We start from the raw sequence: 259265 nt of genomic DNA, 5'->3' as shown, positions 1-259265 counted from the left end.
TCACAGGGAGCGGAAGGAACATTTGTTGAGGCTTTCGGCGTCAGGTGTTTTACATATGGTATACTTTATTGAGCAAATTATTTGTTAAACACCACTGTGTGTCGGGTACTGTTTCACATATTGGGACTAGAGTAGTGAAGAGAATATGTGTATGTCCCTGAACCTCATGGAGCTTACCTTGGAGGTAGGTATGGATGGAGGAGACAAGTACCAGTGTTCGGAGGTCAGGGAAATGAATATGACAGCGTAGGAGACAAAAAGCATAGCCACAAAAGGACCTGAAGCGTTCTGGAATCTAAGAAAGAAAATGCAGAGTTATGGAAAAAGCCTCCTGGATGGTCCCTGAAGATGAGCACTGAGCATAGGTCATTAGATTTTGTCATATGAAGGTCCCTGTTGTCATTGACAAGAGGAGTTTTAGGGGAAAGGTGGAGGCCAGGCTAACTGGAGTGGATTTGAGAGATAATAAGAGGAAATAAATGGGAATAGTCAATACAAACAGTTCTTCTGAGTTTTGTTCTTAAGGAAAGCAAAGAAATGGAGTCATAGTAGAGGCAGGAAGGGTCAAGAGATTTTTGTTTTGTTTTATTTACACAGGAGAAATATTTACACATTTATATGTTGGTAGGGGCAATCCTGAAGAGAGGGAAAACTGAAGTCATCAGCTGAGATGAGGGTGGAGGGGAAAGTCTTTTGACTGTGTCCCCCGGAATCTGCCTTCCAGTGTGCACAGACCCATATACATTCTCCACCACTTTCTGTATCTTCTTGGCCTGAAACCTAGTGTTCGTTCCTTTGAGGGTAATACATTTTTTTTTAAACACTTGCTCACTCTCTAGAACCATGAATCCTTGGGTAAGGGAGAGTGAAGAAAGCATTTTCTATGAATTCTGCTGAGACTTCGAGACCTACACTGTCCAGTGCAGCAACCACTAGCCACAGGTGGGAATTAGACATTTCAAATGTAGTCTGAACTGACATGTGTTGTAAGTGTAAAATGCACACCACATCTGAAGACTTGATCTGCTAAAAAGAATGTCAAAAGGCTAAATATTTTTGACATATTGGGCTAATGAAATTTATTATTAAAATTAATTTCATTAATCTTTCTGTTTATTTTGTTTTCTGTTTATTTTTTGAGTGTGGCTACTAGAAATTTTAAAATTACATATGTGGCTCATGTTCTATTTGAACGGGGTAGCATTGCTCTAGGCCTTTTTAATGTCTTATAAACCTCTTCCCTCTTTCAGCTCTTCTCATCTTCTTAATGTCTTTTCTTTACATTTACATAAAATCCTAACAACTTAACAAGGCCAAAGAAGTCTACATGACCTGGCTCTGTCTGTCTTTCCAACACCATCCTTAATCACCTTCTTTTTTGATCAGTGAGGTCTAACCACACCATCCTCTTAAATCAGTTGATCCCTTCCCCTTCTCAGGACTGCTTCTTCTATTTCCTCTGCTTGGAGCACTTGTCTTCTGACTTTAAAAATGTTTGGCTCCACCTTTTCCTGCTGGTTTTAATCTAAAAGTCTCGTTCTTAGAAAAAAGCATTTATTTCTTATCTAAAATAGTGCCCACTATACACCCCACCTCTCTTCCTATCATCCTGCTGATTTCTTAAAAAGCATTTCTTAAAATTCTCCTTCCCTTTTTAAAAACTTATGTATCATTTATCATCTTTATTTTTTTAAGATTTTATTTATTTGTTTGTCAGAGAGAGAGGACACAAGCAGGGAGAGTGCCAGGCAGAGGGAGAAGCAGGCTCCCAGTGCCAGGCAGAGGGAGAAGCAGGCTCCCTGCTGGACAAGAGGCCCTATGATCCCAGGGTCCTCATGACCGGAGCTGAAGTCAGACACTTAACCAGCTGAGCCACCCAGGTATCCCTCATTTAACTTCTTTAGTTCCATTACTGTAGGGGTCTTGTTTGTCTTGTTTATATCCAAGGGCAGATACCCAAACCTATGCTAAATGCACATAAGCAATAAAAATGCGTTGTATGTATGATAACATAGGAATAGTTAATTTTTTAGTCAAAATAGTACAAATGTGGCTTGGTAGTATTAGAAACTATGTGTAAGTGTTAACTGTAGGGATTAATGTTAATTTAATGAACAGTTATTATGGTTAAAACAACTGTGGGATATTTTTGTTTGTTTGTTTACCACTGTCTGTCTTGTCTTTAGTTTCCAAAATTTGGTTCACTCCTAGTTCTCTTTGGGCTCTAGTGTACTTCCTTCCATGGCCTTATATTTTGGTCTTAGATGATATTCTTCCCTAGGGTCCTTCTACTTTTATCTTCTACAGAAATCACAATTAGAAAGATATTGAACTGAACTTAACAATTTGGTTTACAAACTTGAATGGGTTTTGTTTGTTTAATCCTGTGACTTGGTTTTTTAACTCTGAGGGTGTTTTTGAGGAGCTTTACAGGGGTCTTGGGATCTCTAAGATATCATCTGACCACTACTTTGTAAAGTTTCATGCCCGGTTTCTTGTGGACATTTGGATGGCTGGACCTGGGTTTCTCAATGGGACGTGCCATTTGCATATATAAAGTGTCCTACAATCCTATAACCAACTTCCAAAGCTGAACTTCACCTTAGAAATCTCACTGAGTTCCTAGTCTCATATTTCCAACTTCCTACACAACGTTTCTCCATATATTCAAAGCAACTAGGATCTGATCTAAATTCACCCTTTTCCTCTATTTCTATTAGTAGCATCTCTATCCAGCTAAGGGTCCAAACCAGAGCTCTGGAGTCACTTGCCAATTTAAACAATCTCCAAATCCTTTTGATTTTATCTTTCACATACAGTTTAAATTTTTCCTCCCTGTCTTTGTCTTCCACAGTTCTAGTTGAAGAATGCATCTTTTCTCCGCTAGAAAATTGTTGTAACCTAACCTAGGTAACCCACTTTTAGTAATAACAGCTGCTTTAATACCATCCTCCACATTCCAGCTACGAGAAACTAACCAAAAGTCTAATCATGGTTTTATTTATTATGTTTCCGAGGTATTCCATCACCTACAGACCGAAATGCCAACGCCTCAGCGTGTTATTCAAGTGATGTCATCTGTCCCCTGTCTACCAGTATTGACCACCTTTTCTCCCCAGGTTCACCTTCATCCCATTACTTGCCATTCTGCAAATATATCATGCTTTCTTCCTCTTGGTCAGAGCAGGTCAAGTTGCCTTTGCAATATTAAGTCATTCTGGTTAAATCTCTATTTCTGAATGAATCTCATAAAGTTGGGTGAGTAGAGAGATACCATTATCATTAAACTTTAGAACATTTTTGTGTGTGTGGGTGGAACTCATCATTTTCCTTTTTTTCTTTCAATCTCAGAGTCTGAACCTTAATTTTTAATGGCCAGAAACAGTTTTTCTTAAAATTGTGTTGTTTAAATGTCAATCCAATGGTTTAAGTTCTTGAAACTTTGGTTAATTAATAAAACTGAGGCATTATTGTCAAATTATCTCTTCATTTTTTCTTTCTCTTTACTGTTTTTATCACAGAATTGTCCCTTTGGGAAGTTCTTCATATTTCAGCTACTATAATCTATATTGTTGAGTATTCCCTATTATCTGTTATTTGTTATGAGTAAAACCCAAAAGTTAGGCCTTAATTTGATAAGTGAATGTGTTTATTGATTTCTTATTCTGCCAGCCTAAAATCTGTACTGAAATGTCCCTTATAATTCTACTTCTTCACATAATTTGAACTCTTTGTTTTTATTCCCTCTTTTTTAAATCAGTTATTTGTATTTAATATGAAAGAATGTCAAAGTTGGAGTTGCTATTTGTCTATTCCCATGAGAACAAAAGGATTATCTTGGTATCTCTGATTTTACACAGACATATATGCAGTATCTGAAAATAGGCTCTGTTACCATCTGGTTCCTAATCTCCTCCTGCCTCCCAAAGTCCCAACCCTTGGCACTTCCCTTACCCCAAATCTTATTCACTTCCAATACTCCCATGGCCAGAACCTGTTCCCATAAGTACCCGACTCTATCTACATACTCTTTTGGAACAAGGGTATAGACAAGAGCCCCCACATAGGAACCTACTATTGCCTTTGAATTTATCCTTAAGTCTGGGCCTGTGATGTGAGTTTTAAAAACAGTTGGCATCGAAGTGAAACAGGTAGATGTTCCTTTGACAAGAGTTTTCTGAGTGATAAATGAAACAAGTTGAAGACAAATTTTGTCTTCCAGATTTGGAGTGGTAAATGTTGAGAGAGTAGAACCATATATAGCTTTACTAAATAGCTTCTGCACCAACTTTTCTTAGGATAATATCTAATGTTCCAACTCTTTAGTTCTAAAATATATGATTTTTAAAGACATTAGAATATCTTGAATTTTTATACACAACAAATTATAAAATATAGGGACCACAGATTTCTTTTTAAAAAAAATATTTTATTTATTTATTTGAGGAAGAGAGAGAGAGCAAGCTAGCAGGGGAAGGACTGGGCAAGAGGGAGAGAGAGGATCTCAAGCAGACTCCCTGCTGAGCACAGAGCCTGATGCAGGGTTTGATTTCACAGCCCTGAGACCATGACCTGAGCTGAAATCAGAAGTTGGATCTTAACAGACTGAGCCACATAGGTGACCAGGACCATAGATTTCAATGTGCTTTTAATCCTGTGCCTGGGGGTGGTATGCCAAATGTCCTTGGTCCCAGGGGAATATACATATATATCAAATAAAGCAGATCTGAGAGAGATAATCATATCTACCTACCTCTATTGTCTCAGGAGAGTGAAGATATAGAAAACAAACTTCTAATTTACTCAGTTTTGTATAAGAGGGGTGGGTTTTTCTTTTTTTTTTACATTCAATTATAAGCCAAACAAGCAAACAAATAAAACAATGAAGTACACATTTACCTCAGGATTTTTCAATTTTCTAGGAAAACTCTGTAGAGAGAACATCTTCAGTTTTACAATTATGTCAATATACTAGCCCTTCCTAATGGGTTTATGTCCTGATTTACCAGAAAGAAATGAAATACTGACTTTAGGAGTCACCAATGATTTTAAAATGTTGCTTTTTATGCCCAATAAAACTTTGTGTTCACTCCCAGATGCTGAATAGGAATAAAATACTCTTCCATAGCTTAAAAAGAAAAATGTATTATGTCTACAAATATATAAAAATACTGGGGCATCTGGATGGTTCAGGTGGTTAAGCATCTGACTCTTGGTTTTGGCTCAGGTCATGACCTCATGGGTCCTGAGACTGAGCCCCAAGTAAGGCTCCCAGCTCAGCAGGGAGCCTGCTTGGAGACTCTTTCCCTCTGCTCCTTCTGCCTCTCTCTCTTTCATTTGATCTTGGCCAAAAGGCCGAGAAGAGATCTCTCTCTCTCTTTCAATTAAATAAATAAATCTTTTTTTTATCATTTTTTAAAAATTTATTTTCAGCATAACAGTATTCATTGTTTTTGTACCACACCCAGTGCTCCATGCAATCCGTGCCCTCTCTAATACCTACCACCTGGTTCCCCCAACCTCCCATCCCCCCACCTCTTCAAACCCTTCAGATTGTTTTTCAGAGTCCATAGTCTCTCATTGTTCACCTCCCCTGCCAATTAATAAATCTTTTTAAATGTATGTAAATACTTTAAGTATGCAATAATGTAAAATTATAGAGAGTTTATAAAAGAGGAAAAAACCCATAATAGCATGATGATTTTATGAATTATTCATATCAGTATCTTTAGTCAGTTACAAATTTATTCTTTTTCTTTTTTTTTTTAAGATGTTATATATTTAGAGTTAGAGATAGAGGAAGAGTGCAAATAGGGGGAGGAGCAGAGGGAAGAGGGACAAGCAGACTCTGCTGAGCACAGATCCTGACTTGGAGCTTGATCCCACAACCCTGGGATCATGACCTGAGCCAAAATCAAGAGTCAGACACTTAACTGACCGAGCCACTCAGGCACCCCAGTTAAAATTTGTTATTAATAGGTATTATATATTATGTGAGATTTAAAACTTAAAAATATGCCACAGAGTGTTTGGTGTATTAGACCTGAAAATAATTTTCAGCAGAGTGAGCTGTTAGTCATTTCTCTGTGTAAGTAGATAAAAAAAATGTTATTTCAGAGTGTTATCTTTTGGGATTTTTCTCTGACCCCATATGTATTTCTACAGATATCAGGAAATTGGCATCTAATGAACACAGGGAAAAACACAGCAGAAATTTGGGGGGGGCATGGAGAGGACTTGACAAAAGATGCCTTTTGTAGGTACTTACTAAATTGGTAATTTATCTGTTGAGCAGATAAAGTGAGAGAATTTGTATAGTGGCCAAGGGGTATCTGAGAATGGAACTAAGATGGTGACACATTCTCTTTGAATCACAGTTATTAGAACCTCCCTGGTGGACTGACATGGTCCCAGATTAGATGTGCTCTCACAAATGGGCATGACAGGGGAACTCACCAGGAAGGAAGGTATCTGGATGTGTCTCTAGACTCATTGGAAAGGAGCAACGGAAAGGTTCTTGGAAGCCTCCTTATACTATGCAGGACTAGTTTTTCAGATTCACCAATTGATTCCATAGGTTGACATTTGCTGTTTTCAATCTGAGGGACTGAAATTTAAAAAATTAACATTAAAATGTATTAAAATTCCTGAGGCTAAATGTGAAATAAATTTAAATAACTAAATAATAAAATGCTTTGTTTTGTTAAGTTTGCACTTCTGAAGTTATCTAAGCTTAAAGCTTCCTCTTAGGACACTGTATAAATTGAAATACCTTCTCTTCTTAGTCTGTGGCTTGCCTTTCCATTTTTTAAATAGTGTACTTTGTTGAGCAGATGTTCCTAATTTAAATGTATATCATTTTATCAATTTTATCAATATTTTTCTCATTGTCAGTGCTTTCTGTATCTATTTAAATAATCTCCACTTGCCTCAAGATAATGAGGATATTCACTTATGTTAAAAATCTAAAAGCTAATTGTATTATGTTTTTTAAAATTGTAGTAAAATATATATAACATGAAATTTATCAGTGAAACTATTTGAAGGGTACAATTCAATGGCATTAAATACATTCACAATGCCACTACCCATAAGCCTAACCTTTCCATCATAAATACTGTATCCATTAAAATATAACTTCCCCTTTTCTCTCCTTCTAATACCTGGTAACTTTTATTCAGCTTTCTGTCTCTATGATTTTGACTATGCTAGGTACCTCATGTAATTGGAATCATACATTATTTATCCTTCTATATCTGACTTATTAACTGTATAATGTTTGCAAGGTTCATTCATGCTGTAGCATGGATCAGAATTTCATTCCTTTGTAAAACTAAATGCTATTTCACTGACTGTACAAATCACCTTTTGTTTAACCATTCATGTGTTGATGAATATTTAGGTTGTTCCCACCTTTTGCCTATTGTGAATAATGTTGCTGTGGATGTTGGTTTATAAGTATCTGCTCAAGCCCCTGTATTCAGTGCCTTGGGATACACACATAGAAGTGGAATTGCTGGAATGTATGATAAAGCTATGTTTATAATTCCACTGCTTTCCAGAGACTACACATTTTATATTCCCACCAGCAAAGCACAAGGGTTCCAAATTTCTACATACTCATCACATTTGTATTTTATTTATTTATTTAATAATAGCCATCCTAGTGAGTGTGAAGTGATTATCTCATTGCGGTTTGGCTTTGCATTTTCCTAATGATTAAGGATTAATTGTACCTCTTTGGAGAAATGTTTATTCAAATCCTTTGCCAATTTTTGAATGTTTTGTTGTTGAATTGGAGTTTTTATACATTCTGGATATTAATCATTTGTCATATATATGATTAGCAAATATTTTCTCCCATTTGTAGGTTGCTTTTTCACTTTTTTGATAGTGTTTTTGGATGCATAAAATCTCTTAATTTTGATGTTCAATTAATCTACTCTTTCTTCGTTGCCCATGCTTTTAGTGTCATTCCCATGAAATGTTGAAAAATCCAATGTCATGAAACTTTTCCCCAACGTTTTTTTCCTAAGAATTTTTTATTTTTAGCCCTTAGCTTAAGTCTTTGGTCTATCTTGAGTTGATTTTTGTGTATGTATATAAGGTAAGGGTCCAATTTCATTCTTTTGCATGTGAATATCCAGCTCTCCCAGTACCATTTGTTTGTTTGTTTGTTTGTTTGTTTTTGTTTTTGTTTTTTAAAGATTTTTTATTTATTTATTTGACAGAGAGAGATCACAAGTAGACGGAGAGGCAGGCAGAGAGAGAGAGAGAGGGAAGCAGGCTCCCTGCTGAGCAGAGAGCCTGATGCGGGACTCGATCCCAGGACCCTGAGGTCATGACCTGAGCCGAAGGCAGCGGCTTAACCCACTGAGCCACCCAGGCGCCCTGTTTGTTTGTTTTTGTATGATGAAAAAAAATTTAGATTTAGCCAGCTGGACTCAGTTTAGATGATCCCAATTTTGCTGGCAACATCAAAGCATCATAGTCAGGGGCCAGTTGAACATAGGCCTTCTTCTCCCCATCAGGCCTGATCAAGGTGTTGACCTTGGCCACATCAATGTTGTAGAGCTTCTTCATAGCCTGTTTGATCTGGTACTTGTTGGCCTTACATCCACAATGAATACAAGCGTGTTGTTGTCTTCTATTTTCTTCATGGCTGACTCAGTAGTCAGGGGGAACTCGATGATGGCATAGTGATTGAGCATGTTTCAAGTGCTCTTTCCAGGGTATTGGGGCTGCCTTGGGAGACGCAGAGTCTTGGGTCGTGGGATCGTAGGTGATGTGCGGATCTTTTTTTTGTGACTGTGGATGGCTTTCAGCACCACTTTCTTGGCCATCAAACCCTTTCCTTTGGCTTTGGCTTTGGGAGGGGTAGGGGCTTCCTTCTCAGCTTTTGGCACCATCTTTGTAAAAGGGATCCCAGCACCATTTTGTTGAAAAAATTGTCCTTTCCCCATTGGATGGTCTTCGCATCTTTTTCAAAAATAAATTGGCCAAATATGTGAAGATTTATTTCTGGTCATCCTATTCTATTCCATCAATCTGTCCATCTTTGTGCAAGTACCACACTGTTTTAATCCCTAAGCTGAAATGGCACAAAGAAGTAATTACTATTCACTTATGTGGAACAAATTTTGAATGTTCCCAGACCTCAAAAATAATGTGTTAGGCTTTTCTGATACCTTAGGATACATCTTGCTAATGGATGCACAAGATAAATTGAGATAAAACACAGATGCTCAAAGACACAATTCAAAGTTATAGCAGCTTGATGCTGAGATGCTGAGTGTAGTTCTCTAGGGACGGAGCTTGGCAGAGCTGTGTTTGCTACTCAGGATGCACAATGCCTCTATAATGGCTCACTGTAAAGCAAACACTAAACATTATTTTCACTTTTTGTCCTTGTTAAAGCAAAAATCTTCTTTGGATTTCTTTCAGTTAGGAAAAGCAGGCATTAATATAGATATTTTTTTCTTCTTTCTTTTTTTTTTAAATTTTATTTTTTATAAACATATATTTTTATCCCCAGGGGTACAGGTCTGCGAATCGCCAGGTTTACACACTTCACAGCACTCACCATAGCACATACCCTCCCCAATATCCATAACCCCACCCCCCCTCCCAACCCCCCTCCCCCCATCAACCCTCAGTTTGTTTTGTGAGATTAAGAGTCACTTATGGTTTGTCTCCCTCCCAATCCCATCTTGTTACATTTATTCTTCTCCTACCCCCTTAACCCCCCATGTTGCATCTCCTCTCCCTCATATCAGGGAGATCATATGATAGTTGTCTTTCTCCGATTGACTTATTTCGCTAAGCATGATACCCTCTAGTTCCATCCACATCGTCGCAAATGGCAAGATTTCATTTCTTTTGATGGCTGCATAGTATTCCATTGTGTATATATACCACATCTTCTTTATCCATTCGTCTATTGATGGACATCTAGGTTCTTTCCATAGTTTGGCTATTGGAGTAATTGGGCGCTGTTCTCTTCTTTCTTTTTGTAGGTCTTTTGTAAAAGTGAGGTGACACAACACGGACTTTTGAAAAGGGGGGGAATACATGTTTAATTTTGTAATATAATTTAAAATCAGGAAGTGTGATGACTCCACTTTGTTATTTTTTCCTCAAGATTGTTTTGGCTATTTGTGGTCTTTTGTGGTTCCCTACAAATTTTAGGATTTTTCTTTTTCTGTTTCTTAGAAAAATGCCATTGGAATTTTGGTGGCTTGTATTGAATCTGTAGATCCCTTTATGTGGTATGGGTATTTAAACATTATTAATTCTTCCTTCCAGGAACATGGGGTATCTTTTCATTTATTTATGCCTTCTTCAATTTATTTTATCCATGTGCTCAAGGATTCAATGAACAAATCTTTCACCACCTTGTTTAAATTTCTTCCTAAGTCTTTTATTGTTTTTGATGCTATTGTAAATGGGATTCTTTTATTTCTCTTTTGGTTAGTTCATTGTTACTGTGTAAAAATGCAATGATTTTTATGTTGCTTTTGTATCCTTCAACTTTACTGAATTCATTTATTAGAGATTTTGTGGAAACTTAAGGGTTTTCTAGTTATAATACCATGTTATATGCAAATAGAGATGATTTTACTTCTTTTCTGATTTGGATGACTTTTATTTCTTTTTCTTGCCTGATTGCTCAGGCTAGGACTTGCAGTACTATGTTGAATGGAGATGGCAAGAGAAAGCATCCTTGTAACATTTTTGATCTTAGAGGAAAAGATTTCAGCTTTTCAACATTGAGTGTGATGTTAACTGTGGGTTTGTCATACACAACCTTTATCATGTTTGGGTACATTCTTTCTATTCCTAATTTTTGAGAGTTTTTTTTTTTTTTTTTCATAAATGCTATCAAATTTGGTCAAATGCTTTTACCTCAACTACTAAAGTGATTATATGATTTTTGTCCTTCATTATGTTAATGTGTTATACCGCATTTATTTATTCAGGTATGGTGAACTATCCTTGTATCCTGGGGATTATCCCACTTGAGCATGATGTATGATCCTTTTAATGTATTCCTGAATTCAGTTTGCTAATATTTTGTTGAGGATTTTTGCATCTATGTTTAATAGGCATATTCCCTGTAATTCCTTTCTTTGTAATGCACTTGTCTGGCTTTGGTATCAGTGTAATGCCAGCCTTGTAAAATAAGATTCAAAGTGTTCCTTCTCTTCAATTTTTTTGAAGAGGTTGAGAAAAATTGGAGTTAATTATTTAAATATTTGGTAGAATTCAGTAAAGTCATCTTTTCCTGGGCTTTTGTTGTTTGGGAGTTTACTAATTAAATAGCCTTGCTTGTTATTGTTCTGTTCAAATTTTCTATTACTTCATGATTCAGTCTTAGTAAGTTGGAGTTTCTAAGAATTTATCCATTTCTTTGAAGTTATCTAATTTGTTGGCATGATTGTACATAGTAGTCTTTTATGATCATATTTGTTTGGTATCATTTGTAATGTCTCTTCTTTCTCTTATAATTTTATTATCTTTTTTCCTTAGTCTAGCTAAGGGTTTATCAATTTTATCTTTTCAAAAATCCAACTCTTGATTCTATTGATCTTCTCTATTGTCTTTCTAGTCTCCATTTCATTTATTTCCTTATTATATCTTTCCTTCTACTAACTTTGAGCTTAGCTTATTCTTCCTTTCTTAGTTTCTTGAAGTATAAAGTTAGGTTGTTTATTTGAAATTGTTCTTGTTTCTTCATGTAGGCATTGTTTCATAATTTATTTATAGGCTATAAATGTCCCTTTTAGAACTGCTTTAATTGCATCAAATAAGTTTTGATATGTTGTTTTTCCATTTCTGTTGTCTCAAGATATTTTTAATTAAAAAAATTTAATAATTAAAAAAAGGATTTTATTTATTTATTTGACACACAGAGAGAGATCACAAGTAGGCAGAGGCAGGCAGAGAGAGATGGGGAAGCAGACTCCATGCTGAGCAGAAAGCCCACGCGGGCCTCAATCCTAGGACCCTGAGATCATGACCTGAGCCGAAGGCAGAGGCTTAACCCACTGAGTCACCCAGGTGCCCCCCAAATTAAATAATTTTTAAGATTTATTATTTGACCCATTGATTGTTCAGAAGTGTGTAATTTAATATTCATATTTTGGTGAATTTTTCAGTTTTTCTCATATTGTTGATTTATAGTTTCATATCACTGTCACTGGAAAAGTTGGAAAAGACTTGATATATTTGACTTTGGTTAAATTTGTGAAGACTTCTTTTTGTAACCTAATATATGGTCTATTTTGGAAAATGTTCCATGTGCCCTAGAGAAAAATATATGTTCTGTCGCTGTTGAATGGAATGCTCTGCATATGCCTGTTAGATCCATTTGTTCCAAAGTACAGTTAAAGTCTATTATGTTCTTACTGACTTTCTGTCGGGATAATCTGTTATCACTATTAGTATTATTGCATTGTTGTATATTCTTGCCTTTAGATCTGTTAATAATTATTTAATATATTTAGGAGCTTCAAAGTCACCTTTCAAAGGAACACACATATGGGGATGTGAAGCATTTGTGACCATTTGTATAAGCTACCAGTTATCAATTCTCTGTACCCTCTCATTTCTCTTGGCCTACATGAAAGCTCAACTTTCTCCTAACCTCCTTGAGAGTATCCATAGTATAAATTAATTTATACTCTTGTCTCTACTTTTTCATATACTGTTACATCATTTTTACCTCCTAAAATTTAGCCCAAGATATAAATACCAACAATTTATTATTTGCCATTTTCATTACTTATTTGACCTATTTGAATCCCTACCTTGGAACTCACCTCTCCTTTAGCTTTCATGATACCACAATTCTCTAATTTTCTTTAATTTCTATGACCACTGCCTAGACTTTGTTATATCTTTTTTCTTGTCATCAATCTTAAAATTAGGTTTCTCCATGGTTCTTCCCTCAGTACTCTTTACTATTCACTCAGTAAATTCACTCTGGCTGGTTTTATCCATTCTCATATTAAAAGAAATAATTAGGTTGAATTAAATGTACCAAAAACTGTACATATCAATTATACAGGTAGATGAATTATCCAAGGTGAAAATCCATTAATGTAAATACTACCATCTCTTGAGAAACCCCCCTTCAGTTCTGTGATATCAAAACCCCTTTTTAAACTTTTTATTTTGTAGTAATTACAGATTCATGAAGCTTCACAGAATTATAGATTCACAAATACAGTACAGAGAGGTCCCATTAGCTTTCACTCAGTATGCCCAGCAGTTTTTGTCTTACATAGTTACAATGCAATATCCAAACTGAAAATGTGATATTGGTACTATGTGTGTATAGAGTTCTAGGTCGACTTTATTATATATGTAGAGTCATGTAATCTCTACCACAATCAAGATACAGACCTACTTCATTACCATGAAGATTCCTCCTGATGCCACCCCTTCATAGTCATAACCATCCCCCATCTCCTCACAGTCTCTAACCCCTGGCAGTCATTAATCAAAATATTGGCTCCCCCCCCCTCACTAGAATAATGCTCTTGATCGCTTCTCAGCCTTTTGGCTAAGATCAAGTGTAGAATAATGCTCTTGAGATCCATTCAAGATGTTACATTTGTTAACCCTTTATTAAGAGTTTTTGCATTTGTATTCAAGGGGGATATGGGCTGTAGGTTTTTTTTGTTTGTTTGTTTGTATTTTTGTACTGCCTTTGTAATGTTTAGCCATCAGTAATACTGGCTTCCTAGAATAAGATGTAAAGTGTTTCCTCCACTTCTGTTTTCAGGAAGAGATTGTGTAGAATTGGTGTTAATTTTCCTTAAAATATGCGGTAGAATTCTCCAGTGAAACAATGTAGACTTGGCAATTTTTTTTTGTGGCTACTTTTAAATTATCAATTCCATTTTTAAAGTAGTTATAGGGCTAGTCAAATGATCTATTAGATATACATTAGTGAGTAGTGATTACTTGTACTCTTCAAGGGACTGGTCCATTTCATGTAAGTTGTTGAATTTATGCACATAGTTGTTTGTAGGATTCCTTTATTGTCCTTTTGATGTCTGCAGGATTGATAGTTAAATCTTGTTTCATATATTGTTAGTAATGTGTTTCTTCTCTTTGACAGTCTTGCTAAAGTTTCGTCAATTTTGTCAATCTTTTCAACAACTAGCTTTTTGTTTCACTTTATTTTTCTGTTTTCAGTTTGATTTCTTATTTTTTTCTTTTTCTTTCTTATTTTTTATTTCTTTCTGCTTGCTTTGGGTACTTTTTCAAGTTTTCTAAGGTTAGGACTTAGTACTGCATAGATATAATAAAATAAAAATAATTTAACACTTATTAATAAATTTAGATTTAATAACTTAATAAAATTAAAAATAGTAAAAGTAAATATGCTGGGGGGGTGGTTTATGTTTTATTTAACATGTACTCTGATGTTTTTGTCTGCTTGTTCCATCAGTTATTAAGAAAAGTTGCTAACATATTCCCAGTATAACAGGTGGTCTATTCAATATTTTAGTACTTTTCCACCTTTGCTTTATATATCTTAATGATATTTCACTATTTACATACAAATCTAGAATTATAGCTTCCTGGTGGATTGACACTTTTGATGAAATTTCCTCACCTCAAGACTTTCTTGCTTTAATATTTACCCTAATACTAGTTTGTCTACTCTGCTCTATTTTTTTTTCTTTCTTGCTTTCTTTTGGATTTCTCATATTAAATCAGTTTTCTAGGGCACCTGGGTGGCTCAGTGATTAAGCCGCTGCCTTCAGCTCGGGTCATGATCTCAGGGTCCTGGGATCGAGTCCCACATCGGGCTCTCTGCTCTGCGGGGAGCCTGCTTCCTCCTCTCTCTCTCTCTCTGCCTGCCTCTCCACCCACTTGTGATCTCTCTCTGTCAAATAAATAAAATCTTTAAAAAAAAATCAGTTTTCTAAATTATTAGGTTGTTATACACGCTTTTATTATTCTTTTAGTGATTAGAGATTATAGCATGCACTGTACCTCAACTTATTAAGGGCTGTTATAAATCAGTTCTTTTTTTAATTTATTTTTATTTTTTTAAAATTTATTTATTTATTTATTTGACAGAGAAAGAACACAGATAGGCAGAGAGTCAGGCAGAAAGAGAGAGAGAAGCAGGCTCCCCGCTGATCAAAGAGCCCGATGTGGGTCTCGATCCCAGGACCCCGAGATCATGACCTGAGCCGAAGGCAGCGGCTTAACCCACTGAGCCACCCAGGTGCCCCTAAAAATCAATTCTTTAAGGTAAGGACCCTACAACACTTTAGCTCCATTTATCACCTGTCTTGTGCTGTTTCAGTTCTTTTCTAAATGTTTTAGTATGCCTAGAAGTTATTATTTATATGGGCACATTCATTTATCTTTACTCAGATATTTATCCTGTTCCATTTTTTTTCCTTCTTCAGGTTTCCATGTGGGATCCTTTCCCTTTTGTCTTCAGAATACTTCCTGAACTTTTCAGTTCAGTGTTAATGACTTTTGGCATTTATTGTTTTTGTTAACAAATCAGCTGCCATTCTCTTTTATCACTGTTCCTTGAAAGTAAAATGTCTTTTCTCCTCACCAACATTTTTTTTTGGATTGTCTTATGCATTATTTTTTTTTTAATTTTTAAAATTTATTTTCAGCATAACAGTATTCATTGGTTTTGCACCACACCCAGTGCTCCATGCAATCCGTGCCCTCTCTAATAACCACCACCTGGTTCCCCCAACCTCCCACCCCTCACCCCTTCAAAACCCTCAGATTGTTTTTCAGAGTCCATAGTCTCTCATGGTTCACGTCCCCTTCCAATTTCCCTCAACTCCCGTCTCCTCTCTAACTCCCCTTGTCCTCCATGCTATTTGTTATGCTCCACAAATAAGTGAAACCATATGATAACTGACTCTCTCTGCTTGACTTATTTCACTCAGCATAATCTCTTCTAGTCCCATCCATGTTGCTAGAAAAGTTGGGTATTCAACCTTTCCGATGGAGGCATAATACTCCATAGTGTATATGGACCACATCTCCCTTATCCATTTGTCCATTGAAGGGCATCTTGGTTCTTTCCACAGTTTGGCGACCGTGGCCATTGCTGCTATAAACATTGGGGTACAGATGGCCCTTCTTTTCACTACATCTGTGTCTTTGGGGTAAATACCTAGTAGTGCAATTGCAGGGTCATAGGGAAGCTCTATTTTTAATTTCTTAAGGACTCTCCACACTGTTCTCCAAAGTGGCTGCACCAACTTGCATTCCCACCAACAGTGTAAGAGGGTTCCCCTTTCTCCACATCCCCTCCAACACATGTTGTTTCCTGTCTTGCTAATCTTGGCCATTCTAACTGGTGTAAGGTGATATCTCAATGTGGTTTTAATTTGAATCTCCCTGATGGCTAGTGATGATGAACATTTTTTCATGTGTCTGATAGCCATTTGTATGTCTTCATTGGAGAAGTGTCTGTTCGTATCTTCTGCCCATTTTTTGATATGATTGTCTGTTTTGCGTGTGTTGAGTTTGAGGAGTTCTTTGTAGATCCTGGATATCAACCTTTTGTGTGTACTGTCATTTGCAAATATCTTCTCCCATTCCGTGGGTTGCCTCTTTGTTTTCTTGACTGTTTCCTTTGCTGTGCAGAAGCTTTTGATCTTGATGAAGTCCCAAAAATTCACTTTTGCTTTTGTTTCCTTTGCCTTTGGAGACATATCTTGAAAGAAGTTGCTGTGGCTGATATCGAAGAGATTACTGCCTATGTTCTCCTCCAGGATTCTGATGGATTCCAGTCTCACGTTGAGGTCTTTTGTCCATTTTGAGTTTATTTTTGTGTACAGTGTAAGAGAATGGTCGAGTTTCATTCTTCTACATATAGCTGTCCAATTTTCCCAGCACCATTTATTGAAGAAACTGTCTTTTTTCCACGGTATACTTTTTCCTGTTTTGTCGAAGATTATTTGCCCATAGAGTTGAGGGTCTATATCTGGGCTCTCTACTCTGTTCCACTGGTCTATGTGTCTGTTTTTATGCCAGTACCATGCTGTCTTGGTGATTACAGCTTTGTAGTAAAGCTTGAAATCAGGTAACGTGATGCCCCCAGTTTTATTTTTGTTTTTCAACAATTCCTTAGCGATTCGGGGTCTTTTCTGATTCCATACAAATTTTAGGATTATTTGCTCCAGCTCTTTGAAAAATACTGGTGGAATTTAATTGGAATGGCATTAAAAGTATAGATTGGGTAGTATAGACATTTAATATTTTAACAATGTTTATTCTTCTGATCCAAGAGCATGGAATGGTCTTGCATCTTTTTGTGTCTTCTTCAATTTCTTTCATGAGTGTTCTGAAGTTCCTCGAGTACAGATCCTTTACCTCTTTGGTTAAGACTGTTCTCTCTGGCTAGTTTCATGCAGTTTCACTATGATGTGTGATGTATTTGCTTAGTTTAGGATTATAACCTTTCTTGAATCTATTATTTATTTATTTATTTATTTATTTATTTATTTATTTTAAAGAAGCTTATTTATTGTTTCACTGAATAAAACTATGAGCAATTTCCCCAAAGTTTGTGACATTTGTCGTATCTGTCAGCTTTTTTTTTTTTTTTTAATTTTATTTTTTAAAAACATATATTTTTATCCCCATGGGTACAGGTCTGTGAATCGCCAGGTTTATTATTTATTTTTTTAATCAACTTGGTTAAATTTCCAGGACATAATCTCTTCGAGTATTACTTGTTTTTAACCTCTACTCTCACGAAATTTCAAATATGTGGTATTAGAACTTTTCAAGGCCATCTGTATCTTATTCTTTTCCTTCCACATTACATTTTCTGAATGCTCAAGGCTGATTTTTCCTTCCATTTTATCTTTTAGCTCACTGATTTCATCATCAGTTATATCTAGTAGCTGTTACATTCATATATTTGGATCTTATTTTATGTGATTTCTCATTTCCATTTGATTCATCTTTGTGATTTCCATTTCTCTGCTAAAATCTTGTCATTTAAGGTTTTATAATTCTGTTACTTGGATCTATTGTGGGCCTGTGGTTTTTCTTGGATTTCTGTTAATTTTTTTCATAAACTCTTGATTTGATGAAATCTGACATTGTGTATGAAAAACTGTCTTGATGCTCAGGACAACGCTATCTTCCTCTTGAAAATTTTACTTTGGCAGAATATCACATATGGAGAAGCTCACTTTATTACAATCTGTAACCTAGCTGATTTGGGTCCAAGCATCAGTCTATGAGAGGGAAGGCCCACTATTTCTCACCTTTACCGTTAGGATATAGCCCTTGGAGAGAACACAACAGAAAATTTTAGGTGTTTATGAGCTTCTCACACTTCAGTGAGCCTGAGCTCCAATTGTCTTTACAACCCAAAAAAACACTGGAAGCTCTTCTCACCTTTTAACATTTTTGTTACATTTAGTCACCAGACCATATTCATCATTAGTTTTTGATGTAATGTTCCATGATTCACTGTGCATAATACCCAGTGCTCCTGTTTGTGATTCAGGAAATGCATCTTGGAGAAAAGCTATGTTGAAAGCCTGGACTGTATCTTGTCTTCAACTCTGGAACCTTGACTCCTTAAATCCTAGCTCCCTTAAATCCTAGATCTCAGATACCCTCCAACAGATGGTGTTTTAAAATTCTGGCTTGCTTTTATTGTGTTCTTTCCAAGAACCTAGTTCTTAATTGTTGAAAATGGAAGCTCATTTCTACATCTTTACCACCAAAATCAATCAACATATAGCTAATTTTTATTCAACCCCAGGTATTTTATTCAACCCCAGGTAAGTATTTCAACTGCCTAATAGATAGCTCTACTTTAATGTCTCCTAATTATCTCAATTTATCCAAAACAGAACTTATCACAGTTCATTCAATCCTCCCATGTCTTATACATTTTCTATCACTGTAGGTATCACTCAATCCAGGAACTGGGGAGTTAAGATTATTTTTTTCCTTTTATAGTTATGTCTGCTCAGTCATCACAGCTAAAACTTACCCTCTTTTTCATTGTCTGACTCATTGCAACAGTGATCCATTACTCTCTCCTTCACTCTAGTTATTCTTATCAAATTTATCCTTTCTAATGCATTTCCACCTAATTAATAATTTTTCCTCAAAGTAAATCCAAGCCTATCATTCCCTACTTAAAAACTCCTTAAGGGCTTCCCATTCCCTGCAGGATATGGTTCAGTACAATACAGTCATCAGTCCATCAATATTTGATGATTTGACTTAGCATCTGGCTTCTTACCTCTCCAATTTTCACTTGACCTATTCCTTCCTGTCATTGTGTTTTAATGCATATATTTATTTTAGCTACTGGAATATACTATGACCTTTTCCCACATTTTGGGTTTTGCATGAGCTAATTTTATTTGTTTTCCCACCTTCCAGTCTGCTTTGTAAACTAGAATTAATCCCCTGCTGAGAGGCTGTATCCATCATAAAGCGTTATTCCCTCTCCCTCTTATTTTCTAACAAAAGGATTGTTATCTCTTCTGTGCCACTTCAATTTTCTTCATACTTATGTTAATATATGTATCACACTGCGTAGTCTTGATTTGTTACCTGTTTCTTCCCCTAAAACAAAAACTCTTTGTGGTGAGGATGCTCATTAATCTTTGATACTCCTGACTTTAATATAGTCATTGGCACAACGGAAGACACTCAATATGTGTTGAACTGATAGATGTAAGTTAACCACTGAAATTCTTAGACCCATGAAATTTTTTGCAGTATTAGATAACAACTGATGAAACCAATTGAGAGACAAGGCAGAAAATTAAAAAAACCACAACAAAAAAAAGCAGCACATTTAAAAGATCTGGATGAACTCAGTGGTATGATTAATACTGCTGAGCAAGACTTTCTGGCACTCTGTTTCCTATTAGACGAGAGGTGGAATCTGAATTCAGAACAGGTTTTTGGGAAATTCTCCTTATTATGGAAAAGCCACTCGTTTGCTTTGAAAGACAATTGAACAGATGGTCAAAGCAATGGTAAGAAGTAATAAGCAAGGGAAATGAAAGGGAAGGAAGACAGTAGAGACTTTCACGGCAGAAAGGAACTTTAATGAGGAGAGGAGTAGTCAAAGAAGAACAATGAAAGGATTATGAGTTGGATGACTTTTGATTTGTACTTTGTTCAGGTAGAAGCTAGTTCAGGTAGAAGAACTCATTCTGAAATGTACTCTTCACTTGTAGGGGCATAAATTATTTAAAGTTTTCCTGGGAATTACACAGTATTGTGCTCTAAGTCTTTACTGCCTGTACTCTAGAGACATTTTGCCTGTCCTCTAGAGACAATCACAAATCTTTTTTATGGTCTTTTGCAAAAGCTCTATTAGGGAGAGTTGACAGCTTTAGAGTTACAGAGTTGACAGGTACAGAGTACCTAGAAAATAAATTTCTCCTTGTAATAATATATTTAAGTAGGGAAAAGCTTTCTACTTGGAGCCTACAAAAATATGTGCAGAGAAATTTCTTGAATACCAAGAAGAAAAATCCAACTTGTTTGTATTTTCTTTTGCACAAAATCTGTGGGCTTTGTAGCAGCCTTGTTATGCAGAGATATCATTAGGGCCCACGTCAGGAATGAGCACCAGGAGAAATCTCACATTTCTAAGGTTTTTAAAAAGTGCTCTCAGCTTCCTCTGTAACAGCTGTGAGAGTATCTTCATCATGATGATGACTCTGAAAAAAAAAATTAACTTCTTATAAATCTTATCATTCTTCCTAAGATCATACATGTAACAAACACTTAATTTTTTTAAAATAAATAAATGGTACTGATGTTTATAGAATAAAATGTTAAAATGCCATGTGTCCCAACTGTACTTCAAACTACCCCCTTAATTCCTACTAGATATTTGAAACTTTTTTTTTTTAAAGTAGGCTCCACACCCAGTGTGGAGCCCAACATGGGGCTTGAACTCACAACCCTGAGATCAACCTGACTTGAAATCAACAGTTGGATGCTCAACCAACTGAGCCACACAGGGACCCCAGACACTTGTGACTTTTTGGTATACTTCCAAACTATAACAACAACAAAAAATTTTTCTTGAACATGATCAGATGCCAGCACCCCAAAAGTTACCCTGTCATGATATTTCCCTTATTACCCATTTCTTCCTTCCAAAAGTAACTTGTTTTTTTGTTTTTTTGTTTTTTTGACTTTTACTTTTAGGTAATTAATCTTTTCTTTTCTTTCCAGTTTTACTAGCTTGCATCCCTCTGTAAACATTGTAGTTGAGCATTAGTTTTGCCTGGTTTCAAACTTCATCTGAATGGAATCATAAAGTATGCATTCTTTGGGTCTGTCTATACTTAACATTATGTATGTGAGAATCATCCTTATTGTAAGTACAGGTATAGTTCATTTTAATTACTATGCAGAATTTAACAGAGTTATATACTTCAATATACTCACCATTCACCCATTTGCAGTGTTTCCTGGATTACAATTGGTATTTTCCTGGAAGTGTATCTTAATACATATGCATACACATTTCTTTTGGGTATATGCTAAAAACTAAAATTACTTATAAGGTATGCACATCTTAACTTTCCATAAAAATGCCCCAAAAGTTTTTGAAGTTGTAATAATTTAAATTCCAAGTAGGAGTGAGAGATTTCTTTTATCCATCAGCATTATCATCAGTTAGAATTGTATTTTGAAACTTAATCATTCTGTTAGGAAATGAATATCTCAGTGTGGTTTTATTTTAGTGTTATTGAAATGGCTGGATTTATGCCTAATACCTTGCTTTTAAATTCCTATAGGTCTTGTGTCTTTTATGTTCCTCCTTTGCCTATTATTACTTTCTAGATATTATCTTAATTTCTTTGTTATCTTATTATATTTTTGAGTGTTCTTAGTTTTTAGTTCTTAGTCTAGGAATTAGAATGTGCATCTTAATTTATCACAGACTGCTTCAGGTGCCTGCTACTTTAATTCCAGTAAAATATAGAAAATTCATTCTCATGTAGCTCAATCCTTCCACCTTCCTTTGTGCTATTACTGTCATATACAGTACACCTAGATGTTATGTACTCAACAATACAGTGCTGTAATTTTTAATTTCATACACTTATTTCAGGAAAAAGGGAACAATATATATCTATAGAACAGGGGTTGGCAAACTCTGGAATATGGACCCAATCGAGTCCACTAACTGTTTTGTAAAGTTCAATTGAAACAAAGCCATATCTATTCATTTATATATTGTCTATGGCTGCTTTCAAGCTATAAGGTAGAGCTGAGTAGTTGTGACAGATAGAATTAAGGTTGGTAATAACATGACTTTAAAATAAGGAGTTAATTTTGGATTATCTGGGTGGACCCAATGCAATTTATGCAATTGTCTTTTCAATCAGCTAAGAGAAGCACAAAAGGTATATTTATATATTTTTTATAGTCATCTGCAATAATTACCTTTAATGATGTTCTTTATTTCTTCATGTATTTTTGAGTTCTATCGGATACCACTTCTTTTCAGACTAAAGAACTTCCTTTAGTGTTTCTTGTAAGGCAGTTCTCCTAGCCATGCATTCTCTTTCTGCTCATCTCTGTATGTCTTTATTTGCTCTCCATGTTTGAATGGTTAAAAGATACAGAACTCATGCTTGACTGTTTTCCTCCAACACTTTGGCGTGCCATGTTATTGCCTTCAGGTCTCTGTTGTTGTTGATGAGAAGTCATCTGTTAATCTTACTGTGGTTCTGTTGTATAAGAAATCATTCTTCTCTTGCTGCTTTTAAGATTTTCCCTCTTTTTTAGTTCAGTTTGGTTCTCAGGTGTCTAGGAGTATCTTTGTGTTTATTCTAATTGGAGGTTATTGAGTTTCTTACTTATGCAGAATATTTTTTGTCAAATTTAGGAAAATTTTGGCCATTATTTCTTCAAGTATTTTTCCTGTTCCCTCATTTTCTGGGATTCTCATTATGCATATGTTGGTGTATTGGGTGGTATCCCAAAGATCTCTGAGGTGTTATTAATTCTTCTTCTTTTTATTTCCTGTTCTTCAGATTGGATGATCTGTATCATTCTATCATGTTTACTAATCTTGTCTTCTGTCAGCACAAATCTGCTACTCAGCCCCTCTGGTGGGTTTTTCATTTCAGAAACTGTATTTCTAAAGTGGATTTCCATTTGGTTCTTTTTAATAATTAGTATCTCTTTTATTTATATTAATACTTATTAAAAATTAATAGCTTTATTGAGGTATAACTGTTATACAAAGAACTGTATGTATTAAATGGGTGCAATTAAACAAATTTAAACATATATGAACACTATGATACCATCACCAGAATCAAGGTAATAGACATTCATACTCTTGTTTGAGGAATCATTATTTGTAATGTTAATTAACATGTTAATTTTTTAACACTTTTTTCTTTAGTTCTTTGAAGTCTTTGTGAAGCCCAACATTTGTCATTCTCTTCCCCCCCAAAACTGTAGCTACTGTTTTTTTAAGTGTATATGTCACCATTTCCTGTTCTTTGCATGTCATTATTTTTGTTGTTGTTGAAAAATGGATATTTTAGATAAGATATTGTAGAGACTCTGGATTCTGATTCTCTTATCTTTCCCCCAAAGTGGTTGTTATAACTGCCTTTTGTGACTTGCCTGTACTAATTTTGTGGAGCCTGTGTCCCTTGCAGTGTGTGGCCTTTGATATATTTACTTATGTTTTTCATTTTTTTAAATTCATGGTTTTTGTTTTTGTTTTAAAGATTTTATTTGTTTATTTATTTTACAGAGATCACAAGTAGACACAGAGGCAGGCAGAGAGAGAGGAGGAAGCAGGCTGAGCAGAGAGCCCGATGCGGGGCTTGATCCCAGGACCGTAGGACCATGACCAGAGCTGAAGACAGAGGCTTTAACCCACTGAGCCACCCAGGCGCCCTGATGTTTTTGTTTTTAAGATGCGTTTAATGGGGTTCTCCCCTGGTCAGCATAAGTAGGCACCAATGACTAGTCAGAGGTTGTGCTTGAATACTATGTAAAGGGCTTTACCGTGTCCCCCTAAAGTTCATATGTTAAAGTCCTAACTCCCAGTGCCTCAAAATTTGACTCTATTTGGAGATCGAGTCTTTATAAAACAGTAATGAAGTCATAATAAAATCATTAGGGTGAACTTTAATCCAATCCAAATATTTACTAGTCTTACATGTAAACAACATTGATTATAATTTATACACACATAAATACAGATATATATTTACTTGTTAATTGTCCTTCTCCTCCACTGAAAAGAAAACTTCCTGATGGCAGGGATGTTGTCTTGTTAATGATTGCATCCTTAGTGCCTATTACAATTCCTAGGAAATAGTAGGCCCTCCATAAATATTTGTGGAAGAATGAATGTGTAGATATCTAGTTTCTTTTTTCTTTTTCTTGAGAGAGAAAGAGCATAGCATGCAAGAGCAAGGTGGAGAGCAGCAGAGAAAGAGAGACAGAATCTTAAGCAGGCTCCACATGTAGTGCAGAGCCCTATGCAGGCTTCTATCTCATGACCCTGAGATCATGACCTGATTGGAAATCAAGAGTTGCCTTAACCAATTGAGCTACCCGGGCACCCTGATATCTAGTTTTATTTAAAGCTTGTATAAAATAATCATACTCATAAACTTTTATGGTACTGTGGATTATTATAGCATTTAGGGGTGTTATCAAACTTGTCATTACACTTCTAGGAATCAACTACCTACAGAAATACTAGTCTTACATGTAAAGATCATTGTTTATAATAAAAAAAAATGAAAAAAAGCCAAAGATGCAGCAAGAAAAAAAGCCAAAATAAATACTAAGGAAAAATATGATGCTACTAAAAGGCATTGTTTTGTTTTATAATGAAAAGATGTTTATGATAGTTGGGAAAAATCATGTGACAAACAACATGAATATGATTACACAATTAGTAAACAAGAAAACTGTGTATAGTGTGTCTGTGTGTGTGTTTGTGTCTTTTTGTTTAGATTTGGATGTGTGGGTATGATGAGGACTACAGTAAGAGGGACAATAATTTTTACTCTATAATTTTACTTTATAGTTTCATGTATAATTTTTGTAACTTTATAAACAATAAAAGTAAGAGAAATAAAGGAAATATTGTGACATATTCCATTTTCATGAGTTTTAACATATTGTATCATCTCCTTATAGAGTGTATGTGCTAGAAATCAGCAACTCTTGACTTGCCAGAGTAGATAAACACTTACCAAATCAAGACAGCCAAAGATTGAGTAAGTTAATGCAATAGAAAATTCCAAGGGGTAAGATATCAGTAAAATCCGTGAAACTTCCCTTCCAAGTTTCTGAAACCAGAAAATAGGGAGAAATCTTGCATTACTATCTTTAATAAGTGTAAATATGTTCACAGAACAGCTCCCACTATGAGTGTCAAGGAAAATAGGAAAAATAAGCTGCTTAGACCATTCGACTTCCCTAGTCATCTCTACTACTTTGCCTTCCACTCCACTTTTCCTACCCTTAATTCCCCCTGCTCATTATCTTCAACTTCCACTGGTGGTCTTCGTCACTCAGCATTCTTGTCTCACTTCTTAGAACTCCTCATTCTCATTATTCTCTTCATGACAGAGTCTCTATCTGTTGGGGTTAATGTAGAGCATGAAATCATCCCTAATACCTGGCTTACTAAAATGTAACACAGAGGCCACTGGGAGCAAGGGAAGGTTTTGGAGAGGGGTGTAGGACTTTGGAATGCCGAGGCCTGTGTGACCACTCTGCCACTGGAATGCTGTGGGAGTTGCCTTTCCGGAAGCTTAGCCCAAACAACCTTCCTGTGACCTAAAAGATGTATGCACTGTCCTCTAGGCTATGTTTAGTAGGACTCGGAGAACATACAGGTTAGCATATCCTATCTTTCCCATAAACAGATCCTCCTAGTTCCAGTAAAACCCCTTGTCACACATTATGTGCTTGAGAAACAGTGACAAAGATTTGTGATTATCCTGAAGGACCAATAAAACTGGGAGCAAAGAAGCACAAAGGGTCTTTGTCTCTGAGCGCTGACCCCCTTGCCTTGTCTCTTTCATGGCAAAGTCTGGAGTAATCTTTCAACTGTCTGCAGAGGGATTGTTGGCCATCCCCAACATCTATCCAAGCTCTTAGGTCAGTAATATTTGACTCTCTGTCTCCAGTGATAAGATGGCTACTAAGATATTTTATCAAGCAATTCTCACGTATTAAAACAACTGTTATTAATTACAGACTTACTTAAATTTGTATGTGTGGTGATAAAAATCTTACATAGAAATTGCTGTAGCATGATGTGGAAGGATGAGTAAATCCTCAAACAACAACATCTCACTTGAAAATAAAGAGTGACTATGATTTTGCTGGGATAATAAAGCAGATCCCTTCTACTGCAATCAGAAAGATATTTTCAACTACATATCAGGATGAATGATATTGGTTCCAATCCTGAAAATAAATGTATTTTTCGAGCTGGCTATAGAAAGACAAGAATGACATTCAGACCTGGAAATAATAACATTACAATCTCTCTCCTTCAATTCTTTCTCTTCCTCCTTCCGTCTTTGTTGGGTTTATTTAATATCTTTTATGTAAGAAACTATTAGGTGGTAGGGAGTATATGGTAAGAATGAGATGGCAAAAAATTCCTGCTTTTTCAAAGTTTATATTCAAGTAGAAAAGATAGAAAGATAATATAAAATAACATATAATAAGGTCAAATATGTCAGAATGGATAAAAACTTGCTCAGGAATTTTAGGGGCAGGAAGTTTGCCCTAAGCCATTCGTATCAAGGAAGTCTTCATAAAAGGCAAGACATTACAAATAAGAGTAAGACCAAGAAACAAAGGAGGGAAGCAACATTCTAGGCAGGTTTAAATTTTCATTTACTAGTTTTTTTGTGACTTGTTCTAGAAAAAACGTAATAGCATACATTAAAAGTGTGATAAAATAATTAATGGAGACATAAAGTAGAAAAATAATAAAGCTAAAATACGTATCACATGACCTATGGTTTGATAATGTAAGGGGAAAAATGCATGGAAGAATGAACATGTTTTAAGAAAATGATAAAGCGAGTTTAACTCAGGTAACTCAGTATAACTCAGGTATAGGAAGTGTATGATAGTAACAGGAAGATAAAGAAAATACTATAGAGGGTTTGAAATATCAAGTTACCTTATCAGAATTATGATTTAATTTTGTTGGCAGAAACACAATAATAGTAGCATTTTAGCTGGGAAGTACTGGTGACCTCTTTGTTGCCAAGACTGTAAAAAGTCATTTTGTCCACATTCCTTAACTTGTATATGTTAGTGTTATTCTTAAATTCTGCCCCTGTAAATAGCAAGATACCTGCCAGCGAAGTTCAAACAGGCAAACCACGGAGAGAATGACTGAGTTAAGCCTTTGAGTGCAGCAGAAGTCAGTAAGTGCCCCTGTTCTTGCTTAAGTCGATTTGGGTTGTATTTCCTATCACTTACAACTAAGAGAGCCCTAGTTACTAAAAATTAAAGTAAATAATAAACAGTAATTGGTATTTGGGAAGATAGTGGAGAGAGAAGGGTGAAGGATTACATCAAGGTTTTCAGCTTTAGAGGCTGAAATAAGGGAGTTTTGCAGCACAGTACTTTTGAGAGGCAAATATTTTCTGTTTTCTATCTGTTGAATTTGAGATGGTGACAACAGAAGCATATCAAAGTGGAAACAAGCTGGCGCTATACACAAACAATGAATCGTGGAACACAACATCAAAAACTAATGATGTACTGTATGGTGACTAAGATAACATAACAAAAAATTTAAAAAAAGAAAATGAAACAGCAATTAAAAAAATAAAAAATAAAAGAATAATAGGCCTGGAGTCTGGTAGACAAACAGTTTAATAGGTATGTGTTAGCACTTTATTGACACAGAAAGAGACTAAGGAACAAGGGCTCCTGGGTGGCTCAGATGGTTAAGCATCTGCCTTCCGCTTAGGTCATGATCCCAGGGTCCTGGGATCAAGCCCTGCATCAGACTCCCTGCTCCTTGGGGAGCCTGCTTCTCCCTCTGCCTCTGCCTCTGCCTCTCTGTGTGTGTGTCTCTCTCTCTGTCTCTCATGAATAAATAAATAGAACTAAAAAAAAAAGAAAACTAAGGAACAGGGAAGTTAAGAAACTTGTCCACAGGGTCACTGACAGTGAGTACTGAAGACAGTGTTTAGATAAAGTCAGGCTGGTTCTGGATTTAGATTATCAACTATTTTGTTATAAGAGAAGTATGTTTCAGAGACCTGCACTTTTTGGGATAGCTGAACCTACCTGGGAACACTGATAACTTGATGAGTTTATGGGTTTAGCCAAACAGCTTGTTTTTACTAGAAAAGCTGTCATGTGGCAAATCTTGTAAAAGGTTGGTGCCTTAGCAAATGCAGGAATAGTATTCTGTAATGCCTCTAAGAGAAGATTGTGGGTTAGAGATGTAGGTCTAATATATAAGTTCATTCATGTAATTGATCACTGCAAACAAAAATGAAACTTGTGCATTTGGGAGACTGTGAAATTGATCATTAATACTGAGTTCAGATAAATACAGTCTACAATGGTTTGTAATGGTGTTTACAAAAGGTGAGTCCTGGAAATTATGTCATTATTATCTTAAACTGATGATTATAAGCTTGTCAATAAGAGTGGTCAACTAAATAATTTGATATAATCCTTCACTTAATAATCTAATTATTCCTCCTTATCTCTGCCACCAGAATTAAAACTGAAGATTCCCAGAATGAATTTCTAGGGAAAATGGAGAATTTCTTACAATGTATAGGGAAAATCTGATGCATACTTATTTAAACCAATCATTACACACAGTCCATTTGGGGGTACTATTGTATCTTCTCTCATCCTTTCATTGTTCTCTAGGTTTTTGTTTTTCATGCTTGGATTCCCTCCACTGATGGTCCCTTTATAATACAGTGCAGGTATAGAGAGAGGAAAGTTGAGATAGGGGAAGCAGGAAGATTATGCCTCATCTACAATGAGTCTTCTCATTAGAATTATTTTTGAATTGGAACTTTCAAGTTGCTATTTTTTGTTTTGTTGTTCAATAATAAAGAGGAGCTCTACTCTAATATATTCTCATTTGAAAGTCTTTTGCTGCACTAATATTCTATAATTCTGAATTTAAAGCCAACACAATTGAAATACAGTTATTTCTCTGGTACAAAGTATGTGATTGGATATTTAATCAAATGGAAACAAGACAGATTCACACACATTTAGCATTTGACTACATAAAGCAAAATTCATGTGAGACACAAAAACAAGCTTTGTATGGGGATGCCTGGGTGGCTCAGCTGGTTGAACATCCGACTCTTGATTTTGGCTCTGGTCACGATCTTAGGGTCTCAGGATGGAGCCCCACATTGGGCTCCACACTTAGCAGGGAGTCTGCTTGAGGACCCTCTCTCTCCCTCTCCCCCCACTTGTGCGCTCTCTCTCTTTCTAAAATAAATAAATAAATAAATAAATAAATAAATAAATCTCAAAAAAAATTGGCTGTGTATGAAAAGCTCTGTGTTAAACCAGAAATTACCAGGTGTCTACAATTCTAAATGTATGCATCAGTCGCAGAATTATTTTATTGATTTTGGGAATGGTCTTAAGGTCTAGGATATGCTTTTATTTCATTAAGAGAATCATCAGTGACCCTATGCCTAATGCATATACACTTATCACTGAAGCCTTCACATTATCTACTTGCTTTATTTTAATTGGGCAGTCAGGAATTCAAACATTCTATTAATATTTACCAAAAAATCTTGTTAGAATTACTTTGGAATTGAAACTTTCAATCAAGAGCTTACTACTTAAAACAAAAAAATTTCTTAAAGACTAATAAAAGCCTTATTTTACTTCCAAAGGCTTTAAAACCTTGGAAGAGAATTGTTCGAAATTAAGATGTTCCTAAAGAATTGGGTCACTTACTGCTTGTCCATAATTCCTATAGGACACGGAATTAAAAGAAGACAACTCAATGGCTGTTAGAATTGATGCAATAACTGCAACAATTATGCAGAAGATGTTCATGATAAAAGCAAATGTAATCTGAAAAGAAGATACATGGTAAGCTTGTTATATTCTGAATAAACACTTAGGTTAAACAGTTTGTATTGCTGAAAAAAAAATCATTTCGTCAGAACTCTAATCTAGTTTCTGAAGCTTTAGAGGTCTGGAATGCTTGCCACTGGGATAAAATATTTTCCTCGTTTACATGAAACCCAACTAATCTGGAAGGAACAGTGAAATATCACATCAATAAGTATCAATCTTCCATTTGGGCTAAAAAGTGTTGTATTTTACAATCTTCTGAGTCATTTGGAAGAAAGATTGTTAAGATAGGATTTGAACAAAAAGAGATCCACCATAAAATAGAAAAAGAAACAAAAATAAAGATGGAAAATGACTACTTATACAAATAAGCCAAAGAAGATTCAGTGATTTTTAATCTAGGATTTTCATTCTCTAGGGGAATCCATCAATATCTTTGGATATGTTTTTATCTGTATAATTGTGAGATCAGACTCACTGATTTCTTAACTCTAAGAATCTAAGATATTTTTCTTTCTAGTATTTTACCTATACCATGGATGGATCTTCTGGACAGATCCTCTATTTTAATATAAGATACAGTACTGTTCTCAAACCCAATAGGAAAATGAAGTTTTATAATAATATTATATCTATATATAAAGGCTTTATTAGGTTCTATTAAATTCTGTCTACTAGTAAAGTTTATACAATATTAAAATAAGGTAGAATACCAAACCAAAAAACCCTATATTAAATTTAGAACATTTACATAATGATTCTAATATAGAAAGCTTGTCTACATTAGGTTATGTGTTCCTAGCTTTTCATTTAATTCTTTATTTTACAAGTAAGGCAAATTCCTTCATTGTTCAGATACTCACTAAAATCTACTTAGTTTTGTGACAAGTGATTTCTAGGATAACCGAAGCATCTCCACTTACCACGCCTTGAGTCTGATGCCTTACTGCTCTTATTATGGAGACTCCTGTAATGATAAACTGGATATAAAAACATATTTATAAATATTCACTGATAATGCTCATCAACTTAAGATGTATTTTTAACAACTCCCTCTTCCATGTCTGTTATTTTTAGAATACTAAGAGTAACAAGATATAAAGAAGTTTCAGTAGAAGGGGTCAGGACAAGTTTCCATCATATAGTCATGAACTGAAAGCTAATAGCCATGTCACTAATCACAGAAACATAAAGGACAGTGGGCAGAAATCAGGTTGTGGTATATACCAAAGATGACTCAAGGAGTCCCGAATCAGGAGCCAAGTTTGCTTATATCTTTGCCTGCTTTCTGAACTCATCTGATTATCATTTCAAATGCTGTCCTTCCTAATAATCCTTCCACTGTTGCAATTACTGTATGCATATCCAAATGTGAAAAGTGGTTCATGAGTCTATTCCAAATTGTGTTTGTACAAAATATATCTCTTGAGACTGTGGCCATTACTAGTAACAACTGTAACTCAGTTTTTGTATTTTTTTTAAGAGTTTCCATTATTTCATACCAGGTTACTTTATTTCCCATAAGTGTAAAGTTATACCATACTGTTTGGAGGTGAACTGCATAACTCCTTTGGAACATTCCTTTTGTCCTATCCGTTTTAGTGAATTTCACAAAGATCTAAATCAAAGAATAATCTGTGGAAAAACAGTATTCATGCTATACCATTTATAGGGAGACCAAATCTTAAAGCTTACTAACTCATCCAGGATAAATTAGTGTGTACTAATTTACACACACAGCACTTCATTCTGTAATAAAAGCTGAGATTTCTAAGGAGGTACACAGTGAGAGGAAGAGCTAATATGAGTTGAATTACAAACTAGAGTGCTCTGTAGCTAGATTAGCAAACCATGTGCCTCACAAAATGCCTTTCAAAGTTTATGAGAGTTTTCCATTGGATTTAATTTAACTGAAAATTTAGATAATTTATTCTAGGAGCTACACACGTTATTTTTATAACATGTACAATTAAACACTGAGGGACATGAATCATTTATCTGGATTTTGTCTGCAAATTCACTATTGTTTTCTAAAGCAATGCTTTGACCCTTGTGAGCCAATGTACAAAGAAAGAGGAACTCCTAGAGGCCACTGCTTTCTCTGGAGCCCTCTCAAGTGGTGGCTATTTTCTCTTACAACCCTTATACCACTGTTTCTAACTGTGTGGGTAAGTGGTCTCCTTGCTCCTTATTACTTCCAATGCTTGCCTCTCCCCCAGCTTTGAATCAAATGTCATCAGATTCTATCACCCACTATCTAGCCTGGTTGAAGTTGATTTGGTCACTCTAGTCTTGGTGATTTTAATTCCTGTTTTACTCTCTAACACTTCTTAGACCTTGGTGTGTGTGTGTGTGTGTGTGTGTGTGTGTGTGTGTGTGCGCGCGCGTGATCCTTCTAATACCTTGGTCTTACAGTTCTTTGAATTTCTCTTCTCTAATCCTCCAACCCCATCTTATCTCAGTCGCTCACTCCCATATTCATTCTCTTGTGTTTGTTTCTGACAATAAGTATGACATCTTCCAAATCTCAATTCCGAGTATCCCACTAGGACTACTAGTTTCTATCTTTCTACATCAGGTTCCGTAGTATCCCAACTTTAACAATCCTTTGAACCCATCTGCATCTATGATTAAGCCCCTCACTTCCGTTATATTCTCTCCTTCACCAGTTTAAATTCCATGGTTAACTATTACACTCACTTATATACACTTTCAACTCCTTTGCACCATTCTTGTTTGATCACAGATGCACGGTTAAACCCAAATTCTGATAAAATGCAGTTTTCCTTTTCACTGAATGCCTGAACCCATGCAGCCAAATGGGACCTGAGAAAGACACACAACCATTTGACCCACATCTCACTACACATACCCTGTTCCTAAAGCTTAAGTGAGCTCTTTATCTTAGTGGAAGTCAGACTACTTTTCTACAATGCATATGCTCTCTTTTTCTAGATGACTATTTTAAACCCTCCCTTCAAACAACCAGTTCATTATCCAATTCTCATTCTCAGCCCATGATCTGGCTTCCTAATCACGGAGATATTTGAAGCCATAGGAAGAGAAGTTCCACAAGCTCCCAATATCCCATCTACCTACCTATCAAAATTTGTCCTTTCTCTTTGCTCCTCTACCTTTCCATCCTGTTACCCACCTTGGCACTATTTGCCTTAAAGATGGATAATTCTTTCTTATGAGGGTTATCTTGTACTTTGTGGGATATTTATGCATGTCCTTGGCTTCTGCCTACTAGATGCCCACCCCTGCTGTGAAAACCAAAAATGTCTCCAGACATCACCAAATGTCCTCTAAGGGGTAAAATCACCTCTAGTTGAGATCCACTGCTAGACATGAACTGTCCATGAACCCAAGTATTTGTGTATTAAAAAACATCATCTCTTGCCTACCCCAGTGCAGGATTCTATTAATCTCTCCTTTTCTCCATTTATTTCATATTGATTTTCGCTTTTCTGGTTCAGTCCCCTCATAAAAGACTTACTTTTGATACTTCCAACTTACGGAAACAAATAAGAAACCTTGTCTTGACCAAACTTCCTCCCGCTACTACCTCATTTCTCAATGCCACATTACATCAGAGTCCTTCAAGGACTTTTATTTGCTGTCTCTATAGTTCTTCTCCTTCCATTATTTCTTAAACCAACTCCAGTCAGGTTTTGCCTCGCCATTCTACTGAAACTACTTGTCAAGTTTATGGCTGGGTTCCACATTGCTAACTCCAATGGTCGATTCTCCGCCTTATTTGGCAAAATAACAGAATTTAATATAGTTTATCTTTCCCTATTTGTTTGCTCAGCTTGAGGATGCCATACTCTTCAACTATTCCTACTACCTTATGGCTGTCTAGAAACCACAGAAGAATGCAGGTAATGACAAATTTAGAAAATGTGTGAATATAGACTCGTTGTGTGAAGAAGGTAAAGACCCTAAATATGAAAATTGACCATGCTAATGGATATTATGGTTAAGATTCTTTGTCTTTCACATATTAAAGTCAATCCAACCTATGGTTGTCATTGTGTATTCCTTCCTGTATCCACATCTCTTGTAATAGCCCTGGTAAGTTAAAGGTACTAAGGAAACATGTGTTGAAAAAGGAATTTGATTTTGACTAAATTACCAACATGAGATTTACTTACATAATTCTCCTGAAATCTCTGTTTAAAAACTGTTCCCTATCTTCCACTAGTGGCATGAATAGTATTTACTGAATGATTAAATCATAAATATATTCTACTCACAATAACTCCCCATAAAGAACATCCTGCTTTGTAAGTTATAGGTTCATACGTCCCAAAGACTCCTCTAATTTGTCCCATATACAAAATCAATAGGAAATACCACATGAAAACATGAAATATGCCAATCATAATCTGGACAGCCTGTGAGAAGAAAATGATATTAGTACCCAAACCATGTAATTTATAACATAGCTCCAATAAATGTTAACTGTAAGAAATATTCAATACTTTATCAAAGATAAAAGTTAAATAGGAATGCACTTACCATGTATTTTCTGGACTGGTTAGACCCAAAAGCAAGCCCTAACCAGGAAGTACTGAGGTTTACCAAATAGGAATCAGCCATTCTTGGGGCATCATACTGTTCAATGATAATTCTAGTCAATTCTCCCATAAAAAAGTTGACAATCTCTTACTACTGCTATCCTTTCTACCTATCAAGCAATGGCATGAGAAGAGAATACTGAAGGTATTTGGGGGAAAATATGGTTACTACTCTATTTGGATGCAGGAAGCCATTTATCCAATATGTTCTTGTATATTAGTAATTATAAGGTTGAACCACTTTTTGCATCTTTTAAAGGTTTACCTTTGCCTCCAAGGCATACTTGGTATGTATCTTTATCACAAGCATGCTGGGGTAAGGTACAATCCAACACAGAGATACAAAGAATATCCAGTGTAGACTTGCTTATACCAGGTCTTCCTATTGGATAGGGGAAAGGTTGGTGGAGGGGAGAATTATTACTCAACTTTAATTTTTAAGAAGATAACTATAATCCAAAAAAATATGTGCCAGTAAATTTATTTCTCAATTTATATGTGAACTGATATTTCATATACTGAATCACATTTTTAATTACGCTTTAAAAATTTCAGAGGATTGGGCACCTAGCTGGCTCAGTCAGTGAAACATGTGATGCCTGATCTCAGGGTCATGAGTTCAAGCCTCATCTTGGTTGTGGAGCCTACTTAATTAAAACAAATAAAAGTAAAAATTTTGGAGGTAATATTATTTTTACTTGAATATAAACTATAACAAGAAGCTATTTAATGCTTTAATAGTTCCAGCTCTTTATAAAGCAAATAGTCTAAAAACACATAAATGCAATCAGCTAATATTAAAGATACATTTTAGAGAATTCTCTTTATAGAAAGACCATTGTTACTTTTTCAGTAACAATCTTACCCATTTTTATACATTTAGATTTTAGATTTCCTCTGCACTGAATTTGAAAAAGTGGCATTATCTTCAGAGATTCTTTGGATTTCATTGTCAGAATATCTTTACTAGACAGATAAATCCTTGAGAGACTGAATTTAGTTATCTCACTGTTGTCACCAACCTCTACAAGCGGGAACCCAGTAAATATCTCTTGAATAAGCACATCAGAATGAAGGACATTAATTCCACTTGACTTTCCCAACTCTTAAGTGAAGTTGAAAAGTAGTGTCTCCCTTTATAACTGGGGCTGTCCTATATAATACTATGAAATGTCCTAGTAGCCATATTAGAAAGCAAGGCTGCTAGTGTGTGGAGAAGAACAGGATGGATTTTCTTATTTAAAAATTGTTCTTAACCTAGAGCCAACAAATGGCATTTCAGGAGGTCATAGGCCTCTTCCCCACACACAAAAATATGAGTGCAAAGGATTACAATATGTATATGAAGCTGGGGAGAAGATTCAGAGCTTCCTTCCTATGTCAGAAAGGGTCTGTGACTCCCAAGAGATTAAGAACCTCAGCTGAACAGTCAGGTGGGAGACAATCTACACAGCGGCCAAGTTCAAAGGAAAATTTAACATCCAGTAGAAAAGGTCTTTCTCTTTCAGATGGGAAAGAGCATGATCTTCATAATTCCTTGGTGTTACTAAGAGATAGCTAAGCTCTCTGTTTATAATTGAAGAGACAAATTAATAATCATTCTATCATATAGAAATCAATAGAGTAATAGAAAGAGATCAACAAGAGATCCCTCTTCCAGTTAAAAAAAACACTTCTTTTTCTTTTATTCCTTTTTGGGATTTCTCTAGCACCCTGTGTATGTTGGTTTAGTCAGTATGTTTATATTTAAGCACATATTTGTGTATGAAGAGACATGAGATCAGTCAAAATTTGTAGGAGACAATCAGTATTAAAAAAATTTTGGGGGGGTGAGGGGAAGTGGGAGATACAGGGAGATTTCAGTCATGGAATGAACAAGTTACAGAAATAAAAGGTACAGCAGAGGGAATAGAGTCAATGATCTTGTTACAGCATCGTATGGTGACAAATGGTAGCTACCTCTGCTGGTAGTGAGCAGAGCATAATGTATAGCGAGGTTGAATCACAATGTTGTATACCTGAAACTGATGTAACATTGTGTGTCAACTATATTCAAAACAATTTCTTTTTTTTTTTTTAAAGATTTTATTTATTTATTTGACAGAGAGAGATCACAAGTAGATGGAGAGGCAGGCAGAGAGAGAGAGAGGGAAGCAGGATCTCCGCTGAGCAGAGAACCCGATGTGGGACTCGATCCCAGGACCCTGAGATCATGACCTGAGCCGAAGGCAGCGGCTTAACCCACTGAGCCACCCAGGAACCCTCAAAAACAATTTCTTAAACCCATTTTTACCCTTTGACTTAACCAAATATGCCCGTTCCCAGATTCAAGAATAATCCTTAGTAAATTGAAGTAGTACATATTCCTGAATTTAGTCAAACTGAAGTCTTACTTACCCCTAGAGTAAGACTATCTGCTGCAGAGAGTTTTGAACATACACATCGAGCCATACTACCAGCATTTCCTTTAGATGATTATGCTTCTAATCTTTGGTGAAATTTTTATTAACAAACTTCTACAAAACAATACAAAACACATATACACACATTGCTCAGAAGAAAATACTTAAGTTTGATTCTTTTCCCACTGTTTTACAACCACCTCCCAAACTCTGAAGCAATTGTTTTCTTCTTTTTGTGCCTAACTTTGTAGAGGCATCAGCTGGCATCTACCTGTTCTGAATAATGGCCTCCATAAGTGAAAAGCCTCTCCTTACAACTAAAAAGTATAGGCATATTACAGTTATTTTTTCTGAGTAGTAAGCAGTGGCCCTGGATGATAAAATATAAAGAACACTTAGGAAACAATGTTAGAGAATTTTCAGTAAAGCTTTTAACAACTTATTTGCAATTCATAATGAGTTCAATGCAATTCATAATGCCATGTTTGTGTTTCAAAACCAAGTTCTTATACTTAAATTCATCATGGGCTTATGATTTTTTTTTCTCTGTCACATACTTGCTATCTAGTTCTTTATATGAAAGAACTTTTTCTACTGTCAGACAACTTACCAAAGTTGCTTCCACAATCCTCTAGATTCTCCTAGGAGTTCTTTTGTTGTTATTGTTTCTTTTTTTCCCCACTAAAGGCTTCTTCTAGGAGTTCTTTCATTATTGTTTTTTCCCCTCTTGTCCTCCCTTTTTCCTGCATTTCTCCCTGGTGTTCAGAAAACCTGGCTAATAACTGTATCCTTTGTGGATCTGACATTACATTGTTCTACATCTTCTAACATGTCATACTTAGGTGAATAACATGAATGCCACTTAGGTGATAATGTAATGGATGATCTTAAACCCTGAATCTTGGTCCTTTTGAGAGGCAGGTTTGAGTAAATGAACTCTCATTCCCTGTACCCTTAAAATCTCATGATTTGATTATTTTAATGAGTCTTTGGTTTCTAAAATTGATTTTCTGAATGTCTCTTAATTCTATAAAGTACAGAGACAGAAAAAAGCTAGGTAAGACTATAAGAGCTATTGACAGTATAGAAAACAATATGTTAAGTACAATAACTTAAGTATAAATAATAAGTTTCATATATTAAACGGCTCCTTTGAGAAATACCAAAGAAAGTGTAGGGGCCTAAAGGCAACCAAGATTAATCATTCTGTCGTGCTCAAATAAAAGGCACAGAATTACAGAATTTAAATATAAAGTAATGAGGAAGTCCTATCTAGATTGCTAGTGTCACTTTTGAGAAAAAAAGGAAAATAATAAAAAATAATTAGTCCTTTTCTTTATGTATAAAAATTCTCACAGCTGATAGTGGAAGCACCAGGAGCAGAATATTTAGCATCCTATAGTCTCTCTCCTTCAGGCCCCCACCAAAACCACCCCAGGTGAAGTATTCATTGACGTACCATGAAAAAACAGATCGTGTGTGTGTTTAAAAATCTTTAGCTTAAATGTTGGAAGAAAATAAGAAATTCTACAGTATTGTTTCTGGAATAAATGACGGTTAGAATTTTTTAGAAAAACATTCTATAGTCAGTTACTCTAGAACTCAGTGAAGTATCTCATTTTTGTAAAAAAAAAAAAGAGATAAATAAAAATAAAAATTAATAATTTGTTTCTATCCTCTGGTGCTTTCATCACTAATCAAAAAGCAGCTGCAGAACAAGCCCCTAGTCCTCATTCCCAACCCTATCCTCATTCCTTACACTTGCCTTAAGACAGAGAAATTCTGAAACAGTCACCGAGAACTCATGTCTAGAAGTCACTTCTCCATCTTTAGCAGGGATGCAACTCCTGTCTTCAGAATAAGGTTCAAACTCTTCAGCAGGGCCCATAAAGCCCTTCATGAGCTGTTCCCTGCCCACTTTCTCGGCCTCATCCCAGGCCCTTTCCGGGGTTTCTGCACTAATAGCTCCAACAGCTCCCTTCTTGGGGAAGCCTCGTCTCCCCCAGAGTCTATTAGTACTCCTCTCCTTGCTCCCCTACACTCCATCACAGTGTTGTCTATCTAACTCTGAATGATCAGGTCTGGGTCCCAAGGCAGTGTCACCTCCTGGGACCGAAGGAATTCATTTCCGTATGTCCAGGGCTAGTCCTGGGCTGCGACTGACGGACTCACACTTGGTGAAGTGGCCTGGACTGGGCGTACAGCGGGTGGTTGATGCCCAGCGTCTGCGCAAGGATGGACGGGGCAGGAAAGGGAAGGTAGGGGGCCCCGAATTCTGTCTCTGCAACCCTTTTCGGCTTTTAACACTTAAGAAATACCAAAAGCAAAGCGACATCATTACCCTTCATTGTTCAAGGTCCTAAGGATCGAGTTACGCCCTTTCAGGTCCAGGTCCAGGCTCAGGCTCACGCGGCAGAGTCCCCGCGCTGGATGGTCCTCTCGCCCAGGAGACTTCCTCCAGCACCCCGTCCAGGTCCTTCTGCCAGTGCCCGGATCAAGAGGCAGATCTCTGGGGTAGTGTCCTCAGGGCCAGGTCACCAGACACTGCCGGGCAAGCATCACTGAAGGTTCAAGGAGCCCAGGACCCAGCAGGCCCTCAGGCTCCTCAGGCCACGCGGGCCTCTAACGGCAGCAGCTGAGGGGCTGTCTTCGTGCGCCTGCGCACCCCACGCCTGCTACGTGGCGGGGCGGGGGGGCGTGTGCGCAGACTCACTAGGGCTTTTCGGACCACGTGGTCAGACTCGCGTGAGAACTACCGCTTGGTGTCTGGAGAAATGGCTTCTTCAAGTGTCCGTTTGTGATGTTGGCCCTTCTGGTGCTTTCGCAGGGTCACTGATGAAAAGTCGGTCCTTCACCTTCTCTGTCCTCAGAGGAAAATTGTAGTGCAGATGCCTTTTAGGAGGTGTAAATATTGAAAAAGTTAGCTGAGTCCATGACTATACTCTGCCCTTTTTGTTTTTTAAACGTAAGGAGCCAAAGAAGGAAATGAATGAAGAGACTAGTTGGCAAGACATCAGAATGACTTTTTCATCCACCTGCTGAGGTGAGTCAGCGTTTCAGGTTAGACCTGGTGTCAGTTTTCTATTTGATGTGCAGATTCCTAAAACAACGTGTGTGAAAAGATGTGTAAAGAAGTAGCGGTAGCAGCGGGCAGATACAGAAGGGTCCGATGTCGTCGATGAGGGGTTTGAGCAAACATTGATTCAAACTGAGAATGGTTGGGAGCAGCTCATGAGCAGGTTCTAGGGGAAAGGTTTCTTTCTAGAAGATGTGGAAGCAAAGCAAGCATTATAGTTTAGACAGCTGCCTTTCTTGAGTGCTGTGGTTGGTAGTTTTTCTTGGGCTGGGGTACATTGATTCTGGCTTTGGTTTCAGTTTGCTCATGTAGGCTCTCAAGGCCTTAGAGCCACTCTGGTCTAATGGCCTCCTTGTGTAGCTGCTTTCACACATTGGCTTATCTTATTTAAACTGCACCATTGTTATTACTTGAACTGGTGAAAATACGGACCCTTGGGGAGGTTAGGGATCTTGTTCATAGTCACACGGCTTATAAATGTGCAAGTTGTGGTTCTGATTCCAGCAGTCTAGCTCCAGAACCTGTACCCCTTTGCTTTCTTTGGCCTCCTTCAGGAAGAGCTGTGCTGTATGACCGTCGCAGAATTGTGTAAGGAATACTGCTGGTGAAATTACGAGGTCTGGGCATGGTTCTCAGCACTAGTTCTGGCTGTGTGCACTCCATCGTACTACTCTTGGACTTTTGTTTTCTCTTCTGACTTACAGCGTAAGTCCTTGATGCTCCTGAAAATACTTATGCAACAGGATGCATTGGAGTTGGGGGCTCTGATGCACACGCCTTCAAGAATTCCTCAAGTTGCTTCATCTTCTCAGCTAAGGCACAATGTTTCTGGTGCCAGGATGCCAGGCTCAGGAGCATGCTCTTCACCCAATTTTGCAGTCATTAAGCTTTTGATTGCCAGTACATCCATTTCAAAGACAGTCCTCTCAAATAAATGAATTGCCATCTGTATTACACAGCTACTAACAAAACAACAAGAGAAAAAATGGGCCACTCCACCTCCAAAGTTTCCCTTTTAGAAAGTTCTCTGTGGTTAACATAGATAACTAATCACTTGAATGACCCTGCTTTTCCCTTCCTGTGCCCTAATTCCTGCTCTTAGGTCTTAAATTCACCCATAAAGAGTGAACCCAAGAAACTGTAGGTACACTACCTTCAACCCTAATAAAGGCGGAACCCCAGGTTTGTACTTTCTCTCTGTTCCTCTCCCTTGCGACAGGACCTACTTGTGAGTAGTAAGTCTTGTCCTTCCAAGTTTCCTGATGGTTAACAGTAAGAACCACAAGGGTCAGTCCAGCCACATCACTTGTTCCATAGGAGGCACATCTGTGGGGGTCACTATGAGTTGTAGGGCTCAGGTGAGGGCCTTAAGGCACTCAGGTCAATAGCATCACTATCAGTAGGCTGAGACCAACAGAACTAGACATTGCAGCTAGCATTTTCTGACTATATGAAGCGATTTGGCCAAAAAGTCTGTACCAGATTATAAGTGTTGCTAAGTTCTTAGGTGAGTGGCAGGTATTGTGAAAACAAAGTCAAATTGTGAGTGAGGTTTAAACTGGATAGGGTCCATGAGTGGAGAAAGAGATTGGTGGAACCTACTGAGGACAGGTGAGCCAGCTGGTAGAACGGAGTAAAGGGATATGTCCATTTTTATTTTATTATTATTTATTATTATTTTTAAAGATTTTACTTATTTGAGAGAGAAATATTTATATTTCTTGAGTGAAGTCTTGTACTCAAACCCAGAATTTATTACTTATAAATAATAAGTACCTGCTGGTGGAGAGGGGCAAAGGACAAGGGAGAAGCAAACATCTCCTGAGCCAGGTACCCATAGTCACGGTCATCATGGGGCAAGGGATATTCAGTTTTCGAGTGAAGTCAGGGAACTGAGGAGTGGAGTAGAGGTGGGTTTGGGGAGAAGAGTGAACTTTGCAAAAATATAAATTGATTTGTCCAGAAGAAGGAAGTATGGAGAGAGGAAGGCTTTGTTTGTTTTATTTGGAAAATGAAGGGAGAATGGCAAAAATTAGCCAGTTTTAAGAAAATGCTGATGTCCACATCCTCTCCATCCTGTGGGAATTAAGACACACTGGCAATGTGGCCACATTTGTCTGGCTTGCCCTTGATCTGCTCAAGTACCCCTCGATTCCCTGCAAATCCCCACTTCCAGAGTACTTCTGGGAGTCCCTGGAATTTTCACATTGTTCTGTAGCACAGCAGCCACTTTCCGTCTGCATCTTTGTCTTCCCAGGCCATGCAGCTGCCTTTTTCAAGAAGGCTGCTTTGCCCTAGGTGCTGTCCCCCAATGCTTCGCAAGCTCCAAGGCCCTGGGGGTCCAGCAGCCTTGTATTTTCTTCACTCCTCCTCACAGAGCAGGAGCCTCATCGTAGTCCATGTGCAAATGAGAACGCCCCTTTCTCCATGGGGATCAAGCCTGGTTTGACCAGGCAGGGAACTAGACTCCATGTTCTGCTCTTTCAGTTTGAGCTTTGGATACTTAAACTCAAAGCTTCCTGCAGGATCTTTCCCCCTGATTCAGATCACTCCTACAAATAGAGGCTTGGATACCCTTGGCACCTCCCTCCCAGTCACCCAAATTTAGGATGAGTTTGGCCAGCATCTGCTCCATTGGGACAAGGGGACAGTTGTGACTGATTTTTAAAGGGATTTAACAAATGCAAAATATACTCTGGAAAAAAACTTTCAGAAAAGTGTAGGCAAGGCATGAATCAATGATATGTATGTATCTATGATGTGTTTGTAGATTCTGGAAAGATAACTCTGAACCCATGCACTTCATGAGATCTTGACCTAACTCTTAGAATTTAGAGTTGGTTGATGGTCTGGAGCCCTGGAAATCTAATAATAACCCGTGTTTTTCTGAAGAGGGAAGACACTAAATACAGGATGCGCTTGGGTTTTCCTTGTATGGTTTCAGTTATATTTCTTGAGTGAGGAGTTGGTACTCAAACCCAACATTTATTACTTTTATGTGAAAAAAGCTTGTGTATACTGGCATTAAGATAAAGCCTGCTCTATCCTGTTTTATATTACTCTAATTAAAAAGTATGTAAAACCTTAATTTTAGGTAATGGCTTAGCACAGTGTTTGGTCATGAAGTAGTAATATATTTTTTTGAGCAAATGAATGAATAAATGAGTAAGTTTTTAGATAATCCAGAATGAAAATCCGTAAAGCCTTCAATAATTTAGGATCAGTATTTTAAATAATTTAGTATTTAGTATTAGTAATGAGCACATGACTTCTGTGCTGGAGTATAGTATTTCTACTCTAGTCACTTTCTTAGGTCTTAGGTCACATGTGCATTTTTAGAAAGCTTAGAAGATTTAACTTAAAATTAAAGTCTAATTTTATTTTTCACAGGAAGTCTAACACTTAGATGACATAAGTATCCAAGGAATAGAATTTTTGTTTTTCTCAAGCACACAGAACAGTGCCCTGTAGAGTAGGCACTAACTTAATTTTGATTAGTCAATGAATGAATACTTTCCCCAGTTTCATAAAAACATGATTACATTGTTTGAAATGAATCCACTACTTAAGAATATTATGCTTACAGCATAGTTAAAATTGTAAAGGTAGGCAGTCTTGTTTTTTTACAGTGTAAGAAGCCTCAACTTAAAATACAATCTTGGGTGGTTGAAACCCAAATCTATTAGCATCTTTTAACTCTCTAGCCAAAAGAGGAGTTGGGGGCCAAATCAATTGACACTCTAGGTATTGAGTTAAGGGACTCTCAGGTGAGATTAAAAGTCACAGGGTAACTTTCAGATGGCAAGTGCTGAAAGTAATGGTATTATATTACTAAACCCCTTTTCACCCATCAGAGAGTTAAGTAGTTCCTTCCACATTTACCACAGGTTTACTGTAGAGAAACATGTTTGTTTGTTTTTTTGTTTTGGAGCTACAAATCTCTGCTTCTATCCCAGACAATAAGAAGAGTGGGAGTAATGGTTAGGAGCACTGCCTGAACTTGGGAGCCGGACTGCCTGGGTTCAAATTCATCCTTCAATCTTTGCTAACTGCTCATCCTAATGCAAGATTTAATCTCTTTGCTTTAGTTTTCTCATCTGGAAAGGATGCTGATTATAGTACTTGTTTCACAGAGATCTTGTGAGCACTAAGTGTATTAATTTATATAAGTGTTTAGGGATGTGCCTAGCACATAGAGTGGGCTAAATATTTGCTGTTACCATTAGTACTACTACTAAAGTAAAGTGAAAAATAGAATGTGCTCGATGGAAATTTATTTTAAAAATCAACTTTGCTAGAAACGCTTCTCTTCCATAAAGCAAGTTTTACTTTTTAAGTCATTTATGTGGATTTATAGTATGCCACTCCTACAGCCATTTTGGGAGCACTATTTAGTTCCTAGACCCTCAGACCATAGAGCATATGTCTTTACTTTCACTTAGCTGCCAAGCTTCGTGGTGGAGGACACAGCATTCCTGATCACCCAAACTGCTAAACAGTTGGGACCCAGGCAGAGGAGGAAATTTGGAACTATGTAACATTCACATAATACATCTGCTTTCCCAGATACAGGAATTCCATTCTTCTCATCTGCCTCTTCCTTGATTTTGATTTCTCTACCTATTCTTTCCCTATCTGTTTTGTCCCATTTGGCTTTTAAAAATAACTCTGAAGCTTCAAAAATGGGTGCTACTTTGCTGTTTCCAAACTGTTTTCACATACTGTTGTCTTTTTTGGTCTTTCCAACAGCTCTGTGGAGAAAGGCAGATAACAATATTTGACGAATCTATCTGTACTTTTTTCCCTTCTCTTCTTAATCCAGTTTAGACTCATAGTCCATCATGGCAGTAATACTTCTGACGATATCCCACGCTTTTTTGCCCCTTTGGTATTTTATCATCCCCTCTTGCAAAACCCTAATCCTGGACAAAACCAAATTGGCCCTATATCTGGATTCACATCTGAGCGACCAAGTCTTGCCAAAGCAATCAGTTTGTTTGTGCTATAAATGTGTGACCACTTCTTTAAATGTGCCCTTGGTACAGCCTGGCAGTCCTCATCTGTTTCTCTGATCAGTTTATTCTCTATTTCCATGGCTTATCCAAAACCACCCTTTTTGTTCAATATTCTCATTCTACACATGACCCCCACCTTGGGCATGACCTCATTTCTGCTTTGATGAGGATGACACGAGCCATCATAATGGAGCCTCCTACATACTCTGTACCATCTCTGCAAACCTATTGATATAGGCAAAATGATATCCTCCTTTCTTTCATGCAGATAAACCACCCTTCCTCATGACTTAGGCCATGCCTTCCATGTACACTTTTGATTTCTTGATACTTAGACTGCAATCATCCCTTTTCTCTCCTATATTCAGTAGCTTTCTAGTGTGTCTGGATTGTTCCCATTGGCTTTTAAACATGCCCATGTTTTTCCCATTTCAGAAACAAAACAGCCATAATCTGGATAAAACTCCCCCAGTGTACCATCCTTGGCCTATTCTTGTCCCCTTGCAAATGAGTTTAATGAACATGAAAAATACTCTGTAAATAGCAAAGCTTTGTAGCTATCCAGGAGGCAGGGTTTGATGAAATCAATGTACAAAATACTGTGAGCCATTTTCAGTCTTCTGGTCATCCATCTCCCCAGCGTGGTAGTGGTATATACATGTGGCAGGGAGTTATGTTACATGCAGTTATCATTAATGACAAACTAAGAAAAATCTTAAACACAGTCTTGAAAGATGAGCAATCATCGTGGACAGCAGAGACCAGCTTCTTAAGTTCCTGCAGAGCAGTTTAACTTCATGAGATTGCTTGCTGCTTCTTTTTGTTTTTAGCCAAATTCTTTTATATGATTTTTTAAATTTATTTTAGGGGGAGGGGATGTGTGTGTGCACAAGAGTGGGAAGGGTAGAAGGAGAGGGAGAGAGAATCTGAAGTTGACTCTGCACTGAATGTGAAGCCTGACATGAGGCTCCATCCCAGGATCACAACCCAAGTGGAAACCAAGAGTCAGATGCTCAACCGATTGCACTACCCAGGTGCCTCTCCTTGTTGTGTTAAGTGGCATGAGTGAGGTGGCCATCATTTCTGGGAGGAGCTGAGAAAACCCCTGGTTCCAAGGGACTGACTGTATACACGTTGGGAATAACCAGGACAGGCTGGAATGAACAAAACAAGCAGTATTATTACTATAATCCTATTCCGTCCCGTGCTCCACCCTGTCCCCACCCCATGACTCAAAGACAAAGTGCGCTCTTGTTAACCCGAAGTGGGACTTGGCTGACACTTGTCTGTATTTCCCCAGCACATACTCAGAGTATTTTACAGAGAAGAGGCCCGGCTCACCCTGTTGATTTTGGTGATTGCTCGTTTGGAAAAATAGGCTGTAGTAGAATTTGTGTAGAATTCCAGGAGAGAGAAGATAATCAGCATGGCTGTAATTCCTTTCCCAGAAAGCTGAAATCAGGGAAAAACATACCAAAATTTTGACTAATCAAGAAGTCTTCACACAAGCTTCACAAAGTTTTTGACTCATCAAATGTGCCATTCTCCTGCTCAACTTACTCCATGTTGTTTCTCTATTATCATCAAATGCTTATTTCAGGGAATGTGAATTAATTTTGAATTTTCTTTAAAATGTCAGAAGAATTTCTTTTTCTCTACCAGACTATTTAGAAACATTATAAAGGAAGTACCTTTTTTTCCTTTGTGATGGCTTTCTTGTTTTTATAAAAATGTTACCTACTTATTTAAAAAAATCAAGTTATATAGAAAACAGTCTTCCCTAGGGGGGCCTGGGTGGCTCAGCAGGTTAAAGCCTTTGACTTCGGCTCAGGTCATGATCCCAGGGTCCTGGGATGGAGCCTGGCATCAGGCTCTCGGCTCAGAGGGGAGCCTGCTTCCTCCTCTCTCTCTCTCTCTCTCTCTCTCTGCCTGCCTCTCTGCCTACTTGTGATCTCTGTCAAATAAATAAAATCTTAAAAAAAAAGTCATCCCTAATGTCACTGCCTAGAAATAAGCAAAATTGAAATTTGTTGTCTATTATTTCCAGTCTCTACGTAGAGGCTGAAAGGCAGATAGAGAAATGGATGCATGGAGTGACGGCAAGAGAGGAAGCAGAACGAGAGAGGGGATGAGAGAAAGCAAGAGATAGAAACATTGTTCTTGAAGAATGGAATGGTTTTGTACTTGCTATTTTGGAGCAAAAGTATTACTTGATCTTTGAAAGAATAGAAATAGGTAAATTAAGTCTGCCAGAGTTAAAAGTTTAGGAATCCATGAAGAAGCTGAAGTAATTTTAAACCAAGTTTCCATTTTTAGGCAGTATGAAGTGATTGCTATGAAAAATGAGGCAAGTGGCACTCTCATTTGACATCTCTCTTTTCTTCCCTCTCTTTACATCCCAGTTTTTGGTGTTTTTGTGGTTTTTCATGTTTTTTGGTGGAGGGTGCTGGGTGAACATTAAAAGCTTTATATTCACTTCTATAGCTGTCATTTCTCCAGTTGTTCAGTCTTACAGTCTTAGATGAATATTTAAATGGTCATGTGTTTGCTTATCTCTTTACATAGTTTCTCCCTGCCTTTCTGAATCTTGATTTAACTTACCTCTTATATGGTGTAATATTCTTTTTTTTTTTTTAAGCACCAGTGTGTTATCATTGTTTACTGAGAGTATCTTGTTTTTGCTTTTATGCTTGTACAAGAATTTTATTGGATGTGTTATTCTTGAGTCACAGTTTCTGTTCATCAAAACTTTATGACATTGCTTCATTATTTTCCCCCATTGAATGTTGCTGTGGTGGGGACTGAATCATACTGATTTTTTTTCCAGGTCATAGGTACTGGATTTTTCTCCTTAAAATCTTAAAGAACCCTTTGTTGTACTTTCTATCATAACAACGGTCTATATCTATACCTATGTCATTTATCTCCATTATTTTACATGTCTTTCTCCCAGTATAGGTTATTCTCTTTCAATGTACAAGTTCAGTTATTCTCTTACTTCAGGATCTTTTTAGTATTACTAGGATAATACTGAAAATTACTGGAATAATACTGAAAAAGTATACATTTTTTTCTGTACCATTTGTTGGATTCTCTAACTTAGGGAAACCACTTATTATGTTGGATGAAACTTGCCTGTCTTCCATGTTTATCATTTTCTCTCTAGTTATTTAATATATTTGTCATTTTCTTCTGTGAAGACTGTGACTACAGTTTTTCTCTCTACCATTTTTACCTGAGTCCATTCTATCTCTTGCTGTGTGTGGTTTCTTTACTAGATCTGTAACAGTGGTTTGAAGTACTCAGTTGATTTCTGTAATACTGCAGTGTTCTTTTATTTTCTTCTGTCATTTTGTTTTCTTATTAATGATTTTCAGTAGTACAAAATGCTCATGGGGAGTCTTCTATAGATAATTGGATAATATTTCTTCCATTTTTTAAAATCTGTACCACTGACATGCTATGGTATAACATGGTTTGTCCTGCTACTTGGAATTTCCTTTTGTTGTCTCTGTGTTAAATTGAGAAATATGTACCTAGAATTGAATTGAATACCAGTTCCTGAAACCCAAGTGCTATGTCTGGGACATATGGTAATCACAGACTAGTCACTGTTTCATAGGACAAGAATTTGAGCTAAAATTTGAGGGTGTGGCTTTCCAGATAGGTAAGGAATCTAACCATGATAATGAGGAAACTCAGTGTATTCCTGATTTATGTGACTCACATTCCCATCAAACCAGGGCACATCTTGTGAGGAAAAAGGAAAGCACATGTGTTTGCATCCATTTTATCATCTGACATGTCTTTTATTCCAATCAGCTGAAATGTATCTTTTTCTCAGAATAAGCAATAGGCATCTGAGTGTTTCTCCTGACCCATGGGAATCTTAAATCTTCTTTCCTTTTTCCTTCCCTTTATCCTTTCATTTCTTCCTTTAGTCACTCTAAGGTATTTGGATAGTTTTCCTACCATTTTTTTTTTCAATTTTCTCGTTCTTAAAGTGAACAACGATATACAGGCTTTACTTTTGTTTAGATATAGTATAGGCAAGTTTTCCTTGATTGTGTTTCTACTTAACTACATTGATTTTGTCTTTCTTGTTTCCAGTTTCAATTTCAGAGGCAGATACTGTTTTATGTTCATTTTACTGAATGCTAACCATGCAGCTGTAGCAGTGAAAGAGATGACTTAGCTGGCACTGAGCACAATTCTTGCTATTGGATGTAGACTTTGCTTTCTCTTTCTTTTGAGAAATGTCTATACTAAGACCTGCTACAAGACCAGAGGTATATTCTGTTCCTATAGATTTCTGCTAATTTCTCCACGTTATCAAGGGGGTACTGAAAGATGTTAATTCTGGTGCTTTACTTTTCTTGAGGTCCTGGGGTGCTACACAAGGGCTTTTGCCATTCAGGATTTGCTTTATACTTTCTTTCTTTTTTGTTTTTTTTTTTTAAAGATTTTATTTATTAGAGTGAGTGAGTGCATGAGCAAAGGGAGGGGAGAGGAAGAGGGACAAGCAGACTCCTGGTTGGGTGGTGAGCTGGATGCAGAACTCAGTCTTAGGATCCTGAGATCATGACCTGAGCCAAAGTCAGATGCTTAACTAAGCCACCCAGGTGGCCCTGCTTTATACTTTCTTAGAACTGGCTGCTTTCCACCTAAGTCTTCTTAGCTCAGCTTGGAGAGCCTTAGTGTGACTTGTCCGTATTTTTTGGTGTCCTGCTTTTCTTAGTTTTGTTTCTGGGGAATAGAAGACAGGATCAGGCGATGTACTTTCTTCTGCCACCTTGAGACACAGCAGACTCATTTGGTTTTTTACGTGGATGCTAATTTAAAAGGTAGTTTTTGAGTAATTTTTGTTTCTTGGTTTGGTATTATAGAGGATAAATTTTGTGTTCTTGCTTCTTTCCTTCTTACTTACCAAGAAGTTGCCTCATATTCTTGCCCTCTTATAAGTGCTTCTTTACACTTTCTCCACTCTTGGGGTAATTGTCAGAGTCTGTGCTTTGTCTAATGTGATTATGAATGGACAGTTCTGTCTCGAGAACATTGAGAGGCACGTGTTTCATTTTGAAGTTGCTTCATTCTTTGAGTTTCTCTAATAAAAGCGAAATGTCCTTGTTGTAGCCAGTTACCCTTCATCCCATACTTACTCTAAAATAAAACTATGTAATAACTTGACTATCTTATTTACATAGAGTTTAAAATTTTTGGAAAATTCTATCTGGGTATCTTTAAGTGTCCTTAGGTGTTGTCCCCCATTGGTCATGTGAGACCAATAAAGGATGTCCTTTCTGCCCTAGTTCATCTGTAGAGATAGCTCTCCCACTTTTTCTGCAGTTCTAGAGATCACATGATCAGGAATAGGGCTGGAATAGAAAAAGGGATTTTCCACTAGGGCTACTATACAGTCATGAGAGGTAAAAAAAAATGGACCCTCTGTGTGAGAGTGTAGGGGAGGCACATGGTAGATCATGGGATACTTACAACTGCCCAGTAGTCTTGGTTGGGTTGGCCATTGATGCTCACATCCACCAGCAGCAGAATCACTCCAATGAAGGCAAAGATAGTACTGACAATGTTCATTCCTAAGCTGCTTTTGATCTAATGGAGATGACAGGAAAAACAAATCATATAGGAGAAAAAAATTGAATAAGTAAGAAACAGTTAATGTAATGGTTCTTAATCTTTGAAATCTTAAAAAAATTTTTGAAGTTGAAATGACTTTTCTTCCTCTGCCTTTCTGAGTTTTCATGAAAACTACTCTGTATGCAGCCTAAATGTAGTGTACTTCTGAAATCTGTAGAAAAATGTAAATAATACAAAACAGAAGCTCATCTGCTGGGGTTGCCTAAAAGCCTCACACACAATAACAATTTTTCCCCTTTAAAGTAATAAAACAACAAATAAACCATTAATGAGCATTTTTCTGTGACAGGCGCTGTGTTTAAATCATTTAAATACAGTATCTCATGAAGGTCTTACAATGACCATATGATGTAATACTATGTAGCATCCAGTTTTATAGATGGAAAAGTATGTATGAAAAAACATCTTTGCTGATAAAATTAGAAATTGATGAAAACCCTGAAGTCTTTCTAGGGACTAGATTAAAAAATCCAGATTTAGAATGAGGAACTCATTAGGCTTTTGTGGGTAGAAGTGTAGGGTAGAGTACAAAACTTTCCTGTTTCTACAAGAAGATTCTGACACGTTCTGTGTTGGGACAACATCAAAGGATCCGTAAATCGTCCAGAGAAGGATGGTCTACTTTTTTTTTTTTATCACAACAGAAGTGGTTAATTGGGATTAGGCTGATTTAATTTAGTTTAGCCTGGTTTTTAGTCTAGTCTCTAGTTTAATGTTTAGTGTCTAGTTTAGTGTCTGTTCTAGCCTCTAGTCTAGTCTCTGGTATCTAGGAGAACATGAACAGTGTGATTCTGTGTTCCCATTTTTCCATTCTTTCCTCTTGTGCTGGAATAAATATAATCTTGAAACCACCTCTGCTCTAGTTGTCACTATATCTTCGCAAATCATTTTCTTTGTCCTGTTTCAGAAGTAGACCAGGAAATTGCAAAAGTTGGAGAGCTGTGACCAGGAGAATTGAGAGACCTGTCTCAGTGATTATTTTTATAAACTCTTTTTGTGTACCCAGTTGGTGCTTTTAATGATGATTTAACATACTGTAAAACAAAAGTCAAATCTGAGTAAAAATAGGAGATATGTGCAAATAAAAAATAAAAATACAAACCAAGGCAGAACTGAGAAATGGCAAATGAATAATAGAGTCTTTGATAGTGAAGTGGCAGGTGGGTATTTCCTGGCTCCTATATTCTGCTTTGGGCTTCCCCTAATTCAGTGTGACCCAACTGAGCCAGGTAGCCTTTAGGGTAAAGCTCAACAACCTTATCTATACCACTTCTCACTTTTGTGATTGAAGAATCAGAAGGGGCATTTCCGAGGGGCAAATTTTGTGGACCATGCTGAGGCACCCATACCATGGAGGCAATCAGTAGAAATAGTTTTGGGAAAAAGTGCTCCCCTTTGCATTTGCTGAATCCACTTTCTCAATTTTCCTCTCCAAATCAATTAAATGAATCTTCAGAAGAGTTTAATAAGTAGAAACATTCTGACTTACCAGACTAGGAGAAAGCTTCTTGGACGCCAGTATAGAGAGAGTACCCGTAGTAATGAACTGTAGAAACAGACACATTTATTTATGAAAGATGGGTTCTTCAGTCCTGGGAGCTTCTCTCTTTGTAGGAAAGACTGGTCTATTTATATTCATCTAGTTTACCTATCAAAAAATTCCTCTCATACTTCTCCAATTTTCTGGAGAAATCTTCAGAAATTGTGTCCATTTGACTTCTCCCTTTTTTCTCCCCTTAGTTTCTTGCATGTAAGGAGCTCATTCTTTTGTGAGCTTACCTTCTGCTGATGGTCTGTGAACTCGTAGCTCAGTCTCTTGTCATGATCATTTGCATAGTTTTAATCATGCTCCCCATCACCTCCTTTTGCCCCTCTCTACCCAATACATACATTTCCATCTTAAATGTAATCAGGAACTAAAACTCTGGCTTCTTGGTTATTGGATCAGAGTAAACTTGAGGGTATGAGTTTAAGCCACAGGTTAAAATGGAGAACAGAAGCTCTCCCTTATTTATACCCAAACAGAGCTGTTATTTCTCAATTTTTCAGCTGATCAGATGTGAAGCTGATCAGAAAATGAGTTGCGCATAGGCAAGGGGTAGCTGTCCTCAGTAAACTGAGATGGATAAGTGTTGTAGCAGCTTACTCACAGAGATGCCACCCCAGAATGGATATCCACTAATAACAGCAAGGGATGCAAATCCGAAAACCGATCCATAAGTGGTGTACATGAAACCCAAAATAGTTCCGAAACCAATGTGCATCAATCCAATCATGATCTGGATTGCCTGAAAAAAGAAAACAGACATTTTAAAGTTGTTTCTTCATTTACAGTCACTAATGAGACATTACTGACATTGCTGCTGCTGCTTATTTATTGTACCCTCTCTCAAGATCCACGAATGTCCTTTAGGCATACATACCTTTACAGTAGGAGGTGAGCCATGAAGATTTTGGCATACACTGGCACAGGGCCCTCCTCATGGGCCTTGTTTGAGGTGTTTGGGGTGGCTTGTAAGGGTGGCCAAGGAGAGCTCTTCAGAAGGTGCTACTGATTAAGCATGCATTGGTGTCCCTGAAGAGCCTCTAAAAGACTCTCTGAAAAAATGCTTTAACTGTGACTTTGATGGCTGTTTCAGACAGACCTGTTCTCTGCTTGGGAGATCCCAGTAATGGGGAAAATATCATGAAGGAAGTCTCAAGGGGTTAACTACATGTTTGAGAGCAGTCTCAACACTTCACATTTATTATTTCATGTAATCTTCCCAGAAGCTGGATAGAGACACAGAGATGCCTGTTTCCGTCTTCTCAGGCTGCTACAAGAAAGTACTGCGCTACCCTCTGGGTAGCTTATAAACAATAGAAATGTTTTGCTACAGTTCCGGAGGCTGGGAGGTTCTAAGTTCAAAGTACCAGCATGGTTGCCTTCTAGTGAGGGCCCTCCCCCTGGCTCCTAATGGTGCCTCCTCACTGTGTCCTCACATAGTGGAGAAGGGCTCACGATCTCTGAGGAGCCTCTTTCATACGCCCATTCCTGAGAGCTCCACCTTCTACTAGTAAGTACCTCCTCAAGGCCCATGTCCTAATACTATCATTGTTAGGGTTAGGATTTCAACATAGGAGTTTTGGGATGTCATTCAGAGCATAGCAGTGTCCATATGATTACTGAGGGGCAACAAATTGATTCCAGAGCCCATGACTTTTAACTATTAAATACGGCTTTCCCTCGGGCTCAGCTCCAGCTCTTCCATGAAGTTATCTTGATTATATTAGTCAATTTCAGCTATCTTTTCTCTTTCTAAACTTCTGTTTTATCTTATATAAATTAGACATATTATTACTTGGTTTTGTAAGAATTTATATTGTTCTTTTTTTTAATTACAGGCATGCAAATATTTTCTTATTGGCCAAGACATATTCTCAAAGATGAGATCTATTTTGTACCTCTTAGGGCACCTTATTTCATCCTGAATAAACATATTTGTGAAAAATAAGTGCTTCTAGTTTGGGCCAGAAGCTAACTGCAGGTTTACCTTTGGTTTCTTCCCAAGCTTACATCTTATCTGTCCAAGAAGACTGCAAATACAAACATTGCTGTGTTTATTTCTTTAATAACTTGCTACTGAATACAGTTATTAAGTTGAAACAGTTGGAAAAAATCACAGCTTCCTAAATAATGCTAAGAGATTAATATTTTCTTTGAGTAATGAATTTCTTTGAGAATAATAAAAACTATGAATCTTTTTGAAAAACTCTCATCACACATTCATACAGATACACAAAATCTTGTTACACATCCGTACATACACACACAACACTGTTGCACAGGACTTCAGAGGTGTCACAGGCTAAAGCCAGTCATGGATCTCAGTTGAAGAACTCCTGAATTAGGCATTATAATCAGTTGTTACAAGTTCTTCCTTAGAGCAGCAATTCAGTCATCTGGCCAAAGACTTCTTATTCTCATCCTTGCCTTCATCTTGATGGCAGTCAGATACCAGATTAGTATTGGCTTACTTTTCTCCTAGTATAATGCTGGCTCTACCATTTACTTACCAAACTTGCCTGCAGGCCAGACAGTAATTTGGACTTTTGGCCACTGAACCACTTTGAGTTCTGAATCAATTAAGGCAGATGCTCCCCATCCTACCACCTAAAGTCCCTGCATTGTTGTGGTGATTGGGAGCTACTAATAGCATAAGTGTACAATCTTTAGGGAGGAGTATTCTACCAGCTGGAACTTTTAAAAATAAAATGGTTTCTGTCACTTTAAAGTGCTGTTCTTGAGTACCTCTCCGTTGCCAGGCAGAATGCTCCAGTGTTAGAGTACAAGCCAGGACTTCTGTCTTCCAGACTCACAGGGTCTGGCCCCCACCCTTCCTCTGCTCTCCTTGAGGCTACAACCTCCCTCCATCATACTGTTCTACTTTACTGGCCTCCTCCCTGTTCACAAACACAGCACCCACATTTTCCTCTAACGATCCTCCCAACTTTGCCTGGAAGCTCTCGTCCTGGTATCTGCGTCGCTTGCTCTTCCCTTCGTCTTTGCTCAAATGTCATCTTCTAAGGACACTGCCTGGTACTAACCAGCCCTTTTACACTTTGTTCTGTCCACATCATTTATCACCTTCTAACACATCGTGTACTTTAGTTCTGTTTTATGTGTATAGTCTGAGCCTGTGATTCTGATCTAGATGAGGGCAGTTATCGTGCCTGTTTTGTTCTCTGTAGTATTCCTAACACCTGTGTGGGGTTGGCTTTGTGGGGTCCCAGTTTGTCCTTTTGCTCAGTGGGAGCAGGGGATTTCCTTTCTCTGCCAGGAGGAGAATCAAAGGGGCCACCTGCCTCCTGCCCACAGCCTAGATCTGTCTGCTAGAGAGTGCAATGCTCATTTTTACTTTTCTAAAGTGGTGAAACCTAAAATAGTAGTAATACTAAGTAAATACTAAGTACTTACTTACTGAGTAGTACTAAGATGACTGGATGAGCTTCTGGTACATAAGGGGCACTCAGTATAACCTACTGAATGCTCTAGCAGAGAAGTTAGAACTGCACACAGGAGAGAGAGTACTGTGGGGTGGAATTGTTAGTGGCATGAATGGCGTATTTGGAAAGCACAGCAAAAACTAACAGTTCTCTCTGTGCAGGTGGAATCTTCATCTACAAGTAGGGCATGTCTTGTAATTCTTACATAAACAAGATTATGAGTGTTTGAAGTGCTCTTTGTAGAAGTAGAATGGCAGTTAAGTCATAATGTCTGCACAGGCCCTGGGTGAAAGGCACAGCAGATGGAATGGCCGTGAATTCTTCCCCACCCAGTCCCCCCAGACTGCTCATTGATAGTTGCTTCTGTTTTTAAGGCAGCTACCAATGTTCATTTTAATGTGAATTTACCTGTATACACAAATACCAGGCTTGCAACTAATCTGAGACGGGATTGAGGGTGCCCAAAGTGTCCTTTGCAGAAGTGAGATCAAGCTAGAAGTAGTGGTGTTTCCATAATGTCAGTGTTACTGAATCATCCTGCTCGGAAGAGTACTTTGTCACCTGTTAGAGTCTTGCTAGAATCTAAAATAAATTGAACTCAGGGTAAAGTCTATATGCAGATGAATTATTTCTGCCTTAAAGGGACACAGTTTCCATTAACGTTCAGAACTTTTTAATGATTGGACGTAGGTCATGAGATCATAAACTTCTCTCCACCTATTACTTATAGGTACAATATAACCTTGCAAGTGCAAAATTAAAATTCTCATAGTAAGTAGACTTACCCCTAATACCTTTGCTTCTTCTCTAAAGTTTGTGATTGCTGTTCCCATAGCTGGGTTTACCACCTCTGTATTTCCTTGACCTTGATGACTGTTGGTGATGATTCCTGGAGACCCGAGGAAGGGAGGCTGGCCACTCTGAGCTTGGTTTCCCAGGTGTGTGAAACCCACAGGTTGTTGAAACCCAGGAACCATGATGCTGTTTGGCGGGTAAGGATTGAGTACGGTTTCATATATTCGGGGCTGGGTTGTTGCCTGGGATGACATCACTGTGTCCTAAGTACTACAAAAACATAACAAACTGATTAATTTACCCAAAAAAAAAGTTAAAGAAAATCTTGTCAAATGTCAAATACTATGTAAATACTATAGAGCAAGTGAGCAAATAATGGGCAATGATGACCAACGTAAACATGAACCTCTTTAGACTTTGGAATCTGTATACCCTGTAGTTCAAAGGAAGTGAAGGAGGGGAAGACAGGAGTGACTTTATTTTCCAGTCCCTATTTGATTTGGCAAAGTATTTATATATATTCTTCCCTGAGTTTATTGCATCTGAGGGACAACAGAGGGAGGGAAGTGATGGTGGTAGGCAGAATAATGCATCTTCCCTCCCCCGGAAATGTCCACATTCTAATTGAGGAAGCCATGAGTGTTTGGTTACGTGACAAAGGGGATTTAAAGTTACAAATGATATAAGGTTTGACAGTCAGCTAACCTTAAAACAGGGAGATTTCCTGGGTTATTTGGGTGGGCCTAGTATAATCACAAGGTCCTTTAAAGTGGAAGAGGGATGTAGAAGAGAATCAAAGAGATGTGGTGATGGAAGTGGGGTCAGAGAGATGCTGTGTTGCTAGCTTTGAAAATGGAGGAAGGGTTTGGGAGCCAAGTACTAGGGTGGCCTCTAGAAGCCAGAGAAAAAAACAAAAACAAACTTCTTCCTAGAGCCTCTGGAAAAGAATGCATCTCTACCAACAGTGTGATCTTAGCTTAGTGAAACTGGTGGCCTACAGAACTGTCCGACAATGAATTTGTGTTGTTTTCAGCTGCTAAATTTGTGGTAATTTTTTGCAGCAGTAAATGGAAAACTAATGGCACCAAATATACAAATGGATGGTAAGGAAGGGAGTCCACAGTAAAATTATTTGTAACTACTTTTCCAAGTAGGTATTTCACATATGGCCAATTAAATTGTCTTGTTCTTTAGGAAGAATTCACTTGAGATTCCCGATTCATTTTTGTCCTTCGGAAGCACAGAGTATCTCAGGTCCTTTTTGGCCAAGAGGAATTTTTTTTTGGAATTCAATTAGGACAACTAATATGGACATCAGTCACTATTAATCCTTGAAAAAAAATTATGACACTTAAAATTGTTTGTCTTCAGGAAGGAAAAGGAAAAAGGATGTTTCCTTTTCTGAAACATCCTCCCCGAACAATTTTCTTGTACACCATAAATATTAAGAAGGAGTTCTGAATGCCTTCATCACTGTATGAAGTATGAGTAGTCCACTGGCACGTTGCACCACTGGCATTTTAGCAGGGATACTTGTTCAGACTGTGTCCTAGAATCCTGAAATTTCAGAGCCATTCCAGTCATTCTGTCTTTTACCCTTGGTTTGTAGAAGAGAAACTAAAACAATACAAGTTAAATGCTATGATCAAGGTCACATAGAAAATGTGTGGCAGAGCCTGAACTAGAAAATTGAGCTCTTGGCTGTGAAGTAAACCACCCCCTCCCCCCGCCACCCATGCTGCTCACTCTGGACGCTTGCAGAGCTGGTGTTCCAAGCCAGCCTTGGTAAACTGACTCTGTCCTTACAACCACCCAGCAGCAAACCTGCTGTCTTCTCATGCTGTGGGGAAGACTAGAAACCAGTCTCACTTTCTGATGATCCGGTGATTAAGTTAGTAAGGCCTCTTCTTGTGAGCCTTGAGTGAGCTGTCTAGAGAGCTAACATTTTATTAAACCCTCACTGTGGGCAGAATAGGGGCTGTACAGTGTCATGGTTTAGAACATGAACTTGGGGTTAGAATCCTGGCTCTGATATCAGCTCTGTATGTTTGGCAAGTTCATTAAACTCTTTTCCTCGTCTGTAAAATGAGGATCCTAAGAGTACCTTCCTTATACATTTACTTTGCGTATTAAGGAGTTAGTCCATGTAAAGTCCTTAGAATTGTACCTGTTATAACTGTGTGGTTGGCTACATTATTGCTTAGTGGGTGAGGTATATTCTCTCTCTTAGTCTTTAAAACCTCCAGTGAGGCCGGTACTAATATCCTCCCCGTGTTAACAGTGAGAGAATTGCATCAGAACCTGTACCCACAACCCTTAACTCTAAGCTGCTGGGATGCTAGATACAACTGAAAAAGGTTGAGGACTCAATGGAAAGGTGGGAAACACATTTTGGAAACCTCTGATTACAAAGAGATTACTTTTTCAGAGTGGAAACAAATTTTAATTCACAAAAAGTTATTTTAAACAAACAGTTCCATAGCTGTGATTCTTGGAGTAACTCCCTATGACTCTCTAATAGCATTTGAGAATAGGAGGTTTCATTACCCGTGCATGTGGGATCTGCGGCCACTTAGTACTCAAACGCTACCAATCTGCCATCTCCCTAATCCCCAATCTGCTACTTTAATGGCCCCGGGGCCTTGATCAATTTTCTTATCTAAATCCATGTTAGTCCCTGTGTCTCAGCTATAAAAGGAGACTAAGGATGTCATAGTAACTGGTGTGGAGGTAGTTAAGAATGTGGAGTAGTAGGGTTACCCTGTGTTTGCCTTGTCTTTTGATCACAGCTAAACCAACATCCAGCTATTGTGAACAACTAGGAAGATGATCTGAGGATTAAGGAAATAATCTCTGCAGAGGGAGAGAACGCAGTAGATGTGAGGTTTAGAGCTGTGAATTGGAGAGGAAAACCTCGTGGCCGTGATGGGAAGGGAACCCTTTTTGTGGAGCACAGTCAGGGAGAGGGAGAACGTGAGAGATAGGGACAACAGGATAGGGACCTCAGGATAAGCTGCAGTGAGGAGATTGCCTGGGTTGCCCTGGGAAAGATAGCTCCCCCTCCTGTAGTACATTTGATGAACACTCATGAAAGAAATTGAAGAAGACACAAAAAGATGCAAGACCATTTCATGCTCTTGGATCAGAAGAATAAACATTGTTAAAATGTCTGTGCTGCCTAGAGCAATCTATACTTTTAATGCCATTCCGATCAAAATTCCACCGGTATTTTTCAAATAGCTGGAGCAAATAATCCTAAAATTTGTATGGAATCAGACCCCAAATTGCTAAGGAAATGTTGAAAAACAAAAATAAAGCTGGCGACATCACGTTACCTGATTTCAAGCTTTACTACAAAGCTGTGATCACCAAGACAGCATGGTACTGGCATAAAAACAGACACATAGACCAGTGGAACAGAATAGAGAGCCCAGATATGGACCCTCAACTCTATGGGCAAATAATCTTCGACAAAACAGGAAAAAATATACCGTGGAAAAAAGACAGTCTCTTCAATAAATGGTGCTGGGAAAATTGGACAGCTATATGTAGAAGAATGAAACTTGACCATTCTCTTACATCGTACACAAAGATAAACTTGAAATGGATAAAAGACCTCAACATGAGACAGGAATCCATCAGAATCCTAGAGGAGAATATAGGCAGTAACCTCTTTGATATCAGCCACAGCAACTTCTTTCAAGATATGTCTCCAAAGGCAAAGGAAACAAAAGCGAAAATGAACTTTTGGGACTTCATCAAGATCAAAAGCTTCTGCACAGCAAAGGAAACAGTCAAGAAAACAAAGAGGCAACCCACGGAATGGGAGAAGATATTTGCAAATGAGAGTACAGACAAAAGGTTGATATCCAGGATCTATAAAGAACTCCTCAAACTCAACACACACAAAACTGATAATTATATCAAAAAATGGGCAGAAGATACGAACAGACACTTCTCCAATGAAGACATACAAATGGCTATCAGATGCATGAAAAAACGTTCATCATCACTAGCCATCAAGAAGATTCAAATTAAAACCACATTGAGATACCACCTTACACCAGTTAGAATGGCTAAAATTAGCAAGACAGGAAACAACATGTATTGGAGGGGATGTGGAGAAAGGAGAACCCTCTTACACTGTTGGTGGGAATGCAAGTTGGTGCAGCCACTTTGGAGAACAGTGTGGAGAGTCCTCAAGAAATTAAAAATAGAGCTTCCCTATGACCTTGCCATTGCACTACTGGGTATTTACCCCAAAGATTCAGATGTAGTGAAAAGAAGGGCCATCTGTACCCCAATGTTTATAGCAGCAATGGTCACCAAACTGTGGAAAGAACCAAGATGCCCTTCAATGGACGAATGGATAAGGAAGATGTGGTCCATATACACTATGGAGTATTATGCCTGCATTAGAAAGGATGAATACCCAACTTTTGTAGCAACATGGACGGGACTGGAAGAGATTATGTTGAGTGAAATAAGTCAAGCAGGGAGAGTCAATTAATATGGTTTCACTTATTTGTGGAGCATAACAAATAACATGGAGGACATAGGGAGATGGAGAGGAGAAGGGAGTTGAGGGAAATTGGAAGGGGAGCTGAACCATGAGAGACTATGGACTCTGAAAAACAACCTGAGGGTTTTGAAGGGGCGGGGAGTAGGAGGTTGGGGGAGCCAGGTGGTGGGTATTAGAGAGGGCACGTATTGCATGGAGCACTGGATGTGGTGCAAAAACAATGAATTCTGTTACGCTAGAAAGAAAAAAAAAAAAAGAGCATATTTTGCATCTCCAAGACAAAAGTCCAGCCAGGAGCCATTGAGCAGTGCTCAACAACAGGGTCAGATGTGTGTGTGAAGGGCAGAAAACCTCTTAAATTTTCACCATGAGCCACAGTAGGCTTAAACCTCTTTGTGCACGCCGAGTAGCTGCTTTTCTGTGGCAGAGCTGAGCAGAGAGCAGAGACACAGGCAGATCACAGACAAAGCGTCTGCTGATTTCCAGTGTCTGCCACAGTAGATTCAAGCCTCTTTCTGATTGCTTTTCTGGGAAAGGATGGAATGGGGGACTGAGTTGCACATAGCTGATAACCTGGTTCCAGGTTTTCAGTGAGTGTTACAGTAAACTCTGGCCTCCATGCATGCACTGTGCAACTGCTTTTCAGGGACAGGACAGTGCTGGCCATGCTGCGAGGCTCTCCTCTGTGGTTGGGGAGTGGCCTGCACCTTGCCAGGCCCTTTAAAACTTGGGAATTTTGCATCCCAGCCACCAGCCAGAGATAAAATATAGGAGCTCTGTGGTGCCAGGTGTGCCGATGGCCCAGAAACAGACAAGTTAAGGGCAGGGAACTGATGAAAGCCCAGGCCACAGGAGATTGGTCGCTTTTATGAGAGGGCCTCCTGAAAAGCAGTGACCGGTAGTTCCGCTTTCTGGGACAAGAGGGCTGGGTGACACCATATTCTTCTTCCTCCACTATGCCCCACCCCCCAGCACAGTCTGACTTCATAGAGGAACACAAGATCTCCAGTGGGGGCTGGAGCCCCTACACTAAACCCCGCCTCTTGGCAGGGGCATCTTTAAAAGGGCAGTTTGTGAGCCAGCTGAGCAGGCTTCTCCCTCTGCATGTACCAAGTCTACTGATGAAAGAATGCTCCAAAATGTCAGCATCTGGTAAATATGATCAGGTTTGCTTCTTTTTTAAAATATATATATATATATTTTACATTTGTACATTTGTACTGGACCACTTTCTTACACCATACACAGAAATAAACTCAAAATGGGTGAAAGACTTAAATATGAGACAGGAATTGATCAGAATCCTAGAGGAGAACACAGGCTGCAACTTCTTTGACCTTGGCCACAGCAACTTCTTACTAAACAGTCTCCAAAGGCCAGGGAAACGAAAGCAAAAACAAAGTATTGGGACCTAATCAGGATAAAAAGCTTTTGCACAGCAAAGGAAACGATCAACAGAACTAGAAGTCAACCTCAGTGGGAGAAGATATTTGCAATTGACTTATCAGATAAAGGGTTAGTATCCAAAATCTGTAAAGAACTTACTCAATTCAACATCCAAAAAACAATCCAGTCAAGAAATGGGCAGAAGACATGAACAGACGGTTCTTTAAAAGACATACAAATGGGGACGCCTGGGTGGCTCAGTTGGTTGGACAACTGCCTTCGGCTCAGCTCATGATCCCGGAGTCCCGGGATCGAGTCCCGCATCGGGCTCCCAGCTCCATGGGGAGTCTGCTTCTCCCTCTGACCTTCTCCTTGCTCATGCTCTCTCTCACTGTCTCTCTCTCAAATAAATAAATAAAATCTTTTTTTAAAAAAAGACATACAAATGGCTAATAGACACATGAAAAAATGTTCAACATGACTTGGCATCAGGAAAATATAAATCGAAAGCACAATGAGATACCACCTCGCACTGTTCAGAATGGCTAAAATGAACAAGTCAGGAAGCAACAAATGTTGGTGAGGATAGGGAAGAAAGGGAACCCTCTTACACTGTTGGTGGGAATGCAAACTGGTGCAGCCACTCTGGAAATAGTATGGAAGTTCCTCAAAAAGTAAAAAAAAATAGGTCTACCCTTTGACCCAGCAATTGTACTACTAGGTATTTATCCAAGGGGTACAAACATAGTGATTTGAAGGGTCACATGTATACTGATGTTTATAGCGGCAATGTCCACAATAGCTAAAAAATGGAAAGAGCTGAGATGTCTGTCTATCGAGAGATGAATGTATAAAATTGTGATATATGTATATAATGGAATATTACTCAGCCATCAAAAGGGATGAAATCTTGTCCTTTTGCAATGATGTGGATGGAAATAGAGGGCATTATGCTAAGCAAAGTAAATCAGTCAGAGGAAAAAAATACAATATGATTTCATTCATATGTGGAATTTAAGGAACAAAACAGAGGAACATAGGGGAAGGGGGAAAAAAAAATAAGACCAAAACCGAGAGGGAGGCAAACGATGAGAGAGTCTTAACTATAAGAAACAGGTTTGCTGGAAGGGAGGTGTGTGGGGGATGGGTTAACAAGGTGATGGGCATTAAGGATGGCACTTGAAGTAAGGAGCACTGGGTGTTATATGCAGCTGAAAAATCACTAAATTCTACCCCTGAAACTAATAATAAGTGTATGTTAACTAAATTGAATTTTAAAAAAAAAGTAGAAGAAAACTCAAAGTGGCCAGTATGAAGATCAGATAATCCTAATTCCTATTAAGCTGTTGAAACTGCCCAGCCTATGGTAAGGCCTTCATAAAAGGTAGCTATCCTTCTGTTATCAGAACCCAAAGGTAGGTTTCAGAAGTAGATATCATCAGCGTATGAAAAGTGTATAATGGAGATTGGACTCAAAAGGTCAATGCCAACACCAAGGAGATAGGAAATGAGAGCTTAGGATACAGAAATTAACCAGACCAAGATTTTCCTTGAGTTTTTTTTTTTTAAGTATTAAAGCAATTAAACAGTTTCTGCATGTATGTGATCTCATTACCTCCTTCTTTTCCTGTTGTTTATTGTCAGTTTTGTTTGTTTCATTAAGAAATTTAATATGAAACCTGTGGCTTCTCATTTAATTATCAACATTTTAAAATTTAATATTTGCTATTTACTTTCTGGACTAAGCCCTGGCTATAAGTTCCATACAGAATCCAGATTATTAATAATTTATAACGATCATGCTAGTCTCAGTTACATTTTTACAGGGTCGGATTCTGGTTTTATAACAAGAATTAAAGAGCTGGGCCAGTCTTGATCCTTTGACTTTATACCAAAATGACTTAATGTGTAAACAGCTCTGCTGGGTACATAGTTTGGCACAGAGGGAGGGAAAAATGCTTGCGGGAATAACTAAGAAATTATTGTTGAAATGAGGGTAATCCTGAAAATGATGAAAGAAAAGGGAAACCAATGAATAGACTGTTTTCATTGATTGCACCTATCATGGAATTTTTTTCTTGACTGTTGGTAAAATACTATCAGTTGTCTTTTCATCTAAACATTAGAGCAACTGTAATTATTTTTAAACCCAAGAAACACATCAGAAAATAAGTCTGATGAGATCAGAAGGACAGGACTGATAAAGGACAGAAGAACAAGTAAAAATTGGAATAATTTACTTTATTCCAGTTTCTTTATTCCTTCCAAATGAATGTTGCTTTTAACAGTATAGGGTGAATATGACTGCAATTTTTGAGAAGAGGTTGTAGCATACAGGGTAGCATAATACCAAATCATTTCTACTATGTTACCCAAGTACATACATGAATAAAAATACCGACTTAGTGAAAATTAGTGCTATTCCCCACCTATTTTTGTTTTTTCCCCCCATAACAAAACACCTTAATTAGAATATGTTACCAAAGCAATGCTACAGTGTTTTTGGTCCTGTGGTAGCCACATTATCATCAGATTGCTCACACTGGGACATTCCTTCCCCTTCTTGATTAATATTTATAGAATGGCATACATTCGAACCTTCTATGTGTCTCCTCTCTTGGCATGAACTTTTGATTTTTTTAAAAAGATTTTATTTATTTATTTGATAGCGAGAGAGCAAAAGCAGAGGGGGCAGCAGAGGGAACGGGAGAAGCAGGTTCCCCACTGAGCAGGGAGCCTGATGTGGAGCTAGCTCTCAGGACTCTGGGATCCTGACTTGAGCTGAACGCAGATGCTTAACCGACTGAGCCACACAGGTGCTCCTGATTTTTTAATTTTTTTTTTTGAAGTATCTTTTACCTGTGTTAGAGCAACTGACATTCTTTTTAAAAAATTTCTGTCTAGTTTTCATTTTTCCCTTGTTTCTTTTCCTGTTTCATCCCTCTCCTGATTTCTTTTCCCTTCATTTATCTACTTGGCCTAATTTAAGAGTCAAGATTTGGCTTCATCCCTCCAACCTAGAGAATGAGATGCTGCAGAGAACCCACACAGACCAGCCCTGCTGTTTATACCCATTAGTCTGGGTGAAGAAGTAGACAAATAAGTCAATAGACTTACTCTGTTCCTTTGGCACCTGTCTGCTTTCTCTTTCTCCAAGTTCTGTGCCAGTTGGAAATGTTTATCTGGGTATTATAGGTAATTTTTACTTCCTTGTGTCAATCCAGCCTGTCTCCTATCTTTATTTAATTCCAAAGTCCTTCTACTGTTGATGCTCTTTTGCCTGAAGTGGATATATAGTCTCAGTTGTAAACTTTGTAATATGCTTGCTCTGCCTTTGGTTTCATCCCCTTTCTCCTGGGAAGCATTTTCTGACACACCCAAACACTTAAGTAGGTATTTTCTCCAACCCCTTTGTACTTTCTGATACTCGGTGTAACATCATACTGCATTTCAATGCCTTTTAAGTTAGAGGAATAAGATTGGAAAATGTAGATAATAAAAAAAAAAAAAGAGAAAGAAAAAAGCATCCATACTCCCACCACCCATACATAATGATATTTTCATTTAGATTTTGTTTTTACATCTTTTTTTGTAATCTTTTGTTTGTAAATATATATTTTACAGAGAGACATTTATGATTTTGTGAAATCACCAAAGTAGGATCATCTCATAGCTAAGTTTTATAACCTGCTTTTGTAGCTTAATGTTTTATAAACAGCTTTTCATGTCAATAAACACCCAAGTACAGGAATTCTTAATAGTTGCATGCTACTCCATTTTGGGGAAATGTCTTATTACATTTTAATAACTTATCTTCAGGCCTGTATCAGATTGACTGAATGCCTTAAGGGCAGAGATACTGGGGTGGGGATCGATGTCCCATCCTTAGCCCTAAGTATTATACAGTGTCTCAACCAGGATAAGATTCAATGAGTATATGTTGAACGAGTTAGAATGAATACAGATTCCTCTTCCATGTTTTCCCTCCTATATATATTATTAAAGATTTTCTTTCTCTTGTAATTTTACATTTTTATGTATTTTTCTAAAATGGAAAAACACCTACTGAAGATTTATTGATGCTATGAGCTAGAAAAGTGACAGTTTCAGAAAATAACATTGCTCAAAGGCTGAAGGTGAGTAAAGGGACAAGAAATCAACATTGATTTAGAAAGACTTCAGAGTCATAGTAATTGACTGGCAAGTGTCTCATGTATACCATGATTTGTGTTATGCAGACAGTGGAAGAAGAACGGAAAAATAAAAGGTGGAGTTTTTTTGTTTCTGTGTTTTTTTTTTTTTTTTAAGATTTTTGTTTGTTTGTTTGACAGAGAGAGAGAGAGACAGCAAGAGAGGGAACACAAGCAGAGGGAGTAGGAGAGGGAGATGCATGCTTCCCACCAAGCAGGAAGCTCGATGTGAGGTTTGATCCCAGGACCCTGGGATCATGACCTGAGCTGAAGTCTGACACTTAATGACTGAGATAAATGGTATATTTTTAAAACCTAGAATGCCCTCCCTTCTCTTTTGGTCTTTCAGACCCACTTCCATGCAGTAAATCTTACTTCATAAGACTTCTGCATTGTTTTCTTGTTGTGGAAAAATCTGAAGTGACCAAGTAAATGCAGGCAGTACACGGAAATCTGGGAGAACATAGCTTTATTTTTGCCGGTGGGTTCAGTGGGATCGTTTCCCAAAGGCTGAGCACCCAATAGGGTTAGGGGTGAGTTTTTATGGTTACGGGTGATGGGGGATGGTAACGGGACGTTTTCACTGTCCCTCAGGATAGACTGGCCCTCTTCATGTGGAAGTATGATCTATATGGAGTTGTCTCAGGAGAGTGCTAAATTATCCCAGGGGACTTGTTTTTTCTTTTATTAGCCAAACAGAATGGTCGTTTGGTTTTTCTTCCACTTCAGCAGGAGCAATGGAGAGCAGGGGACAGGAAGGGACTGGGACCCAGGGGTCTCTATCTGCCTCATGTCCCCCCTTCTTGATGATCTGCAGGGGTACCCTAGAGATCATTAATATCTAGATTTAAGGGACTGTATCCTCAGAGGGCGAGGATACGGGCTGTCATGTGTTGAGAGACAGTATTTCCGATGAAACGGACGAGGCTGTAGAGGAGGCAAGGACCAAGGGTAACTAGGAGGAGTAGGGCCTTCTAGGGGTAATAGCCAGGACGTCCATGACTGTGGATTGAAACCCCAAGACATGAGTTCTTCTCGACGACGCTGGTTGCATTCCTGGAGCTTGTGAACCTTGGAAGTGATGATCTTGGACTGGTTGACGTAGTAGCAGCAGCCCTCCTGTAGGAAGAGATAGGTTCCTCCCTTCTCAGCAGTGAGGAGATCTAGGGCTCGCCGATTCTGGAGGGCTATTGCCGCCGGACTGGAGAGTTTTGTCTGGAGGGATGTTAATGAACTCTGTGATGCGTTCCGTGTCATCATTGAGTTCCTGTGAAAGCTTGAAGTAAAAGTTAAGGGAAGTCCCGAGGCCTGATGCACCAGTGGGCATACTGGCAAAGACTTCGGCCCGCAGGAGGAATGGTAAAACTACTGCCTGTCAGCTTTGGTGGTGAAGAGAGACCCGGGGCTGAAACTGGAAATCTAAGTATAGTGAGGCAGAGGGGGACAGAAACACAAGTATGCAACCAGAAGGGGCGTTACTGCGTTACTTTCGTTGTGGCACCTAAAGAGAAGGTTGTTTTCACAGGAGAGGAAGATGCCTGGGAGGGTGCAGTAAGGTAGAGGAGCTGTGAAGTTCTAGCAGCCCAGGTTTGGGGCCTCGGTGCATCCAGGGAGGAAGAAAGCAGGTTAGATTGTTAGCTGGAAGCAGCAGGGCTGAGTTTTGTACAGGGCCAAAACTCATAGGGCTTGTATTATAGGGCAGCGGCAAGTTAGGAGGGATGGGGAAACTGAAGAAAGCCAATCAGGCCAAGGGGAGACAGACCCAGCAGGCGGAACCAGTAGGGGAATGTAGGGGTCGAGTTGAGCCATAAGTGGTAGGAGGTGTTTAAGAGCTGGCAAGTATAGTTTTGAATGGTTGGCCCAGGAGGAGTGGGGTTTATAGAAGAGAACCTGGGTCATGGAGGGTGTCTGTTCCAGCGGAGAGTGAGAGGTTGTTCCGGAGTCCTTCCTGGGAACATACAGATGCAGTCCCTGGCGTCATGGCCAGTCCCACTATGAACCTCCACAGTTCTGTGGGGGTAATTGTGAGTATTTGGTTGGCCTGGGACATGTAAACCAGGGAGAATCGAAGCTTGCCTGATGTCACCCATGGGGCTATGGTCTCACAACCCCATTGGTCACAACAGTTTTTCCTGCATTTTTCTAACCCCTGGTCTGGGTAAAGGTATATCTGGTGTCCCTGTTCTTTACATAGCCTCCCTTCAAGCACTTGTTCCTTGTATGGAGCCAGGAGTTGACATAGGGATATCTGAAAGGTGGTACACTCGCCAGTGGTTTGGTTATGAAGGTCTTTGTTCTGGCCTTCCAAAGTCTGGGTTAATTTCCAGTCGTATGTTTTTGGGTTAGTGGGGGGTCCCTGGCGGGAGGAGGCAGAGGAAACTTAGTAGCCATAATATGAGGCTCCAGCTGGGTTGAGAAAGGAAAGGATGTACTTTAGAGTTTAGGGGCCCTTCTTTAGAGTGATCTTCAGAGGGTTTGAGGTGACAGATGTGGGATCCAGGTAGCTTGGTCTGGATTTGCCATTTTCACTCATGAATGGTGGATCCATGGTGTGATATTGGTAACCTTGAGGACAGTGGGAGTTATGAGAATTACTGTATGTGGGCCAGTCCAGGTTTGGTGAAAGGGTTCATGTCTTTTACCCAGGCCTCATCTCCAGGGTGGAAGGATTGGACAGGGAGACCTAGGGATATAGGGGCCCTCTTTATTATGTGGGTGTGTAATTCTGCGATGATTTTTCCTATGGATAACAGTTGGTCCTGGAGGCACATGTCTCCTAAGATGTTAAGAGTGCCTGGAAAAGAAGACAACAGTGGGGTGGCCTGCCATAGAATATTTCAAATGGCCCTGAGGGGTATAGCAGGAGCAGAGTACTGCTAAGGAAGGTAGGTCTGTCCACCCTAAGGAGGTCTCAGCATGTAATTTGGATGGGTTTCCTTGAGGGTACGGTTCATACGCTCTGCTTTCCCTGAGCTCTGAGGCTGGTAGGCTGTGTGGAGTTTCCAGATGTTGAGGGCTGAAGTTAGCTCTCATAGAACTTCAAAGATAAAGGCTGGGCCATTGTCACTATGTAGGGTAAGCGGATCCTGCACCAAGGCACGATCTCACAGAGGAGCACGCTGGTGACTTCTCTGGCCTTCTCTGTACGGGTTGGATATGCCTCCACCTATCCTGAGAAGGTGCAGACCAGAACTGACAGATATTTTATACCTCAGTAAGGAGTCATCTTTCTGAAGTCTACTTCCAGGTCTTCGAAGGGAGCTGTCCTTGTGCGCTGTACTCCAGGGGACCGGAAAAGTCCGGTTTTTGGGTTGTGTCTAGTATAAGTGGCACACTGATCTGTGACCAACTTCCATAAGGTTGCAAGTCTCGTGATGTAGAAATGTTCTGCCAGCAGTTTTTCAAGCCATGTTTTTCCCAAATGTGAAGTTGAATGTTGTTCAGTGATGGCATAGGGGGTGAAGTTTGCTGGAATGAATAAGCGCCCATCTGGAGGATTCACCACCCTTGGGGATGGTGAATGGCTCCCTCGGTCTTGGCTCAGTCATCTTCAGCTGCTGTACAAGTAGGTTTTTGTAAGGAGTGGGAACAGATGGTATAATGGCAGGTTGTCCATCTTGGGCAGCTTCCCTGGCTGCCTGGTCAGCTAAGTGGTTCCCTATAGCTGGCATGGCATCTCCTTTTTGGTGTCCCCAACAGTGGATGATGACTAAGCTCTGGGGCACCCATACTGCTTCTGACAACTGAAGGATTTCATTTTTGTTCTTGATGGTTTTTCCATCGGATGCGAGGAGTCCTCTTTGTAGATTGCCCTTGTATATGTAGAGTGGTGAAGGCATATCTTGAGTCAGTATGTATGTTGACCTTTTTGTCCTTAGTAAGAGTGCTCGGATGAGGGCCCAGAGTTCAGCTCTCTGAGCTGACCATCCCGCAGGGAGTGCTTTAGCTTCTAGGACTTCTGTAGCCATGGTAATGGTATAACCCACTTTTCTTAGGCCATTGCTTAGGAAGCTGCTACCATCAGTGTACAGGGTAAGGTCAGCGTTTGTCAGAGGCGAGTCCTGCAGGTCTGGCTGGGTGGTGTAGACTTCAGTTATGATTTCCAGACAGTTATATTCTGGTTCCCCTTCTGCTGTTGGGAGGTATGTGGCTGGGTTGAGGGCCTGCACAGTCTGTAGGTTTATGTGAGGATTTTCTAGAAGTAGCCCTTGATATTGAGTGAGCCTGTCATTTGATATCCATTTCTGACTCTGACTGTTCAGAAGAGTGATCACTGAGTGGGGAAATTTTACTGTGAGCTGTTGTCCTAAAGTGAGCTTGTCAGCCTCCTTGATGAGAAGTGTGGCGACTGCCAAGGCCTGTAGGCAAGGGGGCCTTATGGAGGTGACAGGGTCTAATTGCTTTGAAAGCTATGCAGTGGGCTTTTCCCAAGGGCCTATTGGTTGGGTTAGAAGTCCTAAGGCAATTTTGTTCTTTTCATGAATGCGCAGGCAGGAGGGTTTCCCGGTATCAGGTAGGCCTAGGGCTGGGGCCCTTCCAAGTAAGTCCTTGAGTTCCTTGAAAGCCTTTTCTTGTCTGTCTTCCCATTGTAGAGGCTGATTATCCGGTCCCATTAATGAATCATACAGGGGCCTGGCTATGACTGAGAACCCTGGTATCCAGATTCTACAGAATCCTGCAGCCCCCAGGAACTCACACAAAGCTCGTTTGGTGGTGGGCCACGGAAGGTTAGTTATCACAGCCTTTTGTTCAGTGCTGAGGGCCCGTCTTCTTGAGTTATCATGCATCCTAAGTATTTGACCTCTTGTCTACATAATTGAGCTTTTTCCCAGGATGCTTGATATCCTCTTTTTGATAAGTGATGGAGGATGTCGAGTGTTGCTCGGCGGCAGGTTTCCTTAGTTGGGCTGGTGATGAGAAGGTCGTCAACATATTGGAGTACTGTGCAGCCAGTTCATTCCCTGGAGAAGTCAGCCAAGTCAGAGGCCAGGGCTTCACTAAATATCGTTGGTGAGTTTTTAAACCCCTGTGGATGTCTGGTCCAGGTGAGTTGCATCTGGCACCCCAAGCTGACATCAGTCCATTCAAAGGCAAAGAGAGGTTGACTTATGGGGGCTAGGCGAATACAGAAAAAAGCCTCAATCCTTTAGATTGAGGCAGGTAAACCAGGCAATGTCTGGCGGGATCTGGGTTAAGAGGGTATAGGGGTTTGGCACTACTGGGTATAGAGTCTGAGCAACCTGGTTTATGGCACACAAATCCTAGATGGATTGGTAGTCACCGTCGGGCTTTTTGATTGGGAGCAGGGGAGTGTTCCAGGGAGATTGGCATTTGACTAGAATGCCTGCTTCTTTTAGTCGCTCTAGGTGGGCCTATATGCCTATTTGGGCTTTCCGTGAGATCGGATACTGCCTTTGCCGTTGCAGCTATGTTCCAGCCTTTAGTTCTATAATGAGTGGAGCTCGCCAGATGGCAAGTCTTGGGAAGGTTATCATCTGCCCATACATTGGGGACTGCAGTCCAGTAGGCCTCGGGGTTTGTCTCCGGGTGTTCTTGTCCGAATAGTCTCCATTCTTTGTCCTGGGGTGCATTGAGGGACAAGATGAGTCGAGGTCTGGCGGGGTTTAGACTCCTGGTGGCCTGTCCAGAAGATTCAAAGGAGATTTGTGCTCCTAATTTTGAAAGCCAATCTCTTCCCAGTAAAGGGAGTGGGCAGTCTGGAACATATAGAAATTCATGGGACACAATGTGTCCACCTAGCTTATAAATTTGGGATTGGCAAAAGGGTTGGCTTGTGGCTCAATCCCCTGTGGCACCCATGATGGTTACAGTTCGTTCTGTAAGGGGTGCCACTGGTGTAGTTACTACCTAGTGTTCTGCCCTGGTGTTCACCATGAAAGTGATCTTCTGGCCCCCCACATTTACATCAACCATGGGCTCCTGGGGGCCTAATGTTAATGAGCCCGGTCCCCATCAGTCAGAGTCTTTGTTGGCTAGTCTCATAAAGTCTGGATCTCGGTCTTCCTGGGTTTCAGGTCGGGTGGAGGATTTGCATGGTTTTGGCCTTTAATTTGGGCATTCGTTCTTCCAGTGCCCCATTTCATTGCAGTGTGTGCATTGGTTCTTTTTGAGGGTTCTACCTTGTTGAGGCTGTCCTCTTAACTCTTCTGATGGTCCTTGCAGTTGAGAGTTTTGTTGAAGGGCTGCAGCCAGCCGGGCAACTTTCTGTTTCATCTTCTTTTCAGCCTCATGTTTTGCTACAGTCTCTCAATTTCAATAGACCTTATTGGCTATTTCTAGTAGCTGGGTGATGTTCATCCTGGCAAAACCCTCAAGTTTTTGGAGCTTGCAACGGATATCAGGGGCTGACTGTGCCACAAAGACAGGATTTACCTTCCTTTGGTTCTCGGGTGCTTCTGGATCAAATGGACTGTATATACGGAAAGCCTTGAAAAGCTGCTCATAATAATTACCAGGAGTTTCTTCCCTGTCCTGAGTCACATCAGCTGTCTTTGACATGTTAGTAGGTTTCTTGGCACCTTGTTGGAGACCTCGCAGGATGGCTTCTTGGTAGAGCTTGATAGCATTACGGCCTTCTTCCATGTTGAAGTCCCAGTCGGGCCAATTGTCTGGTGCAGACTCCTCAGCCCACCCCATGGTATTCATAATACCAGCTGGAGCCACCTCCTGGAGCCACTTACACGCCTCCTGAAGGATTCTTCTTCTCTCCTCAGTGTTGAACAGGGTGCAAAGGAGCTGTTGACAATCTTCTCACGTTGGTTGGTGGATTTGGAAGGTGGATTCCATGAGGTCAATCATTGCCTGTGGTTTCTCTGAATATGCGGGAGTATAGTGTTTCCATTTTAGGAGGTCGGTAGTGGTGAAAGGCTGATAATAGATGATGGGCCGACCAGGTTGGGGGGTGCCATCTGCACCAATTGTATCAGGACCTCAAGTCTCATGGAGGGCCTTTGGTAAGCTGGGATCTCCCGTGTTCGGAGATGGCGTGTGGTATTTCAGGATTCGGGTTCTGGGGAGTGTTAGGGTCTGTGATCAAAGGAACAAGACTGATGCAAAGCGAAAGTCAAGCAAAGCTTTATTTTGTGCCAAGCATCAAAAATCAAACTGACCAGTCGGGGCCGTCTCTTATGAAGAGGTGACGATGACAAGGACGCCGCTCCTGACAATGCTGCTCCCCAGACGATGACGCCCCCAGGACGAGGCTGCTCCCCGGACGAGGCTGCTTCCTGACAACTACGCTTCCTGACAGCGCTGCTCCTGACGACTACCCCAAGGACTATTAGCCCCCGCCTTGCCTCACAGACTAACCTTTTTAGAGGTGGTTGAGCCCGGCCCACACACAGGTGACCAATGAGATTGCAACACACAGGGAAAACTGCACAGTCATGCTCGGTCAGCAATATGGGTGGCCAATTGAATTCCAATTCACCATAGCAAATATATGTGTGCCCCACTGATTGGATGTCTCCATCTGGCCTGGCCCGCCCTTATATCTGGGGTTTGCAAGTAAGTTCCTCTGGCTAACCAGGCCCTCCTACAGGCCCTCACACAGAGTCCCCATCACGAGTAGTTGGGGGCAGTGCAGAGGCTGGTAGTGAGACCATTGACAGTTGGGGAACCGGAGGCAGCGGGGACACTGTGGCTGTTGGCGGAATCAGAGGTGTCAGAAAGGCTACAGCTGGCACTGGATCGGGGGAGGCAGGGATAGAGCTGGAGGTGGCTGGAGACACTGAGGGTGGCAGGGTGCCAGGTCCCACTTCAGGAGCAGCTGGGGCTGCTGGAGGAACATACGGTGGTGGGAGCTCTTCCTCTGGGTCCCCCTGATGTATGGCTTTATTCCGAGTACTTCAGTTTGGTTGAGCGACAAGGATCCTGCACTATCTCTTACTATAAATGCAACCATACCCAGGGGGGAGGGTTCTAGCTATTGTTGGGGCCAATTCCATGTTAAAACCTGTTAACCCCCTAGGGCCTGCCTGGGCCTACTTAGCCAGAGTGACTCCATGTTGTCTAGGTAGCCATTTTGATTTTAGTAAATGCCTCAGCAGTTAGTGATTTAGGTTCCAGGTAACTGTTGCTAAAACACACACCTAAAATAAGGCCAAACAGGTAAAAGACATCCAGTCAGCCAAAGCCACATACATAGAGGTCTGCAATTGTGCCCTATAAAAACTAGCCTGTAAGACCAAGGGGGGTTGATCTCTTCGGAGGCAGCCCTGGCCGGTCAGTCTGACTTCTAATGCTTGGCATAGAATAAAGCTTTACATAACTTTCACTTGTCTCAGTCTTGTTCCCCTATCCGGTCAGCCTAACTTCTAATGCTTGGCATAGAATAAGGCTTTGCATAACTTTCACTTTGTCTCAGTCTCGTTCCTTTGATAATGGACCCAACAACTATTTTTTTTTAATTTTTTAAATTTATTTTCAGTGTAACAGTATTCATTGTTTTTGCACCACACCCAGTGCTCCATGCAATCCGTGCCCTCTCCAATACCCACCACCTGGTTCCCTCAACCTCCCACCCCCTGCCCCTTCAAAACCCTCAGATTGTTTTTCAGAATCCATAGTCTCTCATGGTTCACCTAACCAGGAGTCAATATATGGAAACTGATCAGGGTGCCCTAGGTTTCCCGTGACCATGCGATAGACATGTCAGAAGGTGGGCAAATCTGTTTCCTTCTGAGGGCCATCCAACATCAAAACTAGGCCATTCTAGCTTGCAGAGGGTCCTGAATTTTCCTGGGGTCATATGAACCCCATAGTCACCACTAAAGCCCTTTTTAAAGTTTTTAAGTATGCAGTCTAAGATAGTGGGTTTACTGCATTTCCCTAACACCATAAACGATATCGCAGGCAAAGGGAGGGGATTCTTTCAGGTGCTGTCCTGCTCATGTCCCTCATGGGAAATTAGGAGTGTCTTAGCTAAGGTCTGTCCATATAAGCCCCGGGACCAGACTATGCCATAGAGTAGGTGACCATTATGCCATATAACACTCCACCAGACTCGGGGTGCAGCCCACTCAGACTCTGTAGCCGAAACGGTGGAGCCATACAGACAGATTCATGCAGTCAGGCACTCTTCAGATTCAGTCTGGTTGGACACCCCACTCTGGGTATCACTGACTAATGGGAGGTGATCAGGCTCCCCTTCTGTACTCAATGGACAGATCTGTCTTGGACCGTGGCCCTGGGGCTTACCTGGTCTGATGGGTGGATCCTGCCAGTTGTCCCCAGGTTCCTATTGTGGTTCCAGCAGGGCAGAGGTGAGCCGTAGCTGTCCAGGAGAACCCAGCTTTGGGTCCACCGAAATCAGCAGGGTATGCCTAAACCCTAGGGTAGTAAGTACTCCATTGCCCTCCGAGGCCCGTCTCCGGTCCCACACCAGTGGCACGATGGGTCAGCACAGTTGGGTTTCCTGGTCAGGGAACTAAATGTTGCAGAAAATCTGAAGCGACTGAAGAAACTCAAGCGGCACACGGAAATTTGGGAGAACTCAGCTATATTATTGCCGGTGGGCTCGGCAGGATGGTTCCCAAAGGCTGAGCACCCAACAGGGCTAGGGGTGAGTTTTTATGGTTACGGATGATGGGGGATGGTAATGGGATGTTTTCAAGGTCTCTCAGGGCTGATTGGCCCCCTTTATGTAGAAGTATAATCTATGCAGAGGCGTCTCAGGAGAGTGCTAAATCATCCCTGGGGCCTTGTTGTGTTTTTTTTTTTTTTCTTAACCAAACAGGATGGTCATTCCGTCTTTTCTTCCGCGTCAGCAGGAGCAACGGAGAGCAGGAGGCAGGAAGGGGCTGGGGCCGGGGGATGTCTATCCTCCTCGAGAACTCAACTGTATACCCAGTGACCTGTTACTATAATTTAAGTACAATGAAAACACTTCTCTAGTTAGCTTTTCTATAAGTAAGTTATTACTTTAGAAAAGTTCAAGTCTGGGGAAATTGTGAAGCTGGATTCCTAAGAAAGGAATCAACAGTCCAGTTTTAGACAAGATCCAGAGAGGCGTGGACTGAGGTTGATTTTGTGTGGGTCTGAGTCTCCCCTGGGTTCCACGGGTGGGGTGGAGTAACAAGACCACTGGCCAGCGACACAGCCCTTTACCTCAGCGCTTCACAAACTATCTCTGAAGAAAGACCATTAAAATTTTTTTCTTTCAATCCATTGAGAACTAACAATTTTGGAAAATATGAAAAAAAAATGATTTACTAGGAAAAAAACAGAAAAAGGAACAATTCAACTCAAGCCCAGTTCTTTTGTTAGAGTCAGTTGGCATAAAATTATAATAAATATAGTCTAAACATAGGAAAATAAAAAACAGTCACAAATTTGAAAGCTTTGATTGATAGACAATTAATATTACATTGTACATAACTTTTTGTCTTTTCAAAATTGTAGCCAAGGGTTGGATGCTCAACCCACTATGCCATCCAGATGCCCCTGGTGGGATATAGATAGGATCAGAAGGTGACTGGTCGTGGCTTTTTGCAGATATATTAATATCAAAATCATCCACCATTTCCTTGCTAGCTGTTGTTAAATTAGATTACCTGCCATCACTGTTTGTGATCTCTGTGTTTTTCTAACTTTCTGACATTTCCTTTTGCCCTTTCATCTTTTTATTGTAAAACATCTTGCAACCCTCTTGGCATAGAAATACTCAGATTATTCCCTTGCAGGGAGCTGTGTTTGAGTCTCAGGTCCTTAGGAGCCAACCAGGACGAGGGCAAGTCAGAGGCAGAGTGTGCTCTTGAATGGAGGTATGGGGCTTCCAGGGTTGCGGCTTTTTACAAGGCTTAGAAGCTGGGTTTGGGTGGTTTCTGAGCCCAAGTGTGGCCTCAAGGGACAAGTGCAGTATGAAGTAATTTGACATAATGGTGACAGATTTCACCACTAGATGTCCTTTGTGGTTATTACTTTTTTTTCATTTCACTTTTAATTCTTTCTGGAATATCAGGAAATTAGTTAGCTTGGAACCTTGGGAGGCAAGAAAACATGTCTTTGTCAGGAGGTTTTGGAGTATAGTTGAGGTTTGGTGGGGTGGAGTCCGGAGCCAAAGACCAAGAAAACTCTTGAGATGTCTTTGGTGCAAATGGTGGTTTATTAAAGTGCAAGGAAAAGACCAGTGGGCGGGAGTGGTGGTTAATTATACATTATGGGGTTGGGGGATGAATGAAAAAGGGAGGTTTCTAAAAGAACTTTCATATGCTAACAAAGACTCACAGGATACCAGAGGCCTTGTCATTGTCAAATTAAGGTTGTTTACCCCTCTGGCATTAACATTAAGATAGTTGGGAACTTCCTGGAGGAACTTTACACTCTGCCCCTTCAAGTATCTGTCAATGGGCTGCAGATTATAAGGACATTTAATTGTACCTACATTTCCTTCTGGAAGCTAGGTTATTGATAGAAATGCTTTGTTCTTGTAGATTGCTAAGGCATTTGTAAATTGAGGGAGACTCTTATCTTGCAGGATTGTGATCTCTATAAGTTTAACTATTTGTTTTTCCTTTCCTTAGCTTTAGGACAGCCAGGAGTACAAGGGGAATGCCACATATATCCCATCTGGGAGAGGGGGTCGTAGGGGTTCAGCTTCTGCTTTGTCCTCAGCTTGTTTTCTGTTTACTCATCACTTGTGCTTCTCCCCTGACATTGTGTGATCCTACAAAGTGATGAACACTTGGGAGTCTTACAGCAGTGCTTGCTCTGTATGTCTTCTTGGATCAAATTTCTTGATCCTAAAGAAAGTATTTGTCTACTAAAGGCCTTGACTTCTACTAGGAATGGATTAATTGCTTTTGTGATGCTAGTCAACTAGGAAAGTACTGAAGAACAGAGCATGTTTTAAAATTCACTAGGTGTTTACTGAGGGCCACTTCAGCACCAGATACTGCCTTATGTTCTGAGAGAACAGGACAGACAGTACTTTTACAACCTTAGGGGCTGCGTCTTTTAGGGGCTCCTCTTTCTCCTGTTCTGCATGAAATCTTCAACTGAGCTGGCAGGCCCAAGTTTCCTAGGAGAGGATCTTCTCATCCAAACCTTCTGGTTCATGGCATAAGTAAGGGCAAAGGCTACAGACATTATCAGATACTTATATCCTGTTCATGTAAGGGTGGATGATGTTTCTGAAATATTAGTACCTTCCATTTCACCAGTGGACACTGGTCTCTAACATGCCACTGACGTAGCTTGTGGATGTTGCTAAGAAAGAATTCCTGAGATCTCTTTGGTGCAAAAAGGTGATTTTATTGAAGCATAGGAATGAAAGCTGGGGCTCTGGCTTGTGAGGAATGGCTGATTAGATACTTGGGAGTTGGAGGAGGTAAGGAAAAAAGGAGGTGTCCAAAAGACTTTCCTATGCTAAAAAGCCCCTTTTACTTACTGGAGGCCTGACTATTATCAAGCTAAGGTTGTCTTTTCCTATAGCAAAGCATTAACATTAAGGTAATTGGAAGTTTCCTGGAGGAATGTCATACAGATCCCACCAGGGAGTTGTGCTAGGAGCTTGCAGCTTTGTCAGCTTGTGCTTTGTTCCCAGCTTGCCTTCTGCTCCCTCAACACCAGTGCTGTGATTTTCAAGAAAAAATTATGACATTTATTGCTGTAATTAGCAAAGTGTCTAATATCAATCACTACAACTAATTGCCTCTGAAGAATGGATTTCATAATTATAATGCCCGTTAGCTATCACCATTTCTAATTTAAATGGTAGCTACATTGGTTTCTAGCTTAATGCAGCTAAAAAGTAACCATTATTACATTGCACTGTAGTGTTTGAGTTATGGATAATGTAATCCTAGGCCTTACCCACAGACACTCAGGTTGAATGGATCTGAAATGGGGTTCAGAATTTTTATTTTATTATTTATTTCTTATTTTTTTTAAAAGATTTTATTTATTTATTTGACAGAAAGACAGCAAGAGAGGAAACACAAGCAGGGGGAGTGGGAGAGGGAGAGGGAGAAGCAGGCTTCCTGCTGAGCAAGGAGCCCAATGCAGGACTAGATCCCAGGACCCTGGGATCATGACATGGGCTGAAGGCAGACATTTAACGACTGAGCTATCCAGGCGCCCTGGGGTTCAGAATTTTTTAATAATCATTCCCAGTTGAAGGGAACCACCATATTTTGAGAATCACTGGATTATTATAGGAGAGGAAGCACAGAAAACTAGAAAAAGCTATAGTGTCAGGTAAGCAAAGTAAATAGTTTTCATTCAGTGAATACTATTTAGTAATAAAGAGTAATAAACTGTTGGTGCATACAACAACTGACGAATCTCTGGGGTATTATGTTGAGTGAAAAAAGCCAATCTCAGAAAGTTATATACTATATGATTCTGATGAGGGAACAGAAGGCTGGCTGAGGACAAAGCAAAAGCTAACACCCTCCAACCTTCCCCCACTCCCCTCCTGGGTGGGACATATGTGACATTCTTTAGGAATCTCCCAACTATCTTAATAGCTTGTTAAAAAGGACAAAACGACCTTGACAATGGCAAGGCCTCTGGTATCTGATATTTTGTAGGTCCTCTTTAGCATATGAAAGTTCTATTGAAACCTCCCTTTTCCTTCCCCCACCCCCATGGTATATAACTTGCCACCCCTCACAACGCTGGGACAGCAGCTCTTTCTGTCCACGGGTGCTGTCCCCATGCTTTACTAAACCACCATTTTGCACCAAAGATGTCTCAAGAATTCCTTCTTGGTCATAGGCTCTGGACCTCACCCCACCGAACCTCACTTAGATTCTAAAACTTCATCATTTGGCGCCCAATGTGGGGCTGAGTCTTTACATTTGGACTCTGAGCTTCAGTGCAAAATTGGTGAGTACTTTGTCTCATCTTCCTTTAGTCTCATTTCAGGGGCTTTTCAAGGAGTATGGTCTTATTGGAACACTTGCATGTTGATTGCTCTGGCTGTAATCCTCTAGCCCGTGGCTACTCTATGGGGAGGAGAACGTCTGCCTTTTGGTTGTTAGTACCCTGGCCAGAATGGCAATAAGACCCAGAAACTTGTTGCCCTCTCTCTGTTCCTGTTTTTATACAGAATTGTCTGTCTTGGGCATGAGACAGCCACCTAAGTCACCAGGACAGCTGCCAGTGTTAAGACTCCTGTGTGAGGTTTCCTCCTGATTGATCTAATGTGATCCCTTCCACATCCCTGGTCTAGCTGCTTCTGGCTGTAGGACCTCTGCAGGGAGCCGGCTGAAACCAGTACCCAATTGAATTAAAATCTAATTGGTGATCGTTTCCTAGGGAAGTTGGCTGTAAGGACCACATGTGTTGGAATGTTGCTTAGACCATGGTGGATTTCAGACTTTATTGTTTCTGGTCAGTGTCCTCTACTAACTACTTAGAGCTACGAAATTGGGTAATTCCCCCTTGCCAAGCTTGTCTAGTATTTTCCATGGGTGAAAATGGCAAAGCAGTATGTAACCTTCAGGACAGACGATGGCACGGCATGGTATTTTAGTCCATTCACCAGGCACCCATTTGCAGCCTAGGATGCGATGGGGTAGGGTAGGGGAGCCAGCACCCCTCCAGGGCCTTTTACAGCAGGTATGCCTTTACGGGGAGGCAGGATCATGATCAATAGTGATGTCTTGTTGAGGGATGCCTCTGGTCACTCTTGCACACAGGAACCTCTGACATATCCTGCATGGGACGCCACTCAGGAGTCGGTGGGGATTTGATAATGGACTTTATTTACCTTTCTGGGAGCATGGCCTCAGTAGTTCTCCTTCAGTTCCCAAGGACTCTACTTTGGAGTGCCTTTTAACCCACTGGAAATAATTCGGATTGCAAAACTTAGGAAAGGACTGAGCTCCTGGAACACTGCATGGCCTCAGTGGGATCTATCAGATCTCCTCTGCAGGAAACAGGGCAAATGAACCTAGGATACCTTCATTGCTCATACCTAGGCCTTCATTGCTCTACACCAGGACTCTGACCTAAGGGCCTCTTGCAGAATGTGTTTGCCTGAATGGGTCAGCTCATAAACTCCCTCCTGACATACTGGATGATAATGAGCTAAATAAGCCATCTCCTAGTAAACCCAGGTTGCTGGAGGTTATACAGGTCATCCCTAGCAAAGGGGACTCTGACTTTATCTCTGTTTCTCCTAATAGATGTGGGGGCTTCTCCCTCACTCACCTCTCATATTAATGGCTATAACTGGAGCCAACTGGGGTTCATCTAACTCGAGACAGAGACTTTAAGGAATATTCCCAAGCAGCTGTTGAAACTCCCTTTGTTTTGGGAAAATTCCCTGTCTTCTCTGGCAGAAGGAGGGAAAGCATGGCGTCTGCTCCTCTGTTGGAGCCAATGACCTCTAAAACTTCAAATCCTTTCTCTGCATTCTGGCAGCACTTTGTTTCTTCTGTCTCCCCCTTCTCCTATTTCTGCACCAACTTGGGTGAGGCCTGGATAACTGGCCTGCATACCATCCTTGGTGTTTTCTGCACCATGGCTCCTTCTCTCTTCACTGTCAAGGAGCAAAAAGAGCACCCCTGGACCTAACACCTCCCATTCCAAATTTCCACACCTGTGTCTCAGGTAAACATTGAAAGTGGGGTGGGCCCAGGTGGAATGTAAATCAGTATTTGAACTAAGATAAGTTTGTTGGTTTAATTAATACAGACATGTCTTTTAAGTTATCAGCAGTAGACATGAAACTTTTATTCTGTCAAGGTTTACTGATGGTCAAATATGCTCATATTATCTCTGTTGCAATTTGTTAGCAAAAAGATGACTAAACTGATAGTTAATTGTCTCAAAGTTTTCATGGGTAATTGTTAACTTTTACAGAGTCTTTGTTAACCTGAAAGTTTAAAATTTTGCTTGAATGACAAATGGAGTTAAATTTGTTGGACATCTAGGTCTTTTCAAATAGGATAAAATGCTAAGTCATTAATTACTAGATGTAAGTTTGTGCTTTTGACTTCTTACTGCAAAGAAACTAAGAATATTCAAATCTGTTGGTAAACATGTTTTGTGCTTAACTGATTCATAAATTTGCCATCTAATGGCATATAATGTCATTCTAAAATATAAAGAATTCTGGTGTAACAGTTCACAATTGGTTAATAACTGACTAGAGACAAAGGTGTTTTTCTAAGAGTACAAAATTCTGTTAACTGTAAGACTGATGGGAATAAGGGAAACAACTCTGTATGTGGAAAAGTAGGAGATATGTAAGAAAGATTCAAGGAATGGAAATGATTTTTGTTGAAGGTAAAAGGTAATTTGTCCTAAATGAGATGGCTGTTTGGAAGGAAATGGCTTGAGACAAAACCCGAATGCAAAGGAAAGTTAGAAGGAGGTTTGTGAAGGGAAATCTTTAGAAAGAGAGCTTTGGGTGTGGTCAGGACAGACTAGGATTAAAACAAATGGGTTTTAAAGTGCACGGATATAAGATTGAAATACTTTCTGTTCAAAAAGACAAAGTTTTCTTAAATTAATTGATCTGCTGTTAAGAAGAAAATGTAAACAGTTGTTTCCTCTTTGCCTGTCCAGAAAAACCATTTTCCACATTTTGCCTATATTAGGTCTTTAACATTCCTAATTATATTTAGGCATGTGCTTTAAAACTTTATAAAATTTTAGCAAATGTTGATAAGATTTAAACTGTAAATGAAATCTTTTTAACTCATTAGGCTTTTCCTTGGTATGCTAGTTACTCAGGAAGTACCGCTAAACAAATGATTAACCTTGGGTGACATTTGGGTAAATGCTATAACTATTCTAGAGCTTCTATACATTTCCTAAAGTTTTAATGTTTTGATAAGGTCATCACTTGATATTTTAATTATTGAAGTGTTATGTATCAATGGGTCACAGGATAACTGAGTTTCCTTGTCTACAGTATCACAGTGAACTCTAGAATCAGATCACTAACAATGTCCATTTCTGAGGTTTTTTTGGTTCTAATTCTCTTGTAAAATGAGTTTTCTTCAAGGAGATTCATAAAAAGGACTTTCAGGACAACACAGGTATTCAGTATCTTTAAGAACAGGACTGAAATGAGTAAGAATTTCCAGAACTATCTAAAGCTGCATTCAAACTAAACCAAAATTAGTAACATGGGACTAAATGAACTAAAAGATTATAGTGTTGTGTCTTTTATTTTAAACATTGCTGGTTCTCTAATGTTGGCTCTTCCACACTAAGGAGAATTTTACTTAAGTTATCTGTGATTTACAGAAATGTAAAAATATTCATTTGTAAACAAATCAGAGCATTCAACTCTTCTCTCTCTCTGAACCCTCTGAAACTCTAAAGGTCTCAGTAAGTATTCTTTCTTCCATGGCAATCAGTCATTTGCATAAGTTCAGTAAGAATCTGTTTTCCTTGTAACAGGACACCATTGGAAACACTGGTTATTTTATCAAGGCTTTGACTGGAATGTCATATTTGAGAAATACATGCATAGACTCAAATGTGACCAGACAGCTTTAAGGAACTGAGGTTGACTTTATGAAGCCTGGAGCCATAAAGCCCTTTGGAACTGTTGGCCTGATACCTTGCTTACAGAGTTCCTAAGCAGCCTCACCAAGTGAGTAAAAAATGTCACTTCCTGGCAAGTGCAGGAAACTCAGGATACTTTGGGGACTTCAGGAAGAGGAATTTGCCCAAATTGACCGGTATTGCAGACATGTCTGATGGCAAGTACTTGGCTTGGCTTCTAGCCTGGAAAGACTATTAAAAGTTCAACCTAGAGATTCCTTATAAAGTTCCAGCAAAGCAGATTCGAAAAGATCTATATGATCACTCACTGTTCTTGCTGATCTTATGTAAATAATTAGGCCAAATCTATTTAAACTGGACTTGTTTTTCAAATAAATTAGTACTAATTTGGCTATCTCTGGAAATGAAGATTATTTTAGAGAGAAAAACTATGTTTCAATAACACACCTTTGTGGATGTTAAGTTCTAGATTTGACTGTCTTTAAATGTTTGTTGTTTACCTAAGCTAGACAACTTGAGGCAAACTTAAATTACCACAGTAACTCATGTAGACAATCTTCTGCTGATTATTCTGTAGGGATAATAACAGAACCCCATTGGCACATAATATTTTAAACAGCTGAAAAATGGGATTAATTCCCCAACAGTTATATAACTTAACTATCACCTTGTGTGTGGCTGGAATAATGAAATTGCCTAAAAGCCAAAGCATACCCCACCCCACAGGGCTAACTATGAACTTGTGGAGCTAATGGATGACCCCACTTTCTTTATGATTGAATTGGATAATGCACTTGGGGATACCCTTATCTTCTGAGACAATTTTACTCCTACTTGCCAGTGATCCTTTGTAATTAGTATAAGGGATTCTTAATGGTTTCACCACTTAGTTATATTTATCCTAGAAGCTGAGTCTGTTGAGGTACAGTTGCAAACAAGTGCTTTAGCTAAGCATAGAACAGCCCTCCTTGTAAAAAGAGCCTCAGAGCTCACTATGGGATAGTCCCTGACTATAATGACTTCACACCAGGTCCAAAATGTCTTAGAAACCAAAGGCCACCAATGGATTATGGAGGCCGACTTATTAAATACCAGGCCACAATTACAGATATACCTGAAATAATACTGGAGGAAAGGAAAGTTGTGTAGAAGATAAAGACGTACTTACTTTATTTGGAATCCGAGTGCCTTGACAAGTTAGTGCTGCTGATGGAAGTTCTGTCAGAGGTGATTTCACTAGGTTCTTAAAGAATAAGGTATAATGTAATTATTCATAAAGGATTGACTAAGAACTAGGGATGCTGAGGGGAGTGGAAAAGCTGATATCCTAATGAGAGAGTCAGTGAATGAAAATGAATGAAATATGGGGTTCCTCTGCAATCCATTCAGTTCATAAGAGAAGAATTCACAGTGCTTGGTGGGGAAGGATTTCACCAAGTCTCCTTGACCCTGCCTTTGAACAGGACTGCCTCTGAGGTAAGCTCTCTGTGGGATCTCTAGGGCTGGGAAGCAGCCTTTGGTTTTAAAGCATCAGCCTGAGAATGTCACTTTGGCCTATACTGGGATCCATTAGTGACCTCTAAATTCTCTCTCATTGACTCTCCCCCAGAAGAATCAATTAAAAAGAGAAGTGGCCATGTTTGGTGTTCCCTTTCATATTCTCCCCTGAGTTTTTGAGTGGGAGAAATGCAGCCCACCATCTCCCCATGTTAGAAAACAGGGGTAGGGATGTAGGGGAACACAGGACTGGCCAGCTCCTCTTTCCCTCCCCAGATGGACATCCTGTTCACTTCCCCCACCTCCGTGGGTTGTTGCTTTCTGGCGTAGAAGATGAAGGAGGTGCAGTGTGGGCCTGATCTCTTGATTATGGGGGAAGGACCCAGGTTTTCTCCTCCATGATCCTTCTCTGATTTTATAGGATACCCGCCCCCCAAGCACACCTTAGCTTTTCCATTATTAATAAAATATTTTTTGTGGGTGTAGCCTCTCACAAAATGTTCATGTTTTTTAGACAATCAAAGCAAAAGAGCTTCTGTAGAAACTGATTTCTGCCAATTATTGGAACGTAGAATATTTTGGAGATAAGAGTCATCATTTAAGTGTAAAGAACATAGTCAAACAAAGAAGTCACCTCTTAGAAATTTTCTGTTGCAGACATCTACATCCATCTAAGAGTGAATATCCAAATCTAAATTTTCTTATTTTTAAAAATACCTCCAGAACTCCTGTCGAGAACCACTCATATATCTAATTTCACTGAATCTGTCACATCATTATTGGTAGGATGCACCATTTTTTAATAAATCACTAAGGAAATAAAGTGGTATCACTTAACCTGTAACACTGTGAGATTTCAAAGAAGTTACAATGTGAAAAAAAGGTGAATTATAGGATGGATAGAAGATGGTACATCCTTAGAAGGAAGACAGAGATTTTCCTTTTTAGCCTTAGGACAGACAGTAGGAGAAGTTTGTTGTCACACTGATTTGTGAATCTCAGAGGCCCTCTTACTAGCCCTGTGACTTTGAGAAGTGACATTTCTTTAAACTCCATTTCTTCATCTGTAAAATGGAATCACACCCATTGTAGTTGGGTGGCAGTGAGGAATACATAATTTACTGGTTGTAATGCTTCTGCCCTAATGTCTGTTACATGGTGTATATTTAACAAAAAGCAGTTTCTCTTCCCCTTATTTAAACCAATATATTTCTTGTATTAATTTAAATCCATTTCCTCCTTTTGGTCCTATCATGTGCAGGCATAATTTTAAACTGAGATGCCTTATAGAGAGCAGCCTTTGTTCCAGCAAAGCTTTGCTCTTTTTTTGCCATTGCTGTCCCTTTGCTCTTTGTCCTCATTCCTGACCTGCCGGTTGAAATGTAGACTTCAGTGATTCATTACCTGACTGATTCATTATGGACTTCGATGATTCGTTACCTGACTGAATCATTACCTGAACTGCTCTGCATCTAGACATAAGCAAGATGAGCTCATTTTCTTCTGGATGTCTCACCTAGTCCTTGGTTTTATCTCCTCTTAAGATACCTTTTGCTACCATCATAATCTCTTATTGACTGTAAAATCTCTTGCAGCACCTCATTCTCTGCTGAATATCCAAAAAGAGCAATTCTCATTTCTTCTATGTTGGATAGTAGCTTAGCTCAGCAAGGTTATCCCCCCCTCATTCAGCATCTCCCTCTTTCTTAGGTAATGCTATAGAATGCTGTTAAATATTGGCTTCCCATTTTCTCTTTTTTCTCTGATAACATTCTACTCCTGTTTTCTTTAACTCATTGTATCTTTCCTGTCACCAGCCCTATTCTCTTTTAAAATGATCTCTTCCTTATCTCTCTTATTTCATTTATTTACATATTATAGCATCCTTTAAGGATTTCCCCTCCAAAAAAGAAAAGAAAAAGAAAAACGAAGAAGAAAAAAGAAGGAAAGAAAAAGAGAAGTGGAGAGAGGGAGAAAAAGGAATATAACTTTATTCCACACTATTTGGGTCTTGTGGTTTGTTATGTCTTGCATTTCCACTATGTTTTAAATATTTGATGTTATTAATTTACTAAAAGCATAAACAAAGGTAAAACACATTTTACGCAAATAAAAAAGGGAAATTCAATTAATATATTAGAATGCTATTTCATTTCACTAACAATAAGAAATTATCAAGATGGCATACAGTTTTCTACTTAATGAATTAATAAGGAAGGTGTGAAAGAGTGTGGTAATTTATTAAAATTATTATTCCTCTATCTTTTAGGGGAACGGTACATCTTATCTACAAACCATAGAACAAATTGTCGCACATGAAAAATATTGAAATCCCTTTGATTCAATATTTCACTGACTTCTAATGCAAGTTTCTTTAATAAATGAGAAAACAGATACCTAGATATATAGACAGCTAGGTAGAGTGTAGAGCTACAGTCAGCTGTAATGCTCACCAGTGGGATAGTTGGATAAAATAATTTTGGCATTTCTTGTGATGGACTATTATATAGCCATTAAAATAAGAATATGGAAAGATAAAAATACGTACATGAAACCCATTATAGGGGTACCTGGGTGGCTCAATCTGTTAAACCTCTGCCTTCCGCTCAGGTTGTGATCCCAGGGTCCTGAGATCGAGTCCTGCCCTGGGCTCCTTGCTCAGTGGGGAGTCTGCTTCCCCTCTTCCTCTGCTACTCCCCCTGCTCATGCTCTCTCTCAAATAAATAAAATCTTTTTTTTTATAAAGAAATCCATTATAAATGTTATATAGAGATAAGCATATGTCTCTTGATTGATATGAATATAAGTAACCATATAAGGAACTGCTTTTCAACCATCATTATTTAATAGATGTTCTTTGAGGACCTTCTCTGTAGCACACACTCTACTGGAGGTTCAGTGATGAACACTGCAATCAAGTCCCAGCTCTCAGGCATTTGTGTTCTCAGAAGAAGAAATGAACAAATAAAGGGATATCAGATTGTGGCAAACCAGTGCCAGGCAGAGAATTACAATGAAGTGGAAGTATCTAGAGAGCAAGGTGAAAGTTGGAAGGTCAGAAGAGACCATTAGATTTTATGTTGTCTTTTTTCCCCATCATTTCTTAAAAATTCTTGAAATAATGTCTTTATGATGAAAAAGGGTATTTTAGAAATAGCTTAAAGTGATAAGAAGTTACCTAAATTCTTTTAATTACTTGGTTTCCACAGAAGGTATATGGACCAGTGGTCCTCAAACCAAAGCACCTTAAAATCACGTGAGAGTTTTTAAAATTTCAACTTTAGTTAAATAAAATGCATGTGTCTGCTTCATGTAATAAGTTTTAATAAAATTTTCTTGTGAAAATCTTGTGACTTGGATTGTTCCTGCCATAAACTTAGACTCACTGCAGCTGTTTCCTGCAAACGTAAAAGCATAACTTTAACAAGTTTCATTTCCCACGAAGGTGAAAGCACCGAGTGGTGGCTGGATGTCTCGGCTGTTCTTTTACTGCAGAAACCGTTGGAAATGGTGCCAGAGTTATTTACACGATGAGAGCTTCTAGGGCCCGCGACTTCTCTATTCCTTCATCTCACCTGGTTGGCCCAGAGAACTGTTGCTCTTGCCACCGATGCTGCAGCCCACGGATTTGTTTCGACCGCGCTGCATGTTGGTTGTTCCTATCAAAGCCAGAGCACACTGGTTTGAAGATCAGGGACACCGTGAAAACCACCCGTAAGTGTAAGTTGTCAGAACGTAAGCTGGAAGTGATACAGCGGAGCCCCAGCTGTCAAGTGAACTCAAGTGTCCACACTTGGCCACACCCTCTTCTCCACTCACTGGTGGCGGCAGGTTAATGCATCTGAATGACGTGAACCCCACAAGCGCAGGGATTTTTGTCTGTGTTATTCACTGCTTTTAGCCTCGTCACTTAGAACGGTACAAAGCACATAGTAGGCACTCAATAAATACTTGAATTTGTTAAATGAATGTAGCCTCATACTTGTCTGTGCCTGCAGGTTTTAAGCTGCCTCGCATTCTGGGTCATTGTCTTCCTGCTTCTCATACCACTGAATCATCTCTTTTCTTCCCTTAACGACTAAAGATCCCAACGCAGATGAATTTATGATTTAAATGTTTTCCTGCCACATTCACTTTTCAGTGAATTGCAGTGTGTCTTCTTTCCTGAATACCGCTCTATGATTGCTTCTCCTAATGCTGTCAGTGACCTCCTGATTCCTGAACCCGTTGGCCTCTACTCAGTCCTCATGTTTTCAGACTTCTCAGCAACACTGCTCTGCAGCTTCTTTGCCCTTTGAGACACAAGTCCCCCCTCAGCTTCCAAGACAGGACGCTCTCTTAAGTCCCTCTCCTACTTTTCTGGACATCCTCAATTTCATCTTTACTATTTTCACTTTCTCTGGCAGCAGCTACATGTAGGCATTCCTTAAACAAAGTGTCACCCTCCCCCTGGGAACTCCCATTCATTAACTCTATCAGTTTTGTTTTCTTTTTTAAGATTTTATTTATTTATTTGACAGAGAGAGAGAGAGAGATCACAAGTAGGCAGAGAGGCGGGGAGGAGGGGAAGACTCCCGGCGGAGCAGAGAACCTGATGCAGAGCTGGATCCCAGGATCCTGAGATCATGACCCAAGCTGAAGGCGGAGGTTTAACCCCCTGAACCACCCAGGCGCCCCTTAACTCTATCAGTTTTAAGTGAATCCTTCCTGCAGTTCCATTTTCAGGACTGTTCTTTCATCTGGTTTTCAAACTTGCAGTTGCAGGTGGGTGTCTGCGTATCAGAAGGAATCTTTAGTCCATAGTGTAAAATTCTAGAACCAGTGCAGTCTGCGCTCATGATCCAATATCTGGGTCTACAGTTTCTCAGCTTGTCCCCTCTCTCCATTAGTATCATCCCCATCTCATGTCCTCCCTACCCCTGTCATCCAAAGTCAAAGTTGAGAGAGATCTTTGATTTCTTCCCTTTTATAGCTAATAAAGTCCTTCACATCCATTAAGTTCTACCTTAATGAGATATCTCTAGAGAATATCTCTAAATACACTCACCCTTTTCTCTAGTTTTTTTACTCAGATCTACTTTCTTATTTATTCCTCTTGTCTCACTTATCTTCTGAACTACTAATTGTAACTTCTTGCCTCCTGCCTCAAAAACGGCCAGTGATTCCCTAATGCTTAAGAATCCAAGTCCAAAAAAAAAAAAAAGAAAAGAAAAAAAAGGAATCCAAGTCCAGATGCAGTGGACATTGAAGATTCCGCATACTGTTGTCCTAGCCTTTCTCTATTGCCTTGGGTCTAATGACTCAACTAATTTAACCAAAACCTGTTTAAGTGATTCTGATATTGCCCCTGAACACAAGTAGAACGTTTCTGTTTTCATCCTGTATAGGTATTGCCCCATCTACCTGGAATATTTTTTCCTTATTCTCTAACTACAGAATTTCTGCCTATTCTCAATTCACCTCAAACCCCTCCTATTCCATGAGATTTTCTTGTGATGCTCTAAGCCCTAGCTCACTAAGTTTCTTAACAGTGTTGGGCAACTATTTTGTGCTATGCACTAGCATTTTACATTGTTTAGTCCTTCCCAGACATCTTCTCTTCTAAAACTGTTTTTATCGGGGGGCACCTGGGTGGCTCAGTGGGTTAAAGCCTCTGCCTTCAGCTCAGGTCATGATCCAGGGTCCTGGGATCGAGCCCCACATCGAGCTCTCTGCTCAGCGGGGAGCCTGCTTCCTCTTCTCTCTGCCTGCTTCTCTGCCTACTTGTGATCTCTGTCTGTCAAATAAATAAAAATCTTTAAAAAATATTTTTATTGGAACATACTTACACACCATAAAACCCACCCATTTTAAGTGTTTTTAAATATATTCACAAGGTTTTGTAACCATCACACAATGCATTCCAGAATATTTTTATTACCTCCCAAGGAAACCTGAATTAGCAGTCACTATCCCTTTTCCCCTGTTCCCAGCCTCTGGGAACCACTGACCTTGGCTCTGTTTCTGTCAGTTTTCCTGTGACAGATATTTTGTATAACTAGAATCATAAAGTTGTGACTTTTTGTTTCTGGCTTCCTGTGCTTAAGGAGGTGTTTCCAAGGTTCATCCATGTTGTGAGATGTACCAGAATTTTTTTCCTTTAGATGGCTAAACACTGTTTTATTATATGGATACACCACATTTTCTTTATTCATCAGTTAATAGACATTTGGGCTGTTTCTGGTTTTTGTATACAAGGATATTTGTGTAGAAGTTTCTGTGTTATGTTTTCAGTTCTCTTGAGAATATACCTATCAGTGGACTACTGGGTTTTTTGGTAACTTTACATTTAGCTTTGTGAAGAACTGCCAAATACATTTTTCAAGGAGTTACACCATTTTATATTACCACTAGTGGTATTATATGAGGGTTCCAATTTCTTCAAATACTCAACCAACTCTTGTTACTTTCTTTTTGATTATAGCCATCCCCATGGGGGTGATGTAATTTCTCATTGTGGTTTCAGTTTGCATTTCCCTAGTGACTAATGATGCTGGGTGTCTTTTCAGGTGCTTATTGGTAAGTTGGAGAAATATGTATTCAAATCCTTTGTCACTTTTTAAATTGGATATTTGCCTTTTTAATTGTTGAGCTGTAAGCTTTCCCTTTATACATTTTGGATACTAGACTCTTGCCAGATTCATGATTTACAAATATTTTCTCCCCTTTGGCAGGTTGTATTTTCACTTTCTTTATAGTGTCTTTTGAAGCACAAAAGGCTTTCTTTCTTTTTTTTTTTTTTTTGAAACACAAAAATTTTTTATTTCTATTATGTCCAATTTATTTTTTGTTTGCTTGTGCTTCTGATGCCATTCCTAAAAAACCGTTGCTTAATCCAACATTGTGAAGTTTCCACTTATGTTTTCTTCTAAGAGTTTTCTAGTTTGAGCTCTTATGTTTAGGCCTCTGCTCCATTTTGGGCTAATTTTGTTTGTGGTATGAGGTAAGAGTCCAATTTCATTTTCATGTTATTAGCTATTCCACCACAATTTATTGAAAAGATTTTTTTTCCCATTGAATTTTCCTGAACCTCTACTGGTTTCCTTTTATTTTCCCCATAAAATAAATTTTTATTCTATGTTTATATTGAAGTAAAATTGACATACAATATCCTATTAGTTTCAGGTGTATGTATAATGATTCAATATTTTTATGAATTATGAAATGACCTCAAATTAGTGACTGTTAGTCACCATATAAAGTTATTACAATATTATTGACTGTATTCCATTTCTTATGCTATACATTACATCGCCATGACTTATTTATTTTATACCTGAAAGTTTTTGCCTCTAAACCCTCTTCACTGATTTTGCTTCTCCCCTGCCAATGCCTCCCCTCTCTGGTAACCAACAGTTTGTTTCCTGTATCTGTGAGTCTGTTTCTGTTTTGTTTATTTATTCATTTTGTCTTTTAGATTTCACATGTGAGTAAAACCATTTGGTATTTGTCTTTCTTTGTCTGACTTACTGCTTGTAGCATAATACTTTCTATGTGCATCCATATTGTCTCAAATGGCAAGTTTTCATTATTTTTTATGGCTGAGTAATATTACACACACACACACACACACACACACCCCACACTTCACATCTTTCTCCATTCACCTGTCAATGGATATTTAGGTTGCTTCCATACCTTGGCTATTACAAATAATTGTTCATTGAACATAGAGTTGTATATATCTCTTTGAATTGGTGTTTTTATTTTCTTTGGATACTCAGAAGTGGAATTGCTATTTTGTATTATAGTTCTATATTTTATTTTAACAGTGTGGGGCTTGAACTCTTGGCCTGGAGATCAAGACCTGAGCTGAGATCGAGAGGCAGTTGCTGAACTGAGCCATCTCGATGCCCCTGTAGTTCTGTTTTTAGTTTTTGAAGAACCCCTATACTGTTTTCCATAGTGGCTGTACCAATTTACATTCCCACCAACAGTGTCTGAGGATTCCCTTTTCTCCACCCTCACCAACACTTTTTTTTTTTTTCCTTTTTGGTAATAACCAATCCAGGTGCACCTGGGTGGCTCAGTCATTAAGCAACTGCCTTCGGCTCCCTTCATGACCCCAGGGTCCTGGGATGAAGCCCCACATCGGGCTCCCTGCTCAGTGGGAAGCCTGCTTCTCCCTCTCCCACTCCCCATGCTTGTGTTCCCTCTCTCACTGTATCTCTCTCTGTCAAATAAATAAATAAAATCTTTAAAAAAGTAAGAGATAATAGCCAATCTGACTGTGTGAAGTGATATCTCATGTGGTTTGCATTTGCAATTCCCTGATCATTAGTGATGCTGAGCATACTTTTGTGTGCCAGTTGTTCACCGGTATGTCTTCCTCAGAAAAGTGTCTGTTTAGGTCCTCTGCCCATTTTTTATTTGGGTTTTTTAAAATATGAAATTGTCTAAGTTCTTTATGTACTTTGGATATTAACCCCTTATTGGATATATGAGTTGCAGATATCTTCTCCCATTTAGTAGTCTGCCTTTCTGTTTCGTTGTTGGTTTTCTTTGCTGTGCAAAAGCTTTTTAGTTTCATGATTCCATTTGCGTATTTTAAGCTTTTATTGTGTTTGCCTGGGGACACTGGTACAAAAAAAAATATTGCTAAGGTTAATATCAAAGAGCTTACTGCCAGGGTGCCGGGGTGGCTCAGTGGGTTAAAGCCTCTGCCTTTGGCTCAGGTCATGATCCCAAGGTCCTGGGATTGAGCGCCACATCTGGCTCTCTGCCCAGCAGGGAGCCTGTTTCCCCTTCTTTCTCTCTGCCTGCTTCTCTGCCTACTTATGATCTCTGTCAAATAAATAAATAAAATATTTTTTTTAAAAAAAGCTTACTGCCTATGTTTTCTTCTGGTAGTTTTGTGGTTTCAGGTCTTACACTTAAGTCTTTAACCCATTTTGAATTTATTTTTGTATATGGTGTAAGATAGTGGCCCAGTTTTATTCTTTTGAGTATTATTAGCTGTCCAGTTTACCTAGTTCCATTTATTGAAGGAATTGTCTTTTCCCCATTGTACATTCTTGCCCCCTTTATCATAGATTAAGTGACTGTGTAAGTGTGAGTTTATTTCTGGGCTTTCTATTCTATTCCATTGATGTTATGTGTCTGTTTTAGTGCCAGGACTCTACTGTTTTGATTACTATAGCTTTGTATTAGACTTTGAAATTAAGGAGTGTGATAACCTCCAGTTTTGTTTTTTTTCCTCGACATTTCTTTGGCTGTTTTAGTCTTTTCTCTGGTTCCATACAAATTTTAGGATCTCTGTTCCAGTTCTGTGAAAAATGCTTTTGATACTTTGATGGGAATTGCATTGTATCTGTAGATTACTTTGGGTTATTTGGATATTTTAACAATATTACTTCTTCTAGTTCAAGAGCATAGTCTGTCTTTTCATTTATTTGTGTCACTTCAGTTTCTTTCATCAATGTCTTCCAGTTTTCAGAGTACACATCTTTTATTTCCTTGCTTAAATTTATTCCTAAGTACTTTATCCTTTTTTATGCAATTATAAATGGGATTGTTTTCTTAATTTCTCTTTCTGATAGCTCATTATTAGTGTATAAAAATGCAACTGATCTTTGTATGTTAAATTTGCATCCTGTGACTTTACTTATTTCATTTGTTAGCTCTAGAGTTTTTGGTGGAGTTTTTAGGGTTTTTTTTATATCTACTATCACGTCGTCTGTAAATAGTGACAGTTTTACTTCTTTCTTTACAGCTTGGGTGCCTTTATTTCCTTTTCTTGCCTAATTTCTGTGGTCTGGAGTTCCAATACCATGTTGAATAAAAGTAGTTTGGTGGGCATCCTTATTCCTGATCCTAGAAGAGAAGCTTTCATTTTTTCATTTTTGAGTATGATTTTAGCTGTGGGTTTGTCATATATGGCCTCTATTATGTTGAGGTACATGTCTTCTTACTAACTTTTTTGCTTATCTTTTTTTTTTTAAAGATTTTATTTATTTATTTGACAGAGAGAGAGAGAGAGAGATCACAGGTAGGCAGAGAGGCAGGCAGAGAGAGAGGAAGGGAAGCAGGCTCCCTGCTGAGCAGAGAGCCCGATGCGGGGCTCGATCCCAGGACCCTGAGATCATGACCTGAGCTGAAGGCAGAGGCTTTAACCCACTGAGCCACCCAGGCGCCCCTTGCTTATCTTTTAATATGTATAATTTTAAATCACCTCTAAAATTTTTGAGGGCTGGCGGCTTCTCTTTATGTATACACCTCTGTACTTAATAGTAGGCCTTACCCATTGTAGGTGCCTGGTGGATGTTTGCTAATGTCTCTTTCTCCAACCAGACAGTAAGCTCTAAGAGGAGAGATCTCTGCTTATTTTTGCTCACCAGTAGGCTGAGATCACCAGATATTTTTGGATGAATGAGTGAATGATTTCCCAATGATGAGTTTGTGTCTTACTCTAAGATTTTTGTTCTTTCTTGCAGCAGAATGCATACTAGTAAGAGTAATTTTCTCATAGTAAGTCACCAAGGGAAGAGGTGAGTAAAGGGTAAACACAACTCCAGAGGAAAAGTCTTAAGTTAGCTCTGATTTTGCCACCATATGTTCCTACCATATTCATTTTATATTGCCTGGTCCTCTTCAGTTCAGAACACACAACCAAGTTTTGAATGAAAGGAAACCCCTTTAAGAACTGCAGACTTGGGATGTTGGGCTGTCTTGGTCAGAAGAGCACACAACTCTTGATCTCAGGGTTGTGAGTTTGAGCTCCACATTGGGTGTAGAGATTACTTAAATTAAAAAAAAAAAGAATTTTAGGTTTAGAAAAATTTCTAATTTCAACCTTCCCCATTAATGTTTTAGATTTTGCATCAAGAATTTAAAGCATATCACATCTGTGCATGAACTCATGCTAAGTCTGTCTGATACTGCCATTTCTATGTATTGAATTGTTGATGTTCTCATGTCAAAGTGTAAAATTAATTTCCTGGCTTGATGTCATTATTTCCTATGGGCAGACTTTGACAATGCTTGAAGTGTAAAGCCATATTTTGAATAATGAGAAGAAGAAATCTGTATCTTGCTCTTGTCTTCTGCAGCTCCAAACATGATTTCAAAAAATTAAAAAATTTAAAAAGGCCCTTAGTACCCAATTATAGAGGAATATTCAGTTATTCTATATGGACTCAATGAAGTACTAAGTTTCAACTAAAAATAACTTATGAAAATTATATATCAATAAGGAAAAATATGTATGATATAATACTAAGTATAAAAAGCAGATTTTATAGTGATTGCAACTAGGTACAATTATGTATTACTGTGAGCTGGGGTGACCAACCTGGTTTGCCTCTGACTATCTGGGTTTTAGCACTGAGAGTTCTGCATCTCAGGAAGTCCTTCAATCCCAGATAGACTGGGATTGTCAGTCATCCCATTAGGAACAAATTGCCAAAAGGGATAACTGGGGAGAAATCCTAGCAATTACTTTCATTTTTCTTTAACAATAGATGTTAGTGTTGTCTCATAAGGAGTTACAGGAGGTCAGTAAAAATAATTATTTGAGATTATAAAAATGAATGAATAGCTAATATAACACAGTATGCTAATAATTATACTTGAATAAAAATATATATAAAACAAAATTCTTAAAGACATAATGGATTCGGAGAGGGATTCTCATATATATTTCAGAAGTGGGGAAAATAAGATAGAGGTGAGATCTTGTCTTCTTAGAAGGTTTTATCATTAATTGTTTTCCTCTGGGCTGCCACTGTTCTTGTCCCTTTCTTCTAGCTCAAGGCGAGAGTGCTTGCCTCATATGTTAGCCGCATTCTGGAGTGCTAAGTGGGAGAAATCTGTTACTCAGTTATCTTTTCATGAAAATTTTCCTCAGGAATGTGTGTGTGTAAAAATACCCTGGCATAAATAGTTGATGTCCTGACATCACATAGTTCAAACTCAGATTGAGTTTATGTGAATATGAATTTAAAGCTATAGGAGCTTTGCTCATGGGCTGACGTCACAAGAACGGAGAAGACTGGGTAAACACCATGTTGGAATCACCGGTTTCAGACAAGAACACTAATATAGTTTCATTTATTTAAAGCTAATTTTGAGGACTTTCCATAGACAGAGAAATGTCTCATCTCCTTTTTTTTTTTTCTAATCACAGTAAATACCTTCTATTGGTGGTCCCTAAAAAAAGTAAAAATATCACAAGGAGTGGAAATTACTTTGTCTTTGTATCTGCCAGAATCTGGCAGCGCTTAACATATAGAAAATGCTCAAATGTAAGTGATAGATTATGGTAACATTCTTTCTATGTAGGGCACTAGTATGTCTGAATATAAACAGGAATTGAGAAGTGGGATGGCTATTGCCTAAGATTTGGCATCATAACTGATTATATTATTTTCAAGCATGATCTTCTTTTTTGAGAATGTCCGTAGCACTTAGTGTCTGCATTATGTAAGATTACTTACTAACAGCTAAGTATATATAAATGATGTAAGTAGTTTCCCAAATATTGTGAATATCTAAGTCTTTTTATCCCCAAGGAGTAAGACTGGATTCCTGACTCTGTGTCTCTCTCAACACTTATTTCGTGCTGGTAGAGAGCAGGTGCTCATTAAAACCTGTTGACTTTGCTCAAGTAGTTTATGTAGGCAGTTTGCTTATTTCCAACATCGTAGGATTTGAGTGAGAAGATCTGAGTATGAAAGAAGGCTCTCAAAACTAGCTGTGATCACTGACAAATTACTTTTGCTTTTTTATAAATTAGCTTTTTTGAATTATTTGTAAAATATGGATAGGGCCTTTTTTCCCTTGATTATGGAATATCAAATGTAATTATTTGATAACCTACTTTGTGAACTAGAAATTACTTTAGAAATACTACTATTGATTATCATTTAAGATTTGGGTACTCGTTATGACATTTTCTTTGATTCTTTCTTCTCTCACCTATAGGCTGAAGGTAGTGCAACCAAGAGCCTAGAACAGGTAGGTAGACAGTGCAACCAGGAGCCTAGAACAGGAGTTAGGAAAAGTTAAGATAGATACAGACACGTCCATTTATAAGCTGTGCTGTTTGTACAAAGAAGGGGTTGGGTTTGGGCCACTTAGAGCTTCCCTGATGGGGTGTGGACGCTCTAAGAGCAGTGGACACAGTGTCAGCCCCATAGAAAGATAGAAAAGATCCTTAATGCCCCTCATTATTACTATTTTTTGCTTTCCTTAAGAGTAAAAGAGACTCCACAAAATAGGTAGATGTGGAAGGAATTAAAAATAGTTTCAGGATTGCCTGGAGCCCACATTTATCTTTCTCATTAGGGGCAGAGATGGAATTACCACACTGACCACTACTACAAAGCCTTATCCAAGGAAAAGGCTAGTGAGAAATCATGTGGTATATAACACTTAGCCTGCCTTGTTGTAATGTAAGTAAGCTGCCCCAAACAGGAAACATGCCGGCACAGTCGCCTGCAATGGCTGCATTTTCTGCATGAGAGAGAGAGAGAGAGTGCGAGTGTGAGTGAGCTGTGGTCATTCCATGCAAAGGCCAGAGAGACAGATGGAGGATACTTGCAGAAGGCCTCAGGAAATAGGGGTGGATATGTCTCTTGGAAGCTATGAACACTAGTTTCTAATGCTAAGAAAAGCAAACAGAAAGAAAAAAAAATCATTTAAGGAATGCTGTCATTTTCTATTGGTGAAGGTTCCTGGTCCTGGGGAAGTTCTTGAAAGTTTATTTCCATTTCCTCTTCTTCTTCTTGGACAGGAATAATTTCAATCTCTTCTTCATTCTTTGGTTGGGAAGATACTTCGGTCAGCTCCACCATGTCTTCTGTTGTTTCAATTGGCTGTTCTTTTTTTTCTTCAGCAGCTAACAGGACAACTACATCCTAGGACACAAAATTAAACAAATGTTTCTTGACCTTTACCATTGGCACATTTGTCAACAAACTCTAGGAACATTTATCAAATACTTCTTCTGCCTCATCAGGTGTTTTCTACTTTCCAGAAATCTGCCAAGACCATTTTTCATGAAGCTTCTAGTCTCAAAGTTATATTAGATTACATTCTCCATAAATCATTTTTTGTAGACATGATTTCCTAGAGGGTGTTAGTGGACGGGGTGGCTACTACTTACAGATTTAGGTTTGGAGCACAGGTTTTTCCATTCATTCTCAACAATGCCAGCTGTCACAAGTTTCTGGAAGAAGGTAAAGATCACCATCACGGCAAAAATGCCCTGAAGAATGACAGAAAAAACAAGAGCAGAAATATAATAATGAAATAAGGAATATGATTGGTGCTCAATTACTGTTTGCTAAAATTAAATGATTAAAAGGTCAGTTCTTTAGGTGAGTAATGAGCGACCTTGAGAACTACTAGTATCTTTATAACCCTAACCCATTAGCACAACAGCTGGCATGCCACAGATCGCTAATGCATGTTGCTGATAGAGGATAAAGCAGTGGTAATTAGTTGAAGAATCTGTTTTATGTAGGAAAAATTAATCACTGAATCCCAGATTAAGTTGTATCCAGCTTTAGGTGGTATCACGGTGAAGGAAACCTGTCTATACTTGGAAGATGCATTTTCCCCCTTTAAACTCTACACTAAAAACTCATGGAGGCAAAAGATGTTCAAAGTAACTTAGGTACTTCTTCAGTGTTCATCTTAATCATCTTAGTAATTATTAACCAGTAATAATAATAATAATAATAATAATGTTAGAGTAAACACATAGCACTTTCTGTGTACCAATTTTAAGGGTTTTGTGTATGTTAACTTATTACTCAAAACAACCCTACTGTTTTACTGTTAATTTCCCCATATTACAGCTGAAGAAACTGAGGCAGAATGTGGTTAAAATTCTTGCCCAAAAGCTGTATAGACAGTAAGTAGCAGATATCTTGATCCAGAGTTGACATTTGTAATAAAAAGGCTAAACTTCTTCCCTGAAAAGAAACCTGATTTCTGGGGCACCCGGGTGGCTCAGTTGGTTAAGAACTGCCTTCTGCTCTGGTCATGATCCCAGGGTCCTGGATTGAGCCCCATGTCAGGCTCCTTGCTTAGCAAGGAGCCTGCTTCTCCCTCTCCCTCTGCCTGCAACTCTGCCTGCTTGTACTCTCTCTCTTTCTCTCTCTGTCAAATAAATAAATAAAATTAAAACAAACAAAAAACCCACTTAGCACATTAAAAAAAAAAAAGAAAGAAACCTGATTTCATACTTACCAAGAAAACAGATCGTATGCTGTCACAATATTGTATAGAAAGAGAGTTTTTGTCAGCAGGATTAGCTGGTTCACAGTTGTGTATGTTAATATATGGCATGGAAATTTTAGCAAGATTCAAATTCTCCATTTTAAAAAAGTGGGAAATGGTAATATTAAATATGTCCATTATCAAAAAGATTATTCCAGAAATAGCAGCAAAGAGGCTCAATGAGTTCATTATCATTTTCCCTTTGGCCTGAAATAGAGACATGAAGATTTGTTAATGGGGTTTGATTTCATTTGGGCTGTCAAATCTAGGAAGGAATTCTAGATCCCATTCCTCTGACTCAGAAAGGAAGTACACTTAAATCATACTAAACCACACTTATCTCAGTGGTTTTAGTGTCCTTGTCACTGTAATGTGACAACCTTCCATCTCTAACTCGTGTTCCTTCCTTGCACTTCCCATCTCATTTTACCCCTTCACATCCAATCAGTTTATTGAGAGAAAATTCTAGGATTCATCTTAAATTCTTTTATTTTGTACCTTTGAACTTCCTTTCACTGCCACTGCCAACATCCTGGTAGGCATTCAGTAAATATCGGTTGAGTAAGTGAACATAAGTAGTATTCAGATTATATCTGTCTGCATAGGATGGTAGAGGGAAGGAGGTTCTTCCATCACATGAAGTGAGATTGTTCTGTGGATATAGGGAGGGAAGGAGCAGACAGAGCCCTCTGGGTCTGTACCAACAAGTGGAAACAAACAGTGGCAAGAACACTGCCACCAACTCCCTGCTGACACAGGTTTTGTAGGTCTCATTTCCAGGTTTATCATGAATAACATCACAGCGGCTTTCTTTTGCTTTTGGGGACTGAGAGAGAACGCGGTACTACTTTGATCCCAAAGGTCTTTAAGGTTTTTTTGTTTTCCATTGAGAAAGTAGGTATTTCTCTGATGTGGGGAAAGAAGGACATATGATTACTTGCCAAACTCTGCCTGGGGTTTTTGTCCGCTGCAGCCAGGAGTGATCCAGAAATGATATACTGTGAAAAAAGAGATGGTGGGTGGGGGAGGCATGGGCAACATGGGAGAAGAGGCAGAGAGGGAGAGAGGCAGAGAAGGAGGTCACTTTTCACATTGAGAACTGGTTGTAAAAAAGCTATCCGCATTTCCAACCACCTTCATTAAACTGTCCAGCCATTTTTATAGTGTTCATTCATTTTTCAGCAGTCACATTTCTCCTGTATTCATGCTCAACTATGTTCATTCTATGCCTTTTATTCAACTAACTGGGGGAGCTGTGATAGGAATAAAGTAAGACCAGAAGCAAAACTCATGCTTTCAGGTCAATGAATACTAACAACTGTGAATTTGGTAGTTTTATTTTTATTTTTAGCTTTTTTTTTTAAAAATTTGTGGAATTTCTCCTTGGAGTTTACAGTGATTAAGTGACTTTGATGCCAATGAGGAGTGAATCGGGATGGAAGGAAAGACTTGGCCTAAAGGCCGTAGGCACTCTGTGAAAATGTTGGCTGCTACCAGAAGTGATGGCAATTATTTCTCATCTTTCTCTCTACTGTGCAGGCCATAAAATGGAGGAAACTCTTATTTTAATCGATCTCTCTTTGTTCTGAAAATTTCAATCCTGGGCATATCTTTGTAGTAGCAACTATGGAAGTGTAATGATGGTATAAACATGACTGCCCCATACCACACCCAGACAAGGTTACAAGCTTGGAAAACATGTACATGAAATGGCCATAAGAATTGCTGCTCTGCTGTTAAGCCAGAGGAGAATCATCTGGGATGGGACTAATTTTACCATCTATGATGATAACTACACAGAATTGTAGGAGGAAGGACCAGGTGGGAGGAAATGGAATGCCCCCATGTTTTCCTGCTTTCTGAAACACCATACTGTACAGTCCAAATGTTTAGTGCCTTCTCCCCCATCTCCATATTGATTTTGGAGGGGTCCAACTTTGGACAATCTTCCTTCCCTGTGTAGATCCTGGTAGGGCATCTCTCTCTGAATTCCCATGAAGTGTGATCACTGACTTTCAATGGGATTCATGCTCAGTTTAGTCAACCTCTCTTCCCACTAAATTACTTTAGCCTCATAACCTATTTCCCAGCCATATACTTTCCTTAACCTTTTTGTCTGCACCACTTCCCAAATGGTTTTTAGTTTTTACTCACCATAATGCCTCCCCAGAAAGGGTACCACAAAGTTATACAGATAGGTGCATAGACATCTGTGTGAATCATCAAGAGACCTCCTAGGGCAAGGTGGAAGAGCCCATTCATAATCTGGACAGCCTGGAGAGAGAATGGGGGAACTGATAATGAACTGAAGTCATCACCAAGTCGGAAAACAAAGGTAAGGCAGGAAGCCCTGGCTCCTGACTTGGGGTTGCATAAAATGTCTAAAGGAAGTGGCGAAGGTGCCAAGACCCTTTGTAGTTCAGATCCATCTTACCCACCACCTGGGTCATTTCCAAGGAGAATATATCTGGGATGCTGGTGACAAACTTGGGTGGGAAACCCCTAAATATGCAAACCACAAAGTCAAAAGGAGATAGATCACTGTGGTAACTTCTCTGCACATCCCTGATTTGGCATATTGTGTCAGATATAAAGAACACCTTGGGTTGGATCAAATACTTTTTAGTTGGGTTGTATTCTCTACCTGGCCTACAGCATCTGTTTTTGTGGGCCAGAGAGTCTCTGGGATACAGAATGGAGTGCAGCTGACTTACCCCCAGTGTTTTAGATTCCCTCATGAAGAAGTTTTGTGTAGGGCCCACCACTGAAGTCATCCTTTTGGGAATTATTTTTTGAACAGGATGCATGGCAGTAGGGCCTTTCATAGGATCTGCTTGGAAAGTTCCACTCATTGAATTTCTGGATGTTGTCATTTCACCCTCAGAATTCCTAAAAATAAAACAAATAATAAAATGGGGGGAGAGAGAGAGAAAATAGGATTTTCAGCAGTCTTTGATCTTGTCTCATGCACCTGAATACTTTTCTCCATATTTTTTTCCATGAGTGTCATTGAGGGAAGACAGGGCGTCTTCCCAGTGGCTTTGGGTATGAGGGAAAGCCTACTACTATGTTTGAAGACAGGATCTGAGGGGCATCTCAGGCAAAGACCTGTGGGCCCAGGGATCCCTGCCAGGATTCTTGACAATGATGTTTGGGACACACTTTATCACTTTATCAGAGATCCACGCTCATCTGTCTGCATGTCCTGTGTGTCTCACATCCCTGGATGCTTTTCTTACACCCTCATATTGGAAAGTGTATTTCATCATTGACTTGTCCTTATCCTTTGGCTTATCTGCTTTTGTCCATTGGCATCATGAAGGAGTATAGTAAGGACTGTCCTTAGGGTCCATAGGAGCTGATTCTAGTCTTCCTCGGCCACCAACTCTGCAACCTCCAGTAAATCACTTTAAGGAGGCTCTCTAAGGTTGTATATTAAGACTCTAGCCTCCTGAGATGGGTTGCCGAGGTTGAAATTGTGATTATGCTATTTGCTGTGAAACTACAGGCAAGTTCTTTGAATTCTCTGGGCCTCAAGTTTTTCAACTATAAAATGGGCATAATAATTCTTGTCTTATAGAATAGGGTTTCTGTAGTACTTAAACGGACTGATGGTCTGTGCGTGAATAATGTCTTCTCATTCAGGTGTAGCTCAAATGTCAACTCCTCAGAAGAGCCTTGCTCGAATTCTCAGTCCACAGTTTTTTGCTTCTTGGCATTTACCACTCTGGGGAATCCCCTCAATTGTTTGCTTGCTTGTTTATTGGCAGTCTCTCCCCACTAGAATATAAATCCCATCAAAGCAGAGACCTTATCCCTCTTGTTATGTGGATTGAGTAGTTATGTGGAGGAAATAAATGTATGTAAAGTACCCAAGTCTGAATAATTGTTACCTGTTTAGTTGCTCTGCTAGTTCTTAGTATTACTGCCTTCAGGAGTACTAGTTTCTGTTTTTCCCATTGGAAAAATGAGACCCAATCCCTTGTCACAGACAGGTTGTGAGAAATAAGGAAGTTTGCATATGAAAGTGCCTCGTACAGGGGGAGAAAGGAAGTGCGGTCTGTTCTTAGAATTCATTGTTATTCATTTCTGAAGTTAGTGATTATTACCAAGACTCTTCTCAGTTCTCATGTTGTAAGACTGTTCAACTTTTTTCATCTTGTGCTTCCCTTTGGCATTTATTTGTTTATGTCAATTACTTACATGAATTCTATTGGGTCTTTCCTGGGCCCTGGGAATCTCTCTTTAGGGACATATCTTTGGTGTCATCTTTGTCAGCTCTAAGTCATGTAAGGGGCCTTGGAGACCAAGACTGTCCATCCTGCCTGCTTATCCTGTTGAAGTCACACCCAGCTGGCCGCCTGCAGGTGTGCTGTGGGACAGGGGCCTGGGAGTCGCCCAGGCCTCATGTTTGCACCCACTCTATAATGACAAAGATTTCATATCTGGAGTTCATTTAAGCCTCACAGTGGACAAGGGATGAATTGTTGCTTCTATTTTATAGAAAAGGTGACACCGACATGGAATAGTTAGGTCACTTGTTCCCAGTTACATGACTCCTAGAGACTGTGACTGAGGGCTTGGACCTATCTAACGAGGTATCTGCAGCTGCTTTGGACCCTGTGCAGAATAGAGGTTCAGCCCTTCACTCAGGAGCCTCTCCCCTCTTCCGATGCCTAGAAAGCAATTGAAAACGGAATATTATCAGGACCATGGGCTGAAGGGAAGAGAGGGGTCTTTGATTGCATGCTTTGCACTTGCTTTTGCTTCACCTCTCAATTATCAGGTGTCATGTGGTCTTGGAGGTTTTGGTGCTTTGCACCACAAACCACCCAACAAGATCACTGACGAAAAGGAATGTATTAATATAGCCCATGAAGGACTTTAAAGACTGACTCTTATCACCAGGCAGAGTTTTTGGAGCTGGTTAGAACCTCAGAAACCATTCTGTTCATTTGACAAATGAGGAAGCTGCCACCCAGGGATGGGCTGTGGTTTGTTGCCAACTTTGCACTCAGTGACAGCTGAACCAGGAGGCAGTCACCGTGGCTCTGAGGCTGTGCTCTTTCTGCTGCCTTGTGGCCAGACTACGTAGCTCAGCAGTTGATTGAGCATGCTCTGCATGCCTGGGATGTCTTGCATCTAGTGCCAGACCACCCAATGCCTGCCTTACTAAGTAGGCATTTGTCTTTTCTGCAGATGGGGAAGTGCAGGCCCAGAGAGGTTAATTTTCCCATGGGTAGGAAGGGAATAAGCTGGAATCCCCACTCTCCTTTCCAGAGGGCTCTTTTTAAGTGATGACAACTTCAAGAGCAAAGGTCATCAATTCTCTGCACAGAAGGATATAACTGGATTAGCGTTGTTTTAATTTCTCATTTTTCAACTGCCTGAGGCTATGTCTGTATTATTGGTGAGATAAACCTCCTATAAAAGCAGGTCCTACTGGGGTGTGTCTGCAGTGGCTAGTGGCAGTAATGACCATAGGGGAGAAATATTTTATTTCGCTGTTAAAATTGATGTCTCACTTCGGCAACTCTATTTCTACGAGGGCTTCTGCACATATTACTGTAAAATATTTTATAAACACAAACATTCATTTCTATATGCTACTTTATTTTTTATGGAAATCATCTCCTAAAATATACACATATTTTTGCACCAGGGCATTGTAGAATAGGTAATGAAATTTTTACTGTATAAGAATATATAAAGTTAGAGCATGTACTCCTGAGGATATCATAGATTCCTGCAACTTTGCCCTATCATTATTTTTTAACTGTTCACAATGACTTGAACAATGCTCAACACACAGTTGAGCTCAAAGCCTAGTTGGTACATTAGCAGGGGTTACTGGGCACATTGGTCAAAATGTGATCACAGTCGGGTTTTGTTTTCACTGAGCTATATTACCATCCGGGTTCAGCTGATCAGGCACTGCCCCATTTTATCACAGTGACTTCTGCAAATCTTTTTTTGGTTTTTAAAAGGCACCACTATTTCTGTGTGCATCCGCTGCTGAAAATCTCACAGTTTTTATGGGTTTTGGTTCAAATAATGACTTTTAGGTCCACTAATTACATCATTTAATGAGAAGTTCAAAGCTGCATAGATTTTGTCACCTCAACTTCCTCCTTTGTCACTCAAAATAGTTCTGCATTTTTATCCTTTCTGGCCTCATGCACGTATTATCTCTGAAGAAGCATGTTCTGACTTCCTTTCCCTCTGCCTGTGCTCCTCAGCCCAACTCCTTCCGCCAGGACGTCAGTCCTTCAGAGAAAGTGGTTCTTGTATCTTCAGTCTTTAACTGTGGTACTGTACCACAGAGAGTGCTCGTCCCGGCGCTGTTGCTCGCCGCTTTTGTCATCTCACTATTCAAAGGATGTTTGAGAACACGAGATGATTTGCAATTTATAATGTACTAAACAAACAATAATGATTATTATTGGAAACCTGTGGATGATTAAAATGTGCTGCAGTGTCCCCATTCCCAAAGCCCCTTCCTTCAATCTGGCGATGTCCCCAGCCACTGCCTAGTGCCCGCCTTACCGCCTGCTTCTTCCAAGCTCCTCATTCTACTCTGTTCCTCTACTTCCTCACCACCCACTTGCTCTCTGGGCTTCACTGCCGGCTGCTGCCAGGGCCACTCCACTGAGGTTGCTCTGTCCGAGGCCTGTGCTGCAGAGTCTGTGGTCCTTCCTCCAGCATGACCGCTCAGATGGCTTTACTTCTGTTCCCCTGTCCCCCAGCTTAAAAAGCAGGAGCCATGTTTCTCTCCAGCTCCTTCATCTCCGTGTTTAGTCAGTGGCCAAGTCCTGCCACTTCTTCCTCTGTAGAGTATCTTATCTTGCGTGCGGACCATTTTCTACGTCCAGCGTCACCCCATGAGTTTGAGTCTCATTTCCTTTCCTGGTTTAGCCCCCAAATCCTACTCTTCTGCCTTTGGTCTTTCTCTTGTCTGATTCATCTTCTGTAGGGATGCTAGATCCGGCCCTGAATCACCACTTGAAGGCCTGCTCATCCTGAGCTTGAACTCTCTGTCTGGGCTGTGACTGCCTCCTGGGGAAACCCGTATATGGTCCCCCATGGCCTTCATGGTGCAGCTCTACAACCCTTCTGGAGCTGCCCCCCATCGCTCCCTGCTAGAACTACTGATCTGGACACATCTCCTGCTTTCTTCTTGGAACCCTGTCCACATTGAAGTGATCCCCTCCAGCCCCTCCATAGCCAAACTCCCCATTGGACACATCACCTAAGACTGCCAGGCATGACTTCTGCAAAGCCCCCAGCTCTCTGCATTCCTTCCTTGTTAACCGTTTTCTTTGTCGTGAGCTAATACTGTAACTCCTCTAATGGGGTGTACATTTCTTAACATACATCCTGCTAGGATTAGATAGAGAACCTGTTTCCTGTGTGTACTGTGAGCTCAATAAATGTTAAACTGAGCTTCTTCCTCAGGGAAGATTTACACATAAATGCTCAGATGCTGGACCAAAAGGTGATCATTTCATCTTAGTTGATGATCTGCGAGATCAAGCCATTTTGTGGGAAACAGGAAAGGCAATCACATTATATACTGGTTTTAAGAAACAATAATGACGTGGTTAAAACTCATCTTGGTGGCCCTTCCTTAAGTCTTCCTCGTCTGCCATGCCCACTCTCACCATAGACTTCTGTGATAGATTTGAGGCAGGATTTTTGTGTTGAGTTTGATGGCCCTGCAGTGCCCTCCAGAAAATGTTACCCTGTGATGTTTAAGAACATCTCAGGGTATTCACATCTAGCAGGGTATCTTTGGAGACAAAGGCATTCAAAATAAGAGAAGTTGAAATATTTTCATGGTAGCCATGGCTGATTATGTTCTTTTTAGAACCAGGTGGTTCTAAGAGCTTTAGGATTTTAGCTCATGTAATCTTATATAAAGCAGTGGGTAGTACCATTGCTCCCATTTTATAGGTGAGCAAACCAAGGAAGGTAGAGGTTTGTAACTTGCTATAGGCTTGTAGGTGGTGGAGCTCCGGTTTGAGCCCAGGAGCTCAGTAACCACGCTCTTGTCTACATGCTGCAGTCTGCTGTTTTTGTAGATTGGTTCCTAGTTCATTGACCAGGCTCTCTCTTGAGAGAGGGAGTGGTTAAGGGAGTGGGTGGGCAGCAAGCCCTGATCCCCCTCCTCAGATTGTGACAATACCAGAAAAACTGACCAGGGAAACCCATGAGTGAAAGCCGAGCATCTCTAGTCTCCAAAACCATCAAACGCTTTACCCATCACTCCCTCCCTTTCAGTCACTTAAAGAAAACTGGTTCCTTACCTGAGTGTCCAAGGCCTTGGGGCGTGTGGCTGATTCAGATGCTTGCTGCTGAGTTCACTTCCACTGCTGGTGTCTCACGTACACAGGGGTGAGTGACATAAGGCAGGTCTGGGGCCTCTCATAGATACCAGGTGACAGGAAATCAGTGGCTTCTGCTACCTTGGCCTTTGCCCCAATCACTTTGGTTTAATGCACACTGACCAGAGCCAAAGGATATACAAAAAAGTTTCTGCCTTACCAGGAGGTTTCACTTCTTGAAAAGAACCCCCGGGGACTGCCTGGCGTACTTTACGCTACCTTAATTAGAAGAACTTTGCAGTCTCCACCCTGTAAGCAGGTGTGGATGGTGGGTCCCCAAGGGCAAGAAGGGCTCTAGAAATTCTCTAAAGATGGGCTGTTAAGACTTTTACCTTTTTACTTCACTTTTAGGAGTGAGTAGGTGGGAAGAAGGCATCCAAGCAGAGAGATTCAGGAATCATTAAGCCCAGTCGTTTGGGAGCGTTGTAGGTAATATTGTCCATGTTTACCCACACTTAAGGTTCTAGTGGGGCCATGTATGTCTTGTGTGGGATTTACTAGAAATGACCTAAAAGTATACCTTGGTGCTGTAGAATATATCCTCAGAAGCTGGAGGCAAGAATTCCATGTTTCGGGATGCAAACTGAAGTAGCCCTTTTACCTACAACACCTGCCCTTTTCTTCCATCTGTCTAGTTTCCTTGTGTCCCCTCCCTTTTCAGTCTGGCCTGGAGCTATGCCACTGCTAGATCAAGTGAGTAGAAGAAGCCAGTAGCCAGGAAAGCGTAAATATTTGGGAAAGGAATCAAAGAAAGTTTTGCCCAGAGATATTGTTTCCCCTGCCCCCACCATATACAACTACTGTGTTCATATGTTGGATTTTTCATTGCTTTTAATTTCCTTGTCCTTTATTTCATTAGAGACCCAAGGCTGTAATTAGGTAATTGTTTGCCTAATCCAAAAAGCTGAAATATGGCAGCTCTCCCATCTCCCTCCCTCCTTCTATCCCTCTCTCTTCCCACCTTTTCTCTCCCCCACCTCCTTACTCTGTTCCTCTCTGCAATGGTTTGGATTAGAGGGTTAGAGCCAATGATTTGCTGTCATCAAGGATCCATGATTAAAAGGCATGAGGTCACCTCTCGTCAATCTTAAAGAAGAGTGGAAACACGAGATCTGCCATCTGCTTAAGCTTCAGTTCATCTGCTAGAGTCCTTGAATGTTGGTGCCAGGGGTGATAATTGCAGGAGATCTGAGCTGTGGGTGATTGTGAGGCCTGAAATTGGAGTCCAGGATGATGGGTGGTCCCGGGAATGTAGTTGGCATGGAAATTTGGCACATGCCTGGCATCAGTGAGGCTTGGACTGGGCTCACACAACCTGAGTTTTCATATCCTTTTCTCTGTGTAGGCCCTGTTTTTCCAAGTCTGCCTCAGAGTATTTGCTACTCTGTTTTTTGTGTCAGTGAGATCAGTTAGATAGCTCTTGGGTGATTCCTCCTGAATAAACTTGAATTTGAATCTATAAAAACAAACAAACATTCACTCTGTCTTTGCTGGTTTGTATTGACTGATTGTGTTGAAACCCCCATTGCAGTCTGGATTTGTCAGTAGCACTCCCTGTGTTCCATATTTTTTTTTCTGTAACATTTGAGGATATTAGGTAAAACATTTGCATATTTAAAATTCCTCTCCCCTCTTGTCTTTACCCCGTGGCCCTCTTGTTTGCAGATGATGATCTCTTTGAGTGTACACAAAAGTTTATTAACTGAACTTTTAGTTCGTATTTACCTTCCTTTTATTCCCCTTACCTCCTAACACTCTTTTTTTTGTTGTTGTTGTTTTGTTTTTTTTGGTGTTTAGAACATTTTGCCTCTCCTATGGAAACTGCATTCTACGTCACAATTACTTGCGTCCTTGCGTTACTCAGCCATTGGTCTAGATGTCCCTTGAACGTGGGGCTGGTTTTTCTGGTTGCTGTGAGAGAGACTGATTCTGCTTCAGTTCTCTCTCCACCCAGATGATTCTCGCCAGGCTCTCCAGTATCAGGAGAGCTGTGTAGTTGACGAGGCCTTCCACATTCCGAGGAACTCCTTGAAATTTTTAACAGGCAAATAAAATGAGCCGAACACCTACTTCTGTGCCAAGCACTGTCCATTTAATACCTATAGTGTCGATTCCATTTTATAATCGTGGGCACTAATGATCAGGAAATGAGGGAAACTGGCCACAGAAGTGATAAAAAGTGATGTTTAGAAAGCAAGAAAACCTCGGTTCTACATTTATAAAAAAACCTACCATTCACTGTGTGATTCTTAAGTTCCAGGCACTGATTAAGTTAGTTCATGTTTCATTTAAGGCTCATGGCAAACCCATTAGGTAGGTATTATTGCATTTTAGTCTAGGAATTTAAAGCTCACAAAAGTTAAATAACTTGCAAAGCCACTAAGCTTTAAATCGCAAAACTAACGTTTAGACCTAGGTCTAACTTAAAAGCCCTTACTGTTAGGTGATGGGAATTCTCACCCTTAAATTTCCCTACACATCTCAGCCTCACTCAGGTGCCAGATATTTTTCATCAGAACATAATTCCACTGGAAAAAAATTTTTTTTTTAAACAGTTCCTTTTTTTTTTTTTAAGATTTTTATTTATTTATTTGACAGAGAGAGAGATCACAAGTAGAGAGGCAGGCAGAGAGAGAGAGAGGGAAGCAGGCTCCCTGCTGAGCAGAGAGCCCGATGTGGGACTCGATCCCAGGACCCTGAGACCATGACCTGAGCCGAAGGCAGCGGCTTAACCCACTGAGCCACCCAGGCGCCCGGAAAAATTTTTTTAAATAAATATTTCTCATTAGAATCTCACTCCCCTGCCTCCTACCCTCGCGTGTGTACCCATAGGCCTTTATCCTTCCAGCTTATGGCAGAAATGAAAACCTGATAGTTTATCTCTTTGCATATGCTAAGTGTTTTCTGTGTCAAAAGAAGCACAGGATAATGAGATTTGGAGTTAAGCATGTTGACTCAAATCCTGGTTCTAAATCCCTACTTCCTTTTGTGGTCTCAGAAAAATCAACCACTTTGAGCTTCAGTTTTCATGTCTCTGACACAGGCTGGATGTACCTACCTCAGAGGGCAGTCATGACAGCTGGGATGACAGAAGGAAGATCCCTAATATTTAGCAGGTGGTTCAGTCAGCAGAAGGAAACGTAAGGTAAGGCAGCCATCTCCCTGTGCGGCCTGGGAATCTCCCGGAGTCCGTGAGGCTCTCTTAGGGTGTCTGTGACCTCAAAACAGCTCTTATAATAATACCAAGACTTTAGTTCCCCTTTCCACAAGTTTACAGCAGTCATCTCCACAGGCTAAAGAATATGAGCTATCACATCAGACTGAATGCAAAAGCAGTTACTAGAATCTTGTTGCTTCTGTTACACTAGAGAGAAGCTCTGCATTGGAATCACCTAGAGATCTTTAAAAACTATTGATGCCAGGCTCTCACCACGTTCTTTTCTAAAATTTATTTTTATGTTTTTTATTATGTTCAATTAACCAGCATATAGTATATCATAAGTTTTTGTTGTAGTGTTTAACGGTTTTTTTTTGCATGTAACACCCAGTGCTCATCCCAGTACGTGTCCTCCTTAATACCCATCACCCAGTTACCCCATCCCTCCATTCCCTCCTTTCTGTAACTCTCACCACATTCTGATTTAATTGCTGTAGGGTGGTATCTGGTACATTTGGGGGTGGTGGGGGGTAGGTTATTAAATTTCCTCCAGTGATTTGAATGTGCAGTAAAGTTAAATTGGCCTTTGTTTTTCAATGTGTATAAAGTTTTTGTTATGCAAGATGACTAAGTTCTAGAGATCTACTGTACAACAGAGTACTTAGTTACTACTACAGAATTGTACACTTTAAAATATGTTAAGAAGATAGATCTCATTTAAGTGTTCTCATCAAAAAATAAAGAAGCAAAATCCCACAAAAGAGCCCAAGAAAATTTTGGAACTGATGGATATGCTCAGTTATGGTGTTGGCCATCAGGGGAGTACATATACATTAAGTGTGTGCATTTGTTTGTAAAGAAACTATAACTAAAAACAACTAAAAATAAAAAGAATGTTAAGTAAGCTACAAAAAGGATTTGTAGGGTGCCTGGGTGGCTCACTGGGTTAAGCCGCTGCCTTCGGCTCAGGTCATGATCTCGGGTTCCTGGGATCGAGTCCCGAATCGGGCTCTCTGCTCAGCAGGGAGCCTGCTTCCCTCTCTCTCTCTCTGCCTGCCTCTCTGCCTACTTGTGAACTCTGTCTGTCAAATAAATAAATAAAATCTATAAAAAAAAAAAAGAGATTTGTAAAACCATGTATCAGTGCCACTCTTCACACTCATATTTTTTTATTTTGGAAAATAACAGTTATGTTAATAAAAGGTTACTTGGACAAGGGGAGATGGAGAGGGGAGTTGAGGGAAATTGGAAGGGGAGGTGAACCATGAGAGACTATGGACTCTGAAAAACGATCTGGGAATTTTGAAGGGGTGGGGGGTGGGAGGTTGGGGCACCAGGTGTTGGGTATTGTGGAGGGCACAGATTGCATGGAGCACTGGGTGTGGTGCAAAAATAATGAATACTGTTATGCTGAAAAAATAAAAAAATTAAAAAAAAAAAAAAATAAAAGGTTACTTGTATTAATGCGTAATGAAACTTCAATAATTTTTTTGTGTGTAAAGGGGTTCTGAGACCAAGAGTCTAAGAGACATTGGTATGTTGTTGTAGGGATTAAGACCCTGGACTCTAGAGCCAGACTTGCCTGTTGATATCATGGCTCTGCCATTGTAGGCTTTGTCACCTGGGGCACTTTGCTTACCTTCTCTAGGCTTCAGCTTCCTTGTCCATGAACTGTGTATAATAATAAAATTTTATAATATAATAATAAATAGAATATAATATATATATAAATAATATAAATATAATATAATAATAAAATCTTAGACTTTTTGTGAGGTTCGGTGAGTAACACACAAAAAACACTTAACATGGTACCTGGAACGTTACAGTGGCTTTAACAAATATAGGCCCTCCTTGTTACTATTTTAGTTGTTATGAGTAACTCACGTGGATGATTTTGCAGTAACAGTGATAAATCTGTAGGCCAAGCCATTCTTCCAGCCATCCGATTTTTGCACACAACCGTGGTATAGGAGCCACTAGGTAGTGCCTTGAAGAAATCAGCAGGAGATGTCATAGACCTGGTCACTCCACACCGTGCTCTTTGGTTCATTACTCTGTATAGTGGCAACACTGCATTGCTGCCCTTCAGTTCAGAGCATGAATGACTAAGAGAGGAGGTGACACCAAGATGACGATGTGACTTGGGGAGAGGAAGAGATGGCATTGCAAAGAGGCAGGATGTATTTTATCAGCCAAAATGTTCCCAGACTCCCCCTCTCTTAAGTACCTCCCCTTGGCTTCCCACAGTTGCCAGCCTTAAGATTCTATGTTCCTTCTGACTTTTTCTCACAAACATAGTTCACCTCTTGATGATATTATAGCACATCTTTATTCCCACGGTGATATTCAGCACCATTAGTCACAACAATAAAAGGGTCTCCTCATAACTGAGAAAGACAGAGAGATGAATAATTCAGTAATGCTGAAGGCCATCAACATAATCAAAATTCCCTGTAACGGAAGAAGAAGGAAAAAGAAGAATCATGATATTAGCACAATAATGGTTTTTCTGAAGCCAATGAGGTAAAAATTCCCGGTTAAGAAAAGCTTTCTCCTGCATGTCTCAGGTATATCTGACTCTTGTAAAGGATCACGAGAGCATACAGCTGTTGCAGCACAGGAGAGCACAGCATAGCTCAGGACAGCACATTATTTTCTTAGAGAAAGTCAGGCAACGCAATCCACTTTCTATATCATATGCCGGAAATGCCCCATTTCATGAATATATACAATACAAAGAAATAATTTCAAAAAGTGGTCTGTTCAAACCATAAGAGACTCTTAATCTCACAAAACAAACTGAGGGTTGCCAGGGGAGGGGGGTAGGGAGAGGGGGGTGGGGTTATGGACATTGGGGAGGGTATGTGCTATGGTGAGTGCTGTGAAGTGTGTAAACCTGGCAATTCACAGACCTATACTCCTGGGGCTAATAATACATTATATGTTAATTAAAAAATTAAAAAATTTTTAAAAAGTGGTCTGTTGAAGGAGAAAGAAAGATTAAGAAATAGGAAAAAAAATAGAAGCAGAACTGAAAAGGAAAGGAAAAGAGGGGAAAAACCCTATAGGTACAGGCAAAAGAGGAACATGTAGAAAAAGACACAGAAAGAAGCATAGGCGAATAGTACCATCCTCTGTTCTTTTTATCACGGCTAGAGGCCGTTTTCAAATGCTTTCAGCTTGCCAAGAGGGAGCGTGAATAGGATACACACCTTGTTAGGAGCCCAAAGGCTAGACACGCAAGTGTTTTGCCAGTGAATGTCTGTAAAAGTTTGTGAAGGTCGATGTGGTTAATATTCTGTCCTGCAACTGTATCTACGTTTTGAGTATACGTTGAAATATTGTTTATTTTAGAGTCACATTGTTTTTAATGGCCGCATAATATCTCATGGTATAGTTGCCATAATTCATTTATTCTTTAGTGACAGGAAATTATTTCCTTTTCCTCCTCTTCTGTTGTGTTTGTTCATTAATGCTCTGAATGATGCTGCAATAAACATTCTTGTTCATATGCTTTTATATGTAGGTGTTTAATTGCTATGGAGATAGCTACTGGGATATCTTTCATATAAGTAAACACCTCCTTGCTTTCCAAAATGGTAGTAACATTTCAGATTTCTGCCACTGATACACGGAACATCATTGTCACCATTTCTCTACCTGTGATAATTTTTATAGCTTTAATTTTTACCAATCTAATGAATGTATCTTTGTCCACTATTAATTTAATTGGCATTTCCCTGATTGCTAGTGAATTTGAGCCTCACTCTGAGTCTATTTGGCCACCACATTTGCATTTTTGTGAATTCCTTCCTCATAATCTCGTCCATTTTTTAAATTGTGTTCTTGACTTTTTGTCAGTTATATTCCTTCTTTGTATGTAAAAGCATTGAAACTGCTATTATCTGCTTTACAAATATTTTCCACTTTTTAAAAAATATATATGTATTTTACCCTTTTTTGATTTCCAGATCAACATATATTATACATTCCCATCACCCTAGTAAGTTTGCTTGTGTCGCTTCCCAGTCAGTGCCCCTCCCCACCCAGAGGCAACCACTATTCTGATTTCTAACACCATTTAATAACTTTTCCTGTTCATTTTTGTATCTGAATTTGTTCATTCAGTTTAGTGGACTGAGGTTCATCCATGCTCTTGCACGTATCAGTAGTCTGTTTTCTTTCTTGTTGCTCAGTAATATTCCGTTGTTTGAATAATCAGTTCCTGTAGCCACTCTGTTGTTGATAGATATTTGAATTATTCCTAGTTTTTAACTGTTACAAATAGGTTTTCTGTGAACATTTTTGTATATATTGCTGAGACATAAAATGGGCCTGATTAGCTTTGATAAAAACTACCAAATAGTTTTCCAAGGTGGTTGAGCCATTATACATTCCCGTCAAAAAGGTATGAGAATTCCATTTGTTTCACATTCCTGCCAACATTGGGTTTTGACAGTCCTTTTCATTGAAGCCATTCAGGTGTGCATACAAACATTGTGATTTTGAATTTGCATTCCTCTGGTAACTAATAATGTTGAGCACATTTTTACATGCTTCCTGGCTGTTGGCATATCTTTTATTGTGAAGTGTTTGTTCAAGTCCTACTCATTTTTTTGGTCTTTTTATTATTGATACTCAGGAGTGCTTAATATATTCTGGTTATGGGTCTCCAGTCAGATATATGCATTGAGGAGATTATCTCCCATTCTGTGCCTTTCCTTTTCCTTTTCCTTTTTTTTAAAAAATTGAAATGTAATTGACATGTAACATTGTGTAAGTTTAAGGCATGCAGTCTGTTGATTGCAAGCATTTTATGTTGCAGTATGATTATCATTGTGACATTAGCTAACACCTCTCTCATGTCATGTGATTATCATTCCACTTTCTGTGATAGGAGAAATTTAAGATCTCATCTCTTTGTAACGTTGAAGTATAGTAATACAGTATCGTTAGTAACAAGCACAATGCTGTGCATTAGAGCTCCAGAACTTTTTCATCTTCCAATCGGAAGTTTGTATTCTTTGACAAACATCTGTCCCAATTCTCCACCCCACAGTCCCTGGTAACCACCATTCCACTCTGTTTGTATGAATGTGGCTTTTTAAGATTCCACATGTAAGTGATAATTGTACAGTATTTGATTTCCTCCATCTAGCCAGATGGAGATCTCATTTAGCATAACATCTTCAAAGTTCATTCACATTGTTGCAAATGGTAGGACCTCCTCCTTTCTTGTCACTGAATAACATTCCTTTGTAAATGTGCCACATATACATCCATTGATGCTTAGATTGTTCCCATGTTTTCGTTGTTATAAATAATGCTCCAATGAATATGAAGATGTTCCTATCTCTTTGAGTTAGTGTTTTCTCTTCTTTCTGATAAATACTCAGAAGTGGAATTGATGGATTTTATAGTAGTTTTATTTTTAATTTTTTGAGGAGAGGGTCCTCAAGATATGGAAGCATATTGTTTTCCATAGTGGCTGTACCAATTCTCATTCCCAACACTAGGGCACAAGGGTTCCCTTTCCTCCACAACCTCGCCAACAATAGTTATTTCTTGTCTTTTTGATAATGGCCTTCTAACAGATGTGATATTTCATTGTGGTTGTGATTTGCATTTTCCTGATGACTCATGATACTGAGCATCTTTTTGTGTACCTGTTAACTGTCTGTTACGTCTTCTTCAGAAAAATGTATATTCGGATCCTCTGCTCGTTTTTTGTTTTTGTTTTTTTTTTCTCTTGAGTTGTACAAACTCTTTATGTATTTTGCTTAGTAGATATATGATTTGTAAATATTTTTTTCCTATTCTGTAGGCTGCATTTTCATTTTATTGGTGATTTCCTTTGTTGTACAGAAGCTTTTTAGTTTGATGTAGCCCCACTTGTTTATTTTGCTTTTATTGCTTTTACTTTGGGTGTCAAATCCAAAAAAATCATTGCCAGGATGGATATCAGATAGCTTACTACCTGTGTTTTCTTCCAGGAGTTTTATGGTTTTAGGTCTTACATTCAAGTCTTTAATCTATTTTTAATTGATTTTTGTATATTGTGTAAGATAGTGGTCTAGTTTCATTTCTTTGTGTGTGGCTGTTTAATTTTCCTAATACCATTTATTGAAGGGAATGTCCTTTCCCTATCATATACTCTTGGCTCCTTTGTTGTAAGTTAATTGGCCATGTATGATTGGGCTTATTTCTGGACTCTCTATTCATTCCACTGATGTGTGTGTCTTATTTGTATACTAATACCATGCTGTTTTGGTAACTATAGCTTTGTAGCATAGTTTGAAATCAGGAAATGGGATGGTTTCAGCTTTGTTTTCTTTCTTTCTCAAGACTGCTGTTGCTATTTGGGGTCTTTTGTGGTTCCATAAAATTTTCGGAGAAAAATGCCATTGGCGTTTTGATGGGGATTGCATTAAATCCGTAGATTCCTTTGGGTAGTATGGACATTTTAACAATATTAATCATTCCAATCCATGAACAGGGGATATCTTCCCATTTGTTTGTGTCTTCAGTTTCTTTCATCAGTGTCTTAAAGTTTTTAATATACAGATCTTTCACCTCCTGTATTAAATTTACTCTTAAATACTTTATCTTTTTTGATGCAGTTGCAAATGTGATTGTTCTCTTAATTTTTTTCTCATGGCTCTTTATTTTATAGATGTGCAAGTGATTTTTGTATATTGATTTTTGTAACCTGCAATCTTATTGAATAAATTACTAGTTCTAATAGTTTTTTTGGTGGAGTCTTTAGGGTTTTCTAGGTATAATATGTCCTCTACAAACAGAGATATTTTTACCTTTTTCCTTTCTGATTTGGATGCTTTTTCTTTGTTCTCTTCTCTTCCCCTTCCTCTTCCTTCTTTTTTTCTTTCTTTCTTCCCTCAATTGGTCTGTACTCCGTGCTCTTGTACTATGTTGAATAGAAATTAAGAGACTAGGCATCCTTGTCTTGTTCCTGATTTTAGAGGAAAATCTTTTGGCTTCTGTTTAGTATCATGTTAGCTGTAGAGTTGTCATATATGTCCTTTATAATGAGGTATGCTTTTTATCTCAGTGTGTTGAGAATTTGAATTTTTTCAGGTTGAATTTTGTTAGATTTTTTTTCTGCATCTATTGAGAATGTTATTTGATTTTCATCCTTCATTGTGTTGATGTGGCATATCACATTTTTTGATTTGTGTATGTTGAACCATCCTTGCATCCCTCAAATAAATACCACTTGATAAGTGTATGAGACTTTTGGGGTACCTGGATAGCTCAGTTGTTAAGCATCTGCCTTCCGCTCAGGTCATGATCTCAGGGTCCTGTGATCAAGCCCCGCGTCGGGCTCCCTGCTCAGCAGGGACCCTGCTTCTCCCTCTCCCAATCCCCCTTCTTATGTTCCCTCTCTCACTGTCTCTTTCTGTCAAATAAATTCTTTAAAAAAATAGTGTATGAGACTTTTAATATACTATTGAATTCAGTTTGCTAACAAATGTGTAGAGGATTTTTGTGTATATATTCATCAGGGATATCGTCTTGCAATTCTCTTTTCTTGTAGTGTAGTTGTCTGGTTTTGGTGTGGGTAGTCCTGGGCTTATAAAATGAATTTGGATCCTTCTTTTCTATTTTTTTTTTTTTGAAGAGTTTAAGGATTGGCATTAATTCTTCTTTAAATTTCTAGTAGAATTCACCAGTGAAGCCCCCTGGTTCTGGACTTCTCTCTTTTGGGAGGTTTTGATTATTGATTCGGTATTCTGTGTTCAGGACTAGTAATTACTGTGTTCAGGACTAATTTGCCAATACCAATTGTTTTCAGTTTTTGTTAGACTGCTATCTTTACTTCAACTTTACTTTTAAAAAACATCTTCACTGGACATCGAATTCTGGATTGACAGTATTTTATTTCGTCAGTTTAAAATGTCATTCCACTGTTTTCTGGCCCCTATCAGTTCACCTTTGTCCCTTTGATTGTATTTACCCCCCACCCCCGCCCCCAGCTTCTCTTTACGTTTTGCTCTTTATATACTTTTCCCCCCAGAAATCTGAGTATTGTGTGCTATATGTAGTTTCCTTGTATTTTCCTGTTTGTGGTTCATGTCCTGTCTTTGATTCCTTTACAAAATCATTAGCCATTCTCTCTGTGAGCACTGGCCTGTGCTACATTTTCATTTTCTCTTCTGTAGTTCTTCAGTTGTATATAGGGCACATTTTTTCCATTCTTCTCCATATGTCCCTTATGTTTGTTCTTTCTAATGTTTTATGTCATTTTTTTCTCTTTAGGGATTAGTCTTTGTATTTCATGCTGATTCCCTCCCTGTGTGTTTCTGAAGTGTCTAATACACGGTTTGCCCCATCCGCTGAGGGCTTAGTTTCAGTTCTATAAATTCCAATGACTTCTTTCTAATGGGTGTCAGTCTCCCATAATATTCTTCGACTTGTTCTCTTCTCTGTTAGAAATAACAGCCATGTTTATTGTCAAGTTTATATCTGATGACCCTATCATCTGGGTCACCTCTGAGTGGTTTCTATCACTGATTTATTTTTTTAAATATTTATTTATTTATCTTAGACTGAGAGAGAGAGAGTGGGGGAAGGGAGAGAGAGAAAGAGAGAGAGAATTCTGAAGCAGACTCCCCGCTGAGCACAGAGCTTGCAGTGGGCCTCAATCCCAGGATCCTGAGATCATGACCTGAGTCGAAACCAAGAGTCAGACACTTAACCAACTGAGCCATCCAGATGCCCTGATTATTTTGTTTTTGTTTTTCAGTTGTTTTTTAGTCCTATTTTCTGGTATGACTAGTTTGTTATGTTTTGTTTTACACTTAATAATAAATGTAATATGCAAAAAAATGGTAGAAATCCTAAATTATGTTATCTTCCTCTGGGGATGAATTAATTTTCTTCCATCAGACAGATTAAGAGAACTTTACCATGATCAAAATAATTCAAGGATGAATTTCAGTTTCGTGAGGCTGGTCTGTTTCCTTTGTCCTTAGTTCTAGAGTGTAGTCTTTCTTCAGAAGTGAAATTTGTGGATGTTTACCAGCCTCCACTCCTCCTCTTGGTGGACTCTGGAAAATGTATGTGTGTCTGCAGTACTCTTCTTGGCTGCCAAAATCTCTTCTTGGCCTCTTAGCCTCTTAGCTTCCTATATACTTAGCGTCTGAGCTTTTTATCCTACACATCTTAGGTGTCATCAAATAACTTGTGGAGGAAAGCGATGGAGAATTTTGGGTTTAGTTCAACGTGTACTATTCTTATAGGATCCTTGCACTTTAAATCCTGGCTGCCCTGGTTTCTTTTGTTTGTATTCAAACAGTTGGAAATTTTTTGTTATTTTAATAAGCTTTTAATAACAGTGATTTTTACTAGAGAGCTGCTCTAAGTTACTCTGTCATAACCAGAAAAAAAGGATTCGTATATTTTACTATTCCTATAAATGCCCTTTGCTAGTATTTTCAGTAAACCAATCATTGGCTATTTTGAGTCTTTCTAATGTGTGCATGATTTATTTATTTATTTATTTATTTATTTCCTAATTTCTGCTCTCATCATTATATATTAGTTCCTTTGTTCTTCTTTCTTTGGGCTAATTTTCTCTCCTTTAGTCCCTGAGATTAATATTTGGGCCATTATTTTTCAAAGTTTCATATTTTATAGTTTCTACATTTCTGAACTATGAATTGCCTTAAAACTATTGCTTTACCTTCTGCCTCAAATTTTTGAGCTTTCACTTCGCATTGTGATTTCTTCCCTGATTCAATAATTACTTTGAAGCCTACTTCTTAATATCCAACCACACAGGCTGAAATTATTTTTATCATTGTTTATTGTTTTATTGCATAGGGTATACACTAGGACTTTAGCCTTTGGTATTAATCTGGAATTGTCTTGTTTACCAATATATAGTCATCTTCTGTTGGCACGTGTTACAAAATGTGTATTCTTTGTTGTTGGGTATAATAGACTAAATATATCTCTTAGTTCTAGTTTTTTACTTTTGATGATACCATTAAGTATTAAAACATATCAAAGTCTAAAATCCTTCAAACCACCCTCTTCTCAGGGAAAACTCAGGTCCTTAGCAAAGACAATAACAAAAACACCATTTGCTCCCTTCTCTACTTATATGTTAATGCTGACTGGTATTTTAAATACTTTATTTTTAATCTCAATATATAATATCGTTACTGCATTACACAAGCAGTATTCACTTGTATTTGTCCACACGTTTATCTCATTCTTTGTTCTTCATTCCTTCTTGCATCTCATTGTGCTGTCAATTTCTTTCTACCTGGAATTCATTCTTTATTCCATTAATTCTAGTCTGCAGGAGGCAAGCTCAGTATTTGTATCTCTAAAAATTCTTCATTTCACTTCATTCTTGTAAGATTTTTTTTCTTCTCTTTTTTCTGTTTCAAGTTTTTATTTAAATTCTAGTTAGTTAACATATAGTGTAATATTGGTTTCAGCAGTGGAATTCAGTGATTCATCATTTACACACAACATCCAGTGCTCATCACAAGTGCCCTCCTTAATCCCCATCCCCACTTAGCCCATCCCCCACCCACTTCCCTCCTGCAACCTTCAGTTTTTTCTCTATAGTTAGAAGTCTGTTTCCTGGTTTGACTCTCTCTTTATTTTCCCTCCTCCGTTCATCTGTTTTGTGTCTTAAGTTCCACATGTGAATGAAATCATATGGTATTTGTCTTTCTCTGACTTATTTTGCTTAGCGTAGTACACTCTAGCTTCACCCACATCATTGCAAATGACAAGATTTCATTCTTTTTGTGGCTGAGTAATATTCCATTGTGTGTTTGTGTGTACGTGTATATATATATATACACACATCACAATAATGGGTAGTGAATAATAGAGGTTATTGGTTGTCAGTTATTTTATTCAGAACACTGAAGATATTGCTCAGTCTTCTGGCTTTTATTGTTGCTTTTGAGAAGTTAGGTATCAGTCCAGTTGCTTCTACTTTTTCCTTTGGTGATTTTCATAGTTTTTTGTTTGTTTGTTTGTTTTTTCAGTTTTAGTTAAGATTACTGAGAATTGATGATGAAAAGAAACCATGATTTGAAAAATAACTGCACTTTGAGTCAGCAAATTGATAAAGTGTACCAAAGCATGATATGCAAAACCAAATATCTAAGTTCAAGGTTTTAACATAAAATGTCTCAGAGCTTTATGTTCAAAATAAGGCCACGGAGAGATGTTTTTATGCTAATTCCATGTGAATTCATGTTTTCAAAAAATTAGACCATTGACTCTGCAACTCATCTAGTTCACAAATCTAACCAATTCCCTTCCAGACTACTGTTACTCTCCCCCAAAGTTACCTTATGACTCCTCCAACTGAAGAAATCTTACAAATGCCCTTTTCCATTTCCCCCTATTGTGTCTTCCTCCCTATGCTCTCCCTTGATTGCAAATTTAATAAATTCAGCTTTTAACTGCAATGGTGGCCCACCAAAGGACCACCATTCCTGGTCTTTGACCTCCTGGTCTTTGAAGGTGCTAAACAGTCACAGAGGCCCCAGAGAGGTCTAGTCAGACTCCTCATGAATATTGTTCTGGTCCGTTGACTCATTTAGTGCATATTCCATTGACTGCCTGTGAGCAACCCTGTCCAGGGTTTGCACATCTATGTTGATGAGCAAGTCCAGCACTTTTTATTAGATAGGGTCATTTTATTTGTCCTAGGAATCAGGTTTCCCAGGATTTTTTCATTATCCCTTCATATCTATTCTTGTTTCCTTTCCCCTTGGTAGGGTAGGGGTGAAGAAAAAGATGGTCTGCCAAAGCTTTGCCACTAACCATCCTGTCTATCTGCATTTTCTCTATATTTTTGTGTATCTATAAAAATAAATCCTAGGAAAGGAGTTATGTCTTGTTAGCCAGCCACCAGGACTAATAAGTGTCTCTTTGACCAATATCCTTTCTAGGACCAATTATCTTGGATTAATTATTAAAATATTTTAAGAAACTTCTCCAGTCTTGTCTATATGTAGGAAATTGGCTGTAGGAGAGACTCCTCTTCACATATTCTGCCTGTCGGAGGCTGCTGATTTCTTGTGTCAGCAGGCAGGGGTGGGTTTTCCAAGGCCTTCACTGTCCCTATTACTTTCTTACTTCCTGGTAATCACTGACTAAATTCTCCAAAATTCTGTATTATATCTCAGCAAATGATTTGACTTTTGTTCTGATAACTCTGATTATATAATAAATTTGGCAGTTTTTTCCACTAACAGATGTGGACTACTTTTCCTTGCCAGCAGTCTACTTAATCATTCTTTGTGACCTTAGGTAGGTGATTGGTTATTTTGGAGATATCATCAGGGAAAGAATACACTTGAGCCTTGCTGGAGAAGATCTTACTAAAATCAGCACCACCATCACCACCATTACCTCACTTATTACAGACATTAAGCTGTTGTCCTCTAGAAACTTCACAAAAGTAAATGATCCAAAAGATAGGACTATCTAATATATATGTGGCCCAAACTTCTCAGAATTAGGAACTAGACCACTTCCACTCAAGGTGACTGGAACAAAACTACACTCCTTCAAAATGACCAATGCCATTGATGATGATGGGCTTATACTCCTAGCTATTTTATCTCCTCTATGCTAATTCAAGGTTCTGGATTATTGGTAGACAATTCTACTAACACATCACTACCAGGACAGCCTTCTTGAAAACCTGTATTGTCATTTTCCTTCATACACTCATGCTGACAATAAGAGACAAAAACTCCTGAAACTGATACAAGAAGAAATAGGAAAACTAAATAAACTAATAACAGGTAATTAAAAAAAAAAAAACAAAACTTCCCAGAAAGAAAAGCCTAGACCTAGGAGACTTTACCAGTGAAGACTTCTAGATGTTTATGGAAAATTCAACATAATTTTTCTCAAACTTCACCAAAAAGTATAAAAGGAAGCAATAATTTCCAGCTCCTACTATAATGCCAGTATTAACCAGACACACACAAAAAACAAAGATATCACAAGAAAAGATGAGTATAGACCAATATCCCTTATAAAGATGCAAAAATCTTTAACAAAGTACCAGAAAATTGAATCCAACAACATATTAAAAGAATTATACGGCATGACTGAGTGGGATTTATCCCAGGAATGTAAGGTTTAGTTAAGATAAAAAAGTCAGTCAGTGCAATTGCACCATAACAATAGAATAAGGAACAAAAATGACATGATCATCTCAGTTGATACAGAAAAAGAATTTCACTAAATTCAACACACTTGGAAAATATGTTCAACAAGCTAGGAAGAGAAAAAACTTCTTCAGCCTGATCAAATCCATCTAAAAAACCCTCAGCCGCCATCATAGTCTATGGTGAAAGACAAGATGTTTTCCTTCTAAGTACAGGAAAAAGATGAGGAAGGGATATCTGTTCTTGCAACTGGGATATTTTACTTCTATGAATACTCCCTTTTCCTTAGGTGATTAATAACGTTCCAGCTTTCCTGACAAATTTTGATGGGTCTTGATGACTAATTTTTCTCTCCATGTAGATTTACATCTTTTACATTCCCTTAAACTAATCATAGTGGTCTTATGGAAAGAACAGAAATAAATGCTTGTTTTCAGTATATGCCATGTTTTATCAGAAGCCCAGTCTAAATATTCAAGCCAAAACCAAAACCATAAAAACATTCCACTTACGACTCTAACGTATATCTGGGACTATGAATTGCTACCATACTGCAATACCTGCATTTTTCTTCCTGTATCACTCTACCTTTTATATTATACTCATTGTTGTACATGTTTTATCTTCTCTACTCATCTGTGAACTCCTGAAGTTGGGAGTTGTAATGTGTTTATTTTTCTATTCCACAATGCCTGATATAACCTATCAGATATTATGATTTCTATAAATGTTTGTAAATAAAAAGAAAACACGTGTGTCAGCAACAGTCTTTGGATTTTGCTGATTAGATGCTAATAAATCTTTATGATTATACCCATTACTCATCGCCATAAAATTGCAGCATACTCACAATGAATAGGGTAGCAACAGCCTGACACTGAGTAACTGTTTCAGCATAGCCACAAAAGAAGTGTTGATCTAGAATGAGACCAAATGTGAGGAGAATGACTCCAGCTAATGCTCCCAGGGCACTGAGAAAATTCATTAGTCGGCTCAGCTTCACCTGAAAGAGATGAAGACCATAACACTGAGTCTACAGACTAGAAGCAATGGTGGGGGAGGTTGGAGGGAGGATTTTAGGCACAGCATTGCAATGCCACAAAGCAGCTGTGTGATCATATATGAGACACTTCACCCCTTCTGGCTTCAGGCTGTCAGCCAGAGAATGAGGGAATCCAGTGAACCTTCAATAACCCTTCCATCCCCCACAATCTGTACCTAAGTTAACTCCCATTTAGTTGCGGGGAGGGGTGCACACTTAGGCATAGCCACGTTGCACTGCACTTCGATGCTCTGATAAAAGTCATGACCTATTTACATTTTTGTTTTATGACTTTGTTTAACTAAACATCGTATTTCTTTGCAATTTTTATTTCTTCCTTAAATTTCAAAACTGCAGGAGAACTCTTGTGTTGGAAATAATTTATTGGCTTGTTAATACCTCACATTTTTGATTCCTTGAGAAAAGTAAAAATATTCTACTTATAATTTACCTGTAAGTGTACCTTCTGCATTCATTAACACTGTATTATTTATTTTGAACTTCTGCTTATAAGGCTTATTTCATTAAATTATTTTTAATGAGGTTGTCTTCACAGTGTGCCCATCATGCAAGTCAAACTAGTGCTTTTCAAAGCGCTTGACAACACAGAAAGAATGAATGAATGAGTTACTGGAATACTGAGACCCATTTTACCATTTGGTTTAGGAACTTGGCTTTTATTCTGTGCCTCAGTGTTTTTATATATAAAATAAGAAACTGGATGACCTAGAAAGCTCTTCTGGAACTGGTGTTTTATGATCCTATGGACAAAAGACCAATGCTGTTGATTGGTATCAATACTTGACAGTTTGTGGAATTATAGTGAGTTAATGATTTTCCAAATTCATTTTCAATGCTAGAATTAATTACATCAAAGTTATAGATTTTTAGTGAAGGGGAAAATGTAACTCACCAGAGTTTTTGTGGTTTTTCTTTCCAATGCGACTAGGAAGGCTCCAGAATTAATGAACTATTAAAAAGAATAAACATTTTAGTAATGGGCTTGTTTAAGTGCTGTTGAAGTGTTAATCAGAGAATAAACTTCTATGTGTTTCATTAACATATCTTCCTTCCTAGTTCACATGATCCTCAGAGCAGTGAGCAGGGTGACATGCCTGGTAAAATTGTCCACAAATGAGTAGTGGACAAAACATTGAACTAGAAATTAGCTTTAGCCTTAAAGATCTCTTTGAACGTAAGATTTTTATTTTTTTTCTTTTACTTTTTCTTTTTTTTTTTTTTTTTTTAGCTTTATTGGGCTTGTTTTCTCATCTACCTTCCTTTTATAGATGTTGTGGACTGAGCTTTGATATCATTCCACACTGGTGTCAAATCAGTTCACAACCAATAAAATCAGATTCTGTCATTCTTATAAGAAACATCCTTCATACCCATTTGCAATCCAGTGTGTCCTGCCAGCTAATATGCTGGGCATTCTAGAAAAAAAAAATCCCAAGAATTTTCATGGAGGTGAGTCTCATGTAGTAGCATCATTATCTGGTAGAAATTCCAAATTGGACTACAGCACATGCATTTTTAAGTTTCCAGTCCCACTGCCTGGTATTTCTTCAACCTCACTCTTACAGTCTTCAGGATAGAAAGTGTTCTTCCATACCTTGAGACCTTTGTTCATGGTTCTCCCTTGGCATGCAGCAAGATATCCCTAGCCCTTATGCCCAGCCATTTCCCGCTCTCTACCATTCCCCACCACCCTTCCTCTGTGTGTGCCCTCCTCTTGATTAACCACCCATCCTTTAAAACTCAGCCAAGCTGGAGTGTCTCTGGGCATCTCCCCATCCTTTTTGTAGGTGCCTTTCCTACATTGGCAATTCCTGTGTCTGTCACCGCTCTGATCACACCCTGTGGTGATGATCTGACTCTCTACTTGAGAGACCTTGAGACTAAGAACTGCCTTTTCCCCGAACTCCCACACACAGTCCATTCTCTGGCACTAAACCAGGTGCTTAAATAATGTTTATTGAATGAAATTAAATAAATGCTTCTGTGTAGCTCAAAGGTATATCTGAGAAGCCCTCCCTGTTTCTTTACTTCTCCAAAGAGTAAACAGATCTTTCATCTCTCCTTACAAGAGCACTTTCTACACCTGTGTCATGTCATTTATCACATTACCTTGAAATGTCCTGTTTGCATGTTTTCTTGCTGAACCTAGAGCCCTCTGAAGGAAGGGCTCATATATTATTATTTTTGTTTATTTTTTCACCAGTTTTACTGAGATGTAATTGACATACAATACTGTATAAGCTTAGGGCAGATGCATAATAAAATGATCTGCATATATTGTGAAATGATTATAACATGTTTACTTCACATCAATTATTTCATATAGCTACAACCCACCCCTCCTAAAAGAAAGGGAAAGAAAGAAAAAGAGAAGAAAAAGAATACTTTTCTTTGTGATGAGACTCTTTTAAAATTGACTCTCTTAAAAAATGTTCATATATATCATACAGCAGTGTTATCTGAAGTCATCCTATTGTACATTGTATCCCTAGTACTTATTTATCTTATTACTAGAAGCTTGTTCCTTTTGATCACCACCCTCCATTCCCTCTCTCCTCACTCTCTGCCCATGGTAACCTTAAATCTGAGCTCTTTTTCTTTGAATTTTTTAGAATTCTAAATATCAGTGAGATCATGCAGTATTTGTCTTTCCCTGTCTGACTTATTTCACTTAGCATAATGCCCTTAAGGTCTAACCATGTTGTTGCAAGTGGCAGGATTTCTTTATTTCATTTTTTTATGGTTATGTATTATATATATATATATATATATATATATATATACACACACACACATGCATGCACATATATATATAGAGAGAGAAAGAGTGTTTAATAATAAATTCTATATATAGAATTTAACTCTATATATACACACATATGTATGTATGTATACATATATGTATACACATATGTATATGTGTATGTATACATATACATATGTATACACATATACATATGTATACACACACTTCTTTATCATCCATTCATCCTTTGATGGACACTTAGTTTGTTTACATGTCTTGACTTTTGTGACTAATGCTGCTATGGGCATGGACATGCAGATACATCTTTGACATAGGGTTTTCATTGCCTTTGGATATATTCCGAAAGGGGAATTGCTGGATCATATGGTCATTTTAATTTTTTGAGGAAACTTCATATTGTCTTTCATAGTGAGGGTCCACATATTATTAACCTTTGAATCCTCATTGCCTTCCTCTATGTATCTGACTTATAATAGATAGCAACTCATTTTTGAATGAATGAATGGACAAATGATATCAAGACCCAAGGGCATATCCCCAAAGGCACCTCAGAACCCAATGATGGAACATCAGTAACTCTGATGAATTAATGGGGAAGTAATTTCAACAAAGTTGATTTTTATTTTATCTTTTCAAAACATATCCTAAAACTGAATGCAGCTCATTTGGTATTAAGAATTCCCTAGTATCCCTGTTGTCATGGCTTCAAATTGAACTCAGTTGACTATACTCACCAAAACAGAGCTCCAGAATGGATATCCTGAAACAAATATAAAAGGGAACCTTGGGTACGGATGTTCAAGGGTGAAAAGGAAAACAACTCCAAAAGAAAAGTTCATCACTCCAAACAGGATCTGCATAGCCTATAAATAGAGGGATAAGTCATGGTAAGGAAAAAGCAAAGTGGTAGGTTTCCTTTTCAAAAATATACAGAATCTTCTTTGGGTTAAAAGGATTTGGTGATTACCTTCTTTTATAAATAGGGGAAGGATAGTAGAAGCCCCTTTCTGATGCTCCCAAGTGTTTTCTTGATTCCTTTATCTGATATTTGGTAACAGGTAAAATGATCTAAATTAGTGCTCTGGAAAATGTAGCCCATGGATTGGCAACATTAGGATCACCTGAGAATTAGAGATACAGACTCTCAGCCTCTGTAACCTATATCCTCTGCTTACTGAATAGAATCCCCAGGTTAGACCATGTCAAACTCTCCAAGCAGCAGGGAAATGCAAAACAAAATCACAAAACTATAGGACCTCACTTCTGTTAAAATGGCTATCATCAAAAAGACAAGATAGCAAATGCTGGTGAGAATGTGGTGCATTGTTGGTGGAGATGTTTCATTATGGAAAAGAGTATGGAGATTCCTCAAAAAATTAAAAATAAAACAAATAATGAAAAAAAAAGTAGAGCAGTGGTTTGACGATTGCTAGGGAAGACTGGTGAGAATGACATAGAGAATGGAAGGTATGCCATGTGTGAATGTTTGTTCTCTGCCCTCTTACTCTCCACCTGCCTTCTCTGAGTCCTCTCATTTACTCCCATAGCAATGATGACTTTTAAGTAGGTGAGTTTTGAAGGATATCCTTTTATTCAAGTCCAAGTCCCTTTGAGTAAGTTCAACTCAATAGTCACTATCCATTAATCTAAATATTAAAATTGTTTTCTAACTGGCTTTTCTGCACCAGCTTCCTTTCTCTCTATTCCAATGTTATGTCAGTGCTGAGGTAAGATTGCAAAACAGAACCAATCTGGTTATTCCTCTCAGTTTGTTTGAAACTGTGCTCCCGAATCTGGTGCTTATCAAATTCAGAGAAGCGTTTACAAAATACAGATTTCACACACACACACACACACACACACACCCCGCCAACTTCCTCAAAACTCCTATTCAGTAGCTCTGGAACAAGGCCTGGAGACTTGGTATACACATTTTATAAAGCTCCTTAGGTGCATTGTTGATTTCACAGATATGGAAGCTACTTGTCAATATTATAAAGTTTAAGTAAGGATGGATATAAGATTCTTGGCAGTGAGGTCTCCAGATTACCTTCTTGGTTGTTTCCTTTTCTACCCAAAATATTATTTTTCACATTTAAAACAAATGTTGGTAAAATATCCATAACAAAATTTACCGTACATATGTACCATTTTACTTAAATTAATAGGCTTTATTTTAATTTATTTTTTTTAAGATTTTATTTATTTATTTGACAGAGAGAGAGCCCAAGCAGGGGGGCTGCAGAGGGAGAAGCAGGCTCACTGATCTTTTTGTCTTCATATTTTGGCCTTTCCAGAATGTCGCATGGTTGAAATATAGTTGAAATCATATAGTTTGTTGTCTTTACAGCCTGGCTTCTTTCATTAGAAATGTGTATTTTAGTAAAGCTTGAAATCAGGTAACGTGATGCTGCCAGTTTTTTTTTGTTTGTTTGTTTGTTTCTCAACATTTCTTTAGCGATTCAGGGTCTCCTCTGATTCCATACAAATTTTAGGATTATTTGCTCCAGCTCTTTGAAAAATACTGGTGGAATTTTGATCGGAATGGCATTAAAAGTATAGATTGCTCTAGGCAGTATAGACATTTTAACAATGTTTATTCTTCCAATCCAAGAGCATGGAATGGTCTTCCATCTTTTTGTGTCTTCTTTGATTTCTTTCATGAGTGTTTTGTAGTTCCTCAAGTACAGATCCTTTACCTCTTTGGTTAGGTTTATTCCCAGGTTTTTTATGGTTCTTGGTGCTATAGTAAATGGAATCAATTCTCTAATTTCCCTTTCTGTATTTTCCTTGTTAGTGTATAAGAAAGCCACTGATTTCTGTATATTGACTTTGTATCCTGCCATGTTACTGAATTGCTGTTTCCAAGCTTTACTACAAAGCTATGCTCACCAAGACAGCATGGTACTGGCATAAAAACAGACACATAGACCAGTGGAACAGATTAGAGAGTCCAGATATGGACCCTCAACTCTATGGGCAAATAATCTTCGACAAAGCAGGAAAAAATATACAGTGGAAAAAAGTCTCTTCAATAAATGGTGCTGGGAAAATTGGACAGCTATATGTAGAAGAATGAAACTCAACCATTCTCTTACACCATACACAAAGATAAACTCGAAATGGATAAAAGACCTCAACGTGAGACAGGAATCCATCAGAATCCTGGAGGAGAACATAGGCAGTAACCTCTTTGATATCAGCCACAGCAACTTCTTTCAAGATATGTCTCCAAAGGCAAAGGAAACAAAAGCGAAAATGAATTTTTGGGACTTCATCAAGATCAAAAGCTTCTACACAGCAAAGGAAACAGTCAACAAAACAAAGAGACAACCCACGGAATGGGAGAAGATATTTGCAAATGACAGTACAGACAAAAGGTTGATATCCAGGATCTATAAAGAACTTCTCAAACTCAACACACACAAAACTGATAATCATATCAAAATATGGGCAGAAGATATGAACAGACACTTCTCCAATGAAGACATACAAATGGCTCTCAGACACAGGAAAAAATGTTCATCATCACCAGCCATTTGGGAGATTCAAATTAAAACCACATTGAGATACCACCTTACACAAGTTAGAATGGCCAAAATTAGCAAGACAGGAAACGTTTGTTGGAGAGGATGTGTAGAAAGGGGAACCCTCTTACACTGTTGGTGGGAATGCAAGTTGGTGCAGCCACTTTGGAGAACAGTGTGGAGATTCCTCAAGAAATTAAAAATAGAGCTTCCCTATGATCCTGCCATTGCACTACTGGTTATTTACCCCAAAGATACAGATGTAGTGAAAAGAAGGGCCATCTGTACCCCAATGTTTATAGCAACAATGGCCATGGTCGCCAAACTGTGGAAAGAACCAAGATGCCCTTCAACAGACGAATGGATAGGGAAGATGTGGTCCATATACACTATACAGTATTCTGCCTCCATCAGAAAGGATGAATATCCAACATGGATGGGACTGGAAGAGATTATGCTGAGTGAAATAAGTCAAGCAGAGAGAGCCAATTACCATATGGTTTCGCTTATTTGTGGAGCATAGCAAATAACATGGAGGACAAGGGGAGATGGAGAAGAGAAGGGAGTTGGGGGAAATTAGAAGGGGAGTGAACCATGATTGACGATGGACACTGAAAAACAACCTGAGGGTTTTGAAGGGGCGGGGGGTGGGAGGTTGGGGGAGACAGGTGGTAGGTATTGTGGAGGGCACGTATTGCATGGAGCACTGGGTGTGGTGCAAAAACAATGAATACTGTTACGCTGAAAAGAAATTAAAAAAAAAAAAAGAAATGTGTATTTTAGGTTCCTCCATGTCTCTTCATGGTTTGTTGGCTTATTTATTATGGGCACTGAATAACATTCCCTTGTACGGATGTACTGCAGTGTATTTATTCATCCTGATTTTTCTTGTTTCTTTTTTTGTTTATCTTTCAATCCTCTTAAAGCTTTCAAGTCTAATTTGCTCACTCCCAGCTCTCTTTTGTTATTTCCAAACTATGCTACCATGAGCTCTTTGCTCAAGATGCTTTCTCTGTCTAGAATACTCTGTTTTCCTCCTTCTTTTTCATTTCTACTTATTAAAATTACATCACTTCTTTAGTGTTCAGATTAAATGCCAAATTTGCAGTAACGTTGACCCATTGCTTTTAGATAGGAGTGACTGTTACCTTTCTGGGTTCCCCTGTCCCTCACCCCCAACCATTTATGGCTCTTATTAAATGCTACTGTGAAATGTGGTATTTAATATTGTTACTTTATTCTTTCTAAAGTATGCATTTATTCTCCTTAATGAGAGAAACTAGGTTGTATTTATTTCTATAACCCCTGTAGTGTCTAACATAATTTTTTGGACATGGTTCAATCCATTTTTGTTAAAGTAATTTGAACTCTTTAGCGGGAGTTTCAGTACCATTATATTTGAATAGTACTTTAGGCTGATGGCCCTTTTCTGCATGTCAATGGGCCATCTTTCTCTACTTTTTCCCCCCCTGGGGAAAAAAAATCAGTTTCTTTCTATTTTCCACTCTTGAAGGCTTGGGATTGAAACGACAAATATTTTGTAAGATATAGACACTATCACAGACTTAAACATCTGAATAGCATTTTCTGAAAGGAGGATTGGTAAATAAAAAATAATTAACAGTCATGAAATGGAAAAGCGTGTTGAGAGATGAGCATTTACATTTACAGTATTACGGGGATTTTCTCCAAAAGCCCCGCATATAAAAATATATCATATTGTGAAACTGAATTCTGAGTCTTGATTGGGAAAATGTAAAACTGTAGAACTCAATAACCCAGGATATAAAGTCTGATCTATTGACTTCTACTTGATTTTCTCTGAACTTAACTAGGAAAAAACTCCTAGGTCGTCAGTTTGGAGATTTTTAGTTTAATTGCAGCTTATTCATTTTATATATTCATCTCCGTAGAACCTTGTACATAATTGGATTAGAAATGTGAGATATACTTCCTGAATTGGATGGAAATAAAAGTTGGAATTAGCTCTTACCTTGAAACATTGTGCCACCAAACATTTCTTTCCCTCTTCTTCTTCCCCATCCCCAGTTCAACTTCTTTTGCAAGGTTATATCTATAACACCCTGTTGGGGGGGGCTGATTAAGCCCATGGTTCATAGACTAAGTGGCTTATAAAAAACAGGAATCTATTTCTCATGATTCTGGAGACTGAAAGTTTGAGATCAGGGTGCCAGCATGGTTGGGTTCTGGTGTAGACCTCTTCTGGGTTGTAGACTGCAAACATCTCTTTTGTAACTTCACATAGTGGAAGGAGAGCTAGCTACCTCTATGACCTCTTCTTATAATGGCACTAATCCCATTCATGAGGACTTTATCATCATGAACAAGTATCCCCCAAAAGCCCCACATCCAAACACCATTACTTTGGAATTATGGTTTCAACTATGAATTGTGAGGAACACAAATAGTCCATAACACACCCTCAGTAGAGTATACATTGGGGCAAATCTGACTTACCCCTAAGATTTTCATTTTTGTAGCAAGTGATTTTGGAAAAGGGCCGCTCGTATCATAGGTTGTGGCTGTAAGTTCTGTTGATCGCAAGTCAGGAACATTAATCTCTGGAGGAAATATCAGAAACACAGGATTGTGGGCAGAGTTTGAATCCATGATGGTGCAGTTGATATTTTGAAATGAAAAAATGTTCTTGATGGTACTTAAGTCTAGACCATGTTCTTCTTCTGTACCAAGGCTGCCTGGAGCACTGGCATTGTTGTGCTTTGTCTTGGAATTGTAGAACCATAGAGTCACAGAGTCATGGAATCTCACGATTGGTTGAGATCTCAAGGTTAATGAGTAAAATACCCAGGACTGGAGGCCAGAGGACCTGCCCAGTAGTCCTAATTCAGTCAGGAACTCGCTGGGACCTTGGACAAGTCACATCCTCTTTCTTGGTTTCAGATTCCATATATGCACATTGATCAGACTGGGCTAGATGATCTGTGAAGACATTTTAGTTCCCAAATAAGTATTGTGAATACTTATTCTAGTTCTCTGTCTTTAGGAGGTAAGGGACAAATCCTCTCAGGCCCTCAGAATTAAGAATTTACTTCTTGAGGTAGACATAGTGTCTCTTTAGCCTATAACTTTTGTTTTTGCCACATGATTTTATTAGCTTTGGCTGTGAACAAACCACCCCCAAATTTATTGGCTTCAAACAACCAGCCTTTGATTTTGCTCAGAATTCTGTGGGTCATGTGGGTGGTTCTACCGGTCTGGTGGAGCTCAGCTCTTGTGTGCCAGGTTCTCTCTGAATCTGTGGTCATTTGGTGGAGTGGCCAAAGCTAGGTGATTTAACATGGCCTCAGTCACATATCTGGCAGTTGGTAGGTTCTTGGTTCTTCTCTAACTCACACATGTTTTTTAAACTTCTGCTGAATCATGTATGCTAACCTAAGCAAATTGCAGAGACAACCCATATTTGAAGGTAAGGAAACAGACTCCATTCATTCACTGGAAGATTTGTACTGTCATATTGCAAGGACATGGATGAAGGGAGGAGAAGAATTTGTATTCATTTATACACACTACCTTGTCATTCTCTGGTGTTTCCTAATAGATCAGATCTTCCTAAATTAAAAATCGTGATGTGACAGCCTCTAGCCACTTGCCAGTTAGAAATATTAAAGGACCAATCCTCTTACAGTTTTTCCTCCAAATTTACCTTCTAGTATTCAGTTTTTCATGAACATGGAATTTTTTTTTTGTCATCTAGGTAAGTAGCTTGAATTTAATAACATTAATTAATAACATTACAAAATGTACAAGACGTAACATTACAAAAATATGTATCATCACTTAAGTAAGATTTTAAGTATTACTATTTTTTTAAATTTCTTTTCAGCATAACAGTATTCATTGTTTTTGCACCACACCCAGTGCTCCATGCAATACGTGCCCTCCTTAATACCCACCACCTGGCTCCCCCAACCTCCCACCCCCCCTGCCCCTTCAAAACCCTCAGGTTGTTTTTCAGAGTCCATAGTCTCTCATGGTTCACCTCCCTCTCCAATTTCCCCCAACTCCCTTCTCCTCTCCATCTCCCCATGTCCTCCATGTTATTTGTTATGCTACACAAATAAGTGAAACCATATAATAATTGGCTCTCTCTGCTTGACTTATTTCACTCAGCATAATCTCTTCCAGTCCCGTCCATGTTGCTACAAAAGTTGGGTATTCATGCTTTCTGATGGAGGCAGAATACTCCATAGTGTATATGGACCACATCTTCCTTATCCATTCACATGAACATGGAATCTTAATGGTGATCTTCCCTTGTGAAAATCCTTTGATATTGGGTTAGTGTTCTCTGAGTTAAGCAAACTCTATTCCAATATACTTTATGATACCATGTCATCCTTATTTACTCATGTTTTAACTTTCCTCTGAACCTTCTCCAGTGCCTCTTTCTCTTTCTCTTTTTCCCTAAGCATGATGACTAGAACAATGTTTTAATAGCCATCAGACAAATGGCAGAAAGATTACCTGAAGTTTTAATTATGCTTTAATTCATGTAAGCTAATTCTGGAGATGCAGTTCTGAAAGACTCAATTCTTGGAGCATAAGAGCTTAGAATTCCAAACCCTTTTATTTACTAGGTATGAAGTCTTGGCTAAGTGATACATTAATTTACATATTTGTATTACTTACTTATTTATTAAAATATTACATCTTTTATCTAAAACTGAGAATAGTAGTTACCTTATAGGGCTATTGTAAGTGAATAATAAGGTATTTGGTATGTAGTGGATACTAAATAAATAGTATTTACAAAAATAATAACAATCAACATTTTTTACTATTATTACTATTTTAGTCATAGTGGCTAAATGCTTCATTTTATGTTTGCATTATTTCTAAAGTTTATTTCGGTTGGTTCTTGGTCAGCTAAATGTTCGATGTATTTTCGTAAGCTTAGCTATAGGAACTTTGGAAATGTCACACTGAGTTGGTCCAGAAGTTACTTTACCTCATTTCTACATTTCAGAATGGCTGTGGAACTCCATAGCCCTCCTGCTAATAAGGCATCTAGGCCCACTGATACATGGGTAAGATAAATTTGTGCACTACCTTCTCCCCATGTCTTTAGGTTTTTTATTTTCCGATATGCCAAAATTGACTCTGGGGATTGTTCTAGCTCTAAAGTGGTTTATGGAATAATTGTATAATATCCCTGTATTCCTCAACGTTCCCAAATCAAGCTTTCATTCAAGCCTCTTATTGCTGGCTACTCCAGGGAAGTTACAATGATCCAAGTGTTTGATGTTTTCAGATTCATAGTTAATGGGATCTTCTTGTCACAGCTGCCCTCATTTCCTTGTTAGAAAGCTCCAAGAAAGGCCCTCTGTGCTCTTTATCTTTCTCTTCTCTTCCTGCAGCTGAAGCTCAGTTTTGTTTTTAAATTTCTTATCTTTTTCTCTGTTGCAAAATCTCTCCCATTTAAAAGATCCAGATTCATATTCTAGACAGTAGCTGTCAGTTAGTGTGACCAGATGTCACCTGTGTAGGGGCTTGCAGATCCTTTAGATTTCTCTTGCTCTTTAAGTTATAAATATATTATTCCATGAATGATGATAAAACCCAGTGTCCTTCCCAGATATATTTCAGAAGGGGTAATTAGATACAAGGGAAGGAGATTATTTTAATCATGGACTAAAGGGGAAATAAAATCATTGCCCAGAACATCACACAGGTAAAAACACTGACTATATCAGAACCTAAAAATAAATTAAAGCCCTTAATTAGAAAGATATGAAGGATACTAAAGTGTAGGGTTTCTTAAATCAATGACACGGTAAGTTCATCTAACAGGAAAGCTCACTGATGGCAAACACTGTAGGCTCCAATCTTCCAATTAAGCTTTCTCACATTTTCCTTCTGTCATGTGAACAACCACAAATTATTAGAAATGTGAGGGAACATGGAATATAGAAACAGAAATAAAAGGAAAAAATCAGGGACTATATAAAAGAAGAAAACTTAACCAAAAATCCACTAATACACTCAGAAATATAGGAAGAAATATTGCATCCATGAAATGAGAACACTATAAAATGGGACAGAGAATAAATACATCTCTTGAAAATGATAGCCAAAGAGAAAATGTCAGTAGAAGCGTTGGCATATTCAGTAGAGAAAATTAACAAGAATGTACAAAAAAGGAGCAAGTTGATAGAAAATGGAAGATAAAATATAATAGTAGTAGTAGTTGTAGTAGTAGTAGTAATAATAATAATAATAAAATGGTTAATTCAGGAGATTTAACAGCAGTTCCAGAGAAAAACAGAGGGGAGAAAATAATTTTAAAAATTTATACTTAAATACTTAGAAGAATTGATAAAAATAGACCCATATGAATAAATTTCAGAGCAGTTGGTATAAAAAAAATCCTTTAAGATTCAAAGAGGAAAAAAACTGAGTCACACACATAAAGGACTAGTAACCAGAATGGCTTTGGACTTTCCAACATCAATACTAGAACTGAGAAGAGTGTGAAGCCTTAAATACTCAGAAGAAAAAGTTGTTCTAATCTAGAATTTTAAAAAAAAAATTAAGGATTTTATTTATTTGTTTGACAGAGAGGGAACACAAGCAGGAGGAGGGGGCTTAGCAGGGAGCCAGACATGGGTCTCAATCCCAGACCTTGAGATCATGACCTGAGCCAAAAGCAGAGGCTCAACCCACTGAGCCACCCAGAAGCCCCCTAATCTAGAATTTTATAGCCAAGACCAACCATCAAACTTTTGAAGATACATAAACCAAAAAATTTTCAGGCATACACAATTTCCAAATTTTATCTTCCATGTGCTTTTTCTCAAAGGACTACTGGAAACATAAAAGGACGTTCAAACTCATTAGCCATTAAGGAAAATGTAAGTCAAAGCCACAGTAATATATCTCTACAAACATATTAGAGCGGTTGAAACAGAAAAGTGATAATACCAAATGCTAGTGTGGATGCGGAAAATTGGATCTCTCATACATTGCTAATGGTAATATAAAAATGGTCATGTACCTTCAGAAAATAGTCTGGCAGGCTCTTATAACTTAGCAGTTGTACTCTGAGACATTTATCCCAAGGAAATGAAATTTTACATTTACACAAAAACCTATACGTGAATGTTTCTAACAGCTTTATTCATAATCGAAAAATACACGAAACAGCCATCTAATGTCCTTCCATAGATGAATGCTTAAATGAAGCTTAGTGAAAAAAAAAATCTCAAGAGTTTAAGTATAGTTGATTTTACTTATGGAACATTCTTGAAATTACAAGACAATGGAAAAGGAGAAGAATAGTGGTTGCCGGGAGATAGAGATAGGGTTGGCGGTGAGGTATTAATCCAAGGAAGTATCAAGAAGGAGTTGTTTTGTGGATGTGAAACAGTTCTGTACCTTGATTATTGTGATAGTTCCAGAAATATATATCCAGGATAAAATTATATAGAACTAAACACAACTAAACACACAAACATATACACATGCAAATGTAGGACAAAAAATGATAGAAACTAAATAAGGTTTGTAGTTTAACTGTAAATGTACCAGTGTCAGTTTCCTGGTTTTGCTATTGTGTTACAACTATATAAGATGTAGCCACTGGGGGAAGTTAGGTGAAGAAAAATCAGACACCTATCTTTGCAGCTTCTAAGAATTTTAAGTCTATAAGTACCTCAAAATGTATGATTAAAAAAAAACTTTATAGAGCTTGAAAAGTAAAAACACTGAAGTATGAAAGTAAAGTGTATATGTGTATTTGTTTTTTATTGTTATGTTAGAAAATTAGAGAATGGTTCTTAGGAACATTAAAATCAATAAATGTGCTTCCATGTTTTGGCTATTATGAATAATGCTTCAATAAACATAGGGGTGCATCTATCTTTTTGAATTAATGTTTTTCTTTTCTTTGGGTAAATAACCAGTAGTTGAATTATTGGATTATATGGTAGTTCTGTTTTTGTTTTGAGGGACATCCATAGTGTTTTCCACAGGGACTGTACCAATTCCTGCCAGTAGTGCAAAGGGTTCCTTTTGCTCCACATCCTTGCCGACAGTTATTTCTCATCTTTTTTATTTTAGCCATACTGATAAGTGTAAGAGGATATCTCATTGTGGTTTTGATTTTCATCTTCCTGGTGATTAGTGATGTTGAGCTTCTTCTCATGTGTCTATTGGCCATCTGTATGTCTTCTTGGGGAAGTGTCTATTGAGGTCCTAGGCCCATTTTTTAAATCAGATTGTTTGGGGCTTTTTTGGTGTTGAGTTGTATAAATTCTTTATATATATCAGATATTAACACCTTATGGATATATCACTTGTAAATGTCTTCTCCCTTCCAACCAGTTCTTGGGACCTGTAGGTGTAAGGTAGCATCTGAAAAATCAATTCTTCCAGTTTTACCAGAACAAACCTAACCTAAAATAGGAGTAACTTAGTTTCAGAAAGAAAAATAGGTTGCCCTTAAGTAAATCATAAATGCTCTGGCTCCCTATAGCCCTTTTCACCTTGTTTTATAAACAGCTACTTTACACGTTTACATTCCTTTATCGGCTCCTAAACACATCTGATTTTGTCAGCTCTAGACCCAAACTTATTGATGGGACAGTACAAGGTATCTCAAAAAAAGGAGAGGGGTGGGGGCAATGCCTTTGAAAAGCAGAGAAAAGTGGAATTCTTGCAGATTGGAAAGTTGCCTGTGGGCCCAGGGGGCATTGAGGACTTCTGATTTGCTCCCTAGCATTCTCAGTAGAATGAAAAAAACCTCAGAGAGGATGGTTTTCAACTTTCTTACATTTTCACATTGTAAGTCCAGCCCTAGGCACTGTATTTTTGCAATTTGGGGAAAAAATCCTGTATTCCAAGTGTGTTATATAAGCATCAAATTCAGAGGACACTTTGGATCTAATAGGATGAGACAATGAGTTTCTCAGTGTAAGTGGTGTGGACTAGTCATTATTGATGGGAATCACCTCTACAATGACTTACATTGTTTTAAGACCACAAGACCCTGTGCTTGGGTATATGTGTGTGTGTGTGTGTGTTGGATGGGTGTGGAGAAAAATGGGCAGAACTGACTGCATGGGTTGGATTCTCAAAGAATATGATTTAGAGTTGTAAATATCTATTTACTGAACACCAGCGTTTGTGGACTAAAAGTTAAACATAAACAAACACCACATAAATATGTGCTAATCTAGCTGAAGCAAAAGGGGAAATTATTAGTATTATTCAGAGTGAGTTGAATACAAAGTGGCAACCATGTAGGAACAGGTAAGGTAAGGACCCTACCAAGGTTGAACTAACTCGGGATTGAGGCGGCTCATCCTTACTACAGAGGCAAAAGCGACAAGGAGCGGATTGTCAGTCTCTCCAGCTCCATGCCTCATTATTCTACCATACATAAGTTCACTCAACTCTAGTTGGAGAGCTTAGGTTTTTAAAAATGATTGAATGCCTGCTTAAAGCAAGCCTTTTTGTGGAATTCTGCTGAAGACACAGCTATGACACGGTCTGGGGTTATTCACAAGGATATGAGAGAATTATGAGAGTGTATATGATTTCAAAAAAGGAGAAAGATGGAGAGAAATCCCTGGAAACACTAATTTTAGATTTTTTGAAATGGCAAGAAAAATGCAGAATCTGACAAGTGATGAAGACCGCAGAGAGAAGGGGTGGTTAGCAACTCCAAATGTACTTAAGAAATTGAAGAAATGTTGATAGCCTTGGAGGATGCAGAGTATCTGATGGTTTTTGACCACAAAACAGGCAACCAAAGGTCAATTTCCTTTGTCCATTGAGGTTATGTGTTGACAAATTAGAAATGATTGCAGGCATACAGAAGTGAGCAGATCTTCAGTATGTGACAGTTTGTTACAACATCTGCATCTCTGCCATTCCCTGCCTCCTACTTTTCCTATCCCTAGGTATGGTTTTTTTTTTTTTTTTAAGATTTTATTGGCAGAGAGAGAGATCACAAGTAGGCAGAGAGAGTCAGAGAGAGGAAGTGAAGCAGGCTCCCTGCCTAGCAGAGAGCCCGATGTGGGGCTCGATCCCAGGACCCTGAGATCATGACCTGAGCTGAAGGCAGAGGCTTTAACCTACTGAGCCACCCATCTATCCTATCCCTAGGTATGTTTTATCCTCTCCCTGTACACTACAGTCTGTACCCATTGCTACATTACATCTCATTAACAATTGGACAAACTTAGAGCATATATCCTCAACACAGATTTGTGGAGTGAGGAGTTGGGTGGGTGATTGGAAACAGCAAAGCAAGGGAATGGTGTGATTGATTTTTATTTCTCACGGACTCTTGGCTCTTGAACCCTTTGAAAGCCTACCTGGACTTCTTCCTGGTGGACTTACTGAGCCCCTGTAATACACAAGGGAGGAGGCAAGGAATTGTAGCACCATAGAAAAGTAAGTTCATTAAATATTAAACTGTAAAACAGAAATAGACTCATAAATAGAGAACAAACTGGTGGTTTGGGGGAGGGTGGGTGAAATAGGTGAAGGGAATTAAGAGGTACAAGCTTCCAGTTTTAAAATAAATCATGAGGATGAAAACTACAGCATAGGGAATATAGTCAATAATATTGCAATCCCTTTGTACGGTGACAGATGGTAACTACAGGTACTGTGGTGAGCATTTTATAATGTATACAATTGTCAGATCGCTACGTTGTATACCTGCAATTAATTTTGTATGTGAACTATTCAATAAAAAATGTATTCTGTTGTAAAATGAATTGGTGATCATAAATTGAAACACTCACACTAATAAGAGAGTTTAAATGTGAATTACTCCTTCAAACACAGAAAGTTCTGATATAGCATTAATATTCATTGCCATTTTATTTTAATTAAGGACAAATCCTTTGCGTGTTCTGCATGCCCTTTTTTTTCTGCTGAGTGAATAAGGTAGCAACTATACTTGAGAACATAGGTTGGAGGAGACTATATTGTTTTTCCTTATTTTGGTTCCATAATTAGGAGCAGTGTGGCATTTGGGTAGATTTTGCCCGTTAGTCAGAGTCTTCAGATTGCTGTTGGTCTTTTGTGTAACATGAGGTAGAATTTAAAGGACTATCTTCTTGGTATGAAGTTGAGCAAATTGAAGTGTCTTTCTGAACATCTTGTTCTGAATTTATATCAGATGCAGAAGTGAACTGTGTGTCTTGTACTGAGCTTTGGCGGGAGGAACTACACTTAAAATCTGGCTTTTTGTCTTCCGACTGCAGGTTGTATAGGTTTTGATTCTCATGGTTCATGCTTGTTGGTTTGTTGTCTCTTGTTTGCATGGTATCTATCTGCATATCTTCTTTTTGGGTATCTGTGGATTTACGGTCTTGTTGGTTATCTTGATCCTGACTGTCTTGAAATGGAATGCTTTGTAATTGTTGTCGAGTTATGGCGTGCACAGCTTGGACTTCTTGTTGTAGAGCGGTCTGCTTTAGGGATTCTTCCTCTACTAGATCTTGGGTTTGCTGGATTTGAGATTCCCACTTTAGGGAATGTGGCATTTCTAATTGTACTTCCTGCACTTTCCAATCTTTGCTTCTCCAGCCTTGAACTCTTGAACTCCAATCTTGGGACTTTTGGTCTAAAAATTGCCAGCCTTGGTATTTCTGGATTTGGAATTGTCCATCTTGATGTAGCTGCTCTTTGACTTGCAGGTCTTCAGCTTGCTGCGTGTGTTTCACAAGGGATTGTCCCTTATAAACCTGTAGAGCTCTTTCTTGTCTATCTTTGTATTGTTTTTTCAGGGATTGCTTCTCTTTGTCCTGTTGATCTTCATCTTGTCCATATGGGGATAGTTGCTTTTGGGGTTGTTCCCATAGGACCAGCTGGCCCTCAGATTGCTGATCTGGGTATTGTTTGTCTTGCTTAACTTGGATTTGCTTATCTGTGGAGTGCCTCTTTGGGGATAGCCAGCCCTTGATGTGCTCATCTAGGGATTTCCTTTTTGGGGATTCTTGGCCTTGAATTTGTGGGTCTGGGGATTTCTGTTTTGCATATTGCAAGGCTTTGTCTTGCTGCTCTAAATTCTGTGACTTTGGAGGTTGTGAATTTTTGTTTTGCCAGTCTAAGGCTTGCCAATTTGAGGATTTCCTGCTGTGGAATTCCTCCTTGGATTTCCATTCTTGGGTCAATAACTTGACTTCTGATTGCATGTCTTGATATGCTACCTGCATAAATTGCTGATTTTGTTGTTGAAGGGACTGCTGATCTAAGCGTTGAATATTAGAGGACTGTACAGCATGGAATGTTGGAGCTTCAAATAGCACGACTTGTGCTGGCAGAGCTGGTACTTGGGAAATCAGATCTTGGTTAGTTATGCCTTGGGCTGGTGCATATGGGGATAGCATGTCTTGGGGTGCCATGTTTTTAGATGGTGTATCTTGGTATGGTGGATTCCGGTATGATATGTCTTGGTATACTACCTTCTGAGATGGGAGGTCTAGGGATTGTGCATCTTGGGATGGTATGTCTTGGTATGGCATGTCTTCTGATGTCAGGCCATGAGGCTGTGTGACATAGGGTTTTGGGGCTTGTACTGGCAGAGCTTGGGGTAGCAAATCTTTGGGTGGTAAAGCCTGGAGTTTTTTAGAGTAGGATGGAAAAACTTGGATTGGTGAAGCTGAGGACTGCAGCAATTGGGTTTGCTTTTTTGGGGGTTGTGGGACAGCAGATTTTAGGTATTCATCTTTCAGTTTTCCAGTGTATGGAATATTTTCTGTGGGCTTCTTCTCCTCTGTGAGAGGCAAAACTTTCAGTTTAGTTTGTTCTTCTTGAAGTTGTGAAGGTGGAGGGTTATTTTTATGTTGTTCGTCTAGCACAGATGCAGAAGATGTATAGTAAACATTGCTGCCTCTCCTTGAATGTCGAAAGACTAAAGGATTTCTTGAGATTCTTAACTTGAAGAAAGCATAGCCTCCAATGAAAACAGGTTGCTTGTTTGTTGTTGTTATATCAGTAGAAGACTGTTCTTGAAGCTCAAATTGTATTGTAGCATTTTCTTCAGGGGCAGATATTTCACTATCTTGAGTAATATCCGAAGGCAAGAAAAATACAATCTATAAAACCAAGGGGTAGGGAAAACATTAATGTAACAACCAACTTTTGATGTTCTTTTCTTCTTGTTCACAAATGATTTTTCATCTCTGCCTTAAGGTAGCACACAGAACATAACATCTACACAAGGAGTCAGAAAACGAATACCATTACCAGCACTGCCTTTGTCATCAACTCATTGGTTTTATTTTGAACAAGTCATCACCCACCACTATCTCAAATATTGAAAAGGGGGAATTTGATTAAGATTGCCTAAAATATTCTTCCCATACTTAATATTATAAAGCATCTCAAAAATTTAAAATTATCTACTTGGTATTGATATAATCAGTTAAAAAAAAAGATTTATTTATTTATTTCAGTGAGAGAAAGAGCAGTAGGGAGGGGCAGCGGATGAAGGAGAGAAAAACTCAAGCAGACTCTGCATTGAATGTGGAATCCAAAGCGGGGCTCAGTCTCAAGGTCTGACCTTGAAATCAGACCTGAACTGAAACCAAGAGTCCAATGCTTAACTGACTGTGCCACCCAGGTGTCTTCATACATTCAGTTTTATAATGATTTACTGCCCACCTACTAGATGAACAAGATACTGGAGATAAAAAAAATTGGATGTAGGTTTTGTCTATTAGGTGTTCACAATGGATAGGTATACCAAGATATAAATAGATAGCAATACAATTTAGCAAATGTTATTATAGAAATCGGTATTAAGTGCTTTATGGGATTGAAGAAGGTGACCTAAATTTGAGTGCCAGGAAATGCCTCATTAAGGAGCGGTATTTGATCCATGTCTTGATGGATGAGTAGGAAATTCCTTAGGCAAAAAGGTCAGATGAAGCAAGATAAAAATAGAAATCCAGGTAGAAAGAAACAGTGGGTAACAAAACACCAGGTTATGATGCAGCATTGTGTCATGGCAGATGGTAAGCAGTTAGATATTGTTAGATTGCATGCTAGGCGCTATAAATTGAATGTTTGTGTCCCTCCAGATTTGTATGTTGAAACCTAATCTCCAATGTGATGGTATTTAGAGGTAGGCTCTTTGGGAGGGAGATTAGATTATGGGGCTGGGGCCTTTGTAAATGGAATTAGTGCCCTTGTAAGAGGACCCCAAAGAGCTCCCTTGCCCCATACTATCTTCAAGGACACAGTGAGATTACCAGTTATGAACCAGGACTCTGACTATATCAGTTTTGATCTTGGACTTCGCAGGTTTCAGAACTATGAGTAATAAATATTTGTTGTTTAAGGCCTTCTATCTTTGGTATAGCAGCCCGAATGAACTAAGGCATAAATAGATACCAAGAAGTGGGAGTGCTTCTGTAACAAATATCTAAAATGTAGAAGCAGATTTGGAACTGGATAATGTTTGGAAACTGGAAGAGTTTGGAGGTGCATACCAGAAAAAGCTTATATTGCTGTGAATGGACCATTAAGGGCAATTGTGGTGAGGGCCCAGGAAGAAAAAAGGAGAGCCAGAGAAATAAAATATCAGCCTTCTTAGAGAATATCTAAGTAATCCTGAATGAAATGTTGGTGGAAATATGAAAGATAAAGGTCTTTCTGATGAGATCTCAGACAGAAATGAGGACTATGTTATTAGAAACTAGAAGAAAAGAGATCTTGGCTATAAAGTGGCAAAGAACTTGGCAGAATTATATTTGTGTTCCAGTGTTTTATGGAAGGTAAAACTTGTAATAGTGAATAAAGTGATGAAATTTCATGTAGCAAATGATATTACTAATAATGAATAATAAGTATTTTATGAAATAAATAATGAAATTTAGCTGAAGCTATTTCTAAACAGTGCTGAATGTGAGACTTATCTCCTTCAGAGAGCTAATAGTAAAATGTGAGAAGAGAGAAATTACTTAAAAATGGAATTGTTAAGCAAAAAGGAAACAGGACTTAATTTTTTGGAAGATTCCCAGTTTAACCATACTGCAGAAAATGAGAGCACTAAGAGTCTGACCAAGTGACTTGTTTGATGAAGAAATTAGTATAGATCAGCCATCTCAACAATAGCCAGAACCTGTTCTCCAAAACTATGCAAGAATGACACCAAAGGTGATTCAGAGAGCATCAGGGCCGCCACTCCTATCATGCGCCCAGAGTAAAGGGCCTTGGGAGAAGAATGGTTTTTAAGGATAAGACTACCTCTCTGGTTTCAAGCTAAGCCAGGATGCCCCTTCTCAGTGTCTCTGAGGTGGGTCACTGCAGAGAGCTGCTGCATGACTGCAACCAGCTGAGCCATGGGATCATGACCACCTCCACTGAGATTTCAAAAGACAGTGCTTCCCCAACAGAGCCATGGGTTTGGGACCCCAACCCAGAAGAGCTACAGGCATGGGACTCCTGCCCAGGAGAGCCACAGGGCCCAGGCAGAGAGCTGCTGCAGGGGTAGAGCTCAGGTGAAGAGTTACTGTGGTGCCTTCACACTGAGCCACTGGGAAGATGTCACTCCCCAGTGAGCTTGGAAGTCAGAGCATTGAGCCAAAGAGGATTATTCTTGCCTTAAGGTTTGTTTTGCCCTGTTAGGTTTTAGACATAAGTGGGACTTGAACTTTTATTTTTTAAATTAAAAAAAAAATTTTTTTTTTGCTATTTCTCCCTTTTGGAAGAATACACCATTGTATTTTGGAAGTTTAGTGTCATAACATGTTTGGTTTCATAGGTACACAGCTAGAGGGAAATTTGCTTCAGGATGGATCATATGTTCAGTCTTACCCCTATCTGATTTAGATGATACTTATATGAGACTTTGGACCTGACTTTAAAGTTAGTGCTGATAAAAGATAAAACTTGTGGGCCTATTGGGATGGAAATAATATATAAATAATATATGAAAATGACATGAATTTTGGGATTGGGAAGGGATGGAATACTATAGATTGAATGTGTTCCTCCTAAATTTGTAAGTTGAACTTAATCCCCAGCGTGATGGTATTTGGAGGTGGGGCCTTTGGGAGGTGATTAGATCATGAGGGTGAAGCCCTTATGAATGGAATTAGTAAGAAACCCAGACAGTGCCCTTTCCCTTCCTTCCATGTGAAGACACAGTGAGAAGATGGCATCTATGAACCAAGAAGTGGGCACCCACCAGGCTCTGAATCTACTAGCACTCTGATCTTGGACTTCCAGCCTCCAGAACTTGGAGAAATTTTTGTTATTCAAGCTACCTAGTCCGTGGTATTTTTGTTATAGCAACATGAATGTACCAAGACCCTAGGCCAGGAAATTTGAGCTTTCCTCTACAGACAAGTGAGATCTATGGACATTTTTTAAACAACTAAATGACAGCAGCTGATACTATCTTTAGCCAATGCTTCCCATTCTTTCCATTTTTCTTTTTTCTTTTTTTTTTTTTTTTGAGAGCAGTTGACATTACAGACCAATCTACTGAGTCCTGTCAGCCTGTGCCCTTTCTAAGGTCATCCACAGAGTCAGAATAGACTACTTGTTCTATTTGATGAAGTGATTGGAATTCTGAGTGATTAAATGACCTAATTATGGTTGCCTATTTGATTGATGGCTGGTCTAAAATGAATCTTCATGTTCTCTTATACTACACATTGTCATTCCCACTTTCTAATTGGTTCACATCTATATTTTATCACCATTGGAAGGGTATTTATGTGATACATTTTTACTCATCCTCAAACTTTTGTTTCATTTGAATAGTAATTTTTTTCACTTGTTAAAAGATTTAGAAGCATGAATTATAAGTTCTTTAACTTTATTCAAGATTTTACGTGTATAACTTTAAATGTACTCATCAGTGATTACCAGGTGCTGGATAAGTTTCCAAAGTCGTCTCAAGTAATACTTATAATATTCCTATGAGGTTATTTGAGAGAACTGAGTTCAGCCAGTGTAGGAGTCATATACTACAGTTGAATTCTGGATCCTGTGCTTTTCTCACCAACTAATCTATCCTAATTTCTAATACATGCTTCTTTATAATAACCACTTCACGGAACTTATTCCAGGGTGGCTATCACTGAAGATTATATAAAATAATGCTTTGGGCATGGTGATTGGCATGGAGAACTTAATCCATAAATATTAAGAGTTCCCATTCCCTTTCCTCTTTTTGAGTTCAGAGTGCATATTACATAGTACCTTTGTATTCTCTGCTGTACTTTGCACATTGCTATGCCATTAAAAAGTCCTTTTTGTGGAATTAAATTGAGTAGTTATTCAGTGTGAATAATATGTTTTAATATTTCTCCTAAAGGGTTTCATACTCTCCTGTGGTTGTATCAAGAAAAGAACAACACATCAAATACCTGGGCTCAGATAATGTTATAAAAATGCAAGCTTGAGATGAAAAATGATAAAAGTTGATGCTCATTGATGATAAAAAAAAAGTTTGCTACAAATGAGGATAAATTTAGATTATGAAAACCCTATAGGTAACATCATATTTAAGGGTAAAATGTAAAACTTTCAATCTATGGTTTTGAACACAGAAAGATTGGCTATACTCAGCATTTTAAAAAAATTGTATTAGAGGCTCTACACAGTGCAAAAGTCAAGAAAAGTAAGGAATAAAATTTGCAGATAAAAATGTTTTCATTTACCAGTATAACCATTGTCTACTTAGAAAATTCTAGGAAATCTATATAAATGCTACTAGAATTCATAAGTTTATTAAAGTCTTAGTATGCGCTGGTATATAAAAATAAATTGCATTTCTATATGTAGAAATAGATATTAGGAAAATAAAGTTTTAAAATACATGTACAATAGCAAGAAAAAACATGAAATACTTAGGGATAAATTTAACAAAATATGAAAACTACAATATATTGCCGAGAGAAATGAAAGGAGATGTAAGAAAATGTAGACGTATTCTATGACATGGGCAGGCAGACTAAATATTACTAATAAATAAATTTTTCCTAAATCATTTATAAGTTTAGTGAAACTCCAATCAAAAGCCTAACAACATTTTTTTAGGAATTGATAAACTAGTTCTAAAACTTATATGGAAATCTATAGGATGTGGGCTAGCCAAAAATTATTTTGAAAACAACAAATTTAGAAGATTGATACTATCTGATTTTAAGAATTATTCTAGGGGAACCTCAGAGAAGAAAGCAGAAAAGGAAGGTCCTGGAATCTGTCTGTTCAGAGACAACAATTGTTCTGGTAGAAGCGTTCTGAAATAACTATTTTGCAACTCTGGATTCTTGCAGCTTCCAGAAGAAAGCTTGGCTGGTAGATTCATGGCTTTTGTCTGTCAGTTTAAACCTTCAGCAAGTTAGTGACTACTTATCTCCCACTCCAAGCCCCTGACAGGCAGCTGGGAGGTGGCAACCCATGCTGCTGGAGCCAGGGTAGGCAATTAGGGTCATGTTTTCCAAATATCAGGTTTTCTGTATTCTTACTGTGGATTGCTGCTTCTGATCACTGATATGTAGGCACAGAGGCTAGATGCCATTATTTCAACCCATATTGGCTGAAACAGCTTGTAGAGGAAATTATTCAACTTCCAACTATTTTTGCTTGGGTTTTTTGGTTAATTTTGTTTTCTTGATATTTAAAAACAATGGTATTTATGGGAGAATGTAGAAACCCACCATGCATCCCCAGAAAATGGTGCAGGCTCAGAAAAGACCTGAGAAGACCTGGAGCTTTCCTCTCAGGATTATCTCTGGCACAGAGATGTTTTACAACAATAAAAACAAACAAGCAAAACCACCCAGCAAAACTCTAAGGCAGATGGATAATCTGATTTCCAGAGTTAACACATTATAAGATTCAAATAATGACTTTTCAATAAAAGAAATCCCAAGGTTTACAAAGAATCAGGAAAGTATGGTCTATTCAGTGGAACAAAACTAATGAACATAAACATACCCAAGAAAGCCCAGACTTTGTGCTTACTAGACAAAGACTTTCAAACAACTATAATAAGGATGCTAAAAGGGCTAAAGGAAGTCATAGGAAAATGATGTATAAACAAAATGAGAATATCAATAAGGAGATATAAATTATAAAACAGAACTCAAAGGAATTTCTGGAGCCAAAAAGTACAATAAAATATACACTAAGGGGTTCCAAAACAGATTTGAGGGAGCAGAAGAAATAACCAATGAACTTGAAGATAGAACAATTGAAATTATTGAGGAATTATTGAGGAACAGAATAAGAATTTACAAAAATGAACAGAGCCCAATCGTCTTGCTATAAGGCATATAGAAAACAAAAAATGGTAGAAGTTCTTCTTTGCTAGTATTTACTTTAAATATGAAAGGTTTAAACTCTCCAGTCAAGAGACAGGGATTGGCTAAATGGATTAAAAACAAAACAAAACAAAACAAAACAGTTCAGTTATATACTGTGTACAAGAGACTCACTGTAGATCCAAAGGCACAAAGAGATTGAAAGTGAAATTATTGAAAAATTATTTGATGCAAATAGCACCAAAGGAAAGCTTGGGGAGGGGCTATACTAATATCAGATAAACTTTAAACCAAAAAAATTATAGGAGACAATGAAGGACTTTATATATTAATAAAGGTTTCAGTAGAAGATGAGGACATAACAATTATAAACTTTTACACATCTGATAACAGACCCTCAAAATATATGAAGCAAAATTGGTAAAATGGAAGAGAGAAATAGATGATAAGTAAAGAAACAGAGGGCTAAACAACACAGTAAATCAATTAGACTTGACAGAACATTCCAACCAACAACAGCAAAAAGCACATTCACGTGGGACATTCTTCAGGATAGACTACATATTATGCCACAGAACAAGTCTCGATAGATTTAAAAGATACTGCACAAAGTACCTCTACTTTGTGTCCATACCTTTTCTGTCCATACCTGGATGAAGATAGAAACTAATAATACAAGGAAAACTGAAAAATTCACAAACATTAAAGAAGAATTAGTACTATTCCTTCTCTTAATGCTGCTAAAAAACTGAAGAGGAGGGAAAAATTTCCAATTCATTCTATGAGGCTGACTTTACTCTGATACCAAAGCCAGATAAAGACATTGCAAGGATAGAAAATCGTCAATGTTCCTATCAAAATTCCAACAGCCTTTTTCTCAAAAACAGCAAAATCATTTCTCAAATTATATGGAATTCCAGAGGGCCCAAGTGGTCAAAAAACATCTTGAAAAAGAATAATGTTGAAAGAATCACACTTCCCAACTTTGTAACTTAATCCCAACTACAGTAAATAAGACAGCATGGTACTGGCATAAAGGCAGACATATTGACTAATAGAGTCAAATACAGAGTCAAGAAATAAATTCTTATGTATGGTAGATGGATTTTTTAAAAAGATTTATTTATTTGAGGGAGAGAAAGAATTTATGGGAAGGGGCAGAGGCAGAGGGAGAGAGAATCCCAAGCAGATTCTGCCCTGAGCATGGATCCTGACACAGAGCTCAGGCCCATGACCCCAAGATCATGACCTGAGCTGAAACCAAGAGTCAGATGCTCAAATGACTGTGCCACCTCATAGACAGATTTTTAACGAGAGTGCTAAGACCATTCAGTGGGGGAAAGGATAGTTTCAACAAATAATGCTAGAAAACCATATATCCACATGCAAAAAATGAGTTTAGAGCCTTGCCTTGCACCATATATAAAATTGAACTCAAAATGGATCAAAAAATCTAGTGCTAAAAGTAGCCAAATCTACAAAACTCATAGAAAATACTGAGGGAATTCTTCGTGACATTGGATTTGGCAGTGATTTCATGGATATGACCCTAAAAGCACAGACAACAAAAGAAACAAGTAGTAATTGAACCTCATCAAAATTAGAACCGTTGTGCATCAGAGAATGCTGCCAAGAACAGGAAAAGACCTTAGAGAATGTCATTAGAAAATGACAGAAGATATTTACAAATCCTATATCGACTAAGGTGTTAATATCTAGAATATAAAAAGAACTCCTACAGTTCAACAACAACAACAAAACAACCCAATTAAAAATGTGCAAAGGAATATAATAAACATTTCTCCAGAGAAGATACACAATCAATAGGTACATGAACAGATGCTCAACATCACAATTTCTGGGAAATTCGAATCAAAATCATGATGAGCTGTCTACCACCGCATACCCATTAAGATGGTTATTATAATGAAAAGAAAGGAAATAACAAATGTTCATGAGGATGTGGAGAAATTGGAACCCTTGTGCACTGCTGATGGGAATGTAAAATGATGCAGCCATTGTCAAAACGGTTTTGCAGTTTCTCCAAAAGTTAAATACAGAACTACCACATGACTCAGGAATTACACTCTTAGATATGTATCCAAAATAATTGACTAGAACAGATATTTGTACACCAGTATTCCTACCGGCATTATTCACAATAGCCAAATGGTACAAAAAAGCGGTGTCCATCAATAGTTGAAGCTAGACAAAATGTGAAATATACACAAAATGGACTACTGTTCATCTATGAAAGGAATGAAATTTTGATAGATGAATATGAATGAACCTGAAAAACATTATGTTTAGTAAAGTAAAACAGATACAGAAGGATAAGTATTATATGATTCCACTTTTATGAATTATTTGAATAATCAGTAGATAATGGAAAGTAGATGGAGAGACATAAAATAGACTAGAAGCTACCAGGGGCTGGAAGGAGGAGAAAAGGGGCATAATGTTTATGGGCACAGAGTTTGTATTGGGATAATGGAAAAGTTTGGGCATAGGTAGTGGTGACAGTTACACATCATTCTGAATATATTTAATGCCACTGGATTGTATACTTAACAAATGGCTAAAATGATAACTAGTATGTTATGTATATTTTACCACAATAAAAAAAGGTTACTATACTAAAGCTGCAGAAATTAGGACAGTGTGGAATATGTGGAAGAATAGACATATAGATCAATGGGACAAGGTAGCATCTACAAGAGACCTATAAATAAGAGATCAGTTGATTTTCAGCCAAGGTGCCAAGGTAATGGGGGAAACCAATGCATTTTCAACAAATAGCATTGGCACAGCTGGGTATCTCCATGGTGGGGGGTTGCATGAACGTCTTACCTCACTGCTGCATAGCATGTAAAAGTTAACTTGAAATCTGTTATAGACCTAAACACAAAAGCTAATTCTACAAGAAAATAGAGAAGAAAATCTTTACAATCTTGGTATAGACAAAGCTTTGTTAAAACACAAAAAGGACTAATCATAAAAGAAAATAAATCATAAATTGGACTTCAACAAATTTGTTATTTGAAAGAAACTATTAAGAAAATAAAAAGGCAAACCAAGGATGGGAAAAATGTTAGCAATACACATATCTCAAAAAAGGACTTTTATTAAGAATCATTTAAGTTCTGGGGCGCCTGGGTGGCTCAGTGGGTTAAGCCTCTGCCTTCGGCTCAGGTCATGATCTCAGGATCCTGGGATCGAGCCCCGCATCGGGCTCTCTGCTCAGCAGGGAGCCTGCTTCCTCCTCTCTCTCTGCCTGCCTCTCTGCCTGCTTGTGATCTCTCTCTGTCAAATAAATAAATAAAATCTTTAAAAAAAAAAGAATCATTTAAGTTCTTATAACTCAATAAGATAATGTAATAAAAGTTGGCTAACGATTTGAACACACATCTCCAAAAAAAAAAAAAAAGAGATATACAAATGGACAATAAACACAAAAATAGTCATTGACATTTGTCGTCAGGGAAATGCAAGTTAAAACTACAATGAGATTTCACTATATGCCCACTAGAAAAGCAAAGTTACTAATATAACTGGCAATTCCAAGTGTCGGTACTGTCTACGGCCATACCACCCTGTACGCGCCCGATCTCGTCCAATTGTCGGTACTTATATAGAGCAACCTGGCAGGGAGAAAAGGAGCTATATCTGAACAGAGATGACTGGATAGCAGAGAAGACTGGAAAAAGAAATGTGGTTATCTCAAAAGGTAGAGTGAACCAGCAATGTTATATACCTCTCATATATTTGCTGATAAGAATGCAAAATGATACAGCCGCTTTGGAGAACTGTTTTACATTTTCTTACAAAGTTAAACGTCCCCTTGCCATCAGACCTAGCAACCAAATCCAAGATATGATGCTCCAAGAGAAATGAAACCACATGTCTACACAAAGACATGAACTCAAGTGTTCATGGCAACCAAGTGCCCATCAGGAAGTACATGGATAAACAAATTGTGGCGTGCCCTCACGTAAAAGGAACACAGTATTGATACATGCAACATCATGAGTGAAGCTCATAAATGTGTTGCTTGGTGAAAGGAGCCCAGACACAAAAAAAGAGGACTTATTTATAATCCATGTATATGAATTTGAAAAAGTAAAAACTAATCAAGACAGAGATACTGGGGCGCCTGGGTGGCTCAGTGGGTTAAAGCCTCTGCTTTCGGTTCAGGTCATGGTCTCAGGGTCCTGGGATTGAGCCCCGCATTGGGCTCTCTACTCAGCAGAGAGCCTGCTTCCTCCTCTCTCTCTGCCTGCCTCTCTGCCTATTTGTGATCTCTGTCAAATAAATAAATAAAATCTTTAAAGAAAAAAAAAAGAGATACTGACTGTGAAGAGGTTCCGGAGAATCTTTTGGAGTGATAGGAATGCACTAAATATTTTTTTAAGATTTATTTATTTATTGGAAAGAGAGAGAGAGAGAGCACAAGCAAGGGAACAGCAGAGGGAGAGGGAGAAAGAAGCTCCCCGATGACCAGAGAGCCCGATGTGGGGCTGGATCCCAGGACCCAGAGATCATGACCAGAGCTGAAGGCAGACGCTCAATCAACTGATCCACCCCAGTGTCCCAGGAATTCACTATCTTGATGATGATGGTAGCAAAACAAGGGTTTATAATTTGTCTTAACTTCTTGAATTAGGTATTCTTTTTTTTTAAGATGTTATTTATTTATTTGACAGACAGAGATCACAAGCAGGCAGAGAGGCAGGCAGAGAGAGAGGAAGGGAAGCAGGCTCCCCACTGAGCAGAGAGCCCAATGTGGGGCTCAATCCCAGGACCCTGGGATCATGACCTGAGCCAAAGGCAGAGGCTTAACCCACTGAGCCACCCAGGTGCCCCTTGAATTAGGTATCCTTAAAATGGGTGCATTATACTGTTAGTAAACTATACTTCTATAAAATTAATGTAAAAAAGATGCTGTGAAGTGTGTAAACCTGGCGATTCGCAGACCTGTACCCCTGGGGATAAAAATATATGTTTATTAAAAATAAAATTAAAAAAAAAACCCACCTAACACAGGGTGTGGAACTGTTTTTTGGGATTTAGAGAACAGGTTCTGGAGCCTCTTTATTTTAGTCAGAATCCTGATGTTCTGTGACACCGGAGAGGGTGCTCTTTGTGCTTTAGTTCTTTCATAGGTCAAATAGGGAGTCTTGATAGGTTTGATAAGTATCGCTGTTAAATGTTTTTCTTTTCTGCTTCCGCTCTGATGAGGGGATTGTCTCACACACCCTTATGGCCTAGGAATAAGTTCTCCATGACATAGTAATATAGGTTACCATTAAGTCTGTTTCTCCTCATTTATTTTGCCAGGGAGATAAGGAGCTGTGTCTAAACAGACTACCAGATATCGTAGAGGGCAGGAAAAAGAAGCATCATTATCTCCAAGTGTGGAATGAGCCATCAATGTTAAGCTTTTCTCTCCTTGACCCTCTTCACCTTAGAAGTTCTAGTTCAGCATCTGAGACTACTGCTCTGGCAATTAACAGACCAGAGGTCATCTTGCAGCATCCCAGCAGGAACCCATTCTTCTAACAACACTGAACGCACCTCATCAGAGTTTGTCCAGCACTTGCTTCTGAAGGAGGCGATAGTCACCGCGATGCTGAGCTCCACTACGCTGATGATCAGTAAGACCGACAAGATTCCCTGCAAGTTATGAGGACGGCGTTTGGAATGAAAGCTGTATCATTTTAAAGATATAAGCCAAAGACTATTTATACTGTATGACCAGCTGGGGGAAAACCCACATTTTATATGCTCCCATAGCCATCAATGATTGAACAATCTTCATCTTATGTCTTTTTGATAAGCAGAGGTAACAAACTCCAGTGCTTATAGGAGCCAGGCAACCATCCCAACTGAGTGGAACAGTTAGGAGGGGAGACAGTAGAGAGTAAGGGTATTCCTAGAATGTGTCCTTTAATCAGTTCTGAGCAGTGGGTAACCACGTGGGAACATGGGCCCCGTGGTGTTTATTTTTCTTTCCTAACAAAGCTGTATATGCATACTTTTAATGTGAAATTTTCCAGCTATTCATTGACTTGTGTGAACCAAAGAGAACATATCTGCATGCTGGATATAGCCCACAGATGGCTGTTTTGCACACTCTGCTTTAAGTTAAGAGCTAGATCAAAAAGCAGGGTAAGAAGTAGCATGGTGTCCAGAAAGCTTGGTCTGGGAGCACTGTAAGAACTGGGTGCAGTCAGGCCGCACTTAACCTGGTCAAGTAATGGGGTCTGTCTGAACCTTGATCTCGCTGCAATACATTCAGGGGCTTGGGTATTCTCCCATTTGTTGGTAAAACTGAAATGTATGAAGTGTCTACTATAAATTTGCTGTTGGGGAAGATAGACCCACCCCTGGTCATTGTGGAACTTAGATCATAACAAGGGAGGCAGACAGTGGAAAATAATTAGACAATTATTTACTTAACTAAGTTGTGATAAATGCCATAAAAACGTATTGGGAACTACACCCTACTATAATGGGAGATCCCAACAAGCCTGCACTGGGAGGGGTAGAGGGCAATCAGGAAGGACTTCTGAGGTTCAAGAACAAGGAGGAGTTTTAATTGGTGGGGGGGGGGGGTGTGGAAAAGGGTAGGAACCAGGCCGGAAAACATTGGAAGCAAGAGAAAGCTGGTCTTATGGTCCTGGGACAGTGGGTATTTAACACATTAAGGAATTTGAGGAAGTACCGGATGTGAGGAATAAGAAAGATAAAGACCTGGAACAGTGTTGGAAAGGTAGACTAGGTAGGTGTTACAGGGTCTTGTAAGCCTTTTAAGATTTGGATTTTAGGGCGCCTGGGTGGTTCAGTGGGTTAAAACCTCTGCCTTCGGCTCAGGTCATGATCCCAGGGTTCTGGGATCGAGCCCCACATCGGGCTCTCTGCTCAGGGGGGGGCCTGCTTCCCTTCCTCTCTCTCTCCCTGCCTCTCTGCCTACTTGTGATCTCTGTCAAATAAATAAATAAAATCTTAAAAAAAAAAAAGATTTGGATTTTAATTCTGTGTTTCACACATTAAGTGACTTTCACAGAAAGTCACTGTGTAATATGCTCAGACTTGCACTTTTAAATGATGGCTTTGGTCATGGTGTAGACAGTGGATTGGTCTTTGAGACAGAGGTCCATTCAGGAGATGTCTAGAGCCCACTGTTCTGGCTTTTTTTTTTTTTTTTTTAAGTTTATTTGTGACATTTAAATTACACCAAGGAATAGTGACGTCATACACGTTAGATTTTGGAACAGATTCTCCCTGATTATATATACAGAAACTAATCCTGCAGTTGCCATCCGAGCAGAGTCAAAAATCTGGACATTTAACACTTTCAGTGTACAGTTTCTTCCTGATACATACTAACATAATGTACAGTAGTGGTCTCCTGTCCACTAGATAAGAGTAAGGGATTATAATGCTCTATGTCTTGGCCCAATTAGGACAGTATTATGTTCCTCATATAGTTTTCTGGCTTTCCTTAGTAACTTTTTTTGAGTCTAATTCTGGAATTTATCTCAGAATATATGAGCATTCTTTAGGCTTGCCTTTATGGATGATTATAAGGATTAAATAAGAACTCGTATCCAGGAACTGGTAGCTCTTTTCTCTTTCCTTCTTTTTTGGGGGAGACATTTCCTGTGATTCTTTTTCACTTCCATCCAAACAGGTCAAATCTCATTAACATTTTAGGAACAAAGCCTTCAAGATGTGGCTGACAGAAATAAAATGAAAGCCAGGATTTCATTGGGGAAGTAAAGGGCAAGGCCTTTTGGAGTCCTTGACATTCATAAAAATGATGTCATTGAATGCTTACTAGATAAATACTGAAAACTACACCTACAGTTGTGTTTCCTGGCAATAATGATACATCTTGTCTGCTGTAATGAATAAAATTGCTACATTTGTGCAAAATAACTTATGTTCTAAAATTATTAGAATACTTTATTAAGTGGCTCAAACACCTGCTCCCACTATATTTTGTTTTTAGTATTAATTGGGTAAGCTTTATTTTTTTAGGATTTTATTTATTTATTTGAGAGAGAGAGAGATCGTGTGAAAGAGGGCACAAGCTGGGGGAAGGACCAAAGGAGAGGAAGAGGCAGACTCCCCCCTGATCATAGAGACCCATGCGATGCTGGGTTTGATAGCAATTCACTGAGATCATGACCTTAGCCAAAGGCAGCCGCTTAACCAACTAAGGCAACCAGGCACCCCAGTTGGGTAAACTTTTTAGATCATTTTGTCCTCACTAATTCTTTAAAGATAAAATTTAATCCAATCTATGTCAGTACTAATGGTAATAACCAAAACCTATTGACTGTTTACACTGTGACAGGCAGTGTTCTAATTTAAGTAATCCTCATGACAACCCAATGCAGGACATATTCTTAACATCTTCATTTTCCACAAAAGAAAACTGGGGCTCAGAGAACTTACAAAAGTCAGATTCAGATCCTGAATCACAATATAGTTCTCAACAGTCAGCTCAAATGCTAACTCAGCTTCCATTATTGGAATCAAAATTAATGAATTGATGTATCGTGAACATAGTTCAAATAAGATTGTACAGATTCACGTTACAGAGTAGGACCACTTACATTGAAAAGAACTCTACCTATGACACATATTCCTTCGAGGGAAGGCATCTGACAATATTTGTGTTGATATCTGTAGCTGATAATGGTTAGAGTAATGCCAGCCACTGCAACCAAGGAACTGATGACATTCATGGCCATGACACCTTGTCCCTGAAAAATAGTTTTTAAAATAATATTAAAATAAATAAAACCCAACCCAAACCAAAAATACCTTATAAGAAATTCTTAGTGCCTTTGTCTTTCCAGATACTCCTCAGGGATGAATTCCTTTGTCAAGTCAGTATGCCTGAAAAGCATGATAAGCTAAATCCTGATTCATTGAATTCAGAATAGAAACTAAGTTTTAGAATGAGCTAGGAAGACAAGAATGAGAACAGGTAGAGAAGAAGGAGTGCTCTATGGCTAATGCTAAAGAAAACATTCACTCTGTCCTATTGCATGGTCTTTCATAATCTACAAGCAAAATGGTGTGTCAGGAAATATCTTCGCCTTATAATTAGACCTGATTTTGAGTCCTATTAAACTAGGACCTTGTACAAGGTAACTTAATCCCTTGGAAATCTCAATTTTTACCCTCAAAAAAATGAGAATAATGTCACTAATTTATCCACTTATTCACTTATTTTAACAAGTGTTTAGTGTGCCCCAACTATGTATCCAGCACTGCCTTAGGCCATAGACACAAAGATCGACACAGTAGATGAGGTCCTGTCTTTGTGTGGCCTGCATTCATTCTCCCAGGGATTTGAACAGTAACCAACCAAATCACTGACATATTTATGGATTGCAACAAATTTAGACTGGGGTTTAGTGATTTCCTTGATTTCAGTGTCTCAACATGTAAGTTATGAAAAGTCCTGATTGCCCCACTACTATATAATATATATTATATATTGTATATATGATATACATATTATATTATTTTACATATATATACATTTTACACACTATTTTACATATATATTTTATATATATTTGTATATAAATATATATATTTTTTACATGTCATTCATATATATTATATGTGTGTATATATATGTAATAAGACACCCCTCCCCCCTTTCCTGGCCTTCCTTTAAAGGAAAAGAAAATGCCAGGAAGGGGGAACTGTCTTATTCATACCTACTCCCAGCACTGCTATTGCTTTTTTATTTTTTTTTTAATTTTTAAAATTATTTTTATTAACATATAGTGTGTTGTTTGCCCCAGAGGTAGAGGTCTGTGAATTGTCATGCTATTGCTTTTTTAAAGGAAAAACAAAGAAAAGCCTCATATCTCAATTCAGTAGATCTTTACTCTTCTTGATTTATGTATGCCTGTTGTCATGGGCAAGGCAGTGGTGCATTTACAGAGCCTGTCCTGTACAGGAGCAGCTGTGGCTTAGTGTGGCAGGACTTGGAAGTATACCTATGACTTCATGCTTAGCCCATGCCCTGGTCTTTACTACACACAGGCATTTTTGGTAGAAAATGCACAGGGACATACAAATGTTCTGTTTCTATCAATCTTCAGTCTTTCACTCTTTCTGGGCTCTGTTCTGGCTCCCATAGGACATTTAATGGACGAAAATTTCTAAGTAAGGAATCCCCCATGTGCTTTTGGCTTTATGGTCTACAAAAAATATCCCAGCCTTTGTCTCATCTGATCCTCATTATGGCTTTGTGATATAGACAGATCACTGCTTATCCCCACATGACAGCTGAATAAGATTCAGAGACTAAGTGATTGTGAGTAATCCTGCAGTTGGTGGAAGATCTGGGAAATGCCGGATCTTCTGATGCCCAAAATTCAGTGTTCTTGCACCATGTTTTCCTGCCTGCCTTCGTCTGTGCAGCTCTCAGTGAGTGGGGGATGGGTCTGCCTATCCTTAGTTTATTCCTGAGCTCTGAAGGGAATTGATATGGCGGGAAGAACAGCATCTGGACCTATCTGCATTGTATTTATTTCTACAGGTAGAGAGAGATGGTGGCTTTCATGCTCTCAGAACTTTCCTATGGTCCATCACTATCCCTAGAGGAAAGTGGCAAAGGATCATAAAAACACAGTTAAAATGGTTTTAAAAGAACCCTTACATCTCCAGAGCCTTAAAAAAATGAGTTGTTAGAAAGGAGTACAAATGTCAAGTATCTTTTATACATAATATCTTTTTTTAAAAAGATTTTGTTTAGTGCTCCCTTCGGCAGCACATATACAAAAAAGATTTTGTTTATTTGAGAGAGAGCAGAGTGAGAAAGAGCACGGGCAGGGGTGAGGGGCAGAGGGAGAGGGAAACGCAGACTCCCCACTGAGCAGGAAACCCAATGCAGGGCTTGATCCCAGGACCCTGAAATCACAACAAGAGCCAAAGGCAGACACTTAAGCCCCTGAGCCACCCAGGCACTCCTATATGTAATATCTTATTAAATTCTCAGAATAACCCTTTGAAGTAGGCACTTTAGGTACTTTTCCCTCTAAGTTGACACAGGAATGAGTGTTAGCCTTGATTCCATCCCAGAATGATCTGGCATCAATGTCAGACTCTTTCCTTCAGACTTTGGGCAGGTCCCAAAGAAAATCTGTAGGTAGGGGTGAGGGGCAGGGAGATTAGAGCAATCCTGGGACTGTTTTTGGTTAGAGTAGAGTTTCTCAAACTTGGCACTACAGACATTTTGGGCTAGATCATTTATTTTTTGTAATGATAGACTTTTCTGTGCATTTTAGGATGTTTAGGCACATTCCTGACTTCTACGCTTGGGTAACAATAGTACCCTGCAACCCAGTTGTGACAACTAAAAATGTCTTCGGATACTGTCAGATATTTCTGGGGGAGGAGGCAAAATTATTCCCAGTTAAGAACCATTGAGTTAGAGGAATGTAGACTGGTTTCCAACAAATAAATCTCTCACATTACTTGACCAGGGAAATGGTAACTAGTAGAAGGGTGAAGGCTGATGGCAACCCTGACAAATAGTGTCCTGAACTGCAAATTTGGTGTCTAAAGATTTTCCTGGGAGATCCTTTCTTACTAAAGAATTTATATACAAAGATGATGTAAAGCAAGTAGAAGGTCATAAATTACAAAGAAGTCACAAAAGTAACTTACCTGGCATTTTCCCTTATCATTTGTTCCTGTGATAAGGCATCCTGTAATAACATACTGTTAAGAAGAAAAGATATAAAAGTTAACAGGTGATGTCCTTGACTCTCTTACAATATAATCTCCAAATTATATTGTAATATCGCATATTGTAATTTCCTTTGGAGATTCTATTGTAGTCTATATGCCTGTGACTTCCCTTGACTGTATAGTCTTTCAACCTGAGCATCAAGGAGGAAGAATAGTAGGCACTGATATAAGATGAAATATTGTGTTGGGCATAAGCAGCACTGAATAACACCCCTTTTGCCAGGGTCAGCTGGAAGAGTCAGGCTCCTTAACGTCCCAGACATACCACCCAGATGTTTTGCCTGGCTGGGCTCTAAACAGGAAGATAATTCTGGGCTCTGGGCCTGGTGGAGAGAAGGGACAGGTGAGCTGTGTCTGCTCTAGCTGATGGAGGGAGAATTCCTCATGCCACTTCTTTATCTGGAACGTAAAGAGTCTACCTATCTATGGACCCTCAGGGTGCTCTTATATCTTGGCTCATGGTAATCCTCATCAAAATATCCAACATTTTTCACAGAACTAGAACAAATAATACAGAAGTACTGAATTTGTTTGGAGCCACAAAAGACCCTGAACAGCCAAAGCAATCTTGAGAAAGAAAAACAAGCTGGAGGTATCACAGTTCCAGATTTGAAGATATCATACTGAGTTGCAGTAATCAAAACAGTATGGTACTGGCACAAAAATAGACATAAAGATCATAGAGAGCTCAGAAAGAAACTTATAATTATAGGTTCAGTTAATCTGTGACAAAAAAGGGAAGAATAAATAATGGGGAAAAGACAGCCTCTTCAATGAATGATGCTGGGAAAACTGGACAGCTACATGTAAAAAAGAATGAAACTGGACCACTTTCTTTAGCACCATATACAAAAATAAACTCAAAATGGATTAAACACCTAAACCTGAAACTATATATAAAAATCTTAGAAGGAAACATAGGCAGTAATTCTTCTGACATTGGCCATAGAAACATTTTTCTGGATCTGTCTCCTAAGGCAAGGGTTTAACAAAAGCAAAAATAAAATTATTGGGATTACCTCAAAATAAAAGCTTTTGCACAGTGAAGGAAGCCATCAACAAGATTTTAAAAGATAACCTACTGAATGGGAGAAGAGTTTTGCAAATGACATATCCATTAAGGGGTTAATATCCAAAATATATAAAGAATTTACACAACTCAACACCAAAAAAAAAAAAAAAAAAGCAAACAATGTGATTAAAAAATGGGCTGAGGACCTGAATAGACATTTTCCCAAAGAAGACATACACATGGCCAACAGACACATGAAAAGAGCAAATCAAAACCATAATTGGGATATCACCTTACACCTGTTAAGATGACTAAAATAAAAAAGATAAGAAATAACAAGTCTTGATGAGAATGTGGAGAAAAAGGAACTCTCATGTAATGCCACCGTGGAAAATAGTATGGAGGTTCTTAAAAAAATTAAAAATAGAAAAACTGTATGATCTAGTAATTCCACCATTGATTATTTATCCAAGGAAAACAAGAAACGCTAATTCAAAATATATATATATGCACCCCTATGTTTATTGCAGCATTATTTAAAACCACCAAGATATGGAAGCAATCTAAGTGTCCATTGATAGATAAATTGATAAGGAAGATGTGGTATATAGTGGAATATTACACAGTATTGAAAAGGATGAGTTTGTGCCATTTGAGACAATGGTTGGATGGAACTAGAAAGTATGATGAGTGAAATAAGTGAAATAAGTCACACGGAAAAAGACAGATACAATGTGACTTCACTCATATGTGGAATCTAAAAAAATATGAATGAACAAACAAAAAGCAGATTCAGACCTATAAATACAGAGAACAGACAGTTGCCAGAGGGGTGGGGGTGGGGGAATGGAGAAAATGGGTGAAAAGGAGAGGGAAAAACAGGCTTTGGTTATGGAATGAATAAGTCATAGGAGTAAATGACACAGCACAAGGCATATAGTCAATGGTACTGAGTTAGAGATGTATGGTGATGGATGGTAGCTACACTTATGGTAAGCATAGCATAATGTATAAACTTGTCAAATCACTCTGTTGTACACCTGAAACTAATGTAACATTGTGTGTCAACTACATTCAAGTAAGAATTATTATCTACTCTCAAACGCCAATTCTGTATTTGCAAAGGAGAAAATTGGATATTTGCCCGTCTGATCTCCCATTGGTAGTAAGGAGCAGATGACTTATCCTACACACAGGGCTTTGGAAACTTTTAAACACTGCACACCTAGAAGCATCACTGTTGTGATGCTGGTAGTGCAATGACCAGATGGAGTGACTCCTCTTGCCAAGAAGGGACTGGCTATCTGGTCTCCTTGGGGACCACATTCCTAGGATTCATTATCCCAGGACCTGAGGCAGCTCAAACCAGTCTTGATTGTAATTTGTCAAAAGCTCCTGAGAATACTCACAACAAGTGCTCCCCAAAACGGATATCCTGTGAGGAAAATGAGGGGAAATTTCTGGGAGAAACTGATGTAATTAAATGCAAATATAGTTCCGACGCCCAAAATGATCAGTGCCAGGAGGATCTGGATAGCCTGTGAGGAAAGAAATGGGTCCATGAGATCACAAGTGCCCCAGCCTCTTTGGACTCTTCTAGGTTCCTGGGGCATCCTGCTATTTTTATGTCACACCTCCCTCCACATGAACGCCTTCCTCTTCCGTGTGCCAATGGCCTTGAGATTTGCAAAAAGTCTGCTGTCTCTTTCCTCATCATGCTTACCTGGGTCCTTCACATTCCTCACTCTCATCCTTCCCTACCTATTATATCCCCTCTATTGCTAATTTACCTTGCACCAGATTTAACTATAAACCTGACCTACTTGCAAGCTTCTTCAGGGTGGCCTGCAAACTATTCACCCTTAACTTTTTTCCCTTCTGTAGCTCCAGCATCCTATTATTACCACCCCCCACCGCACATATTTTCCACATTCAGTATATGCTTTTGGAGTTAAGGCTCAAGTCCCCTTCTCTCAAAGTCTGAAGTTTACTGATCTAGAGTGTAGAAGCTGGGGTGAGCTCTCTGTCTCATCTGCTCTTTGGGCAAGGGCTTGTCTAGAGGTGAGACTAATCCAGTGAGTTCATCAGCCTGTTAGGAGTCTGCACTGTGGTGGTCTTGGGGTTGGCAGCTCTTCTCAGGACAGAGCTTCTCCTCAAGCACTCTGGGTTTTCCCCAGGCCACAGCTGTGGAGCACTGTACCACAGGTTGTGTATTTTCCTTTTGTACCAGGGATGGAGGCTGTGTGTACAGCCCTCCTCTGGGTATATTTATGATTGAAAATTTTTTTGTCTACCTCGTGGCTCTCTATGGAGCTTTGAATATAATTTTCAAAGAACTCCCAATGCCAATGACAGCCCAAAGGGGAAGTTTAACCTCTCAAGGGGTGGCTTTTAGCTCCACGGGAGGTGTTACCTCACCCTGAGGTCACTGCCTCAGTAAAATATTTGGAAAAATTACACCAGTTTTCTGCATCCTCTCTGCTAGGATTCAGAGAGCAGTACTAACTCCTCATGAAACATGCCCAGGATTTCCTCAGTATTAGGAAGTTATAGCCAAACTGTGGAAGGAGCCCAGATGTCCATCAACAGCTGAATGGGTAAAGAAGATGTGGTCTATATCTACAATAGAATATTACTCAGCCATAAAAAGGATGAAATTTACATTGATGTGGTTGGAACTGGGTGGTATTATGCTAAGCAAAATAAGTCAATCAGAGAAAGACAATTAGATGGTTTCAATTATATGTAGAGCATAAGAAACAGAGCAGAGGATCATAGAGGAAGGGAGGGAAAAGTCAATGGGAAGAAATCAAAGAGCGGGAAAAACCATAAGAAACTCTTAAGTACAGGAAACAAACTGAGGGTTGTTGGAGGGGAGGTAGGTGGGGGGACGGCATAACTGGATGGTGGGCATTAAGGAGGGCAGGTGATGAGAAGAGCACTGAGTGTTATGTGCAGTTGATTAACTTAATTCTACATCTAAAACTAATGATGTACTATATGTTAGCTAATTGAATTTAAATTAAAAAAAAAAGAAAGATGCTTTCTAAATAAATAAATAAATACTCTATTTCCCAGAGTTCCATAAGCCCCCAGAAGCATCTCTAAGGCATGCTTATAAATAAGACATTTCTAAGGCAAACTGTGGGCATTTTCTAAGCAGAATATTTATTTCTCTTGTTTATCAAAATCTAGGGAAATGGAATTATTGGCTACATATTGGCTCTTCTACTGAAGATCGAGTTATTTGTACAAGCAAGTTACTTAGAGGTTTTTATGATTAATCAAGAAGGAAACATTACAGAAAGGTGAGAGAAAAGAAGGGGAATCAAGTCCCTCCCTGAAAAAGCATCCATATGGTCACACCTGGAAAAATAGCTTCTTTTCTCCCTTCCAGGAAAACCAATGGATGGGAGAGGACTTACCCCTAAGACTTTTGGTTCTCCCTTCAGGAAATCCAACAGTGAGGCATGAGGTCTGTAGGGAAATGCAGTTAGTACTTTATCATTTGGTTGTACAGTGATGACATGGGCCGATCTTTTGACCTCGGATGATGACTCCATGTTTCAATGGTAGAATTCTATTAAAAGAGTGAGTGATTGAACATTGCAGCGAAAATCATGGTCTTCCATCAGTTTCACATGGAGTCCTTAGCAATGAGCCTTTGTGACTGCTCTCCTCACTCCTAGAACCACAGAATCACAGTCATTGAGTCATAGAGTCTTAGAATTCTAGAGCATATCCAGGCCCTAGATCCAGGTGAAGGATAGTCCAGTTTTCCAGAAGACCAACTTCCTTGTCAGTTTGATTACAAGCAAAATGTACAAAAATAAATAGATGATGTATATGAAAACAAATCCCAGTACCCGTGTTCAAGAGTGCTTTGTTTTAATATCTAGTAAACAGTTCTATCCTTTTAACAATTCTATAGTCCCAAAACTGAGGTACAGAAAGACAACATTGCCCAAGGTAACATACTAAGGGATTGGGAAAGGAGCCAAACTCCACCTGTCTTAGCTCTCAAATTTGTGTTTCTTCCACCCTCTTTCAAAAGGAGTTTTCCACTTGTAGTTGATGAGTTGTCTCATTTGCTGTTTGATCCTATTCCTTCATAGTATAAAAATCCATATTTAAGGAGGTATAGGGCTGGATGTAATTGCCACTTTATGAGAGCATATTTTAGCTTTCAGAAAGACAGGTAAAGCTAATTCTGCTCAAAGTCTTCCTGATTTCAAACTACACAAGTACGGTAAAAAGAACAAAAAGTTCCTTTTGGAATTTTGCTTCCCACATTTAATCCTTTATAATCCTGTATTTGTTAAGATTTTAACTATTAAACCACAACGGTAAATGGTTTCACAAATCCAAAAAAAAATTATATGCACAAATGTTCTCTTGAGTAATTCCTAGTTTGTGGCAACCATGCCTAGCAGGGTTTCTCAGCCTCAGCCCTGCTGGCATTTGGAGTCTGCTAATTCTTTGCCCCAAGGAGTTGTTCTGTGCATTGTAGGATATTTGGCAAGATGCTACTACCATATCCCCAGTTGTGACAGCCAAAATTGTCTGCAGACATTGCCAAATGTCCCTTGGGGGTGGGGTGGGGCAAAATCATTTCAGGTTGAGAACCACTTCTGGAGAGAAATAATTGCAGACTGTTCTCTCTTATTTATTTATTTATTTATTTATTTATTTATTTTTTCTGATAGAATGACTCTTTGTTTTCACAACCTGGGTACATATTTCTCAGTACAACATTTTCCTACCAACATTTATTCAAGTAAATTTTAATTCATGTACCCAAAGCACAAGGCAACCTTTCAAACAAAACCAAGTGTGGGACCAGTCTGTATTTAAATTGTAAGCAGAACTGATAGATCATCAGAATCCTGTGAAGTTATGAAAAGCATGTTGGGTCCAAAAAGGGGAAGTGCCCCCAGGATGGCTCTGACTCAGACTACAGCCATGTACTGCCAAAAAAAAGCCAACCGCTGTGATTACGTGGCATTGAAGGAATCACAGGATTTTAAGTGTTTTTATAGCCTGACATGTTAATTTACTATTCACACGTAGATATTTTATTGCCTTTTACTTATATTTTGGGAAATCGGATGGGAGTTTGGGTTGACTGAAAGCATTGGTTTTTCCCTTAGAATGCTGGGAAAGAGCTGTCTTCACGCAGCATACCTGGTTTTTAGGAAGGAATAAGTGATATGCAGCAGGAGACACTTCAAATTTCATTGCCTTGGTTTTTTCAAAAATGCATCTCATTTTATTATTTCAACTTAGTTATAGTTGTCAGCTTCAGCTCTCTGCCCCTGCTTCTGACTTTTAAGCTTCTTAAAGGTGAGTTGTCTCACATCAGCCCACAGACTCAGACCAGAAGGAACTAGGCTATTCCATGGAAAGGCAAAATGACAGGATCTGTGTAGGACAGCTACAAGCAGGGAGATACACTTTGGGTCGAAATGGCATTCCCTCTCGCTTTCCACCAGCAGAAGGCCACTCAGCATGTGACAGATAACACTTAGCATGTGCCGATGCTGCTTTAAATAAAACGAGATATTTACTCCCTCACTAAATTCCTCCTTCTGCTTATGCTATCACATCCATTTTATTTTAATTTTTAAAAAAGATTTTATTTATTCATTTGATGAAGAGAGAGAGAGCACAAGTAGGCAGAGAGGCAGGCAGAGAGAGAGGAGGAAGCAGGCTCCCCGCCGAGCAGAGAGCCCAGTGTGGGACTCAATCCCAGTACCCTGGGATCATGACCTGAGCTGAAGGCAGAGGCTTAACCCACTGAGCCACCCATGTGCCCCTATCACATCCATTTTAAAGAAGAGGTAACTGAGGTCCAATGTTACTGCTGGTAAGGGTTGAAGCCAAAATCTGAGCTTGGCCTTCCCCCCTTTCATTTTCTATGCAATAATCTAGTGTCTATTCGTTTTTTGTTTTTTTTTTTTAATTGTTATTATCTACCACAAATTTTTAGGAGCTCAGAACAACACACATTTATCATCTTATGATTTTCATGGATTGGGAGTTGAGGCATAGCCTGGTTGGGTACCTCTGTTCAGGGTCTCACAGGGATGCCTACAAAGTGTCAGACAGCATGTATTTTCATCTCGAAGCTCAAGTGGGGAAAAACCCACTTGCAAGGGCAGTCAGATAATTGACAGAATCTATTTCCTTGTGCTTGTATGACGCAGGGCCCTGGGTTTTGCCAGCTGAATGCCCTGTTCCTCTTTTTCTCAACATAACTGCTTACATCAGGCCAACAGGAGAATCCTTCACCCCCGTTGGTTAAGATGGAGGAAGGATGGAGAGTTTGTAATAAGGATTTGAGTATGTGTGGCTCAGCCACAAAGTTTGGGTTCCTTTTGGGGAACCTGCAATTTTTTTCTAAACTATTGAGAGAACACAGAATTGTATTATGTATGTTCAGTATCTGCAGTATCTGCTTGGAATTGGTTGAAACTGTTCACTCTTTTTCTTTCCATGAATTGATTCGACCTTCATGCTTATGGTTTTTTGTCTGATTGGGTTCCCAAAGTGAATAAGGTAGTGAGGCAAAAGATGGAGTAAAAAATGACTCCCAAACTTCTGACTTTAGAAATCGAGTGGATGGACATATCATTTGGCCATCAGGCTGAGGGAGTGGAGGGAAGTTGCAAATGAAATATACATTGTCTTTACTGTACCTACTATTGGTTTGGAATATTATTCCAGATAATTCTGGATACATTCCAGGTAGCATTATCTGAAATATTATTCCAGATAATTCTAAATATAATTCTTCAAATATTCTGAAGAGCTTTCCTATTAACAGAGAAACAAAAAGTAAAAAAAGGTCTTGGATTAAATATTTTATTGCATTGCTTGGCTGATAGAATGAGGAGGAATCTCCAAGGCCCTTCACCCCCCGTGTGAAATACTAACACACACACACACGCACAAACACACACACAGGTTTGAAAACACATAAACAGGAGCTGAAAACCTCAGTAGAGAGTAGTAAGGGAGTATCCTAGCTTACAGACTGGTGGGGGTAGACATAAAATTAACAAACCAAGAAAATACATAGCCTGTCAGATGGTCATAAGTGCTTTGGGGAAACAAATAAGGAAGTGAATGGGAGAGAGGCCCGTAATTTTGTGTGGGTCGGTGCAATTAAGAGATTTGAAGAAAGACCTGATAGAAGTGAGAAAGGAAGCGATGGAAGTAATTGCAGGAGAAGTACTCCAGGTAGAGGGCCTGCCAGTGTAAAATTTCTAAAGGAAGAATTGTGTTAAGGGACAGCAAAAGGCCCATGTGCCTGGAATAGAGGAGCCAGGGGGGGGATTGTCAGAAGGTCAGAGCAGATATGACAGTTCAGATCCTGTAAAGACATTTAGGGACTCTGGCTTTTCTTTGGAATGGCATAGAATGGGTTTGAGCAGAGGAATGACATGGTCTGATTTTGGATGGGGAAAATATCTGTTATCTGCTATATGGAGACCAAACCACATGGTGTGGGTGCCCAGCTAGTTGCCCATTGCAGTAATGCCTGTGGGAGATGATGAGCCAGAGGACTCATGAGATGGTGAGAAGTAATCAGACTCCATATATTTTGAAGTTTTAATGATAGACTGGATATAGTGTATGAAAAAAATAGAAGAGCCAAAGACAACTCCTTGGTTTTTGGAAGATGAAGTTTCAAAGGAAATTGACTATGGAGAAGTGAGGGGGCTTAATAACTAGACAGGCCAAGGGGTCAAAGTAACTTTTTCAAAAACATTTTTATTCAATTATAACAGAAGCAAGAGAACACAAGTCACCTATGTATGACACCAGCATCCAGATCAAGGAAAAGAACGTTTCTGCAAGCCCATAGACCCTCTGGGTTCCCTTCCTATAACTATCTACCCCCCAAGGGTAACCACCATCCTGCTTCTAACCCCACCTGCTAATTCAGCTTGTGTTTAAACTTTATACACATACAGTATTTACTCTTTTATAAATGGCCCTTTCCCCCCTGAACATTATGTTTATGGGATTTATCTATATGGCTGCATGTAATTATAGTCTGCCCATTCACATTCCTGTTTAGTACTCCATTGTATGAATATAATACAATTGTTATTTCTCTCTTTTATTGTTTATAGTCATTTGGATAGTTTCCTTTTGGAGGCAATTATGTGTATTGGCTCTATGACCATTTTTGTACATGTCATTTGGAAAACATGTGTATGCATTTCTGCTGCATCCTTGTCTTGGGATAGGACCCAAGACCTAGATCCAGGGGACAATATTGGGACCCTCTTTATAAGGTAGGTCATGTTATTTATTGTTTATTCCAATACAGTAATAAAGTGGATATTCATTCTATATGCCTAATTTCTTATTTGGTCTAGAACTTAGATCAGGAAGTGCGTTATGATAAATTATAATCTTTGAAGCCACATATTTAAGAATAAAGTCATAAAATGAGACAGAATATTGAGCCACATTTAGTTGGCAGAAATGCACTTCAATTGGCAGAAATGGAGCCATATATTTTTAAAGTACTTCTAATTTAAAAGTTCTTGTAGTCTCTAATACCCAGTGTTTAAGCAACATAGTGTGAAAATAATACAGGCTCAGAGCCTGCAAAGCCACGTGACTTGGCTGCGTCACACTAGCACAAGAGTGCACATTTTCTCTTCTTATTCATGGGTAGGTGAATCACTTTCTGTTCAGCTCACCCGCCTGGGCTTTTGAGAGATTATTTTCAAAAGCAATGAAATCGCTCACACTGAGCAAGTGCAACACAAAAGCTGTTTTCTGAAAGTTTCTTTCAGCGTCTGTAGTAGCTGAAATTTCAGGAAATTATAATCACACTTTGCCAGGAGGGCTGGATTTCTCCTTTTTCTTCTGAAGCGTTACTTTCATACACATGACCTTGAAGAGCTTTTAGACATGTTGAATATGACTTGGCAAGGAAAATGTGTTCTAGAAAAGAGAAAGTGTATTATTTTATTATTTTTTTAAATTATTATTATTATTTTAATTAACATACAATGTGTTATTTGCTTCAGGAGTACATGTCTGTGAATAATAATATTATTATTTTAATTAACATATAATGTATTATTTGCTTCAGGGGTACATGTCTGTGAATAATAGTATTATTATTATTATTTTTTTAATTAACATATAATGTATTATTTGTTTCAGGGGTACAGGTCTGCGAATCATCAGTCTAGTGAGTAGTTACTAAAACCTGATTTTGGAGGCTTTCTTTGATCCATATTTAGAATGCATTCCCCCCACATGTTGTACAGTAGTAGCCTTTCCAACTTTACCAAAATATATGATTGATTCAATATTAGTTTCAAAAAATTCCATTCTTCAATCTGCTAATCATGTTACCATTTAAGACCATAATTGAATCATTATTCTGTCCCTTTAAATAATTTCCTTTAAAAAAAAAATATGGCTTTGGGCACCTGGGTGGCTCAGTGGGTTAAGTCTCTGCCTTTGGCTCAGGTCATGATCTCAGGGTCCTGGGATGGAGCTCTGCATTGGGCTCTCCGCTCAGCAGGGAGCCTGCTTCCTCCTCTCTCTCTCTCTGCCTGCCTCTCTGCCTACTTGTGATCTCTCTGTCTGTCAAATAAATAAATAAAACGTTTTTAAAAATTCTGGCTTTTAGAGGAAAAGCGAAGATTTTTAAATTGTAATGTCACGCCCTAAGAAGGGATAAAGAAGAACACAGAAAAGCATAAACAGAAGAGAGATGCCCCAGTAAGATCTCATCACATAGCAGGAGAATGGAGCCCTGGAGACTCTACCAAGGCAGGTGGCTGTGTCTGTGACAAGAAGGAGGAGATGCCAGTTTTCATTCTCAGCTGGTTTGTCTGTGTCACTCGTTGTCCATGTCATTGTCCAACCCTCAGTTCTTTCATAAGGGCTGGGGGCCCGTGATTTATGTTTTTTTTTTTAACACTTTATTTATTCATTTGAGAGGAAAAAAGAGAGCATAAGTTGGGGGGAAGTGCACGGGAGAGGGAGAAACAGACTCCCTGCTGAGCAGGGAGCCTGATGCGGGGCTCAATTCCAGGACCCCGAGATCATGATCTGAGCCAAAAGTGGACACTTAACTGACTGAGCCACCCAGCCATCCCGGGGCAGATGATTCCTAAAGCCATTCCAGCCTCATATTAAGTGGTTCTCTAACTGACTTGCTGGCCAGAAGTCACCCACTAATAATCTCAGATACCAGTGTCATCATGAAGGGGAACCCATTCTTAGAACTCTCTCCTCACTATGAAACTCGCCTTCTCCATGAACTGCAGGAGCAACAACTGACTCCTCTTTCTGACACTTTCTCGACCTGGATCATCACAGCTTGAATGATGGGACCCAGCAGGCTTCATGTGGCATACCAGAGTACTCACCCCAGGGTTGTTGGAATACACCTCTTTCCACCAAAGGATGGAAGCATATGCAGCCAGTGAGAGCTCCAGCATAGTGAAGACCAACATCACCACCAGCACCCCCTGTGAATCAAGCCAGGGATGGTTGGTGCCTGACCGCAGAGGGGAGCCTGGGGCTTGAAAGCTCTAGCAGTGGACAGAGAGGGAAGCAGCAAGAAGAGTAACCTTTCCTTTATCTCTAGTTTTTTTTTTTTTTTATGTTTATCTTTGTTATGGTGTTTCTAGTGTGGATTTGTTTTTATTTATCCAGGAACAGCCTCCGTTCATACCTTCCATCTGAAATCTCATTTTTTTTTAAATTCTGAAATTTTGCTGGTAATTTATCTTTGTATATTTCTTCTCTCCTTGGCCATCCTCCTGGAGCTCATGTTAGATGTGACCCTTTGTGCTTCACTGTGTCCTTCCTGTTAGCCTGTCACTCGTATTTTTCAGATTTCTATTGCAATGCAGTGTGCTCTGTGTGATTTAATTAGACCTAAATTTCATCTCACTATTTCTTTGGGTATATTGAAGTACAGTTTAACTGATAATGCTGAATTTTTAATTTCAAAGATTATAATTTGCCCTTCTAATCATACTGTTCAGTTCTTTTTCAAATCTACTTGTTCCTTTTTCTTACCATCATGTTCTTTTATTTTGATTTTTGTTCCTTTTTTATGCCTTTAATCATTTAAAACATATTTTCATTATAGTCTTCCAAATTAATATATAACCTCCAATTCTTGAGCTAACTTGATCTAACTTTCATATTTGTTCCATTTCCTGCTGTTCCCCATTTTTCCTATGTTTTTCAAAACATTTCCACTCTTAGGTGATTTAGCATATGGGTGTGGGGGGGAATTTTTTAATATATAGGAGACCCAGTGATTGGGTTTATGGATGACTCCCTAGTGGGAATTTTAGGTTTGATTCTGATAGAACCTCAGGAGTTCCACAGACCCAGGAAGTTTTTAAGTTAATCCTTGTATTCGAGGTTCCTTTATATTATATGTAATTTTGGATTTGGATACTGTCCATTCCTGCCCATGGCTTGGTGAGATGAATTCACCCTAGCATCCTTTATGGCAGAGTTTCTTAATGCTTCCTGGGATGTTGGGCAGGGATTTCCTTGTCCTATTTTCAAAAATACAGTAAATATTCAGTCTCTGCTTTTAACGTCTTTGCAGGACACTCAGTGTGCTCCTGAAAAACTTCAGATTTATCATGGGCATTAAAATGCCATTACCCCAGCTGGTAACCCCTGTGTTCCCGTCCAGACTTCTCTGGGTTTCTGGTCCCAGCTCTTATTTGATTACCTGGCTGCAGCATCCTTCTTAGCTCCTGGAACACAAGATGCCTTTCTTCCTTGATTTTTTCTTCCTCTTTCAATCCTCCCTTCCTTCCTTCTTCCAACCTCAGGTATATATTTTAAATGTTTTGATGTGTCACTTTGCTTAGATTATCTTTGTGTTCATAAAGAAAGAATGGGCGTTTGGGTTCAGTCCTGTTGCAACTTCTCTGATTTTGCAGGAAGTTCTCTGGTTGTCTGAGAGCAGGGGACAGTTTGATGTATTGAGAGTAGTTTTCATCGAGCATCCTTCAGCATCCTGGCAGGGAGGATGTCTCCTTCACCCTCCCAGCTTTGCCTGATGTCTGCCCTGCACCAGGGTAATGCTGTCTCCCAGGCTTCCTTGCACTGATTTCTAACCTGATGCATTTCTGTGCCCTTTCACTTCCTCAAGCTACAAGCCCTTCTACTTCCTCAGGGGGGTTGCTTTTGACAGCCTCTGGGTCACACGGGCAGAAACTTGCACACATTTTCTGGGATCCGTGAGACAGATCCAAGGGAAGAAGAGATACTACATTTGTCTCCATGGCTCCTTGCTAGAGGAGTCACAAAGGAAGAAATTTTTCTCCTTAAAAGGCCAGAGCTTATGGTTTTAAAACTATGAACCTGTGGATAAAGGATTGACCAAGCCAGGATTTTTACCAAACAGGTGATGACCATCCAGCTTGGGGGAAATTTCGACAAGAAAAAGCTGCCCAGAGATGTTGGCATTTTTTTTTTTTGCTAGGAGTGGAATCCACTAATGGGCCATCTCCCATCCCCTTCTCCCTCTGCCAGCCTTCCTGGGCCAAAGTATAGTAATTATGTGCTTGGGCTTAAGTCCAAGTTCTATAGCTAACTTACTGTGGCTACATTAATCGCAAATCAAATAAAATTCAAATAAAGAGGGGATATTTCCCCTCAACACAGGGGGAAAGATGCCTGCTCAACAAAGGGGGCACCTCGAGAGCTAAACCTATAGAGAAAGGAATATTTTTTAATGTAAGAAGGACTGCTGACCACCTCTTCTTTATCCATTTGTTTATGGATGGGCTCTTAGGTTGCTTCCATATCTTGGCTATGGTCAGTAATGCAGCAGTAAACACAAGGGTGCATGTATCTTTTCAAACCAGCGTTTTTGTTTTCTTCGAGTCAATGCCCAGTAGTGGAATTACTGGATCGTATGGTATTATTATTTTTAATTTTTTAAGGAAACTTCATACTGTTTTCCCAAGCGGCTACACCATTTCACATTCTCATCAATGGTGCATGTTGTTCCCTTTTCTCCACATCCTCACCAACACTTGTTTCTTGTCTTTCTGATACTAGCCATTCTGACACACATGGGGTGATACCTCACTGCAGTTTTGAATTGCATTTCCTTGATGATTAGTGATGTTGAACGTCTTTTCATGTGTCTGTCTGCCATCTGATGTGTCTTCTTTGGGAAAATAGCTATTCATGTCTTCTGCCCATTTTTAAAGTTGGATTATTTGTTTTTCCAATGTTGAGTTGTGTAAGTTTTTATGTATTTTAGATATTAACCCCTTATAGGATATGTTATTTGCAAATATCTTCTCCCATTTAGTAGGTTGCCTTTTCTTTTTGTTGATGTTTTCCTTTGCTGTCTAGAAGCTTTTTTGTTTTGGGTGGGGTCTCAGTAGTTTATTTCTGCTTATTTTTCTTGCCAGACGAGACATATCTTGAACCCACAGCCCTTTTTGATTTCCTATTTTGACATGGCACAATGCATCCCCTATATTTTGCAGTCTAATGATAGGACTTTTTCAACCACATTTTTTCCCCCTGTCTGCTTCCAGGAGTTCAGATCAACAAGATACAGACTGCTGAAAAAGCAGAAATCACGCAAAAGAGAGAAGCTGAGATTTCACATGAAAGGATATTGAGTCTGAAGCTACTTACTGTTAGACTGACGCTGTCCAGGAGACAGCCCTTGAATTCATTTATCAAATAATAGTACATCGAATAAGGCAGTGTGGATAGGTACTCCCTTTCTGAGTCACACCGTCGAGAGGCAGTCTCTAGGGCTGCCAGACCATCAGCAAGGAGGAAGAGGCCTGCTCCAGCAGTGAGAGAACTCACTACACTTGAGGTCAGGCTGCTCACGGCCTAAAAAAGATAAATCTGTACTGGGATCTCATGGCAGAAGCAGCGTGTGATGCTGTTATCCTTCCATCCATTACACTACAGTGGCGCTTCCCTGAGTCTGTTTCCTCTCTAATCTGTGTACTCCTGGGGGCGTGGACTATGTTTTATTCACCTCTGTATCCTGCTTTACTATCTAATTTATCACCTGATATAATTAACACATGTTTGTTGAGTACAGTGCATGAATGCATGAATGATTTCTTCTTTGGGGTAGGGATTCTGGCTCCTTGGCTCTCTGCAGACAGAGGTGACCCTGCTCAAACCACTACCAGTCTATTCCTTGACTTCCTCAACAGTCTTAGAATCATTCTGTTGCTTTAAGATGTTCTAGAATATGGCCTTTGGTGGCCTCTGTGCCTTTTCTTTCCATAAAAGAGAAAACTGGAGAAGCTGGGATACTTACCTATAGGTGGGTCAGGCCTGAGAACCACATGGACCACACTCTCTCCTGAGTCATGTTCTACATTTTAGAGTAAAGGTTTCTCACAGAATATGGTTCCTCTGCAAAGAAACTGAAGTGCTAGATTCTGTGCTAGGTTCCCAGTATATGTTCTTTTCTACTAAACATCATTATAGGATACTGTGGGGTGGGAGGATGGTTGCTCTTCCGTCTTCTCCCTGGATCTGGTAGCTATGTGGCTTCAAGTGCTGAGTTACCGAAGGAAGAGCAGACAGAGTGGGTAGTGCCTTTGCCCAGAGCTGCCACATGGGTAATGGAGCCCACATGTTGGCTTTTGTCTTATGTATGAAGTCTACATCATGCTCAAGTATAGTTTTCCCTTTTAGGGTGTTCAGGACACTTGGAAAGCCACCTGTGAGATCCAAATGTTCATCTTCCACATTTTATAAATGAGAATACTGAAACCCAGAGAAGGAAGGAACTTTTTTGAGCACACAGATGGGTCAGTCACAGCGCTGGGACAAGAGTATAGGTTTCCTGATTCCAAGTCCAGAACTCCATGCAATGGGGTAAACTCCATCCAATGGGGTAAACATTTCAAAATTCTGTCCACTGATTCTGGGGTTTAAATTCTAGCTTCAAGTACCAGGAACACATACCAGTTTCACACACCATCTTAGGTTCTCTCATCCATGGCTAACTACACCTTGGATCTTCCTGAATCAGGATGTGGCTTTTCCCTGAGTCATCTTTGTGAGTGTGTGGAAAGGGAACGGGAAAGGTTGCAATGAGAGGATCAAAGACCCCACCCACACATTCCCAACTTTTGTCAGGAAAGTGGCTACAGTCTGCTAATTTCTTGTTTCTGAGGGGGTGGAGGAGCTAACCACAGGATCTAAGCCCACACACCTGTGCCTCTGACCTTGCCATTTAGGGAAATTGATTCATTATGAGACAGGTTTTTCCAGAAAAAGGAGCTCTAGGTTCTAGTTGGGATGGTCATCTACCTTATTCAGGGCCAAGATAACAAACTATAAAGACTCCATGGTGTATTTAAAAAATTCTACTGTTTAAGCAACTGAGGTAAATCTCCAAACTTGGAATATGATCCAGGAGGACATTGTGTAGGGGAAGAGCACCTGTCTAGAAGGTAGGGAATTTGATGTTACTACCCGGTTCTGCCAGTGGACCAGCGCTGAGAATTTGGGTTCTCTACCTTGCTCAGAGCCCTGTTTTCCTAACTTGTGAATGGAAACTAAACTAGGGTAATTAACTGTCAAGCTCCCTTTATTCCAATGAGCTGAGATTTGATAGTTCTCATACTTACAAAGGGCTTAGTTGCTTTTTTCCCAGAAATAATCGAGAGGGATCCAGTAATGGCAAACTGCTCAGAAAAGAAAGAAATAGTCAGTTCAGTTGTCTAGTGGAAATGTGGAAATCTACTCTCAATGCTTATGTTGACTTTGAAGAAATCCAGAGGATCTGGATTTATGTTAGCAAAAATCACTGTGAGCTGAGGTGGCCTGGAGAGGAGGTGTACACGGAGGGAGGAGAGTAGTGCTGAATTACAAGGTGGGAAGAGTGGAGGTTGAGAAGGACCAATGACTTTAATGGATAGGAAGGTGAGAGCAGCCAAAAGAAGCACTTAGGAAAGGGTCTCTGATGGCACAAGGTACAGAAACACATGGGCTTCAAGTATTAGTGTAGGGGACCTGTGTTAGACTAGTTGCTGAGGAAGGTGGGAAATTACAGGGACAGATGTGAAGAGTCATCCTGAAGACCCAGAACTCAGTATTTGAGACCAGTGGTGTTAACAGATCCAGCTGGTGGAGGAAGAATGTTTAGAGAAGCTGAAACATTGGTTAAGCTTGTGGCTTTTAGGGGTTGGGTAGTCACAGACAAAGAGGGTCCAGCATGACCTATTTCTACCTTTCATAAGGGAATGTGGGAACCACAACTACTGATCAGATAGAGATATAGGACAAATTATGCTCTAGGGGCAGGAGCACAGCTTTCTTGCCTCACTGCATAGTTTGTGTTCACAGAGAGGCTATATCCATACAGTGGTGGTGCCTTGTAGAGTTCATTTGCCCAGAATGTGTGCTTTTTTCTCCTTTTGTACAAGATACTACATGGGAAATAAGTGGCCCTTTGTGGGAGGCGTGACTAGGCCCTGGCTCTCTTCAAAGAAAAAGATTAACTAGGACCTTCTCTATGAGTGATTAAATGGAAGGCAGCAAAAAAGTTTTCCAAATTCTCAGGCTTATTTCTGTACAGATAACAAGAGTCTTTGCTTCCCATGAATTTTACTATTGCCAGTTTAATTCCCTGCAATCTGTGTAATCTACCAGTGGTGCTCATTCTATTTTAAAAATGATCTTTTCACTCCCTACCTGGCAGGTGGATTATTTTTAAACTGGAGGAAATCCAATGGCCTTATCAAAAGCCCAAAGAGGAATGTGAAAAATCTTCCATTATTCCAAAGGTAGGCTGTGAGGCCAGGTAAGAAATGCTGGACTGATATGTCCACTGTATGACCCTCTTGTGTCCTGCCCCAATGAGCCACTCCCTGGAGTGCTGACACAGGAGGAGGGATTAAACCCCTCTGCTGCTCTTCGTGAATTGGAGAAATGTGACATGGGACAATGACAGAGGGAAAGTCAGAGGCCTTGGCTGCCTTGTCCTCTATCCCTACCTCTTGGGAGTCATGGAGTGACTTAGTACCTACTTAGCATTTAGAAAGCATGTTGTCTCTTGGAGACCCCACTGTACTCACACATGGAGCTCCTACAAATGGATACCCAGACATCAAAATGGTGGAAATTGTTGGCTTGAAGTGGGAAGAGTAAGGAGCAGAAACCAAAATGGCCCCCAAACTTGAAATCAACAGGCAACACAGGATCTGGATAACCTACAAGAGACAAGAAGGAAAATTTTAAGAACACGTGAACAGATGAAAGTGACTGTTTTAATGTAAATTGTGTTTATAAAGAGTATAAAATATGCTATAATTTGTCATATTAAAAAGGAAAAAAAGGGGCACCTGGGTGGCTCAGTCAATTAAGCCTGCTTAAAATTCTCTCTCTCCCTTTCTTTCTGCTCCCCCTGCTCTCTCATTTGTGCTCAATCTATCTCTTCTCTAACAATTAATTAATTTATTTATTTATTTTATTTACTAAAAGGGGTAAAAATGTGTTACAAGGAGTCAGTAAGCATTTTCTAAGAGAAAGAAATCCATGTATAACTAACCTCTTCTCTTCTGATAGGATTATTAAATTAGCAATTCAGGAAGTGATCATATGTACACTTTAACTTTGTTTTGAAAAAGATAATTGACAATTTGTTATTCTTATTGTTCTAGGAAAAGCAAATTGAGAAAATTTTTCTGGACACTAGTTCAGTTAGATGGATGTAGAAAGCAAACTTATCAAGGAAGAGTTAATAAAGGACTCAATTTTTTTAATTTGAATTTATTTCAGTTGAAATAAAATAAGGCAGAAAGTCTCTAGTGCCATAATCCATTTTGTTCATCATTGGATTTTAATAATAATTACTATTTTCATGATATTAGTGATAATTATGATGATCTATATTTGTTGAACACTTTCAACACTCTGATTATTTTTCTCATCTTATTTATGGGTGAGAAAAATGAGGCACCAGGATAAAAATAGTTTGTACAAAACCACACAAATGGCCAAGTGGGAGAGCTAGGTTTTAGCTCTATTACTTTGATCTAGAACCCACACTGTAACCCACTATTTAATGCACATGCAATTGAAAGTTGGTATAAACATAGGAGAAATAACCTAAAGTCAGAGAATTCAAAAATTCATATAATTAATATGTATTAAATATCTGTTTTGGGTCAGCACCAGGGAAATGAAGCAAATGAAAATCCCTGCCACTGGCCACGTATTTTCTGCTTTACAGTTATGTTCCTTGGAAAGTATAGAACGAGTTAAGAGTAAAGCAGCATGAAATGAGGTCCAAAAAGTAGTGGCAGCATGGTGCAAACCACGTAGGACTTTGTAGGCTATTTTACGAATGTTGTCTTTCATTCTGAGTAAAAAGGGAAGTGAAGTGGATAATTTTGAAGAGATTACATGATCTAATTTATATTTTTAAAGGATGGTTCTACCTGCTGTGTTGAGAATAGATCATAAGGAAACAGAGTAGGGAGATCAATAAGGAGGACATTGCATTAATTCACATGTGAGATGATGTTGACTTGACAGAAGATGTTGACCATGGAGATAGCAAGACGGAGTTGGATCCTAGATGCATGATGAAGATTAAATCTGTAGGATTTGCTGAGAGTTTGTGGATTATGAAACATAGGGATGAAGGTTGCCTCCAAGGGTTTTGGCTTGAGCATCTGAAATGATGGAACTGATATTGATCTGAGCTGGGAATGTTGTATGAGGGGTGGGTTTGGGGACAAAGATGATGATTTCAGTCTGGGACAGGTTAGGGGAGAGATATCTAGTAGATATCCCAGGTGTTGGGTAAATAAATCTTAAGTTTAGAGGAGACAGCCAGGTAAGGATATAGTTCCACCCCCCAAAGTCGTAAGTGAAGATAATATTTAAAACTGTATTACCAGTTAGGATCATTATTGCAGCAGATACAGAAACAAAATGGAATTAAGGACTGAGCTATCAAATACTGCAAATGTAGGATCTGAGAAATAAATAGGAATGGTAAAGGAGCATAAAAGGACAAGCCAAGAGGGAAGGAGGGAAACCAGAAGAACATGGTGTGTAAGAAGCCAAGTGAGTAAAATATTTCAAGTAGGAGAGTGTAGTCAGATGCGTAAAACACTTCTAGTAGTTCAAGAACATTAACAACCGAGACTCAGAAATTAGGTTACTAATGTGGAGCAATGGGGACAAATGCCATTAGGTGTGATTCAAGAGAGAATATCATTCTGGAGGAACTGGAAACATGGACTTCCTACCCCTCAGAGGAGTGTTGCTGGGAAAGCAAGTGGCCAGTGGGCAATAGTTGAAGGGAGTGTGAAATTATAATTATTTGTTTCTGCTTTTTTGTTCTCAAGATGGGAGAAAATACTGTAAGATTCTGTGCTCATGGGACTGATAAAAATTTTTGCAGAGAGAATAAAGAGACTTACTGGAACGAGTAATAAGGGATAGGATCTATTGCACGAAGGGAGGGCTATCATCAGTTAGAAGATCATATTGGTAATGGGGGAGGGAGAATATATGGCACAGATGTGAGTAATTGCAGATGTGTAGCAGCTTGTGGACATTCTCTCCAAATTGCCTCAATTTTTTTAGTGTTTTAGGAAGCAAGGTAATCAGTGGAGAAGGAAGAAGCATCAGAGGTTTCAAGAGATAGAATGTATGAAATAGTTTTCTGGGGTAGTAGGTAAGTGAATAGATGAAGGAAAGATCATGTTCTTTTCAGACAGCTTTTACCATCCATCTGAGGTTACGGTCATAAACCAGAAGTGGAGTCCACATTTGGTTTTCGGCCAAGTTTATTTGCATGGGTTCAGGTGTAGAATAGGCAAATGGGCAGAGCTAGAATTAAGCCAATGTTGCTATTTTTCCTGAAGATTATGCCTTAAGTTGAGGAACACAAGGATGTTGAGGGTGTTCACAAGTGGGAGTGAACTTTGGGATCTTGGGTGGGTGAGAAAGGCTCTATGAAATAGGAATATTATCAATAAGTCAGTCGAGGTTAAAGAGAGAGTCAACGTAGAGTCAGAGGGAGTTGATCTGGAAAGGTCAGAGTTGGTGGAATATGGGGTGCTCGAAATGTAGGTAATGGTGGCTTTATTGCTGTTAGTATTGATAAGGCCCAGGGTATGACTCATAGAATGTTTGACTAAGGAAGGATGGACAAGATACCTGGGGAGAAGAGGTCAAGGAACAGAGAGGATGTGATACTGGAGGGATCATAAACATGAAGATTGAAACAGTTAAGTCTTACAATGGCGGGATGACAAATATTAATTGGTTTTATTTTCAAGCAACACATTAAAAGATTTTTCTAAGGATGATCACTTTTCAAATTTCCAGTACATCATTTAATGTTATTTCCTAAACACTGATTATTTTTATGTTTTTAAACTAAACTCAGTCTTCTGAAATTTTAATTCTCCTACCGATTCTCGATTATTCCTAATACTGGAATTACCTAAGAGAACCTTTTGAAGTTCATGACTGTTTAAATTGCTTGAGATAATTATTTTTTCCCGTGCTCAAAATATAGATAACTTTTTCAAAATATAGATAACTTCTAAAAAATATCTTTTTGGGGGGTAGAAGACTGAATTAGGATTTTTCAAGTAATATGTAAAAAGAGTCATTATGTGGTTTTTTTAAAGGAAGTGGGAGTGAGCACTATCTGGGTTGGTTAGTGAGGGGTAGCTCAGCTGGTTATGCCTGTGCCTGAGGTTCAGGTCATGATCCCAGGGTCCTGGGATCAAGGCCCACGCTGGGGCTTCCTGCTCAGCAGGGAGCCTGCTTCTCCCTCTCCTCCTCCTCCTCCCTGCTTGTGCTCTCTCTTTCTGTCAAATAAATAAGTAAAATCTTTAGAAAGAAAAGTGGGAGTGAATTACTTAGTTGGATGACATGAGATTCTAAAGTAGGAGCTTTTAGAGATGGAGAGGAGAAGAAGATTTATCTAGAAGTGTCCCTGAGAAACAAAGAATGGATTGCTTTCATTTCCAGGCTCAGAAGTGAGGGTAGCAGTGGAAACAGTGCCCAAGGGTTTCTGTTTACACAAAAGATTTGGAGGCTTTTGAGAAACACATTTGGGAATGAAGAGGATCATGCAGTTAACTGATCCTGAATTCCAGAAGCCACAACTAGGCAGGTTTCCAAAGTTGGAAATAAGTATGAGTCAGGTCTTAAAAGGGATATTCAGAGCCAGGTGGGAATTACAGTCCTGGAGAAGGGAGTTGGGGGCAATTGGAGGGGAAGACGAACCATGAGAGACTGTGGACTCTGAGAAACAAACTGAGGGTTTTGGAGGGGAGAGGGGTGGGGGGTTGGCTGAGCCTGGTGGTGGTGTTAGGGAGGGCATGTATTGCATGGAGCATTGGGTGTGGTGCATAAACAATGATTTCTGGAACACTGAAAAGAAATTTTAAAAATAAATAAAAATTAAAAAAACATAATAAAGTCCTGGCATGACCAGAGACACTTATAGATGTCTTATAGATAGGTGAACAGGGAGAACATGTACAATGAGGTTAATCCAGACTCTCTCATCTCAAAATGGTTAAGAAATAAGCTCAAAACAGAAAAATCTCATTTAACTTTATTGAGTAAAATCATGTGTTTAAATCCAAAATCGACTATATTAGAGACAAGTTGCAAGATACTTTTTTTATACAAATTTCAAGTAGAGGCCTAGTGGTTTTAGTTTATAGAAAAGCCTGAGTTGGATAGAGTCTTCCCATAAAGCCCCATTTCGTGTCCCAGTTAGCCTGGCATCAGACAGAAAAAAAATGAAAGACTCTCGGAGATCCACTATAGATATGTAATCGGAAGACAGTCACCACATTTCCCCCAGGGTTCCCCTTGCAGCGACATCAACTTACTCCAAGAACTGTAGCTTCTTCCTTCAGACTGTTCTGTGGGTTATCTTCCTTTTGGTAGCTGTGCTTGGGTTTTTCTCTTTTGAGGATGATAATGCCATTTGGAGTAAAGGAGTCAAAGGCTCCTTTGGTCTTGGTCTTGGGCTGGAACAGCATGATGCTGGTGGTGCTGGAAGAGGCAGTGAACTCATTTAGGACCCAAGGTTCAACTTGAAGGTGTGAAACCATTATAGATTTTTCTCCATTGCCTAAGGGGTAACTTATCCTTTAGGAACAAAACTGAAGGTGGGGAGCAGTGGAAGCGTTGGAAGGCCAGCATGCTTGGCACAGTCCATCCACGTGGACAGGAAGCATTGTGGACAGGAGGCACTGGAGGAAAACTGTGGACAGGAGGCACTGGAGGAAAACTGTAAACATTTTGAGGAGTCCCACAGTTGAGAGGTAAACAATTCATATAGAACTTACCTTGCAGCCTTGAGTGTATCCACCTCACTGTCCTTCCAACAAGCTCTGCTTCCAGCCCCCCTTTCATACCCAGGTACGGCTCCTTCACCTGTGCTGCATTCCCACGCCCATGTCCCAGTATTGTACTTTCACGTGCACCTGTACTGCTCAGTCTTCCATCGGAGTCTTGTTTCCTTTCCATTCAGGTGTTGGTTACTCCTAGTCCACCTCTCTTTCTTGTATCAGTCCTGTCCCACACGGAATGACCCCCTTGCATATAGTAGCTCAATGACTGTTAATATGAACATTTATTTAACTCCTGCTAATTCCGGGCACTATGCCATAGTAGCTTTAATCTTTATAACAACTTGGGTGTTACTAACTCCACTTCATGCATTAGAAACTCAGGACTAATAAGTTCAAGTGATTTTCATTGAAATACACAAAGTGCTCAGCCTGGCGCACTGAAAGTGTTTAACACATGGTAGCAAATAAAATTATTATTATTTTTTAAAAGATTTTATTTATTTATTTGACAGACAGATCACATGTAGGCAGAGCAGCAGGCAGAGAGAGAGGGGGAAGCAGGCTCCTTGCTGAGCAGAGAGCCTGAGGTGGGGCTCGATCCCAGGACCCTGAGATCATGACCTGAGCCTAAGGCAAAGGCTTAACCCATTGAGCCACCCAGGCGCCCCAGAAATAAAATTATTATTATCTTATATTTGCATAACATTCTGAACCAAGTTGATCTGGCTCAGAAGCTTGTGATAGTTTTCTCAATACCACATTAATTCTCCTCATCTTTCCTTCTTTCCTAACATTGGCAGTTCCAATGTAGACTCAAGAGGCATGTCGCCTGCTGCCCACCAGCTCAGCAGTGTTGCTGAGCCTCTGTGGTGTGAACAGCAGAGTCCAGCCACTGGGATGCTCCTTAGATCTGTTCTCAGTACAACATTCTCCCCCTTGAAGGCCGTAGTTTGGATAAAGGCTTGTGATAATCTGATGGTGCCACAGTTCTGTTCCCTGATCCTTCTCCTCAACATCCAGGTTCTCCTGGAGGGAGTGCATAACCTATAAAGATTGAAACTGGCATCTATAATCTCATTACCAGGGAGGGAGATGGGAAGGGACATCGAGCTGGAAGTCACATTGGACTTCAGAAGTTTGTACATTTGAGCGTTATGTCTTGGAGAACAGTCCTGTGCTTGTGTTCTATCCCATCGGTTATTACTAAATATAAGCAAGTTGTTTTAGCCACTTCATAGGTTCATGGTGAAGGAGAGATGAGATGATGAATGTAATGGCTTCAACATAGAACAGGGGCACATGATATACTCTCAGTACATATTAGTTATATCTAAAACTCAGTAGGATTCCGGAGATATTTATTTGCTGGCCACGGACAGGTTATTTCCCTTCATTTATCCTGTTTTATTATATATAAAATAGGGATGATAATGCTGTCATGAAGGACTCCTGTGAGGGTGTGACTGAGGTAATTTAGATGAGTGCCTTTTGTTGTGTTTCTGTGATCTTTATCGGGTGCTCCATAATACTCAATAAAAGACTTGGTGAGCTCTATCCCATTTCTACTCCTAGATCCATGCCCTGGTCATTTCTTATGCTCTCTAGGCATCAAATACATTTGAAAAGTTATTATAAATACAGTTCTCCTTGTCTAAGGAGTTCATTTCCTTTTTTGGGAATTTTGGAATCTGAACACAAGTATGGTTGAGGTGACATGACTAAGGAGGGGACTAGTGTTGACGCTCAATCCTTTATAGTAGGACTGGGGCAGAGGGCCATGGGTGAGCATTCTAGCACATCTTTAAAACCAGAGTAGCAGAAAAAGTATCAGGTTTGGAGAGATTCTGGGCTTCACAATCAAACAGTAGTTCCTGGGGCACCTGAGTGGCTCAGTGGGTTAAGCCTTTGCCTTTAGCTCAAGTCATGATCTCAGGGTCATGGGATTGAGCCCCACATCAGGGCTCTCTGCTCAGCAGGGAGCCTGCTTCCCTCACCCCTCTCTGAGTGCCTCTCTGCCTACTTGTGATCTCTGTCAAATAAATAAATAAAGTATTTAAAAAGAAAACAGTAGTCCCTAATAAAGTGATAATAATTGCTAACATTTACTCAGCATCCACTTAGTCTGGCACTCTGGTAAGAGCTTTGTGGAGAATCTTATCTAGTTTACACAACGACTCTCAGAGATAGGTGCTATTGTCACTTGAATTATACACATATGAAAACGAGGCTTAGATTTTCCTCTATGGTCAGGAACAAGACACGGATGTCCACTCTGACCACTGTTATTTAACATAGCACTGGAAGTCCCTGCCACAGCAATCAGACAACAAAAGGAAATAAAAGGCATCCAGCTCAGCAAGGAAGAGGTCTTTCACTATTTGAAGATGACATGATAATCTATATAGAAAACCTGAAAGACTCCACCAAATGATTGCTAGAACTAATACATGAATTCAATGAAGTTGCAGGATACAAAATCAATGTATAGAAATTTGTTGCATCTTTTTTTTTAAGATTTTATTTATTTATTTGACAGACAGAGATTACAAGTAGGCAGAGAGGCAGGCAGAGAGAGAGGAGGAAGCAGGCTCCCTCCTGAGCAGAGAGCCTGATATGTGGTTTGATCCCAGGACTCTGAGATCATGACCTGAGCTGAAGGCAGAGGCTTTAACCCACTGAGCCACCCAGGCACCCCGCATTTCTATATACCTCAAGAAATCAATCCCATTTATAATTGCACCAAAACCCATAAGATACCTAGGAATAAACCTAACCAAAGAGGCAAAAGATTTGTACTCTGAAAACTATAAAACTCTGATGAAAGAAATTAAAGATGACCCAAAGAAATAGAAACACATCCTATGTTCATGTTGAAAGAACAAATATTGTTAAAATGCCTATATTACCCAAACCAGTTGACACATTGAGTGCAATCCCTGTGAAAATCCAACAGCATTTTTCACAGAGCTAAAACAAACAATCCTAAAATTTATATGGAACTACAAAAGACCCCAAATAGCCAAAGCAATCTTTTTTTTTTAATTAAAATTTTTAAATTTTTTTATAAACATAAAATGTATTTTTATCCCCAGGGGTACAGGTCTGTGAATCGCCAGGTTTACACACTTCACAGCACTCACCATAGCACATACCATCCCCAATGTCCACAATCCCACACCCCCTCTCCCAACCCCCCTCCCCCCATCAACCCTCAGTTTGTTTTGTGAAATTAAGAGTCCCTTATGGTTTGTCTCCCTCCAATCCCATCTTGTTTCATTTATTCCTTTCCTACCCCCCAAACTCCCCACATTGCATCTCCACTTCCTCATATCAGGGGATCATATGATAGTTGTCTTTCTCCGATTGACTTATTTCGCTAAGCATAATACCCTCTAGTTCCATCCACATAGTCGCAAATGGCAAGATTTCATTTCCTTTGATTAGCCAAAGCAATCTTGAAAAAGAAAATCAAAGCTGAAGGCATCACAATTCTGGACTTTCAAGTTTTATTACAAAGTTGTAATGATCAAGACAGTATGGTACTGGGCACAAAAATAGACACATAGGTCAATAGAATAGAATAGAAAACCCAGAAATGAACCCACAACTATATGGTCAACTAATCTTCAACAAAGCAGGAAATAATATCCAATGGAAAAATGTTCCTTCAACAAATGGTATTGGGAATAGTGGACAGCAACATGCAGAAGAATGAAACTGGACCGCTTTCTTACACCATACACAAAAATAAATTCAAAATAGATGAAAGACCTAAATGTGAGGCAGGAAACCATTAAAATTCTAGAGGACAACATAGGCAGTAACCTCTTTGACATCAGCCACAACAACTTCTTATTGGATATATAACCTGAGGCAAGGGAAACAAAAGCAAAAATAAACTATTCGGACTTCATCAAAATAAAAAGCTTCTGCACAGTGAAGGACACCACCAATAAAACTAAAAGGAAGCCTATGGAATGGGAGAATATATTTGCAAATGATACATCAGATGAAGGGTTAGTATTCAAAATATATAAAGAACTTATAAAACACAACACCCAAAAAACAAATAATCCAGTTCAAAAAACAAATAATCCAGTTCAAAAAACAACAACAAAGAATCCAGTTCAGAAGACATGGATAGATATTTTTCCAAAAAGACATACAGATGGCCAACAGACACATGAAAAGATGCTCACCATCACTCGTGATCAGGGAAATACCAATCAAAACTATCATAAGATATCACCTCACCCCAATCAGAATGCCTAAAATTAACAACAGGAAACAACCAATGTTGGTGAGGGTGTGGAGAAAGAAGAACCCTCTTACATTGTTGGTGGGAATGCAAACTGGCACAGCCACTCTGGAAAACAGTATGGAAGTTCCTCGAAGTTGAAAGAAGAGCTACCCTACTACCGAGCAACTGCACCATTAAGTATATACCTAAAGGATACAAAAGTACTAGTTCAAAGGGATACATGCAACTCAATATTTATAGAAGCATTATCTGCAATAGCCAAATTATGGAAAGAGCCCAAATGTCCATCAACTGATGAATGGATATAGAAGATGTCGTATACGCACACGTGCACACACACACACACACAGACACACAGAAACAGACATGCCATGCAATGGAATATTACTCAGCCATCAAAAGAATGAAATCTCGCCATTCACAACAACATGGATGGAGCTGGAGAGGATCATGCTAAGTGAGTAAGTCGGTAAGAGAAAGACAAATACCATATGATCTCAGTGGTATGTGGAATTTAAGAAACAAATGAACATAGGGGGAGAAAAGAGAGGAAAATCAAGAAACAAACTCTTGACTATAGGAACAAATTGATGGTTACCAGAGGAGAGTGGGGGAGGTTTGTTTAACAGGTGATGCTTAATCCTAAACTGATCCTTAATCCTAAGGAGGGCATTTGTGATGAGCATCCAGTTGTATGGAAGTGTTGAATCACTAAATTATACACCCGAACCTAATATTACACTGTATGTTAACTAACTGGAATTTTAATTAAAAAAAAGAAAAGAAAAAATGAGGCTTAGAGAAGGTAAATGGTTTGCATAAGATTATATGTATAACATATGATGGAGCAAGATTTGAACCCAGGCAATATAATGCCTGGGCTTTTCTATGCTACTACTCTCCAGGTTCATATTCACTCGCAGGAGCATTTCTTTACTTTTCTTTTTTTTTTTTTAATTAATTAACATGATATATTATTGGTTTCAGAGGTACAGGCCTGTGATTCATCAATCTTATATAATACCCAATGCTCATTACACCACATGCCCTCCTTAATGCCCATCACCCAGTTACCTCATCCCCTCACCCTCCTCCCCTCCAGCGATCCTTAGTTTGTTTCCTATGATTAAGAGTCTCTCATGGTTTTTCTCCCTCTATGATTTAATCTTATTTTATTTTTCCTCTCTTCCCCTATGATCCTCTGTTTTATTTCTTAAATTCCACATATCAGTGAGATCACATGATAATTGTCTTTCTCTGATTGACTTAATTCACTTAGCACAATACCTTCTTGTTCAATCCACGGCAAGGTTTTCATTTTTGATGGCTGCGTAATATTCGTGTGTGTGTGTGTGTGTGTGTGTGTGTGTACCACAACTTCTTTATCCATTCTTCTGTTGAAGGATCTGGGCTCTTTCCATAGTTTGACTATTGTGGATATTGCTGCTATGAATATTGGGGTGCAGGTGCCTTTTCTTTTAACTACATCTGTATCTTTGGGGTAAATACCCAGTAGTGCAGTTGCTGAGTCATAGGGTAGCTCTATTTTTAACTTTTTGAGGAACCTCCATACTGTTTTCCAGAATGGCTGTACCAGCTTGCATTCCCACCAACAGTGTAGGAGGGTTCCCCTTTCTTCACATCCTTGCCAACATCTTTTGCTTCCTAACTGGTTAATTTTAGCCATTCTGACTGGTGTGAAGTGGTATCTCATTGTGGTTTTGATTTGCATTTCCCTGAACCCGAGTGGTGGTATTTTTTCATGTGTCTATTAGCTATTTGGATATCTTCTTTGCAGAAATGTCTGTCCATGCCTTCTGCCCATTTCTTGATTGGATTATTTGTTCCTTGGGTGTTGAGTTTGACAAGTTCTTTATAGATTTTAGATATTAGCCATAGGAGCATTTCTGACCTTGGACATTTGGTCCCATATTCCTGGCAAATTGGCTTCTGCTGAGTTCCCCTGGTTTACTAGCTCAAAGGGCTAAGTAGATGCCTTTCTCTTTCCAGTCTTAATTGCCAGTCTCTTGGGGTTCAGCCACTTTGTCACAAATTGCAGGATTTCCTCCTTTGTAAGGCGGACCATGAGGACACTGTGCTAAGTGGAACAAGCTGGTCACAGAATGACAGATACTGAGTGACTAAACTTACATGAGGTACCTAAAATAGACTCACAGAGGCAAAGACTAGAATGGTGGTTGCCAGGATAGGGGAAAGGAAGGAATGAGGAGTTGCTGTACAATGAGTATAAAATTTCTGTTGTGCAAGGTAAGTTCTAGAGATCTGCAGCACGGCGTTGGGCCTATAGGTAGACCTACTGTATTATACATTTAAAAATCCGTTAGAGAATAGATATCATGTTAAGTGTTCTTACCACAATAAAAACCTAAAAAAATTTGAAATCACAATTTAGGATTTTAAAAACAAAAGTTTCTAGTTCTGGGTCCTTTCCTATAGGAGTTCTATAGGATTCCTTCCTATATTTTTCAGTCCTCATACCCAAGGACTACAGGATATACTTGATTCTAGTCCTGAGGCTAGGACCTGGAAGCCTCCTTGGTACAATTACCATACTCTGCATACCACGTACACTTATTTTCTTTTATTATTTTTTAATTGTTCTGTTTGAAAGAGTATATAACATAGCAAATACAATTAAAAAGGAAATACATTTTGAAGAAGAAAATGAAGTTACTTAAATCCCAACTTCTACACAATAACTAACATTGCATACATATCCTTTGCATTTTCTCCTTCTTTCTTTTTATGTGTTTACACACATTCAGTGTTCTGCATAAACAGAATCATTCTATCCATGCTGGTTAGAAATCTTTCTGCAGTCAACATTATTCTGTGGACATCTCTGACACTAATGAATGTAGGTGATAAAAATCCTAAATTTAAGAGCCAAGTGGTACATTCTGACACATGATACAATGTGGATAAACCTTGAAGACAGTACGTGAAGTGAAATAGCCAGTCACAGAAGGACAAATATTGTATGATGGCACTTCTGGGAGGCAGCCAGAGTACTCAAGTTCATCAGGACAGAAGTAGAACAATGGCTGGGTGGAGAGGGAAATGTGGGTTAGTGCTTAATGGGCTTGGAGTTTCATTCTGGGAAGATGAAAAGTTCTGGAGTTCATTTGTGGGGATGGTTGCATGAAAATAAAGATATACTAAATACCACTGAACGATACACTTAAAAGTGGTTAAAATGCTAAATCTTGTGTTATATATATTTTACCACAATAAAAAAACTGTATCCAAATGAATGATGTTTCAAAATTCATTTAACCAGTGAAGGTTATTTAGATTGTTTTCATCTCTCCCCCCCACTCCTTTTCTCTCTCTCCTTACCATTATGAACAATGCTATAGTGAACATCTTTGCACTTCTGTGGTACCTCATCTATTCAACTATCTCCTCAGAGTAACATTTAGAAGTGGATTTGCGGAGTTTAAGGCTATGATACATGTATTGCTACTTTTTAGGGGTAATTCTATAGAGCCAGCATTATTTGTGGTTTCATAGGAGTCTCCATACTGATGCCATCATCCCAAGTCTCCAAAGTCTGAGAGTGATGCTTGGTCCCTCCACATTCGTCAAGTGGAGGCAAACTTGGGGTGGCCCACAACTTTTCCAGACAGTTCTAAAACCCCCACTTTGGAGACAAATCATAGCTTAGAAGACAACTGCTCTGCATTCAGCAACTTTCTCTATGACAGGAATAGAATGGAACCTTGGGGTCCTAATGCAGGATCCAGTCTAATCGCACAGTATTTTCTGAGAGCATATTCTGTGTAAAAATGAGTGACATGCCAAGAAATGCAGAGACTTGTAGAAAATCATCAACTCAATTCTTGAAGGGAACTGAAAGATTGTTTCGCCCAATTCTTTTGTTTGGAAAGTAGGTAAACTAATCACCAGAGCAGGGAATTAACTCACCAGTCATGCAGGGACTCAGAAGAAAGAATAAGAATCTGATTCCTGGCTGGTTATTCCAAGGACAGTCATCTTCCCCCAAAATTCAGGATTCAAACCAAGGTGCCCACCTGTTCTTGTAGCCCAGTCCTGCAAGTGGTGGTTGGTGGGCCAGCTCTCTGCTGGGGAGCTCTCAGCCAGAATTTCCTACTTGCTGTTCCTGCCAGAATGATCTCGCTTCTCTGCTCTCCAGCCTCTGAGACTTCCTGCCCCTTTCTCAGAGCAGTAGCTATGATTACACAAGATATGATCTTCGGTGTACTTACAGTCAGTGCATGAAAAATACCTCTGCTTTCTTTTTATAAATTTCAAGGACTCGAAAGTAACACAAAATACAACTAACATGTAAGAATAAATAGCTGGTGAAGACTAGTGACTTGCATGATCCCAGTTAGAATTCATTTCCCCCATCCCTGTAGGTAAGTCAACTAGTTTATCTGAGCCTGAGTTTTTGGTCTACTGAATAGGGATGAATAATAGGGATTGCACTGTTGGCTGTTGGGAAGACTAAAGAGAAAAGATGCAAAGAGCTTACAAAAAGTAGGTACTCAGTAACTAGTGATAACAATGATATTCATTTTGGATTTGGGGGAATTTATTTATTTTCCCATTTCCCAGGTTCTTGGCAAATTGAAAGCCACCTCTGGGTACTTGTTGCCCAACTGTCACTTCTTTGGGTGCTTTTTTTCTTCTCTGCTTCTGGCTTCATATCTTCTGAATAACTTCGCGCTCAGGCAAGTCCAGGCACATCTTGGGAAGGATACAGTGGATGGGGGTCTGAAGCACAGCCATTTAGACTGCATACAAGCTCACATGCTGGGAAGTAGGGGTATTGAGGGGACATTGTTGCTACCTTAACATTCCTTTTAAGACTGCTTGGAGAACAGCCTCTGCTCAGAAGGACAGAGATTAAGATGGCTCTAGAAGTGTGACCTGCACACCAAGAGCTGGCAGCATGATGTGCTCCATACTTCCTCAGTTTCCTAAAGGTGGCAAAGCTATCCCCTGAGAGAGGAACAAAACTAAGCCAGGGATATTTAAGGAACTCATAAAATCTTGGAGAGAATTTTAGTCCAGTCTTTTACCTCCAAGTGAGGAAATACTACTGAAGGAGCCTACCACAGATGACTCATCATGTCAGTGGAAGAAGTAGGACTAGAATCCAAGTCTCTTGGCTTCTGGGTCAGGTGTTCATCGGGACAACAGTCTGTCAACTTTGTCATCATCTCCATCCTCATGGCCAGCATCATCGTCATTGAGGAAAACCTTCATGGTCCAGACCTTCCTCTGGGTCTGTGACCTGCTTTGAACAAATTGTCAAAGAAAGACATAGGTCATTGGGCTTCTCTCACACCTCTTCTGAGTCTGAGAAGGAATTTGTGGGGAAATCAGTTAACCAGTTTTCTCATATATAAAATGATAATAAAGAGGTTTTCAGAATTTCTGTGAGGAGTTGGTCATGTATTAAGTCACTTATATAAGTCTATAATGTGCCCAGCATAAAGTCTCACATATATTAGAATTCATAAAAATCTGTGTTCTTTGCCCAACATCTTCTCCCACACCCTTTATAGAAAAGTATGTTTCATGTCTCGATTGATCTCTGGCCTCTATTGTGATTTTTCTACACATACTCTAAATCCATGCTCCTGTGTATTGATTGGGTATCCTCAGCCCTTTCCAGAGTCCTAGCACTCTAGACGGCAAATGACTCATGGTGCTAAGCTTGCTTCAAGGGTGAAGTCCAAGAATTTCCCAATTTCCCCCTCCCTGGTCCAGGCTGACCCTGAAGTTAGTAAGTATGGAAGTGCATCTCAGATCTATGAACTGGAACAGAGATGACTGAGATTTCTTTTCTCCAGAAACAGGGGATACAGACTATCCAAAAGGGGTTCCCCAGAGCACAGTTCATTGTCTTCGACATTTGAGCTCCTCCTTTCCAACTTTCTGCTCAGCTACCCTTAACTAACATAGGGTTTCATCCTCATGGGAGCTATATGGTCGTAGTAATTTGGGTGCTCCACTACTGGGAGGCAGAAGAAAGGTATCAAAGAGGAAGGTAGACATTGACACATTCCCATGAATCTCCAACAAAATTCTTCTCAAGTCTCATTGTCCAGAAACATGTCATATTGCCATTTCCATCCATAAGCTAGAAAATACCAGATTTTTAGTTGTGCACCACACCATTCCTGAATAAAGTCACCATGATTTTATAAGAAAGATAAGGAGACCCTACAATAAAGAAGCAAATTATCTTGCTACAATTAGTGTTGAATTTGCAAGGTAATTTCTTTGAGGTGTGTGTATTCATCTTGGTTAGCTGGATTATTACATCGTTCACATAAGCTGGTTATGAACTCATTTGAAGATATAGCTGAAAATATTTGAAAAACTATGAAATGGCACATTTAAGACTTGGGAAGATTTCTTCCTATTTTCTTAAACCAGATAGTAGCAGTGTAAAGATATGAAACTATTTTACCATCACTTTGCAGATATTAAAATACATTTGGAAGAATTTTATATTTCATTTTTTTTAAAGATTTTATTTATTTGACAGACAGAGATCACAAGTAGGCAGAGAGGCAGACAGATAGAGAGAGAGGGGGAAGCAGGCTCCCCGCAGAGCACAGAGCCCGATGTGGGGCTCGATCCCAGGACACTGGGACCATGACCTGAGCCGAAGGCAGAGGCTTTAACCCACTGAGCCACCCAGGTGCCCCTTTATTTTTCATTTTTAAACACACACACACACACACACACACACACACACACACACACACACACACCTATATTATATCAAATTTTAATCACATTTTGAAGACCAAAATTTCTTCATTAGTTTTTTTTCCCCTATAATTTGGGCTAGCAAATAATTTTGAGTGTGAAAGGTAAATATTTCTAGGAAATAAATCAAAACTGAGTATTGTGTCTCGTAACAACTGATTCCATCCACTGAAGCTGATAAATGATTATAAATGTTGAATAGAAGGATTTGTTTTAAACAACTAATTTTCCCTTTCCAGAGTGCTAGATTTCAGTCTTCAGTTTACATAACCACCACGAAATGTCCTTCTTACCATTTGGAAAAATCCTTACTTTCCCCACTCAGTGATTTCTTAATGAATTTACTCTGTGGTGCTTCCTTACCAGGCACATATATAAACACATAAACTTAGCTTTCCTCCCTCCCTCCTTCCTTTTCCCCTCCCTCCCCTCTTTCCTTCTTTCCTTCCTTCCCTCCTCCTCTCGCTCTTTCTTTTCTTTTCTTTTCTTTCCTTTCTTTCTTTCTTCCCTTCTTTGTTTCTTTCTTTCATGTTTGGTAACTCTGATGATGTTTATTTTGCTCTTTGACACATGTCAAATCTTTTTTTTTTTTTTCAAGATTGTATTTATTTGTCAGAAAGAGAGAGAGAGAAAGAAAGCAAAAGCAGGGGGAACGGTAGACTCCTCGCTGAGTAAGGAACCCAATCCTGGGATCATGACCTGAGCCAAAGGCAGATACTTAACTGACTGAGCCACTCAGGCATCCCAACACATGTCTAATCTTATCAGATAAAGTCTTATCAACCTTCTGTGATTTGAGATTCTTAATATTGCTTAAATTTTGAAAAAAACTCCTTATTGATATGAAATGTCGCCTTCACTTTAAGTAAGTGGTACTCAGACAAAATCCCCTCACCGCTTAACCTGTTATAATCATACTAACTTTTGCCATTAAATAGTCAACTAGATTTATTGCTACAGATATTTCTTATTTACTTAATATGCAATGATTGTCATATAAAATTACATTTATTCGTGGTTATTTTTATTTTAACAAATAATACTGCACAAAAATATACAATGATGACATTTACTTTTTTTTTTAAGATTTTTTATTTATTTGACAGAGAGATAGAGAGAGTAGAAGTAAGCAGAGCGGCAGGCAGAGGGAGAGAGAGAAGCAGGCTCTCTGTTGAGCAGGGAGCCTGATGTGGGGCTTGATCCCAGGGCCCTGTAATCATGACCTGAGCCAAAGGTGGAGGCTTAACTACTGAGCCACCCAGGCGCCCCTGACATTTACTTTTTAAAATGCATTTATTTAAGTAGAAAAAGTGAGTTAGTTAAAATTGCTAAATTTCAACTGGTTTATAGTCATGGTTCTTTAATTAGAATTTGGGGATAGGGCACATTTTCTAAGATGGGCACTTAAGAAATCCAAGTTCTTCTCTAAGGAGCATACCATGGTGTAAGGAATCTAATGGCTCAATTTCTCAAGCATGAGTGTATGCAACATGGAGAGCACAAAAATAATATATCACTGGGGCACCTGGGTGACTCAATTGGTTAAGCATCGCCTGGGGCTCAGGTCATGATCCCAGCGTCCTGGGACTAAGCCCCACATCCAGCATCCTACTCAGTGGGGAGCCTGCTTCTCCCTTTACCTCTGCAGCTCCCCCTGCTTGTGCTCTCTCACATGCTCTTTCTCTCTTGAATAAATTAAGAAAATCTAAAAAAAAATAATAATAATAGTAACAGCACTTTTTCTTTTTGGGTTTTCAAAATCTTTGTAACTTGTATTTGAATAAGCAGGACTTACAGAATTCAAAGAAAACAACCTCATTCTTCCCCCACAACTGTCCTATCCAGATGTTCTCAGTAGGACTACATGTCCCCAGCTTTTTATTTAAAATCTTAGGTAAATTGCTTTCAGGGAGTAGAGAATTCTAGGCACTTGAATATCTAAAATGTACTGTTTTACATAAGAATCAAAGTTCAGCTTTCATTTACTGTGAAAGCTTCTCTCTCAGTTCCGGTCTGCTCTAGACAGGACATCTATTGTGGGAAGGAGGAAAAAGTACTCTTTTTTTCTCTCTCTAACAGCCCTCCCCAGCTTGCTGACAGGGATTTCTGTTCCTTGCAATCAGGGGCAGGAGTGAGGAATGCTGAGCGACAGAGAACATCAACTGGTACTTTCCCACCGTGATGTCAGGGGGCTAGGGGCTGAGTGCACCAGAGCTGCACCACTGGGATTCCTTGGCTTGGCCCTCGCAGTACTCTAATGCACTTCCTCGGCCAGTGGTTCATGATTCCGCCTACTTCCCACCCCTGGGTAGACATCAAAAATCTCTGGCCTCTTTCCGTTCAAGGTCTCCTTGCCTCTTTTGGTATCCTTTTGGAGCAAGTCTAAGACCACTCAGGTGGAGTTAACTTTCACATGGCTGACTTATGGAAGGACAGGCCATCCCAATACAACCTGCTTCTCCTGCTAGCTGTGGCAGACCAACTCTAGGGTGCTCTAATGCTTCCTGCCTCCTCGTGTTCATGCCCTTTGTGATTGCTTCCCCTTGAGTAGAGGTGAGACCTATGAATAAATAGAACACAGCAAGGTGACAGAACGCTTGCTTGATCACATTGCAAGAGATGGTATCATGCCTTACTGGTGTCTCTTTCTCTTTCTTGCTGGCTTGGAGGAAGCAGGCAGCCATGTTGTGGAGCTCCACGTGGCCAGGGACTGTGAGTCGCTGTTAGGAACTTAGAGTAGACTCTAACCAACAGCCTACAAAGACTTCCAGGCAACACCCAGCCAAAAAAAGAAAGAAAAAGAAAGGGTGGGGGGCCCTTTGTTCTGCAGCTGCAAGGAACTGGAATCTTTTACCAACTCTGGAAGCTTGGAAGTGGATCCTTCCCCAGACAAGCCTCAGTTGAGACGAAAGCCCTGCCAACACCTTGATTGCAGCCTTGTGAGACCCCAAAGTGAAGAGCCTAGTTAAGCCATGCCCAGCCCTGACCTGTAGAAACTGTGAGATAATAAAGGTGTGTTGTATTAATCCTGTAAGGTTGTGGTCATTTGGTGTGCAGTGATAGATAATACTCCAGCCATCAGAGTTGAAAGCCCAAACCTTAGCCTCTTTTGGTTCCTCGGAGTGTGTTAGATTCAAGTCTACCATCTTCCCCAAATTGTGAGTCTCCACATTAAGTTCCCCATGTGCTACCATTGCAGCATCTGTTTCTGAGCCTAGAGGTGAGAGAGAAGTCCTCCTTCCTTCTCCTACAGTGGGAAGAGGGGAAAAAAAACCATAGAACCTCAACAAGTTTCTTGCAGTGAAATTCTCAGTAAAGTTTTCAAGTGCTATCCTGTGGCTAATGAAATTCTCTGAGTTCCAACTCAGTATTTAAGTTTCTTCTTCTTTTTTTTTTAATATTTCATTTATTTATTTGACAGACAGAGATCACAAGTAGGCAGAGAGAGAGGAGGAAGCAGGCTCCCTGCTAAAGCAGAGAGCCCAATACGGGGCTCGATCCCTGTACCCTGGGATCATGACCTGAGCCGAAGGCAGAGGCTTTAACCCACTGAGCCACCCAGGCATCCCAGTATTTAAGTTTCTTTTATAGGCTGGTTGAGAAAACCATTTTTGGCTATTTCTTTTGCAATTTCTGTTTGGGTGAACGGCATTTCAGCTCCATTGGCCAATCCCGAAGGGGTGGGGGTCATGATGGGCATAGTCACTCCCAGGGCAGGCAGTAAAACTGCCTTCTGCCTTATGTCATCCAGGTGCAAGCATTCTAAACAATATTGATAATAAAATACTTTCTGGGAAAAAAATCTTTCATTGATCAAAATTCTAATATAAAAGTGGCCTATCCCTAGGGCAGATCCCTCCCACAGTACTGTCATCTGTTGTCTTTGGGCCTCGGATGAAACGGAGCACAGTCTCCTGTGTGAGTCCCCTTAACGTCCAGAGGGACAGTTTAGCCTCTAGTCTTTACAGTGTCTTCTGTCCTTCTCCTGGACACTTGCCTGCCATCTGCTGGTGTACCAGATCGCAGGGTTCTTGTCTCACGGAGCGAAAGGATGAATATTGTGGGCAGAGGAGAGTGAGCAAAGGAGATAGAGTTTTATGAAGCAAGGATACAGAAAGGGCTCTCTCCAGAGACAGGGGTCCCGAATGGGTTGCCACTGAGGGCTTTTGGAGGCTGTCTTTTACTGAGAACTGTCTGGGAAGCTTATGGCCTTGAGATTCTTGGGCCCTCTTGGTTTGAGCAAGGACTATTGATAACACCCTTAATGACATAATTCTTTGAGGTTTGGTTACTTTCTATGATGACACTGTAGCCACCAAGGAAAAATACTCCCTAACATCCAGGGCCAGGAGGTCTGTTTCCTTATCTTTTGGTAACTAACTTCCTTAGCGCTTCTGCCTGCCAGGAATAGTTTTAGAGTAGGACCCCCTCACTCCTCCACTGTCTGTACCTTAACCCTTTCCTTATTCATCGGGAAACTGTAAAAAGCACATAAATCCATGGTGGTTCCAAAAGTGAAGAGCTTCTCAGTTTTGTGTTCCACCTGCACACTCACAAGTGGTGGCCCTGGGCACGTGTGCAGGTGCACCTGTGTACACGTGACTTCAGAAAGCAGATGGAACATTTGGCCCTATCTAATATGTAAAGAATTTGATGCAAAATTTCCACCACACATTGCTTTTCTTTTTTGTCTGGGCCAACAGGAATGGTACTGGAAAGTCACTTGAGTGGGTCTCAGGATAAGTGTGTGGCGGGAAGTGGGGACAGCGGAAGTCGGACTCTCTGGAGACAGGCTGTGCATGGGTGGACTAGCTTTACTGTCTAAGAAGCCAAAGCCAGGAAAGAAAGGAAGAGAAGGAAACCCATGAATACGGAGAAAGGGACCGTGTCAGGCACTGTTCTAAGTATTGGATCATTATTTCTCACCCTGTGAGTCCACAAGGCTAGTATCCTGTGTTCCACTCTTCCTGTTGCCCAGAGAGAGGAGGACACTGAGGAGTGAAGTTGCTCACTCAAGGTCATATTTTTTTGTTTGAGGAAGTAAGTAGAGAGGCTTCTAGAGGGAAGGGTCTCAGGCACCTGATCTGCAGGGTTAGATGTGCACTCTGTGTCCTCTCTGAGCCCACCCCGGCCCTGAATGAGCTCTGGGGACAGACCCTTAGCAAAGAGACTCACAGCAGTGCTTAGATCAGTGGCCCTCAGCTCCAGGAGAGGACTCACCCCGCTGGCAGCCTCTATGCTGAGGTTTTCACAGAAAAAAATGCAGATGGGCAGTTTCTGTTTTCTGCCAGGGCATGAGGAAGGGGGTTTCCTTTGCTTTTGCCTTTGAAAATAAAAATAAATCTTTCAAGGCAGCTGCAACTCTGCCATTAGCGCTCACCCTGGTGGTCACCATAGAATGTCACCTCCTAGTCACTGCTTGAGTCTGAGACAAGGGTCTTGGCCTCCTGTGTTTGCAAAAACATTTGTGGTGCCTCAGCGTGGGGTGAGGAGGGAAAGGAAAGCATGGTTGTGTGTAACTGCTGGGAAATGGAAACTTGGTATGTTTTCCTGAGAACTGTCTTTAAACTACTTTCAGTTTTTTGAGAAGAATTCTATTGCTTGATTAATATTCTCAGGCCTTTGGATCCCGACTGAATTACACCACCTGCTTTCCCGGTTGGGTTCTCCAGCTTGCAGGCAGGACTGCGGGACTTCCCTGCCTCCATAACCACGTGAGCCAACTGCTGGGATACTTCTCTTCTCTCCCTCTCCTCCCCTACCTGCTTCCTCTCCACCTGCCCCTCTTCCTCTCCCTCTCCCTGCCCTCCCTCTTCCCCTCCTCCTCTTCTTCCCCCTCCAACTGGGTCTGTTTCTCTAGAGAAATCTAACTATTAAAGTACCACAGTATCTCAAAGCCCACCCTCTGAAAGAGAAAGCAGCCCCTCCCCAGTGCAGACAGCATTAAAAGGTCCCCAAATTTGATTTTAAGTTATTTTAAATTCATCCATCATCTGGAATTGACTGGCATCCTTGAGGACGGAAGTCGAAGGTGCTTTTCCTCTCCTCCACTCACCTCCTTCCTTCGGACACTTCCGAGCTACCACTGTGGCGCGGGGAAAGAGTGTCGTGGGTCTAGGTTAACTGCGGGGCTCTAGAAACATAGCTTTTCGCGGGATAACTGCTCAGAAGGTTCGTTCCGCACTTGTTTTCTAAATATTGTGAATATGGACCTGAGGAACGTTGGAATGCTGCTAAAAGATCTCTATAGAGAAGCCAAGGGAAGCATCTCTGGGTGCGTTAGAGGAGAAAATGCAGCAGCATGAAAATGGGGCCTCATACAGCCCCCTCAAATCCGCTCCCCACTGTGGGCTTCCCGGGAGCCCGTGATTGTGCCTGGAGGTCCCTGTGGTTTTGAGGAACTGACTCCACCCCCTCTCCTGCGCGCGCTGGTTCCAGGCTGTCAGTCAGCGCCTTTGGTCCTGCCCACCGCAGTGATTGGTTCAGCCAGGGCATGGGACCCAGCACGGTCCAATCGGGATGATTCTCAGTAGTCTCGTTTGAAGCTCAGGCCAAAACAAATGTTTAAGAAGCAGCCTTGGTATAAAATCCTAATGTCTAGCGTGCGATCAGTCAGGAACACAGAATATCACTTTTTGCTTCCTTCAGTCATTGGTGTGTGGCACGAGGAAAACCGGCTGCGAGGTCCTCCTGTAGCCAATGAAACAAAGACCTCACGAAGGGGAAGAGACACAGCCCTCTGCAAAAGCCAAAACCCTCTCTGAATTTCTCTTAGTGCGAACGGGCACTCATGCAGGTCTTTCACAAAAGCCAGGTTGTGTAATGCAAACGTTTGAAACATGGGAGACACCTGTATCCCGTTGGATCTGGAATATTTTAATCTAATTATTCTGCCTCATACATGTGTATGAAGCTTTTTTTTTTTTTTTTTTTTTTTAATATAACCAATGTAGTTTCTCTCCTTTGCTTTTAGGAACACAAAAGTGATTTGTTTACTGTCACAAAAACCACCGTCTCTCCAATTCAGATTGTAATTCAGGTTGATAAATTATCTAAATCCTTTACTCTGGGCCCTAGAAATGAAGGATAGAAAATAAGGAGAGGAAACCAAGCTGTTCTTGAGGGAAGACATGGGAAAAGGAGCTGGAAAGAAACAATGTTTTCGTCTCCAGTACAACCAAGGAAAAAACGGGCTTCCCTCCCACCAGGAATTTTGGCTTCCCCTACCCCGACTTCAGGTGGTAAGTTTTTCTAGGCTGTAGAAAATTGATATTAAGCTGAGGAATCCATTACAGGCTGTGACATATAATTATTATTTATTAATTTGCACTTGATTGTGCAAAAGAAATATGTTAAGAGGATGTCTAGTACTGATACCAAGTAGGCACACTGCCTGCGATTGCTACCTTGCCTTACTTTGCTCTTGCTCCAAATTCAGATCATCCTCCCGTCACTTCATTACTGTCTAAATGTGACAGCATTCTGTCCTATGAGTGAAGACCTGCCTGAAAACAGGTCTGTGGAAGCTCGCTTTCCCTGCTTCACACAAGTGGTCACACCATTGTCCATCTGTTCAACATTCATCCAGCAAATATTAATTGTGGGAGTCCCCGGTGCCAGCAGCAGTCTGTGTGAGCAGAATCATACATGTTTGCCCTCCTGTGCTACCACCACCCTGGGTTACTGTTCTACGTGAGCTGCCGTTCACAATCATCTTACTCAGCCAGTATCTGTGAGGTGCCAGCCACATGCCGGCTGCAATGGAGACTAGCAATGAATGATGAATAAGATACGTGATGAGTAAGATACTGTCCTTGCCTTTAAGCATTGTACAAAGAGCATTGTGGGAGCACACCTGTGAGAGAAGCCAGTTAAACAAGGGGAAGAACAGGCTTTTCCAGGTGACATGTAGATGGCAATTTCAAAGAAGAGCAGATGCTTGTGGCCGTATGGTTTCTAGGTGGGCAGACCATTGTAGGCAAAGGTCAGGATGCTGAAAAGAGAAGCAATGTTGTGATTCTGTCACAGAGTGAGCAGTGAGAGACCCAGCTGGGAGGCGTGCAAGGTCTTGGATGCCCAGAGCATTGAATGCCTCCTGGAGGCACCAAGATTGGTCCCAGGAGTGATAAGCAGCCATAGGATTTAAGCAGTGTTGTGATAGTCACACTTGTATTTCCAGAGGTCCCTAGTACAGTAGTGTTTGCATGGGTAAGGAGAGGCAAAGATAGGTCACAAAATGCAACATAGAAGGTCAAAGGATGCCATATTAATACTGGGCAACAAAAAGTCCTTATGACCAAGTCACATAATATACAAATAATAAAAAATAATTTAAAGATTTTCCTAGAGATAGGAGAAACTAACAAAAACACAATAGTCATGAGAGTTTTTAACCTGCAAGTTTTGAGAAATACAAGCAAAAAACATTATTTGAGTCATAAAATGCTTGAATAAACCGATATAAAAACAAACATGCCTTTTAAGCTTATTTGGTACGTTGATGAAAATTCAACATAAATTCATCCCAAAGAAAACCTCATTAAATTAAAAAAACAAACAGATCATCATACTCACTAATCATGTTGCAATAAAAGAGGAAATATATAACACAAACATTTGTTACCAAATAAAAAGATTCAAGCCCAATGAAAATTTATAACTTCTCAAACCCTCAATAACCAGATTTAAAGTATGAAGTGAATATGGGGCGCCTGGGTGGCTCAGTGGGTTAAGCCGCTGCCTTCGGCTCAGGTCATGATCTCAGAGTCCTGGGATCGAGCCCCGCATCGGGCTCTCTGCTCAGCAGGGAGCCTGTTTCCTCCTCTCTCTCTGCCTGCCTCTCTGCCTGCTTGTGATCTCTCTGTCAAATAAATAAATAAAATCTTAAAAAAAAAAAAAGAGTTGATTGTTGAAAAAAAAAATAAATAAAGTATGAAGTGAATATATTTTGTCCACATTGCGACAAAAGTGTAAAGTAATCAGGAATTCACTGAAAGCATGAAGAATTTATATGAGGAAAGATACACATTTTTTATTATAGGACATCAAACAAGCCTTGGTTACATTAACATATTTCTGGATGTCAGTTATTCCAAAATTTAATTCAAATGTAATATACTTCCGAAAAAATGTTTCTTGTAGAACTTGACAATGATTTGAAGTTCATCTGGAATGAGTTTATCTAGCCAGAAGCATTTCAGAAAAAGAAATGTGGCAGGAAGGATTGTATTATCAGAAATTAAAGTAGAATATATGTTAAAAGATACAAATTGTGGGGTGCCTGGGTGGCTCAGTGGGTTAAGCCTCTGCCTTCAGCTCAGGTCATGGTCTCAGGGTGGTGGGATCGAGCCTTGTGTTGGGCTGTCTGCTCAGCAGGGAGCCTGCTTCCCCCTCTCTCTCTGCCTGCCTCTCTGTCTACTTGTGATCTCTCTCTCTCTCTCTGTCAAATAAATAAATAAAATCTTTAAAAAAATATACAAATTGTGCAAATTGTGTGCTGCTGGTGCTGAAGTGAACTGAATGGTAAGATAGAGTAGAAATCCCAGATAGGGGCACCTGGGTGGCTTAGTTGTTTAGTGTCTGCCTTTGGCTCAGGTCATGATCCCAGGATCCTGGGTTCGAGCCTCACATCGGGCTCCCTGTGTTCCCTCTCTTGCTGAGTCTCTGTCAGTAAATAAAATCTTTAAAAAAAAAGAAAGAAATCCCAGACAACAACCCTGTCTCTATACGAAAATAGCATATAAAAAATGTTAGTAAATGTCTATTGAATGTACTCAGTAAATTACTTTCAAACCATGGGAAAAAATATAGCTAGGCCTCAAGAAAACTGGTCCAGTTCTCAGAATCCAGCCCAGCTGCCAAACAAAGAAAGCCCTGATATAACCTGATATAACCTGATAGAGAACCGTATCCAAGCTTAAAGTTAGAGACCTTCCTGAGGCTACTTGTTTCAGGAATGTAAGCCAGGATGCACTTTTCACTCTTTCTCCATTGAAAGGAAAAGGGATTCCTAGTTTGGGGGATGAATTAGGATGGAGGATCAGGGGAAACCTCAAACACTGGCATTAGGCATGGCTGTTCCCCATTGATTACAAACACGTGTGGAAAACACAGCACCATCTTAAGATGTCCAGAAATACAAAGACACACCGCTCTGCTAGTCCCTGCCCTGTAACGCTGATTGTTGTCATCTCCCTGCCTCTCCTCATCACCCTCCGTCCCTGAATATCCCCTCACGAAACTTCTGCTATGGGCTTAGCCTATTCCTAGATCCCAGGCCACTACACCCAGTTCTCCTGTCCTGAATTCTGTTTGTTTGTTTGTTTGTTTGTTTTCTTCCTACACATGGGACTTCCTAGTCTGTTTCCTTTGGGTAGCTTTTCTCTAAGCTTAGGAAAACAGTCATCTTTATTGCCACTTGCCAAGCACCTTCTTATGACATGCATCAGCCCTTAAACAACTCGGTGATTTAGTGACTGTTAAGTCGACTTTGCATATGTGGCAGAACAGTGTATCTGACTCACCTCTAGGGAGTGTTTAACGCATTGGATGACACCAAGGAGGGATTCACATAAATGCTTGTGTTTTCAACTACGGTTATCCTGCTCTCACACTGCCAGCAAGCTGTTTCACCATTGCCTTGTGGTTCTTTTTGGGCCCTCTTCCTGTCTGCGGCCTCATCATTACCAAGTTTATTCAGTCTAGTACAGAGATGCATGGAAGGAAGAAACTTGAGCTTGGAGCCTGAAAACCTGGGTTCTCATCCAGGATCTTGCACTTACCAGCCGTTTTGACCAAGTTCCCTGAGATTAGGCAGTGCCCTGAATGGCCCTGGGTTGCCTGCCCCCTCGTGTGATAAACTGGGTGAATTCAGAGCCCTGCACACTCCAGTTCCTTCTTTTGTTCTAGAGCACTGCTAATGTCATGGAGACCCTCGCTGAGGAGTTGCTTAAATGAAACACACACACACACACACACACACACACACACACAGAGTTCTTACAGAGTAAAGGTGGGGAGTGGGATCAACCTGAGAAGCCAATGTGCATCTTAGAAATACAGAAATCAGAGCTAGAAGAGACTTGGAGATCTCCCTACACTGAAATAGGAGGAAACTGTGACCCCGAGAAAGAAAGTGACTTGTATCGTGAAGGTAATGGATTTACAATCAGTTTCCCCAACTCTCTCCTCAATAACTTGACTCCTTTCCTTAACATTGAGTTGACATACTTAATGGAGCCACAAGAGGGAGACAGAGGGCAAGGAAAGGTGCTTGGCATGCCCACATTAGCCCCAGGGTCTTGGGGAGGCTCCCGGAGCTCTCTGGGAAGACAGACCTACAGCTGTGGTACCTGTGCTAGATCTGGTTGGATCCCATTTCTATCCCATATTACCTGTGGGCTTAGTGGATAAATTAATTCATCTGAGCCTCTGTCTTCTCATCTGCTAAGAGGAGACACTGTTCTATAGAAAGATGTTTGTAAGGATAATTGAGATTGAAGACAAAAAACACAGCACAAAGTTGAATCTTGAGATGGGTGTTAATGATGCTGACCCGCAGAGTGATGACGCTCTCATTTCAAAGAGTGGTTTTTGTCCCTCCATCCTATCTCATCCCCTCACTGTGGGTAACTTGAAAGCAATCATTCAGACTTGGTGTAATTGTTATGCGCTCTAGTCTCCTCTTTTCTCCATCTTCACAATCTGGGAAGTCTGAGTACCTGCCAGATGGAGGAGGGCATGGATTAAGGTAGAGGGAGAGACTAAGATGAAAAATCTCACCTGGTCTCCTATTCTGTATGATTTAGGTTGTGGGTGGGACACCTGAGCCATTGTCATGTCGTTTTCTGTTTTGTGGAAAGGCGACCTTGCGGTAGAAGGTGAGGGTTGGGGAAGGCTCCAGGATGAGTGGCCCAGTGGCACCACCAACGTCTGGCTTCCTTCCATCCTGGTGGTGGCCACTGGCCTCTGGAGCAGATAACAGTCTGACCCTGACCTGGAGGCTCCTGCATACCAGGACTTGAGGATCTGGAACACATATCATGGAAATACGTCAAAGGCAGACATTGGAATAACTCATGATTTCTGGGGCTAAGAATGTCTCTGGGGGCGATCGAGCCAACCTGGTTATTTCCAGTGAAGCCGGCAGATGAGGACAGATGCTTGATGCTGTAGAGTGGATCAGTGGGAGAGCTGAGAGGAACATTAAAAAGATGAAATGAAACCAGGACTTTGAATATTTCTGTAATACCCGGTTCCGTCACAACTGGGCCACTTACCACTATTAGAGATTTTGGTTTGGTTTTTATTCTCTCACTATGTCACACAGGACAGAGCTTCACTGGTTTCTTCTAACACTTCTCCAGCCCTGTCTCCCCCACAAGAATTTTAAATTACACCCCATCCTAGGCCAGCAATTAAATAACCACCTTGGGTCCCTGTGTACCCCTTAAGGTTCTCACTCTCTATTCAATATGGCTAATAAAGGAATTTTTTTCAGGAAGAATTGAGGTGAATACAATTTAATCGAACATAATACATAAGTACTATTATTTTTCTAATAATGTTGAACGTGGTGAGTGGAATCGAGCAATTGGATACTACAGATCCCTAGAGTTCACCAGCAATTCTTGGGGCAGAGGAAATGGAAAGAACAAAGTTCTTCAGGTGAGTAAGAGCCTGGTGCTTCTGAGGAGGCATGTGTGTGACACGGAGGGCCAGAGGTGGGAGAGGACCAGACAATGCTGTCTGCCTTGCCTGGGAGCTGGATCACAAAAAGGCTTGAGGCCACGCTGCGGACTTGAGCTTTTATTCTGAGTGAGGTGGGACGCGTTGGGGGATTCTGAGCGAAGGAGAGAAAGGATCTGACTTGTGTTTTCTCAGGATCACTCTGCCACCATGCTGTGTTGAAAACAGACCACAGGCGGGCAAGGGCAGAAGCAGGGAGAACTGTGAGGAGGCCATGCCCAGGACAGAGGATGGTAGTTCATATCACTGTGAGGGGGCATCACTGCATCTCAAAACAAACGCCCAGGAGTGGGGTAGGCACTTCCCTGTCCTTCACCCCATCACGTTCAGTCTTGTTGAAGCCCCAGTTATCAGCCAGGATCTCCCCGGGAAACACAACTCACCCCACAGGATTCATTTGAAGGGACTTTAACAAAGGCCTAAGAAGGGATGGAAGGAAGCAAAGATGAGAACCGGCAGGAGGCTGCACCCCTTCTAGGTCTAAAGGCACGAAAAGAAGAAAGCGTTCCTTCCTGGAGTCCAACAAGAGCAGGAGTCAGTCAAGGGAGCTGCTTTGCTGGCTAGCCATGAAGGAAGTAGTTCCAGCAGAGGCTGTGCCCATGAAGGGAGAGCATGGGGGAAGGAATGCTTTGCTCTTAATCCTCCAAACAACCGCACACGGTTTGCTTTCTGATTCCAAATTTACGGGAGATTTGAGGTTTTCCTTGAGGCACAGTTGGTGAGTGGCCAGATTACATCTAGTGCTCATGTCTGCTGCCCTGGGATCTCTCCATCATGCCACAGGGGACCCCCCACCCCCCGCCATCCTGGGAGAAACGATGAAATGAAACTTGGCTTTGGCTCAGGCATAGTAAATGTGGAAACTCAAAGTACAGGTGGGTGAGAAGACAAAGTATCTGCTCACTCCCTTCCCTCTCCTCCAGGGAGAAAAAAGAGGTGACAGTGAGGCTACATCCAGTTTTGGATTGAGCAGCTTTCTGGGTCTGCTGGGGTCTCCATGGCTCTCCCTGATGTTTAATGTAGCTTTGATACCTAGAGTCACCTTCTAAGACGATGAGGACTGCAGCTCACTTAGAGTGGAGGAAGGGGACGCACTTTCATGACCTTTACCTCCAGGAGCCCCACCAGGTTCTCAGGGTAAAGACCAGAGAAAATTGCCCTGGTGCTTCTGGCCTCTATCAGGCACCATCTGTTCTTGGTGACAGGACACACTGTGACGGGGGCAGATGCTGACCTTGCAGCATGGAGTCCTGCCTATGTGTGCCGCTGCTTGCACGCAGCTCAGGTGAAGGGTGAAGAGCCTATTCGGTGGCCCCAGCATGGATCAAGGCCTGGGCTTTATGGATCAAGGTGGTCAGGTCTGCAGAAAGAGCAAGCACGAGATACATGTGGAAGGTGGCATTGCTGGCGGGGGAGGAGGTGTTCAGATCAGCGGGTCCACACTGACAAGGAGGCAGTCAGATAGGGAGAGCGAGAAGCCATGGTGGCAGCTAACCAGATGTGGAACCACGGGGGATCAGGTCAGCTGGTCATTAGAATATGTCTCTTTCGGTTCCTCTCTTGGAGGATGAAGAAAAAAACCTCACTGGCATTGCTTTGAGCTTAGCAGCTGAGCAGAAATGAAAATCTGGGCCACCTCCCTGTGAAGACCTGTAGCTTCTCATCTTTGGCCCCGTTGCTCCTCTGTCTTCACAGCAACAAGCTCTGGGACAGAGTCCAGCGGGCGCTTTGCTGGTTTTCCCTTGTTACCACTGGCCATCTCTGTTTCCTGTTTGCTCCTGCTTTCAGGGTTTTCATGCCCTTTTCTTAAAATTCATAGCCAGATCTCAAATCTTACTGAATCAGGCTTCATGGGCCCATCAGAACGTTTCTATATAGAGCGGATCTTAAAAGTTCCCATCATAAGAAAAAAAAATGTTTGTGACTAGGGGCGCCTGGGTGGCTCAGTGGGTTAAGCTGCTGCCTTTGGCTCGGGTCATGATCCCAGGGTCCTGGGATCGAGCCCTGCATCGGGCTCTCTGCTCAGCAGGGAGCCTGCTTCCTCCTCTCTCTCTGCCTGCCTCTCTGCCTGCTTGTGATCTCTGTCAAATAAATAAATAAAATCTTTAAAAAAAAATGTTTGTGACTATGTGTGGTAGTGGACGTTAATCAGACATTGTGGTGATCATTTTGCAATACATACAGGTGTCAGATCATTCTGCTGTACACCTGGAACTGATATAATGTGCTATGTCAACTATGTCTCAAAAAAGGAAGTATTAAACATAGAAATACAACCTCATAATTCACTGGGAAAGCTCTTGTCCTGGGGTGGGGTAGGGAACAAGTTGTAATCAGCTGGCATTTCTGTAGCACTTGACAGTGTACTAAATACTTTCACTTTCTTTGTCTCACTTTACCACAGGCACCAGAGCCCAGGAGGGCGGATATATAGATTCCTGCATACTGGGGCTGTGAAGAACTCTTGGGGCTCACCCTGTAAGCTTGGCATAGAAGCAGAGGTCCCTACAGATGAAGCATGGGGGCTCTTCAAAGACCCATCTCTCTAGTTTCAAATCTGGACTTAGCCCTTCTTTGCTGTGTGATCCTAGCTTTGTGTCCCAGCTTCTCTGAGCCTCAGCTGTAACTTGGTGCTAATGATACCTTCCTTGTAGAGTTGTTGTGAGAATTAAAGGAGGTATGTCTAAAGCATCTTGTCCAGCACCCTGCTCAGAATAGGCCCTTAATTCACAGCAGCCAGTCCCAGCTTCAGGTACCCCCAGAGTCCGCTTCTCTGTTATTGCAATGGTTCATTCAGCCCCCAGTCCCAGTCCCCTTGGCTTAAAGGGGAAAAAAAAGTTTGTATATAGTTTTAAGTCATCTGCTATTTTATTTATTAAATAAATAAATGAATGGCTGCTGGAGAAGAGCATTTGCTTGGATTAGTGAATATATTAGAGGAAACCTGAGATAATTGATCATTCCAGGTTCAGAATTTAGAGGAAATGACTCTGTGAGAAATGTCCTAACAAGCCAGTGAAGTTGGATTTGGAGAAATGCTTAGATCTTGTATTTAGCTCTTTGTGGAATTTATTCTTCCTGCTCCAAGGTTACAAGATAAAATCCAGTGTACCAAAAATATGTCTTTATAACTCCTGATAAAACCGAAGTGTTGGGGGAATTACTTACCACAGATTGTTGGTGTTTATTATTTTCTGGGAAACTCAGTGTTCAAAACAAGTGAGATTAGATGTCCCTGAAATTGTAGGCCTTTAAAATTCACCTTTAGAAAAAAAATAAGAAGCTGTGCTTTTGTCTGAAAAACATTTTCTAAGAAGTTCAGGGAAAAACCCAATTTACTTAGTTGGCAAAATGATTGCAGAGCAGTAAATGAGCAGAGTTGAGGGAGCTGACAATGGTAAAGAAGGGAAGACTAGGGGTACCTGGGTGGCTCAGTGGGTTAAAGTCTCTGCTTTCGGCTCAGGTCATGATCCCAGGGTCCAGGGATCGGGCCCCGCATCGGACTCTCTGCTCCCCGGGAGCCTGCTTCCTCCTCTCTCTCTGCCCACCTCTCTGCCTACTTATGATCTCTGTCTGTCAAATAAATAAATAAAATCTTTTTTTAAAAAAGGGAAGACCATAACATGTGTGTCTGTTTTCATGCTGGGGCAGGTTGATTGGGCTACTGTCACGGAGCAGACTTTGTGTGTATGGGTCTCTAACAATTACGTATTAGTCACATACAGGCACAAGTGACTGAGGTTACATAGTAAGCATTTTCAGAATGATTTCTTAAGAATAATACTTTTCTTTCCTGCGTATTTACTATTTGCAGAATCATTTTGTTCATAATCGTAGAGGAAGCCCACACAGAAAAATATGTATGTTTGTGCTTCCAATTTGGAATTCTACAAACACTAGAAAAAACCCCCCCCCTTTTAAAAAAATTTTGCTTTATTAAAGCAAAGCAATATCCTTCCTAGATTCAACATAATGAAGAACAATTCATAAATAAATCACCTCAACTTTATATGACCCCCAGTTTCTAATATATTTGTCCTCACATTTTTCCTCTGCTCTAATCTTTAATCCCAGATGTCTCAGTCTTTTCCTTTGTCTTTTGCTGAAGTTGGAATTTAATTTCCTCTGATGATCTATCTCAATTCCCTCCTAAGACATCACCTACAGCCACTCCCTCCTTTGACCCAATAACATTCGATAGAAATGTCCCTGTGTGGTATCAGATACCATTAAGTGAAATCAGAAAAATAAATAAGACACTTACCCATCTTCAGAGGTATAATAGACTGGTAAGAAAACACATCATTTTTAACTGATGGCTAATCTTGGTGGATTAAACTAATCTGATTCTGTTGCTTCATGAAACCTAACAAAAATAACAGTAAGAGGTAGGAAGAACGTTATAAACCCCACAAATCCAAAAAATAGGAGAGAAAGGGGTGTCACATTTTTTCCAAATGTTAGTAAGCAAACGGATAAATAGTAAATAACTTAGCAGCCCACAGAAATTGTGAATCTGACCGATAGAGCTAGAAGTCTGGAAAAAGGCTGATCCTCATTGGTGGAAGTCAGTAAGTCTCTAGAATTGGAAGAGCCTCCGGTTGGATGTATCACAGGACACGGTGAAGGGCTGGTTCTGACTGAAAAGCTAGTGAATTAGTAAATCAAGTAAATTCACTAAGAAGGGTGAACTAAGATCTCAGAAGGTCTAGAGGGTAATCATTTTTAAGTGGAACAACAGAATACAAAGTTCCAGAAGGAATGTCTCCAGAAAACTTAAATGAAATATTGTCCTCTGAGTCTGCAAAGATAGATTTGCATTCATGGTGGGGTACTTGGGAAATAATTGCCAAGGGGTAGGAAAAGCTAAGCATATGAAATGTGAGGTAGTTTTAAGTCCTGGAAAAGAAGTGTTTGAAAGAAGATACAATCATAACATGCATAGTAACTTACCTATTCATGACTAAAACACCATATATTGATCCAACTAAAAATTATGATAGAACTCTATTGGGAGAATGAGGGAAAAGAAAGTGTTATTACGGGGAGGGGTATCCAGAGTAAGGGAGGAGGATGTAGGGGTGAGTGGATTGTCTTCAATAATGGGGAGTTATTTATAAAAGCCCCAAATTAAAAATAATGTTAAATACATTGTCTTAAGGGCACCTGGGTGGCTCAGTCTGTTAAGCATCTGACTTTAGCTCAGGTCGTGATCTCAGGGTCCTGAGATCCAGTTGCCCACTTGGGCTCCACACTCAGCAGGAAGTCTGCTTCTCCCTCTTCCTCTGCCTCCCCCATCCCACTTGTGCTCTTTCTTTCTTTCTCTCTCAAATAAATAAAATCTTAAAAACAAATAAATGCATTGGCTTAGAAATATGGAAACAAACACAAAATGAAACAAAAAATTTAAATGCTTGCTTCTAGAGAAAGGAACTTAATTGAGATGCTGGTAACGGGATACTAATGATCTCCTTCAGGCTAAATCCAATGAACATTTTGCTGTTAATGTCTTGCTTCTCTGAACTTTCTGGTATTACTCAGAATATTTCTTTCTGTTGAAATACTGCTGTGTACAGTTTATGTGTATTACCTAAGATAATCCTCTCAATAACCATATGACATATTACCTACATTTTTAAAAAATTTTATTTATTTATCTATTGTTTTGACAGAGAGAGACACAGTGAGAGAGGGAACAGAAGCAGGGGGAGTGGGAGAGGGAGAAACAGGCCTCCTGCTGAGAAGGGAGCCTGATGCGGGGCTCCATCCCAGGACACTAGGATCATGACCTGATCCGAAGGCAGATGCTTAACAATTGAGCCACCCAGGCACCCCGACATATCTACATTTTACAGGTGAATAAACTGAAGCTTGGAGAGCTCATTGGTCACAGATCATGCAAGGAATGAGACTCAAACCTAGCTCTGTCTGATTCCAGAGTCTACACTCAAGATTACTAGTACTGTGGCCTTTTCTCTTCCTGTAAAGATAATTTGATCCTCAAAATTGCCGTGTACTATATGTTAGCTAACTTGAACATAACAAAAAAAATCAGAAAAATAGTTGCCATGTGAATTTATTTCAATTACTATTTTTTGATAGTGTTAATGCAGCAACCTCCTACAGCATTCTCTTGGTCCATACGAATTCCATGCATCCAAATATAGCTTGCCCTACTCTTTAGCTTCCTCTGCCATGGGCAACAGTTGGTCAGTGTCCTATCTTCAGGCTTCTTTGGGGCCAAGTTAGATGAGAATCTCTAAGCCATTGTAGACTTAAAGGGTCATGAGCCAGTTAACACATGACCTTGCTTATTCTCTGCTCTAGTGGCAACTTAGGGCTCGCCTATGGTTTTCTAAAGCTCAGCAAATAAAATTCCAGACTTGCCTTCTGACAACTGCTTCTCCCCAAACCTCCAAAGAGTTCCCTTGCTGACCATGCACTTGTCTGTTTGTGAGGACTAACGTGGGAAATGCCAAAAATTTCTGTAGTCCTATAAATTCCCTTCAAAAATCTTCCTTTTTGATGATGAAATCTCTAGGCTTTTCTGCAAAGGGCTGCTGGGTTTGATGATCACTGAGTAGTTTCGCTAACGTTTTTTTAAGTTCTGGAGAAATGGATCCAAAGCTGTCTTTCATTTGGGGGTACTTGTTGGCTCTTACTTTCTGAATTGTGTTTCAAATAAACTCCAGGGCCTACAGGAAAAATCACAACCTATCTCCTATTATTTTCATTTGGTTTTCATTTTTCTCTTCCTTTCATGATAGGTGAAATGTGTTAAGATAGTGAAATTTACCGTTAGGTAAGAATAAAGAGACTGGGTCCAAAGATGAGTCTATCTGTGCTTTATTCTCCCCCTGGGTGCGGGGGAAACAAATGCATTTTTGTCTCTAGGGGGGATAGTTACATTACATTAGATGTATACATTTTAAAAAAATAATAGATAATAAATGATGGATAAAGATTTTGATAAGTGGTTGTAAGTTTGTGAACTCGATATTCGAGGAATGGAAAAGAGTAGACATATGGTCATGGCTTGACCAGCCTCTTTTCTAATTTTTCTGAACCGTATTCAGAATTTTTTCCTTTAAGGAATACCCTCAATTATTGCAAAGGATATTAGGATACCTGTACTTTTCCTCCTGTTTCTCATGTTGGAGTCATGTCATTTTTGAGTTCCAGTTGTTATATTTTACATGAAAAAACACTTAGCCTTTAATCTCTTACTGCTTTATTTATTCAATGTTATTTTGTGTTTTACTCATTATTTCACATTAGCTTTTTGTTTTGCTGGGTTATATCCTTTAATAATTCCAAACAGCTCCGAGGAGGCCTTCTGTGCCCAGTTTGTTTCTTAGATAATACTTTTTTTTTGCCCTTACTTTTAAGTGTTGCTATTTTATAGGACTTCTCATAGTTGCTGTTCATCATGTTGTTCCAGAAAATAGTGAAGTTTCTGTCCCTTCTGAACTTAATGATCCATGGAATCTACCCATTTCTGTTCTAACCCTTTAGAGTATCTCAAGGGACTAGTTTTCAACTGAAGCACTTTGAGAAACACCAGAATAACCCATTTTGGAACCAAGTGGTAGTAGTAGAGGTGACCTTTGTGGGTTGGGCTTGGCCAATGACAGGAATTAGAGAACAGGAGGAGAGACAGGTTGAAGACTTTGTATAGCCAAGAGCAGCTCACCATCTCAGGGGATTTTTTTCCTTAATTATTGAAAATGATAAGGAAACTCAGAGAAGTGAACCTAGTATGGGGGATTCTTTTTATTTAAGAATATTTGCTGATTCTGTTGGGTGTCCATTGGTACCGAAATATGGCTTTAATTTTCATTTTATTTATTTCTAATGAAATTAAACATATTTTCATATCTTCTTTGACCATTTGGGTGTTCTGTTTTTGTGAAATGCCTGGACAAGTCTCTTAAACAATTTTCTCCTGAGTTGTCCTTCTTTAGCTAATACTTATAAGAGTTCTTTGTATGTTCAGAATACATATCCTTTCTTGCTTATATATATTTAAAATGCCATCTAAAATTCAGTGGATTTTCAATTTTTGCTGTTATTAGAGGTTCTCTTTTTTTGCATTAAGGACAGCACATGATGTGATGAGCTCTGGGTATTGTATCCAAATGATAAATTACTAAATTCTATATCTGAAATGAATGATGTACTGTATATTGGCTAACTAAATTCAAATTAAAAAAAGAAAATGCTTTCAACACACACAAAAAGTATACACACATTTAAAATTGTTCCATCTTAATAAATAAATAAATAAAATTGTTCCATCTTCCTGGAGATTTTGACTGTAATAATAATTTTTAATTATGTAATGTTCCTCTTTTGGATAAGTAACACTTTCTGCTCTAAGGTTAAATTTGTCTGATATTAATAAGCCTTAGCTTTAGAGTTTGCCCGATACATCTTTTCTCATTCTTTTACTTTAAACTGTGTTGTATTTATTAAGATTTGCCTCTTTTAAATAGTAAGTAATGGGGTTTGGCTTTTTTTAATCTAGTCTAAAATCTTTGTCACATATTACACATAATATATTTACTCGTATATTTGGAATTAAATCTACCATCTTAAGATTGACTTTCCTGGAAGAAATTAAAGTTCTAATTCTTATTAGAATCTGATAAGTCAATTATACACGCTGTGATTTTTAGAGGTATAAGTAAACACATAGTAAAAGACTATATAATTAGACTAATTGAAGAGAGAACTATAATAATAAAAAACTCATTGAAAAAAATACTCATATTGAAAATTAAGCAATAACGGGGAAATAAGAGAATACAGAGCAGTTGCCAAAAAATAGAAAACATATTTTGTTTGTTCATTTGTTTAAGCTGGTTACTCTATTTTATGGTTTATTAATTAATTAATTTATTTATTTATTTATTTATTGGTTTCCCTAAATGCTCTGTTTCTATTCACACTTCAACTTGGTAATAGCTTTATTCGTGTCAGTAAATATACATTCTGCTCACCACAGGCTACATCTGATGATTTTGAGGGAGAAGTAAGCATGAAGGCAGGTCATATGTGCAGGAAGATGGTGAGGAGAGCACCCGCTTCTCTAGACAAAAGTGCCCTCTGAGTCTCCATCTTCAGAATCCTAGTTCTTGAGGGGATAGTCAGGACTTTCATTTGAGTACCAATTCCATAATACCCTTCTTCCTACTTTTTCTTCTTCTGCTGTTATTTTGAAGGCTTGACATTATTCCTGCTCTGTTCTGCTTCTTACTGTGATCTGGTACTCACATCCTATGTATTTGCCTAAAGCAGAAAGGTAATTTTGCTCAGAAAAAACTTCCCAAACCTTGGCTTGGGGCTACACCACACTGCTGTGGGTACCTGGGTGAGGGAGAAAGGGACGACTGACCTAGATGTTTCCAACAAAATTTTAAAAATGATTTAGCTAAATAGCTTCCCCAGGCTCTGCCCTACTCTATTATTTACAGCTTCTGACACTGAACCTGAACTCTCTATGTTTGCTCTTACTTCTGTGGTGGTCCTATCTGCTTTCTTCGGGGTAGAGAGATTCTATTCATGCTTCTCTGTCAAGTCTCATTTCTACTCTTCACTCTGTTTCCATAATTCTTCAATATCACTTGCCAGTTATGCTGTGTCTAACTTTTTTGTCATTCTATGCAATCTGGAGGAGATGGACACCTGTCCTTAGTCCAATCTTTCAGCCTCTCCCGTGACATCATGATCTCTCTGTAGCCTTTGGCATTTGTGATGGCACTTTTTCCTAATACTTTCCATAGCTCTCTTTCTGTATCCTTCTGGGAACTCCTACTCCAGCTAATACTGGTTTTAATCTCTCAAAGTTCAGTATTCCCTGCCTTCACCTGCAACCCTGGGTGGTCTCATCCTTTCACTTGTGACAATTGCCTGCTCTCATTCCCTGGCTCCTGACAGGTATCCAATTCCTGACTGCCAACCCTATTTGAAGGTCCTGACACAATCCAAACATGCTTTTAAGCATTTAAACATGCTTAAGATTTTACTCTTTGTCCCCATCATTCTGTCCCTGGCCATGTCTGTTACCTTAGAGAATGGTCCTATCACTCATTCAGTTCCCTGAAGCAGAATCTGAGTGTCATCCTTTCGTGTCTTTGCTCTTTATCCTATACATCCATTCTACCACCAAGTACAACCGTTTCTACTTCCTAAGCATCTTTCAGACTCATTCACTTCTCTCCGTCCTCATTAGCACCAGTGGCCATTCAAGTAACCATCATCTATTCTGTGTATAACTGTAGCTTCCATGAGCCTAACTCTGTGACTTCTCTTCTTCCTGTTGTTTCTCTACATGGCACCTATGACAATATTTCTGAAAAATTTTATTTTTCATTTTGAGAATGATAATTCCAGAGGATTCCAAACAACACAGTCTTTTGAGTAGGCAAAAATTGGATTTCAGTCTTACCTACATCAACTCTGCACATCTCTGAGCTTCAATTCCAGCTTTTGTGAAAACTGAAGTAGACATACATGTTAAGTATATGGACTGACACATAGTAAACATCTAATCAGTTTTAGATATAGATACAATTACATTCAGTAACGTGAAGACTTTATAAATTCTCATTACTAAAATAAAATCCGAAGTCCTGAAGGTCACTGATGGAAAACCCTGAATGTCTGACTATTTTACAGCTTCTTCAAGTGATTCTGAAGCTCTTTGAGTTTCTTGAATGCACCCTGATATCTCTTGCCCTTTGGTTTTTCTTTGTTTTACTGGTTCTTTGGAACACCCTCCAACCCCAACTCTCCTTTCATTGTCCTGGCCGATCCTCAGGTCCCAGGTTAGAGGTTCCTTTGGGAAGTCTCCTCTGCATCTCCAGAGTTGGATTAACAAATCCTTGCATTAGCTCTCTTAGACTACACTACTTTGCAGGGTGCTGATTGTCCTGGATTATGGTGGTATATTTACTTGTTCGTGTGCCTGGTAGTCTGTAAGCTCCTCAGGGACAGGCCCATGTATCATTTTCACCATTTTATCTGCAGCACAGAGCACACTGATGGCTCAAAGCAATTTTTCCTTAAGAAAATGTTTACTGAATGAGAACCCAATACCACTTGCTTTCTCCTCCATATAAAGTATTGATTTCATATTACAAATGAGGAATCTTATGTTCAGAGAAACAATAAGGCCATGAATAAATGGTTGGAATTGGCTTTGTCTTAGTCAAATAACAGGCTTTTTCTATGATACCAGATGCCTTTTTGATTTAGAAACGTGTCTTATTAATTATTGCCATGCAATCAACTTGTTGTCACTTTACAAACCTTCATCCCTAATGCTGTATTTTCATGTAAATAATATGTTTAAATTTTGTATGGAATGGTAACATGCAGTTCTCTAGGGAGATGAGGAGCGCAGGTAAAATGTGTGAAGCTGTGAAGAGGACTTTTCAAATGAGTTTAAAATGTCATTAAATTAGTTTGTGTATATAAAGACCTTTGAGCAGAGTGTGACCCACAGTAAATCCTCAGCCGCTGATTTCCACCGATACACACAGTAAAGACACATTATAGATTATATATATGGTAATACACATGCTATTATTTTCCTATAAAAGACTGTATGAGGCAGTCACTGCTCATTCAGCAAATTTCACAACAGACACCCACACCCGTATTAAGGATGCTAAATCAGTTAGCACTTCCGACATAAAAAAGGAAGCAGCTGTGCATCTCAGAAATACTCAGCACTGCCTTTGGGGTTTAGAAAAACTTCAAGAGAAGAATGCAGAATTGACCTGAGTGAGGTGTGGAGTGGGGGCAAGTGTTTATCTGGACTGAAGGCACTTGCCCAGAGTCTCCGGCACTCAAAGGACGCACTGCAGACATTGCAGGCCTGAAGAAAGGTAGGGGCATGCCTTCCTAGGCTCTGGGGCTGATGGGTTTTTCATCCACTGGTTCTAGGGTGACTGGGATTTAATGAGAGAGGATCATGTTACTTTCACAGCAAGAGCTGGTATTCTGGGTTGGGGGTGGGTCTAGTGCACCTTTAAGTGTATGTTGGGGGGTGGGTTGGAGAACATTCTTTGTTGCAGAGGATGGTGGTAAGGACAGGCTCCTAGAGGTTGAGCCTGGGTGAGGTGGTCACAGTTATGTTTGATCCCTAGATCCCTAGGCTCTTAGGAAACCGAAAGCAATATTTTATGTTTTTTCACTAAGTATTTCATATACTCTGGGGTCTCCTTCTTTCATGGTCTTTATTCTCTGTCTCTGACATCATTTTTATAATTCAGCAGTCAGAAAAGGCCTGTCACGTGAAGAATTTGGTGGAGATGCTGTCAGGCGAAGGTGGAGTCCCCAGTCTTAAGCAGGCCCTGGGGTACACTGTGGTCTGACCTAGTTCTCCAACCATTCCAGGGCAGCATTCACGAAATGCCAAGCTAGAGACTGAAGATACCTGTGAGGAAGTCCACTGAGGAAAGGGATTTTGTAGATTTAAGTTTGATGAAGACCATTGTCCAGCTCCTTCATTGGCAGTTGGGACTCAGGAGGGAGTTGGTGATGAAGCAGTAGGAAACAAGAGATGGGTGGCGGTACTCACCCCCAAGAAGATTTGACATCAGTAGAAGAAAAGTGGGATGTTTTCTAGGTTTCTCCACATTTGTAGCAGGAACAACAATAACAAGAAGACACTGTACTTGTCAACAGCCCAACACATGTCGCAAATAATATGGTAATACTACAGTTCAGAGCCTTCCCCAATCTAGAGGAAATGTTCCTCATACCTATCCAAACTTTTTTGTTGTTTTGGTTTCCTTTTCATTTGAAAATAGGGAAGTCCAGACATAGAGGGTAAACACGTATTTATCCTTGAGGAATTTATCTTCCCTAGGCAATTACACATGGATTTCTGTGGTAGGAAAGAAGGAGGCAGTTAAGTAAATTTATAGTCAGAGTTCATTAGAAGGACCAAAGCATCAGCCCCAAATCACCAGGACCAGATATATGTTGCCACAGAATATGGAAAGACCATTAGAGACATTTGGAAGTGTTATTTTAATATAGCTTTTGCTTGTGGGAAACTCAAAGTCTTATTAAATAGAGAGGAAGAACCACCAGGGTTGTTTGACAAGATAGGGCCTACATCACCTAGATCCTCAGTCTGAAGATAAGACTGAGAGGTGAATGCAGAAATTTATTTGTATTAAAAAAGAAGTACCTAAAGTACACCTTTATTTGGACTAAGAATTACCAGTAGTTACTTTTACAATACTTTTGGTCTCTATGGTGCAAGAAGGAAATAACTGAGTCTTTTTTTCTTTCTTTTCTAGGTTTATTAAAAAATAATTGGCGTATATTGTTGTATAAATTTAAGGAGTACAGCATGATCATTTCATTTATATATTGTGAAATTATGATCAGTCAGTTAAGCTAACCTCCATCTTCTCCTATAGATACAATAAAAAGAAAAAGAAAAAAAAGGGGAAAAATTTCTCTTTGTGATGAGAATTATAGGATTTACTCTCTTAACAGCTTTCCTATACATTACATAGCCATGTTCACTATAGTCATCACATTGTACATTGCATCCCTAGTACTTATGGATCTTATAACTGGAAGTTTGCATCTTTTTACTAGCTTCTGCCATTTCTGCCCGCCCCGACTCTTCACCTCTAGTGACCATAGTTCTGATCTCTTTCTATGAGTTTGGGATTTTTTAAAAAATAAGATTCGACATGTAAGTGATATTATACAATATTTGTCTTGCCTGACATATTCCACTTAGCATAATGTCTCCAAGCTCCCTCTCTGTTGTTGCAAATGGTAGAATTTCCTTGTTTTTTTTTTTTCATGGCTGAATAATAATCCAGCGTGTGTGTGTGTGTGTGTGTGTGTGTGTGTGTGTGTGTAATGCTGCCATGAATGTGGGGGGATAGATACCTTTTCAAATTAGTGTCTTCATTTCCTTTGCACATATTCTCAAAAGTGTGATTGCTGGATCATATGGTCATTCTATTTTTAATTTTTTGAGGACCCTCCATACTGTTTCCCACAGTTACTGCTCCAATCTAGATTCCCGCCAACCGTGTACAAGGATTTCTTTTTCTCCACATCCTCTCCAGCATTTGTTCTCTCCCATCTTTTTGAGGATGGCTATTCTAACCAGTGTAAGGTGATATCTCGTTGTGATTTTGACTTGCATTTCCCTAAGGGCTAGTGATGTTGAGCATCTTTTCATGTATCTATTGGGGTTTTGTATATCTTTTTATTTTTTATTTTTTCAGCGTAACAGTATTCATTATTTTTGCACCACACCCAGTGCTCCATGCAATCTGTGCCCTCTCCAATACCCACCACCTGGATCCCCCAACCTCCCACCCCCCGACCCTTCAAAACCCTCAGGTTGTTTTTCAGAGTCCATAGTCTCTCATGGTTCACCTCCCCTTCCAATTTCCCTCAACTCCCTTCTCCTCTCCATCTCCCCTTGTCCTCCATGCTATTTGTTATGCTCCACAAATAAGTGAAACCATATGATAATTGACTTTCTCTGCTTGACTTATTTCACTCAGCATAATCTCTTCCAGTCCTGTCCATGTTGCTACAAAAGTTGGGTATTCATCCTTTCTGATGGAGGCATAATACTCCATAGTGTATATGGACCACATCTTCCTTATCCATTCGTCCATTGAAAGGCATCTTGGTTCTCTCCACAGTTTGGCGACCATAGCCATTGCTGCTATAAACATTGGGGTACATATGGCCCTTCTTTTCATTACATCTGTATCTTTGGGGTAAATACCCAGTAGTGCAATGGCAGAGTCATAGGGAAGCTCTATTTTTAATTTGTATATCTTATTTGGAGAAATTTCTTTTCAAATCCTTTGCCCATTTTTTTTTCCTATTGAGTTGTATGAATTCTTTATGTATTTTGGACATTAACCCCTTATCAGATATGTGATTTGCAAATATCTTTTTCCCATTCCATAGGTTGTCTTTTCCCTTTCTTGATGGTTTCTTTTGATATATAGAAGATTTTGGTTTAATGTAGTCCTGTTTGTTTATTGTAGAGTTTTTGTTGCTTGTGCTCTAGATGTCATATCAAAAATACATCATCAGGACCCATGTCAAAAGCTTCACTCCTATGTTTCCTTGTAGGAGTTTATGGTTCCAGGTCTTACACTGAGGTCTTTATCCATTTTGAGTCAGTTTTTGTGAGTGGTATAAGATTTATGTCCAGTGTAATTCTTCAACTTGTGTTCACCTAATTCTCCCAGCACCATTTGTAGAAGAGACTGTCTTTTCCCCATGGAGTATTCTTGGCTCTCTTGTCAAATAGTAGTTGACCATGTGTGCTTGGGTTTAGTTCTGGGCTCTGAATTTTGTTGTTGGTCTGTCTGTCTCTTTTTATGGCAGCACCACACTGTTTGGATGACTAAATCCTAATAGTATAACTTGAAATCAGGAAATGTGATGCCTTCTGTTTGTTCTCCTTTTTCAGTTTTTCTTTGGCTAGTTTGAATCTTCTGTGCTTCCATATAAATTTTAGGAGTGTTTTTTTCTACTTCTATAAAAAATGCCATTAAAATCTTGATAAACAATGCATTGAATCTATAGATGGCTTTTGGTAGTATTGACATTTTAGCTGGATTGATTTTTCCAATCCGTGAACAGGGAATACTTTTCCATTTATATGTGTTTACAATTTCTTTCATTAATGTCTTGCAGTTTTCAGCATAGATCTTTTACCTTCTTAGTTAAATTTATTCATAATTGTTTTATTGTTTTTGGTGTTATAAATGAGATCAATTTTTTCATTTCTTTTTCAAAAATTCCACAGTTAGTGTATAAAAATGCTACTGATTTTTGTATATATTAATTTTGTATCCTGCAACTTCCCTGAATTCATTGATTAGATCTAATAGGTTTTTAGTTGAGTCTTTAGGATTTTTTAAATATAAAAATCATATCATCTGCAAATAGAGACAATATTACTGCTTCCTTTCCAATTCCGATACCTCTTACTTCTGTTTCTTGACTGATTGGTCCAGCTAGGACTTCTAGTGCCATATTGAATGGAAGTGGTGAGAGTAGACAACCTTGTCTTGTCCCTGATCTTAGAAGAAAAGCCTTCAACCTTTCACCTTTGAATATGATGTTAACTATGGGCTTTTTGCATATGAGCTTTATTAAGTTGAGTATGTTCTTCTATGTCTATCAGGTTAACAGTTTTTATCATGAGTGGATGTTGAATTTTGTCAAATACTGTTTCCTGCATCTATTGAGATGATCATATGGTTCTTTTCTTTCATTCTATTACTGTGATGTATCATTGATTTGCATATGTTGAGCAATTTTTGGTTTCAGGAATAAATTCTGCTTGGTCACAGTGAACAATCCTTTCAATGAGTTGTTGAATTCAGTTTCCTAGTATTATACTGAGAATTTTAGCATGCATCAGGGATACATTCCTCCAGTATCTCTATTAGTATTGCCCTTCCTGGTTTTGGTATCAGACTAATGCTGGCCTCATAAAATGAGGTTTGAAATTTCCCTCTTTTTAAAAAATTTTATTTTATTTTTTTATAAACATATAATGTATTTTTATCCCCAGGGGTACAGGCCTGTGAATCGCCAGGTTTACACACTTCACAGCACTCACCATAGCACATACCCTCCCCAATGTCCATAAGCCCACCCCCGCCCTCTCCCAACCCCCTTCCCCCAGCAATCCTCAGTTTGTTTTGTGAGATTAAGAGTCACTTATGGTTTGTCTCCCTCTCAATCCCATCTTGTTTCATTTATTCTTTTCCTACCTCCCAAAACCCCCATGTTGCATCTCCACTTCCTCATATCAGGGAGATCATATGATAGTTGTCTTTCTCCGATTGACTTATTTCACTAAGCATAATACCCTCTAGTTCCATCCACGTCATCACAAATGGCAAGATTTCATTTCCTTTGATGGCTGCATAGTATTCCATTGTATATATATACCACATCTTCTTTATCCATTCATCTGTTGATGGACATCTAGGTTCTTTCCATAGTTTGGCTATAGTGGACATTGCTGCTATAAATATTCAGGTGCATGTACCCCTTTGGATCACTATATTTGTATCTCCAGGGTAAATACCCAGTAGTGCAATTCCTGGGTCATAGGGTAGCTCTAGTTTCAACTTTTTGAGGAACCTCCATACTGTTTTCCAGAGTGGTTGCACCAGCTTGCATTCCCACCAACAGTGTAGGAGGGTTCCCCTTTCTCCACATCCTCGCCAGCATCTGTCATTTCCTGACTTGTTAATTTTAGCCATTCTGACTGGTGTGAGGTGTTATCTCATTGTGGTTTTGATTTGTATTTCCCTGATGCTGAGTGATGTGGAGCATTTTTTCATGTGTCTGCTGGCCATCTGGATGTCTTCTTTGCAGAAATGTCTGTTCATGTCCTCTGCCCATTTCTTGATTGGATTATTTGTTCTTTGGGTGTTGAGTTTGCTAAGCTCTTTATAGATTTTGGACACTAGCCTCTTCTATCGTTTTGAGTTTTCTGTCATTTATTTCTGCTCTAATCTTTATTATTTCCTTTCTTCTGCTAACTTGGGACTCAATTTATTCTTCCTTTTCTTGTCCTTAAGGGGTAGAGTTAGCTTGTTTATTTGTGATCTTTCTTGCTTCTTAATGTAGGTGTTTATTGCTGTGAAATTCCCTCAGAATTGCTTTTGCTGCATACCACAAGTTCTGGTAAGCTGTGTTCCCACTTTTGTTTGTCTCAGGAAATTTTAAAATTTCCCCTTTAATTTCTTTTTTTGACCCATTGGTTGTTCAGGAGTGCTGTTCAATTTCCATATGTTCATGAATTTTCCTCTTTTCCTCTTGTTTTGATTTCTAGCTTCATGCCATTGATGTCAGAGAAGATAAATGGTGTGATTTTAATTTTCTTGGATTTTCTAAGACTTCTTTGTATCCACACCTATGGTCTAACCTAGAATGTGCACTTGAGAAGAAAGTGTGTTCTACTGTTGCTCTAGTGTCTTTTCTCATCTACAGAATGGGCTGGGGAACACTCTGACCAGGGGACTCGGTGAGATCCATATCTGCCTGAATTGGATCCTTAAACAAGTTTTGTGTCTTTGTTCATAAAGGATATTCATCTTTGGTTTTCTTTTTTTAATGATGTCTTTTCTTGATTTTGATATCAAGGTAACGCTGGCCTTGAACAATAAATTTGGAAGTATCCTTCCTCTTCCAGTTTTTTTAAAGAGTTTTTGAAGAAAAGTTATTGAATCTTTTGTCTTCCTCTTCCAGCTTTTTTTTAAAGAAGTTTTGAAGAGGGGTTATTGAATCTTTTTAAAATGCTTAATACAATCACCAGTGAAACCATATGGGCCTGGTCTTTTCTTTATAGGAAACTTTTAATTTCATAATTTAAATGCTTGTTATAGGTCTATATAGCTTTTGTGTTTCTTCTTCCATCAGTTTCATTAGTATCTCTACAAGACTTTAACTGTGTCATCTAAGTTATCTCATTTATTGGCATATAGTTATTCATAGTAATCTATAAATTTTACAATTTTTTTTCTGTAAGGTTGGTTATCATGTTGACTTCATTCCTGATTTTGGTAATTTCTTCTTACAATTCTTCTTGTTGAGTCTAGCTAATGATTTTCCAGTTTTGTTGATCTTTTCAAAGAATACCCCATTCCAAGTATTCATTGTTGTTGTGGCTATTTGTCATTGCTGTGTTGCTGTTGTTGATCTGCCAGATCTCTTCTGTGAAGTCTATATTCTGTGTAATCTGTGCACATTAGAATTTCTGTTTGATTCAGTTTAGTGGTCAGCTACTGATTTAACAGATATCTTTAAGAGCCTCCTCCCCCTAATAAGTCTCCTTCCATTTTGTCTTAAGTCATGTGTGTGTGCACACATTGAGCAAACTTTAATACTCTGGTAGTTTATGACTCTGTATTTCTTTTCTCTATAGCCTTTCCTTCTTCCTTGCACAGAGTCCTGAGATAAGCCATAGTTGAGGAATTAGGAACTTCTCAGGTCTTTCCTGGGCACACGTACAATATATACATATATGGCCTTCTAGATTCCCAGGGATATATTAAGAATTTTTCAAGGTCCTTGCAGAAATCTCATTCCCGTTTTTTTCTTTTAACTATTTTTTTAATCGAGCTTTTTTTTTTTAACTCCAACTGTATCACTGCCTCAGGAAGCTATGAATTAAACAATTTCTGATAACTGCTTTTGACAAACACCTTGGGGTTAAGGCTGCCATCACTGAATGAGCCTTGAGTCATACATATCAAGTGAAGACAAGATCTATGAGTAGAGCTTTTCCAGATGTTTTCCAAACAGGTCAAGTAGTGACAATTTCCTGGAGATGGGGTTTGTTAAGGATTTCCAATTTTATTTTAACCCCTTCACAGACGGTTAAGGAGCCAGTTTCTGTAGCTGCCATGGTTCTAAGGCTTCTAGTTTTCAGGGCTGCCACAGAATTGGGAGAGGGTAATAGGAGTAGGATTAAGTTAAAACAACAATAGAGAGAATAGATGAAACCAAGAGTTTGTTCTTTGAAAACTATGAACAATTGTTTCCCAAAAACTTGGATAACCTAAATGAAATGGACAAATTCATAGAAAGACACAGCCTACCTAGACTTACTCATGAAGAGATTAGAAAGTCTGAAGAGGCCTATAATTAGAAAGAATATTGAATAAATAATTAAAAACCTCCCCAAAAAGAAAAACCAAGGACCAGGTAGCTTCACTGGTGAAATCTACCAAACATTTAAAGAAAAATTAACACCAATCTTTATCAACTTTTCCAAAACATTCAAGGGGAGAGGAAACACTCCATAAGTCATTCCATGAGGTGAGCATTACCTTGTTACCAAAGCCAGATCAAGACATGACAAGAAAACTACAGAGCACTATCCCTTATCATTATTGACACCAATATCTTCAACAAAGAACTAAAAACCAAATTTGACAGTCTATTAAAAGGATTATATACCATGACCAGGTGAGACTTATACCTAGAATGCAAGGATAGCCCAATATATAAAAATGGATTAGTTAATATGCCACATTAACAGAATGACCTAAATAGTCACACATGATAATCTGTATTGATGCAGAAAAAGCATTTGACAAAATTCAACATCCTTTCCTGACAAAAACACTCAGAAAACTAGAAATAGAAGGAAGCTCCCTTAACATAATAAAGGCCATATGTAAAAAGTTTACAGTCAACATTGTACTTAATGTTAAAAAAAAGAATGAAACCTTTTCCTCTAAGATTAGGAACAAAGCAAGGACCTGCTTTTGCCACTTTTATTCAGCATAGAAACAGAAGTCCCTGTCAGAGAAATTAGGCAAGCTAAAGTAATAAGAGGCATCATCAACATTGTAAAGGAAGAAGTAAAATTATCTCTGTTGGCAAGATGACATGCTTTTATATATAGAAAACCCCAAAGATCACACACACACAGCTGTTAGAACTAATAAATGAATTCAGGAAAAGTTGCAGGACACAGACTCAACACACAAAAATCACCTGCATTTCTCTATACTAACAATGAACAACCTGAGAAGAAAATAAAGAAAACCAATTTATAATAGCATTGAAATAATAAAAGATTTCAGCTTAAACTTAACCAAGGAGATGAGACTTTCAATGCTGAAAACTACAAAATATTCCTCAAGGAAACTGAAGATAACACAAATAAATGGAAAGACATTCCATGTTCATGGACTAAAATTGCTAAGATATAAGTATTGAAGAGAATTAATGCAATACTCAGACAAAGAAAATATAGTTTATACATATAATAGAATACTATTCAGCCTTAAAAGGAAAAGAAGTTTTGGCACCCAGCTACACATGAGTGAAATAAGACATTTTGTTAAGTGAAATAAGCTAATCACCAAAGAACAGTATTACATTATTCTCCTTATAGGAGTTTCCTGCAGTAGTTCAGTTCATGAAGACAGAAAGTAGAACGTTTGCCAGGAGAGGTGGAAATGGGGAGTTCAGTACAGAGTTTCAGCTGAGAAAATAGAAAAAGTTTTGGCGATGTATAGTGGTAATGCTTGCACAACAATGTGAATGGACTTAAAGCAACTATTACACTTAAAACTAGTTTAAATGGTAAATTATATCCTGTGAATCTTTATGACAAAGAAAAAGTGACAAAGTTCAATATGCTTATCAAAATTCAACAATTGTCTTTGAATAAATGTTTTGTTTTTTTTTAATTTTTTTTTATTTTTTCAGCATAACAGTATTCATTATTTTTGCACCACATCCAGTGCTCCATGCAATCCGTGCCCTCTACAATACCCACCACCTGGTGCCCCCAACCTCCCACCCCCCACCCCTTCAAAATTCTCAGATCATTTTTCAGAGTCCATAGTCTCTCATGGTTCACCTCCCCTTCCAATTTCCCTCAACTCCCTTCTCCTCTCCATCTCCCCTTGTCCTCCATGCTATTTGTTATGCTCCACAAATAAGTGAAACCATATGATAAATGTTTTTGATTGTTACAAGATCTTGGTTAATGTCTAGAGTTCCGGGAAAGTTGATTTTCACCATTTTCCCAGTGTAATCTCAATGCTTTTAAAGAAGAGTGGATTTTCAGATGCCCTCAAACAATTCTGGAGGTGATTAGTCCTCTACGATAGTTTTTGCTTTCTGTTCATCTCACTTATTTTTCCGTTCATTTTATCTCCTTTCTTGCCTTTTTGGTGGATAGATTACATTTTTTTTCTTCATTTTCTCATAACATTTTCCCTTCTTTATTGAAAAAAATTACATAACCATTTCTTATCTTTATCAGTAACTCTTGTTTTTTCACCCTTATTGAATGGGTGAGCCTGGTGATGGGTATTAAGGAGGGCACGTATTGCATGGAGCATTGGGTGTGGTACATAAACAATGAATTTTGGAACACTGAAAAAATAAAAAAGAAAAAGAAAAAGGTAAAAAAAAAGAAAAGAAAAGAAAAGAGAGAAATCTAAAGTTACTATCTTCACCCATCTCCCAAAGAGCACAAGGACATTAGTAGACCAATTCTTATCATCCCAATCCTAAATTTTGCTTTTTGGGGAGTCCAGTGTTTTCTATTTTGTCCTTATGTTTCACCTAATGAATCAAATATTGTTGGTCTTATTTTGTACAAACAACACATATGCATACGTGTTTACCAATTTCTTTGCTAACCATTCCTTCTTGCATCAAAAAACAACCTTCTGGGACTCTGTTTCTCATTTTTTTTTTAAAGATTTTATTTATTTATTTGACAGAGAGAGATCACAAGTAGACGGAGAGGCAGGCAGAGAGAGAGAGAGGGAAGCAGGCTCCCCGCTGAGCAGAGAGCCCGATGCGGGACTCGATCCCAGGACCCCGAGATCATGACCTGAGCCGAAGGCAGCGGCTTAACCCACTGAGCCACCCAGGCGCCCTGTTTCTCATTTTTTAAGCACATCATTTGAAAGTTCTATTTAGTGAATATTCTATTCGGTGGATGTTTGCCAGTGCTGGTAAACACCATCAGGGTTTACTTATCTGAAAATGTCTTCATGTCACCCTTGATCTCGAAGCCCAGTTTTAGTGCATATAACAAAATTCTAGGTCTATCATTGTTTCCTCTCAGGCTTTTGAAAAATGTTTTTCTATGGTTTTCTGGCTTACGTTGTAATCAGTCTAATTGCTCTCACTTTGCACGGGATCGGACTTTTCGTTTTTACTACTCTTAAGATCATATTTGCCTTTTGCTATCTTGTAAGTTTACCATGATGTGTTTGAATATAAATTTTTGAAATAAAACTGCTTGGTGTATGTTATGTGATCTGTGTCTGTGAGTTTCACATATTGCTAATTTCACCTATCCTCCATTTGTTGTCTCCTCTTTTTATAGGACTCTATACACATCTCAAATTTTTAGTTTTGTACTTCTAATCTTTTTACATCTCTTCTACTATGTCCATTTCTTTGTCTGTGTGACTTCTAGGTCATTTTTCCAGATTTATCTTCCAGTTCACAGATTCCCTTTTCTGTGTCCATTGCTGTGTAACACATTAACCAAGTATTTTTTTTTTTAATGTCGACATTGTTTTCTTTACATTTGAAATTTGTCATGTCACTTCAGCACTTTACCTATGTTTTCTCATTTTTGCATTTCTATTTTTATTTGAACACTTTGTCAATACTTATTACACATTCTGTATTTGATTATCATAATATCTGAAGCATTTGTTGTTCCTCATAACTAAATCTCTTGGTTTTTGTATACTTGGTGATCTTTGATTATGATGATATACTCAGATGATTCCAATCTGTAGGATTTCTTGGAGATTTTTGGCAAGAAGACTTGCTTCCTCCTTTGCAGACTCCATTGTAAGAATTATTCAGAGACAGATGGCTTCCTACAAAAGTGGCTTTTTGATGTGTTTTATCTGCTATTCCCACCTTTTATGTCTCAGAACTATACTTGCCCAGGGAAGCTGCAGCTGTCAGCTGGTGTGTTCTTTCTCCGGATTATAAATAAGAGCATGTGTTTTACACCTCAGCGAGACTCTCGCCTTTAATAAGTGTATGCTGAAATCTGTGGCGTAGTGTCCTGCTTCTTTGATACCCCTTCTGCATTTCCCCCAAATTTTTCTTCATGCAGTCTTCATTGCTTTTAACAAATACTTCATCTGAATTATGGTAATTTTTGTTGTGTCCCAGTTTCAAAATGGAGTTCTAATTTTCTCTGTATTACTTTTGGAAATATTCTAGAACAGAAGAAGAAACACTGACTTTTTGGTTATATCCTTTTATTTACTTCCTCATCTTAACTGTTTTATTCTCCTTCATATTATGTATTCCTTATGAATTACCAATTATATTTTTCTGTCATCTTATTTTTAAAGTTTTTGCTTTACTTATTATTTTATGATTTACTATTTTGTACTTTTCATTTTATTGTTTTCCAGAACTTTGAATACATTTGTTACTAAAATTAAATTAATGTTTTAAAATGATTAATATTTATTTTCATTTGGGTTGTTTACCCTTGCCTGTCTCTGAGATGGATTCATTTTTTTTTTCTTATCTTGGCCAGGTTTTTTTTTTTTTTTTTTTGCTAGATAACTAATAATGTAGTTCCCTTAGCCTATGGAGTATAAATATAGGTTAATAATCCTTTCCTGAGAAAAATGGATTCTTTCCCAATACCAGAAAAATGTGTGTTGCTGGAACATTCTTTGATGTTGTGCTACCAATGAAAAAGCACACATCTCCAAACTGGAGGCTTTGACGGAGCCTCACCAAGCCATGAATAGAATCAGAATTGATTGTGGCTTTGCAAAGTCTTAAGTTTCACTTCTGTCAAAATTTATGGATGTGAGCCATGCAACATCTGAACATGGATTCAAATGAATAGATAAAGTGTTCCGGTGCTTTAAACTCACTTCCACATAACCTGACTGAGGTTACTAGATTGACGAGAGAAAGTGGTACAAGAGTATTTGTGCTTTGAGCCTCAAAAAAAATAATTTTATGTGTCCTTGTCATGCATCGACAAGTCAGGTTTTAAAATATTTAAATGAGACAAGAGATTTAAATTCTCAGTGCCAGGATTACGACTCAGGATCATAAATTCCATCCACAAAGTCTAAAGTTTATAGGATAAAATCCAAGATTAAAAGAATTTATTAAGATGAACCTGGAGGAGTTTTCCAGCTCTGAGAATATAACTCTGCTCCAACTAGAAAAGGGAGACCATAAAACACTTTTACGATCAAGGGGAGCAGAGATGATTCTGTGTAGTTTATTCCTATTATAAAAGTTATCTTTCAGGGGGGCCTGGGTGGCTCAGTGAGTTGAAGCCTCTGCCTTTGGCTCAGGTCATGGTCTCGGGGTCCAGGGATCGAGCCCCACATCAGGCTCTCTGCTGGGCGGGGAGCCTGCTTCCCTTCCTCCCTCTCTGTCTGCCTCTCTGCTGACTTGTGATCTCTGTCTGTCAAATAAATAAATAAAATCTTTAAAAAAAAAAGTTATCTTTCAAAGGGGAAATGGTGGGACACCTAGGTGGCTCAGTGGGTTAAGCATAAGCTCAGGTCATAATCCCAGGGTCTTGGGATCGAGTCCCTCATGGGGTTCCTTGCTCAGCAGGGAACCTGATTCTCTCTCTTCCTCTCACCCTGCTTGTACTAATAAATAAATAAATAAATAAATAAATAAATAAATAAATAATAAATAATAAAATAATAAATAATAAAATAAATAAAATAAATAATTAAAAAATAAATAAATAAATAAATAAAATCTTAAAAAAAAAAAACCCAAAGGGGAAATGGCTATAATCAGAGAGATAATATGTGAGCACAAACTTCATATATTTGAGGGACCCAGCATATTCACCTCAATTCTATCTAGATTTCCTCTCTTCAGTACTTTCTAGCATCTTGATGACACATGGCATTTCTCTCTCTCTGTTTCTCTCCTTAAGTTGTTTCTTCCACTTTGCTGGCTGATGTTTGCAATAACTACATTTTGCAAAGATGTTCTAATAGCTGTTATAATAAAGCTAGGGATTGTAGACCATAGTTTGTCCTGTCATTAACAGGACCTCATCCTAAATTACATTTCTTATTGTAGCTCCTTTTCTGCTGCCATGGCAACCACACAAGGACTAGAAGGGACCACAGGGGCTGGCCCTGATGTGCACCAGCCAGAGAAGTCTGCGGTTCTATACCCACATCAGTGGAAATGGACGCCAGAGAAGTTCTTGAAGGGGGAACCTAAAGTCCTCGGGGTAAGTCAGTTGCAGATCCGGAAGTAGACCAGTTGTATTGTAAACTCGCAGCTGATCAGTTTTAATGACAAATACTTTGTCCCATTAACCTTATAATACATCAGCCTGCCCAAGGGACATTGGTATCTGACGCTCAGGCCCTATTAGTCAAAATGGTACAATATTCTATTACATCATGCTACTAATCTCATTGTATTTAAAACATAGTGACTTCAGATCTATTCTAAGTTTGTGGGTCATCCATGATAACTTTAACTTCAGCAGGGAATAGCAGCAAAAAAAAAAAAAAAAAAAGGCCACATGTACACTAGCTGGTGTCCATCCAACAGTTTTTTCTGAAAGCTGATGACCCCACATTGTTACTGTCTCTGGGAAATTTTCTCAGACTGCTCCTCAGAGGATGAAAATTCTTTTATTCTCTGTGCATTTCTGTTCAGAGTCTCAGGTGAGTGTGCCTAAAAGAAATGGACAGTTTAAAGAAAGACAGATTAGTGCAGGTGGAAGGAGAGTGAATACAGAGGTTGATCTCTAGCCCAAGCTTTAAACCAATGGGACCAAATCATTATGACACTTTGTATCCTTTTTATGCCATGGGATAACTGTAATCTAATGCCTCTATTTTCAGATCCTAGATGCCAAGAAAAGCTCATATTGCTCTTTTCTTTTGCTTCATCTATACACATGCTCCTTCCTTCACATTATTCTTCCTTGCTTCCTAATTCCTGAGTCACTCCCATCTGAGCAAAGGAGAGCAAGAGCTGTGGTAGGAGTAACACCACAGGGGTCAGTAAAGCACCTCTGGGTAGGTCCTGGTTCATTCTTTTTACCTTGAAAATGACTGGGACATTTGGGATGGATATCCCAAGAGACAGTTTTAGTAATATACCCATAGTTCTTTATATGAAAGAAAAATGACAGGAAAATATCAAAACCGTCTATCATATCAGAAGATGGAGAAGAGGGGGAACTTAGTGGTTGGAAAGAGGGTGACAGATAATCAGTCTTTACTTTCTTCATCATTTCTAGGTTGTGCAGATCCTGATTGCCCTGATGAAACTCAGCCTGGGAATAATAAACATTAATGTCACATTTCCATTCAATGAGTATCATTATTTGTTAGAGCACGAGGTGTACAAAATTGTGGGGTCGCTGATGGTGAGTAGAATACCTTCTGATATCGTTGGAGACAACATAACTTCGTTGTTAATGTCTTGAGCTTTAGAATCATATCTAACCCTCTTTTGCAGTTCTATAACTTTGAGAAAGGTATCTAATCTCCTTTTGACTCCATTTTCTCACATTTAAAATAGGAATAATAATAAAAGACTCATAGAAAGCTGGGAAGATTAAATATTTAGTATGGTATATTACAGCAGCATATAGCAAAAGACCCAAACAGAATGTATTAAACATTGAAAGCCTTGATTTTTCACAACTAGAAACCCAGTGGCTAGTCATTACCAGGATTAGTTAGTTCAGGAGTACAAGAACCTCATTGAGGATGGCTGGCATATTGTGTCACACTGGATACATCTCATTGTTCATAAATGTTTTGTGTGCATAAATCCTTTATATTCCCAAACCAACTCTGGGCAAAGGTAATGGATTTGCCATTGTTGGCTTGGACTAATTGAAATTTACTTCTCAGTTAAGCTGGGAAGGGCTCACTGACCTCATGAACAAAATGAGGATTTCATTAACAAGAAAGAAGAGACATGGCTGGTATGCAGGCAATTTATAATCAACTATCAAATCTTAACAAATGGAGCTGCTATTAGATAAATTGTTTCATAAATTTAACAAAAATAACTAAGATTAAGTGAAAATTTAAGAAAGTTTTAAATTTTTCCCCTTAACATAAAATGAAAGGGAGTTTCTCTGCAAATTAAGAATGTAAACAGAATGCAAAGTATCAAGTGACAAGAGGAAAATAAGTTTATGTTAGAACCAGAAAACCCTGTTCAAGTATTGTAGGGTTTCCATTCATCTACAACGTTGAGAATGAGAGAGTTTAGAGTTTTATTACAGAGTTGGCTTTTTGTTCATCTTTGCCTGTTTACAGAAGAAGTGCAAGATTTAAAGAACAGCATATACTGTGTTACTCCTGGTCATTTGTACCATGCTTTACACGTCTGATGATACTAATGTCAATAATGGCTTTTATTCAACACTTACCATAATCTGGGCACTATTTTAAGTGAATTATGGATTCAGTTCCATTTGTGCAACCATCACAGACTTCTGAGAAAAGATTTACCCTTGTCCTCATTTTGTGGATGAAGAAACTGGGACTTGGAGAAATTAAATGATTTGCTCAAGATCATGCTTTTATTTGGTATAGGAATCAGGGCTCAAATAGGGTTGTTCTGATTTCAGTCTTGCAGACATCAGCCACTCACACGTTCTGCTTTCCCTTTACTTTCCCTTTTTTTTTTAAGATTTTATTTCCTTATTTGACAAAGAAAGAGAGAGATCTCAAGTAGGCAGAGAAGCAGGTGGGGGGCAGGGGGGAAGCAGGCAGAGAGCCTGATGCAGGGCTCAGTCCCAGGACCCTGAGATCATGACCTGAGCCAAAGGCAGAGGCTTAACCCACAGAGCCACCCAGGCACCCCTAATTTCCTTTTCAACACTGCTTTGGAAACCAGTTCTCATAATTTATGTCCTCTACACAGGTTCCATAGATTTCCAGGAACTGCAGGAGCTATGTTTGTCAATTGAACTATCACTCAAACCATCATAGGAATCCCACTAGATCAGTCTTTATTTAATTGGTGGAACATTTTTGCTGCGACCTTCCATTATTCTTTCAACCTTATTTTCCCTTTACTCTCTTATACAGTACAACAACCAATACCAAGAACGAATCACAAATATCTCTTATCTTTGACAATTTAGTTTCCAGTACAGCTGTATGTCTTTTTTCAGAATGCTATAAAATTATTCCCTCATGAGTCTATCTGTTCAAGTTTTCTTCTGTGGACTTTTGGAACACCGTAAAGTTTTACTCATATACACTGTTCACAGTCTTTGTTAAGTTTTTTTTTTTCTCTTGGAAACTTAATATATTTTTTGCTGTGATATTAAATCCTGTGTTTTAAACACAGAAATACAAGGGCACCTGGGGGGCTTAGTCATTTAGGCATCAGACTCCTGATTTCAGCTCAGGTCATGATCTCATAGTCATGAGACTGAGCCCTACATCAGGCTCTACTTTCAGTGAGGAGGCCACTTGAGATTCTCTCTCTCTCCCTCTCCCTCTACCCCTTCCCCCATTCATACACTTTCTCCCTTTTTCTCTCTCAAATAGTTAAATCTTTACACACACACACACACAAATACATATGTATTTATATATAATTTCTGTATATAATGTTCTTCCCATGTACCTTACTAATTTTTCTTAAAGTTTATAGTAGCCTTTAGTTGATATTCTTGGAGATCCTCAGCATAATGCATTCACATGTAAACAGCAGTAAATGTAAACATTTTCCTTAAATATTTTTCTTACATAGTTATTTTGGTTAATATAATATACTAAGAAAAGTAATATCTGTTCATCTACACTTTTATCTTGATTTTGACTTTAATAGAGATGGCCCTAGTGTTTCCTCATTAAATATGATAAAGACTTCCAGACCAAGACAAATGTTCCATTATGTATGGAAGATGAAACTCTTTATATCTTATAAATTAAAAATAGAGCTTCCCTATGACCCTGCCATTGCACTACTGGGTATTTACCCCAAAAATACAGATGTAGTGAAAAGAAGGGCCATCTGTACCCCAATGTTTATAGCAGCAATGGCCACGGTCACCAAACTGGAAAGAACCAAGATGCCCTTCAACGGACAAATGGATAAGGAAGATGTGGTCCATATACACTATGGAGTATTATGCCTCCATCGGAAAGGATGAATACCCAGCTTTTGTAGCAACATGGACGGGAATGGAAGAGATTATGCTAAGTGAAATAAGTCAAGCAGAGAGAGTCAATTATCATATGGTTTCACTTATTTGTGGAGCATAACAAATAACATGGAGGACAAGGGGAGATGGAGAGAAGGAGTTGAGGGAAATTGGAAGGGGAGGTGAACCATGAGAGACGATGGACTCTGAAAAACAACCTGAGGGTTTTGAAGGGGCGGGGGGTGGGAGGTTGGGGGAACCAGGTGGTGGGTATTAGGGAGGGCACAGATTGCATGGAGCACTGGGTGTGGTGCAAAAACAATGAATACTGTTACGCTGAAAAGAAATAAATAATTTAAAAAAATAAAACCTCTTTTCTTTCAACTATCAAAAAATAAAGAATGTTTAAGTCATAATAGTGTTGAATTCTATTAAATGTCTTAACATTGTAAACATGAATAATAATTTGATGTGAATTTTCTCCTTAAATTTGTATTTATAAATTATAATACTAATCAATATTTTAAAAACCTGGACATTTAAAGGAATATCCCACATAGTCATGATTCATTTCATATAATATAATGGATGATTCTTGCTGCTATTTTTTTCCGGAGGTGACTTAGTTAACCTTTACCATCTCCATGTCTTTGAATTTATAAACATTTTGAAGAAATTTACCAAGCTGTTTCATTAGATCAGTCTTTGTTTGATATTAAGATACAATTTTTGAAACTCCTGAAATCAAATTGGAAAGCAAACCCAGAAATTCAAACAGGCAAATAATTTAAGGCAGGGGCGGGGGGGAATCTAATCAACTTGATTCTAGCTGTTTTAGGTAAATGGAAAATAATCACCCAACTGATGGAACCAAATGGAATAGTATATTATTAAAAACTTTTTAAAATAATCAGCATCTAATATGAAATTTTAAAACTTTCATTGCTACTACTTTGTTTATAACTTTTAATAGTCATTTTAAATAAAAACGATCTTTACTTTCTTTTCTTTTCTAAAATCTTATTAAATTTGGGTACCATATTAGGGTTCCTTCATATCAGGAATTTAGGAGCTTTCTTTGTATTTCAAGGACCTCAGATGTTTAAATATGATTGCAATTAGACATTTTTCTGAGAGGCTTGAAAACTTCTCCTGTGAATCTATCTGGTAGCGTTTCTCTGTTCTTTCCGGGAGAAGAGGAGAGTTATTTACAATCTTTTGTGTTTCTCCCAACATAATTGATCTTTTTAACAAATTTATCACAGTTAGGGGTAAGTTTTAGTAAGTTTTGACTTCAAATATTTGTTTAAAGTTTTTCTACCCACAATTTTTTTTTTCTCTTGTTACTAGTTTATCGTTTCAGGGTCCTTGTCAATTGTAGCAGGGACTAAAACTACAAAAGGTCTGGTGAGTAATGTTTCCTTTTTTTTTTTTTCTTTTAATCTGTTTGCTTATTTTGGTCCCAGAAGAAGAGGACTATTCAAGTGTTTGTTCTGCCAGAGTACAAGAGGGGTTTTGTTTTTTAAAAATCAGGAGAGATTGTTTTACATAGTTGCATTGGTCTTTCAGAAATGATAATAAAAAAAATTGGCTGCTCATAAAATTAATGATATGACCATGAAGAGTTTGGGAAGGCAGTGTTGAGAAAATCTTTATGAAAATACAGAGAATTTCTGAAAAGGAATCTCTAACGGAACTGACCAAACAGACGTTGCAGCTTGAGATCCAATCCATAACAGTGACACCAAGTGTTGGTGGGTTATAATCTTTGTTGATTTATTAATTAAAATGTGTATTCTGACTGCTTATGGAAAGGACTTTCATTTGGTTTGCAATGAAAGAAATTCACAATAAGGCCATTAAATAAGGAAAAGCAAATTTACAATACAACTCTCATGCCGATAGGTCTTTCGCAAAGCCAAGAAAAGTTAAAAGCCCAGATCTCAACATATGTTTTTGCTCACTAAAGGCCATATTTGCGTTTTCTTTGCTCAAAGGATAAAGATCAGATTACAGAGCATGATCTTTATGGCTTTTCCAAATCTGACCTGTGTGTCTCCATAGCATCTGGTCCAGCTATGACCATTAAAATCCCCCTCGTGCTACAGCCACACTCAACTTCTCATGCTTTCTTGGAGAATTTTCATTCTTATAATAAACTTCCACAGGAAGAGAATGCAGGAAAGGAATACAGAGCAGAGGGAGGTCATACGCAAAAAGCGTGGAGGCCACAGTTGGGAAATATTGCGCAGCCAGGCACCCAGCACAGAGCAGGGCAGGAGACGGGCACGGACAGAACTGTCTAGTTAACATGGAAAAAAGAGTTTATCTCATGTGTGTGGGGGTTGTCTGAAGGATTCAAGCTTGGAAACCACAGGATCATGTTTGTGCGTGGGCAGCTGTGAGGGGAGAGACCAGTGAGGAAACAGCACAGTGACTGTTTGTGATGGGTCAGCTGGACTGTGGAGACAGAAGTGAGGGGTGTGGAGTACCTGTTGGTGACACCCCTGGGGATACCACCAGATTGCTGAATTGATTTTCCTTCCGTCCTAATCAGAAGTAGCCTGGGGTTAAACATCTCCAGCTCTGTGTTGGCTGCACTTGGGACCTATTTCACTGCAAGCCACTTGAATAGTTTCCGATACAATCTCTTTCACTGCGGCACTTTTGAGAAGGCAGAGAACTGCTTCATGTCCCTGTATATTTTCATGGTGAGTACTTCCTCTTTTCCTGGGGTACTGGGATGGAAGCAACTTATAGGAGCTCTGGCTCTGGCAAAAGCAACACGCTGTAGTTCCTGACTGATGAATGAATCACTTTGGGAAATTGAAAATGATTGAAGAAGAGGAAAATCTTGTATTTGGAGCCATGCCCATGTCTCATCTCTCTCTTTGTTCCTCCGTAAGTAATGAGGGAAAGTGGGAAGGAAGCTCATAGTTATGGAACACCTACTCTCACTAGTTAGTACACTAAGCACATTGCATATTTTTTTCTGTTTAATTTCAAAACAACAATTCTGTTGTCCAGTCTAAAATGAGAGCCCAGATGTCAATCCCTCTGTGTCCCCGGAGCTCCCTGGTGGAGTTTCCTGGTTCTCTAATAATAAAATAAAATTGTCTTGAACATTATCCAACAAGTGGCAAATCACCCATTACCCTCCTCCCCCACCCCCAACATCTCTGAATGTTCTTGCAAGATTAAGCACTTTGGGCCTCAACATCCAGCTCCCGGCAAATTCCCAATTTCCATTCTGTATATCACTACTTCTCTGTACCACTTGCCCTCATTTAGATGTTATCCTAATGTCTTTAGTTCTCCAAATTGCCACTAACACAAGATATTGTAGGCTGTGAAGCTGTGGGCCTCTGGGTAAGTGCAGGGAGGGAGCCTTCTTGAGGTACAGCCCTGGACAAAATGCAACTGAAACTTTACTCCTAAGAAATCTTAAAAAAAAAAAAAAGTCTATTAGCCATTCTCAGCACCACAAAGTTTCCTGTTGTCTCCCCTCCATGCAAGCTTCCTTCTGGCCTTTCTCTGTGCTGCTTGGTTAGTTCTCTGTCTCACCGTCTCTTGTCTGCGCCCAAACATGGAAACTCAACATTCTTCCAGACTCATTATGGTTTTTCTTCATTCCCAGCTAATCCTTGATAAGTCCTGAGTGCTGCATCATCACACCAATACAACCCCTTGACTGTCTCTGCTAAACTAACGCATACTTCCCTTGAGGTTTCTAACATGGCTTATAGTAGGCAAAGCTTATTTCTTGCCTGTTACCCAAAATAATAGAGTTTCTTCAGACAACTTTCATTTTTGCCCCAAGATCATGCAGTTGGGAATTGGCAGAAGTAAGATGAGATTCTGTGCTTTCCTGCCTCAAGTGTCCCTATCCATATCTATATTTTATATCGTTCTGTGTTGTTATTCTGAAGAAGAAGCCTACTTTCAGTTTCTGCAGTTCTGTCCATTTGCAGTCTGTCAGGGTACAGTGCTAAGGACAAAATGTGGAACAGACCAGCTTCATGGGGCTGGCTGCCTGGGCATGGGACCTGCGCAGACACACAGGCTTACCAGTTAAAAGAGACCTACACCTGCTTTACTATTCTGCTGTTGCTGTCTTGAAGTCCTTAATGATTTTTTTAACAAGAGGCTTTCTAAATAGGTAGCCAGTTCCATGTTTAATCTCAATCACATTCTCCCAGAGGTAGTCTTGGTGCCTATTGTGAACATTTTTCCTGCCTGTCCTTGGGGGGTAAATCCATAAGGGTTACTCGGGATCTGAACTCTCGGGTCTCCTCCTGCCTGGGCACCTGCACTGTCAGTCCACAGGTCTGTGAGCCCATACTATTCTCCTGGTCCTAGCATTGACACTCCAGGAGACTTAAGGAGACCAGGCCTCTACCTTTAGGTGTTCCTTGTAGGAAAGTTTAGAAATATTGGAAAGCAGCTAGCGGTTTTGAAGACCTAAGATCTTACTTTTGAGTACGATTATAAGAAGAAGCTAGAAAAGGTGAGCTCTTTGAAGGAAAGAGGACAGCACATACTACTTGGAATCATTAGGCAGAACAGTATGAAATTGCCAATGATCAACTCTGCTTGGTCTAGAAAGACAATGGTTTTATATGGCTTAAACTCAGATTTTTTGCTCAAACTACTTTTTGCTGGAAATCCAGCCTGACCACTGTTTTTTTGTAAATTAAGCTTATTGGAACATAACCACACCCATTTGTTTACATATTGTCTGTGGCTGCTTTGGTACTCTAAGAGCCTGAGTATTTATGACAGAGACCTTATGGCCTATAAAACCTAAAATATGTGCTAGCTGGCCTCTTACAGAAAAATGTTTGCCAATTCCTGGGCTACCCCATCAGATGGTAAGATCCTTGAGGTTAGGGAAATCGTCTGTTCTATTTGCTGCTCTGTCTTCTGTGCCTACAACAATTCCTGAAACATAGAGGCTACCGTATGTTGAAGAGATGAGTAAATAGATTTTTTTAAATGACGAATGCCAATATTCTCAAGGCCCAGTTGACTCTGTGTCACTTGTGTCCTGGGCTCTGATCTGTTGACACTTTCTCAAGGTTAGGGATAGATACTATGCCCGTCCATGGAGAGAGAAAGAAAGAATATTTAGACCAAAGAATCCCAGGCCTCCAATTCAGATTTTTAGGAGTAAGAGTACTGCACAGTGTTTCTCAAATCTGACCATATGTTTTGGTTAAAGATGAAACCTAAAGCCGGTTCTCTGGGGAGATGGCTTAAAGACTGATTAACTTTGTTTTTATTGTTACTTCAGCTTCTTTCTGCTGCTGTAACAAAACTATTGCCAATTTAGTGGCTCAAGACAACATAAATTTATTATCTTATAATTCTGGAGGTCGGAAGTCTCAAATGGTTGTCATTGCGTTAACATCAAAGTGTTGGCAGAGTTACATTCCTTTCTGGAGGCTGTAAGGGAGAATCCGTTTCCTTGCCTTTGCCGGCTTCCAGAGGCTGCCCTTAGTCCTTGGCTTGTGATCCCATCCTCTGTCATCAAAGCAAGCAGGGCAACATCTTCAAATCTCTCTTGGACTTTGACTCTCCTGCCTCCCGCTTCTACTTAGAAGGATTCTTTCATTATTTTGGGCCCACCCAGGTAATCCAGAATAACTTTTCCATCTCAAGGTCAGTTAATAAACAACCTTAATTTAATCTGCAAATTTAATTCTCCCTTGCTATGTAACTTGACATATCCCTAAGCTCCAGAGGTTAAGATGTGGACCTCTTTGGTCTTTTAATATTCTGCCCACAATTATTACTCTGCGTCTAACTACCAAGATAGGAGGTGATATTATTGTGTCAACTATATGGAATGTCTGGTGTTTGAAAAACCTAAGTTATCTTTATGATCCCTTACCCCTCTTTAAAGAGTTTTCACATTCTGTATCTACAATAGCACTGGAAGGTAGAGGGTGGGGAAAAGTGGTTATTTCATTAATGAAAAAAATGACAGGATAAGTGGCATTCAACAGGCCCACACTGGCCAAGGGCGTATGACTGCCATGAGGAACCAGTTTTTCTGACAGCAGGCCAGTGCTTCTGGTTTAGCCTTGTAAACAGATGGTCTGTATTTTTCATCTTGTCATCTCCATTTCTCACATTTCCTGGCTATAAATTCGTTTCTAGGGTTTGGATGCTATCTTGATCCTGTTAAGTATGCTAGAGTTCTGCATTTCTGTGTCCCTCTCTGCCTTTGGATGCAAAGTAAACTGCTGCCATCCTGAGGGGGTGAGTGTTGGGCTTGCCTCCAAGTCAAGTGTACTAGTTTTCTGTGGCCGTGTAGTACATTCCAGAAAATTAGAGGTTTCAACAACACACATTCGTCTCTTCTCAGTTTCCATGGGTGAAGAGTCTGGGCACACCTCAGCTGGTTCCTCTGCTCAGGGTCTGTTATCAAGAAGCTGGCTGGGGCTGCAGTCGCAGCTGAGGCCTCTACTCCCCTTCCATGCTCGTGTGGCAGAACTGATTTCCTTTCAGCTGTGCAACTCAGGACAACTGACTTCTACTTTTGAGGCCAGCAAGAGAGTGAAAACCTCTGATGCTCTAAGTTTCTTTTAAACAGCTCATAGGATTAGGTCTAATCTACCCAGAATAATGTCCTTTTTAAACTGAGGTATACAGCTGAGTGATTTGACAGTTCTTTTCAGTACCCAGTGCTCACTGTGATGTCACCTGTCACAACGCAAGGATGTTACAATACAATATATTCCCCATGCTGTACTTTTCATTTTCATGGCTGATTCACTTTATAATTGGACATCTGTACCTCTTAACCCCCTTCATCTATTTTGCCCATCCTCCCCCCACCTACCTTCACTCTGGCAACCACCAGTTTGTTCTCTGTATTCAAGAATCTGTTTTGTTTGTTTTGTTGTTTAGATTCCACATGTAAGGGAGATGATATGGTATTTTTCTGTTTCTGCCTTATTTTACTTGGCAAAATAGCTTCTAAATCCATCCATATTGTCACAAATAATAGGAACTCATTCTTTTTTTTTTTTAAGATTTTATTTATTTAACAGACAGGGATCACAAGTAAGCAGAGAGGCAGGCAGAGAGAGAGAGGAGGAAGCAGGCTCCCCGCCGAGCAGAGAGCCTGATGCGGGGCTCAATCCCAGGACCCTTGGGATCATGACCTGAGCCAAAGGCAGAGGCTTTAACCCACTGAGCCACCCAGGCACCCCAAGAACTCATTCTTTTTTATGGCTGAGTTGTATATATCCATCTTGTTCACCCATTCATTTATCGAGGATATTACAGTTACTTCCGTATCTTGGCTATTGTAAATAATGCTGCAATAAACATGGGGGAACATATATCTTTTCAAATTAGTGTTTTCATTTTCTTTGGGTAAATACCAGTCATGGAATTACTGGATCATGTGGTATTTCTTTTTTTTTTTTTTTTTTTTTTAGGAACCTCTATACTGTTTTCTGTAGTGACTGCACCAGTCTACATTCCCATCAACAGACTCCACATTCTTGCCAACACTTGTCTCCTGTCTTTTTTGATAGTATCCATTCTGACATGTTTGTGAAGTGGTACCTCTCTGTGGTTTTGATTTGCATTTACCTGATCACGAATGACGTTAAGCACTTTTTCCTATTGGCCATCTGTATGTCTTCTTTGGAAAAATGTTTACAGAGTAATGTCCTTTTTGATAAAGTCAAAGTCAACTGCTCAGTACCTACTCATAGCAGTGTAATCCCATCAGACACACAGATCCCACTCATTTTCAAGCAGTGGGTATCACATAGGGGAATGGGTCACTGGGTGTCTTTTTAGCATCTTGCCTCCCACAACGAATAAAGACAAATTAATTTTCTCCATCCTTACTCCCCCTAAGGGCCTCCTCTCTTAGTCCAGATCAGAAAATACTTCATAATGGAGAGGTCCCCAGAGAGGGCCAGATTTTGCTTCATTATCCTATCATAGCAACATTCCCTGGACTACTAAAGAAAGTCAGTGTTTCAAACTTCTTTACCAATGTGTGCATACCTGCCTATCTCTTACCCAGAGACCTGCAGCAGATCCTCCTGGCCACTGAAAGAGCATCACATAGAGATAATTGGTAAATGGGAAGAGAGAAGAGACCAAGAGGCACTGGGAAGAATAGGACAAGGATATCTTCCAAGAATTGAATTAAAACGCCAAGAGTTTATCATAGTTTTATTATCCAAAGGCAAATCCTAAAACAGTAATAGTTTGATGAGATTATTTTTCTCTTGCTCTTCTCTACCATTTTGTATCTCTTTACTTTCTTTTGGGGCTGCTGTGGTACACTGCATCTCCTGCCCCACAGAAGAGAGCTGGACTAACTCTATGTGTGGACTTCTGTGTTATAAGACCCTAGAAGTTAGAGTTTTCAGCAATTCCTGATGACTTTGTAATTTCATTAAGTGAAACTTTTTTATTTTCATTGACCAAAACATCTGCACAAGGGAGCAAATTCTTTAGTAGCCTTCCTATCATAATGTCTAGGCTGTGTGCCCTTCTGCTCCTGAAGTTACAGAGTTGGGGAAAGCTGCTCCCACAAATCTCTTGGGGACAAATCCAGAAGAGCAGTGTCTTTGAGGCATTAAGGCCAAAGTTTTATCTCTTCCTGTTTCTATCCTCCCCCAGCCCTCACACACATAAATACTCCATTTCACACTTGAGTTTGTGGAATAAAGACCAGAATTTTCCTTAGTTTGCTGATGGTTCCTGCCTTTCTGGGTCTCTGTGGTTTTTGAAATGATTGAGTCATGGCCAGCAAATCATGATTTGGATATCTTGTTGCCATCAGCATAAAGAACTGGATTTGGAAGAAGAGCTCTAAATTTTCCATAACACTTTGGTCTGCAACTTGCTGTGCACACTGATCCATATGTAAGATCAGTCCACTTACAGAGTCACAAAAACAGCCACAAGCTATCGCTGCATGTTTTTCCAAGATCCAGTCTGAGCTCCAGAATGTCAGAGAAACCCCACCAAGTTAATATGGAAACCAAATTCCAAGAAGAAAGAGTAGACTCTGATAGTGATGCCATTGTGTGGATAGGAAGGAGAAGCCCTGTGGTTTTTTTGGTTGACTCACCTATGGCACTCTGATTGACTTCACAGGTTATGTTGATTATGCCATCAAATCCTCACATGGCAGAAACTGCATTTCCTGCACCATTTTCAGGAGGTTTGATGCCACCAACAGACCAACAACAAAATGTTCCAGAAAATGCATCCTGACAGTTGTGCAAGAACCCCATTTGGGAAAGTACCAGAATCCAACTCTGGTATATACACGATTCAAAGTGATGTTCTCATTTTTCCCTGAGAACTCGACAGCTCATTTTACTGGCTCTTTATCAACAATAGCAGAAATTAAATAAATAAATCATGCATTTAATGAGTTAATGGTGCTTGAAAGTTTTTATCCTTTGGGGCATCTGGGTGGTTCAGTCGGTTAAGTGCCGACTTGATTTCAGCTCAGGTCATGATCTCAAGCTCATGAGATCAAGTCATGTCAAATTCCTTACTGAACCTGGAGCCTGCTTGAGACTCTCTTTCCTTCTCTCTCTGCCCTACCCCTCTTGTGCTCTTTCTCTCTTAAGAAAAAAATTTTTAACCATCTTCAGAACTTTATATAAGGACATTAAGTTGGTAAATTAAATTCAGCAGAAGGAGATCAAAAAGACATTGCTGAAATGAGGGCTCCTTAAAGACTACATTTTTCTGCTTCCCTGGCCAGTACTCCTCCTATTTGTTTGACTTTCTTCTCCTACCTTTGGGAATGCAAGGTGTTTTTACTTTCAGAACACTGAGATGCACAGCTTTCCCCTCTCCTTCCTTTTCCTGTTTTTCTTCTACCATAGAAATACCTTCTAATAGTATATTCAGTCCTTGTATGTATACAAGGACTCTTTCTCTCTCCTTCCCTACTTTTTCTCTCTCCCCCACTTTTTTTCCCTCTCTTCACCCCATTCTCTCTCTTCTATAGGGCAAGATTATATCTTAATCAAATATGCATCCAGTGTGATACTATGTGTATACATATGTGATTGTGCAGTACATGGTATTTTCTGAATGCTCATTAAATACACTTGATTTATTACAGAGCAAAAATAAATTAAATTAGAAACACTACGTTCATGCACTGCCTACTTCCTAGACAGATGAAACTTAGAAGAAACTAAGTAATGATATCAGGAAATATAGTGTGGTGGTAAATAATGGGGGCTTGTAAATCAGACAACCCTGGGTTTTCATCTCAAAAATTCCATCTCTCCCAGTTGCCATGGACATACCATGAAATGTCTCTGTGTTTCCTATTTCTCTTCAGTAAAATAGTAATAATATCACATGGCTCGTAGACTTGTGATAAAATAGGTAGAGCAACTACTACTCTGGTTGGCACAGACTGAACCATAGAAGTTTTAATACACACACACGTGAATACATATGTGCATGTATATGTATTTCTGTATATATCCATTCATTGTCGTTTTATTAAACACATATTTATAAAGTGTCTGTTTTGGGCAGGCATCCAGAGAGTGAAGTGCTTCCTCTCATGTAGGTTAAACTGATAGGGCAGGGCATAGTTGAACATGTAAATAATCAGTCAAAATATTTTCATGTGTTGTTAGGAGCTGTGATGATGAAGCAAGTTAGTGGGCTAACCATGAGGTAGACATTAGAAACAGTAACCAGGAAAGTTCTTTCTGAGGAAGTAACATTTTCATGATAGAAATACTATCATTGCATTTTTAAAAATTATGTTCAATTACCCAAGATATAGTACATCATTAGTTTTTGATGTAGTGTTCAACAATTCATTAGTTACATATAACACCCAGTGCTCATCTCATGTGCCCTCCTTAATACCCGTCACCTGATTACCCCATTCCTCCACCCCCTTCCCTCTGTAACCCTCAGTTTTGTTCCTGGAGTCCAGAGTGGTTTGTCTCCCTCTCTGATTTCTTCCCATTCAGTTTTCCCTCCCTTCCCCTGCGGTTCTCTGTGCGATTCCTTGTTGATGGACATTTTCTTTCTCCTTTAACTTTTAACTTTTAAACTTTTTCCAGCTTTATTGAGGTATAATGGGCAAATAATAACTATAAATATTTAACGTGTACAATGTGATATTTTGATATATGTGTATATTGTGGAATGATTATCACATACCCATCACTTCACAAAGTTATCTTCTATTTTTTTTGTGTGGTTAGAGCACTTCAGATCAACTCTCTTAGCAAATTTCAAGTGTACATCTTATTAACTGTAGTCAGCATGCTGTACATTAGATCACCAGAGCTTAACTCATTCTGCTTAACTGAAACTTTGTCCTGTGACCACCATCTCCTCATTTCCCTCACTCCCCAACTTCTGACAATTCTCTTTTTACTTTCTGATTTTATGGGCTTGAATTTTTTTAATTCCACATGTAAGTGAGACATACGACATTTGTCTTTCTCTGTCTGACTTACTTCATTTTACATAACATCCTTCAGGCTCAACATGTTGTCATTAATGGCAGGATTTCCTTCTAACTCTGAAATTCCATATGTACACACACACACACACACATTTCTTAATCCATTCATCCACCGGTGGACACAACCAGTTTCCATACCTTGGCTATTATGAATAATGTTGCAGTGGACATAGGAGTATAGATACCTCTTTAAGATTGTGATTTCATTTTCTTTGTCTATATACCCAGAAGCAAGATTGCTAGATCATACAGTAGTTAATTTTTAATTTTTTGAAGAACCAACATACTCTTCCATAATGGTGTACTAATTCACATTCCAAGCAACAGTGCATGAAGGTTCCCCTTTATTCACATCCTCATCAACATGTGTTATGGCTTTTTAGTAGCAGCCATTCTAACAGGTGTAAGTGATATTGCATTGAGGTTCTGAATGTGCATATCTCTGATGATTAGTGATGTTGAGCATCTTTTCTCATTCCTGTTTGCCTTTTGCATCATAACTTCTTTGGAGGAATGTCTATTTAAGTCCTTTGCCTCTTTTTTAATCAGGTTATTTGAGTTTGGGTTGTTGTTTTGCTTTGTTTTCTGTTTGGGGTATTTTTGCTATGGAGTTGTTTGAGTTTCTTGTATGTTTTGGAAATTAGCTATCCAATGCATATATCAGATGAATTGTCTTACAGATATTTCTTCCATTTCATAGGTTGTCTTATCATTTTGTTATCTCCTTTGCTGTGCAGAAGCTTTTCAGTTTAGGTATATAAAAAGAATTTGACAAAATTAAGCTTTATTTCATGGTAAAAATTGCCAAGAAATTAGGTTTAGAAGAGGGGCATCTGGCTGGCTCAGTCGGTAGAGCATTTTACTCTTGATCTGGGGGTTATTAGCTCGAGCCCCACGTTGGGTATAGAGACTATTTAAATAAATAATAAATAAATAAGTAAACTTAAAAAAAAAACAAATTAGGTTTAGAAGAAATGTACCTCAGCATAATAAACTCCATATATGACAAGCCCACAGCTAATAATGAAAAGCAGAAAACTTTCCTTTTCAGATCAGAAACAAGACAAGAATGTTACTCTTGACATTTCTATCCAACATAATACTTGAAATCTTAGAGCAATTGGGCAAGAAACAGAAATTAAAGATATATAAAATGAAAAGAAGAAGTAAATGATCTGTTTTTAGATGTTATGATCTTATTTACAAAAAATTCTAAATACTCTACCAAAAAATTTCTAGAACTAATAAACAAATTTGTTAAAGTTACAGATTAGAAAATCAACATACAAAAATCAGCTATATTTGTATATACTAATAATAACAATGCAAAAGAAATTAAGAAAGCAATCATATTAACAATAACATCAAAATAAATAATATACTTTGGAATAAATTTAACCAAGGTGTTGAAAGATGTGTACTGAAGTCATGCCTGGGTAGCTCTCAGTTGGTTAAGCATCCATCTCTTAATTTCAACTCAGGTCATGATCTCAGGGTCATGTGATCGAGCCCTATGTTATATTCTCTCTCTCCACCTCTCCCTCTGCCCCTCCACTTCATCATTCACACACAAACACACACACACTCTCTCTCTCTCTCAAAAAAAATTTGTACACTGAAAACTATAAGATATTGATTAAAGAAATTGAAGGAGACACAAGTAAATGGGAAGATACCCTGTGATTGTGGATTAGAATAATTAATGTCTTAATGTCTATACTGCTCAAAATGATCTACAGAACCAATGAAATCCCATCAAAATTTCAATGGCATTTTTCATGGATATAGAAAAAAAAATACAAAAATTGGAACCAGAAAAGATCCCAAATAGTCAAAGCAATACTGAACAAGAAGAACAAAGCTGGAGGCATTTTATCTTCTGATTTCAAAATACATTACAAGACTACAGTAACCAAAAGAGTATAGTACTGACAAAATACACACAGACCAATGGAACAGAATAGAGATCCCAGAAATAAATCCATGCTTTTATGACCAATTGATCTTTGACAAGGGTTCCTAAAACACACAAAGGAAAATGGGCATTCATAAAAATGTAAGGCCTCCTTCTCTCTACACCAACCTGTACACTTTCTCCAGCACTACAGATTGACAATAGTTAGAAAAAACCAAGCAAGACATTCCTTTTTCTGGTTAAAGATTGAACAGTGATCTAGCAAGATCCATCAAGGTGGAACCTCAAAAGCTTGCTTTTATGTTAATATAGATATTCTATTTGTATTGCTGGGCATCAGTGTGGATACTGATAACCTGTTTGATTACTGGCAGATGTGTTTATCTGTAAAGGAACTAACTCTAAGATAAAATTCAATAAAGAGAAATAACAAGACATGGAAATAAGATGGGCCTTTGATTCCACAGTTGAGAAGCTATATCCCAAAGCTTGTTTTAACTATGATTTTTAATAAATAGTTTCTATGGTTTGAGCCATTTCAGTTGAGTTCCTTATTTATTGTAACATGGATTTTTGTCCTTCTTCTTCATCTTGTAGTTATTTGTTTATGTTCTTTGCTTATTTCCTTTTTATTTATTATGTATATGTATTTTCATATTAGTGTTACTAGTCCATCATCTATATTTATTCTATGATGCAATTATGTTTTCTTAGTCAGCTATTTCTTTCTTACATTTGTTTTTGTTGTCTCTTGCCCTAAAGTTATTTTTAGATTTAATGTAGAGTTTTAGGAATCCATCAGAATCCTCGAGGAGAACACAGACAGCAGCCTCTTTGACCTCAGCTGCAGCAACTTCTTCCTAGAAGCATTGCCAAAGGCAAAGGAAGTAAGGGCAAAAATGAACTATTGAGACTTCACCAAGATCAAAATCTTTTGCACAGCAAAGGAAACAGTCAACAAAACCAAAAGACAACTGACAGGATGGGAAAAGATATTCACAATGACATATCAGATAAAGGGCTAGTATCCAAAATCTATAAAGAACTTATCAAACTCAACACCCAAAGAACAAATAATCCAATCAAGAAATGGGCAGAAGACACGAACAGACATTTCTGCAAAGAAGACATCCAGATAGCCAACAGACACATGAAAAAGTGCTCAACATTACTTGGCCTTATGGAAATACAAATCAAAACCTCAATGAGATACCACCTCACACCAGTGAGCATAACTATAATTAACCAGTCAGGAAACGACAGATGTTGGCAAGGATGCGGAGAAAGGGGAACCCTCCTACATTGTTGGTGGGAATGCAAGCTGGTGTAGCCACTCTGGAAAACAGCATGAAGGTTCCTCAAAAAGTTGAAAATAGAGCTACCCTATGACCCAGAAATCACACTACTGGGTATTTACCCTAAAGATATAAATGTAATGATCTGAAGGAGCACATGCACCCAAATGTTTATAGCAACAATGTCCACAACAGCCAAACTACAGAAAGAACCTAGATGCCCATCAATAGATGAATGGATAAAGAGGATACAGTGTATACACACACACACACACACACACACACACACACACACACACACACAGTGGAATACTATGCAGCCATCAAAAGAAATGAAATCTTGTCATTTGCAATGACATGGTTGGAACTAGAGGGTATTATGCTGAGTGAAATAAGTCTGTCAGAGAAAGACAATAATCATATGATCTCTCTGATATGAGGAATTTGAGAGGCAGGGTTGGGAGTTTGGGGGGTAGGGAAGGGAAAAAATGAAACCAGATAGGATCGGGAGGGAGACAAATCATAAGACACTCTTAATCTCACAAAACAAACTGAGGGTTCCTGGGAGGTGGAGTGGTAGGGAGAGGATGGATGGGTTATGGACATTGGGGAGGGTATGTGCTATGATGAGTGCTGTGAAATGTGTAAGCCTGATGATTCACCTCTGGGGTAAATAATACATTATATGTTAATAAAAATGATTTTTAAAAATTTGATGTAGAGTTTTTAAAAGTAATTTTATTTATAAATTCTCATATTTTATTTTATTTTTTTAAAGATTTTATTTATGACAGAAAGAGATCACAAGTGGGCAGAGAGGCAAGCAGAGAGGCAGGGGGGAGGAAGCAGGCTCCCTGCAGAGCAGAGAGCCTGATGTGGGACTCAATCCCAGGACCCTGAGATCATGACCTGAGCCGAAGGCAGAGGCTTAACCACTGAGCCACCCAGGTGCCCCCTAAATTCTCATATTTTAAATTTCTCATTTCAACTTTATAATATATTCTTTAGTATTTTCTTTTCTTGCTTCAGAGACTTGTCTCTAGCATTTATTTTTATTAGTACTGTTGAATATTATAAAACACTGACATTAAATGCTAGTATTTTACCATGCAATAGAACATTATTTGTCTCTATTTGTACTAGCCACAATCTTCTAATTATTTTATACATGTTGATATTTTAAATGAAAACTCCCTCCCTCACTTATTATTTTTTCTCCCATATTTCATTTACATTTTATATTTTTTAATACACAGTATTTATTCCCCTTTGTTCTGATAGTTGTGACCTGAATTTCTTCGAAGGAACCACCCCATCATTCCATTACTCCCAATTTATCTACAAAGGTGGAGCTGACTCTACCCTCAATTCCTCCTAGATCTGGGCAATGGCAGAATTGCATCAACCCAACTAAAGTGGCTGGTTCTGTCATAGGGACCCAAGAAAAACCAATTGTATAAATGATACATTTTCAAGCAATGCTAATTCCAGTATTTTTGCTTTACTGACCAGGAAAGAGAATCTTACTCTTTTCTCTTTCCTGTTGTGTTTAGAGCTGTGTTGGTATAAATCTAATGCTATTAGCAGTCATCATGCTACTGTATGAATCCTATCAGAGACAAAAGGTTATAGAAGAGAGAAAAACTGAGAGGTTCCAAGTGATAGATCAGTCCCTAACAATGTCCTTTGAATCTCTTGAGTCAAGGTGTACCTGGAACTGAGCTAACATCTGGAGTCAAGCCAATCCCTGAAGTTTTAGACTTATAAAGGAATTAAAATAGCTCTATTCAAGTAGTGCAGTAACTGGACAAAATCCTACTATGGTTTCCTCTTTAATTCACAATTAAAGCCGAAGTTCTTACTAAGTCCTACAAGTTCTTACTAAGTCTTACTAAGCCCCACATCATTCAATTCTTTGTTATTTCCTGGATTTAATAAAATACCTATACTTGTATTTGTTGAGATGTTGCTTTGGGTTTACATTAAATGGACAGAGAATGTCTTCCTTTGGCAAGAACTTTTGCATCCATAAAACTTTCTATGATTTTATTTATATAAGCAATCTAAGAATAGTGCATTTTTGCTTATGAAAAGTTCATACAAACATTCCAGGTTAGTAGAGCAAGATGTTATGATTCTAACTTTTAGAGAAGACTACCTGCATTTCATATCGTATCATTTTAAACTTTTCATGAATGTATAGGTCTGTTTTTATTGATTGGTTTTTCTCCTGATTTTTGGTTGTCCTTTTTCTGCTTCTCAGCATGTACAATAATTTTTTATTTGATGATAGATGTAGTCATTTTTATGTGGTTGACTGCTCAAATTTTCTCTTTTCAGAATATTTCACTTTACTTTTGACAGCCAGTTAAACTTGTAGATCAGTTTGATTCTTCTGAGGCTTTTTTTTTTTTTTCTAATCTGGACCTTTATTGTAACAAAATATAATTTGGTAAAGTTCTAAAACTTATAAGAGAAAGAAAGTATGATTTGTGATATTTTCCTTTAACTTTCTTCCAATTATAATACTAATACACTGCAGAAAAACTAGAAAATCTAAGAATATATGAGACAAAACCCACCAATAACCCTACCATTAAAGATAAGCATTGTTAATATGCTAGGATATTTACATATATACATATATGTACATACATTTTAAAAGTAGAGTTCAGTTATGTGGCATTTCTAGGCCTACATTTTAGTGTTTTTAAAAGCCTTTATAGGGAGGATTTAGAATTATTATTATTCTGGACTAGTTCAGATTTATCTTTTTTTTTTGTGGTACATTTTTCTTAATTTTATTTTTTCAGTGTTCCAAGATTCACTGTTTATGCACCACACGCAGTGCTCCATGCAATACGTGCCCTCCTTAATACCCATCACCAGGGTAACCCATCCCCCCACTCTCCTCCCTTCGGAAACCCGCAGTTTGTCTCCCATAGTCCCATAGTCTCATGCTTCGTCTCCCCTTCTGATTTAGAGCAATTCACTTTTCCTTTACTTCTCCTAATGTCCTCTATGTTAAGGCTTAACTCTCTGGAGGTCCTTATATCCTAAGTATTCATGGAGACTCTGTACTTCCACATATAAGAATTTGAATGTCTCCCAGCTCTGTGTGACTTCTGGTAATCATTTAGCTTGCAACTATCTATTTAGTCTTTGATTGGGCTTTGGAATTTCAACTTGTAAATGTCAGCTTAGTATTTGACAACAGAGTCAAGGAGACCTTCTTGCAGACTTCAGGAAATCTTCTCTCTGCTTAGCTACCTCCCTTTCTTGTTCTGCACTCACTAATTCAATTTCAGCTACTTTAGGTCCCTCCCCTCTGATTTCTGTCTTCTCAATGTAGCAGGATCAGTAGGGCTCCATCTCCCTGACCATGGTCTAGAAAGTTTCTTCATGCAGAACCAGACCAATTGTTATATTCACATTTGTTTCCATTTTCTCCATGTAAGCCCTGCAGTGACTACTGTCCAATGTCTGAAAGTAGTTGTTTAGAATTGTTTTTAGTTTTGTAATTGCACAGAGTGGTCTACAGA

The 259265-nt window shown here is 39.1% G+C and overlaps 7 protein-coding genes and 2 pseudogenes across 16 annotated transcripts; 2 read left to right on the top strand and 7 right to left on the bottom strand.

The window, feature by feature from the left end:
* Positions 1–8415: 8415 nt before the first annotated feature.
* Positions 8416–8909, bottom strand: LOC125110292 (60S ribosomal protein L23a-like; annotated as a pseudogene).
* A 4638-nt stretch (positions 8910–13547) lies between these two features.
* Positions 13548–13631, top strand: LOC125080326 (uncharacterized; annotated as a pseudogene).
* A 6397-nt stretch (positions 13632–20028) lies between these two features.
* Positions 20029–39773, bottom strand: MS4A13 (membrane spanning 4-domains A13). 5 transcript variants are annotated; one of them, XM_047691685.1, is made up of 7 exons: positions 39450–39768; positions 37104–37222; positions 34383–34523; positions 31047–31103; positions 30001–30120; positions 25257–25352; positions 20029–20720 (listed from the first exon to the last, which is right to left on the bottom strand). In XM_047691685.1, the coding sequence occupies exons 2-7, from the start codon at positions 37155–37157 to the stop codon at positions 20658–20660; spliced, it is 531 nt and encodes a 176-aa protein (XP_047547641.1). In that variant the 5' UTR covers positions 37158–37222; positions 39450–39768; the 3' UTR covers positions 20029–20657. The 5 variants fall into 5 exon arrangements, with proteins under 5 accessions (XP_047547641.1, XP_047547643.1, XP_047547642.1 ...); XM_047691684.1 differs by lacking the exons at positions 20029–20720; positions 39450–39768 and adding exons at positions 22465–22707; positions 34972–35088 and having other exon boundaries at positions 37104–37210; XM_047691683.1 differs by lacking the exon at positions 20029–20720 and adding an exon at positions 22477–22707 and having other exon boundaries at positions 39450–39770.
* Positions 39774–39781: 8 nt separating this feature from the next.
* LOC125078668 (membrane-spanning 4-domains subfamily A member 4A-like) lies at positions 39782–250412 on the top strand. Of its 4 annotated transcripts, XM_047691679.1 has the most exons (8): positions 39782–40151; positions 181884–181968; positions 236945–237101; positions 238128–238256; positions 242358–242410; positions 243556–243718; positions 247170–247271; positions 250146–250412. In XM_047691679.1, exons 3-8 carry the CDS (start codon positions 236961–236963, stop codon positions 250263–250265), a joined length of 708 nt encoding a protein of 235 aa, XP_047547635.1. In that variant the 5' UTR covers positions 39782–40151; positions 181884–181968; positions 236945–236960; the 3' UTR covers positions 250266–250412. The 4 variants fall into 4 exon arrangements, with proteins under 4 accessions (XP_047547635.1, XP_047547634.1, XP_047547637.1 ...); XM_047691678.1 differs by lacking the exons at positions 39782–40151; positions 181884–181968 and adding an exon at positions 223026–223203; XM_047691680.1 differs by lacking the exons at positions 39782–40151; positions 181884–181968 and adding an exon at positions 225023–225035.
* LOC125078667 (membrane-spanning 4-domains subfamily A member 12-like) lies at positions 45969–65770 on the bottom strand. The gene is made up of 7 exons (XM_047691677.1): positions 65661–65770; positions 56626–56905; positions 53005–53142; positions 52344–52400; positions 50693–50809; positions 46541–46651; positions 45969–46353 (listed from the first exon to the last, which is right to left on the bottom strand). Exons 2-7 carry the CDS (start codon positions 56887–56889, stop codon positions 46252–46254), a joined length of 789 nt encoding a protein of 262 aa, XP_047547633.1. The 5' UTR covers positions 56890–56905; positions 65661–65770; the 3' UTR covers positions 45969–46251.
* LOC125078664 (B-lymphocyte antigen CD20) lies at positions 97781–109428 on the bottom strand. Its single transcript, XM_047691673.1, has 7 exons — positions 109294–109428; positions 103702–103876; positions 103142–103261; positions 101929–101985; positions 100958–101194; positions 99867–99968; positions 97781–99618 (listed from the first exon to the last, which is right to left on the bottom strand). The coding sequence occupies exons 2-7, from the start codon at positions 103858–103860 to the stop codon at positions 99400–99402; spliced, it is 894 nt and encodes a 297-aa protein (XP_047547629.1). The 5' UTR covers positions 103861–103876; positions 109294–109428; the 3' UTR covers positions 97781–99399.
* On the bottom strand, positions 114865–135832 carry MS4A5 (membrane spanning 4-domains A5). The gene is made up of 5 exons (XM_047691682.1): positions 135548–135832; positions 130277–130405; positions 127668–127724; positions 126563–126715; positions 114865–114982 (listed from the first exon to the last, which is right to left on the bottom strand). Exons 1-5 carry the CDS (start codon positions 135698–135700, stop codon positions 114887–114889), a joined length of 588 nt encoding a protein of 195 aa, XP_047547638.1. The 5' UTR covers positions 135701–135832; the 3' UTR covers positions 114865–114886.
* On the bottom strand, positions 143930–168846 carry MS4A14 (membrane spanning 4-domains A14). The gene is made up of 6 exons (XM_047691672.1): positions 168583–168846; positions 166567–166695; positions 164062–164115; positions 160980–161129; positions 157930–158028; positions 143930–146166 (listed from the first exon to the last, which is right to left on the bottom strand). Exons 1-6 carry the CDS (start codon positions 168718–168720, stop codon positions 144115–144117), a joined length of 2622 nt encoding a protein of 873 aa, XP_047547628.1. The 5' UTR covers positions 168721–168846; the 3' UTR covers positions 143930–144114.
* MS4A7 (membrane spanning 4-domains A7) lies at positions 172910–195944 on the bottom strand. Of its 3 annotated transcripts, none has more exons than XM_047691675.1 (7): positions 195844–195944; positions 187060–187225; positions 182260–182394; positions 180811–180867; positions 178838–179044; positions 175558–175671; positions 172910–174124 (listed from the first exon to the last, which is right to left on the bottom strand). In XM_047691675.1, exons 2-7 carry the CDS (start codon positions 187210–187212, stop codon positions 174086–174088), a joined length of 705 nt encoding a protein of 234 aa, XP_047547631.1. In that variant the 5' UTR covers positions 187213–187225; positions 195844–195944; the 3' UTR covers positions 172910–174085. The 3 variants fall into 3 exon arrangements, with proteins under 3 accessions (XP_047547631.1, XP_047547632.1, XP_047547630.1); XM_047691676.1 differs by having other exon boundaries at positions 175570–175671; XM_047691674.1 differs by lacking the exon at positions 172910–174124 and having other exon boundaries at positions 175281–175671.
* Positions 250413–259265: the final 8853 nt, after the last annotated feature.

This window comes from Lutra lutra, chromosome 10, assembly GCF_902655055.1.
Source record: "Lutra lutra chromosome 10, mLutLut1.2, whole genome shotgun sequence".
In the NCBI taxonomy this organism is placed as follows: domain Eukaryota; kingdom Metazoa; phylum Chordata; class Mammalia; order Carnivora; family Mustelidae; genus Lutra; species Lutra lutra.
Note: the sequence above shows the minus strand (reverse complement) of the source record. Positions and strands in the feature narration are given on the sequence as shown.

Coding starts and splice junctions, on each gene's coding strand:
- LOC125078667 (XM_047691677.1), bottom strand. CDS start 56,889: ATGTCATCCCAGGCAACAACCCAGCCCCGAATATATGAAACCGTACTC. Junction 53,143..56,625: donor AAGAAGCAAAGGTATTAGGG/GTAAGTCTACTT, acceptor TTCTTTTTTCAG/GCAATCCAGATCATGATTGG. Junction 46,652..50,692: donor ACCAAGACTACTGGGCAGTT/GTAAGTATCCCA, acceptor CCCTGATTTCAG/CTTTCTGGGAAAGGAATTAC.
- LOC125078668 (XM_047691679.1), top strand. CDS start 236,961: ATGGCAACCACACAAGGACTAGAAGGGACCACAGGGGCTGGCCCTGAT. Junction 242,411..243,555: donor GGGACTAAAACTACAAAAGG/TCTGGTGAGTAA, acceptor TTTTCCTTCCGT/CCTAATCAGAAGTAGCCTGG. Junction 243,719..247,169: donor TGTCCCTGTATATTTTCATG/GTGAGTACTTCC, acceptor ATTCGTTTCTAG/GGTTTGGATGCTATCTTGAT.
- MS4A13 (XM_047691683.1), bottom strand. CDS start 37,157: ATGGCTCGATGTGTATGTTCAAAACTCTCTGCAGCAGATAGTCTTACT. Junction 31,104..34,382: donor GTTCTTTATGGGGAGTTATT/GTGAGTAGAATA, acceptor TTTTATATCCAG/TTTATCATTACAGGAGTCTC. Junction 30,121..31,046: donor GGCATCAGACTCAAGGCGTG/GTAAGTGGAGAT, acceptor TCTTCTTTTCAG/ATTACATTTGCTTTTATCAT.
- MS4A7 (XM_047691674.1), bottom strand. CDS start 187,212: ATGCTGTTCCAGCCCAAGACCAAGACCAAAGGAGCCTTTGACTCCTTT. Junction 180,868..182,259: donor CATTTGTAGGAGCTCCATGT/GTGAGTACAGTG, acceptor TTTTCTGAGCAG/TTTGCCATTACTGGATCCCT. Junction 175,672..178,837: donor TGGACAGCGTCAGTCTAACA/GTAAGTAGCTTC, acceptor CTTGATTCACAG/GGGGTGCTGGTGGTGATGTT.
- MS4A5 (XM_047691682.1), bottom strand. CDS start 135,700: ATGGATTCAAACTCTGCCCACAATCCTGTGTTTCTGATATTTCCTCCA. Junction 130,406..135,547: donor CAAAAATGAAAATCTTAGGG/GTAAGTCAGATT, acceptor CTCTATTTATAG/GCTATGCAGATCCTGTTTGG. Junction 114,983..126,562: donor CTGTTGCTACCCTATTCATT/GTGAGTATGCTG, acceptor CTTCCGTTACAG/GGAATTTTGATTATGTTGAT.
- MS4A14 (XM_047691672.1), bottom strand. CDS start 168,720: ATGGAGTCATCATCCGAGGTCAAAAGATCGGCCCATGTCATCACTGTA. Junction 164,116..166,566: donor CGTTTTGGGGAGCACTTGTT/GTGAGTATTCTC, acceptor TCTTCTTAACAG/TATGTTATTACAGGATGCCT. Junction 161,130..164,061: donor ATGATAAGGGAAAATGCCAG/GTAAGTTACTTT, acceptor ACTATTTTTCAG/GGACAAGGTGTCATGGCCAT.
- LOC125078664 (XM_047691673.1), bottom strand. CDS start 103,860: ATGACAACATCCAGAAATTCAATGAGTGGAACTTTCCAAGCAGATCCT. Junction 99,969..100,957: donor GCATACGATCTGTTTTCTTG/GTAAGTATGAAA, acceptor GTCATTCTTCAG/GGCATTTTTGCCGTGATGGT. Junction 99,619..99,866: donor TGTGCTCCAAACCTAAATCT/GTAAGTAGTAGC, acceptor TTTGTGTCCTAG/GATGTAGTTGTCCTGTTAGC.